This window comes from Mustela putorius, unplaced genomic scaffold (genome assembly GCF_011764305.1).
Source record: "Mustela putorius furo isolate JIRA1106 unplaced genomic scaffold, ASM1176430v1.1 tig00000083_pilon_pilon_pilon, whole genome shotgun sequence".
In the NCBI taxonomy this organism is placed as follows: domain Eukaryota; kingdom Metazoa; phylum Chordata; class Mammalia; order Carnivora; family Mustelidae; genus Mustela; species Mustela putorius.
In genome coordinates, this window is record NW_025421273.1 from 44,230,459 (window position 1) to 44,518,816 (window position 288,358).

General features: G+C 43.4%; 2 protein-coding genes and 1 long non-coding RNA gene across 4 annotated transcripts; 2 read left to right on the forward strand and 1 right to left on the reverse strand.

The window, feature by feature from the left end:
- The first annotated feature begins 6,894 nt into the window (after positions 1–6,894).
- LOC101691817 lies at positions 6,895–11,972 on the forward strand. The gene is made up of 3 exons (XR_200326.3): positions 6,895–7,409; positions 11,036–11,192; positions 11,305–11,972. It is a non-coding gene; the product is annotated as an uncharacterized LOC101691817 (long non-coding RNA).
- Positions 11,973–20,443: 8,471 nt separating this feature from the next.
- CHRNA9 (cholinergic receptor nicotinic alpha 9 subunit) lies at positions 20,444–33,453 on the forward strand. The gene is made up of 5 exons (XM_045069329.1): positions 20,444–20,546; positions 22,485–22,630; positions 23,536–23,690; positions 29,080–29,612; positions 32,812–33,453. The coding sequence occupies exons 1-5, from the start codon at positions 20,444–20,446 to the stop codon at positions 33,351–33,353; spliced, it is 1,479 nt and encodes a 492-aa protein (XP_044925264.1). The 3' UTR covers positions 33,354–33,453.
- Positions 33,454–85,078: 51,625 nt separating this feature from the next.
- Positions 85,079–238,792, reverse strand: RBM47 (RNA binding motif protein 47). Of its 2 annotated transcripts, none has more exons than XM_045076716.1 (5): positions 238,022–238,792; positions 96,458–97,614; positions 95,404–95,607; positions 92,675–92,883; positions 85,079–87,882 (listed from the first exon to the last, which is right to left on the reverse strand). In XM_045076716.1, exons 2-5 carry the CDS (start codon positions 97,581–97,583, stop codon positions 87,649–87,651), a joined length of 1,773 nt encoding a protein of 590 aa, XP_044932651.1. In that variant the 5' UTR covers positions 97,584–97,614; positions 238,022–238,792; the 3' UTR covers positions 85,079–87,648. The 2 variants fall into 2 exon arrangements, with proteins under 2 accessions (XP_044932651.1, XP_004764101.1); XM_004764044.3 differs by having other exon boundaries at positions 95,404–95,610; positions 238,022–238,791.
- Between the last annotated feature and the right edge of the window lie 49,566 nt (positions 238,793–288,358).

The following is a 288,358-nucleotide window of genomic DNA, read 5'->3' on the forward strand; positions in this document are numbered from 1 at the left end:
CACCTACCCAAAGATTGCTTATTCATTGCCAGGGGAAAAGTAGTCACTGTTCTGTGGAGAAGTAAGACTACATCTTGACCAGTGATGACCGTTTATGCTGCCAACAAGGGGCAGATGAACTTTTGGGGGCTTCCAGATGTGGTGCCCTGCCAAGGACCAAGCTTCACAGTGAAGTTCGGGCCAGGAATTCATAACCTGAATTTAATGATGAGGAAAGATCCAGAAACCCCGAATGAGAAAATTCTTTTAAACATAGGGGAGAGAGAACAAGTATTCTTCAAAATCAGTAGCATAAAAGACAAAGACTATATAAAATGTTCATATTGAAGGAGACTCCTGAGTCCTAGCAACTGACTTTTACACCTGACCCTAATCTCAGCCTCAGTCCTGTTCTACAGAAAATAAAGTGTCATATTGAGCATCAGTGGGTCAATTGACAAGCTAGGAAGATAGATGGTAGGTTAGATAAAATTACCGTATCAATGTTGTATTTACTAAGGTCGGTAATTATCCCATGGTCATGCAAGACAATAGTACACACTGAAGTGTTCTGGAGCAAATGGTCTACCATACACGCCCTTTAGATGGATGCATGGATAAACGGATGGGCAAAATACTATCTAGAGAGGACTATGGGGTAAGGGAATGTGCTCTTTGCACTAGTCGTCTTCTTGCTTTTCTGTAAGTTTGACATTGTGTCCAAAACAAAATGAAATAAGATTAAAAAAACTTTAAAGATTTTATTCACTTATTTGACAGAGAGAGATCACAAGTAGGCAGAGAGGCAGGCAGAGAGAGAGGGGGGAAGCAGGCTCCCCACCGAGCAGAGAGCCCCATGCGGGGCTTGATCCCAGGACCCTGAGATCATGACCTGAGCCGAAGGCAGAGGCTTTAACCCACTGAGCCACCTAGGCGCCCCCCAGAAAAACTTTAGAAGGCTCATCCGTGCTGCTATGAAGCAGAGATCGTGGAGGGAAGGGACAGAAATAGGGCAGACAACCAGGGCGCCGGTGTAAGAGCTGTAGGGGAGAGAAGGGCGTGGCTTAGACCAGGACAGTAACTGGAGAAGGGACAAGAAGGGCTCAGGTTCTGGAAATGTCGGGAAGGTAGAGCTAATAGGATTTGCTAAGGCATTCCACCTGGCCTTGAGAGAAGGAAAGGAAGCTGACGAAGAGACACAAGGATTCTGGTCTGACCAGCTGGGGGGCTGGCGTTGTCGGGAGCTGAGACGTGGAAGAGGAGGGAGAGTAGGTCTGAAGCAGAAGATCAGGCCTGGGTTTGGACAGTTGTCTGGGTAAGTGGATTTATGGAAGATAGTACCTAATTTTAGGTAAGCTAAAGCGTATAAAATGGGTAACTTGTTTTAAAAAGATTCTTCCCAAGGAGCCATGAATCAAAGCTAAACTTACTAATGTGAGCACAAAGCAAATGTTCAAAACGAGTTTGCATTTTTGGGGGGCAGGACTCCGAGTGGGGCCAGGAACGACAACACTTAAAATCAATTATTGAAAGAAGCTGAACTTAGAACCAGACCCCAGAATAACAGCAATACAGGATGGTAAGTGGATATTTTTAAGTATAACAAAGCATATGATATCACATTGCTCTTATCAAAAAGAGTAAAATGGGGGCACCTGGGTGACTCAGTCGTTAAGCATCTTCCTTCGGTTCAGGTCATGATCCCAGGGTCCTGGGATCGAGCCCTGCATCAGGCTCCCTGCTCAGCGGGAAGCCTGCTTTTCCCTCTTCCATTTCCCCCTGCCTGTGTTCTTTTTCTCGCTGTGTCTCACTCTGTCAAATAAATAAAAAAATCTTTCTTTTAAAAAAAAAGTAAAATTGTCTTATTATATAATTTAAATATAATAAAAATATAATTTATTATTAGACAAATAATTTTTTAAATTATTATTAGGGTTTTTTTTGATTTTTTATTTTTTATAAACATATATTTTTATCCCCAGGGGTACAGGTCCGTGAATTGCCAGGTCCACACACCCCGCAGCACTCACCAAAGCACACACCCCCCCAATTAGAAAAATAAATTTATATCATCTTTAATCCAACCCAATAAAATGTCCATCGTTAATATCTGTTCTAGCATGTAAACAGTAATATACTCATAAAGTAGTATATGTATATAGCTTATAAATAAACAAAGATACATAAATGGCAGGGGAACATGTTAAAAAAAATCACCAGGTGTGGAGATCAGAGAAGTTTGCAGTTGCAAAACAACAAAAGCAAAAAATACACCAGTGGGACCACATCAAACTAAAAAGCTGCACAGCAAAGGAAACCATCAACAAAATGAAAAGGCAACTATGGAATGGGAGAAAATAGTAGCACACCACAAATCTGATAAGGGTTTATATCTAAAATATACAAGGAACTCACACAGTAAGAAACCAAATAAGCCAAAATTTAAAAAAGGATCCAAAGAGACGTTTTCCCAAAGAAGACATACAAATGGCTAACAGGCATGTGAGAAGGTGCTCGATGTGACTAACCAGCAGCGGAATGCAGACAAAAACCGCAAAGAGCTATCACTTCACACCTGTTAGGATGGTTATGATTAAAAAGACAAGAGACGACAAAAGCTGGACGTGGAGGAGAGGGAACCCCTGTGTACTACTGGTGGGAATGCCAGCTGGTGCAGCCCCTATGGAGGACAGTATGGAGGTTCCTCAGGAAATTAAAAATAAAGCTACCCTGGGATCCAGCAATCCCACTTCTGGGTTTTTATCCAAAGGAAATGAACTCACTATCTTGAAGAGATATCTATACTGCATGGTCATTGCGGTCTTGTTCACATAGTCAAGTCTTGGAAACAACCTAAGTGTCTGTTGATGGATGAGTGGAAAAAGAAAATATGATTGGGGCACCTGGGTGGCTCAGTGGGTTAAAGCCTCTGCCTTCGGCTCAGGTCATGCTCCCAGGGTCCTGGGATCCAACCCGGTCGGGCTCTCTGCTCAGCGGGGAGCCTGCTTCCCTTCCTCTCTCTCTGCCTACTTCTCTGTCTACTTGTGATCTCTGTCTGTCAAATGAATAAATAAAATCTTAAAAAAAAAGAAAATATGATTGTGTGTGTATATGTATATATATAATTATATTGTATATATATTATACTTACGTTGTATGTGTGTATATATACACACACACATATTGGGGAGATATATATGTATATGTATGTATTATAAATAAATATAAGTATAATATATATTATATATTAAGTGAATGCATTATATATAATAATTGAATGATATTATTCAGCCTTAAAAAATAAGGAACTTCCTGCCATTTCCAGATTCATAGGGATGAATGTGGAAGGAGTGATGCTCAATGAAATAAGCCAGACGGAGAAAGGCAGATATTGCCTGGGATCACCTACATAGGGAATCTATAAATGAATAAATAAATAAATAAATAAGAATGTCGAACTCCCAGAAGCCGAGGTAGAACGGTGTTTCCTTGGGGTTGGGTAGAGGTAGGAGAAAGTGAGGTGGGAGATTAGCAAAAGGTTTGTGTTTGAAAACCACAGTAACAAAAGAACCAAAAAAGGAAAAATCTGGAGACCTCTATAGACTACAAAGCTAATTGCAGCGGAAAAGCCCTTGCCTGTGCTACCATCTGCTCCCTTTTCCAACCAAGGGGCGGTGTGGATGGAGCAGTGGAGGTTCAGACCCTCTGCTGGGTACCCAGCTCACCCAGTGCGGATCAAGTGCACCCAGAAGCTTCGTCCAGGACATATAAGTGATAACGTGTCACCTAATAGACCATCTCGCAGCTTCTAAAAAGAGATCAGTTTGGATTGAGGTAGAAAGATGCCCAAGGTGCAGTTAGTGGAAAAAGCAAATGGTAGGGGGGCCTGGGTGGCTCAGCCAATTAAGTGTCTGCCTTCAGCTCAGGTCACGATCTCAAGATCTGGGATGGAGCCCCGCATCAGGCTTCCCGCTGAGTGGGGAGCCTGCTTCTCCCACTCCTCCCTTTCCTTGGGCTCTCTCTTCCTCTCTGTCAAATAAATAAATAAAAAATAAAAAGTGAGTGAATGATAGAAGAGTGTGCAGTATCAAATAAACATAGATACGTGGTTCTATATTCATAGAAAACTTCTGGAAGTAGTGTTTACCTCTAGGAAGTGCTCCTGGACAAAACAACCCTCTTTTAATTTACTTTTTAATGTAGTGTCTAAATGTTTAAAAATTACAAACATGTATTAATTCAATTTTTTGAACTAATTCTAAAACATTCTAAAATTTTTGAACTAATTCTAAAACATTCAGGCTTTTTGAAATTCCTTCTTTGATTTTTTTTTTTTTAATGAGGAAATACATAGCATTTTGTACTGAGGCGGCCATGACAACGTTGATTCAAATGAGGTAAGGCTGGAAATAGATGTGCAGCATTAAGGGAATGGTTAAGTAAATAATGGAAAATTGACTGTAATATAATGCAGTCTTTTAAAAAATCAATATTCTGAGAATTTTAGCCAGATGGGAAAGGCTGGCAATATACGAAGTGGAAAAAACAACAACAACAACACAAAAAACAAGATCTATGTAAATTCAGTATTAATATCAACAATGTTAAAAATATGTAGGGAAAAAAAAAAAAGGCTTGGAAGAAAATATCCCCAACTGGCTACAGTGATTGCCTCTGATAGTGAGTGAGATGATGGGGGATTTTTCTCTTTCTGGACCTGTGTATTTTCATCTTCTTTTCCATTTTTGTGCAACGAGCATGCATAATTTTGTAATGTGAACGAAAAAGAAAGTAAAATACTGCGAAAACCATTATATGCCTTCCTGGCATGAGTCAGGAGCTGAATTTTCATGTTTAAATTAGTTTCAGAAACACAGGAGTGGTTTCTAGGCAACCTGCTTGGGAAATCGCGCTCCTTTCCATTGTTGCTGGAGTGTGCGTGAGCGTCTCAGAGAAAATGTAAGAGATGAACCCTTGCGAAAGCGGATTCCTGCTAAAGAAAAACAAGCTTTGCCACTCCGGTTTGGTCACAGAGACTTGAGTTATCGTGACCCCCAGACGCACAGAGGGACCTGAGTTTTGTGGGCTTGTGTGTGTGCCCGGGCGCGTGTTGGCAAATGAGTGATTGATGTGGATGAGAATTGCCATAGGTGGTAGAGCACATTAGTTATTCAAGTCTCTGCCTGTGGTGTGAGAAATTGGGGTAGGGGGTGGGTTTGCGGGGGTGGGGGGACACAGGAACCCAAACCAATAACCCCAGGTGGATGGCTTTCCTGAGAATCCGGGGCTGGGAATTCAGACAGGGACAAGGCTTTACAAGACGGATGGCAGCTCAGGATGTGAAAAGATTGCCTCATCATCGTGTGAACCATTTACTGTCATTATAGACAATCCTGCTGAGCCAAAGGGCTCTAATCAGGAGAAAACACTGAAAAATGGAATCGGGGCTAAGAAACCCTTGGCCCAGCCTGATGGGCCGTGGAGGATGGGTTGAGTTAAGAATGCTTTTTAGCCTCAAGGGAGCCATGTTCTTTACCAAGAGACTGCAGAAGGTACAGAAGGTACTCTTTCCAGCTCGCAGTGTGTGTTTTGTGGACCCCTGGCTTCAGTTTGGGGCAGGAATGGCAGGCATTCTGCCTGATAGAGAGGGTCCGCGCTCAGCTTCTTGCTCCTGGGCCCCCTCGTGGTTGTCTCTCGCAATTACAAAAGTTAAGCAAGCAGGTAAATAGCAGGCGTTTGGGATAATGATAGCCTTTGACGAAGGGTTACTGCCTTTGACCTTGGCAACCCTGAGACTTTGTCAAAGCACAAGGGTGGGGGGAGGGGATGGCTGCAAATCAGGCCTCAGGAAGGAAAGCCCCGGTTCATCATAGAGGGTGGGGCAGGAGGGCAGGAATCTTCCGAAGTGGATGGTAATGAGCTGCTTCTGTCTCCTTTTTTTTTTTTTTCCTGTCTCCACCCTTCTCTACCCATATCCTGCATTCCACTAAGTAATAGTCCACTGGGTCTGGTCAACCCTCCTTTAAGGGACAGACACCTGGAGGGGAAAGGAAAACGGAGACTAGTATTTACTGACCCTCCTCTTGTGGTAGCTCTTGAGGCAAAACTCATCTCTTTTCATCTTCTTACCTAGGCCTTAGCACATGTTTGTAACGTTTGCAGTCTCGAATGGTGTATGGAGGCCATGAGAAGACTGAGGTGCAGAGAGGTTAAGGAATGCCTGAGATCACTAGCTTATAAGTAGCAAAGCAGAAACTTAAACCCCAAATTGGAAGAATCTATTCTTTCTACCAAGATGCTCCCCACTCCCACCCCATGCCCTCTAGCTCGAGGGGCTTGCTGGCCCAACCTGTCTGGGGAGAGCCTCTCTCTGCCCTTTGAGTCAGTCTGCCCTGGGGGCCAACGTCTTCTCCCTTCTCTGAACTTCTCCTTTGGCAGTGAGTCAGCCCTCTGAGGCATATTCTTCTTGTATTACTTGTTTAACTCTTATTTATTTATTTATTATTCAGCTTTTCTTAGAAATTTGTCTTTTTTTTTTCTTCCATAGACAATGAATTAATTCTCCCATAAACTCTTTACCCAGCATTTAGTAAATATTTGCAGGGAGACTAAATTAAGTAGCAGAGTCCTGGTGGGAGTTTTCCTCCCGGGGTCTGTTTGTATTAGGAAAATAGCAAACGGCTTTTATTTTAATGATTTCATTTATTTATTAGAGACCAAGAGAAAGAGAGAGAGAGAGAACCCCCATTCATGAGTGCCGGGGTGGGGGTGGTGGGAGTGGAGGGGGGGGTTGGGGATAGAAGGAGACAGAGACACAGACTCCCTACCCAGCACAGGGCTGGATCCCATGACCTTGAGATCATGACCTGAACCAAAGGCAGACACTTCACCGACTGAGCCACGCAGGCACCCGAGTAGCAAATGATTTTAGTTTTTATCCAAAAATATTTATAATCATCAAAAATAGTTCTGACTTTTCCCCTTTGCCAAAGGGCTTGCTGCTCAAGATAAGTTAAATCTGGATCTGTTTCCGGGAGTTAAAGGTCTTGAGCACTCGCGTGGCTTTGCTGCAACTGCACAGCATCGGGGTCGAAGGTGGAATCTAAGCCCACCTGGCTCCTTCCCTTCTCCCTGGAATCTGCAGGCTCCCAGGCCAAACCCAGCGCACCCCTTCGGAAACAGGGTTCTGTCTTGACAAGCCGGAACACTGCTGGAGCTGGGAACGAGTAGAAGCTTCTCTGCCAGGTGCATTTACATCCGGGTTTCATCTTTCTCTTAAGGCAGCTTCGCTGGCGCAGGTACCTGCGTGGGAAGGTGAAGACGCAAAGCGCTCAGCACCCGCCATCCTTTCACAGAGGACATGGGGCCGGGCTGTTCCTCGAGGGAGGCGGACCACCGCTGCCTGGGCAAGTGCGGCGTGGGGGCAGGAGGTGAGCAGGGCCCTCAGAAGAACTCCTGACAGGCTCTTGCTCTTGCCACTACGATCATGTATTTCATGAGCATTTATTGGACACCTCTTGTATGCCAGGCACTGGGAATGCCAAGACCAGTAGAGCTTTGGGGAGGTATTCAGTCTGGTTGGGGGGAACAACCACCTAAGCAATTAAAGAATAGGATAGGCGCTATAATAGCAGCATGTAAGAGAGACCTCAAGAACACAGAGGAGGAGGTCCAGACGTCTGCCCCTAGGAGTTGGAAAAAAGCTTCATGGATTAGGCAACTCTCAAAAGCAGTCTTGAAAGAGAAGCAATTGTTCCCTGGTTGGGCAAGGCAGGTTGAGTACTCTAGGCTGAGGGAATAAGGTATAAAACAGGAGGGCGGCGGGCTGCCAGTCCTCTGAGGGTCAAACTCCAAGAGGAAGGTGGGTCTGAGAATATGAAGGGCTGTGTCTCAGAGTGGAGCTCCGGCCTCTGGAGGATGAGGTAACATGGAAGGATTTCAGATGGGCTGGAGACTGTGTCACGGTCAGATGTCAAAAGATCTATGTAATTACAATGTGGAGGAGGGACTGGAAGAGGAAGTGGTTGAGGAGTAGGGCCATATGGCCTTAGGAGATGAGTTCCATGAAGCCTGGTGATTGATTGGGGGGCGGGGGTGGTTTGTGAGGGCAGTCTAGGCCAGATCCCAGTTTGGGCATGGAAAGATGGGAATGTTGGTTCCATTCACCCAAATCAGGAACACGTGGGAGAGCTGGGGAAGGTCGGGGAGCAGGTAAGTTAATTGTGGCCATGTCTAAAGGGCATGTGGGACATCGCAGCAGAACAGTCTAGCAAGTGGTTGGTATGTAGGAGTCTGTGCTCAGGGAAGATGTTGGATTCTGATGGAAGAAGGCTGGATCAGGCTTCGCTCTCTGTAGACATTCAATAAACATTGTTTTGAGTAGCTAATTAATGATTACAGGGCCTTGGGAAAATAGAATGATGTTGCAGTGTAAATGTGCATGCTCTTACAGTAATGGACTGATGGTTCCAGAAAAGCTCAAGCTAAATAACACTAATTTTTTCCTGCTATAAATAAATCTTCTGCAGTCGGGGTTTTCAATTACACAGTGAAAAGCAAGGCAGCAGGGGAAATGGGGAAGGGGAGTATATGGAAGGCTTAGCCTGCCTGCAGAGTGAAAACGTGAGCAAGTTGCAGCCCAAGCGAATAAGGTAGTAATCTGATTCAGTGGAAAGGAGATGAAAGTCTAATATTCTGGGTTCGAGTCCTGGTTCCTCTACTGACTCGTTATGTGTCTATTGTATTAATAGGTGCATAGTAAATGTCCACTGCCTCCTTTTAGAGGTACACTCGTGTTTTAAGCTCAGAACGACCTCCTGGTAGGTCCTTTATGATGCTTTCTTTGCAAATGAATCAACCAAGCACGAGGAATTTAAGTGACTTACCCAAGGCCACTCAGCTGAAAAATGGCAGCTCTAAGATTCGAACCCAGACAGTCTGGGCCCAGAATCCTTCTAGAAGCAATTAACTACTGTGCTCTTCTGCCTCTCCAGGTAAAAAAGTTAGGAAATTTCACTGTGCTGGGCCTTTGATTTCTTATTAGTGCATGGATTTTTGTGAAGGGCACGTAGCATAATTTATATTAGGCCTTAATTATAGGTATATACGTTCATTGTGTTCTCCCATAATTAGCCCTTCAAGGAAGCAGTGTTTAAAGATTTGTCCCAAATCCCCCTTTTAGGGAAAGCTTTGGGAGTTCCTGTAATTATGTGACTTTGTGTTTGCAGATCACAGCAGACTATCTGAATAGAATTATCACTTAGCATTAGAGATCCCTGTTTACGGAATTCGGCACAATACTACTAATCATGGGCTCACGAGAAAGAGAGACCTGACTTCTATCCCAGATCTGCCACTTGGATATGTTGCTTAAAACTCTCCATGCTGGGACGGCTGGGTGGCTCAGTTGGTTGAGGGTATGACTCTTGATTTGAGCTCAAGTTATGATCTCAGGGTTGTCAGATCGAACCCCACATCGGGCTCTGCTCTCAGTTTGGAGTCTGCCTGAGATCCTTTCTCCCTCCACCTCTGCTGCCCCCCTGCCTGCATGCTCGATCTTTAAAATTAATAAATAGGGGCACCTGGGTGGCTCAGTGGGTTAAAGCCTCTGCCTTCGGCTCAGGTCATGGATCCCGGGGTCCTGGGATCGAGCCCCGCATCGGGCTCTGCTCAGCAGGGAGCCTGCTTCCTCCTCTCTCTGCCTGCTTGTGATCTCTGTCAAATGAATAAATAAAATCTTTAAATTAAAAAAAAACGAATAAATAAAACTTAAAAACAATAACAACAACCAAAAACCTTTCCATGCCTGCCTCCTCATCTGTACATGAGATAATACTAATAACTTTGTGAGGCTATAAGGGTACAGTGGTAAGGGGTTCATAATCCAGGGTAAGAGTCACTGAGTTTAATACAAACAGGCGTATGAAAATCAGGGGAGGTGCATTCTAGGAAAAAGGAACTGTGGAAGGCTTGCTGGCAGGGAACTTGGAGCATGTGATAGACGACAAAAAGGTCAATGAGACCATCTCATAAACTTATTAAGCAACTAGCATTTTTTTACACCTTCAAAGTCAGCATTTCTTTCTTTATGTAGTGCATATATAACTAATAAAGCAAAACTTGGGGTTTTGTGGTTCGGTGGGTTAAGTGCCTGACTCTTGGTTTCAGCTCGGGTCACCATCCCAGGGCCCTGAGATGGAGTCCCGCATTGGGCTCCCTGCTCAGCAAGAAGTCTGCTTCTCCCTGTCCTTCTGCCCCTCCTCCCACATGTATTCTCTCCCTCTCTTGCTTACTCTCTCTCTCAAACAAATAAAATTAAAATAACTAACTAACTAAATAAATAAAGAGCAAAACTTATGTTTTTAAGGAAATAATTTTCTCCAAATACTTAAGTGTTGATAACAAGCCTAAATCAAGTTCTTCTATCCATTTAACTAAAATCACAACAGGAACACACTAGATATTCTTAAATGAATCCAGTGTCTTAAAAACCTGATAAAACACACATGAGTTTTGCAATGATTACAGAAATTTCTGTGCAAAATTTATTTTTACACAGTAAAAATCCATTTACATAGATTTAAGGTTGTTTGTTCATCATCTCTATTGTTATCCATATTTTAATTCTTATTTTATTTTATACTTTCCCGGGATCCCTATTTCTATAATTTATGGTCACAATAATCATAAGGTCACCCACACACAGACACACACACGGGTGCATGCCCCCCCCCCACATTCAGACTAGCCAAAGTTGCAGATTCTGCTATTAAATGATTGATTCTCGGTGGGGATACCCAACCTAGCAATTCAACCTGCACAATTGTCTTTAGGTTAAGCCTTTTAAAAAATAACCAAGTCTCATTTCTGATGTCACAGGAATTTTAAGTTCCTTTTACGTTCAAATAGATTTTGAGTTTTAGAAACCAGAAACATATATTCCTTTAAAGTTCCCACAACCTCTACTCGCCATCCCACCATTCAGCTGTTGCTATATACTGATCTGGTCTGTCAGTTTGACTGGCCATACTTTATCTGTACCTCATTTTCATTATAGAATCGTCTAGAGCCTGGCTGCTCAAAGGGTGGTTCGGGAACCGAAGCGTATCAACACTACTTGGTATGAAGATCTCAGCTTCACCTCAGACAAGCTAACTCAGAACCTGCATTTTAACAAGAGATCCACCCATGCATGATTTGACTGCACTTTAAAGGTAAGAAGCACCAATATGAAGATTTCATCGCCCTGAGGATGTCAATCCCTTTTCAGTGAGTGTAACTAATTTATCATCTCAGAACCCACTTTTTCTTCTTCTTTCCTTACAGGTTTTTACTTATAGTATTTTAACTGCAAGGATTTTTCTGCTACACGGACCAAGAGAAGAGGGCCGGGGACTGAATCTGAGAAACCCAACATGGAAGAAGGGGGTTGATGAGGATGAGCTGCCCGGAAAGCTAGGAGAAAACCCGGTGGGCTTGACTCACGGAAGCCCAGAGCAATGACCTTTTAAGGACATAATTTTTGTCAGTTTCTCTTATCACGCTGACAAGCATGTAATGAAAGCCCTCCATAAATATTAGCCATTGTTCCTGCCGTGGGTAGTAGTCGTAATTTAAGCGTTTGTTTTTTTCTTTAAAGGTTTTTTGTTTATTTACTTGAGAGAGAAAGAGAACGAGCAGGGGGAGGGGCAGAGAAAGAGGGAGAAGCAGACTGCCTGCAGAGCAAGGAGCCCGATGGGGGGCTCGATCCCTGGACCCCGAGATTGTGGCCTGAGCCGAAGGCAGACCCTTAACCCACGGAGCCACCCTGGTACCCCGAGGAGTAGCAGTAATTTGCAAATGAAGAACAGATGCCGTTTTGGATAAGCTGGAACAACTCAAGGAACATCATCGCAGAGTTTTCCACAAGAGCCATTTTCCTGATCCCTCTTGGATATTGAATGAAGGGCTAATTTGGAGGATGACCTCAGGAAAAAATAAGGTCAGAGGAAACAGTCTGTTTGCTGGAGTGTTTATGTTTCCTTTGGAGGGCGGGGTGGGGGGGTGATAACATGCGTAAGCAAACTTACTTTTCGAAGAATGCCACGACTCTTCTTCCACTCTGTTTACTGGACTTTGAGCACGGCACTCTATGCCTTTACTAATTTTTTTTTTTAATGTAAGGAAATGGTTTGAATGCGGTTTTCAAATTCCCCTGCCCTTCAGGAGTGAGAGGTCTAGTCCTAAAACCCCAGGAGAAGAATTGATTTCTCTGAGACCTTCCTGAAATACTGTTTTGCTCTTGCAGACTTGTGCTCTGTTAGACATTAATCTGGCTAAGGGATGAGAAAAGAATAATGCAGGGACATTCTAGAAAGTACATTGATCAGGACAAACTGAATGTTAATAATCGGCTTCATAGCTTGAGTACGTTAGTAGACTGTATCACATGAGCATTCAGCTATTAGCCAGCAGTCCTGTAGTCTCAGTCTTTGAGCTGTTCTATTTCCAACTGTTCTCTGTGTGTCTGCGCCATCCCTTTAGAGCTGGTTAAAAACCACGGATTTTACTTATGACGTTATCCCGAGTGTCTCCTGTGGGGCCCTGCAGGGAGTTTACAGAGACACCTGGTGGCCGGTAAGGCAAAGTCCCCTGGCTTTATTAGGAAACAAAGGATCTGAATTGTGTCTAAAATTTCAGTCATTTCTGTGGTTGAGAATTTCATTCTTTCTTCCTAATCTTCTGGTGGGATTGCAGCCACATATTGACAAAATGGACTTGGATTCTTACCGATGATTTTTATGGCCTCCGGCCTCTCTTTCCTTAAGGAAACAATCCACCCCGTGGACTGACCAGCACCATCAGGGGAACTAAAATCTTGCCGAGGCTAGAACGAGGGCGAGGCAAGAGCGAATGGAAGGAGGTGCCATTCAGTGACGAATATGCACAGCGTTTAATGCCATATTCTAGAAAAATCAAAATCAATCCCAAAAAAGTCATTGTCAATAAAAAAAAGTCAAAAATTATAAGTAGCAGGGCCAGTATTGCTGATTTTCTCTTTGAGTTCAGGCTCCCATATGGCTCCGAAAGGCTCTGAGGGGAGTGAGTGAAGGTTCTGGTGGCCTTCCCTGATGGCCTATCCCCAGCCCGGCTCATTCATGGTCAGTGGATCCATGTCCACCCCCTCCCCCCACCCAGGGTTTCCCTTTTTCTTCCAGTGGCTCTTCAGGTCTCCTCACATTCACGTGAAGGGTGGGGACCCTGGGTCAATGGCACTGATACACAAGAAGAAGAAACGTAGAATAGAAAATTCACATGCGGCCCAGAGGGGGAATAGCTGAGAATTCTGTCTTCCAGTTCTCCTGTTTTATTAGTCAGGACCCTCTTTCCTCCACCTTCCCCCCAAAGACGCTTCTCACAGGCAGAGACCTGAACCACTCATTCCCACTGAGGGGCTTTTTGCGAGGCTTCTGAGCCCAGGAGACCCGGGCACTGAGGGCAGGTGCCCGATGTCGCTGGAATGACAGGAGACCCGGGCACTGAGGGCAGGTGCCCGATGTCGCTGGAATGACGTTTGCTGTGGTGAGAAAGTCCCTCCTCACACCTCTTCTGTTTTTAAGCGGGCCAAGACAAGGGTGGGGGTGGGGTGGGGCGAGTGAGGACCTGGGCCCATGGAGACATGCTGCTTCTCAGGGGGCGCACACTGGTGTGAGATGTTGGCAGCCAGAAGCTCCCAGGATAGCCTGGGAAGAGTGTGAGAGCTTGGTCTGCATGGTGCCGCCTCTGCCCTGCCCCTTCCCCTTCGTGAGAACCGACTACCGGAACTGACCGGCTACGGTTAACAGAAGAAGTGACCCCTCCCGCCTCCTCCCTGCTTGTCTCTCCTCTAACCCTTGCCTGGTCACCAGAGACATGGTCACCGGAAATAGCAGGAAAATATGCTGTAACGGTGACCACACGAGCTGCTGTGAAAGGGGAAGGAAAGCCGGGGTGGGGGGTGGGTAAGAACATACTGAGGCAGGAAAGGGTCGGAAACTCAAGAAAAAGAAAAATTTCAGAAAGCCCCGAGAAGCAAGTGGCCTAACAGGGAGACCCAAAGGGTCTCTTAGATACGGGCTCCTCAGCATGTGGCGAAAAAGGACTCCAGCAATAAGAGGAAGCCAGGGGGTACTCACTCTAAATGACCATGTCAAGTCTTACAGCTTTCCAATATATTCCCTTGGGGAGTTGCTGGGAGAACAGTGTGTGCCCTCCCACAAAGCACTGACACCAGAGCCTGCCGTGGTCTCTGGATCACTCACCTGGACACATCGGATACCCTGTCTCATGTATCAGCTGTTCTCCTGACCTAGAAAACCGCATATCCCTTATCACCTGCTCATGTCGCTTCATGAACGTGGCCCTTCTGTTGGCAACGCAATGGGTCTCTTTTTACCCACAGAGGTTCCGCTGACCACTGGAGCCTGTGTGGTTCAGCAGGGGAATCATACTGGCATTTATAGAGCGCCTCTTCTTAAATTTTTATTTATTTATTTTGTTTGGGAGAGAGAACGAGTGAGAAAAAGAGCATAAGCAGGGGGAGGGTCAGAGGGAGAAGCAGACTCCCTGGTGAGCAGGGAGCTTGAGGCAGGATTTGATGATCCTAGGACTCCAGGACCATGCCCTAAGCCGAAGGCTTATGCACTTGCTTAACCAACGGAGCTATCCAGGTCCCCTATTGAGGGCCTCTTCTATGCCCACTTTGGGCTTGTACTTTACCAATTTCCTCTTTAATCCCCCAAGTACCTTTTCAAGTAAATATTATAATGATCATTTTTAACAAATGAGAATATGGAGACTCAAGAAATTACGTGACTTGCTCAAGCTCCTATGATCATGAAGTGGTGGTCCCAGGGCTTGAACTGGGGCCACAGGACTCCTTCTATGTCTTCATATTTTTTCTGTTGCGTTAGGTCAGCAGAGACATGGGAGAGATGCCTCTGTGTATAAGACACAGAGTGCATATAGAGAAGTAGAAATTATGACCCACATTCTCTCAAGAAATTTTGCTTTGACCTAGGTTAAAATATTACACAGCACTAGAGTAGTAACGTAAGGCTGAAATAATCCCCGAGCCATGAGTGCTAATGAGATTCTGAGAAGATTATGAATCATAGGATCCACCATCCTTTGTCTGAGAGCTTGCCTTCTCCCCACTTTTTAATTCCTTGGATTTCTTTTCTCATTTAGGTATTACTCATTCAGTCAAAAAATATCTTCCCTGAGTAGGAGAGTACAGTCCAGAACTGGGCCACGTCCCCACTCTCCTGGAACTTAACTTCTGGTTGGGAGACATACCATGAACAAGCAAGTGCACATACACACACACCTGCCTTAGGGGCTCATACATGCCATGAGGCAGCAAAGCAAGGAAGAGATATAGAGAAGGTTGAAGTGTTACTGTGGGGAGGGTGCTCAGGGAAGGACTTTCTGATAAGGTGGCATTTGAGCTGAACCAAGAGGGAGGAGAGAGGAAGAGTTGAGAGACTATGTCCAAGGGTGCCCCATGCAGAGGGAGTCAAGAGAGTGAAGACCCCGAGCAAGAGTGGCTATGTTCATGCACTAGCAAGGGGACCAGTGTGGCTGGGGTGGAGGAAGCAAGGGGAGCAGGTGTTGGAGATGGGAAATCAAAGACCTTACAGTCACTAGTAAGACTTTTGACTTTCACTCTGGGCACAATGAGAATCCACCAGGAGGGCTGAGCAGAGAGGTAACATGGTCAGACTTACACTGGCCTTACGTGGAGAATGGAATGTGGGGCAAGGCTTGCTGTCAGGAGGTTAGTCCAGTGGAACCAGTGGAACCAGTGGGATTCAGGGATGGCTTGAACCAGGACCCCAGTGGTGAGTGGAAGACAGATGGCTGGCTTCCAGAAATGCTGCGAAGATGAAGCAGCCCAGATTTGTTGACAGATTGGATGTGGGGTGTTAGGGTCTGATTTGTGTCTCCCCCACATTTGTATGTTGAAGCCCTAACCCCTGGCACTTCAGAACTTGGAGATAAGATCTCAAAAGGGGTGATTAATGTGAAGTGTGAAGTGGGGTCATTGGGCTGGTGCCTAATCCAGTATGATTGGTGTGTTTATAAGAAGTAGAGATTAGGGGATGCCTGGGTGGCTCAGTGGGTTGAGCGGCTGCTTTTGGCTCATGTCATGATCCCAGCGTCCTGGAATTGAGTATCACATTGGGCTCTCTGCTTGGCGGGGAGCCTGCTTCTCCCTTTGCCTCTGCTTGCCTGTGCTCTCTCTCTCTCTCTCTGACAAATAAATAAATAAAATCTTAAAAAAAAGGAAGAAGTGGAGATTAGGACACAGGTACATTCACAGGGAGAAGGTGGCCATCTAGAAGCCAAGGAGAGAGGATTGAGAAGAAACCAACCCTGTTGGCACCCTGATCTGGGACTTCCACCTTCTAGAACTGTGAGAAAATAAATTTCTGTCCTTCCAGCCACCTAGCCTGTGGTATTTTGTTATCACCGCCCTAGCTCACTAACATGTGGGACATGAGAGAGTGACAGGAATCACTGATGGTGCCCAGTAATGGGGTCTGTTTTATGTCATGGTTACAAAAGGTTGGGAGCTGGTCATTTTCTTTACAACTCTCAGAAGCACCAAGAGAAGTTGTCCCACAGGTTTTTGCTATGAGGGGTTTCCAGTCTACTACACTCCTTCAGCAGTGCCAGAAGGCCACGGGGAAGGAGGGAGACACAGACATGTGCATTTACGAAGAGGGGAATGGCCCCACAAGAGTGTGAACACATTCTGATGCTAGCACCCCATAAGATACAGAGCCCACTGTTCCTGTTTTCTAAGAGGTCCTCCTTCCTTCCTTTCCAGAATCTTTTTTTTGTCATGATTTCACCTGCATTTCCCCAAGCCAGATGGAGCTGGGCGCACTTGAGGGATAGGGGTCACCATCCTAGAAACAGAACAGTGCACTGGGACTCTGTGACGTTGCTACAGCCTTACCCCCAGACTCCATCTTTCTTGTTCATGGGCACCTGAGAGGGACTCACTTCTGAAAAATTCCCCCGCTCTCAGCCTCTAGCCTGGCTATAGCCAGTTTCCATCGTCATGGTATGTCGCCCATATTTGGGGATTCTGATTTCCTGCCCCTGACACTCTGGTGGCCACCATGTGGAAGCCTCCCCAGTCTCCGGACGTCAAACAGGACTGCTGTGTGCTCTCTAGCTCCCAACTATCTCTGCCTCTTTGGTGGAAAGGCTCATTTTAGGCAAGAGCTCCCTCTCTCTAGGAATTTATATGGGAGCCCTTGGGAGCCTGTCCTGGAAGATGGTTTGCACGTCACTGGAGAAGCGCCTTTCACGCCAGCCCAGGCCTCACCACACACCCGCCCACAGCAAGCCTGGGCCTCACGATGCCATTTTCCTTTCAAGCTGTGCTCCTTCTTCGGGGGTGCTGACCGCCTTGCGGTTTGCTTGAGCCTGGGTCCGCGGATTTAAGGATTTGGTGATGTGTATCTGAGGTCAGCAAGCGAGGGCCAGCCATCTATTTTTGTAAATAAAATTTTATTGGAACGCAGCCGTGCTCATTCATTTACACCTTGCCTATGGCTGCTTTCACAGCGCGACTGCAAAGAAGGGTAGTTGCTGCAGAGACCATCTGGCCTGCAAAGCTGAAAATATTTACTCTCTGGCCCTTTACTGAGAGCGTTTGGCAGCCTCTGTGATAGATTTAGATTGGCTAACTTTCCCACGGTGGTTAGAGGATTAAAATGACTACTACAAAAAAAAAAAGTAGGAAAGTAAACAAACCCACCACACGTTGACAGTAATATTAACATTGCAATAAAAAAAGGGCAACAAGAAAATGGCAGGGCTGTTTTTTCCCCACCTAGTGTAAGGTGAGAATCCTCTAATGAAGCTGTCAAGAAGTTGGGGGTGGGGGGAGCAAAGAAGTGGATGGAAAGAAAGATCAATGAGAGAGAGAGAGAGGAAGTGTGGCTACAAGTTACAAGCCCAATTAAAAAAAAAAATGCTGGAATGCATTTCCCCCCTTTCATTATCAGGTACGTAGCCCTTTTTATGGCCAAGCACTGCTCTTAGGGAGCAGGCAGTATTATAATCATCTCTATTTTTATAGAAGAGGAAACTAAGGCTCAGAGAAGTGAAGTAATCTGCCCAAAGTTACACAGCTAGCAGGTGGTGGGCAGGTCTTGAATCCAAGCAGTTCGACTCCAGAGTGGATTGTCTTAAACTCTCCATGCGATTGTGTTTCTGAATTATGAAAACATAGACAGAAACGAACCCCAGAATGTTTGGAAAGCCCTGCCTGAGTGGGTAGCTCCTTGAGAAGGCGTGGCATCCCTGGGGGCAGCCCTTTTCCCAAACTCTGGTGCGCAGTGGAAGAATCTGGATACTCCTCCTTTAGAGGAACTTCAGGTTTTTAATTTGGAATCTCATGTTCAGGATGAATCCAGCAAACATAGAAAGTAGACGTGAAATAGGAGGTCGGGTGTGGGGGCCCATGGGGCATCTCCTGAGAATTCAATGAGTTGAGAAGAAACTGTTAGCAGGTGTCCCAGCTCTGAGCACCCAAGACAGCTAAGAGCTTGGGCCCCTAGGGAAAGCTGACGGCCACTGGCTTGGCTCTTGGTGGAGATTTGTTCTCCTTTCCTGTCTGCACCCTCCTTTGGCCTCAGCTTTTTCATCCATAAAATGAGAGCCCTCAGCTAGGTGGTCTATAGGCATCTTCATGGGTTAAAACTATCCTAATTTCAGGACGTCTGGGTGGCTCAGTTGGTTAAACATCTGCCTTTGGCTCAGGTCATGATCCCAGGGTTATGGGATGGAGTTCCGCATCAGGCTCCTTGCTCAGCGGAGATCCTGCTTCTTCCTCTGCCTGCCCCTCTCCCTGCTTCCTGCTTGTGTTCATGCACACTCTCTTGCTCTCTCTGACAAATAAATAAATAAGATCTTAAAAAAAAAAAAAACAAACTATTCTGGGACACCTCAGTGGCTCAGTTGGTTAAGCAACAGCCTTCAGCTCAGGTCATGATCCTGGAGTCCTGGGATCGAGTCCCACACTGGGGTTCCTGCTTGGCTGGATGTCTGCTTCTCCTGCTGACCTCTCTCTCTCAAATAAATAAAATCTTAAAAAAAAAAAGGATTCTGATTTCATATTTATTTAAAGATTTTATTTGATTTATTTGACACAGAGAGAGAGAGAGAGATCACAAGTAGGCTGAGAGGCAGGCAGAGAGAGAGGGGAAGCAGGCTCCCTGCTGAACAGAGAGCCCAATGTGGGACTCGATCCTGGGACCCTGAGATCATGATCTGAGCCAAAAGCAGTGGCTTAACCCACTGAGCCACCCAAGTGCCCCCGATTTCATATTTAATAAAAACAGAAAATATTCATGTCATATTAATTTATGGGGGAGAAACCCTTTATAAGACATTATTTTTGACTTTTACAATTAAAAAAATGTAGCAGGAGGAAGGTATTTGTCTTTCCCCTTCCTTCCTCTGCTACTGAAAAGAAGGTCTTTAAGCAAAATAATTCACTAGGGTTCTCTGGCAGGCAGGAGCTCTGTTCCAAGGCTTGGAAACACTGCCCTCATTCTTCTGGAACGGAGCCAGGGACACCTCCAGGGGGCTTGACCACAATGGGCAAAGGGTTCTGGGCAGCTTCAACTGGAAAGGGTTTTATAAGGACCCTGAGAGTGGGGGGAGAGGCAGGAAAGGATGGGAGACCATTCAAGGTAGCCTGTGAGGGAACTACATCGCAACCCCAAGAGAACAGGAAAAGAGACTTTAGAAGCATCCTCTGCACATAGATATGTGTTCATGAGCAAGACAGAGTTTTGCTAATGGCCCACGTCCTTCTGGGTCTCAAAGACATGACAACATGTTCTATGAGCATTTAAAAAAGATGGCCGCCACGTGAGCCCTGTGGATCTCTGCCTGGCTGGATTCCTCTGGGTGACCTTTCTTTTTCTTCACTGTGCTTTTCTATACTTTCTAATTTTTCTGAATAGGTATGTATCACTTACGAAATAAATTATGTTAAGAATATTATGATCTTATGGAATGTCCCTAATATCTTACTATCATATTTTTGTTATAACTAAGTGCCTCACAATTGGTCCACTGAGGAAGGCTGGGCTCTTAGAAACTCTGAAATGGCTGGAATACTTTGCCTGTGACCTTGTGACAAGCAACAGCCACTTCTCAAACGGAGCAGAGGTTGAAAAGATGACTGTGTTCTCTAGACATAACTTTGAATTTGGGTGGCGTTTGCTTTTAGCCTTTAGCATCTTTGCCCTAAAAGGCAGAATTGCCCCCTTGAAAGTATTGATTTCGTTTGGATGGTGTTAACATTGGTAGGATAACATCAACTATTAACTATTAAAAAAAAAAAAACCAAAAAACTGTAAGTGGCCCATGCGAATGAACTGAGTTAGTTAGAAGCAATCAAAGATCACCAGGGATGACTATCTTCCAGGCTGCCGCCGAAGTAGCCAGCAGCAAGTGTTCAGAGCACCTGTCATCAGGGGCTGCTCGGAGTGTCCCAAGGAATCAAAGAGACATAGGTAGAGAGTCTCTAACCACGAGAAGGTATCACCCAACGGTCTTCAAGTGACATGTGGCTGAACGACAAGGAAGAGGGATGGTGTTAGCGTGGGGAGCACATGAGGTTGAACAGGTGGCTTGGATTCTGTCTCTGGTCCAGCGCTGCTAGAGGTGAGCCCCACACATCTCCAGATCTCAGTTTCCTCGTATAAAAACAAGGTGCTCAACTCAATTTCAGAAGGACTTTTAGCCTCTGAGATGCCAGAGCAGATGGTTTGTTGAAGGAGGGCCCGAGGTTTTGCAGCTGGACCTGGGTCATCTGACGGGTGAGTCAGACTGGGGACTTCGGGAAAATAATGTCTTCCCAATCAACACCGGGGCACAGGCGATTAGGAAACACACTTAGCTGACAGCTTGAGTGTCTGTTCCATTTGGAGGATAGATTCCTGAAGAGGGACAGGGTGACTCATCAGACTCTGTAACCTGATGAAATGGAACGATCCAATTTCCTTGCTCGGATTCCAGGCAATCAAATGATCTTAATTTGCTTTTCTGAGGCAGGTTCCCCAGGCAAGAAGAGGGATAAGTTATGGCAATTGGAAATTGACATGCTTTCATGGGAGCAAAATTAGATCATGTGGGAGAAATGAGTGTGAAATAAATAAAGTAGTATTCAAATGCAAAGAAACAACATCCCAGTAATGTCACCATTAGTTATGAATAATTTTTGTGATGATTTGGTTAACCTTTGAACAATTTTTTTTTGTTTTGTTTTTTTAGGGCTAGTAAATATTGGGTGACTTGGTGATTCTAGACATTCTAGATCTTCAAAATCAGAGGCAAAATTTACTGACATTTACATGGCGCTTTTGCTGAAGTATCACAGTAGAACACTAGGTTCCTGGTTTCCAGCTCAGGAAGGCTCAGCGCTGTAGGGCTAGGAAGGGTTCAGGCTTGCAGTTAAACCTAGGTCTTGGCTCCAAATCCTAATGGCAGCACTGCTTCCAAAGGGAGTGAATGCCCCTCTCCAGGCCCCTCCCTCCATGCTCACACATTACCACACAAGGTCTATGCCGGACCTTGAAGGAGTTGAAGTAGAAGCAGTTCTGGAGATCATGGAATTGCCTCTCTTTCCCTCTTCACATGCCCCTTGAAGCGCATTCATAGAGCCTTTCCAGAGGATGCCCCACAGTGGGGTCTACTTGTCTTCCCTTAGTCCTTAGACTCTGGCTGGATCTGCTTGCCGCAGGTGTAGAAAGCACCTAGCTCCTTCTGCAGAGTCTCAGGGGGTATTGGGCTCCTACCTCACCTCCTCTGAAAGTTTGTCTGGATGCTCCTGCTGATGGTGGCTAGGGACCCTCGCTGGGACAGCTTCCTCAGATCAGCACTGCCTGCCTAGCCCACCCAGGCTCCTGCATCTCCGTGGCCAGAGCTGCCGGTCTCGGATTACTGGAGGGGAGGAGGGAGAGCCCGTCTGGATCTCAGGACCTCGGGGCCCTCCGTGCACTGCATGCCTGCGCTCTCCATCTGCTTTGGTGAGACTCTGGCAGAGTGCGATCTTTGTACCCAGACCCTTCCCATTCAGAGGGAAGTGGAAGACCGCTGCCTCCTTGAGAATTTCTAGAAGCTCAGGAGAATGATGAACTGGCCCCATTCCTGCATCTCCTTTTGCTGGATTTACTTTGCTTTCTCCAGACTGAGAGGTAAGAGTCTGATGGGTGTGTAATCATTTGGGGCCATTTCTTTGGTGGGACTGGACCAGCAAACAGAACAGATACTCTCACTGCGAGAAAATGTTCATGCCTTTTATTGACTAGCCAGAAAACTAACTCTCGTGTACCCAAAGCTTGTCCCTAGCTGATACTGTGTCAGGCCCAGTTCTAGCCCTCGGTTTGCTGTTCTTTGCCTTGAAATATACATGACATCGAATGTTGATCCCAGTCCCTCTTTTTGAGCAGCTGTAGAAACAGCAGATGGAAAATACGCTCAGAAGTTGTTTAATGACCTTTTTGAAGATTATTCCAATGCTCTTCGTCCAGTAGAAGATACAGATAAAGTCCTGAATGTCACCCTCCAAATTACACTTTCTCAGATTAAGGACATGGTGAGTAAAATAAAGTGGTGACTATGAAATTGTGCTTAGGATGAAACTTGCCGCGCTTTCCAAAGAGATGCATTACCTGGAATTTGAGAGGAAATGAGACCAGACAGGAACGTGTACAAGCTGGTGGGGGAAGGGAATACCAAGGAAGGAAGCTCTCTACAAAAGTCATTTCGCTCGATGTTACATAATCCTGGCCATTAAAAGTAACAGTCTCGATTGTCTAAACAGAGATGGTGTCACAGATACTTGATTCCCTTTCTATGAAATGTCCAAAACACGGAGAATCCTGGAGACAGAAAGCAGAGTGGTGGTTGCCAGGGACTATGGGAAGAACGGGGGAATAGTGGGTGATGACTTGATGGTCATAGGGTTTCTTTTTTGAGCTGACAAAATGCTCTGGAACTGGACAGTGGTGATGGTTGCGCAATATCATGAATCTACCGTAAGCCACTGAACCGTCCATTTAAAAATGGCTAAATGGTGAGTTTTCTATGAATTTTATTCCTGTTTTTTTTTTAAGAAATACGGTGTTTTAAGATGGCATATCTTGTTTTGTGCTTGTATGTGTTTAATTGCATAAAGTTATGAAACTGTATTTCCTGACTTTCTCATTCAAGTGAGTCGTTGGTTCACCAATTTCCAGAGAAATGTGGGCTGTTGATCTATGAAAAGATCTGATGCCTTGAACGCCTGTTCACTTTACATTCAGAACACTAAATCAAGCAGAAGAAAAAGTACGGCTTTTGCAGTTTGTTAAAGGGAGAGACTAGAAAAGCTCTCATTTATTTAGTGAAAGTAGATTTGTGCTTTTGGAATTTCTTTTGCAAAGAACAAATGCTCCAGAGATGGAAAGCATTTGGTTGAGGTGTCTACTGGACAGAGTTATAACATGGTTATTTGTACAGGACGAAAGAAACCAGATTCTGACTGCCTATTTATGGATCCGCCAAATCTGGCATGATGCGTATCTCACGTGGGATCGAGACCAGTACGATGGACTGGACTCCATCAGGATCCCCAGTGACCTCGTGTGGAGGCCTGATATTGTCCTATATAACAAGTAAGTACAAGTCAGTCATCGCTCAGGAATGAACTTATTGATTTAATAGAATTTAAACACAATGAGAAAGGACTGTTTTATACACGCTTGAAGTTAAGTTCCAATTCATTTACCTAGGCCCTAGAATGATGATCATAAGATCTTAGATAATAAAATAATAGGTCATAAAAGCTTAGAGCTCCTTCCCCCTTTTGGATGAGATACTCTATTATAGGCTCTACTGGTCTTCTAGGGCTGTGGGAACACAGGACCACAGACTGGGGGGCTCACATGGCAGAAATGTATTCTCTCCCAGGTCTAAAGGCTAGATGTCCAAGGTTGGTTCCTTCTGAGGCTGTAAGGAAGAATGGGCTCCACACATCTCCTCTAGGTTCTGGTGGTTGCTGGATGCCTTTGTTGTCCCTGGACTTGTAGAAACATCACCTTGATCTTTGCTTTCCTCTTTACCTGGTGTTCTCCATGTGTGTTGTCTGTGTCCATTTTGCCCCTTTTATAAAAACAAAAGTCGTTTTGGATTAAGGGCCCTCCCTACTCCAGTATGATCTTGTCTTAACTAATTATATCTACAATGACCCTATTCCAAGTAAATTTACCTTCTGAGGTGGCGGGGGCTAGGATTTCGACATATAAATTTTGAGGGGGAGGGGACATAATTCAACCCATCATAGTGGTGCTCCCTTCCCCAAGATCATGTATCAATAACGGTGATATTACTAAGATTAAATCAGAATGGACCAGCTAGCAGCTGACCTGTGGATTTTGACATTGGAGTGGAGGATAAACTAGATCGTAAGATCATCAGTTACCCTTTCTTGGTTTCAGGGCAAGGGGCTTCATGTAAAGGGATAGAAGGGATATGTTTTTCAAATTGTAAAGTGCACATGAAGAGTTTTGTTAAAATACAGATTTGGATTCAGTAGGTTGGGGTAGAATTTGATGTTCTGCTTGTCTAGAAGCTCCAGAGGTCAGGGCTGCTAGTCCTTGGATCAGACTTCGAGAAGGAACCACATTGGTCTATCACAGTTCAGGTTCATTTGCTCCACCTGTTGTCAAAGGAGCTTCTCTCTTCTTATTCTGGAACTCAAGCTCTTGTGGGTTGGGAATGGTTCCTCTTTGACTCAGAACAGGGTGAAGGAGGGGCAGTTCCGGGGGGCTTCCTGAGAGCTCAGCTTTCTAGTGGGTGTGAGTTTCTCTTTAGGAAGAGACGGGGTGGGTTGCAGCCTGGATTTTAGTCTTGTTCCTTATTCGGATAGCTCAGCCAAGGGTCATGACCAATTATTCATAGCCCTGATCCTGCTGACCATTTTCCACTCTGGATGGCCAGAGGGTCCTTCCATATTCCTTTCCAAGCAAAACAATGTCCCAGGGTTAGTGCTTTATTATACCGGTTCACTCCCCCCTTCTCTCTCTCTCTCTCTCTCTCTCACACACACACACACACACACACATATGGCAAGAGAATAAACCATGTTGTCCGCTAGCTCCTCTCACTCACAGGGTGCAGGTAATCAGAGAATAGAGTTGATACAGACCACTAACAGCATTCTATCAGTTCTAACAGTTCTTCCTGGGAAACAAACAGAATGTGTGTTCTCTTCTTCCTCCTGCTTTGGTTGGCTGAAGAAGTGAGTAACTCTTACTGACATGCTTCTTTGCAAGCTTGCACGGTCACCTAAGTTAAGCCTGTCCCAGTCCGCGCTTATTCTAGAAGCCAGCTGTGTGCTCGTGGGCTCACGCAAACCTGCTGTGGCTTTGGCAAATTCTTTCCCTTTGGGCCTTGAGATGTGTGAGTTCAGTTCCCTTTCCCTTTTCCACACAAAATCTTTTCATTGCACTGATTAATCAGCTCTCTTTTGTTACTCTGGGTTGACTCTTTAGTCCTCTCCTCCCTCCTGTTACACACCGATCCTTTATTCTGCTTTGCATTCTCCTTCTCGGTAATGTCAGAGTTTTATTACTTAGAGGAAACTCTAAATATGGCTATGGTTGGACATCATTTGCATTCCTATAACTAGCTAAAATTAGGCCACGAGAGACTTATAGGATCAGGCAAAGAAGGGACCTCAGTCATAACCATTTCCCTGACCCTGGTCCTTCCAGCTGAATCCCTGGACCTCTGGACTCTTCTGATCCCAGATATAATATTCTCATTATTTCTCAGAAGCTGGCATAGAACCACATAGACCACAAAATGGGCTTTCTGAGTGGTGGTGGGGAGAGGAAAGAGGGATATGTGGTAGTGATCCAGTCAGGTGTGATAAAGATAAAGCTTCACATCTAGATTCGCCGCTGGAGCCTGACTCAATGGGGCTGAACTTGCTAGGGTGTGATTAGGTTCAAGATGGGTCTGGGAGCTACTTCATGGGAAGGGTAGTTGAATTTGTTGATGCTAGTTTGGAAGCCAGAAGTTCTTGGAAAGACTTAATGGAGATGTTAAGCAGTGAAGGAGAAAATAAGTTAGAGAAAAGAGAAATTTTCTGTAGAGGACAAAAATAAAGACAATGACAAAAGTTAAAGGGAAGATAACAATTAAAACTAATCATAATGCATAACTTGAGCAATCACTATTCCCAAGAAGTAGTGAGCTTTTTAGCAATATAGTTATTCAAGCAGGTATTGGCTCTGCTATCAAATCAGTAAAGAGATAAATAAATCAGGGCTCAAAGTTCTGGTGAAGTTGTTTAGTCTAAGGGTATGGCCGATATGCTGGTTAGTGCAAGAGTCTGTAAGGATTCCTGACATTAGATTGGGTAGAGACTGGGTTATAGAAATTCCAAATGTGCATTTGTTATGAAAGAGTTCTAATGGCCGGGTTTTCATGGGCCATCTTAACCCTTGGATTTTAGAGCTAGTGAGGAATTGGATACCCTGTCATATTCAGAAAGATCTGTCTGGAATTTGGCATTAAGGTTTGCTTAAGTCATCTTGTGGTTGAGAAAATGGCAAACCTGTTAGATGAGATTGGATGTAAAGGAGGGGAAGAGGAACAGGTTTGAGGAAAACGATGATGAGTTTGGTGTGGGAGTTGTTCAGTTTGGGAGACCAAAGGAATGTGCACTTGAAGACAACCAAGAAGGGACTGAAAAGGCAATCCTCAAGCCTGGAAAGAAGGTTGGGGAAGAGATATCAAAAGCCCTGTGAGCCCTTATAGAACTACTCAAGGAAGGAGAGAAAATGGCTGCAGATAAAGTTGGTGAAACTCTTCACTGCAGACATTTACAGAAGACACTTAAAAGAAATGGCTAAAGGTGTAGAAGGAGAAATAAGACAGAGAGTTGTATAATAGAAACCACTGGAAGAAAGGATGTCCAGGAACAACCTACAGTGTGAAATGCTTGGAAAGAGTTGAATAGGATAGGTACCTAGAACAGGTTTTTAGATTTGTGTGTTTGCAAGTCATGAATGGCGTTTGAAAGAGCACATGTTGGGAAGAAGCCAAATTGCAAGAATAAAAGCAAAATGGGGAGGGAAGTGACAGCAGTGTGTATCACTTCCAGTGTGTGGAAGGAGAGGCGGGGTGTGGGAAGTGCCTGAGAAGAAGGGAAGTTGGTAGGAGAGACTGGGGAACGCACTGGGTAGGGTCTCGATGGGTCAGAGAAAATAAGAGCAACCAAGAGAAGGAAATTTGTGAAGGAGACGTGGGAGGAAATGAATCACAGTACCAGGAGGGAAGTTAGCCTTGGAAAGAAAGAGGGGGACTTCTTTTTTTTTTTTTTTTTAAGATTTTATTTATTTATTTGACAGAGAAATCACAAGTAGATGGAGAGGCAGACAGAGAGAGAGAGAGAGAGGGAAGCAGGCTCCCCGCTGAGCAGAGAGCCCGATGCGGGACTCGATCCCAGGACTCTGAGATCATGACCTGAGCCGAAGGCAGCGGCTTAACCCACTGAGCCACCCAGGCGCCCGGGGGGACTTCTTTTTGATATGGAATTGTCCAAATAGTTTCTCTCTGATCTTGAGATGTCTTCTCTTATACCAAGGAAGATAGGATGGGTGAGGGATATTCTCAGTTCATCACAGTGCTCACTTCTCATTCCGCTAACTATATCCATTTCTCATCGCTACAGAGGTTAGGTTCAGGGATTTTCAAAAAACTTCATCTTATTATCTTCATGGAGACTATATTAAAGATCCTTCTCTTTAAACCCTCCTTATTAAAGACCCTCATTAAAAATTGAGCTCCACACATTAACTGTAATGGTCTGATTTGGTCCGCTTCAATCAGACCATTACAGTTAGTGTTGTGGTGCCCGATTTTGAGAAAGTGGGAAAAAATAATTTAAAAACATGCCAGTTCTTTGATCCAGCAAATCCTCTTCTGGCAATTTAATGTAAGGAAAGAGTCAGTGGATAAATGCAAAGATTTGACTATAGCATCACTTGTAAATGCAAAACCTGGAAAAGACAATGTTGAACACCGATGGATTGATTAAATAAGTATGGCATAGCTATATAATGGAATATATAGGACAACTATTTGCCATGAAAATAGTGTTGTAGGAGAATATGAATGAATAACCACATTTTAAATTTTGTATCATATTTTGGGGGGGGGTAATTAACTTTTTAGATTCTGGGATAATTTTAGATTTCCAGAAAAGTTGCAAAGATGGTACAGAGAATTCCCATACACCCTTCCCCTCGTTTCCCCTAATGTTACATCTACTGTTACATCAAAATAACATAGTGCATTTGTCAAAACTAATACAATATTATTAATTAAACTATAGACTTTACTTGGATTTCATCAGTTTTTCCACTTTTGTGAACTTTCTCTGTTCCCGAATCCAATCTAGGATACCTTACATATGACATTTAGCCATAATACATTTTGTAGGGAAAAAATTATAAGGAAGACTGGGAAACATGCATTAAAAGTTAATAAAAACCTATCATTTAGGGTTGTAAGCATTGGAAACTGACTTTGGCTACCTTCTGAAAAAAGGAATTTATAGGAAGGGTATGGTACAGCTCACTGAATTAAAAGGAAAAAAAAAATCAATGACCAGTTCTTATAAAGGACAGACTGTATAGACTGGTACTGCTCTAGGGTTTGAGAGAGCAGGGACTACTGAGCTGGTTTATTGATTTGTTTTATCTAGATGTTTGACTCATTATACCTGGACTAAGAGAGCAGCTTTGGAAATGAAGAGGAAGGGACATAGAGCAGGGATGCTTTAAAGGAAGAATCCAAGAAAAGTTGGCCCAGAGTAGTTATGGGAGAGAGAGGTAGGGGCAAACTGGAGTTGATTCCAGCTTTCAGCCAGGGTGAGGTGATCCATTGCCAGAGACACTGAAGGGATGGGCAGAGGTTGGTGAACTGTCCAGAGTAAGGAAGTTGATGAGTTGTCTTGACAAGCAGCTTTCATTTCCCTCCTCTGACCTCCAGGGCTGATGATGAGTCTTCTGAGCCCGTGAATACCAATGTGGTCCTGCGGTATGACGGGCTGATCACCTGGGATACGCCAGCCATCACCAAGAGCTCCTGTGTGGTGGATGTCACCTATTTCCCCTTTGATAACCAGCAGTGCAATCTGACCTTTGGTTCCTGGACTTACAACGGCAACCAGGTAGACATATTCAATGCCCTAGACACTGGAGATCTCTCCGACTTCATCGAAGATGTGGAGTGGGAAGTTCATGGCATGCCTGCTGTAAAGAATGTGATCTCCTATGGCTGCTGCTCGGAGCCTTACCCGGATGTGACATTCACTCTCCTTCTGAAGAGGAGGTCCTCGTTCTATATCGTCAACCTCCTCATCCCATGTGTCCTCATCTCTTTTCTGGCTCCCTTGAGTTTTTATCTCCCAGCAGCCTCTGGGGAAAAGGTCTCCTTGGGAGTGACCATCCTGTTGGCCATGACTGTATTTCAGCTCATGGTGGCAGAGATCATGCCGGCCTCAGAAAATGTCCCTCTGATAGGTGAGTTCAAGCGCCTTACTCTTTGAGCCTAGCTTTAGTGAGTGGGATAACATCTGTCCTTTTAAACTCATAACCGTTAGGTCAACTTCAGACTCAACACAAGCTGCTGCAATTATGCGGTGTGGTGTGGTGTCTTCAGTTGGCGTCTTTCAATACCGAGATGGCTGTTTTCCAGAACTGGGCTTATTGTCTCTGGGTTTATACAAAAGAGGGAGGGGAGGCGACAGTTTAGAGGAGGGGTTCTCAAAGTGTGATCCTTGGATCCACAGGGCAGCCTCGCTTTCGAAATGCAGATTCTCAGGGCCTACCCCAGACTTCCTGAATTAGACACTCTGGGGTGAGCCCTGGCAATCTGTTTTAACAAGACTTCTGGGTGATTTTCATGCACTTTCTGTTCCACTGGTTTAGAAGTTAAGGCTCTGATTTTGAAGTTAAAGAATTCTACATTTGAACTCTGATTTTACCACTCATTTCTTCATGATCGATCTTAGGTGAGTTACTTAGTCTTTTAGTTTCTGCTTCATCACCTGGAAAGTGTGTGTAATTGCTACTCCATGTGTGGTTGCTTAGCGTGGAAGCTGGCATATGGTAAGTACACCTTCAGTAGTGACTATTATTATCTTTTCACAGCATATGGGATGTCTTCTTGGGAAAGAGTGGCAAACAGGATAGAAATGGTTGACTGGATTTTGCAGCCCATCATGTACCCTTCATAGAATAATCTTTAACCTTTATTGGGTATAACAGAGGTGGGAGAGCTTGTTAAAATGCTGGTGCCTATACCCAAAGAGTGTGATTCAGCAATCTTTGCAAGAATTTGGAACCTGAGGTGACTTTAGGATGGACCATAGTTTCCAAAGTCTGCTCTAATAGAATGTCCTTATAAAGGGTAGGCTTAGACACAGAGACTATGACCCCTTCCCACCCTCTCATCTTTTCCCTATCTCGTTTTTTTTTTTTTTTTTTAAAGGATCTTATTAACTTGTTTGAAAGGGAGAGAGTGAGCACAAGTGGGCGGAGGGGCAGAGGAAGGGGGTGTAGCAGATTCCCCTCTGAGCGGGGAGGCGGGACTCAATCCCAGGACTCTGGGGTCATGAGCTGAGCCAAAGGCAGATTAATGGACTGAGCTCCCCAGGCGCCCCTCCCTACCTCATTCTTAGACCTTTCCTAATGCTACCAAGCGCCACCAAGGACCTACTTGGCTCCAAGACCTCTGCTTCCATGACTTGCTCTTGTACTAGATGCTTACCAAAATCAGAAGCTAAACATAATTTCTTTTAAGATAAACAATGAGGAGGAATTTCAGAACATGCAGAGACTTAGAGACCGATATGAAAGGGATGTTGTACTGCTCTTTTATCCTCTACTGAATGCAATATTACCTGATACTCAGACAATACCACACTGGTTTTCTTGTTTGGAGATTTCTTCCTTGTTATGTCTCTCCAAGCAAAAAAACACAGACACACCAACACATGGACACAAATACATACAGACACACACACGCATTTTTGAGAACTAGACACTGAAAGTTCTCTCCACCGCTCCCGCCTACCACTAATAAAGAGGAAGAGGTGTACTGGCATTTCTGTGACCTCTCCTGAGACAGGAATGATGGACTGTGATGATCTGTAATCATAGTCCCATTTGAGGCAAGACAATTGGTAGGTCACTCTCTCTTCTTTAGCAGGGACATTCAACAGCAAGTTGGTTAAAGTTCTAAAGACAGATGTCTTGAGATGCGTCTCAGGAGTTCTACAAACATTATTTATTCTGTTTCTGTGATAATATAAAATGTATCTTTTTAAAAAGGGTGCACACAGAACATATCTGTTAACAACAACAACTTGTTATTTGCAGCCCCTACGACATGCACTTCCAATCTTACAGAAATGTGCTTAAGTGTTCTGCTAAGTGTAGCATTTGATCTAAGCTTCTGGCCCATGGTCTCTACTGTATTAAAACAGGCCCCATTTATTCTTAGTTTACTTTGAGCTTTTAACAAATAAGTAGATGATGCATATTATCAAATGCATTGTTTTCATCTGTTGAGATTATCATCTGAGTTTTCTCTTTTGCCTCATTAATATAGTGAATTAGGTTTTCTGATGTTGAACTAACTCCTCCTTCATCATGATGAAGTACCATTTTAAGACACTACTGGATTTAATTAGCTGACAAGTTTTATACGACTTTCTAAAATATGTCTATAAGGAAAATGGCCCTAATGCTTCCTTTCCTGTTACTTTTGGAATCAAAGCTAAAGTGACTTCATAAACTAAGCTAGACAGTTTTCTCTCTTTTTGTATTTCTGGAACAACTTGGTTTGCATGATATGAGTTATCTGTCTTTTAAAAGTTTGGTAAAACTCACCTATAAGACAAACTCTGGAGCTTTTCTATTCCAATTTTCTTTTTTTCTTACACTAAATTTGATGTCTTATGTATTTCTAGAAATTTCATCTAGGTTTTCAAATATATTATCATACAGCTAAATATTATTTTATTGTATTCTAAATTTCTATTCTGTTATTTCTTCTTTTACATTCTCCTTCCCTCTCTATCCCCCACTACCTCTATTCTGTGAGAGGCTTTATCAAAGGTTTATCAATCTTACTCCTTTTTACAAATAGCTTTTGCTTTTCTTCATCTTTTTGGTTTTATGTTCTGTATTTTCTAAGTCTGTGCCCTTACCTTTATTATTTCTTTCCTTAATTTTCCTTTTTCATGAATATTGCTTTTTGCAATCACACGTTAAAGACTAACAGTGACACAATGGCTCCTTCCTTACCCATAGTAATGAGGTCTGAGGACAATTCTGAGAGCTGTGCAGGATCGTTGTTTGTTGAGAGTAGAATTTTTTTCACATCACGATCTCTGCCAACACTTGGAAACCTTTAACTCAGTGAAGGGACAGTGCTGAGAACTTTACACATACCCTCTCAATTAAGCCTCATCCTATTTCCATTAATTAGATCCAATAATTATACCCATTTTACAGAGGAGAAAGCTGAGGCTTAGCGGGATGGTCTAACTTGCTCCAGGCCACCAGTTGAGTGAGTGGTGTATCTAGGAAGTTTGACTCAGAAGCTTATGCTGGTAACCATTAGTGTCTACAGGTTCTCTAGAAAAGGTGTTTGTGTATTTTTGAGCCAAACACAAGGACAGTTTAAGCTAACTTCGTTGTGGTTATTTTCCAGGCAAATATTACATAGCCACAATGGCCTTGATCACAGCTTCCACTGCCTTGACCATTATGGTGATGAACGTCCACTTCTGTGGGGCTGAGGCCCGGCCGGTACCACACTGGGCCAGGGTCGTCATCCTGAAATACATGTCCAGGGTCTTGTGTGTCTATGATGTGGGTGAGAGCTGCCTTAGCCCCCGCCACGACAGGGAGCGAACCCATCTCACAAAGGTATATGGCAAGCTTCCAGAGCCAAATCTGCAAACAGACAGGAACAAAGGACTTCCCAAGAAGAAGGAAATAAACAAACTGGTAAAAAATGACTTGGGGTGCCATGGTGAGAATCCGCAGGATGCTGACGGTTACTGTGCTCGGTACCAGATGCTGACGAGGAATATTGAGTACATTGCCAAGTGCCTCAAAGACCATAAGGCCACCAACTCCAAGGGGAGTGAGTGGAAGAAGGTTGCAAAAGTCATAGACCGATTCTTCATGTGGGTTTTTTTCATTATGGTGTTCGTGATGACTGTCTTGATCATCGCAAGAGCAGATTAGTGAGCATTTGGTGTGTGGAGACAAATCAGTAAAATTCCTCATGATCTACTCCAATATTTTTCCAAGTCAGATTTACATACACACACACACACATGCATGTAAATACATATGTATAATTTATATACACAAATAAATATATATCTAAAATGTAGGGGTTATGTTGTGCTTGCTTGCTTGCTTTCTTCCCTTTTTTTTAAGATTTTATTTATTTATTTGACAGAGAGAGATCACAAGTAGGCAGAGAGGCAGGCAGAGAGAGAGAGAGGAGGAAGCACGCTCCCTGCCGAGCAGAGAGCCCGATGTGGGACTCGATCCCAGGACCCTGAGATCATGACCTGAGCCGAAGGCAGCGGCTTAACCCACTGAGCCACCCAGGCGCCCCTTTCCTTTTTTTTTTTTAAGTAGACTCGATACCCAGTGTGGAGCCCACTGTGGGCCCAAACTCAGGATCCCAAGATCAAGACTGAAGCTGAGGACAAGAGTTGGCCACCCAACTGACTGAGCCATCCAGGCGTCCCTGCTGTGTTTACTTTTTATTTTTAATTTCAAATCAATATTATAGCTACCTGTTGAGTTTAGCAGGAAAAAGAACAATTGTTAAGCAAGAGGTCCAAAATTTCAAGGGTAGGAAGATGAAGGAAATAAAGAAGGATACCTTTGATAGCCTACCAGAGTGGTAAGTGGCTGGCTTCTAGATCACACAATTATTTAAGGGACAGAGGAAGACTCTCAAGCAGATTCCCTGCTGAGCACAAGCCCCATCTCACAACCCTGAGATCCCAACCTGAGCTGAAACCTAGCTGTTGTTTCACCGACTGAGCCACCGTGATGCTGCAGTCCTCCTCGGCACTTAGCCCCTCTTAAAACATGCTTTAAAAAAAGAAAGCATAGGGACCCCTGTGTGGCTCAGTGGGTTAAGCCTCTGCCTACAGCTCGGGTCATGATCTCAGGGTCCTGGGATTGAGCCCTGCATAGGGCTCTCTGCTTAGCGGGGAGCCTGCTTTTCCCCCTCTCTCTCTGCCTGCCTCTCTGCCTACTTGTGATCTCTGTCTGTCAAATAAATAAAAAAAATCTTTATAAATAAATAAATAAAAATAAAAGAAATAAAAAGAAAAAGAGAAAAAGGAAAAGAAAAAAAAGAAAAGAAATAAAAATTTTAAAAAAGAAAGCATGGATTCCTTAGTGCAATTTTAGTTGCCATGTTTCCTTTCTCAGGACTAGTGCAATTCAAGTCATTTCTCAAATGATGGAATAAAAAATTTCATCCCATATGAAGAAAGTCTAAGAGTCAGCAATTCAATGGGGAGGAGAACTTTCTTCATGATGATGATGTCATATGTAGTGGTTATATTTTATATAAACCCTAAAAATGGAGTTGTTCTTGCATTTAGTCTTGGACTTACACAAGATCATCAGCAAACTGGGCTCATTCATTTGTTCATTCAGTTATTTACCATGCCTTTGTTGGGTTTGTCCTACACACAACAAAACTACATGATTTACATTTGCACTGGGTGTCAGAGCAAATCTTATACAGAAGTCTCATCCTTTTTGATCTTCACAATAACTCTGTGAGCCAGCCAGGCAGATACTTCTAGTCCTTTTTCTCAGGGAAGGTTCCTGTGTCAGAGGAAGGTGGATGGAAGTGACCTACCTTCTCAACATTCGACGAGATGGTAAGGGGAGCTGGGATTCAGATTTTCATCTCTGTGACTCTGAGTTTCATCTCTGTGACTCTGCTAAAGTCACCATGCTTTTGAGCATGATAGATCATGATTTGAGACAGGAGAGTCTGAGGGATTCTCATTCTGAATTTTGAATTTCTGCCCTAAATTATTTCCTGTGCTTCTCTACCTTTTTTCCCACTTTCAGTCAGATGTGTTGTCACATTCCTCCCACTCCTACCTTGATGACAGTGATCCAAGAACTGATAACCATTTTCTAACTTCCACCTCAACTCTTCTTTTACCGATAGAACAAACAAACAAAATGAACAGAAATGGGGAGAAGACAGGGGTTTACCTAGGAAAGAATGGAGGATATTTGGTTTAAACATGTGGACATTTTTTTTACTCTTACATTGACTTATTTGAAAAGCATTTGTTGTGCACTTACTATATACTGAATGTCATGTCAGCTTTGGAGGGAAAAAACACTAAACATGGTTTTTGGCCCTCCAGTTACTCATGTATTGCTCACAGTTCAGTAGGGGACACAGTCAAGAAAATAGACAAATACAATATAGTGTCAGTGAAATAAAGTGAGTAGAAGGATTGACAAAATGCTGTGGGAACAATGATGTTGAAACTGTTTGAGGGAAAGCTTGGGAAAGACTTTGTAGGGGTGTAACATTTAATGTGGGCTTTGAAGGATGAGCAGGAGTTTGCTAAACCGAGAAAGAAGTAGGGTAAAGATTAGAAGGCATTAGGGATTAGAAGGCATTAGGGAAAAGATAGGAGTATGAGCAGAGCTTAGAACAGAGGCCTTGGCCTACTCATGGAATGGATAATGAGGAATTAGAGAAATGTATCTGGGAATCAGACCACTTTTTATTCTTTATTTTAATTATAGGAGTACATCAACTAGTTATGGCTGCATTCGACTACAAATAACAGAAAACAATGTGATGTGACTTAAGTAGAGAAAAGTTATTTAGCCACACAAAGGTAAATCTAGAGATACAAATTTCAGGGATCTTTTCATCTTCTGTGATGTTTTAAGGTACTAAATTTGTGATAATTTGTTAGAACAGCAATAAAAACTATGATAGTACCCAAGGAACAACGCTGAGTATATCATTTTTCCCATGTTCTAGATTCTTTGTTTGGGATAGAATTGTCTACAGTCAGACTGAGATGTTTCAATTGATGCATGCTTAAAAATTTTGAACTTTATCCCCCAAACACTGGGGAGCTGCAAAAGGATTTTAAGCGAAAGAGTGATCGTGTCAGATTTGTGTTTCAGAAACAAGACTGTGGGGGCATCTGGGTGGCTCTGACAGTTAAGCATCTGCCTTTGGCTCAGGCTATGATTCCAGGGTCCTGCGATTGAGCCCCCACATCCAGCTCCCTGCTCAGCGAAGAGTCTACCTGTACCTCTCTCTCTGCTCCTCACCCTGCTTTTGGACTCTCTCTTTCTCTTGCAAATAAATAAATAAAATCTTAAAAAAAAAAAAAGGAAAGAAAGACAGAAGATGTGGTGGCAATTAGATTATAGAGAAAGGAGAGAAAAGGCAGAGAGCTCTGTTGGCATGTTTTTTTAACCAATTCAAGAAAGTGATAATGAAGGCATGACCCAAGATGGCGGAGATGAATGAATGAGTCATTTATGACCTAAAATGAAGTATTTATGGCCTACACAGACAGGACATGGTGACAGAGTGGATGTGGGGTCAGAGAGAGAGAGTGGCATTGAGCATGATTCTGAGTTTCCTATCCCAGAAAACTGAAGCAAAGAGTAGAGGAGGACTGGGTTTTGGAGGAGAGAATTCTGTTTAGGACACCTTGTACTGGAAATGCCTGTAGGACACACGGGGGGAGATATCGAAGAAGTAGTGAGGGGGGAGGGATAGGGTGGCTGGGGGATGGACACTGGGGAGGGTATGTGCTATGGTGAGTGCTGTGAACTGGGTAAGACTGATGAATCACAGACCTGTACCCCTGAAGCAAATAATACATTATGTTAATTAAAAAAAAAAGTACTGAACACGTGTTTGGAAATTTGGTGAAAAGTGAAAGCTTACAAAAAAGACTTTACACTCCAATTAATTGTTAAAATATTTATGAAGTGATTTCACTGGGCAAGACACAGCACCACAAACTGAGAGACTGAAGTGAATAGAAACACATTCTTTGCCACAATTCCAGATGATTATAATCATTTTGTGGCATTAAAGCATTTACCCTGTTACACTGTCATTTCTTCATTTATGCGTCTGTGTCCCCAGGTATGAAGAGATCCTCTCTGGGCCTCGCGCCCAGAAGTTCTGTCATTATTCTCTTTTTATCCATTGGGATAAGGATATTCTCATTGTATGCAACAAAGGGCTTCATGTCGGGTCATCGGGTCATCGGTTGTGAAGCTATTGTTAGTGGATGAGCAAGTGAAAGGAAGAGCTGTATGAGGGTCTGACCAAGTGCTTTCGAAACACAGGTGTGACGGGGCTCTTACCCCAGGCAGTACACCGAAAACAAATCCCGGATGAATGAAAGACTTAGAGGTAAAAGCAAACAAAAGTGAAAGTTTTGTAAGAGAATCTAGGAGACTTTCCAAATACAATTCTGCACATTAATTAATTTAATTTAATTTTAAGATTTTATTTATCTCTTGACAGAGAGAGAAAGAAGGCATAAGCAGGGGGAGTGGCAGGCAGAGGGAGAAGCAGGCTCCCCCCTGAGCAGGGAGCCCAATATGGGACTCGATCCCAGGGCCCTGGGATCATGACCTGAGCCAAAGGCAGATGCTTAACAACTGAGCCACCCAGGCGTCCCATCACCTTAATATGTTTTCCAATGTGGTGACTACATGAAAGCAGAACCCAGGGTTGCTGAAGAAGAGGACCAAAGGGGTCTGGTTCGAACTGGTGGTCAGCCTGTTGAGGAAGTGACATTTAAGATGAAAGGCTGAGAAGGAGTCAGCTGGAATAAGAGTTGGGGAAAGTGCCAGGTCGCAGGTAGTGGGAAGGTCAGAATTCAGGCTCAAGGGCAGAACAGGACTTAGTATTATTTGAGAAAGCGGAAGGAGGCCAGTGGGAGCCGTACAATCAAATCAGCAACCCGCAAGAGAGCAAGGGAGGAGATTGGCAAGGTGTGGAGGCTGCTTCCTACAGAGCCTCGCAAAGTTTAAAAAAACACCAATGACTTTGTTTATTGTCCCACTGCCTTGCTGCGCTGAGGTGCGTACCTGGGTCTGTTAAGGTCCTGACCTTTATTCTTTCTCCTTTAGTCTCCGTGTCTACTTTTCCATGAGCTCATTGCTCAGACCAACACTTGCCAACACAGCCATGGGCAAACCTGGTAAATGGGCTGTCTTGGTCAAACTGGAAACACAGGTTCTAGAAGGTCTTAGGAAATAGTGGTGAAGCCACCAATAATGTCATCAGCCAGCATAGAGCTCTCTGCCCACTTCTTCCTTCCTATCAGATCACACCATTGAAATAGGCTTGGCTGTTGATACTTCATGAGCTGGTCAGTATAGCCAAACCTCTCTAGCTCTTACAAAATAAGGTCCATGACAAAACCTACCTTGTGTTTGCGTATCTCTCTCTCTTTGCTCTTCCCAGCCAGGCTTCCCCTTTGCAACATTCAGGGCTCCAGCAGGATACAGATGGTGGGCTCAAATCAGGACGGTTTGTAAAAGGTTAATAAAGGACTAGTATAGAAGTGTGCGGGCAGGATGTAGAGAAAACTAAGGGTGGTAGAGAGCACTAGAACCAGCAAAGCAGATCTATTACCACTCTGAGTGAGGCCTGAGGGGAGCCAAGAGGAAATGGTTACCTGAACCCAGCTGGAGAGAGTTGGGACCTTTGGTTGAATGAATGCAGCAGGCTCCATAAGTGGGGAGTTGGGGGAATATATATCCCCACCCCATTCCGTCTTCCCTCCAGTCTCCTCCTGGGGCTCACATTTGGCCAAACTCAATTGAGTCACTCAACGGTATTCTATTGATGTTGCCGTTGATCTGGGACAGGCAGCAGAGTGGCAAAGGGTAGAGCATGGATCTGGAGGGACAAAGGGGGGAACATCTGGTACATTCCCTCATTCTTTGACTTCCCTCTACATTTAAAACCTGACCTCTTGTCATCCCAATCAACTGAAATTGCTCTAGCAAAGTAAACCATTCGGTAATTGCCAAATCCACGGGACACCTCTGAGGTCTCTTTGCTGCCTTCAACACAACTGACCACTTCCTCCTTCTTACCCCATTTCCCCCTTACCCTCTGTGTTACCCCTTTCTGCCTCTTAAATGGATAATCCTCAGAAACACTGGCTGTCTCCAATTCCTCTCTTCTCTGGTATAAGTTGATGTCCCTCAGCGTTGGGTCCTCGGCTCTCCTCCTCCATGGTTTTTTTTTTTTTTTTTTTTTTTTTTTTTTAAAGATTTTATTTATTAATTTGACAGAGAGAAATCACAAGTAGACAGAGAGGCAGCCAGAGAGAGAGAGAGAGGGAAGCAGGCTCTCTGCCGAGCAGAGAGCCCGATGCGGGACTCGATCCCAGGACTCTGAGATCATGACCTGAGCCGAAGGCAGCGGCTTAACCCACTGAGCCACCCAGGCGCCCCTCCTCCATGGTTTTTACTACCACATACAGCCTGGTGGTTCCGAAAACTACATATTCAGTCTTGCACTCTCTTTAGTTCCAAACTGAATATAATCTTCATGTCAGCTGGGTATCAACACTTCAATGTCTCATAGGGCTTCAAATTCAACATGTTCCAAACTAAGCTTATTTATCTATATTTCACCCAAACCTCCTCCTTTTCTGTGCTTCTGTGTCATTTATCTGTACTACCATCAACTCTATCATCCAGGCTAGAGATCAGGCAGTTATTCTGGTTTCTTATCTAACTCCACATCAAATCAGTCATGGATCCTGTCAATTCTACCTGCTAAGTGGTTTCAAAACTGTCCTCTTTTCTCCATACCTCTGGCGGTTGCCTTATTTAAGATCTTTGTCATCTTTGCTTGGACATTGCAGTAGTACCTTCAGTGAACCTCCTGTCTCCAGTTTCTTCCCCCTCTAATTCATCTTCCTTGCCACTGCCAAACTGATCTTGTGACTCTTTCACCTAAAACTTTTAAATGGCTAGCCAAATACCTACAAGTTGGGTAAAGTCCAACTTCCTTAATATGATACAGCAGCAATTAAAAAATGTGTGCATATGTGTTTTCTTTTCTGCTGCTCTAGTAAGAGGTGTTCCTTTGTTCACTCTGGGAATATAAATTATCTTCTTGGCATAGGGAGTAACGACTCTACTATGTCTTGGAAGAGAAGTAATCAGACCTTTCTTGTTTTGAGAGTCTGAGACCCCAGGAGCAATTAGGGTCTTTATTATGAGAGAGGTTTCGAAATAAGACCTTTGGTGTTTAATGATTAAAAAAGGAGTTGCAAAACTGGCTTCCTATCCTGTGCATGTGACCCAGGCTGAGCTGGACATATACCCTTACCTGAGACATTGAATCTTAAAGTTCATATGGGAGAATGAATATTAAATACTGACAGTCAAGAAAAATATGCAAAAGATGACCGTGAGGGGTACTTGCCTAAGGAGATAGTGGAGGTGATATAAACAAGTGAAATTAGGATTAGGCTAGAAATAGACAAATTCAAATAAACAAAATCAGTGGAAATGAATTGTGATTCTAGAAATGGACCTCAGTGTATGTGAGAATTTAATATATGTCAATGAGGGTAGTTCAAATCAGTGGGGAAGGGCTATCGTTAAAAAAGATGCACCTCTATCTCAAATACCAATGCTAATTTTTAAAAAGATTTTATTTAGTTATTTGTCCAGAGAGAGAGGGAGAGTAAGTGAGAGGGAGAGAGCATGAGCAGGGGAAGGGGCAGAGGGAGAAGAGGCTCCCCGCTGAGCAAGAAGCCTGATGCAGGACTTGACCCCAGGACCCTGGGATTCTTACCAGAGCCTAAGGCAGAGGCCCAACCAACTGAGCCACCCAAGTGTCCCTACAAATACTAATTTAAGATGGATTAAACAAAACCGAATAATAGCAATCCTGTAAGAAAATCTAAGAGGACTTCAGCAAGATGGTGGACTAGGAGATCCCCTCCTAATGCCCACTCAGCAACGATTTGGCAGCCATTCACAGACCAAAGTGCCTTTCTGGGAGCACTGTGATATCCAGATAGGAGACTAAAACCCTAATGGACCCCAAGACTGAGGAGAGCCATTTTGAAAAAGCAGGCACATGTCCAGGTAGCAGACTCATCAACTGTGGTCCTGGCTCCAGACCTGGAGACACTGCCCATGAACTTGGATACAGCCTATTTGACCTTGGCCCTGCACCAGAATCATCTGCCAAGAGACCCAGAAGGAGACACGCCCATCCATGTCCCCAGAGGTAAGCCTGCCAATCTCCGTTTGACTTTATATCCTGAAATAGCCCTGCATCTGGGCTCCAGCTCCTCTCAGCATGGGCCAAGAGTATCCCTGTCCACCCAAGAACCCACAAGGAGACATACCCAACCATGCTTCCAGAGGTAGATCCAAAGGTAGATGTCCTCAGTCTGACTATGATCTTAAAGCAGATTTATGACTCAGTTCTGGCCTCTAAGAATTTTGGGGGGGAAAGGTAAATGAAATTGTCGGACTTTTAGCTAGATTAACCAAGAAAAAAAAAGAGAGGACTGAAATAAATAAAATTATAAATGAAAGGATATTATAGCTGACACCACAGAAATACAAAGGATGATAAGAGACTATTACAAACAAAGACACCAACAGATGGGACAACCTAGAAGAAATGGACAAATTCCTAAAAATATATAATCTTCCAACATCAATCTTGAAGAAATAGATAATCTGAAATGATCAATTACAAGTAAGGAGATTGATCAGTAATCAAAACTTCCCAAGAAAGAAAAGCCTAAGACCAAATGACTTGACTGGTGAATTTTACCAAACATTTAAAGAAGAATTAATTCCAATCCTTCTCAAACTCTTCCAAAAATCAAAGAGGAGAAAACACTTCCAAATACATTTTACAAGGCCAGCATTCCTTTCATACCAAACCAGATAACGACACAAGAAAATTACAGAACAATATCCCTGATGAACAAAGATGGAAAAATCCGCAACAAAATACTAGCAAACTGTACTCAACGGCACATTAAAAAGACCATGTGCTATGATTGGGTGGGATTTATCCCTGGGATACAAATCAATAAACATGATACATCATAATGAACAGAATGAAGGATTAAAATCTCCATCTTAAGGGCATCTGGGTGGTTCAGTCATTAAGTGTCTGCCTTCAGCTCAGGCCAGCTCAGGCCATGATCCCTGGGTTCTGGGATTGATCCCCACATCGGGCTCCCTGCTCAGCGGGAATTCTGCTTCTTCAATCTCCTGCTCCCCTTGCTTGTATTCCCTCTTTCACTGTGTCTCTCTCTGTCAAATAAATAAATAAATAAAATCTTAAAAACAAACAAACAACAACTCCATCTTAAGTGTTCTCATCACCACACACATGAAAAAATGGCAACTGTGTGAGGTGATAGATACGTTAATTAACTTGATTGTGGCAATCATTTCACAATGTGTACATGTATTAAATCATCACTTGTTACACCTTAAAAAATCATGTTGTACTATCTAAATATGTATAATTTTCATTTGTTAATCATACCTCAATAAAACTGGGGAAAAAAAAGAAAGAACATTCAGGAGACTACCTGTAAGCAGCAGAAGAGACTTTCTAAATTGAGGTATAATGATGTATAACATTATATTGGTTTCAGGTGTACAACATTATGATTTGCTATTTATATATTGTGAAATGATCACCTCCATAAGTCTAGTTAACATCCACCTCCCACAGAGTTACAAAACTTTTTTCCTTGTGGTGACAACTTCTTAAAACCTACTCTCATAGCAACTTTCAAATATGTAGTACAGTATTATTAACTATAGTCACTGTACATTATAGCCCCAAAAATTATTTAGGGAGGTCTTCTTAACATAAAGTAGAAAACAGAAGCTATAAACAATAAGATAAACATATTTGATTACATAAAACTAAAAATTTTAGAAGTACCTGGGTAGCTCAGTTGGTTAAACCTCGACTCTTGATTTCTGCTTAGGTCATGAACTTAGGGTCATGGGATAGAGTCCCATATTGGGCTCCCCAGTCAGTGGGAAGTTTGCTTCTCTCCTTCTCCCTTTTCCTCTGCTCATCCCCCCCATTCATGTGCTCTCTCTCAAATAAATAAATAAATAAATATAAATAGATATTTAAAAAACAAACAGGGGCACCTGGGCAGCTCGGTTGGTTAAGCATGTGCCTTCGGCTCAGGTCATGATTCCAAAGTCCTGGGATCAAGCCCTGCATCCTTTCTTACAGAGGAGTCTGCTTCTCCCTCTCCGTCTGTCCCTCCCCTTGCCTGTGCTCTCTCTCAAATAAATAAAATCTTAAAAAAATAAAAAATAAAACAACTAAAAATTTTATATGACAAAAGATATAATGAATATAGTTGATGAAAAAGTCAAATGATTAAATGCAGTCTTAGATATGCCAGTAGTACTGTTAATATTCAAAACACTCATACAAACTGATCAAAAGAGTAAACAACCCAATCAAAAAAATGAACAAACAATAAGAAAAGACAATTCACAGAAAAACAAATTGATATGGTTAGAAGGCATATTAAAAGTTGCTAAATTAGGGGTACCTGGTGGCTTAGTCAGTCAAGTGTCTGATTCTTGGTTTTGACTCTGATCATGATCTCAGGTGAGACGGAGCCCCATGTAGGTCTCCATGCTCGGTGGGGAGTCTACTTGAGAGTCTTTCTTTCTCCCTCTACCTTTCCCCTGCTCACATGTGAAAGAGTGTGTACGTGCGTGCGTGCACACACACACACACACACATACACACACACACACTCTCTCTAAAACACATAAATCTTTTTAAAAGGTTGCTAAAATACATTCAGGAAATGCAAATTAATGCTATGTCAGTTTTTACCCAGCTTGTTGGCAAATATTTATAAAGATCTTGACCTCGGTGACTGGTGGGAATGGGTGGGGGAAGGAAGCGCTACTCTCTCTTTTACACAAGTAAAATGTGAGGTATTGTAGTATTTTTGAAAAGCAAACTGACAACATTTAAAAACATTAAAAGTGTGTGTTTTGCCACAAAAATCCCTCTCTTGGGAATCTAGCCCATAGAAACAGAAGTAGCTGCAGTTAAGAGTGTATGTCCAAAGATGTCTATTACAACAGTGCATATAATATTCATCAACAGGGAAATGGTTGGAAAAAATATGGTATATTTACAGGACAAAATATTACATAGTCAATAAAAGGAATAATTTAGAGCTATAACGATTGAAATGTAGGAATTTCTATAAGGTATCACTGAGAAAAGAAAGATACAGTAAATGTCTAAAATATGATCACATTTTTGTAAAATGAGTAATGACTACATATACATGTCTATGAGTATGATTGATTACCTAAGCTTGGAGGAAAATATGGAAAAATATATAACATAGAATTAGCAAGGTTAGCTGGAGTGAAGGATGCTGATTGATATACGGTGAAAGGGGAGGAGAGAAGGAAGGAAGTCAAACAGAAAAGGGAGAAAGGATTCACCAAAAAAGGTCAGTGCTTTTATACATAACAAAAAAAAAAATTAAGAAATCAAAAATGTATTCCTTTGTGGTGTCTTGATAGTGTGTACAGATTTATATGTTTATAACACACAAAATACTTGTAATTTAAAAATGTCCACACCTATGTCCTCTCTTAGATTGCAATGACTCCTGATGAAAAGATTGGTCTCTTATTTATCTTCGTATCCCATTGTCAAGTTGGGCATTTTATTCATGTCCTGCTGTCACAAAATCCTACAAACTGGGTGGCTTAAAACAACTGAAACTTATTGTCCCTCAATTCAGAGGCTAGAAGTCCAAAATCAAGGTGTCTGTAGGTTCATGGTCTCCCAAGTTTCTAGGGGAGAGTCCTTCCTTGTCTCTTCCAACTTCTGGTGGTTTCCAGAGTGTTTGGTATTCCTTGACTTGAAATTATAGAACTCCAGTCACCTTCTCTGTCTTCCCAGGGTGTTCTTCATGTGTGTCTCTGTCTCTATGCCGAAATTTCTCATAAGAATACCAGTCATCAGATTTAGGGCCCACCCTACTCTAGAATGACCTCATTTTAACTTGATTATATCTGCAAAGACCCCGTTTCCAAATAAGGTCACATTTACAGGCTTGAGGGCTGGATTTCAACATGTCTTTTGAGGGGACATGAGTCAACCTATAAGAAGCATGCAGGAGATATGTAATAAAGTGATTTTTCAATTTAATTGAAGTTACAGAATCTTCATATTGAAAGGAAAACTCATTGAGCAAGTAATTACGTTTTAGTGATCTAAGGAAAACTATAATGAAAGCAAAGTGTATCCTGATTTATAGCCATTAATTTATGCCAATTGGGGGGAGTAATAAAAATAAGTAAATATGAGGAAAATAAGAATAAGGATGCGGGTTGTGAGAGATGTAATAAAAGATCTTTCTTTTGTGCATGTTTTCTTATCCAGATCACAGAAACTTAATCATAACAAAATTTCTTCTTGACACAGTGTATACTTTAATCACATTTAGAAATAGATGACTCATGGGGTGCCTGGGTAGTTCAGTCAGTTGAGCGTCAGACTCTGGGTTTGGCTCAGGTCATGATCGCAGGGTCATGAGATCGAGTCCTGTGTAGGGTTCTGTGCTCAACACGGAGCCTGCTGCTTGTCCCTCTCCCTGTGCGCCCTCTCCCACTCTCACTCTCCCAAATAAATACATAAAATCTTAAAAAAAAAAAAAAAGGAAGTAAAGAAGGAAGGTAAGTAGGTTGGTTTAAAGTACAAGGATTACTTGCACTAATGTGCAAGGCTAGGACACACATTCTCGAATTGGGGAAGACCCCTCCAGGAGACCCAGGAGAATGGTGAAGTGTCTTTGGTTCAAGAACAATTTTTCCACAAAGCTGTTATTTTCATTAATCAGACTACGGGAAACAAAACTGACTAAATCTTGGCTGGCACAGTTATAAAGAATTCAGAGTGAGAAAGCTTTGAAGGGGCCCTGAGTTTAAAAAAGGAAAAAAGTTTGAGGAACACTGGGCAAGAAGAGACAAGAAACATAATTCGGAAACATACACTGTGAAACAATTCAGTATTTTTACAGACACAATGAAAGTCGGGTTCATTTTTGAGTTTGGAGGGAACAGAATTTTGATAAACTCGGGTAGCATGATCCCCTTTCTGGCAAGAAGCAAAGGGGAGGTTTGCCTTGCCCTGTCTCTGTCACCAGGACTGAGGTTGAAGGCTGCTGACTTCAGTCATTTACAGACCAATAAACTGTCCTTGAAGGCCCCAAGTGAGATGGTTGATAGATACTTACCCAAACCCAAGTGAATTGCCTTGCTTCAGTGTCTTAGAGATTTGAAGCAGGGCTCTTCCCCCGCCCTTGAGAGTCACGGGCGGGGCTGAAATCAATTCCAAGCCAAAATGGATCCTTGTTTTCTTAATTAATTCAATTGATTGGTGGTGCCGGGCTGTCGTAGCAACAGAACAGTTGCAAAGACCTAGATGGAGCTCACCAGAGTCCCTGAGATCCAGAAAACCAAGCTCTAGGTAAAGATTTGTCTTGTTCAGTACTGGCTACGTTGAATTTTAATGGCCGGTTTTGTGGAAGTTATTTAAGCCAGAAAACTGTGTGAGGTTTCCTATGTAATTCAGCTGTTGAACATACAGTAATTGAGATTCTCACATCAGATAACTGGGCCGAGGTCCAGAGACCAGCTAGCAGGCAGAGGGCTGGCCAACGTCCAGGTGTTCTCTGTCCCTAGGAGTGGACTCTGAGCATTCCAGGTCCTGCCCCATCTTGGGTACCTGCCATAGGGTCAAGGCAACAGAGCTCTGCTCTACCATTTGGTTCAACTCTAAGGAAATCAGTCAGTAACTTAATACTATTCTAAGAAACCTTCTGCAAATGGATCAAAGGCTATAAAAAAGATTTATAATGAGAAAGAATTGGAAATGGAAGAGCTTCCCCAACTTTTACCATGGAACAGAATTTTTCCCAGAGGCCCAAGCGGTGTTCCTTCTCTATCTCGTTGGCTAGAATTTGGTCACATGTACACCCTTAGACCAATCCCTGACAAAGGTTAGTCCACACTTTGCATGACTGGTTTTAAAACAATCAGGTTTATTCTCTGAGGTTGTGGAAGGAGTCAATTTTTCTCACTTCTTTGTTGTGCTCCCCATATCCCAACACTAGAAGGGCTCTGTTGGCAAGGAAGAATGTGGTTGGATAGCCAACAGGTTGGACTATTGGGAAAAATAGAAAGTAGAGCACCAGTTAGTGAAACTTTCTACCTACTACTCTTTATGTATTAAGACAAATGTATATCTTGCCAAAGTAGATGATCACCTTGGATGAGAAGCAAAAACTCTACTCTGAGGCCATGTGTGTTGCAAGGAGCCCAATTAGAGACCCTACCAAAGCTGAAAACAGTCAGGTGATAAGAATCGAAAGTTGATTCCTAGAGCCTTTTGAATGTCTGAAACTTAAATCCTTTACCAGTTTTTCTCACAAATTGTCTGGTTTGAAAAATTGAAGAACTTTAGAAATGAAAGAAATATTATCCCAGTACAAAAATTGAACAAGAGAAATAAACTTAAATATTGAACAAGACTTTAGAATTACATCAAGTCATCCTTAATGACTATAAATGACCAAATACTATCCAGTGATGAGGGACAGAAATAATATAAAATGAAGGACACTGCCACAGAGGTTAAAACAGTAGGAGACCTTCAGGACAGGGAACTAATTCTATTTTTTAACAAAAAGATACACATGTGATGTGTATGTTTCTATTAATAGAAAATCTATTTCTCCTGCCTCCACTGAATTAAATAAGAGACAAATATTTACTGAACATTACTTTGAAGAGGTGCCCATGTATTACCCTGTCCAAGCACCCAAGTCTACTTGGGTCAGTGAGGCAGTGGGATATAAAAGACAGGAACTCTGGCATTCTGAAAGCTGAACTTGAACGCAGGCTGCTGCACTTCCAAATCTCTGTAAACAAGAGCATGCCCTCCGTCTTGTTGATTCTCAAATGCTCACTTGTAAAATGGGAACAACATCTCATGGTACTGCTGTTCTTGTCAAGTAGATGCTTCTGACACCTTCATCTCCATGTTGGGTACAATGGTTTTCAATGTGTCATCCCTGGACCAGCAGCACAGCATACTTAGGAATGTACTCGAAATGCAAATTCTGGGTTCCATCCAAGAGCTACTGAATCAGAGACTCAAGGATGGGCCCTACAGTGCCTAGGATTCTGATGTGCATTTACATCTGAGAACCCCTGGTTGAAGGGCAAGGAGCTAGTCTGCTAGTTTTGAAACCACCTTGACTTCCACTTCAGCAAGTTACTCAACTTCCTCTACGCCTCAATTTTCTCATGCAAAATGAGGATAATGGTGATGTCTGTCTCCTCATAGAGCTGCTGTTAGAATTGAATGAGTTCAAACATATAAAATACTTAAAATGGGACCTGGCCCACAGTAAGTATTTAATAGAATGGCAACTGGTATAATTATTAGTAGTCCTATTGTAGTTGTTGTTCTGCTGTGGACATGTCCAGGTCAAGGGTCACTTGGGGTGAGGTGGCAGGCATACTGTGACCATGTTTGGTATCCCTAAATCTTCCTCCAGTTTTGTAGCTCCTGTTTCATTCCACCCAGAGTGGCTTGAGGAAATTTGGGAATAGTGGAAATATACCAAAAATACGTCTTTGCCAAGAAATTGCTAAGTCTTGTCATGCTGAGACATTCATTCAGTAAGCTGTTTAAGCCACTTTTGAACTGTTTATTATGAATCATGGGGTTTCAACCATGTTGAACTGGTTCTTATGAGTTTAATTTTATCTTAGTAAATGTGAGCTCTTTTTTTAATGTAAGAAGTAATTCATAATTCAAAGGACAAAAACTGTATGGTTTCGCTTATGAATATGACCTACTAAGAGTAGTCAAATTCATAGACACAGAAAGTAGAGTGGTGGTTGCCAGGGGCTGGAGGGGAGGGGATGTTGAATGGGTTCAGAGTTTCAGTTTGGAAAGATGGAAAAAGTCCTAGAGGGGAGTGATGGTGATGATTGTGCAAGAGTGTGAATGTACTTAATGCTACTGAACTGTACACTTAAAAAATGGTTAAAATGGTAAATTGTATGCTATGTGTATTTTACTACAATAAAAAAATGATAGAAAAGGTAATACATGATGGGGGGGATAATATGCAGAAAGTTATTTATTTATTTATTTATTTAAGATTTTATTTGTCTGAAAGAGAGCACGTACACACATGCATGAGCGGGGGGAGGGGCAGAAGAAGTTGCTCTCTGCTGAGCAAGGAGCCCCACGTGGGACTCCATCCCAGGACCCTGGGATCATGACCTGAGCTGAAAGCAGACACTTAATGGACTGAGCCACCCAGTTGTCCCATGTTTTTATGTATTTTTAAAATTTTTTATTTAAATTCAATACAAATTGATCACGGCAATAAGGCTGTCACCACACAAAGTTAATACAGTATTATTGACTGTATTCCTCGTGCTCTACATTACAGCTCCATGGCTTAATTATTTTATAACTGGAAGTTTGTATCTATTGATATATTCCACACATTTTTGTCCACCCCCGCCCCCCCAACTAACTCCCTTAAGTAATTTTGCTTTATTGAGAGACCAGTGAATCAATACACAGAGTCTCTGGGACAAGTGAACCAGGCTCAGAGTTCCCAGCTGGGAACGATGCCTCGGATTGTACCACAGGGATGGACACAGAAGTTCAACATGACCGTTACTACAGGGTGCCCACTCTGCCCCTTGTAGCATGGCTGTCGCAGAACTTGGACAGTGGACACAGGCCCCAGAACTAACTTCTGTTGCTGCCATGTTTGCCAGCAAGTGGTCGGTCAAGTTCTCACTTTCATACATTGACAGTGCTGGTTCCAGGTCTGGGCTGGCATATCTGACAGGCGAAGCCTTGACCATGGGCCATGAGGGAGACCAGGAGAGGAAGTATCTGGCAAGTTTGTGGTGGTGGGAAGTACATTCTATTTTATTAGGAAGGCGGTTTAGATGCTGGGTGGTCAAAGGAAGGATGAACACCGACCAAAACTGTTTTTAAGGTCCTGGAGACATACTGCTGGTGCTTGTGTGGCTTGCTGGGTCAGTTGGTACGCCCATCAACAGTGTATCTGAATGTCCCTTTCATTACATCCCCACGGACAATGATAAATTTACTGTTTTCTATTGACACTCACTTTCTTGGTGACCTCATGTAAGTCTCAAGTGTTTAAAAATTATTAACTGCAGGGGCGCCTGGATGGCACATTCCATTAAGCATCTGCCTTTGGCTCAGTTCAAGATCCCAGGGTCTTGGGATCAAGTCCTACATTGGGCTCCCTGTTCAGCAGGGAATCTGCTTTCCCCTCTGTTCCTCCCCTTCCCTATACATACACACACACTCTCTCTCTCAAATAAATGAATAATTTTTAAAGGATTTTATTTATTTTTATTTGAGGCAGAGATAGTGAGTGGTAGCACAGGAGCTGGGGAAATAATAAGTAAGTTCCCTGCTGAGCAGGGATCCTGATGCAGGACTCGATACCAGGACCCTGGATCACAATCTGAGCCAAAGGAAACGCTTAACCGACTGAGCCAACCAGGTGCCTTCAAATAAACAAAATCTTCAAAAAAATTATTCAAAATTTCAAAAAAAATTATTAACCTGGGGCACCTGGGTGGCTCAGTCAGTTAAGCGTCTGAAGAGCTGAAGAGCTCAGGTCATGATCTCAGGGTCCTCAGATGGAGCCCCACATCAGACTCCTTGCTCAGCGGGGAGCCTGCTTCTCCGCTTGCACACTCTCTCTCTCTATCAAATAAATTTAAAAATCTAAACTAAAATAAACTATTAACTCCAAAAATGTTTATGTGCACCTTGATCTTTCCCCTGAACATTAGATTCATGGATCCCACGACTTTCACACCTCTCTACTTGGATGTCTAATGGGTATTTCAAGCTTAACATGTCTGAATACCATACAGAGATTTTGCTAACACACCCCCAACCCCTCTACTCACACCTGTACCTTTTTCTCCCATCAATAACCAGGAACTCCCTTTTCCTGGTTGTTCAAGCTAAAAACCTTGGCGTTATCCTGGACTCCTCTTTCTTCTCCCATCCAGAATCCAATCTATCAGTCAATCCGGTCAGCTCCATCCATCCTCAAAATGATCAAAATCCAATCCTTTTGCACCATGTCCATTACCATGACCCTGTTATCTCTTCTCTGGGTTGTGATAACCTCCTAAATGCTCTCCTGTCTCCTGCCTTTAGAATTATTCTCAACCCAGCAGGGAGAATGATGCTGTTAAAATGTAAATCAGTTGTTATGGGTTGAATTCGGTAAATCGCTCCCCCACCCCAAAATTCGTATGTCCTAACCCCCAGCACCTCAGAATTTAACTGTATTTGGAGATAAAGTCTTTTCAGAAGGGACTAAGATGAAATGAGAATTAGGGTGGGCCCTAACCCAATCTGATTGGTGTCCTTAAAAGAAGAGGAGACTTGGATATACAGAGAAAGACTATGGATGTGCCCACACAGAGGATAGGTTATGTGAGGACACATGGGTTATGTGAAGACAGCTATCTGCAAACCAAGGAGAGAGGCCTCAGGGAAAAACCAAGCCAACGCACAGCCTGATCTTATACCTCTGGCCTCCACCACTGTGAGGAAAGACATTTCTGTCTTGTAAGCCCCTTAGTCTGTGGGTATTTTGTAATGGCAGCGCTAGCAAACAGACATACCGGATTGCATCCTTCTCTCCCCAACCCCTGCCTGGCTTCCCATTTTCTTCCAAGTGAAAGCTAAAGTTCTCACAGCGCCCCGTACCGCCTGAGTCTCATTCCCTTACTCTTAGCACTGTCTCCCTTGCTCATTCTCTTCTAGCCACTTAATTTTCCTGCTGTTCCTTGCACACAAGCAATTACATTTTGCCTCAGGGTCTTTGTGCTTTCTGGCATCTCTGTGGAGGAGCCCTTTCCCCAGAAACCTCCTTCCTCCCTTTCAGCTACTTACTCATCCCCAGCCACCCTATCTTGAAGAGCTCTCCCCACTCCCCATCCTAAGGCCCTCCACTCCCTGGCTCTGCTCTCCTTTTTAGCACTTACGACCACCTAACATACTATATATTTTATTTATTTGTTTGTTTATTTTGGTCTGCCTCTCACACTAGACATGCAGTTTCCAAGATGGCGGGATTCGTGTTTGCTTTGTTCGCTGCTGAAGCTCCAGGGTCTGAATAGTGTCTTCATGTAGTGCGTGCTCAGAATTTATTGTTCAATGAACAAATAAATGACTTTTCATTGAGATAGAATTGATATACAACATCATATTAGTTTCAGGTGTACAACATAATGATTTGATAATTGTATATAACGCAGAATGTTCACCACAGTGAGTCCTTAATATCCATCACCTCACCAGCTCTAACTTTTTTCCTTGTGATGAGAACTTGGAAGATCTACTCTCTTACAATTTTCAAATATACAATGAATATGAATAAATGATTGACAGGCAAAGTATTTTGAATAATGTTTTAATTTTTAATTAATATTTTAATTAAAATTTACTTAGTTATCAAAGACAGAAAATATTTTTTTCCAAAAGGTTTTTAGTGATTTATATTTATTCCTCTATGTTTATCTATTCATGTTCTTTGGTCATTTTTATTTATATGTTTTTGCACATTTTTTAAAATTAAGGTTCAACGGGGCACCTGGGAGTCTCAGTGGGTTAAGCCTCTGCCTTTGGCTCAGGTCATGATCTCAGGATCCTGGGATCCAGCCCCACATCAGGCTCTCTGCTCAGCAGGGAGCTTGCTTCCTCCTCTCTCTCTGCCTGCCTCTCTGCCTACTTGTGATCTCTATCTGTCAAATAAATAAATAAAATTCTTAAAAAAAAATTAAGGTCAAACAGACAAAGTTTTCTCCATACTACCGCACTGCCTCTCCTTCAAATGTTGCTAATGAGTATGAGCTATATATTAAAGAAATTAAACTCTTTGCCATGTGTTGTGACATATATTTTTAGTTTGTGGTTAGTATTTTTGTGATTTTTTTAAACAAAATAATTTTTACATTATTATGTAGGTAGATCTATTGAGTTCTTCTTCTGGTGCAAGTTTAGCCTCAAAGCAGCAGTTTTTCATAATTCTGACAGTTTCCCAGGAAATCTTCCCATATCTTAGCCAGATCCCGCTCTGAAGCTCGCTTATCTGAAACTTGCTCACCCGGGGCCAATGACAACAAGCTGTTTTTCCGCAAAAAGAGACTGTAAGGAATTTTTATAGCACATATGTCCAAGTCTCATAAAATTGCAATGGTCAGCAGTCACATGGGCTTAGTTTTTTTTTTTTTGTTTTGTTTTTTATGGCGCCATCGAGGGCCCAGTCCTACTCCATAGGTGTTGGGTTTTTATGAATGATTGTCTACGTCAGTATCAATGTGAGCTCTCTCACTTTCTAAGCTTCCCTCTAGTTATTTATTTATTTATAAGATTTTATTTATTTATTTGACAGAGAGAGAGAGAGAGACAGAAACAGCGAGAGCAGGAACACAAGCAGGGGGAGTGAGAGAGGAAGAAGCATGCCTCCCGTGGAGCAGGGAGCCCCATGCGGGGCTTGTTCTCAGGACCCCGGGCTTATGACCTGAGCCTAAGGCAGACAGACAGACACCTTACGACTGAGCCACCCTGGCGCCCCGCTAGCTAGCTTCAGATGCCAGTCATTGAGATAAGTAGCCTCCCCTACCCCAATCCCATCTTTTGTCTCAGGCAAAAAGATGAGGATACTGAGGCACAAAAATGCTTAAGTAACGGGCTGGAATTTGCGCACTGATTAGGAGAGCGACAGTCAAACGTTTAACCACCTGCGGGATGTTGGTAGCAAATACTCAGAAGAGACAGCAACAGAACCTGACCCATCCGAACAGACGCGGGAATGGATCAGCCCGGAGGCCACGGGAAGGTCGCAGGAGGGCCCCGCCTTTAGGAACTCGCGGTGCTGGAGCCAGGACGCGGGCTCCGGGGCCCCTGCACTGAAATCCACTGCGCTCTGGGGTCTCATCGACAGATTTCTCAACAGTCAAGTCCAACAGCCAATCTCAATCCCTGCTGTTCTGTTCTCAGCAAAGCGATCGGTATTCAGCTCTGGCTGTAGTGGAGTCAGGAGGCGGGAGGGCAGGGGGGAAAGAAGTCGTGTTTAGGGTGACCCGCCGCCTGGACCAAGTAAGGAGAAGGCAGGACCAGTGGACGAAGCAGCCTTCAGCAGCCTCTATACCGAGGGGACGGCATTCCCCATTCCCCAGGATCTGAGAAACCCTTGGAAGGGAAAGAGACTTGATTTCAAGATACTCTTGTTGTTACGTTAGGAAAGGAATGGGCGAGTGAAGAGTGTGAATGCTTGACGGGGCTACGTCGAAAACCCAACACGGAAGGTGGAAAAATCCCATCTCTGCACTCCAGTCACGGCTCTGCTTTCACAGGTTCAGGGATCTCAATCAAACCTCTTCCCCTAAGTCTCCTTAACCTGTGAAACGGGTGTACTAGGGTGTAATGGCTACCCCATAGGGTCGCTGGGAGGCTTACGAAGACAGGCGTCTGCAGCCCGCTGAGCACAGTGAATGGAATGTTGAGTCGAGGCCAGGCTCGCTCCAGAGAGCAGTGACCGTCCCACCTTCGTCATCACTGTGATCTCTGAAGCATTTTGAGTCCTGAAACACACGCACACGCATACACACCCACAGAAGAAAAGCCCTGAGGCATGCTGGCATACTTACCCCTAATCTCCAGATGGCAGGGAGAGGAGCAAGGAGGCGTGCGAGCCGGGAGGGGGAGGGGAGGAAGGTGAGAGCCGCTGACCATGCTGCTGTGGCCAGGGCAGTGGGCTCTGAGCTCGGTGACTCCCAGGTCCTGAAAGCAGGGAAATTACAGAAAAAGATGCTTAAGATGATTTTTAGGGGGAAAGAGAAGCCCTGGGGGGCATGGAATTGATTGGTCATGGATCTGATTAGAGAACTGAGAGGCAGTTAATCGAGGTTAGAAAAGACCAAGGCAGGCCACGATCAGCACTTTTTAAATTTTTTTTTTTAGGCTGAGAGGGCACCTTAACCTGTCAGATTTTATCCCTTGCCTTTTCATTGCCTCTCTGGAAAGTCAGAAGGTAGTGCGTGTTGGTTGGATCTTTCACCCTGTCATGATTGAAATGTTTTCACGGTGATTTTGGTCAGGACTTGTCAGGTGAGGCCAGGTGAAGCCCGGTGAGGTATGTATTCTCATGGCATGCTGGAGGGAGCGTAAATTAGTAAACCTCTTTGACAAGCTATTAGGCAACGCATCTCTAAGTGACTTAAAAACGATTGTGGGCTGGATAAAGACCAAGTGGTGTGCATACACAAGGTAATAATACGCTACCATAAAGAAAGAATGAGATCCTGCCCTTCACAAGAACATGGATGGGTCTAAAGGACATAAAGCTAAATGAAGTAAGTCACTCCAAGAAAGACAATATCATATCGTTTAAGAAACAAAACAAATGAACAAAGAGAAAAAGAGACAAAAACCCAGACTTTTAACTATAGAGAACAAAATGGTGGTTGCCAGAGGGGAAGTGGGTGGGGGGAATGTGTGAGATAAGTGAAGGGGATTGAGAATATACTTATTGGGGTGGCTGGGTGGCTCAGTGGGTTAAGCCTTCGATTCAGCTCAGATCATGATCTCAGGGTCCTGGGATCTGGCCCCGCAACAGGCTCTTTGCTCAGCAGGAAGCCTGCTTTCCTCTCTCTCTCTGCCTGCCTCTCTGCCTACTTGTGATCTCTGTTTGTCAAATAAATAAAATAAAATAAAAATAAAAGAGTATACACCTACCATGAGGAACACTGTGTGATGTAGAGAATTATTTAATTATTTAATAGTGTATACCTGAGACTAATATAACACTGTATGTTAATTAGACTTGAATAAAAATTTTTTTAGTTATCATCTGTTTGGATGCAAACTTTGGAGCAGTATTCTATGGAAATGATCAGAAATTTGGCCAATGAAAGGGAAGCCATTATGTTCTTTTACATGAGTGACAAAAAGTACATAGGAAGGAGATATAAAAAAAAACTCATAAAAATTTGAGCACTTGTTACGTCTGGGTAGTGGGATTGTGAAAATATGCCATTTGCTTTATTTTACTTTTAAGATTTTCCTAGATTTATTCAGCATTTATTTATAAGAAAAATGTATTTAGAAAATCAATTTCCTCATTTTCATTCTGCCTCTGCCTCCCTCCCTTTGCAAACCCGAAACCTACTTATTCTGGTAACGACAGGCACAGGATGACCCATTGTGGTTTCTGGTTCTGGTCCTCCCTTCTTCCTTTGTTGATTTTGCTTTGGACTGAGATTGTATGGCTTCCTCCAACGTGGAGAGAAGTTCTGAAGGATGTGTCTTGCAATGGTGCTGGTCTATGTTTCTTTTCCCAGCCGAACTGGGCAGGGCACCTCCCTAGTGGGAACTCTCAGGCTTAATTCAGGTTACTTTGCTGAGAGTTCATTTCAGAGATGCTGGGAGGGCTGGGGAAATAAAAAAGAGAGAGAGGAGAGGGGTTCTTTTTCCCATCTACTCATATTTTTCTTAAGCAAGCCAAAAGTCATACCTGGTATCCTCAGTTCGACATATGTTGGTTGATGGTAACCTGTTCAGTTTCCTACAGCAAGAAGAGAGCGTGGTGCAGCCAACATTTGCAGAGAAGCTCACTCACTCACTCATTCCTTCATTCACAGCTATTAAGTTCCCCTGCTGTGTCAGGCACTTTTCAAGGTGCGGGGAATGTATCTGTGAGGAAACCAGAGGAAATCTCTGCCTTGAAGGAGCTTCTTTCAAGGGGGTGAGAGACAATAGTGCCATGGGTAAGAATGAAGCAGAGTCATGGAGACTGAGACCACTGGGGTCAAGTGTGTGTGTGTTTCTTTAAATTGAGCACTTGCAAAAGAACTCTTAATAAAGAGGTATTTGAACAGAGATCTGAAGGAAGTGTAGTGGAGGATGTGGTTATCTTGAGGAAAGGCTCTCTAGACAGCGAAAAGACCAGCAAGTGTAAAGATCCCCCAGGAAAAGCTCTCTCAGCGTGTTTGGGGACTAGCAGGAAGGCCAGTCGTGCTGGAGATGAACTTGGGGAGTTCCAGGAAAGTCAGCTCATGAGCAACTCAGCAGGCCTTTTCACTCTGGGTGAAGAGGGAAGTCGTGTGGGGAGTGGTGAGAGCAGAAGAATGATACATCTGACTGCGCTGGTTTTCAACCTTGCGGCCCAGTGGATCTCCGGGGAAGCTTTACAAGATCACAAGGGCCAGGTCTCAGCCCCAACTCTGAATTAATTGGTGAGGAATCGGTAGCCAAGACTTTAAAAACTTGCCCAGATGATTTTAATGTCAAGCAAAGATGGAGAACTACTGATGTAAAGGACTCACTCTGGCTCTTCGGATGAGAAAAGAGGAGTGGCGGTGAGAGTAGCTGCCTGGAGACAATTAGGAGCCCACTGCAGGATTCCAGGGCAGAGTCGATGGTGGCCTGGACCCAGTGTAGCGACTAAGATCGTGAGGAGCGCGGGTGCCTGAGTGGCTCAGTGGGTTAAAGTCTCTGCCTTCGGTTCAGGTCATGATCTCAGGGTCCTGGGATCGAGCCCCGCGTCGGGCTCCCTGCTCAGTGGGGAGCCTGCTTCTTCCTCTCTCTCTGCCTGCCTCTCTGCCTATTTGTGATCTCTGTCAAACAAATAAATAAAATCTTAAAAAAAAAAAAAAGATAGTGAGGGGTGGCTGGATTAAAGCAATAATCGAGGGTAGAGCACTAGTCCAGTGCTGCTGCTGTTCCTGCTGCTGGAGCTGGATGGGTACTAGGACTTGGTACCTTGACCAACGGACCTAACACCTCTCCTCTATCTGGTCTTTATTCGCAATAAAGCCGATGCTTGGCCTCGCCATTCACTTTGTATTATTCTTCAACTTGTTGAGAACCTGATGGGGAAGAGGGAGGCTATTTATTGAAGGAAAGCCTCAGAGATTGATAATGAATTTATGGTATGTGTGTGTGCTTATGTGTATCTTTGGCCACATTCAATTGCCAAGTTGGTGGCAAATTAGATTTTCCCAGGAAGGAAATGGAGGCAAGGGAGCTAAAGGGGATGATGACAAAGATATTCTGCAGACCCTGAGCTGGGAATGTTGGAAAGCAAGAAAATGGGGTGAAGAGGCAAGACTAATGGATTATATGTCCTGATGGGATCAAAGAAAGGTTGGAGTCAGTGTCAAAGGGAATGCGCTGGAAAAATAAAAGTTGGTTGTGGTTGTGGGACACCTGGGTGATATAGTTGGTTAAGTGACTAACTCTTGGTTTTGGCTCAGGTCGTATCTCAAGGTCGTGAGATGGAGCCCCTTGGTTGTAGGGCTCCATGCTCAGTGGGGAGTCTGCTTGGGATTCTCTCTTCCTCTCCTTCTGTCCTTCCCACTTGTGCACTCTCTCTCTCAAATAAACAAATAAATCTTTAAAAAAAAGTGGTGGTAGTTGATAACCTATAAGTGGGTTATTGTAATGACAAGGTCTAAGGTCTGACCGTGGCAGTGGCTGAGGTAGAATAGAGAATATGATCATTGAAGGGAGGAGGAAACAATGAAAAGTAAAAAGAGAACTGAACTTGACGTCAGAAACTGGATTTGAGTTCCAGTTCCATCACTGACGAGTTGTAACCTTTAACGCCATTCTGCATTCTTGGCCTGTAAAATTCCAGGTTAGTGAGCAGTAGGAGGTCTCACAAGACATGACAGATGTGGAGGTGTTTCATACCTGGAAAGTGCTCTCTGGATGTAAGGGATTTTATCCAGGGGTCAAAGGAGGCAAGACAACTTCTCCATAGTTAGTGAACCAAAGCGAGAGTCAACAGAACTCCAGACTTTCAATCTGTGGCACATTGAATAATCTGGGTGACTAGCAAAGGAAAATAATAAATGAGTCAAATGGATGGCCCTTTGAGACTGTCCTATTGACAATCTTTGCGCTTCTTTTTCCGTGATGACTAGATCTCCAAGTATGGTGTTTGATGACTTCATTCCCTTTTGCAGAGGAGTGCCTTTGATGACAGGGAGAAGACCTGGGAAGAGAAAGGTGGTTAAGTAATTCAATCCTTCAGGAAAGAGTAATTGCCAGATTTATATTGTGTTGGAAGCTATTTTTGTTCAGTTGTTTTAAAGGGATTTGATTTACCCTCAAATATACCCACTAGAAGAAAAGAGATGGAAAAACACAAACACTGAAAGAAGGAAGCAATTTTGGGGGGATACATTGCTGGAAGAAGTCATTTAGCACATCTGCTAAAAAAAAAAAAAGCCAACATGATATTGGGATATGGAATCATAAATATATTAATATTTGTAAACACCATGTGTTTTCATCTTCTTTACTTCATTTTGCTTGTTTCTGGTTCTGATAACTCTAAATTTCCTTGTGACTCCATGCTCAGACTCCCGACCTGCACCCCCTATTCTAAGAAGAGGCTCATGGTTCTCTTTTTCCTGCTTCATCATTTTCCTGCTTATTATTCTAGTTCTTAGAAAGTTGAGGTCCTCCTTTGTGGGGCATGGCACCCATATACTGACTGCTGGTCTCCTGTCTGAGTAATTTTGTCTTTGCTTAAGAATCTTCCCAACCACCTGCAGGTTTCTCTGAGCAAACATACAGTGTGCATTCTGATTCTAAAGTGTACAAACCTTAGAATCAAAGATAAGAAGTGAGAGACTCTTAGATTGAACCTTTATTTTAATAGAGCATCTTTCTTTCTTTCTTTCTTTTTTAAAATTTTATTTATTTATTTGACAGAGAGTGAGATCACAAGTAGGCAGAGAGGCAGGCAGAGAGAGAGAAAGAAGCAGGCTCCCCGCTGAGCAGAGAGCCCGATGTGGGGCTCGATCCCAAGACCCTGAGACCATGACTCGAGCTGAAGGCAGAGGCTTAACCCACTGAGCCACCCAGGCTCCCCCTTATATTGAACTTTTAAAATGGTAACAACAAAACATACTCTTCCCCTCCATCCAGTAATATGTTGTCTGCAGAGGCCTTTTTTTTTTTGCACTGAAAGGATATGGAGAACTTGAAAATAAAGAATGGAAAAACACCCACAAGGAAGCCAAAGGAAAGGCGGGAGAGTGATTTCAATAATGGATAAAATAGAATCTAAGTTGAAAATGATCATAAGGAAAAAAAAAAGAAAATGTTCATAAAGGATAAAGGAGGACATTAGATGCTGGTTATAAGACCTATATCAACAATCATTGACAAGTATGCTATCTTCCTATATATAAAGCAACAACTTACAGAACTAAAGCAACCTAACACATCTCTCTAAGAAAAGATAGCTCAAACAGGCTTTGGTGGTAATTAAGCTGACCTGAGCTCACATCCCTTTTCCACCACACTAGCTATGTGACTTCATGAACTTAGCTAACCTCTGCAAAGCTCAGTGTTCTCACTTAAAAGACAGGAATAACACCAGCCTTCTAAGACTGTTAGAAGCCCTAAATTAAAAAATGCATATAAATTATCAAGTACAATGTCTAGCTCATAATTGGTACTTTATAAATATCTGCAATAAAAAAGTTATCCTTTGGAGGGTCGCCTGGGTGGCTCAACCGTTAAGCGTCTGCCTTTGGCTCAGGTCAAGATTCCAGGGTCCTGTAAGCCCTGAGTCATGCTTGCTGCCCAGCAGGGAGCCTGCTTCTCCTTCACCCTCTGCTGCTCCCCCTGCTTGTGCTTGCTTGCTCTCTCCCTCACTCTCTGTCTCTCTCTATCAAATAAATGAATGAAATCTTGAAAAAAAATTATCCTTTGGATACCTTGCTTCCCCATTGCCTGCCCTGTTTGTATTGGATCTTTCTGATTCATTTATTTATTTTAGAGAGAGAGAGAGGGCACAAGTGGGAAGAGCAGAGGGAGACTCTTAAGCAGACAGTGCACTGAGTGCCAAACCTGATGCAGCATTTGACCCAGGACCCCGAGATCACAACCTAAGCCAAAACCAAGAGTCCGAGGCTTAACCAACTGAGCCGCCCAGGCACCCCTGGATCTTTCTGATTTTTGAGAACAGGCTATAGCCTGTATCCCAGGTTTTTCTATCATGCACTCTCTAGGAACACAGCAGAAAGCTGAAACAGAGTCTAGAGAAATATAACATCTTTGCACAACTTTGGGTACTCACCTAAAACGAACCAGTAGGTTTATACTGGTTGTTTATAGCTGGCATCCCCTGATTGGCCAGGGCCTGTGCCCTTTATCAGTTTATTGTCTTTCTGTTCCAAGTTCAACCTTCTTTATACAGCTTCGTGTTATCAGAACTGGACCCTATAAAATTTCTCCTTTGCCAACTGGCAGAATGTTAGGTTTCTTCAATAAGGCACTGGAGTGACACTGAGAGGACATATCCACAGAAAGAGCGTTCCCTTCTAGTTGTTATTCATTCTAGTTCCCTCCATTGTTCTTAGTCAACATGGCAACCCCCCAGCCCAAGGAGACAAGTTTTGGGAGCACCCTAGCCCCTTGCTCTCCCTACTGTGACTTTCCAGCAGCTTTAGTCTGCCCACGATCTCTGACACTAGAGAGCCTCTTCTGCGGACAGCTCTAGCCTGGGTCTCCTCACCCTGTCAGGCTGGTGTTCTTACAGCAGCCTCTTCCTCTTTCAAGAGGGTCTCCCAAGCCCTTTGTCCAGGCTCCTTCAGCTTAAAAGTGGAAGCTTCTTTTTCTTCTTCTTCTTTTTTTAAAATATTTATTTATTGAGAGAGAGAGAGAGAGAGAGAGAGAGAGAGGAGAGGAACAGAGGAAAAGGGAGAGAATCCTAAGCAGATTCCCCATTGAGCACCAAGCCCAATGTGACTCAATCCCAGGACCCTGACGCCATGACCTGAGCTGAAACCAAGACCCAGTTACTCAACTCATTGAGCCACCTGGGTGCCCCTAGAAGCTTCTTTTTATTGCAGCTGGTTCCTGCTGAACCCCTTAGGGGCATCTCTTACTCCTTGTAGTAGTTAGTCACCTTCTATTAGTATTAGACAATAGTCCTTTATGTCAAAGTTTCCTTATTCAAATAATTGATGTGATTTCTTTTTCCTTATCAGAGACATACCTGGTGGGTTTCTCCACTAAACTGCAACTGTTACCGAAGATGACTTGACGTGGGGTGTACAAGCAATTCTTTCTCAGCACATAAGTATTCCTAAAAAGTCATCCTTCTCCAGCCACGCAAGAGGAATCCTTGCCAGCTCCATCTCCCAGATTCTAGAAGGAGTAAGGAGATAGGTAGAGGAGACAGGATCTAAGAAGTCGGAAGAAAGCATGGAAGGCTTAGCACCAGAAGCTGAATTGATCTGAGCTAGGGGAGAGGGAGAAAGGGAGGGGAGAGAGAAAAAAATATGGACTGAATATGGAGAGAATTTGGATTCGAGACATTTGCTGAGGCTTGTGAATGAGGTTTCTGTTGATATTTGTTGAAGGGTATGAACAAAGATTACAATTTAGCTTTCATTACTTTCGGTTACAGTAGCAGGCTTTCTGAGTTGTGGCTCTGTGCACAGACTTGGCCACATGGGCACCTGGCTCTTACTAGGATTATACTTGATTTCTATTTTATTTTAGGGATGCTTCCAATGTATTCACAATTTTTGCTTCTGATATCCAAGTGCTAATATTATTGCTGAGACACTTTTAAAAACTATAGGGGAGTTTTGGGCAATGTTGGAAAATTCTTAGGTGTCTGTTTTCAACCATCTAAAAGAGCATTCGCTTCTCCCAGTCCCCTCCTATTAGGCCCTTTTCTTCTGATTAAATTGCAATGTTTTTTGTAAATTGATTTTTTTTTTTTTAAGAGAGCAAGAGAGTGTGTGCATGCATGAGGGTTGGGGAAAAGGTGGGGGTGGGTGGCAGAGGGAGAGGGAGAGGGAGAGAATCTTAAGCAGGCTCCATGACTAGTGTGGAACCAGACACGTTCTCACAACCCTGAGATCATGGCCAGAGCTGAAATCAAGGGTCAGACTCTTCACCGATGAGCCACCCAGGTGTCCCTAAATTTAATTTTTTTTTTTTAAGACAGAGTAGGCACTCAGCTGGGCATGGTATAAATAGTACCAGCTTTAATCTGTGTGTGTGCATGTGTATGTATGTATATTCTCAGAAAGAAACACTAGAAAGATAAATCGGAAATTAACAGAAATAATTTATAAGGGCGAAGGGGACAGGAAGAAGGAGCAAGGATGGAAGTGGGCATTAGAAAGCTGAACTAAGGGACGCCTGGGTGGCTCAGTTGGTTAAGCAGCTGCCTTTGGCTCAGGTCATGATCCCGGCGTGCTGGGATCGAGTCCCACATCAGGCTCCTTGCTTGGCGGGGAGCCTGCTTCTCCCTCTGCCTCTGCCTGTCATTCTGTCTGCCTGTGCTCGCTCTCTCCCCCTTTCTCTCTCTGATAAATAAATAAAATCTTTAAAAAAAAAAAAAAAAGAAAGCTGAACTAAAATGTAGAAAAGAGCAGCAGATACAGTCAGACAGGCTTGGGTTCAAATTCCAATTCTGCCGCTAACTACCAACTGACCTTGGAAAAGTTACTCAATCTCTGTTGGCTTCAGTCCCATTAATAACATTCAGAGGGTGTTGGGAATATAAAATGGGGAACACCTGCTGAGGCAGTCCTGGTGAGAAAGAAATGCCTGGGACATTTTAGCTTTGGTCAGCACGCAAAGGAACCTTGTAAGGACTATGGAAACCTTGTAAGAGTCTTAAGCTCTGTAATGAACCACCTCTTTGTATTTTTGTTGTCCCCTGTTTGTCCTGAATTCTTAGGAAGAAAATCCTTAAGAGAATCAGGGCTTGTATATATGTCTTTGGGGGCAGCTGGAATGAGATGTTCTTCTTCTGTAGCCATTTTGGGGTGGGATGGAGGAGTGCTAAGAACTCCAGAGGAGGGGCACCTGGGTGGCTCCCGTCATTAAACATCTGCCTTCGGATCAGGTCATGATCCCAAGGTCCTGGGACTGAGCTCCACATCAGGCTCCCCACTCCATGGGAAGCCTACCTCTCCCACTCCCCTGCTTGTGTTCCCTCTCTCCCTGTCAAATAAATACATAAAATCTTAAAACAAACCAAAACAAACAAACAAAAAAAAAAAATAAACCCACAAAAAAAAAAAAAAAAAAACTCCAGAGGAAAGAGCAGGTAGGAAATGGAAGTCTCTGGGGCTTGTTGCAAAGAAGGAAAAATGAGCCTAGGGCATGGATTGAGACAATGAGAACCCAATGGATGATCAGAAGGTATTTCCCCTAATCCGGCATAGATTTCTCCCTTTTTCCTCTTTTAGGAACAGCATGGAAAAGCAGGGACCCAGTGTGGATACGTAACTTTCTCAGTGTGGCTTACAAATCATGGGGTTGTCTTCCTTGTTCTAATCAGGAAACGGTTCTCAACTCCCTTTCTTCCTCGATCAATGCCTCATTGTTTGCGGAGCTGAGGAAGTCCTTGGTTTAGATTATATAATCCAGACCAGACCTTTAGCATCTAATGCCTCTTTTAAGAAGGAGCCAAAGCCTCTTTTCTTCCTGACATTTCAAAGTTCATTTAAACCCAAAGGCTTCCATTGCAATCTGTCACTTAGTTACCTGAGTGACTCTGGGTGAGGTTCTAAGCCTTGAACGTGAATGTGTTTCCACCACATGTGTTCCACTGTGAATCTTTTTATCCTCCATTGTGCTCCCACAACTACCGAGTCACCGTCGGGCTGAGCCTAGCCTTCTAAAACTTCTTGGCTTCTGCTGTCACAGGTGAGGAATGGTGCCTGTGTGGGCCAGGTATCTGTAGTTGAATGCTGGCCAACAATGGCGGAAAATGAGTTCATGGAAGGTTGCTCACAGAATCTGTAAGAAGGAAGGAGAAGCAGGCCTGGAAGCCAGGGAGGCTGGGCAGCAGACTCAAATGTGGCCAGCATACCACCACCATCACCAACCATGGACATGAATCTTAATACTAGACCACCTCAACAGCCATCATGGATCCAATGCCACTGTTTCTGTGACTTCACATAACTCAAAGTGTGGGTGGTGGTGTTCCTAACTTGTGTGGTTCCTTTGGTGGTCAAGAATAAGGAGGGCAAGGATTTCTTCTTTTTCGCTGTACTACGCACACATTGGCTAGCAACCAGAAGTTACAGTGTAGTTACACTGGATTCATGTCCCCTTGTTGACTCTTGGGGCGCTGGTGTGAGGAGCACCAGCTCTGACTTACAGTTGGGGGGGTCCTCAACATTAAGAAGGAGGATTTAGATGCTGGGCAGGAAAGGAAGGAAGGAAGGAAGAAAGAGAGAGAAAGAAAAACAGAGGGAGGAAGGGAAGAAGGAAGGAAAGAAGGAAAGAACGAAAGAGAGAGAAAAAATGAATGAAAAAGAGAGAGAGTAAGAAGGAAAGAAAGAAGGGAAGAAAGGAAGAAAGATGGGCCACTGAAATGTAGAGAGTGACGTAAAGTAAGTTTTTCAACCAGGCACTTTGCTCAGCCCTCCTCTGGCTTCTCTCCTGTTGGGGTTGGGCCTGCCCAAGTCCTGTCATGCCTCGGTACCCAAACAGGTGCATGGGCTCCCTTCTGGGACCTGGAGTCCTGCCATCCATTGCTCAACTCCAACTTCTTGCTGTTTTAACATTGGGCCTCCAACCCAGGGCCTTCTCCTGGAGGTGGCTGCTGGTGTCAAGTTTCCTTACGTGAAGCTGTAAGCGGCCAGCTAACCAATCATAGATCTTGGGATTTGGCTAGAAATGTCCTGATTTTTTTTTTTTCCTTCTTGGTTCTTTCCTCTCAGGGTCTTCTCTATAATCCCTGGATGTGGAAAGAGTGCCAGACTGAAGTCGAGAGGCCCAGATTTGTTCACTGTGGACTTGGGCAAGTAATCTGACTTTATGAGCCTCAGTTTCCTTATCTGGAAAATCACAGGGGTGTTGACTGTAAAGTTTCCTAGAGCTGCTGAATCATTGTGATTAAGGTTCTGATTGAATATCTTTTTTTTTCTTTTTTCTTTTACTTCATACATCCATGACTTCCCTGGTTCTTCCACCCGTAATTCTAGTATGCATTATTTCTATTTCTTATGCTCATTTTTAACCCACCAGTTATGAAGCACAATAAAAAAAAAATAGGAATTTTCCATTCTCCACTCACCCTGGAGTCCTCCCACTCAGTATCAAGCATACATTGCCACAAATCACTCAGCCTGAGGATTCTGACTTTTCTGGGGTCATGAGAGTACAGTAGAGGGGCTGAGTTCTTAGCATCTGACCCTTCCCCTGCAGGGTGGGGTCAAATATACTTGTCATTTTCTCAGTGAAAACCCAGATGATCTGGGTTACATCAGGTTCCTATTTGACAACATGGGCTACGACTTCAGACTCATCTCTTTGCCCCTTGGTTTTATTCAGAAGGAGGGAAAAAAAGAGCCATACAAAGCCATCTTTTGTTTATTTTGTATGCTAGAGGATCCTTGTGCAGGATGTTCTACTCTGCCTTGCCTGTATTTTTTTTTTTTTAAGAGTTTCACTAAAAACAATGGTAGTCACAAAACCAGATACCATTTACTGACAACTCGCTATGTGCCAGGCCCTGGGTGAGGGGCTAGATCTGTGTTCTGTCATGTAAATCTCCCAATAAATATAGGAGGCAGGCACTGATGCCCTCTTTCAATGGATGAGGAAACAGGCTTGGAGAAACAAAGTGACATTTTTCTCAAGAACCATGTTTAAGGGCACCTGGGTGGCTCCGTGGGTTAAGTCTCTGCCCTCGGCCTAGGTTGCAATCTCAGGGTCCTGGGATTGAGCCCCGCATCAGGCACTCTGCTCAGTGGGGAGCCTGCTTCCCCCTCTCTCTCTGCCTGCCTCTCTGCCTACTTGTGATCTCTCTCTCTGTCAAATAAATAAATAAAATCTTAACCAAAACAAAAAATAAGAACCCTGTTTAAGCATAGACTCACCGAACAGGCCCTCTGGTGGGGTTGGTTCATTCTCCCCAAAGTCCCCTCAACGTCTCCGTCTCCAGGGTAAATGAGTCTCTGTTGCCTTTCTGACATGCTTCTTCCCAGAAGCCCCTGACTCCCCTGAAGTTCACAGTGCTTCAGTGCTCTGGCTCAGAAAGATTTACAGACTCTGCAGAACCAAGGACTTCCTGGTCCCATCATGGTCCTGTTCTCACAGAGGCAACCATGCCGGGTGCGGCTCCTTGGACCATGCCCCTATACTGGACTCCAGAAAAAAAGATGGCTCCAACGTCCACTCTGGGCCTTCTTGGGAATAGGCGAGCAGGTGTGTGATCTAGAAGAGATTTGGAGAGGTCAATTAGAGTTCATCTCTCCATCTTTGGCACAATTACCCTTTTGTACTCCAGTTCCCAAGTATGGCGACACACTCAGCTTCTCTCACTGCTCAAAACAGTTTCCATTTTGATTGAACCCAAACATTCCTTGTTCTATCTTATCAAAAGAGGGGGAAATCAGTGATAATTTTCAAAATATTGATTTCTTTCCTTCTTTTCCCTTTCCTTCCCTTAAAAAAAAAATCATGAATCAAGACCTTTGGGGGAATTTTCTTTGCCCATCGAGGAGTACACGCACTGTTGTAATGGGAGTCATCATTGGGGGATTAATGTACTTTTCTTTTTTGCTTTCTCCCCACTGGCTGAAGAAATCCTTTTGTCTGGAGAAGCGGTTATAATGGTCCCTAAAGAATTCAAAGCAAAAGAGAGGTAGTATTCCGTTTTGAAATCAAAGTAAGACTTCACAGCAAGACAGCCACTTGAATGCTAGATTTGAGAAAGGATTTTTCTAAATAACTTCAGCTCCCGTTTGGTCAGGATCACAGAGTTTCTCTCAAAGGACAGAGAAGATAATGCTGTTTACAATTTGGGTTTAACCAACCGTCTATACATTCTGTTTAGGTTCAAGCCAGGAAAATTTAAAGCAGAGAAAGTAAATGAATCTGCTTCTTCTTTTTGTCCTGGGGCATTGTGGGAAGAGGATACCACAAACTGAAGCAAGTTAAGAGGGTAAGTGGTAAAATGTGTGCTCTGATGTCCCTTTAAAAGGCGTTTTCCATACGCTAAGAGGCACCTAGAAGATGGATTTTTTCTCCACTCCCTGTTTGTTTAGGACTCTGAGAGGAGAACTCAGGCAGCAGGCTGTGTTCTGGGACAGGAGCCAAGGGTGGAGGGGGCAGTCCAAAGTGGTACAAAAGGCTGGTTGCATACTGGGCAGGCAGAGAGAGAGAGAGGGAGTCAGTCTACTGCTCTGTAGTCCCAAGCTTCCTCCATTCCCATTGGCTGCAAGCCAGCCCTGATGCCCACTGCACCAGGATGGCAGAGGGAGGCTGGGGCAGAACTCTGAATGGTCCATATCTCAAGAAGGAGCTGAGATGAGGTGAGAAGCCAGGGACAAGTGATTGGGAGCCATACCCCCTTGAGAATGATCCTGAATAAGACCCAAAAGGGACCAATTAAATGATCAGTTTTAAATTAAGTTATAAGGGGCTCTTGGGTGGTGCCATTGATCAAGAGTCTGACTCTTGGTTTCTGCTCAGGTCCTGATCTCAGTGTCATGAGTTAGAGCCCTATGTTGGGTTCCATGGTCAGTGCAGAGTCTGTTTGGGATTCTCTTTCCCTCTACTGTTCCTCCCTCCCCCCTATCTGAAAACAAAAAACAAAAAAACAGCAACAACAACAACAACAACAAAACCAACTAAATTTTAAGCTGGATTGGACATTCGATTAGATTTCTCCTCTTTATCTAGCAAGTAATAACAAATAAGACGACAGCACAAAGAAAATACTTTCCCTGCACATCCAAGTTGTATAGCAAGTATTTTTAAGCCTCTATATTTCAATTAAGCATATTTCAATAAAAGAAAATCACCCTTTTCTATTTCGGGCCCAGTGATTTGAATTCTCTTAGCTTTTCTTCTTATGTTATGTTCTCGGTTCTAGTTGCTAACCGCTGGATAGTTCCTGAAGTTTTATATTCCTCCAAAATTCTGGGGTACATTCTCCTCTCCCTCCTTTTCATCAACATCAGCAGCAATAAAGGAAAAGGAACGCTCACTCTTCTGGGCGGAAACGTGGCCTTCGTGACATAGGTTGAAGCCCAACTCCCATACCTCAGAAGAAGACTGGCTATATCGGGAGACAGGGCTTTTAGAGAGGGAAGTGAAAAGGAGGCCCCTGTTCTGAGGACTTGGAGAATATGTTGCTATTACTTAGCGTAAGAGTGTGGCCATGGCATGATTGTGAATGATGGGTCGGTGAGCAGGCTGGGATGAATGAGAACACATCACCCCTAAGATGACTCGCAGCTCTCACCCCCCTGGTTCCAGGCAGGAGACGGAGCACCAGACACACACACAGATGGCAGCTGGGTGCCCTTGTCCTCTCAAGTCACTTTTCTGTGACAGATGCTTCTTTTGTACTGACGGGGAACCATAGAATTAGTGACACAAATATTTGAGACAGTGTAAAAAAAAAAAAAACCAAAGTGTGATCTTGAAACATTATCATTGTCCAAGATGTGTAGGGAGAAACTTCAGGAACTTTGTCATTTAGCGGAGACCTTCCAGCTGGGAGGGTGACAGAAACCCTGTGACTTGTCATCCAAAGGCCTGGGGTCTTGTAAATATTGTTAATGAGCAATGCTTTCTACCAGCTGGAAACCAGCTCCTTAACTGACGTCTGGAAATCACTAATGGAAATTGGTTGAGAGGGGCAAAAGCAATGAAGTTCTGGGAAAATAGAGATTGTAGAGAATGTGCCCTGCACATAGTTGTACTTCTTTTTTCCCTTGTGTCTATTTTTTTATGGAGATAGGGTTGACCTAAGATATTCCAGATAAGTCAGCCTGAAATCCTTAGCATCCTGCCCTAGAGACCCAGGTCTGAGGAAAAGAAGCCTGTCTCTCTGCTCTGCATCCAAGGTCATCAGTCTCTATCCCATATGCCTGAGTTAAGGACATTGGATAACTCAAAATATTAGGCAGGACTAACAGCACTGGTAGGGTTCTACGTCCTCAACCTCCCCCTTCATCCCCGCCAACCCAGAGACACAGCTTTGATTTCACCTACCCACACTCTCTCTCTCTCTCACTTAATTATAATTATTCACTGGGCCCCATTCAGAAAAGGAAGGCTTTGCCTCATCCATCCAGAGTCCAGAGGGGGAATTTTATTCTGAAAGTATAGAGCTGTCTCATCCCCACTCTGTCACCAACAGTTTTGGAGAAAGGATCTAAAGAGATGTTGCAAAAAAAAAAAAAAAGTTAAAGAGATGTTGCTAGAACCCCAAGTAAATGTTGACATGTCTGTCATGACCTTGGTCAGAGATCACATCTATTCCTGCCTCTTGGCAGCACTTTAAAGGTGATCATTTTAATACATCCTGCTGCCTAGCACCCAGTCCCCTTTCCTAATTCTCCTCTTTATCTAGCAAGTAATAACAAATAAGACGACCATAAGATGGTTAGAGAAACACCCCAAATAACTCTTGTCCCAGAGCCTTAAAACTCTGTTCAAGGGGAGCGGTAAACAAGCCTTCTCTGCTTCCGAAGTTCTTTGCTAACCATTGCTACGGCAACAGCCAATGGCCTTATCTGTCACCATAGATAGACCTGCCTACCAGGGCTAAGGCAAAGAATCTTGTTTGTCATGGAATAACAGGATGCCGGAACCTGAGATGCCTCCAAGATCATCAGACCCACAATACAGGGAAACTAAGGACCCAGATAGACGAAACAACTTGCCCAAGAGCATACGGGCAGTAGTAATAACGCCCGCTGCTTCAATATACTGAACGCACATGACATTATCTACCATTGGCCAAAGCATTTTCCTCAAGTTATGTAAACCTTGTCAGGGGGTGGTACTCTTATCTCTAATTAATGGAAAGAATAAGGAAGCCTAGAGAAGCCAGGTGACTTGCTCAGGGTCCTCTTGCTTAGCACAACCAAGCCAGGTTTCTGGACACTGTCTTGGCCGCCATTTTCTGAATTAGAATCCTGCTGGTGGGGCTGGCGGAATGCTGGATTTTCCATATCCAAAGGGTGACAGGTTGTTTCTGCTGTTTCGCAAGTGGCCGGTAACTAGGAGGAAAAGCACCTGGCCTCCCCGGGGCGAAAGGATTATACTTCTCAGCTCATCTTTCCACAGTTCTCTCCAAAGAGGCTGTGAAATGTTGGCAAACGAGTTGAAGGTGACTCAAGTGCCAGCCACTATGCATTTACTTCCTGCTTAAATGTGTCCCTGGCACTTGCTGTTGAGGACCCAGAAAAGCAAAGAGGATGTTAGCTCTTTCATGGGGTGGTGTGAAATCAGAGGCTTCATGTCGCTCTGGGAGGTGGGAAACAAGTTTTGTGTCTCTTCTTGGTATCTTTTCCTTCCTTCTGTCCCAACAGGACCCCTGCAAAGCCTTCCTCTATGCCAGAAACTTTGCCCAGTCCTCCCTCCCCGCCTCACTCTGATCCACAAAGACATACTGCCCATGTGACATTTCCCTGGGGCCCGGCTCTCTGCCCTCCAGGCTGGCCGATAAGCAGAAACTTGTGATATGCACAGGGCCAACCCTTGGCTCCCTTCAGGTGACACATTGAAAAGCTAAAGGGTAGAATTGTCAAGCTTCTGAGCAATGTGTCAGAAATATGTTTGAGGAGCCACGAAGGTCTTATAGGGACATACCACAATCATAATCTGATTCACTCATTTCTAGGGTGACCATGAGCCTGATACTCTGTTTCCCCTCCCCCCAGACTACCCCGGGCAAGATTTCCAAGGCTCTGCCCCTGCCAGGTGTATAAGGAGTGAGATTTATTCGCATCGGTGTCCTCGCACAAATGCTGTATCTCATGTGGGACTTGGGAACTCCCCATTGTACCCTGGGGGACTCCCAGGTGTCTCTCTGACTACAAAAGAAAGTTGAAGCAAGCTATGGTGAAATAATATTACACTAGCATTTTTGAACACCTCTTAGGGATCAGACTCTATGTGTTTATCTCTAAGCTTTGTCACAGACTTGAGATTCATAGTATCATCCCATTTTACTGAAGAAGAAACTGAGATCCAGTGACTTGCCCAAATTCTCCCAAGAAGTAAGTCTGAGAGAGGTCCATCTGACCTCATCGTCCCTGCTCTTTTGTTTATGCAAAGAGATGTGTCCTCTTAGCTCAGAGCACGTCTCCAGCCCAGGCTAGAGCTGGCTGGTGCCCCCTCATGAGAGCTGATTGTTAAATTTTTAGGAATTCTGTGAACAAATTGTTAAATACAGCCATGATTACAAATCAAATTATATAAACTTATAATGAAATAAATTATATATAAAGAGTTAATAAACAGGGACTCCTGGGTGGCTCAGTCAGTTAAGTGTCTGCCTTCGGCTCAGGTCATGCATGATCCCAGGGTCCTGGGATCAAGTCCCACAACAGGCTCCCTGCTCAGTGGGGAGACTGCTTCCCCCTCTGCCTTCTGTTCCCCCTGCTTGTATGCTCTCTCTCTCTCTGACAAATAAATAAATAAAATCCTAAAAATAAAATAAAATAAGAAGCTAATAAATATTCAAACCTGAATAAGGTTATTTACATCTATTTTCTCTGTGTAGTGGAAATACCCCCAAAAAAATGAGATTATTACATTTTCCTCCCAATTCTGCATTTGGTAATAGCACCAAAGAAAAAATCTTCATGATCCTGGATTTGGCTATGGATTCTTAGGGATGACACCAGATGCACAAGCAACAAAAGACAAAAAATAGATAAATTGGACTTTTCACAATTAAAAACTTTTTCATCACAGCACACCATCAAGAAAGTGAAATGATAACCCACAGAATGAGAGAAAGTATTTGCAAAGCATATATTTGAAATGAGCTTGGTATTCAGAATCTATAAAGAACTTTTACGACTCAACCACAAAAAGACAACCCTTTTAAAAATGAGTAAAGAACTTGAATACATATTTCTCCAAAGAAGATATACAAATGGTCAATAAACATATGGGAAATGCAACTCAAAATCGCAATGAGATACCACTTCACACCCACTAAGAAGGTTATAATAAAAAGAAAGAAAGAAAGATAAAAAAGTACTGGCAAGGATATGGAGAAATTGTAACCCTCATACATTGCTGGTGGGAATGTAAAATGGTGCAATTATTATGCAAAAACAGTTTGGCGGTTCCTCAAAAATTAAATGTAGAATTTCTATATGAGCTAGCAATTGTACTTTTAGGTAAGTATATACTCAGGAGAAATGAAACAAGTGTTCATACAACAACTTGTACATGAATATTCATAGCAACATTATGCATAACAGCCCAAAAGTAGAAACAATACTCATGTTCATCAACTATTGAAAGTAGAATATGGAATATTTTGTTTATTCCATAAATGGAATAAATGGTATATTACATTTGTGGAATGGAATATTCCTATATTGGAATATTATGGAATATTACATGACTCTATATAATGGAATATTATATAGAATCTATATTGGAATATTAATTAAGCATAATGAAATGTTAATGAAGAAAATAATGGAATATTAATGAAGCATAAAAAGAAATGAAGTTCAGATACATGCAATAATATGGATGAATCATTCAAAACATTCAAAGTGAAGGAAGCAAGTCAGTCATAAATGGCCACGCATTACATGAGTCCATTGATATGAACTGCCCTGCAGAATAGACAAGTTCATGGAGACAGCAAGCAGATCAGCAGTTGCTGGGGGGCTAGGGCTACATGGTATGGGAGTAACTGCTTAATGGGGATGGTTTCTTTTGAGGGGGGATAGTGATGAAGATGTTCTGGAATGATATAGTGGTGATAGTTATCCAATGTTGTTAATATAATAAAAGCTGCTGAACTGTATGCTTTAAAATAGCTAAAATGGTGAATATTACATTATGTTAGTTTTATCCTCAATAAAATAAAAAAAAATAGAGGTGGGAGTATCATGTTCATTACTGATGGAGAAGACTGGAGGGTGTCGGAGGACTTGGCTTAGCGTGAGAGCCAGATCTGTTAAATAAACCCTGAATTAGGCAGATTTACCCCACCCAGTCCCAGGCAACCCTGGGACTGGGAGGATTTAGAAGAGGGAAGAACAGAGAGGAACTCATCTAATGGCTCCTTCCCCAGAGGAGGAGGGAATTGCTTAGCCCAGAACGCTGTGGGTTTTTTTTTTTTTCCAAAATTATCAATCATATACAAAACTGTCATGCTGTAAGTAAAAAGAAAAATGGGGCAAAGAATTGTATTCCTGGAACTCCCTACACAGAAAGGGTAACATCAGGAGAAGGCATGACTTTTCCCTCACTCAATATGCTCTCAAATATGGAAGTAGTTTTCTTAGTTTAATACAACAGTTTACACCTTTGTGTTCTTGGGGAGACACAGTAACAGCAACATTCGGTCTTGCAGTTAAATCCATTCAAGTAAACAGTCAACCATTTGAATTTCACCTCCCCACCAGAGCTCTTCTCTTCTCATTCTTCCTCCTTCAAAATGGCGCCATTTGCCGGGAGCTCATGTAACGTCACGGCAAGAGGGGAGAAGCTCTGGATCTTCATGTTGGTCTGTGGTCTTTGCTGGTTTCTGATGCAGCGGGATGTTTAACGTAATCTCTGGGGGTTTTGTCCTGGTTCTGATGCTGATCAATGGAGTCTGTGGCCAGTGAAACTGTGTTTGCTTTTCTTTCCCTGTGTGGGGAGAAGAGGTTTATCTAGCTCACCAGAGCATTCCACGGTGCTGGCGTTGTGGACCCTTGGAGTCTCAGTCACATCGTCCATCAGCCCCCTGCCTTGGGTGTCCATGGCAACCTTTGCTATGGGCACCCTGGTTATGTTTCCTTCTCCACGGGGCTGGTGAGGCATGGCAGGGGTGGGGAGTTGGAGGCAGGTGGGAGCATGTGGGGAAATATCATCATAAGATTATGGTGAACCTAGAACCACTAACACTATCTTAGGTGTATCTATCCAGTCACCAGCCTCCAAAAGATTATTCTACCTCTCACGCCATATTGGATTTGAAGGGAAGTAGAGTACCAGCTACAATATTCTTTGACTTTCCTTGAGCATATCTGGGGTCCCCATTGGATTTTGGATATCTCATCCTGTGCCAAAATATTTTAAAAATTCATGCTCATCCTCTTGCCAAATTTTGTTTTGTTTGTACTCTGGACCAGAACTTTTGCCACCAATTTCCTAGTCTCCCTCCCACATTTTGCTGCCTCCTCCTCCCTGTTGGGTGAGCATGACACAGAATCCACAGATCACAGTGGAGGCTGATCCGTTGGAGTGCTATTGGCTGATGCCCATGGACGCTCTGCTGAACCGTCATGACAGTGCTCAATGGTCTGGCTTGAAGATGGAGCAGTCACAATTCAGACATTCTGCTTCTCTTTTGATAATATCTAACTTTCAAAACAATTGTCTTACAATGGACCTCCTGGCTGGCCTCTCACTCTTCAAATCATTGAATGCCATTATCCCAGGTATGAGAAGTCCCAGAACGTCATGATTAAAGCAAATGAAAAATACATCCATTGATATTTTCCAGAAGTACGGGCCCCTGGACAGCTCAGTCGGTTAAGCGTCTGCCTTCGGCTCAGGTTGTGATCTCAGGGTCCTGGGATGGAGCCCTTCATTGGACTCCCTGCTCGATGGGCAGTCCTCTCCACTGCTTGTGCTCTCTCGCGCGTTCTCTCTCTCAAATAAATAAATAAAATCTTTTTATTTTTCAAAGAAACTTTCCAGAGGTAATATTTCATTATAAAGGGTCATCCTTTTAAAACCCATAGTTTTAACCCACTTTTATATACCCGGTTACCTTCTGGACTTGGCCTCAGTTCTCTACAGGTGTTTCAAATTCAGTACATCTCTAAAGTGAGCTCGCCAAGGGCTTAACCGAATTCGCTGCTGCCTCTATACTCTTTAGTTAAGTAAATCGCAATCCAGGGATCTGGTTAAGAATGTGGATTCTGGGGTGCCCTGATGGTGCTGTCCGTTAAGCATCCGACTCTTGGTTTCATCTCAGGTCATGATCTCAGGATTGTGAGATGGAGTCTGCTGGAAATTCTTCCTCTCCCTCTGCCCCTTCCTGCCCCACCCCCACTCCTGCCGATGCTCTCTCTCTGTCTTGCTCTCAAATAAGTAAACAAATAAAATCTTAAATAAATAAATAAATACATAAAAAAGAATGGATTCTGGATTCTGTACTCAGATTGCCTGAGTCCAAATCCTGATTCCATCACCTACTAGCTGTGTGACCTTGGATAACTTACTCGACCTCTCTGTGACTCTGGTTCCTTGTTTACAAAATGGGGATAAGAGAAATATCTCGTGTAAAACAAAACAAAAACAAAAACAAAAACTCCAGAAGGATCAATTGAATATCTATTTAAAGAGTATTAAGGGGGCGCCTGGTGGCTCAGTGGGTTAAAGCCTCTGCCTTCAGCTCAGGTCATGATCCCAGAGTCCTGGGATCGAGCCCCACATCGGGCTCTCTGCTCATCGGGGAGCCTGCTTCCTCCTCTCTCTCTCTCTCTGCCTGCCTCTCTGCCTACTTGTGATCTCTGTCAAATAAATAAATAAAATCTTAAAAAAAAAAAAGAAGAGTATTCAGAACGCCCAGTCCCCTCCTTGCTTCAGCTGGGTGTATGGCTGTCATGTCTGTTCTCATCCCAGCAGAAGCCTGGGGTTTTATTCTCTGGAGAGGAATCTGAACTGCAGGCTACCAGGCGTATACCCTAACCCCTAACCCTAACCTAAAAACAACAAAAACAGTATCTCATGGAGTTGTTAAGAGGATTAAATGAGCCAATTTCTGTTAAGTGCTTGACACAGGGCTATGTGATATTAGCTCCATAAAACTGTACCACTACCCACCCAGTTACCCGGGCCAGAGACCTGGAGTTATTTCCCATTTCCCGTTGTCCCATCACTAGTCACCAAAGTTCATTGACTTTAACTTAACACCTCTTGAGCTCATTCCGTCACTAACTCACTTGCCAGTGCCTTAGCCCAGCCCGTTACCATCTCTCATCGGTTTCCTGCAACAGCTTCCTAAGGGATCTCCCTCCCCTTTCTCCTTCCCTTTCTGTCTGTTCTCCACGCTCCGGCCAGAATATCCTCTCTAAGATACAATGCTACTCATTTCCTTGATGAAAATGAATGACTGATTCCCCACTGCGCTCAGGACGGAATCTTATGCCTGAATCTTGTGCCAAATCTGCTCTTCTTGCCCCTTCCCTTCCCTGCCCCTTCCCCCCCGCGCTCGCACACACCCCCATCCCAGAAGACTCTCTCTTCAAACTCACATCACAAGCCTCACCCCTATTTAGGTTTCACTTCTTTTGTGCTGTTTACAGGCCCTTTGCTCCCTTTATCAATGATTCCTTCTCCCCCTTCTCAGCCTTCAGAACCCAGCATAAATAGTTTCCCCTCTCCAGGAACAGCTCCCTGAACCCTGAGTCTGGCTTAAGTATCCCTCCTCGGTACCCCACAAGCCCCCAAATTTCTCTATCCTGACAGTTCTCTCACTGCACCAGAACTTTCTTTCTTTCTTTTTTTATTTTTAAACTTTCTTTCTTTTAAAAAAAATATATTTTTATTTATTTGACAGAGATCACAAGCAGGCAGAGAGGCAGGCAGAGAGAGAGGGGGAAGGAGGCTCCCCGCTGAGCAGAGAGCCTGATGCAGGCTTGATCCCAGGACCCTGGGATCTTGACCCAAGCCAAATGCAGTGGCCCAACCCACTGAGCCACCCAGGTACCCCAACACCAAAACTTTCTTGAATGCATCACACAATGCTTACTATATAACCGATGCTCAATAAATGTTCGATGAATGAATGGAAGTTTGTTGGGTAGACACGTAGAGGTAAGAAGAGAACTTCCAAAAAGAACAGAGATCGTTTGTTATAATGGGAGAGAATGGTGATCAGGGAAAAGGAGCATAGTCAAATCTTCAGCTACCAACATGGCCTCTGGTCCATCAGAGGGGCCGCCAGAGATAAATGTCTGGAAAGGCCAGTTCTGACTATATGTGACTGGCAGGAGATAATTCTAGAGGGATGCCCAGGGGCCAGATTATAGAGGGCTGTGTGTGCTGTAAGCTAATGTCTGAGCTTCATTCGGTCAACAAGGCAATGCCAGTGAAGGTTTTTGACGTGTTATTCAGGTTTGGTTTTAGGGAGGACCACTCTGGCTATGATGTGAAGGGTGAATGGGAAGTGGAGAGGGAGTAAGATCAGAGGCGGGGAGACCCATGAGGAGGCCGACTGTGCCACCGTTGTCCTTACAACATGGTAATAGGTACTGCTGGTGCTTCGTAGAGAAAATGGGATGCTGTCTCTTACTGTGGAAATCTCAAAACACAAGGAGCCAGACACTGCCTCATGTGATTACCCCACGGTGAGATTAATCTTGGGGGTAAAGAGGTACACAGACACTCAGATTACCAGGGGGAACATGCCAAAAAGCAGAAGTGGAGTCTCAATGGCCAATCTCCCTGCCATCAGTGGGATAGCTTAGCTCTATTTGGGACAGAGTATTTAAAAGAAAGCATCAAGCTATTGTGGTATGGTTTTTTAAATTTCAAGTTCCAAGTTGTTTGAATGAATGTATTTAACATCTGGGTGAAACAGCTGTTCTGAGAGATGCATTGAAATATGTTTCACCCAAGAAGGAGGGCTGATACTGAGCCAACCAAGTCTCTTTCCAGACTCCCTCAGAACCATAGAACTCTTACCGTTTTATGGCTTGCCTCAGCGTTGAAGCTCCTGTGAGGGAGTGAGGTAGGGTTCAGACGGGACGTTGGTTGTTAAATCTGTAAAATAATGTCTACGCTCTCATTTCCCGAGTAGACCCAACAAGGGCGTGAATGGTTACTCTTCCACCGACAGCTGTGAGGCCTTGGCAGTCATTTAGCTTCTGTCTGCCCCTCAGTTTGTTCATTCATGACATGGGACTTAAAAGAATGGTAACTGCCTCATGGAGTTGTCATGAGGTCTTAGTGAGACACTGTTTAAAATCTTGGTCACCACGTAGACAGTCATGCCGTATTATTTAATTTAGAGCGTCACTGTCATCTTGGGCAAGCCATGTATCCCCTTTGGGTCTCAATTTCTTCCTTGATAACATGGAGATAAGGTTCACCATTGTTTCTTTAGGCCCCACCACAATGCTTGGCACATAATAGATGTTCGACTGCCCCCCAAAACACCTTTGTCGAGTGAACAAATGAATGAATGAGGAGAACAGGAAGGAGAGGCATGTCTTCTGTAACTGTCTTAGGGATTGTCCTGAGGGTCAAGTGACATAGATCTGAAGACAGCCTTCTGTGGACAGTGAAATGCTATTCAAAGGTAAGATGATAATAATATTACCATTTTAGAATAAAGACGTTCCCTTGAGTGGCATGTCTTTCCAGGATTTTATTCAGTATGTCTCATATGTGGGCCATTGGTCCTTAACATTAGTCAATTAACTCTCCAAAGGTCTAATTATTTGGCCCCTGGCAACTCAGAATTCCTAGGTTGAGCTCCCTTCTGGGATGTCTTTGTGGCACATGGTCATGGGCAGTTGGAGGACCTTCCCGATCCTTAGTTATTTTCTTTATCCTACTGGGTATAGCCTTAAATGCCAAAAAGAGAACTTTACTCCTCAGTTTATTGAACAAGGGATTTGCCCTTACTGAAAAATGTCCAACCCTGAGTGACTTAGCTCATTCTTTCCCTTTCTGGAAATGGAGTTTCATACAAGGGACGCTGGAGTGCAAGAGATTTGGAGCCACAGGGAATAAAAGAAGGACAATCCACAGGGCCCAGGAACTCCTAAAGATTTCCTGTCCCACTCTCTGCTGTGTGTGCTGGTTTTTATTCTTTCTTTTCCAATGACTTTTATGGTGATATGACTATTAGGAAATAGTGTAAACTTCTAAAATAAATAAATTAAGTCCTTACAAAATGGGTATATGATAATTACCCCCCATCCCCTCTACCTACCCAGATACAAACCCTTGTCCCCAAGTCTGAAGTTAGATGATCTGGGTTCAAATTCAGACTCCTCACTTACCAGCTATGTGACTTTGGGAAAGTTATTAAGGCTCTCTGCCTCCTTGCTTAATAGTAGCAGTGGTCTCAAGTATGAGAAAAATGACCCATGTGAAACTGATCTATGTTGTTAGAGGTCAGAGTGGTGGTTACCCTTGGGGAGGAGAAGGGGACTGGATGGGGCCATAGGAGTTTCTGGGATGGAGGTTATGTCTCATCTGGATGCTGGTAACATGGATATACTGTTTCTGACATTCTTCAAGCTATATGTGATATGTGCACAATTCTAGATCTACATTATTTTTAATAAGGTTTTAAAAATCCATGTAAACTACATGACTTGATCAGCATAGACGTTACTGTGTACTCATTACACTGTTAAATTTTTCTTACCTCTTGCTGAATGATCACCCTCTTAAGACTTTAGCATTATTTCCAAGCATAAAAAAAATGAGTAACAGGAAGAAATACTCACGGAGGGCAGGAGTATATTTGCACTTCGGTGTTAGGAAATGATGCAAAATAGATTATTTTCTCTATCATCTCTTATGCTCTGAATGCTTCCTTCTAGAAATGCTGGAGCCCATTTAGACTCGGCCACATTTCCAGAATTTCTTAGGGGTGCATCTTATTTGGAAAGGGGAGATTAAGGGCCTGTCAGGAGCTGGGTTTACTTAGCACCTTATGTAAGATTACGGCCCCTCAAGGGGCCGTATTTGAATCAGGGTTGGGGTGAAGCTGGTGAGGTCGGTAGAAATAGCATTTCCTGGTGCCACCGCTCTTTAGAATAAAGGTCCTGAAAACAGAGAGGAAAATTCCCTGCAAAAAGTAAACTGACCTGGCCCAGTGTTATCATAATACCATAAGCTCAAAATGTCTTGACCCAGGGCCCCCTAGCAAGGTCACCTCAGAAACAACTGGACCTCAGCAACTTGTCTTACCTGCCTCAGAATGACTAAGGCCTATTTAAGCCTCGTGGTTGGTTAATCATTAATGAAGATTTTTGACAAACAAAGTAGAGCAAGCCAAGAAAGAGGGATGGCTAAAAAATAACTCAGGAAAGGTCATATTTTTTGCAAATGCAGGGTTTGATATCCCATTTGATTGTGGGTATAACTGTGTGGAACAGAGTCACAGGAAAATACAAGCCCACCGAGGAAGCCAGTAAGGCTTGGAAGATACTCCTTGGAACCCTCCTCTGCCCTCACAGCCCTGGGGAGGACTAAATTTAGGCCTCCCTCATCTTTGATGAGAAGCCCGCCTGTCTGTAGGGCTGCCAGGGGGAAAGTGGGGAAGCTGTGTCTGGCACATGTAGCTGCAGTCTGATTTCTGAGAGAAAAGGGAAGAAGGGTCCAGAGGCTGGAAAGTGGACCTGAGGAAGGAGGAGGTGGGGAACCCTGAGAGGCCGGGCTGCCCTACAAACTCTGCGCCATGAGATCAAGGTTGGTGGGCATCACCCGGGACCAGGAAGACAGAACGGCAGGCGCAGCCCAATAGGGCAAGTGTTCAGAGGCACCGTGCTGTCAATGGAGAGAAAGCTCTGTTTCTCCGCAGTTTAGTAAATGCAGGGCGCCGCCATTTTCTGGAACTCAAAACTCTAAGGAAGAATGATTTAGGGTTCTTCCCACTTCCTTGTTTTAGGGGCCAAATCTCTTCCGTTTACAGCTAACACAGGCCCATAAACCCTGTTTAACGCTGAATGGAACAATGGTCGAGTTTCTTCACTGCACACCCTTTCTCTTTCTCCAAGACAGACAGCCCTACTCAGCTTGTTCCGGGTACCTGACAATTCCACGTTTTTTTTTTTTTTTTGGTGGCGACTTCCTGTTCCCTCTTCTTTCTGCTCAGCTTCCCTGACTCCTGCTCATTCTGTAGATCTTGGCTCAGATGCCACTTCTTTCCCTGAGTCCTTCTGAACCCCCTGCCCAAGCCTGCGGGGCTGCCTCTTCCCACTTCAGAGGGCTTGTGACCCTATCGTACCAGGCCTGGGACAGTCAGTTTTGTTGGCTGGTGTCTCTCCAGTACCTCACGCTGTGCTGGCACACAGTTAGCATTCAATAAATGGTTACTAAACCAATGAAAACAAAGAGGAATCAAAAGGGGTAAAATGGAAAGGCTTAATGAGTTAATATAGCAGAATGCATTCACCCTGCAGGGGAAGGGGAAGGAAATGTGTTTCTTGAGTACCTACAGCAATTAGGCTTTTTTCGATTCATTAATTCATCTGATTTACCCAATAACTTTGTTGAGGTCTGGACTAGTATGTCTATTTTACCAGTTAAGAAACTGGTGCTCAGAGTGGCGAGGTGTCTTTTCTAAAGTCACGTGTCTGCTAAGTAGTAAAGCTGGGGTGTTACCACCCCCCAGGGAGGTGGCCTCCAAACCCAGCCTTGTTCCACGAGACCACGGGGCTTGCCCACAAGGACAAGTCTTTGGGCAACCAGATTATTTCCAGGTATACTGGTGTGAGAAGTTAAGAGACAGAGGAATACTGAGTATCCAGAAAGGGATGACTGAAGAGGGAAAAGAGAAAAAAAGGCTGTATCCAGTCTGACAGCATCGAACTTGAAGTTGAAGCAAAACCCAGGTGGTCTCCTGAACCTAATGAGGTATGGTATTAAAGCTGAATCCTGCCCTTGACCTGGGGTGGTCAGAGGTGGGGAGTGTGTCAGGAAAGTGGGAATGCGGGGATAAAGTGAGTACGTTTGTATCTTCCTACCCGGTCATTTTTTTAAAAGCTGAAGATGTAATTTTTTTTTTTAAGGGTCATGATACCAAAAATGTCATTTTGTCAAAAGAGCCATGCCAAAATGTCACATTTCATGTTAATCAAACAAAACCAACTCTGGTAGAAGCTGAGTGCCCAGAAGACTTTACAATAAAGATATAATACCATGTAATAATTGAGCTAATATATTATATATTTCTGTTCAATAGTCAAGCCCCCCAATATCCTTGAAACTGAGTTTGATAAGCCAGGAAGGTGAATTACAGCTAACAAAACACGCCCCACACTGTCCATATGCCACGTAACAGAACCCAGTGAGTGTTGGACTGGCCTGGGATTATCCTTCACTAGAAAAGACAAACCAGAGCTTTGTTTCCTAACATTCTGACTTTCAACTAGATAACTGCTTACGTATATTGTCATGACAGTTATTTTTGGAATAAAAAGGGGGCACCTATTCCACTGAAGAATCAGAGAAGGGAGCAGCTGACTTCCTGTGATAGTTCTTTCATCTTCTCTATCATCTCTGGTCCAGCTTGGTAGGTAGAATTCCTTCAGTCTCCCAGAGTGGACATTTCCGGCAGCTCCACTTAGAGCTGTGAGGTCTTGCAGGCTGAGAAGAGGCATTTTCAGCCATTCAGCCTTCGGTTCTCACCCAAGCGAAGAAGTCGCCTATGGAAACATACTAGAACCCAATGGAAAACTGCACTATAGAGAAGCTTTGCTTTTCTCTCTCTGAGCTCTGAGGTGGGATGTTGGTGTGACTGGTTTTACCCACTTCCAGAGTCAGTGTACTGTTCACAAGCATCTGGGATGTGGAATCTGAGCATAAACTGCAGTTCAAGTCCTTCTCAGCTGTGACACCTTGGCCAGTCACCCTGCTTACTTCCCTGAGTTATTGTGAGGTCCGCATGAGATTATGGAAGCCAAAAAGCCTAATGAGTCACATAATCATAACTTTTGTCCCTGCTCACCATGCTGTTTATCTGCTCAGTCTGTGTTCTCCCCCCTGCGGAATGTAAGCTCTACTTGTGCAAGATTTTGTGGGTTTGCTCAAGCTGTGGTTGCTACAGCACAGAGTCAACCTGGCACCTAGTAGAGGAGTGATACACATTTTGTACGATTATTCTTTTTCTAATGAGATCAATCAAACTGTGATTCTGTAATTTGCAGGGCGTCTGTACTCTTCTTCCAGAATAAAAAGAAATCAGCAGATCTTGTTGCCCTTGAAAATATTGCCTAGCCATCTGTCATCTTGGGATGTTTGGCAGCCCCTCCTGCCTCTGAAAAAGGGCTTTATCTTTTTAAGAGGAAGCAACAACTTATTATTCCCAGAACCGTGAGAAGGAAGGCTGTAAGCCAGACTGCCCGAGACTGAAAGGTAAAATTCTTAATCAATGGTAAAGCCACGTGGGGCAAGTTTTTTAGAAGTAATTCCATTGATAACCCATCACCTGCCCTTGAATCATTTGACTGGCTTTGCTAATGGATATTGTCTGAAGTTAGTGATGCTCTCTAGAGAAAAGGGAAGCAAGTTTGCTAACCTTGCTGTGCACCGAGAAAATGAGGAACGCAAGGCTTTGGTTTCTGAATGCAGTGAGGGACCTTCAGGTCGCCCAGCACTTTCACGAGATCACCTAACAAACTCAGTGTCTCGTCAGCGGCCTCCATTTAGAGGTCTGAGTGTGGAGCTCTTGGGATCATAAACTTGAGGACTCACAGCAGCGACAGGCTTAGCCACACCCTATGTAAGTCCAGATGTTGAATATAATTTGGGTGCTAAGCTTTCAACCACCTAAGCTCAAGTCTGAGGATACGGATAATTCACAATTTTTACTTAAAACCCATCTTCAATGTAATTCCAAGCCAAAAACATGATAGTAACTTGTTGGTTACTCTGGCTGAAAATACTGAACTAGTTGTTTTCTTCCACTTTGAAAGGGTTTCTCTGGTCTTGTTAGGGGAAAAAAAAAAAAAATCAGTATAATGAAAACACAATTTAAAATAAGGTCTGGAAACTGCTTTAAAGAAAGCTTTATTTACTACATACATCCTAAGAATGTATTGTAAATGGAGGAAAATCTAAATAAATTTAAAAGCTTTTCAAATACAAAGCAACTAAAGATAACTAAACTGCTAACATGTTTGAAAACAGAGAACACTAAAGCTTTTTTTTTTTTAATATTTATATAGTTTGTTCTTAACCCTAAAAAAAAAAAAAGTTCACATTTCAAGTTATAAACTTACCTCAGTAGTGTATGTGAAATGGTTTTGAAACAGAAACAGACAGACCATAGAGAATAGGCTCACCAAAATCTGTTTTTAGGGTAGTTTGGTAGTTGCCATGTTGAGATACCAATTTTTTTTTCTTTTCTTCTCATTATTGGTTTTTTTTTTTCTTCCAAATAATTTACAGGTATATGTAAAATACAGTAAGACCGCTGGGTCAGAGTCTCATCTAGTGAACCTCTGCGACAATCCTTCACTGGAAGGAGTTCTTTCACGCTAAGTCAAGGGACGAGGATCTGATCCAAATTGCATTTAGTTGATGACACACTCTGAAAGGTTCGATGCAGCTTGCTGGGTACATCACCAGGAACATTGCACAATCATCTTATGTCATTTAAGAATGATGGAAAGAAATGTTAGAAATGTTTAAAGGCCTTGGTAGGCACTCAATAATTTTATAGAATAGTTAAATAAATATTGCTTATATATAAAAAATTCATCCCACCCTAAGATGAGGGGGAGGGAAAAGGCATTTGGGAGTTTAATTTAAATTTTAAGACAAAACTAAAATATTTGCTAAAGGCGTGATCCTATTATTAATCCATAAATAAGAATTCAGCCATTAGCAAAAATTCAGTGAGTTCAAAGATTTTATAGATCTCTAATGTGACATAAACACACAACTGTGTCCTTGCTACCTATTGCACAGCTCAATTCCTTGATGGAGCCTTTTAAAAAAGTTCCAAGTTGATGTATTTCGTAAAGCAGATGACAACCTTATCATTTTACTGTATTTTACATTCACTCTGCTGAACAAAAGCCTGGAAACAGGCACAACACTGCAACAATACATTTACTTCCTAATAATAAAACTTTTTAATAACATTGAAATAAAATGGTTTCACTCTGCATTAAACTCTATACCATGAACTTCCGCAACATAAAACAACTGAAAACCAGCATTAGATTATGTACAAGCTATCTTTTAACTTCTAGAGGTCTCTCCTCCTCCTCCTGGATATGCACGTCCCAAGTCAGCTCACCTACCACATGCACAGCAACGGAGGAAAGCCCTGCTCAATAAACATAGTATTACCAACACCCTTGACGACCACAGACATTTTGCATTGAAACATGGTAAGTCAGCTAGAAGCATAACTTTCTGCGACAAGAGTCTCTGGGGGCCTTGTCGACAATAACATTCACTGTCTCTATAAACTCATACTTCAAAAATGAGTAAGATAAAAGCGTTAGAAAAGGAACTAAGGTTTTATATGAGACATTAAATAACTATGCAAAGATATCTTATGGAAACTATTAAAATCTTGTGCTTATGCATACTCTGCTATTGAAAATACCTCCCCAACCAAGACAAAATAAACAAAAAAAAAAAAACCCCAAACAAACGAAACAAAAAACCCCCAACAAAAAAACCCCCCACAAAAACCCAGAAGAAGTATAAAAGCTATCAATGCTTTCTCTATCAGAGTAATTCATTTGCCCTAGACTTGCCAGACTCGGAGGTGGGGGTGGGGATAGGAAGGAAGGAATGAGTAGGGGGGTAGGGAGGCAAGACACATGGAGAAGAAAGGGGAAACAGGGTAATGTGGCAGGTAAGAGCTTTCCAGTGTTTGGACTCAGAAGTGTGACAAGTCTTTTCAACGTGGGCTTAAGGAGAGATCGAGTGTTTCTTTAAAAACAAAACAAAACAAAAAACCAGAACCGTCATAGATAACACATGGTAACACCGTCACCCCTTAAAGCCAGCTGAAATAGAGATTCTACTCACTTTAAAATTGCACTTTCCAGTATAACTTTTAAAATAATATTTTATGTAGTATTTTAAAGCACTATTGTTTGTATCTTTAAATATTGAATATATTTTTCAAAATAGTTCCCTAGCTGCTCAAGTGTGCTTTTCCATATATAGTTGATATATTATTGAAGGTACTACAAAATAGAAATCTCTGGAGTGCAGAAGTTAAGAAAATAACCTTCATACTGAAAATATATCCTTAAAAATACAAAAACAAAAACCTCTATACAAATATACTAACGGCGTACAAATGTCTGAGAGATGGTATTAAGGCACGAACCGTCGCGAGTCTCTTAGAAATGTATGAACAGGGTCTGCTAAGTGGAAAACAGTCTTTAAAAAACAACAACAACAACAACAACAACAACAACAACTAGTGGAAACTTCATGAATATAAAATCTTTCAGGATGATACTGGATAACATTCTTCACTTTCAGGTTTCAGGAGTGCGGTAATGCCGCACGTTCTTTCTTCATAAATAGTAAAGTGTTCCTTCAGGGGTAGTCTGTGGTCTGCCTGCACTCTCCTCGCCAGTGTCAGTATGTCTGGTAGACGTCGTGGATGGGCACTGGGATAGCAGCGGCGGGGAAGGCCTGAGGTATGTAGCCCGCGTAGCCTCCGTACACGGCAGCGGCCGCATTCTTCTGTAGTGTGGCGATCGTGGCAGTGGCCGGAGCAGCGAACGGGACGTAACTGGCCCCGTAGATTCCAGCAGTGGGAATTCTCTGAACGTTCGGAGCCACTGTGTACACGGGGGTAATTGGGCGGCCCTGAAGGGGGAGACACAGAAAGGCCCCTTAATGACCGCGCCCATGGTGCCCTTCCCATGGAGTCAACCCGTGGACTCATTCTTCCCATTCCTGGAAGGGGACAGGAAGAGGTGAAGGCAAACGTTTTCATTCTCAGGGCAAGGAGGCAGACAGGTAAAATAAATAATTATTGTAAGGGAAGGTGGTAAGGGCCATTAAGGTAAGCTGGAGATGTTGCGCCCTCAAGTCAAGGCTCCTGTGAGTTCAAAAGGTCAAAGTGACAGAACTGCTAAGCTAAGTTTAAATATTTTGGAATCTTCCATCTTGCCATTCCTTTCCAACGGCAAGGAAGTTGGGAATCTACCCATTGCTCAGCTGATCTCACTGTAATTAAAAATATGGTCCGGGGGCACCTGGGTGGCTCAGTGAGTTAAAGCCTCTGCCTTCAGCTCGGGTTGTGATCCCAGGGTCCTGGGATCGAGCCCCACGTCGGGCTCTCTGCTCCGCGGGGAGCCTGCTTCCTCCCCTGTCTCTCTCTGCCTGCCTCTCTGCCTACTTGTGATTTCTCTCTATCAAATAAGTAAAATCTTTTAAAAAAAAAAAGAAAGAAAAAAGAAAAAAAAAATACGGTCCATAAAATATATGCCAGTGCCTCCACTCTTACTTAACTGAAGGAACATGGTGCTTCAAAAATGGGAGAGGACAACCAACTGTGACAATGTTATGGAACCCAGTGTATAGATCTCCACAGGGGCAGCTTTGGAAGCTGTGACCTGAAAACCCTGCAACCACATATAATTTTCAGCTGGTGTCACTGATGACTTTGACCATCTCTCACCTAAGATAGGATACCCACGACGCATACGGTTGACCCTCAAACAGGGGTTTGTTTGAGGATCTACTTCCATGTGGATTTTTCCCACTATGCAGCCACAGTACCTATATGTATTTTCTCTTCCTTATAATTTTTCTTACCTTATGACTTTCTTACTGTAAGAATACAGTACCCAATCCATGTAACATACAGAACGTATGTTTCATCGACTGTTTATTTATCAGGAAGCCTTCCAGTCAACAGTAGGCTGTCAGTAGTTATGCTGCCATGGAGTCAAAAGTTACATGTGGGTTTATGTACAACTGCGTGGAGGGTGGGGGAAGGTGGGCACACCTAACCCCTGCGTTGCTCAAGGTCAACTGTGCAGGTGGCTGTAGAGGCTCAGAAAAGGAACTAACTCACTTGGGAAGTTGGAGAAAGCAATGTTGGAAGCAGAGACATTTGAGCTGGGTCTTGAAGGATGAGGAGGAGTTTCTGCAGGAGAAGGCAGTAGGGAACGGCTAGCTCACTCACTAAAGCTTCCTTACTGCAGACACCACCTCGGGCTCCATCAGAGTCCCGGCTACATGCTCTCGACTCTACCTGAAAGTCTAACATGCTACATTTCCCCAGCCAACAGGTGTAAAGAGTAAAGACTGCAGCTCAGTATTTCCCAAAGGGTTTGCTCCAGAACCAGTTCCGTGAGATGCTTTATGGCAAGGGGGATTTGTGGTGAAAGAAACACATGCTTAACAAAATACCTAGTATGCCTTACGTTCCTCACGATGCCCTGCAGTAAATGCCTATACGGCCTGTCTGTCTTCGTGCATCTTCAAAATAAACAATTGGGGATATACGAAATGGAGAATTCAATTTTTAAAAATGAGTTCTTCCTGGATTTTTGTAAGGGAATTAGTTATCTTTCCCTAACAAAATTTGCAAATGAGAGTCATAAAATTACGTTCAAAGGTGACTCACCATCGAAGAGCCATTTTTTCCACCGTAACCAAAATAATAATTATACTAAATGATAGTAACAACCGAGGGACTGTGGTCTGCTGGGCACTATTCTAAGTGCCTTATTTGTATGACGTTCTGGAATCATCCCAATCATCCCAACTACCAATGAAGCCGGTACTACGATGTGTTAAATGACTTGCACAAGGTGACACAGCTTTTAAGCAAAGGAATGGTGAATCTGGAACCTGCACTTTTAGCCCTGTGTTAGCTCATCTCCTACAACACTAAAATAGCAAAGATCTCATGGGCAAGAGAGAAACTTCAGAACTGGGAAGATGGTGTCTTAAAGCAAGACACAAGCCCTCTTTCCAAATGGGCAGACATATATTCAGTGACAAATGCACAAAGGGATGAAATTGCAGGGAAGGGGACATCCGAGAGAAACCTCTCCATGTGCTAAGGTCGAGCTCAACACCTAGGCCTGGAAGGGTTGAGCATGGGGAGCTGGCGGAGGAAGGAGCAGAGGAAGAGACCTCATCAAGGGGAAATGCCTATCCCTGTTCTACTTATACCAGAGGTTTGTGAAGATGGAGAACTCTCTGAGAAATAAGTTTTAAAAAAGGTCTATGCCAGTAAATGTTTCCTTCTGTTACTTACAAGGCCTTTATGAAGTGGAGGATATAAAGTGGCTGAGCAGGAACATGCCTGAGCATGTGCAAGATAGAGGAGAACGACCGAAGGTGTTCCACAGGAAGGTTCTAGAAGTAATGCTGGGAGCAGGTTTCTAGTGTGGCTCCACTTGGAAGAGTGTTCTAGTCACTCATCAGCAGCGCTTAAAAATGCTCCTTCCGCTGCCGCAATTTGGCAGAGAATACAGGGGTGGGGACAGAGAGCCAAACATTCAGAGAGTCCAGGGTCAAAGGACTCAGAGGGAGGATGCAGAGAACCGAGACTGGCGGGTGGGCACCGAGGCCGCTCATACACAAAGAAGTCATTCTCAAGTTCAAAAGTAATAGCTCCACATATGTTGAAGGACGGGGTTGAGGGGGGGTGGAATCTCCATCAGAATAAACTGATCGTCACTGTCTACTGAGCAAACTCATAAGCAAAGACTCGGAACAGAGACCCTGATGGCAACACCGAGTGGAGACTGGTCAAAGACCGAGAATAGCCTGGAACGGTGAATACGAGAATGGGAATCTGGGACACCACGCACCACGGACAAAGTGCACGAGTTTCTTAGTCAAGGGAACTCTGACATTATTACCAGAATTCCACTAAATACTATTTGGAGGTTATTGTAGATATTTACAGTCAGGCCACAAGCCGTAGCTACGCTCAGTTGCCACTTAGAGTGTGAGTCATTTACGACTTACTCCTTTTCCGGGTTTTCAAAAGTCCAGACTCAAGGAAGACCTGACCGACACAGGAATATATTTCAACTGGTATGACCCTTTCTGAATAGCACAGTAAGACTGTGCCCAGCGAGGGTAAAAGCGACACGAGGGCCATGTGATGGGTCCCCAGTCTGGCTCTATCTCTACATCACTGGGTTCTAGAACCCCAGCTGAGTTCTACCCAGTGGGTGTCTTCAAGGTGTGAGTCTAAGAATCTGCTCTGTAAACATACTCCCTGGATAGTTCTGACCCAGTTAGGGAAGAGACCCCCAGCCTGGGTATCTGTGCTTCTTGACTAAGAAGGTATCTGAGAGCCACTGCCTCATGAAAAGTAGCTTTAACAGGATTTTTTTGTTTTGTTTTGTTCGGGAGAATGACGTATCATCTATAGGTATTCCCTATGTGCTATGCGCTGATGATAAAAAGAAGATACAAGATGTGACTCTCGGTCTAGAGGAGCTTCATGAGTTGGGAGACAGAACAAAGCGGCAATCATTCGCCAAGGTATGATGTGGGTAACGAGACATACAGGGGACAGGATTTCCAAGGCTATGGTGGATGGGGAAGATTCCACAGAAGTCACGAGACTGAAGACACCACAGAGTAGAGAAGCTGTGAGCAAAGGTGGGGAAGGAGGCTGGAACCGTGAGACTGGACTCGGAGGAGGAATGGGAACAGCTGGGTCTGGCTGGAGGAGACGGTTAAGCACACATTTTGTAACGTTTCATAGATCTCTATCTCTACAGGCAGTTCTCTCTCCACACACACTGTATATGGATATATAGGTTGAAATATTTATACACAGAAGGGGGCAGAGAGAACTTTATTTTTTAGAGATTTTATTTATTTATTTGAGATAGAGAGTGTGAGACAGAGAGCATGAGCTGGGGGGCTGAGGGAGATGGAGAAGCAGACTCCCCCACCCAGTAGGGAGCCGGATGCGGGGCTGGATCCCAGGACCCTGGGATCATGACCTGAGCCGAAGGCAGATGCTTAACCACTGTGCTCTGAGAACTTTATTTAAAAAAAAAAAAAAAAAAATTTATTGGGTTATTGAGAGAGAGAGAGGGAAAGAGAGAGCTCAGGGAGGGAGACAGAAAGTCTCCAGCAGACTGCTCTGAGCACAGAGCCCGACGTGGGGCTCGATCTCACGACCCCAAGCTGAAATGAAGAGTCAGACACTTAACCGACTGAGCCATCCAGGCACCCTGAGAGAGAGAATGGAAAAAAAGAAAAAATCTTCCTCGAGCTGCAATTTGGAATGTGAAAGTGTGAGCTATCTCCCTGGACTTTGGGAGTCAGCCCCTTAGCAGTAAGAACAGAAGTTAAAAATTACCCAGCGTCATTAAAAAAAAAAAAAAAAAGTATGTACACTATCATGGCACTGTGAAGAATTACGTGTGTCATTTTTGTATACGGCTTCCCATCTTTAATCCAGTGATGACCTTAGGGTAGTACAATTATAATTTTGAATTTTTCTGTCCTGACATGATTTATAGGACCCATTTCTCCCGTCGCCCCATCCCAGGCTTCATCAGAGAGCGAGGCACACAGCTGATTGTCCTGCCGACCGGGAAATGAATCCATGCTAAAGAAGGGAGGCCTCCCACAAGGACGTTGACAACCCCAGCCAGAGCTCTACCTGGAACGGTGGCGGCGTGGACACAGTGGGAATGACGGCGGCAGCGGCGGCTGCAGCCGCGGCGGCTGCGGCGGCGCTGGCTGGGTCTGGCTGCACGGCGATGGGGCTGATCATGTGCTCCATTGTGTGGATTTTCCCATCCTCGATCATTTTAGGGGCTGGTGCTGCCTGAAACATGGAGTACTGGGCCCCGATGGCAGGGATGGCCACTGCAAGAGAAGGGACAAGGGTAAATGCGTGTCGCTTGAGAGTCCATGAGCCTCGCTGGCTAATTAATGCTCCCTGAGGCCAGGTAACAAGGTGCGAGCCAGGAGGAAGAGAGGGCAGCTGGCAGGTATGCTCTCCAGCTCCCTGCTCATCCTGCAGAAGGAGGAACCATGTGGGACCAATGGTGTCTCCCAACAGATGCTCACAGAGAGATCTCCAGAGTTAGGTCTCCGCACCAACGTTTTTCCTATTGCCTCTACAGAGAACTCTAATCTGGAATCCCACTCTTGATTTCCTACAGCACAGGCAAGGGCCTTCTGACCGAGAGGAGAGGCTCAGAGTGAAACACGAGATCAGAGGCTCGAGGCCCCACCAGATGCGGGCGAGAGGGAACCTGCCTGCCCTCATCCCCCACCCGGCTCATTACCAGACCTGCCACCCTTTCACTTTCACGTTTTAAGAAACAGGTGCTGCTAAGGGTTTCCTTCTGGGAATTCAGAGGTCTGTGCATGCCTTCCCCACTCTGTTTTAGCTTTCAGCATTACTGATTCAAGCAAAAATACTTAATAAAAAAAACGGCAAATGCCCTCATCTTCTAATGTCCACTCATAGCAGCGAAGCAGGCAGAGTGACTGGTTTGGGGACAGGCCCCGCCAACTCAAAGATGTGATCTGTGAGTCAAGTCTCTATTTTAACCAGGGCTCAAACAGACAGCAGGTAATAAATGCCGACATCTGATAAAGACAGGTACAAGGAAGAAATTCTGGCTCTGGTTTTGGAGGAGTCTGAGTACGTGGTACTACAGGTGTGCTGAAGGGTAAGCAAGAATATAAAATGCATACAGAGTGTGCTTTCACGTTTTTTCTACAACTATATGTATATTTATTCTACTACAAACTCACTTGACATAAGGTAAAGAGACAAATGATTGCAGGCTAAACCACGGTACGATCTTTCAATAAAATGGACCTAAAACTTTCACCAAATCCTTCACCTACCTTTTCAATCACAGGGTCTGTGGTCATGTATTTCAACATTGCCCTGGTGTTTCTCCTAAAATATAAAGTCCTAATTTTCTGGATAAGCTAGAAAGAGAGGACATGGGGATGGGGACTTGAGGTGATTAGGAGTTTAAGCTACACTGGGATTTTACTGAGTAACTCTGGATCATTTTTGGCTGTCAGCCTGCAGGGATTTCTATGTCAGGCCCCAGGACACGACTATATGCTTAAAGATAGTCTAAAAGCTCTTTTCTCTAGTTAAATCTTAAATTATCACAACTTGCCAACAGGAGTCCCTTTTCCAACAGGAAGAAGTGACAGCTCCCACATCTAGGCTCTGTCTTACGGCATTAGGGACATCCATGATCAATTTAACAAACTTACAGTGTCAGTGGCATTTACAGGGAAATCCAGTGTAAGGAGTCACTTGACTGAGAATTTGCAACACTTTTTCACAGGCCAAAAAAAAAAAAAAAAAAAAAATCGCTGGATTATCAAAAGGAAGCTCTACTGGGAAAACACTTTTTAAGCCCTACGTGGCAATGCAGACTCCTGGGATCTCTTAGCTAGGGAAAGGAGTGTACAGTCCTCAACTAGAAGAAAGTTGGAGCAGCTGAGCCTTAAGGGGAGGATTCTCTCCAAGAGCTTTTCAATCTGCCCTCCCTGAAACCAGGAAGAGGGCTGCGGGAGGATGGCTCTGACCGTCCACAAATGAGGTTTCCCTACATTTGGACACCTGTGTGGTGTGAGCTGGTGCTACGCTGCCCTCGGGATTCGAGTTCTTCACAAGTTTGGATCAGAAAGACCTGCCTCCTGTTAGGTTGACCAATGGGCACTAGTCACAGGGGCAAACTGGTTTGTGGGGCTTGCAGGTGAAAGCAAAGTTCAAGGTCGCTGGCTTGAATTATATGAGTGTCCTTACCCCCAATCTACTGCTCCAGCAAGACGGGGAGAGATGAGTGCTGGGAATTGGAATCCAAGAAATGAGTACCTGCCAAAGCTTTCACTGCTGCTTTGTTCCCAGGTTTTCTGGCTTGTTCTAAGACCATAACAAGGGACGCTTGTGTTTTGTACTCCCGAAGAAATTTTTTACCCTTTCCACCAACTCTTGGAACCAGCGATCAGCCGTACCTTGTGGCTGCTGACTGCTGGTGTAGCAAAAGGAGGGAGAAGACATTCTGGGCCAGCAGAAGCTACAGAAGGATCTCCCAGTTTTCTGTGTCTTCTGCCACCCCTCCTCACCACTCCAACTCAGTCACAGATTGAGAAACAGGTTAACCTCTGGTGACACCCATTGGAAAAACCCACCACTGAAAAGTTTGACTTGAACATGATCCAAGGTAGAAGAGCCCCTTAAGTTCTAGAGAAGGTGGCTCAGGAGGCCAAGTCTTTGCCTGACCTCTGGCTGCCTGTGAGAAGAGGAACACACGTGTCAATGAAGGAGCCCGAGGAAATCTTGGGGTCACTTCAAAGACAGCGCTGGGGTTTCAGCTGAGTGGACTATCTCTGGTTTATACTGACCTGTACCAGGTTTAATGGCAACGGGATTGACAGCAGAGATTTCCAAATTCGGCACAAGCTCATATCCTTTTTCTTGTTGCTTTCCTTTCCCTTCATGGTATCGGCTATATATACCACGGCCAGCCGAATATCCCCCGAGGTAGGAACCCCTGGGCCCTGGGGCTCTGTTGCCAGCTGCACCTCGACCTCGGCCTCGTATGCTGCCTGCTTGGAATAACAACACAAAAAATGGTGAGCATCCAACAGGTGACGGTACAAGAGGCAGACCTTAACTCAAGATTCTCGGCGTTACGGTGTTTGCCCTAAGTCTAGTTGCAGGTGCTGCTCTAGAATGAGCTGGTAAGAGGCTTCCAACATTCTATTCCAGCCTGGATTCGTATCCTAAGCACTTACAGTCATGCAAGAGATGAACTTACATGGCAAGTTCCTAGGACTGTGACTGCAACTTCAATAAAGAACAACATTCCTCAACTGCAAAGATGTTGTATCTGTAAGGGGATCTGCTGGCTCACCTTCCTCGTCGTATGGTAAGAAAACTGGCGGAGGGAGGGTCAAGGGACTGATGAAAGTCACACAGCCAGTCAATCTGATGACAGCAGGACTTGGAACCTAGGTATTGGTTTCCCGGTAATGCCTGGTTTCACTCTATCCTAGCGAGTAAGTTAACTACCACCGCCACGCAAACAACATCCTAAAGATTAATTTCACAAGGAGGCTTTAACTTAAGTACCCAGACACTGGTGGACTAGCCCCAGATCCGGTAGGTCCTGCAAAGGTAGTGTGCAAGAAAATGCTTGCATGCCCCCGTGATTGTAGGGCTCATCCCATACAGAGGAATGACCTGCGTGTCCCCCAATGCTATGGAAACAAATGCTCTACGTGCCCGTGAAGAACAGACCCCAGAACCGACACCCAAAGGAGGGTGGGTGAGTAGGGCGGAGGAGCCCATCTAGCAGCTCAGCAAATTACAGCCACAACACCCCTGATGCTGCCCGGGCCATGTGGTTCTCGGCACCGCCCCCCCCCTCACCCCCACAGAACAGCCCCCACTAACCTTTCACAAAGTAGTCTCTGTTGGGCCCGATGAGCGCGTTGTAGGGGTAGCCGTAGTAAGCCAGCGTATAGGGGTCGCACGAGTACACGTAGCTGGGCTGCTGCACCGCCGCCTCCGCCACGCCGCCGCCCTTGGCCGCCTTCTGGTAGCGGGAGTACTGCTCCTTGTCCACAGGCTTGGCCAGCGTCACCTCGAGGCACGAGCCCTCCAGCTCGGTGCCGTTGAGGTTGTTCATGGCGTGCACGGCGTCCTCGCGGCTGACGAAGTGCACGAAGGCGTAGTCGCGGATCTTCTTGACGCGCTCCACGCAGCCCGGGTTGAACTGGCCGAAGCTCTTCTTGATGGTGTCCTCCGTGGTCTCGATCATGAGGTTGCGCACGTAGAGGATCTTGACGGTCTCCATCACGTCCTCGTCCACGTCGATCTCGGGCTCGGCCCAGTCCACGGCGATCTGGTGGCCCCAGAGCTGGATGCGGCCGGGCATGAGCTTGCGGCGCGCCATGGCGGCGGCGCGGTGGCTCTCGTACTCGACGAAGGCGAAGCCGCGGTTCTTCATCTTGTCGGCCGCGCTGGCGTAGACGATCACGTCCAGCACGCCCTCGGTGACCTTGGCGATCTCCTCCAGGATCTCCTCGCGCTTCTTCATCTTGGGGATGCCGCCGATGAAGAGGCGGCAGTTGTCCACGCTGCAGCACACGCCGAGCAGGCGGCCCGGGCGGATCTCGTAGTTGTTGAGCTCGCGCACGGCGCGCTTGGCCTCGCTCTTGTGGCAGTACATGACGAAGGCGTAGCCGCGGTTCTTGCCGTCGAAGTCCATCATGAGGCGCAGCTCGTAGATGCGGCCCACCGCCTCGAACACGGGCACCAGCTCGTCCTCGTACACATCGCGCGGGATCTTGCCCACGAAGACCTCGCAGCCGCGCTGCGGGTGCGGGCCCTCCCAGCCGGGCGGCGGGCCGCCGTACTTGCGCTGCCCGTTCTCCTGCACCATGCTGTAGCCCGTGCGCTCCATCAGCGCCAGCAGCGCCGCCTCGTTGGGCGCGCCGGCCACGCCCTCGGGCACCTTGGCCGAGGACGCGGCGGCCGAGTCGCTGCTCATGGCTGCGGTGGAATCCTCTGCGGTCATAATGTCAAAGGCATCCACGGCTGCAGGAGACCTGGGGGCAGGGAGGAGGAGGCAGAAGGCAGGGTGAGTGTGGAGTCCGTACCGCGTACAGCCCCAACCTGGCTACTTCATTCTTTTAAGACTTGCGAGACTCACGCCTTAACCGGCAGGTGGTTAGATGAGAAATAAATACTGCAGCTCGAACGGAGTCTAAATTAGCCAAGCTGTTTTGCCGGAAAAACCAGAAGGGACTCGGGAAAAAAAAAAAATCAGAAGGAGCAAGGACTTCCGCTGAATCAGTACCCCCAACAGCTTTGAAGCACGGTGAACCTGCTGTAATTGGGAGTGAAAACCTCACGTTCTTGCAGCAAATGGGAACATCTTTTGCTCAACTCCTGCACTGTCGACTCAGACTGATTTCCCTTTCGTTATATAGCATTTTACCCCATTTATTTCTTGGGCAGGCAGAGGCTCTTTCTTTGCTTTTTTTTTTTTTTTTTTTTTTTTAAAGACAATCTTGTCCTTTAGGAATGGACATAGAGCAGTGCATTTAAGTTGTCAAGGAAAACTTGGAGGACGTGTTATTCTACAGGAGAGAGCTGTGTGCGGAAGCATTTTCCTAGAAAGAAATGGAACATCCGCACTGCCAAGGACGTGGCCTAGGAGCTGTGGCAGGAGCTGGTGAGTCGGATTTTTAGGTAAAAGTTTGGGTAGGAACCATGTATGGATTTGGAATCAGTCTACAAAGAGCTATATTAAGTTCAACTTGCGGGGGGGGGGGTGTTTGAAGCAGCTACAATCCTGTGAGCCACAGTACGGGTTTTTAGGGAACTGTCACACGCACTATCTAATTTCTGATTTTCTTAACCTCATTACATGGAAAGCGGTATTATTACTCCTAATTTGTCTGTAGGCTCAGAGAGGTTAAGTAAATTGCCCATTTCACACAGCCAAAAGTCATCTCCTACCAGGATTTGATTCCAAGTCACCTGGTTCCTGATGCCACATTTTTTTCTTTGAAAGCAGTGCTGTGCAACAGAACTTTCGGTGAGGATTGGAAAAGCTGTCATTAGCCACTTGTGGCTACTGAACAATTAAAAGGGGGCTAGCGTAACTGTTGAACTGAGTTTTTTATTTTACTGTTTTAGTTAACTTAAAATTAAATAGCCATGGGGTGCCTGGGTGGCTGAGTCGATTAAACATCCTACTCTTGATTTCGGTTTAGGACTCGATCTCAGGGTCATAGGATGGAGCCTGCATTGGGCTCCATGCTCAGCGGGGAGTCAAGGACTTGAGTCCCTCTGCCCCTCCCCCCCACTAGTGCATGCGCACGCATGGGCAGGCTCGCGCTCTCAAATAAACCTTAAAAAAAATCCATATATAATAGTGTAAACCATTTCACCTTCACTCATACAGAATGGGGCTCTGTGGAGATGATTTTAACTATACAGTAAGGTTATCATTAGGAGCTTTGTGCCGTGCTTTTGTAAAAAGGTCCTTTAAAAAACGAAGTTTATTTCATTTTTTGGGCTACAAAAGTATTCAGGTAAATTTTATGGAAAATTAAGAAAAGCAGGAAAAGAAATCATTCCTGTTATTCCTACCCAATGATAGCCAAAATTAAACTCTCCCATATATATATATTTTTAATATGATTTTTTGGGGGGTGGGGACGGAGCTTGGCTTCCAACAAATTTGCATCTTGTTGCTTTGCTTCATTTTATATGCATCCCTCCAGATTCTCAAAAACTCTTTGTAAAAACATATTATTTAATGGCATAAAGTTTCATCATTCAGCAGGAATCTGGAGTATGATCTATAAAAATTCACCAGAAGGAACCATATAGAATATTAAGGGAAATTTCAAGAATAATTAATGTAAGTTTAAGCATTTTAAAAACACACACACAAAGAAATTGGAGGGACACGACAGAAATCTGAGATGTTTATTTGTCAGCTGGCTGAACAAGTACTTTCTTGGTTCACCTGCCATTAACACCAAGGGGCAGTATGATTTCATGGGGAACTGAGTGGCCCCTGGAGCCAGACTACATGGTGGTTTTTTTTTGTTGTTGTTGTTGTTTTAAAGATTTTATTTGTTTATTTGTCAGAGAGAAAGAAAGCACAGCAGGCTGAGGGAGAAGCACACTCCCTGTTGAGCAAAGAGCTGGATATACAGCTCAATTCCTAGTCTCTGGGATCATGACCTGAGCCAAAGGCAGCTGCTTAACCGACTGAGCCACACAGGCATCCCTAGCCCAAGTCTTTCAATTTCAGGGTAATTTGACACTTTCTCAGTTCTTTTTTAAAAAATATTTATCTTTTAATATTTTTAATATATTTTTAAAATATTTATTTATTTGACAGAGAGGCAGGTAAAGAGAGAGAGGAGGAAGCAGGCTTCCTGCTGAGCAGAGAGCCCGATGCAGGGCCCGATCCCAGGACCCTGAGACCACGACCTGAGCCAAAGGCAGAGGCTTAACCCACTGAGCCACCCAGGTGCCCCACTTTCTCAGTTCTTTAAAAACATGTTTCATATGGCTTCTATTCTTTTATTTCTTTTGCTTTTTAAGTGCTTGAGACTGGTTTGACAACAGAGCTACTTATCATGAAGTCTTTTTTTCTATTACAAATCTGAAAATGATACATTTGTGCCTGTAGTTTCTCACTGAAACAGAAATTTCAATATCAGATTTGAACATGAAGCTCTTCCCTTACTTCAAAAGGGAGATAAGGATATATTGTTAAGAAGACTATTGGTACAAACATGTATGTGACCTGGGAAGGAAATGCCAGGACATACATAAACACGTATGAGGCAATGAAAGATCTTACATGTTGTGCTACATAAAACGTTAAATGAAGTCCAGAGGAAGACACCCTATTGCTCTGAGATGAGCAGAGTTGACTTCGTGTTTTCCTAATTTTACTCTGAAATTACCATTTTACACCGAGAGAAGTCTTATAAGGGTCAGGCTATGAGAATCATTTCCAGTGGCAATTTCATTAATTTTATAAAAATTTTTGATTGCTTTCAGTTTGAAATCTGATGGGTCAGTAATATAATCACTCTTTTAAAAAAAATCACTTCCTTTAAAATTGTTATAGCTTATTTCTTACATCTATAAGCCAAGAAGTCTTTTTTCCCGAGCTGTCATCATCTGGAATAAATGAATCGTGTTATTGTCCCTCTTTCCCCTTTTTCTTTGGCCACTAGGAAGTTCAGGATGAAATCTGCCACTTCAATTTTAGTAATCTTCAAAGACATTATGACACAGTCTCACGTTTATCTAATTTTGGCTATAGTGTCTTTTTTTTTCTGTATACCTTGATGCCATGAATTCAGCTATTTGTATTATTCATCTTATTGTTCATATATTCCCGGAGGTCATCTCACTTAATTTTGGAACTAGGAGAGGAATGAAAGCATCTACACACACACACACACACACATTTGCACCAGACACTGATGAACGTAATGTCTAAATGAACTGTCTTTTACACTAACTAAAAACACTGACCTACAAATAAATGAGAACCACAGTGATTCTCACTTATTAGCATGGCTATTATAAAAAACAAAACAAAACACAAAATGAGCATTAGCAAGACCATGAAGAAAATTGGAACCTTTTCACATTGCTAGAAGGAATGTAAAATGGTACCATTACTGTGGAAGACCATATGGTGGTTCCTCAAAGCTTAAATCTAGAATTGTCATAAGATCCAACAATTCCACTATTGGTTATATACCCAAAAGAACTGAAAAAAGGATTCAAACAGGTATTTGTACACCAATGATCCTAACAGCATTATTCCCAATAGTCAAAAAGTAGAAACAACCCAACTGTCCATTGGATGCATAGGAGGACAAATGAAGTGTGGTAGGTATACTTAGTTGAATATTATTCAGCCTTGATAAGGGAATTAGAACACATGTTACAACTTGGATGCACCATGGAGACATCATGTTAAGTGAAATAACCCAGCACAAAAGAACAAATATTGTATGATTCCAGTTATATGAAGTACCTAGAACAGACAAATTCAGAGACAGAAAGTAGAATCATGGCTGTCTGGAGATAGGGAATGGGAAAAGGGAGCACCAGTGTTTATAGAGTTTCAATTAGGCATGATGAGAAAGTTCTAGAGGTGGACAGTGATGGTTACGCAACAGTGTGAATGGACTTAATGCCACTGAACTGTATACTTAAAAAGAATTTTAAAATAGTTAAAATGATTAATTGTTATGTATATTTTACACAATTAAAAAAAAAACTCAAAAAGAAAGTGAGAAAGCTCAGAGATGCCAAAGGAACAACAAAAGAAAACCCCATAAAATTAGGATTTCATTAGAGGCCTTTAAACAAGGAAGTTTAACACATTCATGAAAATCTTGTCTACAAACTCCATTCTCCTTATCTTTATGTCTATTGTACTATCGTTAAACAAATTATATGGTGTGCTGCTCAATGAATTTTTAAGGCCAAAGGCTTCAATATATAAAAAAGATATATGATTTATTTAATGCCTTAAAAAAGGGTACTATACAGCTAATATGACCCTTCTCTCAGAGACGGAACAATTAGACCAGCTTTAGACCAAGAGCCTGGTAATTACGACCATGGGCCAAACCCAGCCTGCCATTAGCTTTTTTTTTTTTTTTAAATATTTTATTTATTTATTCAACACACAGCAAGAGAGATCACAAGTAGGCAGAGCAGCAGCAGGCAGAGAGACGGGGCAGCAGATTCCCCGCCGAGGAGAGAGCCCGACGTGAGACTTGATCCCAGGAACCCCAGACCATGACCTGAGCCGAAGGCAGAGGCTCAACCCACCGAGCCACCCAGGCGCCCCTGCCATTAGTTTTTTATAAATAAAATTTTATCAGAACACAGCCATACCCTTAAAGGAAATATTAGCTATGATTGCTTTTGTAGTACCACGGCAGAGTCAAATAGTTCAGAGATGATATGGCCTGCAAAGCCTAAAATATCTGCTGTCTGACTAGGTAGAGACCAAGTATGCTGACCTCTGCTCTAGGAGATGCACAGTGAACATCAGCAGGGGTAAGTAGCATAGATTGCTACCGCTAAGTATTTCAATCACTTCTCCCTCAGTTTCCTAGGCTGAGCAACGACTTTATTTCAGGACCAACTTTTAAGTTCTAACATATTTCAAAGAAGGTCGTCTTGATCTGTCTTTTCCCGTCCTCAGTCTAAGTTACTTGACCTTTAAATATGTAGCCAAGTTTATGAGACCTAGAAGAAGAGAGAGCTGGTGAAGGTGGCTGGCTCGGCTTCCAACACTTATATATGCACAATAATAATTTTTTTCAAAGTTCATTTATTTATTTGAGAGAGCGAGTGAGTGAGTGAGAGAGCACAAGCAGGGGGAGGAACAGAGCCAGAGAGAGAAGCAGATTCCTCGCTGAGCAAGGAGCCCAACGTGGGGCTCAATCCCAGGATTGAGCAGAAGGCAGACGATTAACCAACTGAGCCACCCAGATGCCCCAAATAATTTCTTAAGAGACACCAACACAGAAGTTCATTTATATTCATTCATTCTGCAAATATTTCCTGAGCACCTACTATGTGACAGCTACGGGTAGACCTCGTTTTCATGGAGCCTACCTTGGAGTTAATGGAACTAGAGAATTATGCTACAAATCCCAAAAAGCTGAGAATGAAGGCATCTTGTATTTGTGCTCAATGACCAGAGACTGCTTTAAAAGAGCTGTACCTCTTAATTATTAATTGTTAATATTATTAACAGTTTGTTTCTAATAAGGCTGTCATTTCCCAAGTTAAAAGCATAGCCACCATCACTATTGTGTTTTAAAAAATTCGTTTAGAATACCTTCTTCGGAAGGATGGAAGTGTATGTATGCATGTGTGTTTTTTGGAGGGGGATGTCTAAGTAATGAGAAATACCATCTTTTGAATAACGAGATTCTTGTAGTAGAGATGTGGAAACAATGAGTAATAAGTACACTTTATAAGCTGAACCTTGTGAGTAAAAACAACAACAAAAATTTGGATAAACGGCACAGAATTATCCATTCAATATAAGTTGTGTGTTTTTTTTTTTTTTAAGATTTCATTTATTTTGCGGGGTAGAGAAAGAGAGAGCGGGTGGAGGGAGGGACAGAGGGAAAGAATCTCAGGCAGGCTCCGTGCTGAGCCCAATGTGGGGTTCAGTCTCACAACCCTGAGATCATGACCTGAGGCGGAAATCAAGAGTTGGACATTTCACCCACTGAGCCACTCAGGTACCCCAATATAAGATAATTTAAAAATAGATCTGATAGTCTGGTTTGGGTTGCCTAGCAGGGACCTAGGGCCAGAACTTGGCTCCTCTGGTTACCAGTTGTGAACCATGGAGAAAGCCACCTAACCTCTTAAGCCTCCATCTTCTCATCTTTAAAATGGTGACAAAAACAGCTAATGTTTCTTAAATGCCCATTATGTGCCCGGCAGTGTGCTAAACTCTTTATTTAATGCGTTAACTCGCTCCAACCCTCATGACATCTGTGCGGGGCATTATTATGCGCTTCACTTTACAGAGAAGGAAACTGAGGCACAGAGAGATTAAGCAGATTCTCAGTTCATGAGCCTCAGAGCTGATATTTGCGTCACTGGCTCAAGTCATTGGGCATCTGCCTTCGGCTCAGGTCGTGGTCCCAGGGTCCTGGGATCGAGCCCTACATCAGGCTCCCTGCTCGGCTGGGAAGCTTGCTTCTCCCTCCCCCTGCTCCTTTCCCTTTCCCACTGTCTCTCTCTAGGTCAAGTAAATAAATAAAATCTTAAAAACAAAACAAACTGTTAGAAGAAATTTAACTTAGAAAAAAAAAACTGAATTTGAGATGAGATTCTTGCTTTTGTGTAGGAGTCTTCTGTGTGCAGGGAAACAAGTGCTTACCCTGGCCAACCTCACGCCAGTTAGTGTGGGAAGCCTAGCCCGCGTGTTCTGGTGTGGACTGGTGTACCAGATTCTCCCAGATTCCATTCCTAGCAGGTAAGCTATCTGGCAGTGTAATTCTCCACTGGCAATGCGGCTCAGGCACCCAAGTGTAAGCCTGTTTTGCACCTAAACTTTGGCTACAGCAGTCTGCGGAGACTTTTCCAGAAGGAACCTGAAGAGACTTGTGCTGGATGCAAAGGGTCCAGTCATCCGCACGGATGCCAGGTCCCCTGAGGCAGGACCATCCCAACATAACCCATCCTTGCACATGCTAAAAATGCTTCTGTCTTCATGGAGGGCTGCTGGCTTACAAACATGGCAATATATGTGAAACATTTATTCACAGCTGGGCATATAAAACAGCGTAGAATATATTTTCAAATCCAGCCATTATTCTGACCTATTAGCCAGAGTTTTTGTTGTCTTTGTTTTAGGCCAAGTTCGAGCTTGTCAGAGTAAAATAAAATTTCAGGGCTAACTCAGACTTAATGCAGACATAAATCAAGGATTTAAATTCTTAGTAGTGGTTCAGAGTATCTTTTGGGAGGACTTTAACTTTGAACTGGGACATTTTAGAGGGCGAGGAATACCACAGTACTGGGAAAATATTTCCCATGTTTGCCAACCAGTCTTTACCTAGGATTAAAAACAGAGTGCATATACTCTAGGATTATCCAAACTACTAGTTAACTCTGCTTCACGGCTATAGGGATGTATGAGTGTGTGTGGGTGTGTGTGTGCATGTGCGTGTGTGCACGTATGTCATGTACCTGAGATTAATGTGCAATCTGGAATTCACGGGAGAGTTTTATTTGCTGACGAACACACTGCAATTTGAAGATCATATACAGCAGTAAGCAGTGTCTTCCAGCACCGGCTGGAACTTAGTTCGGTGGAAGGATTTAGGATGTATTCATCCAAGCGGTAATTCTATCTCTGTTTGTGGTTAGCTTTCTATTTTGATGTCCCTTATTTGTACCACAACATTTTTGTCTTTCCTGACAGTCAATTCTTAGGCATGGCCTCACAGACTGGTAAAATAAACCATACAATATATTAAAATACATAACATAATGGAAGATTCTAGAAGAGTGAAGACTTTAGAGTCAAAGAAAAAGGATTTCAAATCATGACGGTATCACTGTCATATGAGGCAAACTACCTCAGCTCCATGCCCATAGGTCCAGGATGGCTCTAGTGAAAGCACCCATTTCAGAGGACTGGTTCCAGGATGAAGTAACATTTAATGCCACAAATCAAGGGCAGAAAATATCGAAGGCCAGCTTCTGCAGAAAGCTGCCAAGGTCTGGCCTCACCCTGAGTGGTTATCATATTGCCCTGGGCCCACATTACCACCACCCATTAGAGTAAACAGCAGAGAACACTCCCACCACCAGGCAGGCCTCTGGCACTGGGACATTCCTGTTACCTCAGGGTTTGGAAAGCCGTAAAGGAGTTCCACTCAAAATGGAGGCAGACTACCTGGAATTTACCTTGGAGGCCCGAACAGTAAGCTCAAGATTCCAGTAAGCTCAAGATTCCAGCACAGGCTCTCCCCACTGCCACCCCTCCCCCCATCCCCACCAGCAACCCCACGCTATTGGAAGGCATGGCACTTGCAACACATAAAAATCCTTCCATGACTCTCTCTTCTTTAGGTAAAATCCCAAAAGGGATAAAGAGGCAGTAGAATAGAGTATTTGGGGCTGTACCTCTGTCGGCTCCCGGCTAATCTGAGAAGAGTTAATTCTCCAAGGGTCTCACACTGTGTTGATGGTTGTACAGATTTTGTTAGGGCAAAGCACACCATTCAATGAATGACTGTGTTTGATAAACAGATGCAGAAGCCAAGAGACTCACTTTTCCCAGGCCATTTCTATCAACACATCCTCCAAAATGAGGCATTTTGCTGTGGGTTCCCAGGGAAGCTGGCTGTATACCATGAGAGGGGAAAAGCCACCCGCTTTTGCAGTAGGAGTAAGTTTTCTACGGGTGTTTCGCAGCCCACAAATACTGTTAAGGATCTGTTATCAGGTTCCCTTTCAATAGACGTTACACGCTTGTATATTTTTTCTCAACAGGTTGATGGGGTAATGCCGAAAAAATGAATCCCACAAAGCTGACATATATCCCTCTCCTGAATTAATGTTTTCCCAAACTGTAAACAAGCTGTAGAAAAGACTTCTAGTCTCAACCCTTATCTTGGCTCCTTTGACCCAAACCTTTGAGGGATTTGGCAAGGAACAGAAAGGCCGACTGGCAGAGACAGAGAGGAAAAGGACGAAGGAGAAGCAGCAATGCTTTGATATCATATAATAGTATGTTGTGTTCTGCAATTTGTAAAATTCTTTCACACAGATTTTCTAATTTCACAAAATCCCAGAATCTGAGCTGCAAAGGGACCTCTGGTACCCTTTAATCCTAAGTTTCTCAACCTTGTTCCCACTGACATTTGGGATGTGATAATTCTTCATTGTGGGGAGCTGTCCAGGGCACTGTACCATGTCCTAGCATCCCCAACATCCACCGACTTGATGCCCACCCCCCTACCATGTGTGATCATCCAAAATGTCCCCTGGGGGTGCAGGCAAAATTGCCCTCTCTTGTGAATTCCTGATTGAGTCTATTTTTTCCTCCTAAAAATCTTTGTATTCATTTGAGAGAGAGAGAGAGAGAGAAAGGGACGGAGAAGCAGGCTCCACACTGAGCAAGGAGCCCAATGCGGGACTGGATCCCAAGACCCTGAGATCATGACTTGAGCCAAAGGAAGATGCTTCGCTGACTGAGCCACCTAGGCGCCCCAAGTCTGACTATATTGTGGATTGATAACCAGATTATATACTTGTACATGGCAGGTATTAATTAAATAGTAATAGAAGTTATTTTATACTCACTACTCATGGCACAGACTTGGCATCTTGGCCTGGCTCTTACTGCTGCCGAGACTGAGAACTGTACAACATCCTTCACAGGTCCAGTGTGTCTCTGACACCAAACTACTCATTTAATTTGTTTCAAATTCAATTTAATTCTTCAAACCAAGCAACTACCACCATACTGCCCTATCAGATGGATACTTTCATCAAACTGATTTGTCCCCGCAGGCAAGCCAACAGGCGTGGGTCCCACAAACACTATTTCTGGAATCAGCCTAAGGATCTGCCAAGCTATAGAAATGCCTCATTTAAATTCAGACCTCTCTACTACATAGCACGGGAAAACTGCTAGCATCTGGCTTTTAAGACCCAAACCCTTCTCAAATGTCCCTGCTGGTGTCTTCAATAATGTAGAAAGCCTTACTCAAGAGTCAGCATTTTGTTTTTTTTAAAAGACATACTATGAACAATCACTACAAATGTTCTGGACCCCAGTTCACTGGTACTATTGTCAACACTTGTACTCCTTAGGCAAGAGGCAATGATCTGATGAACTAGATGATTCAGCAATATTCATGGATGCATTTATTCATTCATTCACTCATTCATTCAAATGATGATGGGACACATGGCTGTGTGCCAGGCTGTGCTAGGTCTTGGGGATATGGTGGTGACTGGCATAGCCCTTGGGCTTCCTAGTCTACCAAGGCCAGATGAAGAAGAAGGAAAGAGAGGAAAGAGGGTTGAGTGAAACCAAGAGCCAAGATGGGCAGCCACATAAGATGACTCAACCCTAGGAGGTCACACATATCCTTTCAATGTTTTATCGAGTGTCAAGGTTATGACAGTGGCTTAAGCAAGTGTACCAGCAAGAAAGACCATGGGTCAAAAAAGCAACCAGGGAGTTGCCCAGCTGTAACAAGGACTGAAAATCTGCATGTATCTGCTTTACTTATATTTACGGACCATTGGAAATTCTTCAAGAGTGAAGTTCTCCTTATCCTCCTATACTTAGAACTAATACATGATCATCTATCACCTGTTACAAATCTAATATATACCCAATGACACTGTAATCCAGTAAATTCATTAAAATCGTAAAAACCAAAGTCCATTTTATCAAGCATCTTTGCGACACACAACCTCTGTTGACTGCTGTCTTTAGCACAGTGGGGATTTTGGAGGAGGACACCACTCCCCAGTGTGCCTCACTTACATGCCAAGAAGAGAGCAGCCCTGAGGGAGAAACAGAACTTAAATGCAAGTCTCTCTAGAGGGAAAGAGATGGACTAGAAATAGTATCTCATTGAGTTTCCGTAATGTTTAAAGACCCCTGAGTTAACGATAGCTGCCATTTTGGAGCACCTGTTATACGTATAATATACCTTTAGGAAGACACTTGATTTTTCATGTCATTCCTATGAGTTGAAGTTTACAATGTGGGCTCTAGAGTAGAGTAAAGTAGGCTCTAGAGTAAGTTTTGTTGGAACATGGCCATGCCTATTTGTTTAGATACTGCCTATGGCTGACTCATGCTTCAACGGCAGAGGTGAGTTGCTACAACAGAGATAGTCCAGCCTGCAAAACCTAAAATATTCACTGTCTGGCCCTTTACAGCAAAAGCCCCCTGCTCCAGGGTCAGATTTCCTGGGTTTGAGCCCCAGCTCTTTCCCTGTGTAGCTGCATGATGGTAAGTCATTTAACTGTTAGCTGTTTCTGCCCCCTTGTAAAAACCAGGCGCTTGAGACTCAGATCAAATAGCTTGAGTAGGATCACTCAGAACTGAAACTGAGCTGATGACACACCCAAGCTCTCCCTACCCTGGTACTTTGTTACTCTGTTTTTGCGTTTTCCCTAGCGATAGCAGGGTTAGCAATAGCCAGTGTCACCAGAGTAAACCCACGATCATTGCAAAGCAAACACTGGTTCAAGGAACCCCAAGTCCAGACCCTTTCCACCACATGCCTCAGTGCATCTTCCCACCCTCCCCGTCCTTTCCTTGAGCTTTCAGATTCCCAAGGTCTGTCCCATAACCAGTTTCTGGCCCTTTGTGAAATAGTGAATATATTCCAATTGTATCTCTAGACTTAAAAATCCACTGAATTCAGCAGGTAGAAAGATAAAAGGGCTAGAATTCACATGATCTAGGTGCTTCCATGAGAAGGTGGGATTGTGATGAGGTGGTGGGGACAGTGGGGACACCGCCAGGCTCTGGGGCGAGACTGCCGGGCTTCGTATTCTGGCTCCATCACCTCGTCCTCCTGAGCCTCAGTCTCACCACCTATAAAAGGCTGATAACAGACCTCCTGATGCTGTGAGGATTAAATGAGATAATACCTACAGAGCACCCAGAAAGGTACCTAGCTGAGGTAAATGCTCCAATCCCATCATCATCATCGTTGTTGTCGTTTCAACTACTGGGCAAAGCAGCAGATGTGTTTCAAGGATGTTCTCTTTGTAGAGAATTATAGAGCCACAGTTTAGAATCACACATTTTCTGCTTGAGAACGTAATTTTAGAAGCCAAAGAATTTGAGGGACTTTGCTTCAAAATTGGTGTGAACAAACTGGAAGGGAACTTAGGTAGATAATGCTTTCTCTTTTATATGGAAGTACTTTAAGATGCTGTATATGAGGGGTGCCTGGGTGGCTCAGTGGGCTGAGCATCTGCCTCCGACTGAGGTCATGATCTCAGGGTCCTGGGATTGAACCCCACAAGTCTGGCTCCGTGCTCAGTGGGGAGTCTGCTTCTTCTCCCTCTGCTCCTCCCCCTTGCTCGTGCACGTACTGTCTCTCAAATAAATAAAATCTTAAAAACAAGACAGTACATGTGAAATATGTGGTTAAAATCATGCATTTTAAAGCTAATGTTAATGTAAAAAGTAGCCATGTTCTTTTTGAGATTTGTCCAATTGTATATTACATTTTTTTTTACTGCTGCTAAGTAGACCTACACTACTGCTTTGTGCCTACTCATTGAATGTAATAGACCCTAAATACTGTTTGCTAACTATTAGATATTAATTGAAATTACTAACACAAATTTAAGAAAGTAACCTGAGCACAATAGTCTCAGAAAAACTTATGTGGAACCACTTGAATTTAAGAACTGGTCATTTAAGGGATGGTCATTTTTATTATAAAAATATTCTTTAATTCACAAAGGGATTAATACTAGAGTTCCTTTACAAAGTTAAGTCCTCTAGGTCATTTAGAATATGACTGAAGTTATTCAAAGATTGATTTCTCCCTACATAGCCTTCCTATGTATATATATCTTCCCTATGTGTCTATACGTACCTATAATACCGTGCAAAAGGATCAGTCCCATTTTCCTGATGGAGGAACTAAGAACAAGGGTGATCAAGTCCTGAATCTCAAAACCACAATTAGATAGTGGTAAATTCAGAATTACAATTTAATTGAGAAGGCTTATCTTTGGGGTGATAATCTCTAGTTTAACTTCTAATTGACAACAGTGTGTTTATATTCAAAAGCAAACCAAACCCAGGCAGTCAAATACAAGAGAGTTCCAGATATAAATACATACATACATACATATAAATATAAATATATATATTTACACACACATATATATACATAGACTTTTTAAAAATTCTAAAATTTATGTGCAAAGGATACTTTTCATTCATTGAGTTTCTTGAACTTACCTCAAAACAGATTAAGAAAGTGAATTTTCTCAAACATAAGCCTACACAGTCTTTATAACAATGTATAAATGCTATTCTTTCCCGCTCCCCAATTGCAAACAATATTAGTGGTTTGTAAGTAGTAGTTATAGAGTAATGATATGGTCTAGTATTGCTATGTCATATTGTACCAGAGTACATGTTCTACAGGACGTGTTCTTTTATTACCTCTTGGTGCTATACCAGATGTACTATACATCTTTGTAAGGAAAAGTAATTTTCCATGGTCTCTTTGTTTTTTTTGTTTTTTGTTTTTTTAAGATTATTTATTTATTTATTTGACAGAGATCACAAGTAGGCAGAGAGGCAGGCAGAGAGAAAGAGAGGGGGAAGCAGGCCCCTGCCAAGCAGAGAGCCTGATGCGGGGCTCGATCTAGGACCCTGGGATCGTGACCTGAGCCGAAGGTAGAGGCTTTAACCCACTGAGCCACCCAGGCACCCCGCCATGGTCTCTTTGTAAGGAAAGTCACAGGCATACTGCCTGTCTCAGAACAAAGCCTCTGAAACAGAGTGACACAGTCAAACATTAGCTTCAGTGTTAGGTGTGACCTTCTGATTTATTTGGTTAACATTAGTCATTTCGGTTGTGACTAGGAAACATTATCCGCTCCCACAGGGGAAAAAAAAAAAAACAGATCCTGTTTAACATGGATGTCCTTGCAGTTCACTGACCAGTATCTCAAGGCAATAGTTACAGCGAACTCGCATTTGGCCAATAATACTCTTAACATCGAGGAAGCCACGGATTACTATCTCCTCAGTGTTTAAGTTGAATGTGGGTTTGGTTTTTTTTAAGGTTTTTATTTATTTGACACAGAGAGACAGAATGAAGGAGGGAACACAATGTGGTTTTTTGTTTTTTTTTAAGACTTTGTCAGAGGGAGCACAAGCAGGGGGAACACCAGGCAGAGAGAGAAGCAGGCTCCCCTCTGAGCAGGGAGGCCGATGTGGGACTCAATTCCAGGACCCTGGGACCATGACCTGAGCCGAAGGCAGATGCTTCACTGACTGAGCCACCCAGGTGTCCCAATGCAGGGTATTTTTGAAGTTAAAAATATTTTCAAATACTACAACACTCTTTTTTATAAATTTTTTTTTTTTTAAGAGTTTATTTATTTACTTGACAGACAGGGACCACAAGTAGACAGAGAGGCAGGCAGAGAGACAGGGAAGGAGGCTTCCTGCTGAGCAGAGAGCCCTACGTGGGGCTCGATCCCAGGACCCTGGGATCACGACCCAAGCCGAAGGCAGAGGCTTAACCCACTAAGCCACTCAGGCGCCCCTACAACACTCTTTCTTGACAATGTGACCATCATAGGCTCTTTGTGAGAAAACAAAATATGTATATAAAACGAAGTGAACTTCCTAGTGGGAGACTAAGACAGCATGCATTAGAACGCATCTTTAATAAAAAAATACTTTTTCTTTTTATTCATTAAATATTTAATGTTGTTTTCCCTTTACTCAGCTTTCTAGCTTCATTTTATCTCTGGTGATGGTTGGACTTATCATTACTATTATATTATTATTTGGCATTCGGTGGGAAACAAAAATGATAGTTTATTGAACAGGTTTTTCTAGCAAAAGAATGGCTGAAGTCAAACCCTAATGCCCAATAAATTAATTCTTTATTATAAAAAACTTGGAAAAGAAAGGAAGAACCGTGAATTCATTAGCATGAAGGAACTTGAGTTATTCCGGGTGGGCATCTGTGAATATTGTGGTATGTTTTATCAACTTCATTTGTTTTTCAGTTTTCAAAAAGACTCAATGGGAAAAGGAACCATCTGAGAGGTCCTTTAATAACAGAAAAAGTAAAATTCACTTTCTACTATGGAGGGATTTTAGGCTATTTCTACTTTTATCTATACCACTTGAAATGTATTAGAAAAATCAAAACAATATGGTTTATTTCATTAGCTCTCACTGAAGCTTTCCAAAGGCAGGGAGGCTGATTTCAGTATCCTAAGCGCCTAGCACTGAATGGAGGGATGTTCCAATAAAAGCATGAATGAATGAAAGAATCACTGAATGAGCACATGAGCACTGTCTTTTCTAAGAAACATGGTAAGATAAAGCTACCAAGAGAATTTTACTATCATATATAATTACCAGCAAATTGCTTTGGACATTTTTTTCCATTTATCTACTTACAGGCAACTTCCGTGGTTTACCTACATCCAGAACTGTGTACAAAGAGCCATATCAGGCAGTGTATGGGACCAAAAGGAGCCCATTAAAGAACAGATAAGCCAGCTTTGGAACAGGAGCTGGCATTGCTGATACACAGCTTAGACAACAGTAGCGTCAAGGGACAAAGCTATTTGGAACCCATCAATGGAGGACACCCGATGCAAATGTTAATGAACCTCCTTAGAAACTTCCTGGTAGGGACGCCTGGGTGGCTCAGTCTGTTAAGGGTCTGCCTGCCTTTAGCTTGGGTCATGATCTCAGGGTTCGGGGATGGCGTCCCGCAGCCAGGTCCTGGGGAGCCTGCTTCTCCTTCTGCCTGCAGCTCCCCCTTTTGTGTTCTCTTTCTCTCTCTGACAAATAAAAATTTGTTTAATAAATAAAATCTTTAAAAAAGAAAAAAAAAAGAAACTTCTTGGTAGAGGAGGCACTGGTCACTGGTCAGAGAACTATAGAATCTAAATGACCTTTTTTTTTTTTTAATTAGCTGATATGCTTAGCTTCCACTATGTTGTTTCAGGGTAAGGATTTTAAGCCACAGGGAAATAGGTGCAGACCATGCCTGACAAGGAAGTCAGTTTCCAAACGCTCCTTGACACGCAGGTATTTCGAGAGGTTGCGTGTTCCAGGGCTTGAGCTTATGAGCACTGGCTGGGAGACGGTCCTTATCTCCTTGGTACTGCTCTGCTCTGGGGCACTTCTCTGCTGTATCGGTAGGGGGTCTTGATGAATTGGAAAACAGATACAAATTTATCTGATACTAAATATAACAGAATTTCACAAATGCTTATATGTGAAATCCAAGGCTTGGGATCCAGTAATGTCACTCACTTATCTGTCTTTCTCCTTTCCATGAATGTGCCACGCAGGGACACCTCTTACTACAGAAGGACAAAGGTGGGAAAGCAGCATCAGAACTTCTAGTTTCAGTGGGGGAAAAAAGAAATCACTAAGTGCTGCCACTGTTCCTCCTCTTTCATATTTCCCTCACCATTTTCCCGATTATTTTCCTCTCATTCTCATCTCAAATTCTCATTTAACAGCCCTGGTTTTCAAATGTAATCACCTAGGTTAATAAATACCCCGGAGTAACATACAGAAATAGGGCAATGCTGTGTGATTAGCTATTTGCTTTAATCCTTAAATCATACACAAACACACACACATCCCCTACTTTTTAAAGTAGTACGAGTAAGTATTCACCATCTGAACAAAATATAGGAAGATATAGTTTAAAAGCAGGGAAGGGAAGAGAGATTGTCAATTATAAATTATTTAAATGCTATACTTATAAATTTTTTTTAAGATTTTATTTATCTATTTGGCAGAGAGAGAGATCACAAGTATGCAGAGAGGCAGGCAGAGGGGGTGGGAAGCAGGATCCCTGCTGAGCAGAGAGCCCAATGCGGGGCTCAATCCCAGGACCCTGAGATCATGACCTGAGGTGAAGGCAGAGGCCTAACCACTGAGCCACCCAGGTGCCCCACTTATAATCTTTTGAGGTAGAATTTGTAGATATTTGGAAAGACACAATGTTGCTCTACTCTGAGCAAAGATATTCATTAAAAGAAGGAAGAAAAGAGAGCGAAGGGAAACCAGTTTTCCCAGTCTCTGTAATTTAACTAGGCAGTTAAAGTTAGTTGGAAATTTACATAAAGTTCCACAGGCTATAAAAGTTCCACAGAAGCAGAACCATATGAATTAGAGAACTTCATAAAATATAGACTTAGATTTTAAGAATAGAAATGAATAGAAAATATATATCTAGAGTTTTACTGAGCCTAGGGCATTTAGAATGAAATTTTCAAGTGTGAGGAAGCTTATGATTTTCCAGGTGTATTAAACTACGTGGGATCATTTTTGTAGACATAATTGCTGGTCACATCTCACACACTCTGTAATTTCACTGTGTGCACTTGGAGTTAATATTTCAATTGAAAAACGAACAAACTGGTAAAAATGCCCCAATTTGGGCTGGTCATTTATTCCCAGCTTCATAGAGAAATAGCGGATATTCTTTGAATTAGTAAAGTATGAAATGACTTTAATGCTTCAAGGGAAATACAGTATACCCATCTTGCAAACGGTTTTCAGAAAGTATGGCTTATCTTATCCCACTCTACTCAGAAAATTTAATTAGCTTATTTCCTTTTTCTCCAAATCCCCTTTTATGGCAAAGAGAAAATGAGGACCTACAACAGCAAACAGTTCATTCCTCATATCAGTCCTCATGAAAACCCAGAAAGAGGGCAGACTGGGTCACAGTTTGTTTCTCATAGTTTCTGAAGCCAGACGGAGCCTCAGCAGATTTAATAAGAATGTATTTGCAATCTGGACACCCAACTTCCAAGGTCATCTATGGCTAAGAATCGAATCCATGTGGAGAATTCTGCCACAGTGGGTTAATTTCATGTGGCTTAGTGAGGCGTTCTTATCTCCAAGCCCGTGAGAATAGCAGGTCTGGCACAGACCTTTGGTCTTGGTGATACCAGGTGCAGCTGACCCAGCCTGGGACTTTGCTTCTTATCCTCAAAATCCTCCCGTGAAGGCTAAGCAGACCTTCGCATTTCCTGCTGGAAGCACGCCTAGGTTCTGTCCACAATAAAACAGAACCAGGATAACCGGAAACACGGTTTGCCCACGGAACCGTGGCTAACCCGGCTGGGTTTCTCTAAAGCCACGCGGAGAGAAATCTATTTGTGTACATAAACAAATAAATATTTACTGTAGCTCACAATTCACAGTCACATTCAATGTGGAGTATCCCCCGTCTTTCCCTCTGCTGCCAAGTATATACACGTGTCCAACACAGGTGCGCGCACGTGCACACGCACACACCCACGCGCATCCTTTCTCCTTCTTAGCCTAAAATGCTATCTAGCCCTGCTGTTCTTTGGCCAGGGATTTCATCAAGCATGTTTACATCAGAACGCCTGCTGATCCCAGCCTCCACCTCACAGCCGTATCCTAGTTACCACAGTGGAGCCGAGAGGTCCCTAATTGCTCCAGCTTTCTCTCACCCGCCTGTTGGGAAACCACCTAAGCCAACACTGGGAAGAAAGGTAAGTGAGGATGAGCATTAGGTGGGACTATATGTGCCATCTGCTTAACGAGCTGGCACACATCTACCGAGACTCGATGGAATCGAAAAGCACCGCTTTAAGAAGAACCCTGGTCTGGGGCACCTGGGTGGCTCAGTGGGTTAAAGCTTCTGCCTTCGGCTTAGGTCATGATCTCAGAGTCCTGAGATTGAGTCCCTGCTCAGCAGGGAGCCTGCTCCCCCCACCCCCTCGCCTGCCTCTCTGCCTGCTTCTGATCTGTCAAATAAATAAAATCTTTAAAAAAAAAAAAAAATCCTGGTCCTTACCATACACACTATTAAACTCTTAGAAGAAAAATGTATCTAATATAGTTTCATATTTCTATAAACTATAGAAAATCATGACATTAACTTGGCATTAATTTCTTGGCTATGACACCAAAAGCACAGGAAGCAAAAGAAAAATAGATAAATTGGATTCCATCAAAATGTAAAACTTTAATGAATTAAAGGATACTATTAGCAGAGTGAAAAGGCAACCCATGGAATGGGGGTGGGGAATCCCTTCAAATATTTAAAATCTTAAGGAATTAATACCCAGAGGGTATAAAGAACTCCTACAATGCAACAACAACAAAACCAACCAATTTTAAAATGGGCAAAGGGCTACACAGGCCTTTCTCCAAGGATGATACAAAAAATAGTCAACAAACATATGAAAAGATGCTCAACATCAGTAATGATCAGGCAATGCAAATCAAAGCCACAATGACGTATTACTCATACCCATTAGGATGGCTATTATTTTAAAAAAAACAAACAAAAGGAGTGTTGGCATGGATGTGGATTGCGAATGTGGCTGGTGGGAATGTGAAATTCCCATACTGTGCAAAACAGTAAGGGGGTTCCTCAAGAGTTTAAACATAGAATTAGCATATGGTTGACCAATTCACTATTAGGCATACACCCAGAAGAATTGAAAGCAGGAATTCCAACAGAGAAAGGTACACCCACGATCATGGAAGTATTATGCACATAGCCAAAAGATGGAAATCACCCAAATGTTCATTGATGCATGAATGGGTAAGCAAAATGCGGCATATACAGACAATATACATGACCCTTTAAAAGGAAGGAAACTCTGACACCTGCCATCACACAGATGAACCATAAAGACATTATGCTAAGTGAAATAAGCCAAGACCTAAAGGACAAGTACTATAGTATATAAAAACTTTCACGAGTTACCTGGAATAGTCAAATTCACAGAGACAAAGTAGAATGGTGGTGGACAAGAGCTGGTACAGAGTGAAGAATGGGAGCTATTGTTGAAGGGGTACAAAGTTGCAGTCTGGGAAGATGAGAAAGTTCTGGAGATGAACGGTGTGTACAATTTGTACAGTAATGTGAATGTGTTTAGTGTTTCTGAACTGCACACCTAAAAATGTTATTATGCCTATCTTATCACAGTAAAAAAACAGTCATGGAAAACCAGCAGAGTTAATATGTGGAATAAAAAGGAGGAAGGAATGAAGATTTTCAAAAGAAAGTGGGAAAATGATTAGGAAAATGACGTCCTAGGTTACACAAACAGAGACCAATGACTGATATACCAGCTTTTTACCTAATGAGACTTTTAAACTCGGTGTGATCTAGTCAAAAAGTGTCCTTATTCCAAGGTTAAGATTAGAGCTAGTCTGAGAAGTATTACAATCTTTTCACGCTTTTAGATGTTGGATGTTTGTTCCAATATATATTTGAAAATAACTTTTTAAAGTACAAAACAAACCAGTATTCCAAAGTGGCACAAAATCTGCGTAGGGATGAATCCAACAAATATTTATGAAGTATCTATTTTATGTTAATATGCAAAGGATGGGTGCCTGGGCGGTTCAGTGGGTTAAGCCTCTACCTTTGGCTCAGGTCATGATCCCAGGGTCCTGGGATCGAGCTCTGCATTGGGCTCTCTGCTCAGTAGGCAGCCTGCTTCCTCCTCTCTCTCTGCCTACCTCTCTGCCTACTTGTGATCTCTGTCAAATAAATAAATAAAATCTTTAAAAAAAAATGTGTAAAGGACAATCTATGTCAGAGAGCTAGATCAACTGGCCAGTGGCAGACTTTCTTGCCCAACTTTAGCTCGGTCTCCTGAAATTGCTCAGTAGAGCTCAGTAGCTGAGTCATACAATATTAGCATTTCTGGTAATGGTGAAGGATAGCCAAATATTCATGAACTCAGTTATTCCTGAAACCTCTTGGTGTGTTACAGAGTTTGAAAATCTGATAAAAATCCATGAACAGTGTAAACATAGACTTCTCCTTTGGGTGTGTGTTTTGGGGCCACTGGTGCCAGGGTGAGGATGAAGATTAGCCAGAACTGATCTGTAGATTTTATTACTTTAAAATTCTAATCATGATTCTGCAATGCTCTCTATGAGGTCCGGTGACCACTCCTTTGCTTTAGGAGTCCTTAGCTTCTGGTATCTTATTCATTACTCACGAATTACAGATGTTAGCACTAAAAGAAATTGTCGAGGCCATCTTTAAGGAGTTTTCCTTTACTTTTTTTTTTAAATATTTAAAAAAATGATTAACTTGAAAACTTTTCCTAGAGTTTAAAATGCAGGAGAACTTTTTCTCTTTTAAAGAAGACAAGTGCTTTCCTGGCTGGATAATGGAAGTTATACAATACATCACGTTGTTCAGTTAAGTTTAAGGTTATCTACGTAATTATCTTCATTGTTGTTTCCACCACCTGGGGACTTACGTATCTTTATTAAAAACCACCTCAGATACTCATTAGATATAGACAAATCGAGCATCTCACTTTAAAGAAGAAGAAGCAGGCCATGAGAAGTTAAGTGACCTGTCCAAGGTTAAGTATTTTTGAGTTTGTTGTTTTGTTTGGCCTCATCGACTGAACTGGGTTTCTTGTAGACAAGGAAAAGATCATCCCTTGTTCTCCTGAAGCACATAGTTCAGAAATGGACAGAAGTGGTGACGACATATACCAAGTAGATAAACGTAAGCCTCATATATGTTTTTCCCCCAAAACAGATCCAAGAGATGGAGGGTGGGACACGGCAGCACTGGACGGTATTATCTTCTACTTTAGAAACCTGGTATTGGTTATGGCTGGGGCTAGGAGGGCAGAGGGAAGAGGCTTTTATTTCCTGAGCTTCTGTGATAACATATATTTTATCTTTTTAAAAGATTTTATTTATTTATTTGACAGACATAAATCACAAGTAGGCAGAGAGGCAGGCAGAGAGAGAAAGGAGGAAGCAGGCTCCCCACCAAACAGAGATCCCGATGTGGGGCTTGATCCCAGGACCCTGGGATCATGACCTGAGCTGAAGGCAGAGACTTTAACCCGCTGAGCCACCCAGGCGCCCTGAAACATATATTTTAAACAAGAAAGTGATAGAACTCAATCTTTACACGTATACCTGAAATGAAGATTGTCATATACAATGGGTGAAGAGAAATGGGAGGGCAAGTATAATTTGAGATGTTTCTAGAAGACAGTCTGATGATATTAAGAGCTTTACAGTATTCATTAAAAATAGTTCATTTTCATTAGCCCCATGATTCCACGGATAGAAATTTACCTCAAGAAAATAATCAGAGACAAAATTTAGAGTCAAGTATGTTCATTACAGTGATATTTTTAATGAACATAACAGAACATATTTATATGTGAATGCAACCAACAATGTACAGTGGTATAGAAATGGCTAAATAAATTATGACATAGTTGTAGGCTAAAAGATCGACCTCATGTTCTCAACTATGTTAAACTTATTAAACAATATTTTACAATATATATGAAATATTTTTAAAAAACAGAAAGAGGGGCGCCTGCATGGCTCAGTTGGTTTGGCATCTGCCTTTGGCTCAGGTCATGATCCCAGGGTCCTGGGATCAAGGCCGGTATCAGGCTCCCTGCTCAGAAGGAAGTCTGCTCTTCCCTCTCCCCGTGCCCCTCTTCCTCTCTAGTGCTTGTGCTCTCTCTCTTGCTCTCAGTCTCTCTCTCAAATAAATAAATAACATCTTTTTAAAAAAAACAAACAGAAAAGGAATAAATATACCATAATGTTAACTGTGGTTATCTTTGGACTGTGAGATTATAAGTAATTTTTCTTTTTTTTTTTTTTTAAAGATGGTATTTATTTATTTATTTATTTATTTGAGAGAGCATGGGCAGGGGCAGAGGGAGAGGGAAAAGCAGGCTCTCCACTGAGCAGGGAGCCCAATGCTGGGGCTCGATCCCAGGACCCTGAGATCATGACCTGAGCCAAAGGCAGATGCTTAACTGACCAGGCACCCCATAAGCAATTTCATACTTTAAATTTCCAGGTTTTCTTTAATGAATATGCTTTTATTTTTATGTTTTTAAAAAATTTTATTTATTTATTTAACAGAGAGAGAGACAGCAAGAGAGGGAACACAACAGGGGAAGTGGGGGAGGGAGAAGCAGGCTTCCCGCTGAGCAGGGAGCCCTATATGGGGCTCAATTCCAGGACCCTGGGATCATGACCTGAGCTGAAAGCGGACACTTAATGACTGAGCCACCCAGGTGCCCCGTAAATATGCTTTTATTAAAAAAACAAAAAACAAAACAAAAAACAACAACAAAAAAACCCTCTCCAGAGTCCCTGAATTCAGTAGATTAAGCCCAGAACCCAACCTAGAGGGTAAGAATATAAGGGACCTGGAGGAAGGGGAGTTGTGCAAGGAAAGCAGTTGTCGGGTATGTCACTGTCACCCCAGCACCACCACCCTGACATACAAGGATTTACTGTCTACCTTTGGGAGCTTGGTGAGGGGTGTGGCTGGGGCTCAGGAGGGCCGTCCGTCCAAGGTTCAGCCTCTTTCCTTCATGCTTGCTGCATGCATAGGACTACCACTCACATAATACTAATACCTTCTCTATGTAGAGAATTCTGTCCTTGGCAGCGTGCGTTTACATGGGTTGTAATTCACTGGATTGCCAATATTGGGGGAGTCTGGTATGACAGTTATTTTTACCTTATATGAAGGCAAGGAAGCAGAAATTGGAGAATGCCATGAGGATTGTTCAAGAACATACAAGTGTCTCTTCCAGCTTATGCAAAGGCCCCTTCCTTGTGTCCCACACTTTCAAAAGACCGCTCTGATGGAAATACCCTTGACCTCTCCCTTGGGTGGTGCAAGAGGGGATTTATAAACAATACCCAATTATTCTTGGTCTCTTAACTCCAAAGATGCTCACACATACAGACAGTGGTGATAATCTTTCCTCTCGGGTCACAAAGATATAAACTGAACAAAGATAAAGATTTCTGTGGTGGGTTTAAGATGAATCATCACATTGTATAAACTACCAAGACTGTCATATAAACATACACCAGATACATACTGCCTAAGTAGCTGATGTCTTAGTTGCTAGGAATGGAAATTTAAGGTTTTCTTCAAGTGAAAAAGAAAAGAACACTGGGAGTGTAGTCAACCAAAAACCCACTACACTTTTGTTTGCCTGGTCCTTTATAGGATGTAGAACAAGAATATACAGGAAAATCCAGGAAGCTTGCTTGGGACTTTTCAGTTCAAGGCATGCCCTTTGAGGCAAATTCTGAGAGATTAAAAAAAAAAAAATGCTAGGAATGTCTTCAATTTCATTATCATTTTCATAAGTGTGTTAAAAGTTGGGGGCCATTTTCTTTAAAAAATGGACTACCATTATTCTATCATGTTCTCTACAAACCAAGAAACACAACCATTTATTCTTTCCTTATTCCTGAAGGAAGCAGGGAACAGGAAGAAGAAACTGTCCAACTTCTTCCAGCTTTTGCGTTTTTCCCTTCTGCCTTCTTTAGAGTATCCATGACTTCAAGATGAACAACACAATGTTTAGGAAGAAACAGCCTATACTTTATGCTCAGAGGTTCTTAAAAAGAAGAGGTTGGTGCCCTATTTACAGAGATGATAGTATCTAGCTGACAGGCTGCCCAGTAATGGATCATTAACCCTGTCTCCTCCTGAATCCAGACAGGGTCTCAAAACTGACCAAAACAAGAACTGTGGACATCCACCACCAACCAAGGTCACTATGAAGGCAACTTCCTATTCTGCCTGAAAATGCGTAAAGACTCTTTGGAGAATGTTCTTTACTCGGGAGTTCTACAAAAACCAGGATTTGGGATCCTAGGATCACCTTTAAAGTCATGATACAGAAAACATCCAAAGTAAAGAGGTCAAGTTCAAGATGAGGTATTTCAGATGAGACATTAAAATATACACTAAGCACAAAACTTTTATTTCACATCTGGAAATACAAAGTTTGCTCCCCTGAAGACAATTAAAGGAGCTGGATTACCAGTTTTCAAATCAGTTTTTAATTTTTTGTTTTATATTACTGCTTTGTTTTGTTTTGTTTTGTTTTTAAGATACAGCACCCTTTCTTACACCAAAAGTCTACGTGGGTGCAAAAACAGAATTGATAAAACAGAAAGCTGGAGTGCCTGGGTGGCTCAGTCAGTTGAGTGGCTGCCTTTGGCTTGGGTCACGATCCCAGGGGGTGGGGATCGAGCCCCGCATCGGGCTCCCTGCATGGCGGGGAGTCTGCTTCTCCCTCTCTCTCTGCCTGCTGCTCTGCCTACTTGTGCTCTCTATCAAATAAACAAATAAAATTAAAAACAAAAAACAAACAAAACAACCCAGAAAGCTGGCTGAAGTGCAGGCAAGGGAGGCATGCCCATTCATTCTGCTCCATTGTCGACTGTGGCCAGGTGGGGGTCCTGCAGGACTACAGGCCTGAAGGACCTGTAGGAATACAGAGGGCACGGTTTGGAACCTGCCAGTTAAATGGCCTCTAAAGTCAGTTAAAGCTCCAAATTGTTTTGCCTTGACTATACTGCGTATTTCCAAGAGAGGCAAAAAGCCTTCAATGAGATCCATAAGCTTATGGCAATACTAGCAGCAAAACTAAGCCAGGAGCTGTTTTTCACCCTTATTATCAATGATCTACGAAAGAAAGGGAGAGAGAGGGAAGAAGAAAGGGGAGGAGGAGAAGGCAGGCAGGCAGGCAAAATAGCCATATCAAATAAACCAATCAATCAAATCAAATCAAATAAATATAATTAATATAAATAAATAAATAAATAAATAAATAAATAAATAAATAAATAGCTGTTAAACTAGTTCTCAAAGCACATAATCCTTACCCAAATCTGTGAGGACAGCTTCCTAAACGCTGTTATTCTGGGTAATACCTAATGATCAACCTCACAGTATTTGATAATTTTTAAAAATGTGCAAATTACAAGGGGTGTCCCCAAAATAATTTTGCCCTGTTGAGGCAAACGAATACAATTCAGATTCTTGCCCTGTTCCTTTATTAGCTAAGTGAATCCAGAAAAATGTATTCCACTTTTCTGAGCCTTGGTTTCTTCATCCATAAAGTAGAGATTTTATGGAGAACAGAGACTGTATGAGAACAGAGGAAGGACTGCGTGGAGAGTAAGAATATCAGGTACCATTCCTGGCACATACCAGTTGTGCAGAATTGTGAGTTTTCTTTCTATAATGGCAAAAATTCCCCTTTAAAAAATAACATCATGGGAACGGGCATGTAGACTCTATGAACTGAAAGCAAATCATTAACGTATAAATGAAATTATAGGCTTTATATAGTTTTGTGCTATAACCTAATGAACAAAAGAAGGACTCCTGATGTGCCTCTCATGGGTATTCAAACAACAGAAAATTTCCCCCAAATAGAATACTTAGGCTCAACTGTTAATTTCCAGAAAAAAATGTGATTTTCCAGACTGACTCCAAACACAACCCCTTTCATAAAATATTTTAATATTGTTTTGCACAAATCTTCAAGTAAGACCCATACGCCACCTCTGTCCTACGGCTTTACATTCCTCCTGAAACTATATTGGGTTCCCCAGGCATCGAGTTTGAAAATTCTGCCTCTACTACCATTCCTGGATTTTAGTGTGGAGGGGACTGTCTTACTGAAGGCCACGTGATTCGGCATGTCAGTAAAATTTGCGGGGCAGTTCCTAGAGAAAAGAAATGGTTTCCAGACATTAACTGGGTTGCTTAATTCACTTCAGCCTCCCCATCCATGCTGCGTTTTTTGAAACAGCTGTGGATACCACTCATCATATCATGGAGTCTTTATGAAGACCTACTCGGGAAATCTTCCTAGATTCTGGAAGAAGGAAAAGCTATTCTGAGCAGAACATCTGGTCAATGTTTTAATGGGGGGGGGGGCATGTGAATCTTAGGGTTGCTTCTCCCTCTTCAACAAATGGCGGGTCTGAGGGTGAATGTCCAGTGGATTTATGACGGCTGTGTTCCATCTGTTTGGCCACCCTGATTTTTACCCTTTCTTCTTAATTTTGTCATACCATATGCAGTTTAGAAAGCTGTTCCGAATTCAATTTTGGAATGACAGATACCTGAAATTAATAAATGCATTTTTTCCAAAAGGACACCTCAGTCTAATATCATTTTCCATGTCATGTTCCGCTTCTCGACTTCATCACGAACCTAGGCTAAAAATAACTTCTCATCCTTTCTTAAGATAAGCCAATGGCGTACACTCAGGGATGCTAGTACATGGGCCTACAGCTACCAGGAGACCATCAGAGCAAGAGTCAGATAAGAGTTCAGATAACAGAATCCTTACTCAGCCACCAGCAGCGTTTGACCACGGGCATGCCACTTAACTCTCTGGGTCTTAGCATCTTCCCGGTGTCCTAAACCAGTTACTAACACCCCACGTGAGAGCTGTTACAAGGATAAAGGAAGATATTACAAAAGCATCATGTAAACTGCCATCCAGTGGCTTCCACCTGGACGGACTACATTAGTCTCCCAACTGACTCTTGTTTTATCTGCCCTTGCCCACTGCAAACAATCTAGCTCTTGTAGTAGGCCAAGAGATCTTGATAAAAAACAAAACAAAATCACAAGCACAATTTGAGCAGGACTTGACACCCTCCTGCATAACCTCCAACCTTTTGTACGATATGCCCTTTAAATAAAGTCAATATCCTTAGGACCGCCTATAAGGAAAGCTTCGGGTCCTCTTCCAACCTCATCTTGCGCTCCCAATGCTTCCAACCCTTACCAGTCCCCCTGCCCAGCTGGCTTGTTCTCATCCTTAAAGATCACTCTTCAGAAGCCATCTCTGGATGCCCTAAGATCTGTTCCCACAACACCATACAATCTCTCCTTGTACTCCTCTTAACACTAAACTGAGCTATACGAGATCGCCATTTTGAAGGAAAAGAACAGTAGAACAAATTGGCAAATTTATATGGTTCAACCTTATAGTTGTTACTGGTATATTAATGGTCTTCCCTAGTCGGTTGTAAACTTTACCAGGGCAGAATCTACTACTATAATCCCAGTGCCCTACAACCGATCCTAACACACGTAGGTGCTGAACTGTTTGACTAGTATGAGATGTTGTCACTACCTTTTTAAGCGCATCGTTCATATATGGTCACTGGTGGTAAAAACCATGCTTTTATTCAAATGCAACTTCTACCTTCTGTAGGAATAAAATGAAGAAATGGAATGAAAAAAATCATTTTTTAAGATCGTCACTTCTGGCATCTCATGAAAACACAAGTTTCTAGTAAGTGCAACATACCTCCTCAGGGATAGAATTTAGCCCACTGGTGTGGTACCATTTACAGATTTGTGTTTTTTCACTCAAAATGTTTCTCACTGAAGGGCAGAATGAAAACAATTCTCAAGGGAAACCAGATGATGTGTGTTCATTTCTTTTTATAGCTTTTGCCACATGACAGCAAATTAGCAAGTGGAGAAAGGAAGCATCTACAAGAGCGCTGGATTTGAAACTGAGGGATTTTAAAATACACTTCCCTATGGTATTCAAAAAGAATGCATCCTACCATGTTCCCAGATCACCCCACTCAACTATAGCCTGGCTTATGTCCCTAATGAAATGAACAGCGCGAAGACCAAGTCTGAGCCAAGGTTGGGTGACGTGCAGGATAGGCTACGCTTATTCGCAAGTGATATAACTTCATAAAATTAATAATGTTAATAACAGCTAACACTCACTGAGTGCTTATAATGCATAAGGTACTGTGCTAAGCATTTTGTGTATACACTGTCTTATTTAATCATTACGGCAACCCCATGAAAAGAGTTCTCTGGTATACTCATCCTGAAACTGCCCATTGCCTAAGGTCCCTCAGCCCTAAGTGATGAAGCTGGAATTCAAACCCAAGAGGCCCGAGACCAGAATCTGCATTCTTAATTAATTCTGCGCCATGGCAGAATCTGATTGCTTCCAACTGCATCCTTGTCTGGAAGAGTAGAAAACTAAAATTTGTGCTTTAACGAAAATGACAAATTACTTTGTGTTTCCATATTGCCCTGTCAGTGTCAATTTATGAGTCAAACCTGTGAACGGCAAACCCCCGATTTGTCAAAGACAACCGTCTAAGAATTTTTTCAAGAGTTCCAATATTCAGCTTTAAACAGGAAAAGATATTTTCAACCTGGGTTAGAAATAAGGATAGAAGTGTAACTTTTTGGATGAAGAGTAGAGAATGTCAGATACTCGGATATATCACAGGCTTAGAAATCCTGGTTATCCAATGGGTTCCCTAGATTCTTGAAAGGCTGTTATACTCTTTGAAAGGGTAATGCTTGGGGCACCTGGGTGGCTCAGTCGGTTAAGCATCTGCCTTTGGCTCAGGTCATAATCCCAGGGTCCTGGGTTTGAGTCCCACATTGGGCTCTCTGCTCAGCGGGGAGTCTGCTTCTCCCTCTGCCCCTCCTCACACTCGTTCTCTCAATCTCTCACCCCACCCCACCCACCAAAAAAATCAATAAAATCTTAAAAAAAAAAAAAAAAAGGAAAGAAAGCATAACACTTTGGGAGGTTTTTGACAGGTCAGAGACTCCACAAAAGGAATCAACAGTCTCCAATTTCACTTTCTACTGCTCAGTGAACAATCTCTAACCTGTTGTCTCTTGCTAACATTTAAAAAAATTAATCTACTGCTTTATATAGCAAAGAAAATGAACACACTAACATTCACATCATAGAAAAACAATTTTTTAAAGAAACACAAATTACTAGTTCTTGACTTAATGATTCCCAGGTGGCCTCGCTCCCTGCTCCCCTCCATCTTTGTGCATGGACATTTGACCCTTTTTATAATATGCACCTTGTACCAGTGAAATCTAAGGCACCAGCTAGTTACTCATTAAACTTGGGTGCCAAGGGCTGACTTGTACAAATTATGCTGTTAACTGCCCAGTCTGGCCTGTGCGCAGAAGTGGAAAAAAGCAATCATCCTCGCTGCGAAATTCTGTCATATCGGCAGAATTGAACTACAAATTGCAGCAATTCGTGCCTGACCTCTGATCTGTGAAGTTAGTCTAAACCTTTGAACCTCAGCTTGGAATTGAGGAGCAGCACGGACTCGTACTGGGGAAGATGGCTAGCAAGTCTTCTCAGCTGTGAATAGTTAACTGTGTGACGGCTGGTCAACCTGCATCCACCTCGCCTAGAGTCTACTTCTTATAGAACGGCATTTTAATAAATAAAAGTGGAAAGTTTCAGGAGTGCAAATTTGTAACTAAATATGTAAAAATGAAAATAAAGGAAGGGACTCTGAGATAACTTGAATTACTGGGCACTTAGTGGTATGTACACTAAAAAAAAAAATCTCCTTACAAGTTGGACATAAAGAGTTTTAATTAAATACTTAACAATTTTTTCCAATGGTGCCACGTCTTGTATGTTAAAATTTTAAACAAGTATATTATTTAATTTCAATGATAAAATACAAACCCATATTATGCCATCTCTGGGAAAAAGCAACTATGGGAAATCAGACCTTACCTTAAACCCAAACTTAGCTTCTGATACCAAGCATTAAATGAAGAGGAATGAGTAAGTATAATAATAAACATTTCTTATGTATACATTTTGTCATAACACTGATTCACCACATTTTATTCATAACGAGGAAGGTTTTCCTTTTGAGAATTAGCTTCAAATGCTACTCAAATTGCTCCATTTCCAGGTAGAAAGCAGTGAATATTGTATTTCTCTGGTTTCTTTGAGTTAATGTTAGAACAAGTAGCACAAAAAACATAACTAAACTATTCTTTATAATGAAAGTGAAACTTATAGTCTTTAAAGCAGGAAACCTACCCTTAACTAATTCCATTTCATAAACTTTACTACTGGTTTGAAAAAATCATTCTACAAGACAGACTTCTTATACCAGACCTTTTTTTTCAAAGAGGAAATGTCATTATTGCTAAATTTATGTAGCACTTAGCGCAACACTAATTCCGCTTATTTCTCTTACCTTTCGTGATCACATTTCTTAAAATCACAAATCTCTTCTCTAAAGACTGACTGAAATGACTTTGGAAAATGAAGGTGGACATTACTTATGCTTCTTATCCCATCGTTAAAATAGCAGCGATCTGTGAAAAAATGACTTTACTCTATGAAGGCCTCACTTTTTCAAGTATGCAAAGTGAAGAGCTTCTGGAAGAACTAATTAAAAAAAAAAAGTTCATAACTTAAGAAATTAGGTTTTGTTACCGGTAAGGCAAACAGCAGTATTTGAAACTACCACGAAGCTCTAATTTCCCTTTTTTGCCTTCAGTTAAAAAATGGATCATTTGCTTATTCAACCTGATCTAAATTCCTTTAACCAAACACAACCCTCTCATCCACTCTTTCAATTAAAACAAATAAGGGTGTCCCCTACCTTTCCAGTCCTGAAATCTGGATGCGACAGGCTAATAGTAACAAAAGCTTTGCTTAAGCAACCTTCACTCCTGATCTCAGGAACTGCGTAACACATGTGTCCTCATTGGTCAGTGAGCTTTGGCTATTTAAATGCCTTAGGAGTCATTTGCTAAGGGCACTTGGAATGAGCTTTGAGTGGGTGGTACGGAACGCAGGCAGGTGTTAAAATCGCCAGATACAGAATGCTCAACACCAGTCTGGAAACTGAATGAAAACCTACTGTAACATAGGGATTCGGGGAAGGCCCAAGAAGACAAAAGCTCAGATTCAGACATGAATCTGAAATCTTCTATTCCAACACCACTACTGACTACAAGGAAACAAACGACCTTTTAAATACATTTTCCTAGAATAAGACAGGTGCCCACGATCTTGTATGGAGATGCAGACAAGATAACCAGTAGTTGCTACATTGTCGTGGGAATTAAAAGAATGAATACATGTAAGTGCTTAGATAAAAAATAAAAATGACACAGGAATTAAACCCTCATTTGATTTTTACTTTACTTCCAACATGGATCTGGCAAGGGATTTTCTGGTTGGAAGTGGAGAGAAATAGAAGAGCCATAGACAAAGACACCAGTGGTTAAACATGATTCATGGTAATGAAGTTAGCCCATACCTAACAACGGATTAGGAGGACTGGAAGCACCCAAGCAGAGTAAATACGCTCCTTTTCAAGCAGTTAAGAGATGGAACCTCATTGAAAGTCTCTCCAGAGGCTGGGCTTGTCAGTTAGAGCTGCTGAGAGATCAGGGGAACAGGGAACAGAGAGAGGACTGGGTGGGGGAGGGGGACATCCTGAAAGTGAGGTGGCATCTGGGACCCAAAGTCTCCTAAACAAGGATTAAAATAAGCTCCACAGCATATGAAGAGAGAAACAAATCTGTGATTTCAAAGTTGTGGTCTCCAGTTTTCCCTTAGTGGTTATTCTGTAATTGTTAATCTTACTAAATTCCAGAACATCTTCGGGATTTGAAATCGCCAGGGTGGGGAGTAAAAAGTCTGGGGTGACAAGAGAGGTCTAAATCCAGGTAACTGGTCATTTATCTACCTCAAAAAATATATATATTAACAGCATTATTACTCCTAAGTAGAATAATCTAAAACTATCAATAGAGACTAGAAAACACCAGCAGTTTACTAAAGGGCCCAAATCCAAAACAAGACTAAGGTTATCATCATGTTAAGTATTATGTAAAACTAAACTGATCAGTTCTGGACGGAGGAAAATTGAAGCAATCTCTCAACAACACGAAGGCAGTGTTTCCAAAAAACTGATTTTAGACCAAATTCTTTTTGACTACAAATGGGACCCTTTTGACTGCAAATGGGACCCCGGATAAATGAGCAACCGAGTATTTTATACAAGAATTTTTACAAATTCTGGGTGCATGGCATGCCTTAAGCCTTAGAAATATAGTATTTTGGGTGTGTGAATGGGTGTGTGCATGCCCGTGTGTGTATACACTGGTATGCATTCTTATTCTGAACATTATCAAAAAGGCAAAGACTCGGGAAAGTCTTTCTCAAGAAGACACATTTTAAAAGTAAGGCAGTAAGGCCAAGGCAGCTTTTCACTGAATACCTGAAAGCAGGAACCACAATTACAGCTTGCCCTTTTAAAAAAAATCAACAACAACAACAACAACGCTTTCCTGCTTTTGCTTTGCACAAAGTTAATTTTAAAATACAGGCAAACATACACAACAGATTATCTACGGTCTTTTTAAAAACCATGCACACTAGTTATAACACATTTAAACAATACAGAAAAGTACACAGAGAAAGTAAAAGCCATGCTTCTCCCACTGCCGTTGGCATGGACTGCTGCTACGGAGCCCGCGATGGAGGCAAACTCTAAAACCGGAAGTCAAGGCCATGACTGCAGACACATCGTGATACCTTCGCTGGGTTCACTTCTGATACACCGGGCTTGCAACATCCCCAGAGGAGTGATCTTTGTCTCAACAAAGCACCTTTGTTTTCAGAGTAGAGTGACAGCAGGCAGATCTGAGGTCTGAGACTGGAGAGAAGAGGAAAAAAGGGACACAAGCAAAACAGAAGCTTGAGACAAAGACAAACTCTAAGGTATTTTGGAAAAAGGAACAAGAAACAAGGTCTCAGACAGGTCTGGGAGAGCAAGAAGTGGAATATAGGTGTAGACATGATATGAAGTCAGGAAGCTATTATGTAGGGCTATTTTAAATATAGGTGATACCTATTAAGGTCATTTTTACATGTTAATAGAGAGCATTAGGTTTTAATTTATCTAAAGACAAAGATAGGGATGACTGGGTGGCTCAGTCAGTTAGGCGTCTGCCTTTGGCTCAGGTCATGATCCCAGGGTCCTGGGATTGAGCCCCACGTCGGGCTCCCTGCTCAGCCGGGAGTCTGCTTCACCCTCTGCCTCCCGCTCCCCACTCATGTGCTCTCTCTCTTAAATAAATAAATAAAATCTTTAATAAGAAAAAAAATTTTTTTAAAAAAGGCTGAGGTATAGTTAATACAGAGATCAAGTGAATGTAATTTGCTTTGTAGAAGTATATAGTTTTCCGGAAGTAGATTTTATACTACTTAGAATTCCACTATTTAGAATTTCAAAGTCTTTGCTGTATTAATGCATGACTAAGGCATAAAAAGAAGACACGTTCACATACACACGCACACATTCAAGTACCAGCTTCCACATGAAAAGGCAGCAGCCAGCGCACGGAATTGCGTCACAGCCCCAGTGGTGTCAGCAGCAACAGTGGGCTGTGAAACTAACAAACCCCCATTGGACAGGCGAGCTCCGAGAGGTTAAGGGCATGCATGGATATGTACAGGAGAGTCTTTTTTTTTTTTTTAAGATTTTATTTATTTATTTGACAGACAGAGATCACAAGAAGGCAGAGACGCAGGCAGAGAGAGAGAGAGGAGGAAGCAGGTTCCCGGCCGAGCAGAGAGCCCGATGTGGGGCTCGATCCCAGGATCCTGGGCTCATGACCTGAGCTGAAGGCAGAGGCTTAACCCACTGAGCCACCCAGGCGCCCCTAGAAGAGTCCTTCAAAAGAATGCATGTGACACATAGAACTCACCCCGAGAATGACAATATGATAGCAAGGGTTCATTCCTTCAAGACAGCTTTTGGTTTCACACACACACATACACACACACACACACAACCCGTACAAGGACCTGGCCTCCTCCGTGAGGCATTGTTGAAATCCCTTTACCCGCCCTCTTCGACCACCACCGTGGACCAAGAAGCCTTCCTCGGCTTTTATAGACCAGAATCCACAAACCTGTATGACCAAAAGCACCACCGGATTCCCTTTTGATTAACTTGGCAAACAGCCCACTGGGATATCAACAGGGAAGAATTACATCATGGACATCACCATATTGGGGATGAAGAGTTTATCATATGCAGACATTAGGAAAGGGCTTTAAATATATGGTGTCTTCAGTACAACTGCTTTAAAGAGTAAAACGACAATAGTAACTAATGGGTGTGTTTCAGTCACTCAATATTTATCACCACCTTCTAAGAGTCAGGCACTGTTCTAGGTTACTAAGGCTTTAGCGGGGAACAAAACAGACAAAAATCCTTGCCCTCAGGAGCCCTCGAGTCCTATGGGGCAAAAGACGTTTAATGAGTAAAGCAGTAAGATATACAGCATGTTAGACTCTGAAAGAGCTAAGGAGAAAATAACAGGAGGGAAAGAGCGTTAAGAGTGTGTGGCGGGAGGGGGATGGGCAGTGTCCCGCCTGGTCTCTGTCTTACAAGTAAATTTACTATTTATTACTTATTATAAAATTTAAGCATGTAAATCCATTATATTTCTAGTGGGATACACTATTAATCTAAGCATATAGCCACACTTATTTAAATCATACGTCAAGTCCTTCCTATTTACATAGTCGTTACTCAATGTGGACACAGGCAAGGCGGCCGACATATTTTTTTTTTTTAAGATTTCTTTCTTCCTTTCTTTGAGAGAGAGAGAGCGAGCGAGAGAGTATTTAAACAGAACAGGCAGGGGTGCTCAGAGAGCTCCACACACCCTCACTCTGGCTCATTCCCACCCCGACTGTGGATATGCTTGACTGAGTAACTGTCCCTTGTAAGTGTTCACCATGATGGGGACACCACTCAGAGAGAGGAAGAAGATAGAAGATTGGGACCATTCACTTTTCTTCAGAGTCTAGGGTTCCAGCCTCCACTACGGACTGAATTTATCCGAGAGCCCTGTCACATTGTACGTTACTATGACCACCGCAGGGACTCTCTGTGACTTCTCCCGCAACTCCAATGAGAGAATGAGCCAATAAATTAAATCCTATCCAACCAACTCCTTCCCTCCAAAGCTTTCCTCAAGCAAGGGACGTTTCTGCTGTTACCTTTAAATTTAAATGTGGCACAGAAGCACAGCCCCCCTTGTGCTCTCTGCTTTCCAGAAAAGGCAGTCCGTGGAGAGCCCACAGGCTTCAAGCAGCTGTGTTTGCTACAGGCAAGAGGACATCTGGGGAGGCAGCCAACGAAGGGGTACAACAAGATGGAATCATCACCCTTCCTTCTGTCTAATTTTCACTGAAATTCTTCACCTCCTTCTGTAATAAAATAACGGCAGCCACCTCCCCTCTATTGTCCTTGTCACATGCCAGGCATTGTTAGAAGTGTTTGGCATATATTAACACACAGAGTCCTCGTAAATATATTTTGAGGTTTGGGACGAGTAGGATCCCCATTGTACAGAAGAGAAAACTAAGGCACAGGAAATAAAGTAACCTGCCCAAGACAAGTTGGCAATGGTGGAGTGAGGATTTGAACCCAGGCACTCTGGCTTGTGGAGATCGCACTTTTTTCCACCTCTGGATAAGTAGACAGTATTCCTACCCCCACCCCCGTCTCCTTTCCCCCTTCCCTATCACCGCCTCTCTATCGACTCACACATCCTTCCCCTTGCTGCTCTGACTTGGCCAGTCAATGGGCATTTCTGCACTTAACAGGAAAATGCTCTGGAACTTTGGAGACACTACCCTGAAGCCGGGGAGAAATCTTTGAGACTCGGTGAGCAAAACCGTAACTTATAAAAGCCACAGAATCTCATTTAAATCTAAAGATAATTCTCTTAGCATTTTCTCCTTAAACTCTTCCTCTGGCCTAGGCAGCATTCTTTATTAATACACAGAACCCTGTTAGATTTTAGGGCGATCCCTTTCTGGCCCTCAACCTAGCAAACTGTGGCATCTCATAAGCTAAGAAATTACCTGTCTTTACCCTTTGTATCCTGTGGTCATGGTCACAGACTTTTTCTTTTCAAAAGAGGAAGTTCAGAATAAATACGGAAGGCGGGTAGAAAGGAGATACCAATTACGAAGTCATAAATAATGTGTAAAACCCAAGCCCTCTGTTTATCTTTCACCAGAGAAAAGCCAGCTAGATTAAGTCACGATGTAAAAAGATGATTTCCTCCCGTTTCAAATGTGCAGTCAGGTTAACATGCACTCAGGAAGCGTGTGGTTTGGCCAAGTATTATGTGAGTTTTGCTTTTTAATAATTACTGGAGTTCTAATAATTTCCTCCGAATTACCACAGAAATCCCCTACCATCCTGGCTATACCGAGTACTATGCTTTTCCATTTCAATAGGTATTTTCTGAGCACTTTCCATAAAACTCCAAGATATGCTCTAGTACCGGGGTGGGGGGTGGGAGGTGGGGTGCAATGCTGGGGGTGGAGGGCTAGCTGTGGAAGGGTACCACAGTCAAAGACCTGGACCCTGATGTGGTCTCTATTAACTAAAAAAGAGCTAACCATCTTTTGTATATCACATGTATATGTATATTATATGTATGTATGTTAGAGGGAAGAGGCATAGAGAAATGCAATGAGGGACAAGAAAGCAGGGTTAGGAGGAATGGTGGGGGGGCTGTTGCTTAGGGCAGCCAGGGAAGGCCTTCCTCTCTTGGGCAGAAACCTGATGGGGAAAAAAAAAAAAAAGAAACCTGATGGAGTAAGGAACCAACTGTCCGAAGAGAGAAGGCATTCCAGAAGGAAGGGCGGGCTACACAAGGGTAACAGGCGTGACGTATCTGAAGAAGAACAAGAAAGGGGCAATGCGGCAGATGGACATTGGGTGAGCCAAGAAGGTGAGGGTCACGTGAGGGCCTTAGTAAGGCAAGGACTCTGGGTTTTATGGGGCCGAATGGAGGATTCCAAATAGAGAAGCAGCATGATCTGATTTTTCTTTCCTTAAGATCACTCCGGTATGGCGAAGAAGAGATCACAGGAGAGCCAAGGAGGGACAGGATGGAGGCTGTTCCGGTCCTTCGGGATAGGATGATGGTGTAAACCATTACAGAGTGCTAAGCCTGCGGTGGTAAGAAGCAGCTGACCTTGCATCATATCCTAAAGGCAGAGCGGACAGAACTGGCTAATGGACCACCTGGACCATGGCGGGGTCCACGATGACAAACATTTTCAGCCTCAACCATCAAGAAAAGAGCGGTGCTCTATGACGATCTCAGCAACACGGGGCAAAACCTTTTTTATGGCACGGCCTTCAGTCACAAGCAGTAAAAACACCAATATATAGTGAGTGTTGTTAATCACCAGGCAGCATATTGGAATATTATTTCTTTAAAAAAATCTCAGTTTAGCCAACCAACACCTTGAGTCCTTCACTTCCCTGCTAACTATATCAGGCATGAACTCTGCAGACCTCTCTGGTCTAGTTTTCTCCAGCACTTTTAAGGTCTTTTAACTCAAGAGGAGGCAGGCACTATGGAAAATGGACCATGGGGCCAAGCAACAACAACAAAAAATACACAAAATGGCCTCAGGGACCTGCGTTATTAAAAGCAATAAACCATGCATTTAAGAAACACACTGGGTAGGTGAGAGGGACGGGGGGTATACAAAAGGTCCATACTCTGGAAACCCTGCCCAACTTTAAGGACACAAAGACTTACATAAACAAGCACCTCCCTAGAAAACTTCCGGAAAGCTCCCAAGCCTCCCGGAAGGTGGAGTTACGGGGACTAAGGAGTAGGCGCCCCGCCTCACTCTCCAGTTCCAAGGCCTGTGCCCACCAGCTGGCCTTCAACTCCACCTGGCTTCCCCCTCCCCCACCTTAGCCTTCTGCTCTTCGGCTATTCCATACTCTTCCTCTCTTGGGCTTCATGACCCTGTTCGTATGTAGCTCACTCATGACTATCATCGCCTTTTTTGATAGTCCATGACCGACTGACTGCCCTTCCCTCTGTCCGCCAACACGGACGGCGACCTACGATCTTCTTCCCTCGTCCTCCTACATCCCGGCCTCACAATTACATCACTTGGCCCCTGCTTCCCATCTTCCCTTTAAAAAGAAAATGCTACAGTCTCTTCAGATATCCTGTTTGGCTAACAACATGTAGCAGGCCAATGAACTCAGGTATCATATATGCAAGATACGTGTTTTTTTTTTAATCTCTCACTTATATGTATTAAAATGACTCCCAAACCCAATAAAATGTTCAACCTCATTGGTAAGCAAATAAACATAAATTAAGGAAAAATAGATAAACAGTATCATTTTTAGTCAATAAAATCAGCAGATCTTTGCAGTGAGTAGTGCTAACATGTCACTCTTCAGGAGGACAAGTATCAAGCGATCAAAATTTTTCTGTAAAAATAGTAGTTTATAATCTACACGAAAAGCCTTGAAACCGTTCATTCTCTTCGCTTAGCAATGTCATTAAGAATTTATCCTAGAGAAATAATATAAAAGGAAGTTTATACACAAAGATGTTTATCTCAGAATTCTTTATAATAAATTTAGGAACTACCCAATGTGTGACTTTGAGGAAGCGATTCGATTTAAAAAAATTATATCAATTGCACAGTCACTAAAAATATATTTATGAAGAATTTTACTGTCACAAGTAAAGATTTATGACATGTGAGATTAAGGAAACAGACAGTATGGATAACTGTACGTACAGCATGCCCTTGGCTGAAACTAGGGAAATGAAAGCCAGGTGCATATAACAAAATATTGACGGTGGTTTGTCTCTGGCTAGTAAGAGTACTGAATACAAGTGATTTTACATTCTCTTTTTATGTCCTTCTGTATTTTAACATATTCCACACAAACATTTACATTATGTTTCTTTGACATATAGAGCTTTGATCATCAGAAAAATTTAATGATTCGATTCAACAGATCTTTTTGTCCTAGCCCACTCTCTCCTTTTTACCCCATCATTAAGTTCTGCCAATTTTTTTTTTCCTTTCCTTTCTCACTGATTTCACTCAGCACTAACCATGCACCGCCTTCCACCTCTACCCCTTTGCTTCCCTCCCTGATAATTACTTTCCCCCGCTAGTCATCCCCCAAGCAGGAGCAAGAACTGTCTACCTTAAGTATGGCTGGGATCATGTTACGCCTAGGAAGGGAATTTGATGTGATCCTTGGTCATCCATAACACTCCAAGCTTTTGATCATGAACTGCAAATCTTTGGTTAACTTCTGACTACAACCCACTGCCTAATTTCCCTTTGTTCCTCTCAACCTCGACAGACACACACCCACATGCAAAATCCCCCAAGACTACCTCTCTACCTTCTCTAATATATCCTTGTTTTCTTTCCTAACTCTGCTCTAGAATCATCTAGAAAGCCTTCTCATCCAGGCATCTACTGTTTTCCAAACAACTTTACTGCCACACAGCTTCGGCATCCCTTTTTTATATCTGTACATTTTGCAATCCAACTTGCCAAATCGAGAGAAATTCCTGTTTTATCATAACACTGCCTAAATAGCAAATGCTCCTAGTGTACATAAACCATAATTCCACTTCTGAAAATCAAAACTTAAAAAAATTTAAGATCATCTCTGATGAAAAATGAGATACATCAGGAGTCGGGTTTTTTGTTTGCTTACATAGTCATCATCTGCTTGCATGACAAGATGGTAGTTCCTCGGGAAGATTATTACCCAGGCATTTGCCTTCAATCTCTGTCCCCTGTTCAGCACAGACTCACAGGAATTCGCTAACTCGGGTGCTCAATGATCACTCTTCACAAGAATTCCAAACTGTTGGTAAAATATTTTTGACTTACAACATGGAAAACTTTGTTTATGAAAGGATCGTCATGAAATGCAGCCCTCACAGCTCAATCTCTTGAGCTGTTTGGTGAACAACTATGGAAACAGGAAGAAGGAAGGTTACATGAACAGTTGTCTTGGAGTCGTAAAAACATGCACGTGGCTGTCTCTCCAGGCCTCCTACCATATTTGGGCGACGCTTCCCATGTGAAATTATCGGGATCTCTGACACCTCAGTGCTCTGACCAACACCTCATTTCTCCAGCTCTGTTTTACAAACAAGGAAACCAAAGAAATGTCCATGGTGTGGCTTAACACGTCGTTTCAGAGATGCCAATGCTGACATGCCCATTCCTAAGTTCCAAGTGAAGCCATGGTTAAAACTGTGTTGAGAATCATTTTGATCTGAAGTATTAATAAAAATGACAATGTCAACCATGACTCCTGATAGTCACTCAAATGGGTGAAATTTTTAATTAAGAAAACACATTACTGTGGAAACCTACTCTTATGAAGAGAAAGTAGACATGTCCCTCAAACATAAAATATATGATTTACAGTTACAGCTTATTACATTTCTTGTTTAACTTTATTCAAATTGAACTTTAGACTTCCATTAAATAAATGGAAATCTAAACAATGAACAGGGGTTTGGGTCCATTTTGCATCTAATAAATTAATGCCAGTTCTTCTTTAAGAACTCACTAGAGTCCTAGGGTCCTAAGATTTTAAAAGCCACCTGCTCCCCGCCCCACCAAGAGGGAATTACTACCATGAACAACCTTAGGATGGTTAAGACTCATTTCTTAGCTCTTTTATGCCATAGTGGAACTTTTATTAAGGACTGGCAGATGGAACTGAATAATACAAAAAAGAAAATAATAAATCAGTGTCTCAAGAACTGAAATGTTCCTATGGTCTCTACCATCTGATGATGTAAGGGTTTTTACCGCTATATCATCTATTTTCTTCTTATCCAAAATCCAGTGTCTGAATTTGATATATAATAAATATACTCTCTCTCACACACACACATACACACACACACCCCTTTACACCTGCCTCAGTGTGTGCAGCTTACCTTGACATCTTAGCACTCTGAAAATTATTTAACGTGCTAGTGGTCTCTGTTGAACTAAAAGTTTTGGAAAATAGTAGACAGCCAATAAAATTTACTGACTACAAAATGCACTTAACCTGACAACTCTCAACACTGTTATTCTCAGCAAATCATAGAACCTTCTCTTATATTTTTAAATGTTTAAGAAGCCAAAACCTGGAGGGGCGCCTGGGTGGGTCAGTCGGTTAAGTGTCTGACTGTTGATTTCAGCTCAGGTCATGATGTCAGGATCCCGAGATTCAGCCCCTCGTGGGGCTCTGTGCTGACCACGGAGCCTTCTTGGGATTCTCTCTCTCCCTCTTTCTCTACCCCTACCCCCTACCCCCCAAATGTAGATGATCACTTGCTCTCTCTCTAAATAAAGTGCTGTATTTAAAACAACAACAACAACAACAAAAAAAGCCAAACCCTGGGGAAATATTTTTGCGGCTGATTCCATGCCACTCTAATTGTCTAATTTAGAACCCACAGCCAGCCAGTCTCTTGAGCACTCTCTGTGCCCCATCTTTCACATCCTTGTATAATTATTTGTAAGCATGGTACACAAGGAACAAGCTGTACAAGCTCCATGAATTCATACTAAATTCAGTCTTCCAAAAAAATTATCTATTTTAATCTGTCCTTGGATAAAATTCATCTTCTTGATGTATGTAGAGTTTAAAAACCCGATTATCAATTTGTAGGCTCATGAGTTATTGTTTTCACTTTTTCTCAATGCATAGACTAGTATTTTCTAATTTTTCTGGACCTACAGGGACAGGGAAAAGGGCAATCCACATCCTTTCTACTATTTAGTGATGCTCTTCATAAAAAGGTTTAATGGGAAAAGAGAGAGAAGGAAAGGGAGAGATAGGAAGAGAGGGAGAAAACTGAGTAACTGAATACTATTCTACTATTCTACTATTGGTAGAATACTATTCTACTATTCTACTAACTGAATTCTACTATTCTACTAACTGAATACTATTCCACTATTAGATCTTGGGGGAAAAAATCCTTTTAGAACAATGGAAATAATTATTTCTCCTTAATAATCTCAGAGATGCTGTGAGGGGAAAAACATACAGTATGAATGAAAATGTTCTACATTTTCAGGAAAAGAATATATGTTATTAAAATAATGTTTGCCTATTGTTTTAATATTAAATATTAATACTTATATTCAAGTGGTTAACAAGCTAAAACTATTATCTAGTTAGTTAACATTTCTATTAAAATATTACTTTTCTTGAAGGTTTTAGGATAATCTTAGCTAATACTATTCATAAATAACTAGAGGTTGGTTATATTTTCAAATATTTTCCAGGATGCTAACTGAAAGTTTCATAGTGAGGACTAATCCACACCTTTTTTCTTCTAGTAAAATTAATGGCCATTCTTTGGCTGAAGAATTAGACTAACAATGTATGGATTTTTTTTTTAATCCCTGAGAAATGCTTGTGAGACACATAAACAGGGGGCGCCTGGGTGACTCAGCGGGTTAAGCATCTGCCTTCGGCTTAGGTCATGATTTCAGGGTCCTGGGATCGAGTTCCGCATTGGGTTTCTTGCTCAATGGGGAGTCTGCTTCTCCCTCTGCTGCCACTCCCCCTTCTTGTGCTCTTTCTCTCTCTCTGACAAATAAATTTTAGACACATAAGCAGCAGGCACAGTACATGCCTTGAAGCTGAAATGAGAACACGTGACTTACCACCCCCCACCCCCCCTAACCCCCATGGAGCCTCAGATAACAGGACTTAATATTAAGCTCCTCTGGGGAGCTTAGAGATGGGCACTTTCATCCCCTCCTCAAGAGAATTTAGGGTACCAACAAACTTGAATTAGAATTTTTTAGTGATACCATTTTATTAATTTATGGTACTCTCATCTTGAGCTTGTTTCCAATTTGTTCAGGAAAATACATTTCCTGCCCTTGTCCTTATCATTATGATACACGTGGACGCTCAAATAAGTCAAGTCTGCAATCTTTCAGAGAAGGAAAAACCACTTGTTTGGAAGTAACACTCCAGGAGGAAATGTGTCTCAGCACCTGGGAGCAAATGCAGGTGAGGTTCATCATGGTAGCCTCTGCGGGTGAGGTCACGGATGATTGGCAAAGAAGTATGAACGAATGGAAACACAACTCCAGGCTCTTTAGTTGCTTTACATGGTGGTGGCCCTGCCTAGGCCTGTCTGACTTAAAAGCAACAACAATCAAGTGAGAACAGCTAACCCTTACTAAGCATCGGCCAAGTACCAACTCTGAGCTAAGTACTCCACACGTTATAGCTCACCGATTCTGCGCAACAACAGTATGCAGTAGTAACCACCTTTATGCTTATTTTGCACATGTGGAAACTGAAGTTTACAGAACTAAGTTGTCCCAAATCTCACAGAATTCACAACCAGGCAGCCAGGCTCCAGAGTCCATGCTTTGAGCCCTGAACCACAGTGCCACACAAACCCCACTGGTGAGAAGTCACTGCTTCATCATGGATTCAGTTCCCTTGTCCCTCTGTCCCCAGAGGGAAGGTCTGAGGTACCCTGAGTCAGCTTCAACAATGGTCATTCACATTTACAAATTGTCTTGAGAGATGAAGAATGAAGACAACAGTTAAAAGGCAGTAAACAACCAAACCTCCCTAACTTTAAAAAAGAAGAGCCAACTAAATCTGAAACAGCGTAAGGGAAGAATGGAAATCAGTAAGAATAAGGATTCAAATGGAAGTAAAGGAAATGGAGAATATAAAGTGAATAAAGAAAATCAATGAAGCCAAAAGTTGGTTCTTTTGAAGAGATCAACAACACTGACAAACCTTTAGTGAGAATGAGCAAGATAATAATTAAGACTCAACTTGGCAAACTCTGAAATAAAAGAGGAGACATCACTACAGACACACATCAGGTTCAGATCATGATTACTACAGTAAAGTGAATATTGCAATAAAGTGAGTCAAATGAATTTTCTGGCTTCTCAGTGCATGTAAAAATTATGTTTACACTAAACTGTAGTCTATTAAGTGTGCAAAAGCAGTATGTCTAAGAAAAAAATGTATGTGCCTTAATTTAAAAATATTGCTAGAACATGCTAACCATTATCTGAGTTTTCATTGAGTCATAATCTTTTTGCTGGTAGAGGTCTGGTCTCAATGTCGATGGCTGCTACTGATCAGAGTGGCAGTTGCTGAAGGCTGGGGAGGTTGTGGCAATTTCTTAAAATAAGACAACGAAGTTTGACACATCTTCCTTTCATTTAAACACTCAGGAGTCACTGCAGTTATTTACTGACCTAAATTCAACATTGTGTCTCAGAAAATATGAAGGCCCAAGGAGAGAGAGAGAGATAGGGAACAGCCAGTCAGTGAAGCAGACAGAACACACACAACATTTATCAACTATGTTCACCATCTTATATGAGTGTGGCTCATGGAGTCCCAAAACAATTACAACAGTAACACCAAAGATCACTGATCACAGATCGCCCTAACAAATATAAGGAGAAAGTTTGGAATATTGCAAGAATTACCAAAATGTGCCACAAAGAGACATTAAGTGAGCAAATGCTATTGGAGAAACGGTATTGACAGAACTCCTACAACCCAATAAAAAGACAAATAACCCAATTAAAAGATAGGCAAAGGATCTGAATTCAACATTGCTCCAAAGAAGGTATACAAATGGCCAAAAATCACATGAAAAATGCGAAACATAATTAGCCATCAGGGAAATGCAAATTAAAACCCCAGCAACATACCACTTCACAGCCACTAGCATGGCTTGGGGGGAAAAAAAAGGATAACAAGGGTTGGCATGAATGGGGAAACACTGGAACCCTCATATACTGCTGGTGGGAATGTAACATGGTACAGTCACTTTAGAAAACTGTCTGGGAGTTCCTCAGATTGAACCCAGAGTTACCATATGACCCAGCAACTCTACTCCTAAATATATACCCAAGAGAAATGAATTACTTATGACCACACAAAAATTTGTACATGAATAACCATAGCAGCATTATCATACCCCCAAATAGAGATAACACAAATGTCCGTCAACTGATAAATAAGATAGAGAAATAAAATGTCATAGAGTCACACAACAGAGTACTATTCACCACTGAAAAGGAACAAAGCATTGATACTTTCTATAACATGGATGAACCTTAAAAACATTAAATTAAGTGGAAGAAGTCACAAAGACCACATACTATCCTGATTCCATTTATAGGAAAGGTTCATAACAGGCAGATCTTTAAAGACAGAAAGTAGATTAGTGGTTGTATGAGGCAGGAGGTAGAGGGGTGAGGAAAAAGTGGAAATGACCGGCAGTGGGTACAGGGGATTTGTTAGGGAGGGGATGAAATGTTCTAAAATCGATTATAACGATGCTTACACAACTCTGTGAATACTCTATAGCCAAGTGAATTGTATACTTTAAATAGGTGGATTATATGTTATGTGAATTTTATCCCAAATAAAGCTGTTACGGAAAGGAAGTGGGGAGGAGAGGAGAGGAGAGGAAAAGAAATGAGGAAGGGAGGAAGGAAAGATAGACCCAGCGTGTCAAAGTGGAAAGATGGCCAATGTTGCCACTCACCATGCCCTTTCAGAAGGATATATTTCAAAAGCTCACCCCAGATTTCTCCCATACCAACCATCAGGCCCAAGAAACAAAATCCCGGCATGCAGCCGTGGTAACTGTGATGTTCATGTTACACGTTCTCCCCTAATTTCATGTCCAACTAGAACTTTACAGGTAAAATCTTACCACACAGAATAATATTACACAGGAGGTTGGGACAACGGTATTTTTATAGCCTGGTAGATGGCTTAGTGCTCCAGCTCTGTGTTACTCTTACAAGGAATAGCTTTCCAAGAACATGCTTTCTCTGGTCCCCACTCACTCAGCACTCCCCCTGGGCCGGAAGTCCCCCACGGTATCTGACGGTGCTTTCCTAAAGATGGGAGTCTGGGGGTCAGAGCACTGTTAGACTGAGCAATGTGTAGTTAACCTCCCTTCCCAGCCCCAGGAAACGATGATTTTCCTTCCCCTTATAGCCTCGTCCTGGGTCAACCCTCTTCTTTCCAGCCAACCTTGCTTTCCAATATCCCAGGATGGCTTAGAAGGAAACAAGCTTTGGAGTCTGGCAGACAAGAGGGCAAAAACTAACCTGATTTGATCACTTTCCTCTTAGTACTCTAGGTGAGCCTTGAATGTCAAACTTGTAAAATGAAGATCACACAGTATCCAAATTGTTAAAAAAAAAAAAAGAAAGAAAAGAAAACGTACTTATAGGGGCACCTGGGTGGCTCAGTGGGTTAAACCTCTGTCTTCGGCTCAGGTCATGATCTCAGGGTCCTGGGATTGAGCCCCTCGTCGGGCTCTCTGCTCAGCAGGGAGCCTGCTTCCCCCCTCTCTCTGCCTGCCTCTCTGCCTACTTGTGATCTCTATCTCTGACAAATAAATAAATAAAATCTTTAAAAAAAAAAAAAGTACTTGTAGGGGCACAAGCATGTCTCAGTCCGTTAAGCAACCAACTCTGGATCTCAGCTAAGGTTTTGCTCTCAGGCTGATGAGTTCAAGCCCCACACAGGTGTGGAGCCTATGTGTAATAATAATAATAATAATAATAATTCTTTTTTCCTAGATTTCCACTATGAGCTGGGTCTGTGAATACACACGTGAGTAAGACACAGACTCTGTAGCTGGGAAATTCAGGGTCTAGTAGGAGACACAGAAATAGTGACAGTTATTATAAGGCAATGTGATAAATGGTTGTATAGTACAAATCCATGATAGTATCATGAAGGAGGAAGTGTTAATTCTCTTAAAGGTAGAACAGGAGGAAGAAGGCTTTATGGTGTGGCTGTGAGACTTCAGTAAGACAATGTGTCCACAGAACCCTTGGCACATAGCCGCTGTTCAAAGAGTATGAAGTTCTTTCCCCACTAAGGGCCCTAGAAATTCAGAAGAAAAAAATAAGTTTTGTCAAGAGAGGTAAAAAACAAAGCAAAAACAAACAAACAAAAAACTGGACAGGACTGTTCCCTGCTCTGGCCAGGGTATTATCAAGGGCTAATTCAACTAAAGAAAGCTGGGCCTCACTTTTTATTTCTTCCTGCCCATAAACATAATACCTAGAAAGACAGTAACGTAATACATTTATTTATAACAAATACATGCAGATACAGATGTCCTGGGGTGCATCTTGTGTGTTTTAACCCGTAATTCTACCTTTGCCAAATTGTAACATCCAGTAAAATGTTCAAAAAAAAATCTGGATTTTTTTTCGCAATCATCAGACGCATCTTTACTGACCCCCTGCCATTATGAAGCACCAGGCAACAGAGATGTAAAATCGAATTTACAACAAGCTTAGAAACGACCAGGCAGGGAAAACCAACCCTTAACGACTATAACACAAGGCGGAACAACACATTGTTTTTATTCCCCCACAATAAATTACTCATGAGGTTTCCTTGCTCTTGGAACCAAGCAGGGAAATAATATTGATGATAATGGGTGGTTCCTGGTCAGACCCGTCCTCCTAATTTTGAGAACTAGATATCTGCCAATGGGCTTCCCCGGGTGAAAAAAAGACATGCTCGATTCTCAGTAGAGACAAGTCAAGTACTCAGTGTTCTCCGAGAAAAATCTTGCTGAAATGGTAAAACCTCTACTGGTTATCAAGAGGCTTCGCTGTGCAGATAAACAACCTTGAACGTCAGTAGATCCATGGTAGTACAAGGAACAGGGTGTAACCCAACTTCGGAGTCTGTGGCATACGATGAGATCAGTAAGGACATCGCCAATGCCTCCTCCGTCCTGCCCAAATGCAAGAACACCATAAGCCTGAAACTGACAACAAAATGAAACCAACCCCGAAGACAACAGACAGGCAGACAGAGAAAAACTATCCCGATGACCCATTTTGAGTGCTTCGATCCTGTCTCGTGCCACCCTTCGGAATCTGAGTTAAGTCAATCTATGTATCCACGGACTTCCCATATAGAACTGCGTTTGAGATACTTGCTTGTCAACTGGTTCCTGAAGCTACTGGGGACGAGAATTCTGTCCCTTGCAACCCAAAGAGTCCCAATTAACAAAGGTTATGGAACCAAGAAAGTGACACGGTAATCCCAGGGGACCCATCCACTCTTCCCACACTTTTTCCCAGTCTGCTCTCCAGCTGCCGCAGAAAGCTGCCATTTTTCCTCCTCAATTCTTTCAGTAAAATTTTAGTTGGTGCCTCTTCACCCTGACTAAAGAGGGCATCTCATCATTTTGGGTCTAATGGAAGAACGGTGTTAATCTCACGTATCTCTGAAGAGGAGTGCTAAAACTCAAAGGGAGAAATGACAGAGGACATTCTGATAAAAACAGGCTCCTCCTAGAAGTTCCGTATTTTTAGCTTCTGAAAAGCGGTCAGATTGCTTTCTCTCCCTCTCCCTCTCTGTAACAGAATCTTACAGAAGACTCTTGTGTTCATGGAGAGAGCCTTCTGGCGATGATTCTAGCCAAGACCACTGACATGTGGCCTCTAGGCCTGTCTCTCCTAGGTCTGTCTGCCGACCTGAGCGGCGTTCTCTGGGATTTGCTCAAAGAATTCAGAAACAACTGATCATTCTCACATCTCTCTTTCCTTTCATTTTATCTGCCTTCTCCTGCTTCCCTCTTAGAAAAAGGCAGAGTGTAGAGAAGAATAAAGAACAAAATCTATTGGGGAGGCAACTCTGACAGGAAGCCATGGAAAACCCATTAAGAGAATTTCTGGCCAGGCTTGCACCGGATCGGCAGCTGTGTGGGCTAAGAAGACACTGGCCATAAATCTGTTGGGCACTGTGCGAAAGCAAGGCCATCAGCCGGAAGGATGGTTTCCAAACCATCACTCAGTCTAACCTATTATATACCAACCTTGGTTGGAGAACTAAAACATATTAAAAACAAAAACACCACCACGACTGCTAGACTTTCTGGAGGGTCCTGGGCCTTCGTAGTTTTTTTTTAAAGATCCTGCAGCTGATTCTAGTACATAGCCAAGGTCAAAAAACACTCGTTTATACAGATCTCCAAACAAACTCTCCAACCATTGCTCAGTTGCCTGAGTGGTTTGGGCTATCACCCAAAGGGCTACCAACAAAGCCTAGAGTGTTCTCTCCTTTCTTCTCCACAAGCAGATGATTAAGCTTCACTTACAAAATATTTACTGAGTAGAACCCTGAACTAAGCACCTTCCATACATCATCTCTAATCTTTATGGCCACCCTAGAGAACAGTACCATTCCCATCGTTAGTTAGCACAAGAAACAGAGACATGGAGAGGAAAAGGAATTTACCCAAGACTGCCCAGCAAAGTGAGAGACACAGAGAGATCTGAACCCCAGCTTGCACTCTCTCCACATGATAGCCCCTCGTCATGGACTGTCTTTACTCTGGGCTTTACTTTTTCTTTTCTTTGTTTTCCTTCTTACTTTTTTTTTTTTTTTTAAGATTTTATTTATTTATTTGGCAGAGAGAGAGATCACAAGTAGGCAGAGAGGCAGGCAGAGAGAAAGGGGGAAGCAGGCTCTCTGCTGAGCAGAGAGTCCGATGTGGAACTCAATCCCAGGACCCTGAGATCATGACCTGAGCCGAAGGCAGAAGCTTAACCCACTGGGCCACCCTGCACTCCCCCCACTTTTTTTTGCTTTTGACATAATCCAAAGTTGACACCTTACTAACATCCAACGGTATATGCAAATAAGCCATTTGAAAACTAGTGAGTCTCAGAGAAATACTTATAAATTCAAAATGAGCTTCTTTTATTTTATATCATGAACTGTAAATGCTTATTATTATTTTTTAAATTCTCCAATTCTAGAAAGCAGAGACAAATGTCAAGAGCTGTTACCAGCCTCCCCTTCAGAACCCTAATGTGCACTTGCAATTTGAACTTGCTTCACTGAGCAGACTAGGTTTGCCCAGTTTAGTAAACATACAATTGGTCCGGTCTATAAAATCAGTGGTGAATCTTTTCGTAACAGAGCACGAGGACGCCTGTTATCAAACACTGATGCTCCTTTAAATTCCGTTTCCTAAAATACTTAAATTATTAGTAAATCTGGAAATTCTCCCTTAGCTTCTAATTGCTAGAAAACATAAGGCATGCATGTACACACACACACACACGTTTCCATTTCTAACACAATGTATGAATGGGACTGTGATTTGGTATTTTATTACAAACCAGGAATGCTGCAATTAGCTTCAGAAAGTCCGACTGAGTGAGTTTATACTTCTCTATGGCATTACCATCGTACACCTTATGCTAACAGTAGATACTCAAGAAATACTTGTGAACAAATATTTAAATGAGCAGGGAAGACAGCAGTGCAAAACTCGGGGGAGAAAGGCTACCCCACGCAGACTCATCTCTGTTCCAGACAGCCACCCTTTTCCCGTCAGAGGATCCCACAATCTCACTGATGGATGGGACCCCCCTGCACACACGACCTGACCCCGTGGCAACCTAATCTGGTTTTCTTACAGCTGCAAGAGTTAGAAAATAATAGTCCAACCCAGGACATGCTTTTGTTCAGTTCTAAAGAAAATGCCTGGGGTGTCTGGGTTACTCAGTCAGTTAAGTGTCTGACTCTTGGTTTTGGCTCAGATCATGACATCAGGGTTGTAAGATCCAGGCCTGCACTGAGCCGGTGCTGGGCTCTGCTATCAGCATGGAGTCTGCTGCAGATTCTCTCATCTCCCTTGGCCCCTCCCCCTGTTTGTTCTCTCTCTCTCAAATAAATAATCTTTAAAAAAATTTTTTTTTTTAAAAAGTTCCCATTTGTCAGGAGGGTATGTTGAGGCGAGTTAAGACTCGTCAACATTTTGCTTTAGGGCTCCTGTGGTTCCCTCAATTATAACGGATTATAACCCAAAGACAGTTTTCTCTGATGGGAGGAGGGATGGCGTGCAGAACTGAATGTACTTTGGGGTTGAATTGCTCTGAGTGTGAAGGCAGACTCTGGCATTTACTAAATGACGTGTCTTTGTTCAGGACCCCTGAGCCCTCTTTGCCTCAGTTTCCCCATTTGTAAAGGGGATGAATGATTCCGAGCTAGCAGAGCTATTGTGAGGCTGGGGATTATATACATAAAGTACTTGGTACAAAGTCTGACACATGGTAAGGGCACAGTCAAATGGTACGAGCTGACCAGCTCTCACTGACCACAGTGTTGGGGAAAGAGCGCTGTTTTTAATGGCTGAGGCTGTTCACCAAACATCGTGTGGCTAGCAGTGTGGGCCAGCGGGAAGCGCTGGGCACAGTGGAGGCAGAAAATCTGCCTTTCACTCACCAGGTATGTGACATCAGCTTCTCTATTTCAGCTTTCTCGCACACAAAATCAGTATATTTTACATCTTGAAATTTTTTTAATTTTTTATTTTCTTTTTCTTTTAAAGATTTTATTTTTTATTTATTTGACAGAGATCACAAGTAGGCAGAGAGTCAGGCAGAGAGAGAGAGAGAGAGGAGGAAGCAGGCTCCCTGCAGAGCAGAGAGCCTGATGTGGGGCTCGACTGGGATCATGACCTGAGCCAAAGGCAGAGGCTTTAACCCACTGAGCCACCCAGGCGTCCCTTATTTTATTTTTCTTAAAGATTTTATTTAGTTATTTGTCAAAGAGAGAGAGAGAGCGCAAGCAAGCAGAGAGGCAGGCAGAGGGAGAGGGAAATAAATACAGGTTCCCCGTTGAGCAAGAAGCCTGATGCAGGGCTCGATCCCAGGACCCTAGGATCATGATCTGACCGAAGGCAGACGCTTAACTGACTGAGCCACCCAGGTGTCCCTTGGAATACCTCCAAGATATTCAGTCGAATCAAGAGACTTTGACACCCACGGGATCAGCACGTAGAGCCCTGTGTGAGTTAGAAAGCAAAGTACTTCTGATCCCATTTTGAAAGACATGAACTTTGTCTCTCAGGAAATTTCTCAGCAAGTCTGACTTGAAACTCATCTACCTTTCTTAGGGTGATTGAACGTTTTTTTTACACATAAACTTTTAAACCCGATCTTTTAAAAAAAAAAAAACCCTCAAAAGTTGTCAAATACAGACTTTAGAATGCACTGCATGCATGTGAAAAGAAAAACTCTTTATAAGCAAAAACATGTATGTATAAGTAAAGGCTCCAACAGGAGATACCCGCCCGCCCGATTGCGTAAGAGCTAAGTCTTCAATAATGAGGTGGCACGTCTGGTGTGGTCTCCGGCAGGATGGGGTTGCCCCGATGTCATCAGCAGTGAGCCTGTTCAGTTCAGACCAACTGTGAAGTCATGAAACTTCCCTTAAGCTCAGTTTCCTCATCTGTACAAAAGTGGCAGTCACCTCCCAGGGTGATGGCATAGGTTAAGTAAACAGCCCAGGGAGAGCCCTTCGTAAACAGACTCTCAGAAACCGACTTTTCTCTGTCTACCCTTTTCAGGTGATAACATTTCCACCCCACCCTTTCTTCGATCCCTTCACTGGAAAGCTCTGGCACATGAAGGGAATGATTCTCAGCCGCTACAGCCACGTTCTTAATTCCCCCAAAACTCTTAAATGGTGGTCTGTTCTGACAATGGGAGACTATCCAGCAATGAGAAATAAAGTGAAACAATGTGGACAAATGCCCCAAGCACCAGACTGAATGGAAGATGCAGAGAACAAAAGAACACATATGATCCCACTGTTAGCAAGTTCAAGAACAGCTGAAGCTAATGTATGGTAAAAGAAGTTAAAATAATGGTGATCTTGAGGCATGGGGGTTGACTGAGGAAAAGCACAAAGGAGTCTTCTGGGATACTGAAAAGTTTCTGTACCTTGATCTGAGGGGTGGCTACCCAGGTGCATATAAGTAAAAACTTACCAAGCTGAAAGAGTTGTGCATTTTACTGCCTTTGTTATACCTCAATCACTAATATTGAAAATAGTATTTTTTGAAGATTTTATTTTTTAAGTAATCTCTACCCCCGACATGGGACTCAAACCCGTCACTTCAGATCAAGAACTGCATGCTCCACAGACCGAGCCAGCCAAGTGGCCCTAAAATAATATTTCTTCAAAGCATTTATTGGACTTAAGCTTGTCACCTGGAAGTTTCTCTCTTGTGCATTCTTCTAGGCTCTTTTTACATTGTCATGGGTGATAAATGTAGTTATTGATACCTCTGCAATGGTAGAATTAAAGAATACTCATATATAAAATTTTACAAGTAATTGAATTTGTTCCTTTAAGCAAGAATACTTTATGAAATGATTTGTAGTCCTTGCTATCATTTTAAACAGACACAACTGTGCACATTCCTCTTGGTGAACCAAGGTTATCCTTAGAAACTTACCTGGGCAAGCTGGGCTGAGACTAAGTAGTAACTTCAGGACCTTTGCTTCTATACTGATGACAGGAGTCTTTGTCCCTTCCCTGCTATTTCTTACTGTCACCTGGCTGTCTCTGAGGATCCCGATCTTTCTCCTTTGTTTTCCTTCATGCCTTTACTCATAAAGTTGGCACCTATTTTTTGAACGCCCAGTATGTACTAAGCACTGGAGATAATCATAGCGATAAGCCATTCATGATCCATGACCTAATGGGACATAATTTTAGCAGAGAAGTCAAGTATAAAATAAATGTGATGACTGTCTTAAAGGGGGAAGCATAGGACCTAATCTAGGAGGTCTGGAGTGACATTTTAGAACTGAGAGATGATTGGGGTGCCTGGGTGACTCAGTGGATTAAACCTCTGCCTTCGGCTCAGGTCATGATCTCATGGTCCTGGGATCGAGCCCTGCATGGGGCTCTCTGCTCAGCAGCCTGCTTCCCCATCTCTCTCTGCCTGCCTCTCTGCCTACTTGTGATCTCTGTCAAATAAATAAATAAAATCTTAAAAAAAAAAAAAAAGAACCGAGAGATGAAAAACAAGCCCAGAGTGAGACCTTAGTAAGTATTAGCTGAATGAATGAGTGTACACTTAATGATCGTGAGCCAACAGAGAAGCTGGCGTTCTGAATCACTGTGCACTGGGAAACTGGGAATTTTATCAGAAGATGCCTAAATCAAGAGTCAACAGGCATTGAGTGAGGCCTTGATGCATTTATGCTTCGAGGACTATTTTTTGCTTAAAGACACTGAATTACCAGACAAGCGAATAATTTTTACTCATTGCTCAGCTAACCTATATATATTCAGTTTCATGCCACCAAAACAAAACCAGCCCCAAATAGCAATAGCCCAAATTTTTATGATGATTTCTTCAGCTTGCCTGCATAATTCTGACCGCCAGTGCCTATGTAGGTGACTTTTCTGGTAGAGTCCCCCAAAGCGATCTGGAAATGTAGTTGTCACCCATGCACACTTCCATGGGACAGCCGGGCCCCAGCATGAGAAAACAGCCAAGACTCCTTGGGTTTTATCGAATGTTGCAAACTGCCACCTAATTTATGTCTGAAGAGGTCACCTTCATGACATATTACAAATCCAGAACTTGCTAAGGGATAGAAAGATAGGATGACAACCACCTTTGTGGAGAGACCACATAACGATGCATCTTCTTCCAAAACCAACCTGATCCAGAAACACTATTATCACGTCGCATGGAAGAGCAGCACGTTTAAAATGACAAGAGTAAGAGCCAATTTACTCAGGTCTTCACCCTACGTGTGTAGCCTTTGGTGATCAAAGTTTCTAAAATTTGGTAGGTCGTTGGAACTAAAAACCTGAAAAAGCTGAACGAAGGAACTACACCAAATAAGGTTTTTTCCCAATGATGTCAAGTGAGGAATGACAAGTATCTGGAAATGGTACATTTTTAGACTTTTTCCCAGAGTCTTTTGGTTCATCTAATAAGATTTCAAACATAAAGCTTCACCCATCTAGTTCAGACTCCGTGGAATTCATGCACGAACTCCTATTCTACTTGGATTTTTCTGGCATCACAGGTGGTCGAAAGTTTCCCAGACCCAGAAGCATCGAAGCGCAACTGTGGGACAGACAGGCAGACAGCGAGGATTCTTCCATCTGTTTCAGACTCTTAAAAGGGTCGTAAGAAAAAGTTAAACCACTCGCTGAAAGTTACACAAACTTTCAGCCGTCAGGGTAGTAAAACAACTCGCCGCTAAACCTGATTTTGTGATACGTGTACACAGATGATCAAATCTGATACCTCCGAGGGGAATGAACTCGAGGTCTTTTGACCCCCATGGCTGTTAGATTTGGTCCTACTTGCCTAAATACACAAAGCCACTGTGAAGTTTTCCCCATGAAGGAAGTTCCCTCTAATTCTGAAACAATCATTTCTTCTAGCCATTTTGCAATGGCTGGGAACTTGTCAGAAGAAAGACTGTTGGCTTCTTACTGCCAGTGTCACTGGGCAAAACGTCCAAAAATCACTCCCCCCCCCCATAATCAGTGGGCTCTTCGTTTTAGCTCTGTCTTCATACTTACGTCACCCACTACATGGGCAAATGGACCAAAGATCCCATGTTTGTTATAGTGCCTATATTATACCGTGATTCCTTTCCTCAGGAACTGGGCATTATAGACATCTTTCAGAGCTAACCTTTTTCTAGATTTTTCCTATTTATTGTTTGGGTTTTAGTCACTAATAACATGGTTGCAGGTATGTGTATTGAGGAAACCATTATTATAATTGATCAAATATTAAATACTCAGTTAAGGCTCTAGTTTTATCCTATGTACTCATGTACATAGGATATGTACATAGGATAGTACTCATGTACTATGTACATATCCTATGTACTCATTTTCATCCTATGTACTACATTCTAGCTTCTTCTTCTTCTTTTTTTTTTTTTGGTTAAAAAAAAAAAAGCCAGAATGTAAATATTTAGTATTTCCAAGAAGTATTTAATCCTTAGTTTTTCAAAAATGATCTATGAACTGTATACAGTTGTTCCTAGGGAACGTGTTCTAAAAACACAGATTTGAGGAAAAGAAGCAAGCTTTCCAGCTGACCATGATTCTGGTATCTTGTCAAAATTCAACAGAAAAGGTGGAGAAGAAAGAAAGCTTAAGAGTATGTTCATGAAACCAGAAACCACCATTTAGCAAAAGCTATTAATGGCATGAGTCATGGGGCGCACCAAAGTGCAAGTCACAAGGTTACAGGTCGCCTCCTAGAAACACCACACCTGGTTCCGAATTCTTTGCTAAAGCAAATGCTACCATTTGATTCAGACCGTTGGAAAACCTCAAGCCCCAGAAGACCTCACCTTGCTCCCCGAGACACCCAAGTCCCTCGAGCAAAACCGAAAACAACTGACCGAAAGTGAAGGTTTACAATGATCCAGGGACTCTGAGCACCGAAAAATAGTTTGCAAAGCCATTATTTTTGCCACTGCTCTCTCCTCCCCTCCCCATTTCTGCCCCTTCAGCCGAAGGCAACCCAGATTGTTTATAACCTGAAATTCTAAATATTTATAAACACGAAAGTACGAAACAATGTACCTACCACACACCTGGAGCTCTCTTTCCCCGGCTTCTCTCCTCCCACACTCTGGCAACGGAATGCCCTTCAAAACCATGGCTCAGTGCTTTTGGTAAATGTTTTACGAGACACTAAACAGCCTTGTGTCCCACCCTCAGAGCAAACACCATGGACAGAACACAATATAAGGGTTGCAAAGATATCGTGTGATGCACAATAATGCAAATCAACAGGCAGAATCATTTCTACACTTCCCCTTAAGAGAGAGAAAAAAAAAAATTCCAAACTTAGGGGGGAGTGCAGGCTAGGCTAGCAGGAAGGGCTTGCAGAAATAAACCTTGACTAGTTGCGCCTGTGTGTGTGTGTGCGTGTGTGTGTGAAAGCGGCATTATGATAAGCCATTGTTCTAATCCCCAAGCAAGTCTTGGCTTGCTGAACTGAAAAAGTGTCAAAGGCAAGAGCTAATAAAAAGTAGAGTTCACCCCTGCGCCTGTGGCAGACCCAGGAGCCCCTGTACATTTCCCCTCAATTTCTATTCATTAGAGAAAATGCAACTTGAAAAAGTCTTCCTAAACTGTCTTGCGCAATGAACCAACCGCACTCGCTGTTTTCTTGATTCCCCAAGTAAAAACCAACTCTGCTCCAAACCAGAGGTTTTGCATTCCATTCAAGTTAACAATTACAACTGGAGGATAACAGAAACTTGCTGGCACTGAATTATTAGCATACCCAGAATGTCAGGTGCCTCTTGGTACCACTGGGGTTAACACGATAAAGAGAGGGTGCGCTCTGGGATTGTCCGTCTCATTTTACCGAAACTACACACGGAGACAGCCAGAGTCGGGAGCCCAGGGTGGTACGCGCCAACCTGCTCTGGGAGCTCCGAGTAGGACATTCTGAGAGAGGAGAAAGGAGAATTATTTAGCAACCATCAAGGCTACTCGTGGAAAGGAGACCAAGGCTGCCTACAGGAGAAGAAATAATTAACTCTGGCTCTGAAATCACACACAGCTAGGTTAATCCAATAAGAAAACCCATCCTCCATCCCCACCCACTCTGCCCCAGTTCTAGGAATACTCGAAGTTTTGCATTTCATACCTTCAGGATGTCTAGCAGGGCAGAAAGGAAACGGAACATAGAACTGAGATCATGGCTTTTCTACGTGCCAGCTGTGTGACCTTGAGCAAATCATTCCACCTCTCTGAGCCTGTTTCTTCATCTAGATAATAAAAATTCTAGAACCAGGAAATCCAGCCCCAAGAACTGACAGTTCTCCCCATCTGAGAGTTAGACAATGGCAAAGAGCAGTTCTTGACATTTTCAAAACTTAAGGTCTTCAAATCTTAAGATTTGTTGCAACTTACTTGGTCCCTCTACCTTGTGTAGACAGGTCCTGTTTCATTTTCAGTTTCCTCATATTTACAGATCCCCAGGTTAGCGCTACGCTGAAGGCAACTGACTTTACTTCTCTTTGGTCCAACTGACTAGTCCGCCTTCGGTGGGTGTCCTAAATGGCAGTTTATCTGCCTCCCAGGGGCGATCCTGAGGGGCCCCCCAGCCCTCTGCCTGAGCCGTCCTGCCCTTCTGTTCTCACACTTCCCCTCTTCATGAATCCACCTGCCCCTGGCCAGGCCTCCACAGCCAGGCTACCTGCCTCGTAAAGTCTCATCCTGCTCTCACTTTCCCCTTCCTTCTCTCTTGCTGTCTTCTCTTTCCTTCTTTTTTCCCTTCCTTCCCTCTGCCTCACCCCACTGAGAGAGCGCATGGGGATGTGGTGAAGAGCAATTACTCTTCTCATCCTGTTTCTTCCATTATTTGGTGGGTTGTCTCAAACACCCCATGAGGGAGGAAAGTCAGATGTTTTGGTCACCCAGATTCTATTGACAAGAGCCGTGCGATCGAGAGGTTCAGCTGGTCTCAGGCCAACCACTAATGGCGCCCCACAGCTCGGCTTTCCTCACAGGGTTTCCCTCAGCCTCTCCAGGGTGGGCTAACGCCTCGCCTCAGATGCCCCTCAGTGCCCCCGAAGGCCCCCCCTGGTTTCTTCGGTTCTCTCTGCCCATCTTGCCCCCCCCCCGCCTTGGATCACTCATCTTCTTGTCTCCTTCCTTCTTCCCTCTTGGCTGGTCAACCTCTTATTCTGTTCCTAGGGCCTCTCTCACTGAACCCCATAGACCACTTCTGATTATTGCTATCCCCGCGTGCCTTTCCTTCCACAAACCCCACAGGAGCAAATCTCCAAAGGATGAAACTGAGAGCCTGGGGGACAATTACCCACTTCCTGGGAGACTTTCCTTACTAGAGCTCCTTTCGGGTCACATATCCCATAACAACCTGCACCCTGTTACGTGCGTGTATGTCAACGGCTTTCTGGACCACAAGCACACCCAGGCATGGGTCTGGGCATGGAGTCCAGGGCTAAGGGCTAAGGAACATACTAGATTGGGGTGGGGGGAAAAAAATAAAAACTGAAGACATACTACTTGAACCTAAAGCCAGGCCTCCATGGAGTACATTTTAGGTCGAAGTGGAGACCTGAATTTGGGGTTTTAATATCCTTGTTTTGCACTTTTTTCCTTTTTCTTTGTATTCAAATAAGGATAAGAAAATTTGGTTATAAAGACAAGATAGCATCTAAGCTATCCAATTGTGCCATGAGACCAGCATCATTCAGGAAATGTCTGCAGTGACCAGGCTCTGGACATGCGTTATGTCGTTTACTGTCATCAGACAGGAAGGGACAGGGTCAGAGAGACCGTCCCTGGGCAGGCAGCTGTTAATGACCGAACTGAACATCAGAGCGGGTCTCCATCCTCACTCTTTGCCTGAGCGGTCCTCATGCCACACACACACCACAACCTGCCCTCTCCAAGGACATGACTACTGCCCCAATCAAGAGCCACCTTGCTGGTGTTTTCAGCCACTCGGTGCTCAGACCCTGCCTGATCCCATTCTTCTTCTCTATTCCTTCTCCTTGGCCTCCCCACCCACGTCCCTCCACGTTTTTTCTGATCCCAAAAACAATCTGTCCTGTCCGCTTTGCAATCTGTTGGCAAACCCTAATACAGGGGCCCTCTTTGGACCACAAAACCTGACCATATAGACAGCGTGGCTCGTCCCACTTCCAGGAGGCTTTTTATATCCATTTCTTCTGTGGCTACAAATTTGGATATTTGACTTCAGACACTGCAGGTTGGGTTAAAATTCCCTGTGCGATTGAAACAACACTTGGGGTGCTACTGTATTCAAATATTATATTTCATGCAGCTCAGAGACCCAATTCCATGTTCCCAACAAAGAACCATGCCTTCTCCGCCATATAAATGCTTCATAAGAGCATTTCCCCATTTCCAGACATGCACTTCTAAGTCAAGATTTTGCTCCAGTGTGTTTACGCCAGTGTGCAAGTATACCCCTGAATTTTTTTTTAATTAACATATAATGTATTGGGCACCTGGATGTCTCAATCATTAAGCTTCTACCTTTGGCTCAGGTCATGTTTCCAGGGTCCTGGGATCGAGAGCCCTGTGTCAGGCTCCCTGCTCCACAGGAAGTCTGTTTCTCCCTCTCACTCTCTCTGCTTGTTCCCTCTCCCGCTGTGTCTCTCTCTATCAAATAAATAAAATCTTCAAAACAAAACAAAACAACAAAGCAAAACAAAGAAACCATATAATGTGGTATTTGTATCCGGGTAGACCCCTGAAATTTTTAACTGCAAAGTTCCAATAGGGCAGAATAATCGAATGCTGGGAAGTGCTACTCTATTGTCCTGGGCCTGTTCCTGAGCACCTGTCCATTCTAGAAGGCCCCTTCTAGCTTAGATACCCTTGAGTCTAGCAAAGATTTGTCCTGCAGGATGATTCCCCATTCTGGAAGGGATTCTGAATTCCCTTGGACACTAGGGAATTCAGGGCAGGAAGCAGCAGAAGGTGAAGACTGTATTTGGAATTGTCAAGACGCCCAGAATTTTTCAACGGCCTTGGCAGTCCCCCAGATTACTCATGCCTCTTCAGTTCTCTGGAAGGGGGCTTCAGAGAACCCTGTAAGCACAGCCTCAGAAACTGCTCATCACCCACCCCAGCCTAAACTCACACCCCAAGCAAAGTGTCCTCACACCTCTTGATGTTCCCCCCAAGTCCCCCAAAGAAGGAGAGGCTGGAACGTATGAGAAGAACAACACATGATGAATCTGCTCTGTCCAACACGGTCTTTCACTGGGACATCATTCCCTAGACCAGCAGTTCTCAAACTGAGGTTTCTGGGCACTCTGAAGAACCCTTAGACTCTTTCGGAAGTCTGGAAGGTCATAACTATTTTCATAATAACTCTAATATTTTTGCCCTTTTCATGGAGTTGACATTGGTCAAGAGTTGACAAGAGGTAAAGAGAGTGGTGGGTACAGCAACCTAGAATAAGACAGAGGTAACTTTTTCACCACCCGGCACTCACAAGTTTGTTTTGTTTTGCTTTGTTATGTTTTTTTAGAGCCCATTTTCCTCAGGAATATACTTGATGATGCACGAAAATGTTAATTTTATTATACTTTAACTCTTAAGTATAATCTTTATAATCTTCTGTGTGATCCAACGAGAAGGACACACGAAGCTCTCCTGCTGTGCACCAAATTATGGGGACAGTCCCAGGGAAAATCACTTTTGTGGAACACAGGAGACCTGCAGCTGTTTTTGTCACAGAACAGCATTTTTGCCTGAATGAATGACCGACAGACAAAAACCAAAGTTATTCAGAAGTGGGATATTTGGCAGACATTTTCTGGGAAATGAACGAAGGGCGCAAGTTACGTCCAAGAACATAACTGACAGCATTTGTTTCCAATGATAAACCTCGAGCTCTCAAGTCTAAAGTTAAAATTACAGAGAATCTGTGATTGTCATCACACATTGGATGGCTTGCCAATAAATAAAGGCTCTTCAGTTGAGATTAGTTGTGATGTTAGCAAATGTGATTTTTTTTTAAAGTATCATATAACAAAATGTGTCAATATTTAGAAGATCTTCACAACTCAGTAAACCAATATTTTCCATGTGACCAATTCATGATGTTACAGATTCATGACTGGCTTAAAGAGCCATTCAAAGTACAAGATAAATGGACGGCTTTTAATGTTATAGAGTGTGAAAAGTTGATACTGTTTCAGATTCCATACTGCAACTAACTTTTAAGAAACTCTCCCTTCTTGGGGCACCTGGGTGGCTCAGTGGGTTAAGCCTCTGCCTTCAGCTCAGGTCATGATCTCAGGGTCTTGGGTTCGAGCCCCACATCAGGCTCTCTGCTCAGCGGGGAGCCTGCTTCCCCTCTCTCTCTCCACCTACTTGTGATCTCTGTCAAGTAAATAAATAAAATCTCAGAAAAAAAGAAAAGAAAAGAAACTCTCCCTTCTTGAGAGTTTGGATTCTGTATCAAATAAGAATGTTTATGATTATCTAAAAAGACTGCTGAAATACTCTTCCCTTTTCCAACTACAATCTTTGTGAGGCCGAGTTTTCTTTACAAAATTTTGTAAAAATAACATCAGTAGATTGAAGACAGAACCAAATATTAAGAAGCAGCTCATTTCTATCAAGCCAGTCATGAAAGATATTTGCAAAAAAATGTAAACAATGCACTCTTCTCACCATTGACTTGTTTTTGGAAATATAGTTTTTTATAAAAATGTTTTTCATGTTTTTGGGGTACCTGGGTGGCTCAGTGGGCTAAGCCTCTGCCTTCAGCCTAGGTCATGATCTCAGGGTCCTAGGATTGAGCCCCGCTTTGGGCTCTCTACTCTCTGCTCAGCAGGGAGCCTGCTTCCCCCTTCTCTCTGCCGGCCTCTCTGCCTACTTGCGATCTCTCTCTCTCTCTCTGGCAAATAAAATCTTTTTAAAAAATGTTATTCATGTTTTTAACACAAGAGCTCACTATTGTTATTTTTGAAGGAATTAAGTAAATATTTTTAATTTCTCCATTTGAATTCCTAACACGGTCAACAGCAAAATGTACAACCCACATAAACAAGGGTGCTGTAGGTCCCCCAATAATTTTTAAAAATGCAAAGATAGGGTTGCCCCCTAATTAGCAAATACAAATGTGGGGCACCCAGTTAAATTTGAATTTCAGATGAATAAGAAATGATAATTTGTTAAACACACCCATGAAATATCTAGGACATACTTATGCTTTAAAAATTACTTACTGATTATCTGAAGGTTATCTGAAGTTAACTGAGCATTTTTTAAATTTTCTTTGCCTATTAAGAGGTACCCAGACCCAGAAGTTTGAGAAACACTGTACCAGACCACACCCTCCACATCTGTGCTGAAACACTAATGCCAACACTTATTAGGCATCCACTGTATACAAGACCCAGCACTAACTTCTTGGCATACACTACCCCTTCAGTCTCCCCCCAATCCTACATGACATACTCTTACGATCCCTATTTTACAAATGAGGAAATAAAAACCCCGAGAAGACAAGTGAAGCTAATTACTTGTGGAAGGCAGACCTGGAACCCACACCCTCAGTCGCCAAAATCTCAGCTTGTAACTCTAAGGCTTAGATCACTCTGGATAATGGAAGATTCCTAAAGATGATGGTTCTTCTGCATATTTGCTATTCAATCTCTGATGCTTCTCAGCTCTCACACAGCTGTGTGTTCTCAGCTATCAGAGCCACAGGGAAACCCAAGAGTGTGTGGCAGGGAGTCCTATCCAGAATTGGCCATGAATTTTGACCCAGAGCAACTTCTCTAATGGACACTCCCCTGGGTATGAACAGCGGCATTGTTCTGGGCTGAAAATTCTAGAATGGAGCAACAGTGCACAGGCACTGCTCATCGTTGATAATTGCAAGCCACTGGGATTTGGTGCTGAGCTAGAATCAGCCTTGAGAATAAACCGGGAATTTCTCCAAATGAATCCGAACGAAGTGAAGCAAACATAATCATTGTTGTAAGCAAGCCAAGATCCTGGTTTTTGTAAGATCATGACCCAGGCCACTGGATATATTTAATGAGCTCAGGCTCAACAGTAAACAAACAAGGGAAGGTAAATTTTTTTTATGATCCAACACAGGGGTAAGAGTATGTATTGGGGCCATGTGATCTGCAAATACAAAAGTGAATTTGCCTGCAGCGAACTGGAAGCCCCGCCCCCATCACCCAAGGTTAGAATATAATGTAGAAAGTGGTAAACAGAAAAGCAGGGAGACAGACGCCAGTCTTTCACATGGGGGAAATTTCTTTGACAAAGGGAAGATTTATGTTTCAAATTTTTTTTTTGTTTTGCAAATCTGGATTTTTATCAGATGGGAGGCAAACTGGATTATACTGGGAGCAGTTGTGTATACAGAAGCCAAGGGTGAGAGATCTCTGAAAATGAGCATAGAAGAGAGAATGGGACAGGGGAAGAGAATAAAAGATCAGAGATCAGAAAAAGAAAAATGCCCAAACCGGAGTGTTGGATAATTAAGAAGAGGCGCATTTTAGAAACCAGACTTGCTGAAAGCCTAGAGGACAGTCTAGGTGGAAAGAAATTTTTGGGAAACCCAAGGGACAGCTGAAGGAAAAGCGTCTTTGTTTTACTTTGAAAACTCTCCACTTTGCAGTTCGCCTCAGGCCCCCCGCCCCCCGCCCCCTACGGGGCTGTTGCCTGAGCTCAGACCCTGGCCCAGGCCTGCCCAAAGCCCTGCCCAAAGCCCTGCTCACCCCTTTATCCACTCACTCAATCTGGATCCCCCAAGCGCTAAAAGGGCAAGGGGCAAGAGAATAGGGGCACTTGGGTGGCTCAGTGGGTTAAAGCCTCTGCCCTCGGCTCAGGTCATGATCCCAGGATCCTGAGATCAAGCCCCACAAAGGGAATCTCTGCTCAGCAGGGAGCCTGCTTCCCCACCCCACCGCCCCCCCCCCCCCCCCCCCCCCCCGCCTGCCTCTCTGCCTTCTTGTGATCTCTGTCAAATAAATAAATAAATAAATAAATAAAATCTTTTTTTTTTTTTTTTTAAAGAGAGAATAAAGAACAAATGGAGAGGCAACCCTGGGCTCACTCTCAGATAAGCAGAGGAGGTGGAGGATTCTGGAAGTTCTCCCCTTCAGGGGGCCTTCGGAATTCATTGTCATGACTGCTGAATGTCAAGGAGGACACAGCTGGAAACTGTAACTCATCAACTTTCCAAACTCAGACAGACTCCAATTCCCAGGACTAGCTTGCCACCTCAGAATGGAGTCAAGAGGGGCGCCTGGGTGGCTCAGTGTGTTAAAGCCTCTGCCTTTGACTCGGGTCTTGATCCCGGGGTCCTGGGAGTGATCCCGGGGTCCTGGGAGTGATCCCGGGGTCCTGGGATCGAGCCCCGCATGGGGCTCTCTGCTCAGCAGGGAGCCTGCTAACTCCTCTCTCTCTCTCTGCCTGCCTCTCTGCCTACTTGTGATCTCTGTCTGTCAAATGAATAAATAAAATCTTTAAAAAAAAGAAAAAAGAATGGAGTCAAGAGTCCTGCCTGCTTTAGACATGAAGGTGACAGAGCTGGGTGGCCCGCCTACTCTGCCCCAGCCCAGCAGGCTGCATTTCCTGTCTTCCCAGCTCTCCACAGCATGGAGAACATGAAGTTTATTTCCCATTTTGTTTGAGACACAGGCCCTAATCACATTTCAGGAAGCCCCTTGCCTTGAAAAGTGGTTGGACTGTACGTGAAGGTCACTAGTGGTTACTGTGGCCCCAGATAGTAAATATTTTAGGCTTTGCAGGTCATACAGTTTGTTAACCTACGTTTCTCTCTCTCCCTTAAAATGTAAAAACCATTCTTTGCTACCTATAAAACATACAAGAACAGACAGCGGAGCAGGCCAGGTGGCTGGTTCCTCACTTAAAGTGACAGCAAAGGGCGGGACGGCGGGGGGGGGGGGGGGGGGGGGGGGGGGGGGCGGGGGCAGGGGTAGACACGCAAGTGGTGACTTCTGCATCCTGTCTGGATGAATAGAGTGTTAAGCATTGTGTCAGAAGGTCCCTGTCTTGCTGACAAAGGCTATCTTGTCCTCATATTCTCTGCTTATGGGGTCATCTTGCCTTTGCTGGGATTCTGTTCAAAAAAGAATTCAGCTGTAGATCTGGAATTAAACCCTGAAATGCTCATCTTAGATATTTGCAAAATGAAATAAACAACTTTTAAAAAAAGCTAGAATATTTTACAAGTTTTTATTATGTGTGTGTGTGTGTGTGTGTATACATTGTGTTTAAAAGTGAACACTCCAGGGGGCACCTGAGTGGCTCAGTTGGTTAAGCGACTGCCTTCAGCTGAGGTCATGATCCTGGAGTCCCAGGATCGAGTCCCGAATCGGGCTCCCTGCTCAGCAGAAAGTATGCTTCTCCCTTTGACCCTCCCCCTCATGCTTGCTCTCTCTCTCAAATAAAAAATAAAAGTGAATATTCTAGGGACACCTGGATGGCTTGGTGGTTAAGCATCTGACTCTTGGTTTCTGCTCAGGGTTATGATCTCATGGATCGTGAGATTGAGCCCCATACTGAGGCCCACACTAGGCTCCCTGGCCCTCAGCGGGGAGTCTGCTTGAGCATTCTTTCCCTGTGCCCCTCCCTAGTCACACGCATGTACACACATGTGCGCACACGCACCTGCTCCCTCCCCTACTCTCTCAAATAAATAAATAAATCTTTTAATAATTTTTTTAAAAAAGTAAGGGTGAACACTCCATTCATATCACAAAAATGCAAGCCTGGAAAAATCCTCTGATACAGCCTAGACTTCAACTGTTCATGTTCAAGGAAATGGTCCTGCTTCAGTTAAATGAGAGATTCCAAGTCACATACTAACTGGCAGAACTGGGACCACAAACTCCTCACTTCCAAATTAGTTCTCTTCTAACCATTCTACTTTACAGCACGTTGTCAAATCAGTACTAAAAATCAACCAGACAAATCTTACAATGTACTTGCAATATGCCCAGCACTGGTGAGGCACTCTAGGGATACCAAAAATAAAAAAGGATGACTGCCCGTAAAAGGCTTTTGGCCTCACTGAGAAAACAGAGCACACATGAAAACACATATATGCTGTCGTACATTGTTACATAACTCTACAGGCAAAACACCGGCTGTTCAATATGACAGCCGGTAGCCACACGCCGCGGCTGTCAAGCACTTGAAATGTGGGTAATGTGACTAAGAAAGTGAATTTTAAATCCTATTTCATTTTATTTAGGCACGTATGGCTAGGGGCTGTGCTGCTGGGCATCACGTATCTAAAAGAAAGGTTCTACATCTGGATGGAAATGATGTAACACACATTCTGTCACTTTCCCCTCTGTGACCAGGACAGGAACCACAACAGATCATGGCACTCTTTCCCTGTGAGCACACACGGGCTCTCAGGCTATGTTCCATGGCCGACACCCGGTCATAGATAAGACGACCTATGTGCCACTCCTGATCCAGAAGGGTGACAAAGGTGAGCTGGAGAAGGAAGGACCTGAGCTGAGCTTGGGAAGGTAGATTGGACAGATAAAAAGGAAAGGACAGAAGGCCAGCTCTGAGAGCAGAAGAGCGGAGTAGAGGGACTGGATAGGGTCCCCCCTGGCTCTCAGATGGGGAGGACCTCAGACAGGGAGGGCGCTGCCCAGAAGGAAGGGAGTACTGGGTAGGGCGCAGTGGGAGATAAGGGGACAGGCAGAAGGTAGGGCTAGACAAGGAGACCTTCGGATTCCAGGAGTCTGGACTCTTCTCAAGAGCAAGAGGCGCCCCTGAAGCTTTAAGCAGGATAATGACTGGAAAAAAACACGTTTTTGGAAGGCAAATCTGACAGCATGCCAGAGAGTGGGTTGCCTGATGACTATACACAGAGACCAGAAAGAAGGCTGTTCCTCTCATGGTTTGGGGATTCCTTTAGGAAAGTCATACTTGTTTATTAAAGAAAATGTATAAATCACAGAAAAGCAGATATAAAATGAAAATCAGACCTCGACTGTCCAAACTCAACCACGGCTGGCATTTTGCTGTAGTTTCCTCCGGGCTGGATTTTATCCTTTCCTAGCTATTGCAATAATTCAGGAATAATTATGACTAGAACCAGAAAGGTGGGAAGGGTGAAGGAAGATGAAAGGCCAGAGAACAAAGTCTTAAGTGAGGCAGCAGGACACAGGGGCAAGAGCATTCACACCAAGGGATCTGAGTTCTAGGCCTGGCTAGTTCCATGGGCCTGTCTCAAACTCCAGACTTGATTTCCTCACTTTAAAAATCAAGGTAGTAGTCTCGGGGTGCCTGGGTGGCTCAGTCAGTCAAGCGTCCGCAGACTCTTGATTTCAACTCAGGTCAGACTCTCAGGTGGTGGGATTGAGCCTTGCATTGGGCTCCACCCCGGGTGTGGAGTCAGCTTGAGACTCTCCCTCTCCCTCGCCCTGTACCCCCCACTCCCACTGGCACGCCCCCCCACTTGACTCTCCCTCTTGCACACACTCTCCCTCTCTCTTTAAAAAATCCAAGGTACCAGTCTAGATCAACCTCTTAACCTATTCTAACTGACGTCTCATTAAGGGTCAGAGGAGATTGTTGAGAATTTCCCCAGACATAAAATGCAGCTAAAATCAGAATATATGTATGTCGGAGCTTATTTTAAGTGACTACCACCTAGAGACCGCAAGAGTTGTCATAAGACAAAAATGCTCCCTCCCTCTCGAAACCGTATGAACAGCATAGGCCCCGTTGTGGGTCTATTAATCTATTAAGATTTTAGGTGTAAAGTGATAAAGCCATATATTCTGAGCAGTATTGTAGGGAGGAAGTCCACGTGTGGTTCACAGGACTCACAACACGGTGGTGTGAACAGGGGATCCCTTCTCTGCTAGGACTGCACCAATCAGTGACAGGTGTCTTCCTAGGAACCAAAGGATTTTTAAGGACCCATCTTCACAGACCACAGGGAAAACAAAAACAAAAACAGCTGCTGGAGAACACAGATTATTTTATCCTGGAAGAGTAATAAACCACCATTCGCCAGGTTAAGAACCAAGTATAGGGGAACCTGGGTGACTCAGTCACTAAGCGGCGGTCTTCAGCTCGGGTCATGATCCTGAGATCCTGGGATGGAGTCCTGCATTGGGCTCCCTGCTCAGGGGGCAGCCTGCTTCTCCCTCTCCCACTCCCCCTGCTGGTGTTCTCTCTCTTGCTGTGTCTCTCTCTGACAAATAAATAAAATCTTAAAAGAAAAAAGCAGCAGCAGCAAAGTCTGACCCAGTGCCTGTCCACAACAGACAGACATGAGAGCCAATGATTAATTTTTCAAAAAAATACTGATGGCTGGGCTTCTCAAACCAACAGAATCAGAGTCTCAGTGAATGGCACCTGTGTACCGGTGTTTTGTTTGTTTTTTTGTTTTGTTTTTTTTAAGTTCTCAAAATGACTAAAACCTGAAGTACAAACAGATGTCCCAAAACAGGGTCACAGAACAGTCTGGAATCCAGAGCTGACCGAGCGGTTAAGAGTTGGAGCCAGTTCCTTAGTGAGGGGGAAGTGGAGGCCAGCAAGGTATCCACCCGGACACTTCAACATTTGCATAGCAGACTCCATATACTTTCTATTTCAGACCGTAGGGTTTGTCATTTTCACTACATCTCTTCATCATTTCCACTCAAGCAGGTGGATGCGGCCCAGTCAATGAGCTTTGGTCAATGAGCCTGCCTTTTTCTGAGGCTCCCTCGGCCCTCTGCGAAGCCACGAGCCCCACCTCGGTGTGGGGGCCAGCTCTGCCCTATGCCTGTGCCACCTCAGGAAAATTACATATTCTATTTCATACTTCCATTTCCTCATTTGCCAAGTAGGTATCCCAATACCTTCTCCACGGCATTTTTGTGGGAATGGAATGAGGCCATCCAAGTAACAGACAGGGTAAGTAAAAGACTTCTTTGGTGCCTGGAGTACATGTAAACACTCAAGAAATGTTCCCTGTCACTATGACTCTCACCATCATCTCTAGGGCTCCTTCTAACTACGATGCCTTCTGACCTAAAGAATCCCTCAGTGACCGCACCTGTGGAAATGAACAAAATCAGGAGGTATCACCAACACCCCTAGATGCAGAGCCCCGGTCTGTGTCGGGCCCCTCTTTTGTGAGAGCCTGACTTCTCCATCACCACGCCATCGCTTGCTTGAGATGCCCCTTGTATTTTGCTGATCTTGGCCTTACTTTCAAAAAGGACCTCACTTATTCTGCAGACACTGATTTTTGGCATTCTTGATGAAAGCAATGCAGTTATTTTGTTACTGCTACCTTCTGGTGGCATAGACATCCTCAAGGTATGGCTGAAGTGCCCATCAGATGTTCCATTCCCATTTGCCCTTCCCACGGCCACCACGCACACAGCTGGGGGGAACCTATCTGTGCCAATGCGTGCCCCCACATGAGGCTCTAGCTCAACGTGACAGCGATGCATGTCTAATGACTGGTCTGGAGACTTTGTTCTTGGAAACTTTGGGGCTGACACCTCATTGTCACCCATGAAATTTGCCTAAGGGCTCAATGCTATCATTAGCCACAGGTGTCAGCCTCATGACCTTGGAGTACTCCTTCTCTTTGCTTTCCAGAGCACCAAACACCCTCCCACAAAGCATAAGGCCACCATCGACCTGTTATGCTGCCAAAAGACACACACATTGTGTTGATGCCCACAGTTTTCTTTTTCCTTGTCCATGGTGGGGACAGACATCTTCCATTTAGGAGGACAGTCCTCCTTTTGTCAGCCGACATCCGCTTGTCTGCCCGCCCTGTCTGCTATTGGCTGAGTCACAGCCCATATCCCCTTTCTACCTTTTCGGTTATGAAAACGGGTCACCTTGTTTTGCAAATAGCTAGTCCTCAAGGACCAGGCTGCCAAAGGAACACTGGCTCTATAAAACTTGCCCATATGAATGAAATAATTTAAAAGAGGGAAATTCGTCCAGCTTGGGATGAACCACAAACTCCCTGTGGAAACCAGTTTTTCCAAACGTATGTTCATTTGGGTACAGGAAACAGATCTCAGAATCCTCTTGGTTCTAGGAAATGTCTTGTTAGGAAGTCCCAGCTTGACTGTGTCTATAAGAGGCTAAAAGCCTGAGTAGGGCCCAAATGCTCCAACAAGAAGTCTCGGAAAGTTCTTTAGCTTTTATCACTATGGTAATTACACATGATAAACAGGAAAGGACTTTAGGCTTACTTCTGTGTAAGTTCTCAACACCAGCAGGCCTCACATCTGAATGAACACTGATGTTGAACTGGGTCAGATATCAAACAAGAGAAAAGGAGAGTAAGAGATCCTGATGATAGGGTGATGAGTTTACTCTCCGGCACATCTGGATATAGGTGAGAAAAGAGATCCACTAATTTCTACTGCATTTTCAAAAATGCCATTAAATTTTTGAGTTATGATGTTGCTTGTTCTAATTCCCCCTTGTTTTATTGTTAATATTTCTTCTTAATGATTAAACTTTCAATCTCTACCCCCCTCCCCCAAAGCTCTACACCCAATGTGGGGCTTGAACTTATGACCGCAAGAACTAGAATTGCATGTTCTAATGACTGAGCCAGTCAGGTGCCTCTAAACTTTCATTCTTAAACTCTTCTGGAGTAAGAGTAATGTCTGAGCATCTTTGTAACCCTCATGCACGTGCCCCAGGATCTTTCTTGTGGGGATCCTTTGTAGGCTTATCAATTAGGATCAAATTAAATTCCAGGCCCCCTCCCTCCCGTCCCACCCTCCCCCCCCCCCCCCGCCCCGTGTGGTATTAAGTGATACAGCACAAAGCAAACAGTTAGAAGTAATACATAAGAGGAAAACATCCCTTCTATTTTTCAGGTGAGGAAGGAGAAAAGTTGTGTTTCAAACCTGTCTTTGGAGATTGCCTTGAAAAGGCTGAGGTCATTTTGTCACAGGTCCCTATTAAAAAGAATCTATTTCAACTCATCTGCCTGACCTTTCTATGTTTTTCAGCAAGTTTCCTTCATATGGACCACATGGGCTATGCTACATTTAGGAGATGACCTAGGTTCCATTGGAATTACAGTCTGCCTTCTTGGAAAATAATAATAGTAATAATGGGAAGATCATTTTCAGAGATTTTGGAAGAAGCGTTGCTAAGAGATCTGTTACTGACTAAATGAGAGCTACAATTCAGAAACATGACAGCACGTTACCACAGAAAACAATGTTTTTCGCAACCCACTCCTCCTCCTTTTCAAGAGCAACTTGGCATTTTCAAGTTGTAAGTTAAACAATATCCACTTCTTAATCTATTAACTCACTTGGAAGGGGAAACTAGGCTATGATGTGTAGGAAAGGGTCAGTATTCAAAATGTCTTACTATTTTATGTCAAGTTTCCATCAGGAACTCCATCATCTTCTCCCCTTTTGCCTTTCTTGGGGATCTTGGCCGTTTAATCTCTGATGCCCATATCTTGCTAGGGAAGCACAACTTCCTGTAGCTTGAGAAAAATCAGGTAATAATCTTGACCCTACCTTTTGAAAAGGATTTGCCAAAGAGGTCACCAAAAGTTCATACTAAAAGTTCAAATTTCTTTTTATCATTCCTGGCGACTGATTCTCTTTTCCTCTACATGGAGAAAAGAAACCAATCTTACCTCAGACTGAGGTAATAAATAAATAAATAAATAAATAAATAAATAAAAATAAATAGATTGATTGCCAAAAAAGATTATAAGCCTGTTTTTTTTAAAAAAAAAAAAGATATGCCTGGGGCACCTGGGTGGCTCAGAGGGTTGAGCCTCAGCCTTCATTCAGCTCAGGTCATGATCTCAGGGTCCTGGGATCAAGCCCCGCATTGGGCTCTCTGCTCGGCAGGGAGTCTGCTTCTGTCTCTCTCTCTGCCTGCCTCTCTGCCTATTTGTGATTTCTCTCTGTGTGTCAAATAAATAAATAAAAATCTTCAAAAAAATAAACTTATAAAAAAGAAAAGATCTGCCTAGCTCTGGTCACCCCCTGAACTATACACAACTCTCGAAAAATGACCGCATCAAATTCACCCATGATTAAGAAATGAGCAAGCTTCACATGGCTAAGTCAATGGAACTGGGGTTCTGTGTGTAAATATGTGTGTTGTACATGTATACATATGAACTTCTGAATCTGCCAGTTTAGTTTACTGACCAAAGTGCCTCAGCTCAATAGTACTCATGAGAGAAATATCAATCTAGAACGCTAAGATTTGAAACCTGAGAATCTCCTCATGGTCCAATAACGGAATCGGGGTCAAGTAGCTAGCCTCTGTCTGTTCTATTTAAACTAGCGTCTACTTTTTTTTTTTTAATCTGGCATTTGGGTGGGTGGGGGATCATATACAATACCAATGATCCCCCTTCCTGATCCTCTTCCTGTGGGATGGTGGTGACGGAAATGAAGAACATAGATTTGGAGAGAATTTAAGGGCTTGGCAAGAAAATGGGCCTTGGGATCCAGCTCTAGGAAATAATGCTGATAGAGAAGGAAGAATTTATGTTGGAACCACAAGAACAAAAAAATCTGATCAGTTGGAAATCAATCTCTAACGGGCTTTAAGAATCCTTCCACAAACCTGACTAGGTCCTTATTTTGCGACAGGTTTCTATTCCTTGGAAACCCTCTCTCCCTCTCCCTCTTGCCCAGTTAGGTTCATGCCTATTCCTTCAAGCTGAGACCCTCACAAAGGTTTTTCGATTGGTACAGTCACTACCACTGCCCCCAAACTCCCTCTGCCTGGCAAGCTGTTGTTTCTTCTTTGGGACGCAATTAAAACACCACTTAGATTCCAAGAAACCTTCCCTGGTACTCACACCTCCTACTTAAGTTAGGTCCTCTGCTTTAAACTCCCTGAATTCCTTACAATTCTTCAGCCCACTCATGACACTTAAAAAAAGAAAGAGAGAGACTGATTTATTAGAGAGCGCGGGGAGGGGCACAGGGCGAGGGAGAATCCTAAGCAGACTCCCCACTAAGTGCGGAGCCCGACATGGAACTCGATCCCACAACCCTGAGCTGAAATCAAGAGTTGGACATTCAACCAACTAAGCCACCCAGGTCCCCCGACTCTTTTTCACTTCATGTTTGCCTGGACTACTAGACCAGCTTCCCAAGAGCAGAATCAAACCTTTCTGTCTTAATCTCTTAACTACCCAATACCTAACACAGAGCCTGGCACACAGTTGGAGCTTGGAAAATGTTTATTAACAATTTTCCTCTATCCATACTGATTTTGGGATTCATGTACTATCCCTCGTGGGGTCCTGTAAGGTTATGCAAATCTTCAAGCCTATATAAACCAGATCCATGTGGCTGGAGGAATCCTGCTCATTCTAGGACACTGACTCTAGAAGGATGTCTTTTCCCATGCATTTAACATGAATGCGGATTTGGATTCATTCACAGATAAATGGATGTGGACAAATCATTCTGAGGGCACAGCAAGAAGTACTGGTTGCAAATCCTACAATGTTGATTACTGGAGGGGAACCTGGCTTTGGATAAGAGTGTCTGATCTGGGGACTGCCTGCCTGGGAGGGGGCTCCACAATTTCACCTGGGCTGTCCCGAGGGCCAGCACAATTGCTTACACATTCCCAGGGCTACCAATCTCAAAGCCACTGTATGAAGTCACCAAAACAATTAGTTTTTCTTTCAGTGTTAGAATCATCAATTCTTTCTTTGATTCTTATTGATTTGCTCTTTAACATGAAAATAGTCATTCCTGGGGCGCCTGGGTGGCTCAGTCAGTTAAGTGTCTGCCTTCAGCTCAGGTCATGATCCCAGAGTCCTGGGATCAGGTTCTGCCATGGCATTGAGTTCCACAATGGGATGAAGTCCCACAATGGGCTCCCTGCTCAGTGGGGGTGGAGTGGGGGGGTTGGGAGTCTGATTCTCCTTCTGCCCCTCACCCCGCTAGTTCCTCTCTCTCTCAAATATATAAAAAAGATTGTAAAAAAAAAAAAAAGAAAATATCCATTCCCTACCTTAAAAAAAACAAAAAAAACAAAAAACAGAAACAAAGCAAAAACAAAACAAAACAAACAAAACCTGTATTCTGTGAAAAACAAGAGGCAGAGAACACATAATGTTGGTCATTTGGGGATTTTATTGGGAGGAGGACTGTATTTCACTGAATCTAATTCTCCAAAGGACGCATCCCAATTTCAGACATGTTCAATGGTGGAGGAACAATGCATGCTAGAGTTATGAAATGCACTCAAAACTACAGGAAGAAATCAGTATGAAAAGAGTTTAAGCAAAGTCATTCAAATGTAGCTCCTGTCATTCTCTGTGATCGTGGGAGTCCTCTGGGCCATTCGTGCACAGAGAGAGCACTCTGCCCTAGTTACACTAAGCGAACACCTAGAAACAGAAACAGTATGTGCTGGTTTAAAATAATAATAATAATAATAATACAGGATTAGCATTTGAACTTCATTATGTAATATTCACCTACTTTTTTCCACCCCTGGATTACATTCATTGGAGCCATGATGAAAACGGGAGCCAGCCTGACTTACCAAACCTCATCAGTGAGCCCAGAAAGGGCTGATCTCTCCTGGTTGATCTGATGCAAGGTGTTCTCCAAATGCCTGTTACCTGAACCATGAAATCAAAGGATGATACTATTGACCCAGAGACGGCTAATAAGGAGTGTGCAACTAGGACCACTCAGTGTAATTTTGGGGGGGGGTAAGAAGAAATGCGGGGTCTCATTAACATCACACACCCTTCGTGTGTGCGCATGGCTCAAGGAAAGCCACATAACCAGGCCATACAGGAAATTTCCACTGGCCCAAATACACAGAGAGAAAAAAAAAGGACACTTACATCTGCCAGTGTGGGCTCATATGAACTAAAAGGACAAGAAAATCTGACTCTGATGAGAAGGGAGAAATTTCAAGAAATGTCGACAGAAATGTCCCTGTTGTGTAACAGGGAAGGGAAGCTCCAAGGTTTGCCCACGTGCTCAAAACTCAGATCTACTGCCTGCTAGCTGGGCAATCCCAGACACTTTATTCAACCTCTCTGAGCCTTCTCTTTCTCGTCTAATATGGGCCTAAGATCACCCACCTATTAAGGACATCGTGACAATAGATAAGATGACAGATACGAAGTCCTTGGGGCCCCGTACGAGAGGAAACTCAGCGAAGGACAGCTATGATCATTACCATCACTGAAATTTCCCTCGGCATGTGTCCATTCCCTTGTGGTCTTTTAGGGTCAATCACCAAACACTCAAAAAAATCTGAAAGCACTGTGAGCTGTTAAGTATTTTAAGTGTTCCTTCACCTTTGAAAGCCCTAGAATATTCTAGAACTATTTAGCTTCATCTTTAAGTAAATGCATTTGCTTGGCTAGGCTCTGTAGAGCAGATTTATTAGGCCAGCACTCCAAGAAGGAAGAAGATCCAACAGAAGTCTCACCCCTGCACCCTCCAAGAAAGACCACGAGTTCACAACTGCGTGCGAAGAAACAAAAGACTGTGAGCTCTGCTGACTCCTGCGTCCAACTCAGGAATCGTCTGTTCCAAAGTTCTTCCCAACAAAACGGCCTAATTAACTAAGGTTGAGCTTTTGATTAACACAGAGTGTTTGAAGGAACTTTGACCCACAGAAACTTGGCATCTGACTTGCTTCTCGGAGTCCAATCTGTGTCACGAGTGCTGATTTCAAGGGTAATAAAGGGCCGGGCTGTTTGCTCACAGCAAACGGAGATGGTGCCGCGTCATGACGAGGCTTGGGCCTCTACTGGCCTCCGAACCCGGAGAAAAGAAAAGGAGTGCAGCCACTGTGTTGATTTTTGGAGTGCACACGAGGAAAGGCTATATATTTCCGAACCAAAAAGCACCTAAATTCTACTTGGTGTTTTAACTGAGGGTCAGCTGTTTAAAGAAACATGAATATGGTCCCAAGGTCAAAGTGATCGTAGCGGAGATCAGGTGTCCGAGCAGGTGCATGACGTGTCCATTCTGATTCTGTCTTGGTGAGCAAACAGCATGCGGATGGTTCCTGCCTTCGCCTTCATGAACTTGTTATAAAGTGCACATCAGACACCAGGCAAAGGCCACCGTAGCTGAAACTTTGCGTTTCTGCCTGTTAGGAGAGGGAAGGTCCCCTCCATCCCCCCGCCCAAATTCATATGAAGTCCTGACCCCCAGGTATATCAGAAGGTGACTGTATTTGGAGACAGGCCCTTTAAAGAGGTAATTAAGGTGAAATGAGTTCTTATGGGTGGGCCCTCGGGACTATGACTGATGTCCTTATGAGGGGCGCCTGGGTGGCTCAGTGGGTTAAGCCGCTGCCTTCGGCTCAGGTCATGATCTTAGGGTCCTGGGATCAAGTCCCGCATCGGGCTCTCTGCTTGGCAGGGAGCCTGCTTCCCTCTCTCTCTCTGCCTGCCTCTCCATCTACTTGTGATTTCTCTCTGTCAAATAAATAAATAAAATCTTTAAAAAAAAAAAAAAATACTGGCAGGCCACACGGAATAGGTCCATGGCTTAATTATGCTGGTGACCCTTCAGTTTGCAATTCCCGGGCTAACCCAGTGCAATCTGACATTTAAAAACACCCACGCTTCATACTTTCAATATTCGTTCAACACCTCCTACAGGGCAGGCTCTGTGCCAGACACCGGGCATAGCAGTGGTGAATAAAATAGGCATCTTTTCTGCCTCTACTGTACAGAATGGTCTGGATGGGGGATCCAGGCACTGGGCTAGGCTCAAAATGCACAGAAGTGGTGGGAGACTATTACAAACTAATGCGCCACTGGCTATAATACACAGGGACCGGGTAAGAGGGGGAAGAAGCCAATTCCAACTCTGTCAAGGTTAATTGAGGAAGCTAAGAGCCAAGTTCTCAGGGCCTGGCAGAGAGGGATGACGGAGGAGGAGAGGGCGTTTTCCAGACAGAAGGAACAGCCAGTCCCTGGGTTGTGGGGACAGGAGAGCACAGCATCTTTGGAGAATGGCAACTAGCTGGACTGAAGGTAGGCCATGGAAAGCAGCAGGAAATACACCTGAACAAGGCCAGGAACCAGGAGTTCACATTTCATTGCGCAGTGAACCACTGGAGAATTTTAATCAGGAAGGTGACATTACCAGAACCGCGTGTTGAAAAGATCGCTCTGACCACAAGGCAGAAGAGGCACAGGCAAGGTGACCCATTACGGCAGGAACCAGGGAAACAGACACAGGGATACTTGGTGGTCAAGGTCGGGGAGGCAGGGTGAGAATCATCCTGGTGTTCAACCTTGGCCATGGGTGACACTGCCCAGGGACATTATGATTGTAAAGAGAAGTGCTGGGTTTTTTGTTGTTGCTGTTACTGTTTTTTAAGCCAGGAACTACTCTGATCAATGAGATCACGCATTTCTTAAGAAACTTTGAATTTCATTTCTCTTACATTTCACATCAAGAAACTAACTCCACTCATTCTTTTTATCCGTCAAAGGCACATGGGACTGTACCTCAGTTTCCACATCTGTAAATATGGAGGATAATGGCGCTCCCCTTAGGGGTAGGATTTCTTGAGCTCATTAATACAAGTAAGTACTTAAGTGCAATAAATGTTCGCTATTATGAAAGCATAAATAAACTTTAAAGAACACATGGATAATTAATGCCTGTGCAATTAAGGACAGTGCTCCCTGTCCATGTGAGCCAGATTAAAAAAACAACCACAATGGCAGAGTAAAGACTTACATAATTGCCTTGGAAAGGCACTGCCTCTGACTCCCTTGGTCCCCAGAACTCTCACACAACCTCTTAGAAAAGTCCGAATATTTGTATCACCGTTACAGTAAATTTATAAAAATGCTTTGTCTCAGGTAAATGTTTTTCAAAAATTAAAGACTCAAGGGGATGGGGGACCTGCAAAAGGAAGACTACAAAGGGGCACAAGAGAACTTTCTGGAGAGATGGAAATTATTTTTTTAAAGATTTTATTTATTTGACAGAGAGAAAGATTGCAAGTAGGCAGAGAGGCAGATAGAGGGGTCGGGGGAAGCAGGCTCCCCACTGAGCAGAGAGCCCAATGCGGGGTTCGATTCCAGGACCCTGAGATCGAGCCCCAAGCCGAAGGCAGAGGCTTTAACCCACTGAGCCACACAGGTGCCCCAGAGATGGAAATTTTTTTTATCCTAACTGGGGGCAGTAGATCCACAGCTGTTATGTGTTCCACATTATCACTAAAAAAAAAAAAAAAAAAAAAAAAAAAAGTGCGAATTCTATTATATGAAAATTACATTTCAGAACAGATAGAAGGCTGGAAGACCAGGGAAAAGGGGCATTCAAGGGGAAATCGATACCTAAACCAAAGAGGAGAAAACAGATTTGTATGTAAGAACTTGCCTTAAATCTTTCAATTTCTAAAAACATCATCTCTTTCAATGGACAAAACTGGCAAATAATGTTTAGAAAAAAAATCTGCCTTATGCAAGAAACATTCTGAACAATTCAGAGGTCTTCCCCCTCGGTATGTCCCATCGAAAGGACAGCACTTACCCCGAGATTGACTGCACAAGCTGCCCTCTTGTGGCTCTGATTTATATTTCCTGAGCACAAACAGGACAGTTACAAACTTAAGTAGCGATCCCAGCCTGCCCAAAGACATTTCTCAAGGGAACTGAAGGTGGGTGTAGGGCCTCTTTGACCACAAGAGTGCCCGGAGGGCATCCCAAGTTTGTGTCACAGCCGAGCGTTAAATACCCAAGAAAACTAGGGTTACCACGGAACACACATGGTTTGAGGCTGGCAAGTTCCAGAGACGGTTGGTTGCAGTTGAAATTGTGGCTTAACTTTAACATACTCTAGCACACACTTTCACTTTTGCAACATGGCATCAGTGCGTACCAGAAGCCAACGTACATCTTGAACAAGACGGGTGTTGAGAGAAAACAGAACTGAAATTTTCAGTTCCACCAACCTTTGTACGATAGTCCCGAGGTATCTTTGCACAATGAAAGAAAACCGTCGCTGCCAAGCCACGCTCCCTGAACGCGGGCTTCTACGGACACTGGCACGCAGGGAATCTAGAGGTCTTGGGGAACATTAGCACCTGTTTCAAAGAAAGAAGGGAGCGAAGATAGAAGTGGACAAGAAGGAAAGAAAAAAGGAAGGGAAGGAGGACTGAACAGCACATCCTTTCAAAAAGTTGCAATAAAAAAAGATAAAAGATGGGGCACCTGGGTGGCTCTGTCAGCTAAGGGTCTGACTCTTGATTTCAGCTCAGGTCATGATCTCGGGGTTGTGAGATCGAGCCCTGAGTTGGACTCCATGTTTGGCACGGAGCCTGCTTAAGATTCTCCCTCCCTCTCTGTCCCTCCTCCCCTACTTTCTCTCTCTAAATAAAAAAAAAAATAAATAAAGATAAAAGATAGTACAAGCATTAACTAAAAAATGGCAACATTTTCCCCTTAGAAAGCAATCCATCTTCATACAAGACCTTTTGTCAAAGGAATATAGAGAGCAAAGATATGGATATAGATGCTGTTATCTTCCCTGTTAAAAATTTGAGTCCACATACAGTAGTAGTATCAGGTTGGACTAAATGAACTTACACCAAGGTTACACGAACTCCTGAGAAATGACTGCTGAATACATATTCTAGTAGAGTGATCTTTTAAAAAAAAAAAAAAAAAAATCCCATCATGTCACTTCTCTTCTCAAAACCTCCCAATGGCTTCTCCTTACACTTGGAATAAAATCCAAGGTCCTTCCCAGGGCTCCCCTCCAGGAGCCTGCATAGCTCTGTCTGCTTCCCTTCTGCCCCTCTCCCATTTCCTTTCCCCCCCCTGGACAGACACACCACAAGCCTCCTGGCTGTTCCTTCAACTTGCCAACTCTTTCTCACCTCCCCGCCTTAACACTTGTGGTCACCCCTGCCTGGAATTTCCCTTCTCAGCCTTCCCTGTCTCGCTTTCTTTTCTCTCTGACCCAATTCAGGTATCTGCTCTAGTATCACCTCCTCCAAGAAGTCTTCCCTGACCACTCTGAAAACAGCCCTCCAATCATCAACCCGCACTCTCTCTCCTTTTTCTATCTTTATTTTTTTCTTTATACTTACAACTTTCTGATATTATATCATGTATTCATTTTTATCACTTTTTATTGTCTCTGTGCTTTAATGAAATACTAGCTCCACGGAAGGGCTTTCCTCTCCTAAAACAGGGTCTAAAACTAGTCAATACTCATTATTTGAGAAATGAACTATCCCTGTTTGCCGAGATAATAACCTGGATAAAACACGTTCCAACACGTCATCCCTGCCAACAAATCCTTCTGTACCTGAAGGTGTACCTGAACATGAAGCCTCTCTTATTGCAACAAAAGTCTCTATCCTGAACTTGAATCCCAGAGTGGTAGACCGTGGTTGACCAGCAAGCCAGTTCAGCCATTCTTTAGGGCCACAGATTTTGAAGGTAAAATGGGGCTTTAAAAAAACTTATAACGTACTCCAGTCTTTTTCTCTTTTTTTCTTTTTCTAAGATTTTAGTTTTAGGTAATCTCTAAACCCAGTGTGGGGCTCGAACTTGCAACCCCAAGATCAAGAGTCGTACACTCTACCCACTGAGCCAACCAGGTACCCCTCCGTCCTTTGTTTTGAAGTTAAGTACATAAGCTCAGAGGGCTGGCTGGTTTCTTCTGGCTCACTCAGAAACCGTGAACCAGTAACGGTTTTAAGTGAGCCAATAACAGCTCACTTAAAAGGATGCACAGAGACTGCCACATTCATTTCTATAATCTCAGGCCCCAGCGCAGTGCCTGGCTCGTGGAATAGGCTCAGCAGGAGTGTTGCTCAGTAACACCTGCCCTCAGTCCTGCCATCAGTGCTCATTCAACATAGCTATACTTCCTCTCGTGACAGTTTCACTCCAATTTCCTGCCTGAGAACCATTTCCAGTTATATGGGTCACATGTCATGATTTCCTGTCCTCTTTCCTTTTAAAATGCAGTCTGACAATGTACCAAGCAGGATAGTGTATCTGGGGGATGGTTTGATTCCAACAGAATTCAAATAGCCCAGCATGGAAAATACCTAGGAAAAAGTAGGACAAAGAGCAGGCTATGTATATGGCCATAGGTGCCATGACTGAAGTTCAAGGCAGGGGCCCTGTCTGCTCACCATCTGTCTTCTTGGAGCACCTAGCACTGTACCTTGCACACAGTCAAGGCCCACTGGCGGGGAGGGAGAAGAGAAGAAACTGATATGTAGGCTGAATTTCTACTCCGTCTACGATGGCTTCGTAATAACAAACAAGTAGGCTTTGTAATCACAGTCCACACCTGCTGGATGCCTGCTGGGTTCAGCACTTCACATATGTCTTCCCACTGAATCTTCCCCAAGACATACGTGCCACCTGTAAGGGAGATACTACAACTCTGAAAATGAGCTATGTTTGGGAAGTCATCCAGCAGCCCAATATAGACTCTCCAGACTCAAACAAGACTCTACAGACCTCCTTTATTCCAGTATGTCTGAGTATCCACAGGCTTTGCTGGAGAAATCGTGATGTGTCTGATAACAGGATATTGCCCCAGACCCAGCTAGTAGCATTAAGCAAAGCAGAGTACCTGTGACATATTATCTTTCTAAAATCTGAAATATTCCAGATTCCAAAAACCTATCTGACCTGGCAGGTGTCAGGCAACGATGTCCCAGACTTAAACTCACGCAGAGAAATGAGCTGTCCATGGCCACATAGGTAGGCAGTGGCAAAGCCAGGACGCCAACCCAGGCAGTCTAAATCCGCAGGTCCTGCTTGAGGACACATATTATCCCATCTCTAATCGATGATATCAGCGTGAGCTGACAAGTTTCCTCTTTCCCGATGCAGCTCCAGGAATCAGGATTCAGCAAGGCAAAGAGCAAACTTGTGATGTCACACATGAAGTCTGATTCGGACTAGCAGACACTCCAGCTAATGAGAGCTCAGGGATGGTCACCTGAGCTCTGTGGACTTCTTAGAAAGTCACGGTCACATTCAGGAAGAGAGCATTCAAAGCTTCTGGTGATCAGAAGTTTCACTATTCTGAAAGCCTCCCCAAGAGCTTCTGAAAAAAGTAAAGGTAGACCTGCTAGGGATCAGGGATAAATTTCCTACATTCTTTTGTAAAATTCCTCTACGAAGTGGGCTGAGGGAAAGCGTAAGTAGAAAGCGCATGTGTGTTTGTGCGTGCACGGAAGCATATGCTGACTTTCTCTTGATATACAGGAGGCAAAACGCGCATAAATTGTGTTTTGGCTCTGATTTCCAGCCTCCAAACTAATTATTTATGGAAATAAAAGATGCTACTTAGTGTGGGCCAGCAGGAGTCTTACTTCAACAAGCACTTGGGGTAAACCCCATTCTTCAGATCTCAGGTCAAATACTGCTTCCCCAGGGGAGCCTTTCCTAACACCCCAGATTGATTGCTCCCCTCTCCCCCTATTCTTTCTTACTTCTCGGTTTAAGCTTTCTCTCCTAGGGCTATCATGATCTGTAATTAAATACTAATGAGTTTATGTATTCACTGTCTGGCTGTCTCCAACCAGATTATACTCCCCATGAGGGCAGGGCCCTTGCCTGTTTGCTTACCTCTTTTGTTTTTTTTTTTTTTAAGAGAGCGAGAGAACACATACATGCATGTGCACAGTGGGGAACGGGTAGAGAGAGAAAATCCTCTAGCTGACTCCTGAGCACAGAGCCTGGCTCAGGGCTCAGTTCCTCAACCTGACAAGATCAAGAGTCAGACGCTCAGCCAACTGAGCCACCCGGGCACCCCTGTTTGCTCACTTCTGTATCTCTACCATGTAGCACAGCACGGGACCCACCCTAGTAGCTCAATGTGTATTTGCTGAATGAACGAATGAATGAATGGGCCTAGAATTTCACAACAGAAAACCAGCAGTTGGCCAGCACTTCACCAGCAGACATAAACAAGGTCTTCTGCTATCTGCGATTTGTGAATGCCTCATTGCCTGGACAGTTCTACTCAGGAGTTCATCACACACCACCCATCTCTCTATGGTTTTGAGTTGTTGCCTCACTTTATTATTATTATTATTATTTTAAGATTCTATTTATTTATTTGACACAGAGAGACAAAGAGAGAAGAAATACAAGCAGGGGGAGTGGAAGACGGAGAAGCAGGCTTCCTGCTGAGCAGGGAGCCCGATGTGGGGCTTGATCCCACGACGCTAGGATCATGACCTGAGCCGAAGGCAGAGACTTAACCACTGATCCACCCAGGTGCCCCACCTCACTTCTTATTTAACTTTTAAGCTGTTTAGAAAGTTAAACTGAAGCCCCAAAGTGCAGGAGAGTGTCAAATGAGAAAATCTGAAGTGAACATTGAAGATTTTATCTTTAAAAAAAAAAAATTGCTTTAATGTGTCAAGAGTGCCCAGGGAAGACTGAGTTGTTTAACCATACAATACAGGATCTAACTCTGCTCATCCAAGTGACCAACACAAGAGCAAAAAAAATCTTAATTCAGCAAAGTTCTTTTTAGTTTCATGAAATATCCCCCTCTGCATCCTTCAGGTCCCACCCAAATCACGAAAACTCTTGGTGGCACAAAAGCAGGATCTCCATTGTTTTGCTAAGTCAGGCCCTTTATTACTGGGTAGAAAGAACACTTGGTCCTGATTTCTCAATTCCTCATTCCTGCTAGCAGCACAAAATACGCCCCTCGCTCTGATTCTCAAGCACACCAAAACACCAATGAAATAGATAACTCGATGTTCCTTCAATCTATATACAGCTGACCCTCGAACAATGTGGGAGTTAGAGATGTTGACCCCTACAAGGCCAACACTCCACATAAAACTTCTGACTACCCCCCAGCCAGACTTAACCACTAACAGCCTACTGTTATAATCAATAACACACAACTAACACACATTTTGTACGTCGTGTATATTACATGCTACATTCCTACAATTAAGTATGCTAGAGAGAAGAAATCTATAGTACTGTCCTGGGGTTATGGGGAAAAAAAATAATGTATAAGTGGACCCATGCAGTTCAAACCCGTTTGTTCAAGGGTCAAACTGTACTTCCAGAAGTTTTTAACATTTACTTTCTTTCTGGTCAAATTTATGATAGATGTTAGATTGGTGAGCGTGTCGATTTGTGAGTCATTCACCCATACCCAGGCACTCAGCTCTGGCGGGACCCTGTTCTCATTCGCTGCCCTGACTCTCACAGGGGCACAACAGTTAAAAACCAGACCAGTCGGCTGAAACAATGTTGTCAAAACACAAACCAACCACTGAGAATTTTCAGAGTTGCCAGGAATTTGCTAACATGGCCCGAGTCATGGAGTGGAAGGCTCCGCTAACGTCATCTGCAGACTCTGAAACCCCTCCACGAAGAGTGCAGAAAACCCCTAAAATGCATGAAGCACTCACTAAGGTCAGACTTTAAACTGAAAGGGTGTGGAAATTCTGCGCCGTAGCTTCCTGCATTTTCCCAGGGCACAGGTGTCTCAGACAGGGAAGATCTCACAGGGCCCTACACTCTCTTCTCACCCTCATGGGACCAACAGAGCTCAAAGCGCCCTTGCTGGGTTGAATTTTCTTAGAACTAATCAGAGCTCATGATATGACCCAGTTCCTCAGATGGAATGACACATGCCCTGGGTCTCCCGGCTCCCAGTGTAGTCTCAGGGTGACCCCACCTACCCCTCCCCCACACCTCACTCATATCGAGTTTGAATATATTTTGTGCCTTGTAATGATCTAGGTCCCCTTTGCCGACCACCGTAACAAATCCAAAGTTGATGCCGTTCCCTTTTCTTTCATTGTTTCCCATATTTTTAACACTGGCTATGTGCTGGACACTGCATTAAGTCCAGGGCCCCTGGCTGGCTCGGTCAGTTAGAGTGAGGCTCTTGATCTCACGGTTGTAGGTTTGAACCCCACGTTGGCTGTAGTGACTACTTAAAACAATAAAAATCTTAAAATAAAAAGTAGACCATGTCTCTGGTTTTAATCATCCCAACAACCAGGTGAGGAGCCCACTTTCAGTGAAGGAAACTTGAGTCTCAGAGAGAGTCTCTTGTTTAAAGAAAGTCTCCTCAGGAGTGCCTGGGTAGTTAAGTTGGTAGTTCAAGTGTCTGCCTTTGGCTCACATCATGAGCCTGCTTCTCCCCCTCCCACTCCCCCTGCTTGTGTTCCCTCTCTCGCTGTCTCTGTCAAATAAATAAATAAAATCTAAAAAAAAAAAAAAAGAAGTCTCCTCAGAGATAAGCTGAGAGCTTGGTCGTTCTGGCATAATTCCTAGGTCTTAAAATGAGAGTTCCCCCCACTAGACCAGAAATCTCTCCACTCATCTCTATGGTCAGTAACATTAGCAGCCCACAAGGCATGGTCCACCCAACAGCCTGAAACCCACTCTACAACACATGCAATTTTACATTTTAACATCTCTCAACTAGCCAGTGTCTATATTTTCTCACTTTAAAAGCTATTATTGGGACGTCTGGGTGGCTCAGTTGGTTAAGCAGCTGCCTTCGGCTCAGGTCATGATCCCAGCGTCCTGGGATCGAGTCCCACATCGGGCTCCTTGCTTGGCAGGGAGCCTGCCTCTCCCTCTGCCTCTACCTGCCATTCTGTCTGCCTGTGCTCGCTCTCTTTCCCTCTCTCTGACAAATAAATAAAATCTTAAAAAAATAAAATAAAATAAAATAAAAGCTATTATTAAATCAATTTTATGTTTTACAATCTATAGTCAGATTATAATGCAGGGAACAAGTCCCCTGAGAGACTAATCCTCAAAACCCACTAGATTTCAAGATATGCAAAATCAACTAGAAAGAGACCACCTGGTCTGCTGGCTTCGTGACTGTAAGATTCACATAATTAAAGAAAAAAATGTGACCATCAGAGGGAGAGGTGGTTCTCCTTTGGAAGCTCAGAAAAAAGCAGACAGGTAAAAGTTGGCAGTGCCCATTAGAACACAAATCAAGAGAGGAACTTCTTGTCTGTTTGTTTTATAAAGATTTTATTTATCTAGTTAGTTAGTTAGTTATCTGACAGAGAGAGAGAGAGAGGAAGAGAAAACAAGGAGGGTAAGCAGAGAGGGAGAAGCAAGCTCCCCACTGAGCAGGGAGCCCGGTGCCAGGCTCAATCCCAGGACATTGGGATCATAACCAGAGCCAAAGGCAGACAGATGCTGACCCAACTGAGCTAGCCCAACGCCCCAAGAAAGGTACATCTAAAGTCATGGGACTTCAGAAGGTTCCCAGTTCCAAAGATAACATAAGCCTACTTGAAAAAGACCTAAGGCTGCCCCAGGTCAAGGAGGTAGGCACCATTAAATCTGAGATCCCTCTCCTCCAAGCTCTAATTCCATGTCACCCAGCGGTCTCCTGAGCATGGCTGGCCACTCCCTTGTCCGCCTCAGGTTGAGAGAGAACCTCCTTATTTCCCAAAAGTAACCTTATCTTCAATTGGCAACACATACCAGTGGAGGGCCTGCGCCAAGCCATCATCACTGTGCTAGATGTCCACTCAGACCTTCTACCCCAGGGCCTTACATGGGAAGAACTTTCTCTCCCCTTGGTCCCCCTCATAGTGCCCTCTTCTGAAAGGCTGGGGACCACTGCACCGTAGTAGTTTTTCAAACTTCCCCAGTACCTGGACGGCCTGTCCAAATCAGATTCTCAGGCCTTGTTTTGCACCTTCTGCATCAGCACCACCAAACGAAGGGTCTGGAAATCACTCGTTTTAAACAGGGTTCCAGTAATTCTCCTCATTGGACAAGTTTGTGGACCCAGTTCTCTGGCAATTCATTTAGCCTATTGTGTAAGAAGCAATGTATTCAACGTGATACATCAGGGAATCAGAGTCGTTGTTTTTTTATTTTTTAAATGTCCTGATAAATGATACAACAGCTTTTATTAGAACCAAGGCCCCTTTTTCTTCATTCCTTTGCCCCAAATCCTACCAAGTGTAGTCCCAGAAGCTTACATCCTGTCCCACTGAAATCCCCCATGGCATTAGATTAGAAGATCACCGAGTGGTAGGTAGCCCAAGCTGGTCATATTCCAAATGCTAACATGATGCTTAGCTCATCGCTTTGAGAAAATGAGCTCTTAATATTTTTTTTTAAACAGCCAGGAACATCCCTGTCTAGGCTGAAGCCTACAGAAGTTTTTAGGTGCACAATACAGTGCTCCTTACAATATAGTGGATAACATATACACAGACGTATAACGTACCTACGAAATATCTCCTTTCAACTTCTGGTTACTCACTAGAAACGAAAAGTGGTTTCACAGATGTTTTCCCTGTATGGAATGACATTGGCTCAATATATAGGACGACCCAGAAGCATTATTATTCTCAGACAAGGCAACATCAATGACGAAGTCACTGCAAGGAGTAAGAATTGTATTTGGTGTGGGTGAAGGTCCAAATGCCATACTCCAAAGAGGGTTAAGTTCAATGATAAGGTAGCAGAAAGAGGCAGTTTTAAATGATCCAGAGGGAAGGGGTCCATGTGTTATATTAGATTGGCATTCTTTAGCTCTTCCTTTAAAAAAAAAAAAAAAAAGCAAGATTGATTTATTTACTATTTTAGAGAGAGCGTGTACGCAAGCACACAAGCAGCGAGGAGGGGCAGAGGGAGAGGGAGAGAGAATTCGCAAGCAGACTCCCCGCTGAGCACAGCGCCTGGAGTGGAGCTTGATCCTGGGACCCTGAGATCATGATCTGAACTAAAATCAAGAGCCCAATGTTCAACCGACTAAGCCACCCAGGAGGCTCCCCTTTAGCCTTTCCTAGAATCAAAAGTTCATTTTAATTTGGTTGCTGACCTCTGAGTTGTTCACGCCTCAATGAGGCTGACTCTAAAAAAATCCTTTTGCTTCATATACAGCATTTAAACAACACTCTGATGATCCATGGAGTTCTCTTTCTTTCTTTCTTTTTTTTTTTACCTTAAGACTGAACGGCTATAACAACAACTATAAAATGCTCTCTAAACATTGTGACTTGCTGTAATTACCCCGTAGGATCTCCAGAGGCCAAATTCTTAGAACCCTGCCATCTCGAAGCAGTGAAAATACCTCAGCTATCCACTCGTTGATCTGGATAAGAAAACTGAGATTCAGGCAGGTGACTTGCCCAAGGTCACATGGCCAGTCAGTTGGGCCCAGATGGAGGCCTCGCCCACTTCAGGCATGACGGTACCCAGAGAAGGCAGGGTCCAGCAGGCAGACCTTGGTGGACTTACCACCATGCTAACCTTCTCCCCCGCCCCCCATCCACTCTTTGAACTTGCGGATCCCAGAGAAGTAAAAACATTCCTCCCAGCGTGGCTCTGTTACCAAGGCTCCTTTTTCTTTTTTAAAAATTTTATTGTTTTATTTAAATTCCAGAACAGCTGACATACAATGTTCTAGGACCACGGTTGCCACACTGCAGTCAGGTGTGACCATTTGACTTAGCGCAAGCCAGTGGATAGAGAGGAAATGGTGGGCGTGTACCATGACGCCTGGCCCTAAAGCCTACCACACACTCTCTTCGAGGCTCCTTCCTCCTCCAGCTGACTGGGATAGTGAGGCCCAAGCAGCTCTGGACATGGTTGTGTTGGAAAAGGCAGAGCCACTCTCGGTCTGTATCTTCAAATGAGTTCACAGAAGCAAGCCACCCGCCAACCCGCAGACCACCAGCGTTGCAAAATATATTTCCATAGAGTAAGCCGCTGATATTTTGAGGTCTATATGTTACAGCTACTTAGACTCTCCTAACAAGGACACAGGCAATCTCTGGAGATTGGGAAAAGCGTGGCTTCAAAGCAGGAGAAATAAACAGCACAAGGAACACATCTGTGGGTTTATCTTCAACCACAAAACAACAAGAAGGAATCAACAGCCTTTTGGGGAAGAGTAAAATTTACCACACTTAGCTTCCTTCTAGAACACTCGAAAAAGCCCTATCTGATTTTTCAGAAAAGTTCAATTTTAAGTTGCCTTTTGAAAAGAAAGAATGTTAGGAATGATGTTCATAACCCAAAAATCTTTTTTGCCGCAGTGCAATGGAAATGATTCTGCAAGGAACACCAGGCTTGTGGGCCTCTGAAGCCTGAGGATCCTCTCCGCAGGCAGAAAGGAGGCTGGGGAAGAAGAGGCAGAGAAGCTTCCAAGCAAGGAGCCCAGAGGCTGAATGCCTAGAAGGAGGGTGGCCCTGGCATAGTGGCAGACAGTGTAGGCAGGGTGCTGGGAGTGGAGAGACAGGGCTGGAAACACTTCCTCTAGCAACCTCAGCCTTGGTGAGAACACAAAATCCGTCTGTCCGCAGATGCGACATTCCTCGTTCTGTACTTGGTCAAAGGAGGCAATGAATTCAGCTAAGCCTCCACAGCGTTTCTGATCTGATACCGCATGGCAGTTTCGTTACTGAGCGGCGAAATTGTGTTCTCATTTATCCCGAGCTGCCCCAGTGATGCTAAGTAGTACTCAGCAGGATACCTGATATTCCAGGACAGCATGGTTCACAGCCAGAGTACCAAAGGGCACTGACACACACACACACACACACACACACACACACACACCAGCCGGCTTGGTGCTGGAGCTCGGCCCTGGTGCCCGGCCTCCAGTGGGCATTCATCTTTTACTTGCTGGCTTAGGGGCAGGTCCAGGGAGGCCAGGCTGGGGGCGGAGAGAGTTCACACGGGAAGCTTGGAAGAGCAGCTATCCACCAAGAGGCATAGGGAGACTTCAGTATTTTAGCAACCACCATGGCTGGACCAGTGCACACAACTAGCAATCAGCCCTGGTGAAGGGAGCAAGCTCTGGAAACAGACCTGGGCACAAAGAGTAATGCTGGGATGGGCCAGCGATGTGCATGTGGGTAGCTCACCACTTACATTCTCTGAGCCTCAGTTTTCTCGACTGCACAATGGTGGCAAGACCATGGATATGAGGGCACCCAATGCAATGCCTGAGATCTAGTAGGTGTTAGGTCCCCTAACCCCCCTCCCCAGCTCACACCATCTGCAGAGCAAGCCCATGGCACAGGGTGAGGTTGAAGGAAAAGTAGAGGATAAATGCTATAGACGTAGAATGAAAAGGATAGGACTGAAGGAAAGACAAGGGAAGAGGATGAAAGGGAAAACAGGTACCTGGGGAGGTTGCTACCTGTTCAATTAGATCTTTGGGTTAGCTGCAGGCTCATTCTCGAAATGGAACCTAGTAGATGCACTTGCTCTGCATTATGCAGCAACGGAACCGTGAAGCCAGTTCTGAGGCCAATGTCATTAAGAGTCTTTGGCTGTCTTGGCTCAAATCCTAGCCATTATTACTTATTATTATATGTAAATTATTATTTCATCTTATATAAATTAATAATATTAAATTAATAATATAATCATAATGATATAAACTACATACTATGTAAAGTATCACATGCAAATTATATCTAAATATATGTAAGTAAGGTGTTGCTTATTATTACGTGTAAATCATTTAAACTCTCTGTAACTCAGTTTCTTCATTTACACAATGGAGATAATCATAATACCCACCTTCTGGCTACTAAGGATGCGCCAAGTTAACAGAGGTAAAGTGCAAACAACGACAAAAACCAAAGCAAACCAACAAGCCCAAAATGCCTGCAGAGGTAAAGTGCCAAGAATGGTGCCTACCTGGTAAGGACTACAGAGCTTAGTTATTCTGCTATTCGCTGGTGGCACCATGAAGGAGACTGAAAAGTTCTGCCCCTTCTGGGAGGATCGATCTGTACAATGTTACAACAGAGCAAACACTTCCTGAGCACTGGATATTTTACTGTAAGGACTGTAAGTTCTCTCACTTAAGGATCACCATACTTACTGAAGATTCAATTTCTTTGATGAACTTGTATCCATTTCCCAGAGGACGAAATTTTGAAAGGTCAAGTGTGTAGCCCAAGTTCATAAAGAGGCCCAGCCAGGACTTCAGGCCAGTTCCATTAGACACCAGATTCCACTGTCTTAAGCACTATGCTCTATCATCTCTGCCTCCAAGACAGTAAAAGCATAGCCAGCACGCTTGCTGGGTAACACCTAATAATTGTGAACAGCGCAGCAAAAACATCTGAATACAGGATTGCAATCCAGCATCTGACAAAACCGAAGAAATGCAGGCTAGCCTAACAGAATTAAGATAAAGATCAAGGTTTTTGGTTGTCCAATATGGCCCAGTACAGGACAAGACGAGAGAGGTACAAAAATAAAAGCTAATGCTAGAGAATTAAGAGGCCACAAGTCTAATATCGCAATATCATTTATAAAGTTACCATGCTTTATAAATGAGGTAATCTAAAATGTTTACATATTAAACCACACCTTTATCACGACTTCTGTTATGATCTCAAAGAATAGTTCTCAGGTCCACGAACAAAATACCCAAGAATCCCAACAACATTTTTTTAAGTGTTGTCTCTACCATAGTCTTGGATGAGAACATGCAACATTGGAACAGCACTGGAAGATGCCATTTTGAACTGAGGCATAAATTTAGCATTTATCTTTAGTAAAATAATAATGGACCACTGTGGCATGCATTTATTTATTAATTTAGAGAGAGAGCGAGCACATGCACATGGAAGCAGATGGGGATGGAGAGAGAATCGGAAGCAGGTTCAACACCCAGCGAGGAGCCCGACGCAGGTCTCAATCTCACAACCCTGAGATCATGACCTGAACTGAAATCAAGGGTAGGATGCTTAACCGACTGAGCCACCCAGGTGCCGCTAACAGAGTGTTTTTTTTAAGGAGGGAGGTTTGGAACTGAGGTGATAAAAGTTGATCCTAAGGGTCATAACCAAGAAAAATAAATAGCACTATCAGAAATTGAAACATAGTATAAAGCCTTTGTAAACAGTGTGATCTCACAGGAACATAACTAAATGCGAGGTCTCAAATTATTTCTACAACAACAGTTTCAAATATAAGATCCAGCATCCAATCAAAGAGAAAAGGTACCTCAAGACATGAGTGAGAACCCGCAGAAATACAGGAACAAAACTAACCTCACAAGAAAGTTATTAGACAGAATATAAACTATGTTTATTATACAAAATGCAATTACTTTCAAAGGGTTAATAGTTGAGACTTCTTAGCACCAACAATGGAAGCCAGAAAATGGTAGAACGTTAATCTTTTGTGTGTTGGAGAACAAACCAAAACTATAAATTAAGAATGCCGTTTTCATTGAAAATATCTTTCAAAAATGAATAATGACATATTCAGCCAAATGAACAGGGTCCGTCGCAAGCAGACTGCCCCTAAAGAATGACCTTTAACAGAAGGAAAGTGGTCCAAGATGGAAATTCAGAGAATACGGGCTAGAATGAAGAGCAAGAAAAATGGTAAATTTAAATAAACATTGTTTATATAAAACCATCATGTCTTAAGAGTTTTCATAGAAACAAATAAATATTTAATAAAATTTAAATGCTATCAAGAGAATTAAAATACAACCAAAACTTTATGACAAGAGTAGCAAAAGCCAGAGAGTGGGTAATGGACTTAATTAAACACGGTCTAGTCACAAATAGATTAAATGCTAAAACAATTTTTTAAAAAACAGAATTCCCAATTTATAGATGGAGAAATAGAATGACACTACAGAGAACTGTTTGAAAATTCAAATACTGCCAACAGAATGGAATAAAAATCCAGAAATATATCCAAGAACATATGGGAATTTAGGAGACGGTGAAAGAGGACTCTCCTGCCAACAGTGACTGGGACTATTCAATAAATATTGCTGGGACATCTAGGTATTCATTTAGAAAAAACAAAGTTGGATCTCTACCTCCTCTCTCATATCAGGATAAATTTCAAGTGGCTCAAATGTATAAATGCAAAAACCTGAACCACAAAAATTCTACGGGAAAATTCTTTCATTACCTTAAAAAGAGATCTTTCTGACTCATAAACCAAAAGCCATCAAGAAAGACTGATAAACTCAACTATACGCAAAAATTTTTTAAACCACAAACAAAGAAAATCAAAAGATAAAGGAAAAGATCCACAACTCATACCACCAAGAACTCATTAGGGTAATATATAAAATGCTCATACAAATTAATGAAAAAAAGGGTCAATAAAGCAATAAAAGAATGGGCAGAGGAGATGATCAGATATTTGGCAGGGTACAAATAACCTTTATTTTATGAAAATATGCAAACTAAAAGTACACTGAAATATTTCTCATCTATCAGACTGGCAAAAATCCCAGTTTGATAGCAACATTTTAACGTAAGATATTGGAAGGCTGTGGGGAATCTGGTACTCTCATTCATTTCCAACAGGAGTAGATCTTGGTACAATCCCAAAAGAGGACACTTATCTATATCATATACCTATAATTACTGAATCTATTATGCACCTATTATATCTACTATAATTATAATTGCATATACTCATTAATCTAGCAATTCCACTTCAGAGAATTTAACTTACAGATACATTTTTTTGCTTATGCAATGACATGTGTACATGATAATTTACTTCAGCATCGTTTTTAACAGTAAGACTGGAAAACAAATATTCATCAACAGGGGAGTAGTTAAATAAATTATGGTAAATCCATGCAACGGAATACAATGTGGCTTTTTTTAATACTTTTTTTTTAAGATTATGTATTTATTTGAGAAAGAGTGACAGAGAGAGAGAGAAAGCACAAGCAGGGGGAGCAGCAGAGGCAGAGGGAGAAGCAGGCTCCCTGCACAGTAAGGAGCCCAACATGGGGCTTGATCCCAGGACCCAGCAATCATAACCTGAGCCACCCAGGTGCCCCCAGTGTGGCTATTTTTTTTTTTTAATCATCATGGAAGCCTTCAATGCACTGAGATTGAGAGGTCTCTAAAATGTACTGCCAAGTAAAGAAAAACAGTTCAAAACAACTCACCTGAGAGTCTACTTTTTGTGGAAAAAGGGAGTAGAAGCTACAAATGTGCCTACTTGCATAGAATAGATTCCTGAAGGACAGATAAGAAACTACAAAGTTGATAACTGTACCTAATTTATTTGAATGAAAACACTTAATAATGAAAAAGTTCTATCTTCATCATTATGCATTCTTTGTCAATTTAATTCTCCTATGAAACTCCTTGTTTATGCACTTAAAAGTACAATTTATTAAAATTCACCACAAAATTGTGGAAATATTTTCTATCCCTAGTGAGAACTGAACAGGAGAAAAGCTAATCCGATAAGCACATATCATATGCATTTTTTAAAGATGCTTAATTCCAGAAACATGATCTGCATTATCTCTGGGCTATGGGTTTACCAATGATATTTATTTTCACCCCTGTGTTCTTCTCCTCTAGTGGCCCGTGTTATTTTTGTAATTAGAATACGTTTTGTCCTCATAAAATAAATACTATAAAGAGGAATTGTCTTCAGTGGGTAAGAGAAGGAAGAAACTTTGCCTCTGAGGGTATGTAAAAACTGGAACAGTTTACTAATAAAGATAATGAAAATTTCCATCTCTGAAAAACTTTATAAATAGTATTAGACATCTTTGGTTTAAATATTCATTTGTTAAAGGCCAAAAGGTAGACCAGATGACCCTTTGCCGCAAAGGTTTTATAGTTGCTCTAGAGCAGCATTCAGAATATTTTTTTCATCTAAGTAGCTAGAAGGACAGGGGCTGATTGAACAGGTGAAAGAATTTAGGGGGTGTGAACAGTCTTTGGTTCCACAGCCTCTATGCAGGTGTTCTGGGTCATTAGACTTTTAAGATTAAAAATCTCCTCCAAGAAGGTAAGGAGCTCCTCTATGGTTTTTATTCGGATTATTTCATTATTTCAGAAGCAGCCTAAGCAACGCGAGTACCATGAGAGGAAACAAGCTTTCCAGTAAGAGGATCAAATTTAATTACGATTTTTCTAAGAAACCTTGAAGATTTTTATTCGCGTGAATAAAAGTGAACCTCAGAGGATCCCCTACTGAGACAAATGAAGAGGTTAAGGCAAGAAAGAATTTCCACAGATTCTAGAAAACTCGATGAAATTACTTCTTCCAGACTGTTAGACAAACCTGTGTTCTGTGGGTATGTTTTAGAATTTCATAAACTTATGAATGACCCATGACCGTGGATGACAGGAGGAGAGTAGAGTGAGGCAGCTATCAAAGTATCAGGAGGGGCAAAACTGGAAGGAGAGAACGAAAAATGAAGAGACAGGTTACCAAGATGATCAGGTGGTCGATTTCCTAAAACATGGGAGCTGTTATGGACCTTGGAGCAATGGTTCTCAGCAGGAGCCATTCTGTCCCACCCTGACCCCAGAAGTAACACTGCAATTCCTGAAGACATTTTTGGTGGCAGATGCTACTGCCCCTGGTGCAAAGAGGCCAGGGACGCCGCCGAACATTCTACAACGCACAGGATAACGTTCTACAACAATCAACTCTGCCCAGGGCAGAGAAACCCTGACCTGGGGAGAGGCTATTGGCCCCAAAGAAACACTCAATGAATGCTATGGTTCACAAAGGGAAATTATTACCACAACTACCTTCAAGGAAGTTATTACCTGAGAAGCTATCTACAAAGAAGGCTCACCAAGTTACCTGGCTTTGAAATTTGAATTATGGCTTGGTCCTGAATCCCCCTTGGGCCACTTTGATCCAGGCCTACTGTGTGCCAAGGGTGGCCAACCCCTCTGGGTTTGCTCAGGATTGTCCTGGGTTTAGCACTGAGGGGACACATGAGGCTATTCTGTTGACCAAGCGCACAGTGCCATTTGGTCATGCGTAATTTCTCTCTCTTGAAGAGAAAAATCTGGTTTCTTCATAGTTTTCTCTGTGCCTTTTCTCACACATAACAAGCTTCCACAGCCTGCCTCCAGAAAGGAAAGGGTTTAACCTCTCAGATGCTCTCCATCCCTAAAGGCTGCCTCTTGGAAGAAGGCCCCATGGGAAGGGTAGAGCTTCTTGGGGTCTCTGTCAACAGGTCATCTCATCTACCCCCCACCCAGCTCAGTGGTCCAGGTTCTCCTCTGGGTCAGGCCCTTGGAGAAACACTCCCACCCTGGAGGCCCACAGAGCTTGCTAGGAGGCAGGCTACACAATCAACATTGGTGGGGCCATCTTCCCTAACCTCCTCCTGGGGTGGAACCGGGCAATGGAATGCATTCCTTTCCTTATCTTTCCTAGATTATACTCTCATCAGCCTATTAGTTACAAATGTGAAACATTTGAACTACTATCCTCTGATCCATCCTCTCTGATCAATGGGCATAATATATATGAAAGCATTCCACAAGCTGTACAAGACAAAATGAATGTAACATATTAACGTCATCACAAGAAAATGTCTGTGTTTGAGGTTAGCGATTGACTGTTGTTTCTTGCAAACTCTTACAATGGCTATGCGGCAGGCACTGTGCTAAGCACTATGCGTGTGTTACCTTACATAATACTCACATAATGCATGTGTTACCTTACATAAGTGTGAGCATGATGCCCATTTCACAGATGAAAAAACTAAGGTAGGATGATATGAAAGAACTTTCCCAGGGTCACAGAGCTGGTGGCACTTAAGAGCACAGACTCAGGCAGGCCAGCTCCAAAGTTCATGCTGGATGCCACCTGTCACTCCAGCCATTCCAGGAGATGGAGGGGAATTGCTCAGATAAAGAGCTTCACCCTCCCACCACGAATCATTAACTTGCAGCCCACTCCACGTGTTGGGTGGCCGGGAAGGTCACATGCCAGAGTAGAAACCCTGAGTGAGTCACTCATGAACACATGACTGTGTTCTTAGTTCCTTCTGGCTTTGCTTCCTGAAATAGCCTTCCTCGAGTGCTGAGCCAACAAATGGATTGGGACCAGTTTCAGTTCTGGGAAAAAGGCTAAATTCCATGTAGCCAATCTCTGAGTCCACACTCCAGCCCTCTGCATGCTAGTGACCTCAGTCTCACGCCGGCCACAGGGACTTCCTCAAACCGGGAAACGCCTGCTCACAAGGGTCCTTGGCCAACAGCAGGTTTGCAGACAGCCTTGGAGACATCACAGAGTTAAGAGTGACACGAAGGTGGCGCCTGGGTGGCTCAGCGGGTTAAGCCTCTGCCTGTAGCTCAGGTCATGATCTCAGGGTCCTGGGATCAAGCCCCACATCAGGCTCTCTGCTCAGCAGGGAGCCTGCTTCCCCCCCTCTCTCTGCCTGCCTCTCTGGCTACTTGTGCTGTCTCTCTTTCTGTCAAATAAATAAATAAATAATCTTTAAAAAGATAAAAATAAAAAGTGACAGGAAGATAGTTCTGGAAACAGCTCATGCGTCAGTCCAAACATATGCAGACGGTATAATGAACACCTGGGTCCAATCCCTTGAAAAAATAAAGATGCCCCCTTCTGCCATTTATTCTGTCCTCCTGTGTCCCTTCTGTGGTCCTCTCTATGGTGTCTCAGGCTTTTAAACAAGATGTCTGGGATAACCTGATAGTTCCAAAGAGACAGGAATGCAGCCAGACAAGAAACAAAAAGCCCCAAATCTCTGCCTTATCACAGACACTTTCAAACTCTGCAGTTTTCTCCTGCTTCTGCAGAAATCTTACGATTAGATAGATGTAGTGTCATTGTGTTATTCCCTGGTAAAGAAACCAACAAACACACCCTGAGTTTCTCCCTGGCACTGAACAGATAGCTGAATAAATGATCTCCCTCTGAATCCACTTTCCATTTTGATCCATTTTCAGTTTTCTGAGCTTTATCTTTCTATAGCCTTAGCCGTGTCAGTGCTTACTTAAATTTCATGGTTCTTATACTTGAAAGCTTATCTTCATTAGCCTTTTCTAGAATTTTCTCTTCCACCTTCAGGTCTGGAGTTACCGTATTACTTAGGCTATCTAGAGGACAAGAGCCTGAACTTCTCTGTGCTTTAGTTCCTCCACCTGGACGCAGTTCTAGGACAGAGGGAACAGTCAGAAAGTATTTAGCACAATGCCTAGTACACAGTAGGCACTTAAAACACGAGAGCTACCATCAATGAACAAAAGCCCTCTTTTTTTTTTTCTGCTAGTTGAGATTGTCTAGGTAGGTAAAATTCCGTTTATAACTTAAAAGTAATTAGAATAACAAAGATCTGACTTCAGGAAGAACTCAGTAATCCACTGGGCTTGTTTTCTGGAGGCTCATTGAATCAGAGCACTTTGCCACTTACAAGAAGCTCTGGGGAAACCCCCTGGAGCATTTTCCCCTGGGGGTCCTTCTTTGAGCCAGATTCTCCAGTGGTCTTGAAGTTACTATGCTGGGAAAGTGGACTTTAGGGTAATTAATGATCAGCAGAGATTCAGAGCACTTTCTACCACATTGACCCTCACTATACAGAAACCCTTACACAAAATTTAAAAAAAAAAATTTTTCTTTTTAAACTAAAAATACTTTTAGAGCACTAGCAAATTCCAACTGTGTCTAAATTCCAACATACCAAATACCACTGGCCTCGCTCTACTACGGAAATCTTTCTCCAGCTAAATTTAGTTAGCAAAATCAAATAATTTCATCTCATGGGTATTTTCTAAATCTGTTTACCTCCACTTATTTAAAAATAAATATATCTTAGAATCCAGGTGACTTATCTGGGTGCGTGAATCCTATTCCCTTCCTCGTCTTCCTCCTCCGGGTTTCTAATACTTTCTGTTAGTTGTGAAAGGTAATCAAACCCCACAACATTCAATGAGTTGAGGTTCCTCATTTGGAACCTAAATTCTGTATCCTCTTCCTGGTTTCAGGGTTCCAAGAATTCCTCAGAACACTACAGGATAACCTTTTGGATACCAAATGAGGAACCTCAGACACATGGTAGAAGCCTTCTGACCAGAAGCACAGTGACAGGTGATCTCCAAATTGGATGGAATCTTAAAATCGTGGTCGCCAGCAACCCCCAGTGAGTCACCAACCGGGGACAGCATTCACTGGTGTTCCTTGCTTGTGTCAGCTGTTTTCTGCTTGCCTATTCCATGTCTTTCTTTCTTTCTTTTTTTTTTTTTTAAGATTTTATTTATTTATTTGAAAGAGAAAGAGAGAATAGAGAATGAAAGCGAGGGAGCTTGAGAGGGGGAAGATCAGAGGGAGACACAGATCCCTGCTGAGCCAGAAGCCCGATGCGGGACTCCAGGATCACGACTTGAGCTGAAAGCAGTCACCCAACCAACTGAGCCACCAAGGGGCCCTCCATGTCTTTCTTTCATCCTTCTCTGCAGTGGCTCACTTCCCACCGTATGGCCAAGCAGAGAGAATTCAAGACCACCCTCAGTCCTGCGCTCCTTTGATCAGCTCTGTAGTCACACCCCTACTCCACCACAAGCTTTAAATGGCAATCCCAGCAGTCTTCGTCTGGAGGTGTCTATGTATGCAGCAAGAACCCGGTCTTCAGCTTCCTGAATCTTCCTTTCCTGCTGATGACTGACTGTAAGTCCATCTCAAATCTAAAACCGCATTAATTATACCAAGTACATGAGATTGTTGGATGCTCCAAAGAGGCAGAAACTACTATTTTGATCATGTTGGGACTTATGGCCCTATCAAAAGCTCCCAACAAATGATAAAGAACAGATTGTGTGAGAACTTCACGCTACTTTTTAACACAAATTAAATAACTTTTTTTTTTTTTTTTGCTTCTATAATATATTACTTGGCAGGACAACATGGCATCACTATCCCTTTAGCAATATTATCAGTCCAGAGTAGAGTCGGCTGAGATAAAGGAGTGCTTCTGGAAGATTCATCAATTGTCCCCCTCCCTCCAGAGAATTTTCGGACCTGGGAAGCAAATGGAGTCATATGACTGTGGCCACAAATGATGCACTAAAACAGGCAAACCAACACACACACGTGACCACGTAGCAGTCCCGTGCACCAGGCACTGGGGGTACTATGGAAATGCTGTTACAGAGGATTAAACTGTTGTTTGTCATTCCTAAGATTGACCCAAAATATTTGGGTTTTGGATCATACTCACCCACATTTTCACCTACTGTTCCATGATGCTCCAAGTTCACACATACAGAGGGACAGTCCCCATCACATCACTCCAGGGTCTTAAAAGGAGTTGTGTGTTCCCTGTTCTCTGATTGATACCCTTCTCTCAGTGGCATCACGGAAGTATATAAAATAATTAAATAATGGTATGAAACAGCGTTTGGTTGAGGGACGAAGTAATGGCGTGACCATTATAGGATTTTCTGGTCTTGCCCTTCCACGTGTACTCGGCATCCTTTTCCACCGCCATTTTGTGTCCCTGGAGGCTGACCCATGTGGACTAGTTCCCCTCACCCTCTGCAATCCCACTGAATTAAGCCACTGGAGGCCCAGGCAGAAGACGATGGGAAGCAGAGCAAGGTCAGAGTACTCTCCTTTGTGCGCCATGAAAGGGTGGCCACAGCCCTTACCAAGGCTCCTCAACTATTTTCTCTGGGCTCCTGGCAGTACTTCACAATCTCGTGTTGGTTTCCCTAAGCCCTGATAATGCCTTAATTAATTTCTCCTCAATTATCCTGTTGAGTGTCCACCTGTTTCCTGTTGGGCATCTGAAGGGGGTAGCTGCCTCCCCTTCCTCCCGCAAAAGATAAAGTCACTCTAGAAAGTGGCAATTGTTTCAAAACAACTTAGCTGAAAGGGGGGGGGAGGGAAGGGGACACCTTATTTCAGGGATGGTCGCCAAGATTTCAAGCTCTTAGAACGAAAATCTAAGGAATGAGTGCTGTGTGGAAACACAGTGCCCGGCCTTGGGCCCACCCGGGAACCGAGAACTTTCACGCACACGGGGAAAGATGACTTCACATTAGTCATCAAATCAGATCACTTCAAGGCAGAAGAAATGCTGTGATGTAGACAAACAGGGAGGAGTCCAAGAAGGCCACTCCAAGTTATTGGCCCTGAAAGAGAAAAGGAAGGAGCCTAGTGGACATCTGAGGGAAAAACATTCTAGCACAAATGAGTTCGTGTGTCCTGTAGCAGGAACAAGGACACTGGTTTGTCTTGTTTGCAATTCCAGAACAGGAGTCTATGGCTGGAATCCGGTGATGGAGGCAGAGGTGAGGCAGTCGAGGGGGCCAGGGAGGTGGTTGGCTGGGAGTCCATGGCAGAGGGGTCAGGGGCTATGGTAAGGAGCTTGGGTTTTAGTCTAAAAACAAGAAGATGCCACTGGAAAGTGTTAAGCTTTGCAGAAGGGCAACTGGGAAGACAAAGATTCTGAAAGCATCACATAGAGCTGTTTTTTGTGTGTCTTGGAGGAAGACATTCCCTCCTCCCCACTTGGTACAACCTGCTTGTGAAAGGATGGGGGGGTGTGCAGTGAGATGAAGTTGTCCCTTGTCAGACGAGAGCCCATAGCCCTGACAGTAAGTGCCTTATTTATTTATTTTTATTAGTAGGCTCCATGCCCAATGTGGGGCTTGAACTTAGGAACCTGAGATCAAGAGTCACATGCTCTACTGACTGAGCCAGCCAGGATCCCCCACCGCACCCCCAACAGACAGTCCTTTAAAAGATAACCTCAAAAGCACTCTGAGCATATGTCTGGGTCACATCACACACTGACACTGGGCGGGGGGCAGGGGGCATCAATGACAACAGACTTGCAAGAGGGAAAAACACAAGAGGAAGCAAAAAGCAGCCACCAGCCTGGCTTCACTCCCCAACTCCAGCTGGCAGAGCAACTGTCCTCACGAGAGCCCATGCGGACCTCGCTCTTCTTTCCCCCCAGGCCTCCCTCCCTTCCCCTGTGCCCACCTTAGCAAGAGGATCACCATCCTGGAGTCACCGTACAGGAATCCTGGCTGGCACCTGCCGCCCATTCCCTCCCTGCCTTCCCCCAGTCAAACACCAAGGCTTCTGAGCCCGCTCCCCTCCTCACTCCCAAACACAGTGTCTTCTTCTTCTACCTCTTCTCCTTTTTCTTTTTTTTTTTTTTAAAGAAACTGACTAGTTCATATTTTTAAATACAGATTTAGTTGACACAGAACACTGTATTCGTTTAAGGTGTACAGCATAATGATTTGATATTGATCGCCATAAGAAGTCTGGTTCACTTCCGCCTCTGCTACCAAGTGACCTTGACTTCCCATATCTGGCTCTTCCTCTCTGTCCTGAAGCCAACCTCTTGCTTCAAGTTCTTCCCTCAGACTCTCACTGTTGGGCGCTTCCTTACAGGATTCCGTCCCTAACTCTAGTCCTCGCTGCCGAAGTGATCTTGCCAAAACTGGGAGCCGGTGTATCGCTTTAATACCAACTAGTCAGCAAAGCACACCAAGTCATGCGGGACCAGTTCTCTGCCCCTTCTCTGGGCTCATGTCCCATCTCAACTTTATCTTCCTGGACGGTGACCTAGCTATTCCCCACAAGCTACTGAACTCTCCAGAACACACTGTTCTAGCTGCAGGCTGTTTCAGGCGTCTACCCTAGGCCCTCCAGCTGTTTCTTCTCCCACAGGATGCCCGACTCTTAATACCTGCTCATTTACCAACAAAGCACCTGTCACTTCTGTCTTTTCCAATCATCACTCTGGAGCTGGTACCCACTTGTTCCCGCGCCTGCCCACACAGGACTCTCTGCCAACTTCCATTGGGACACCTGTGACATTTACTATCCTGACTTATAAACTCTCTCCCCAGACTATTTCGTAAGCACCCTGAAGGCAGGAGCTTCATCACTCATCTTTGTATGCCTAGCACCTACCAGGGAACTTGGCACATAGTAGGTGCTCAATACGTACCAGTAGAGATACGGAGTGTGCCAAGGATAGAAAATACAAAGTAGGGGAAGAGAAACATCAGGATCAAAGGCTGATTGCAGAGGAGGGTAAAGAACAAGAAAGGAGAAAAGAACTAAGAAAGGCTAACGATAAATACAAGAGCATGTAATTTTCATAAACTACTACTTGTGAATGAATGGCAGCTCTGACAGTCTTCCAGCTCCAACAGCAAAATGGCAGGTAGTGTCTTTGAGGACAATAGTGGATACTTTATAAGGCCAATTAATAATAACAATAACAATAATAACACAACTTCATAATCAATAATTAACTGAGCACGTCTCATGTGCCAGAAAATTTACATGGATTGTAACATTTAACCCTCATAACACCGCTATCAATGTAGGGACCATTACTGTCCCATTTTATTGATGAGGAAATCAAGGCTTAGCATGTTTAAAATACTAATTCAAGGTCACACAACTAGACAATGCAGATCTAGAATTCAAGCTCAGGTCTGCCTGATTCCAAAACCTGAGCTCTTAACCATAACTGCTATGGTGCTTATAACACAAAATATTTAAATGCTTTGTAAAGTTACCTGTAATTAGAGTAATTAAACCATACTATTGAATGGCTCTCTTAATCAGTTGAGTTGTTTAAAATTTCAAATTTTAGATGATGAGATTTCCTCCATGGTAAGGGGAATTAAATATGTGATATAGTTTTGCAATGAAAAAAATATCTAAGGGACGCCTGGGTGGCTCGGTTGTTTAAGTGAGTGCCTTTGGCTCAGGTCTCAGGTCATGATCCCAGCCTTCTGGGATCGAGTCCCGCATCGGGCTCCTTGCTCAGCAGGGAGCCTGTTTCTCCCTCTGCCTCTGCCTGCCATTCTGTCTGCCTGTGCTCCCTCTCTCTCCCTCTCTCTCTCTGACAAATAAATAAAATCTTAAAAAAAAAAAAAAAATATCTAAGACCACCTGGGTTTGGCAAGCTTTAAAAAAAAAAAGAATTATTAAATACATTTTGTGATCTTCTGTGGCATAGAATTTGCTGTTCATGTTTTTAACGGAGCTCACTGTGATGTTTTCACAAGGTAAATGGGTGGCAACTCTGGAGACCATGGCATGGAACCTTTTGTCCTAATCCAACAGACCAGTGCTCTTCTGTATTAATACCGTGCAAGACACTTACATGTTTTAAATTTTGTGGGAGCCACATTTAAAAAGTACAAAAACCAGGCAACATGAATTTTAATATATTTTCTTTAACCTAGCATATCCAAAACATTATTATTCCAGCATGTAATCAATATAAAAAATCATTAACGGGGCCTGGCAGGCCCAGTCCGTGGAGCACGCGACTCTTGATCTCGGGGTTGTGAGTTCGAGCCCCAGGCTGGGTGCAGAGATGACTTAACAATACAAAAATCTCTAAAATATAGTTATTAATGACTAAATGAAATATTTCACATTCATTCTTAACAAAGTCTTCAAAATTGGGGTGTGTATTCTATCCATGGATAGCACAGCCCAGTTTGAATGCAAAATTCTCACGAGAAATCATCTCTATTACATAAAATCTACAGTTGAAAAAGTAGATTCGCCCACCCAGATTGCTCCAAACATACTTAGGAGTTTCCCAATAAAGTTGCATTTAACAGAAAAATCCTTTACTCTGGAGCCCCTGGGTGGCTGAGTTCGTTAAGCATCTGTCTCTCAAACACATAAAGTGCAGGCTCGTTTTCCCTAAGTGCTCTCTCAAATAAATAAATCTTTTTTTAAAAAATACACTGCTTCTGTTTTTAGATTTGAATTAATTAAAAATTTAAGCTCTATCACGCTAGCCACATCTCAGTAGCCACCAGGAGCCAGTGGCTATCGGATTGGACAGCAGAGCTAGAGATCAAAGGGTCTGTTGGGTTTTTCTCCCTTTTCTACCTGCTCAAAATGGAAAAGTCAGAAAGCAGCAAGGAGTGCTGACTACAGTATGAAGTGCCCATTTGCTACTTTTGGAGTGAAGACACTTGCACTCACTCCTTCAAGTTGTACAACCTGTGGTCAAAAAACAAGGCAGAGGAAATAACTGTGAGGAACATTATTAATTCATAGCTTTGCTTTTCTAACAGGTTGTTCTTGGGGTCATTAAATGAATACCTAGTCCATGTGACCAGACTACTTAAAGATCTGATCCCAACAAATCCTTGTTTGCAAAATCAAGAAAACTAAGAGGATTAGGTGTTTCCATGTTAGCTAAACTAAGAAAACAGAGTTGCTGCTGTTTATTTTAAAACTTTACTGTGCACAGGGGGGAAAAAATTGCATGGAATGAAATTCATGTGCCAAATAAAAATGAAAAGGTGAAAATAAGATCAAATTCTTTCAGCCTAATTCTTACGTATCCTTTTCATTTCAGAGTCCCAGAGCAAGAACTATGACTTTTACTGCGGAAGTAAAGACGGAACTAAATTATCCCATATATATATCTAATTGTTTCATTAGGCTCTAATAAATTGGCCTTTAAAGGTCTTGTGTAATGAAAAAGTGCTTACATTACACAATTGCCTCTTACTTCTTTGCCTCATACTGACAGTCTTGGTTAACAGGACTAACCGCATTTGTGGGAGCTTCTGAGGCAAAATCCGTCTTCGCATCCATACTTCCCAACAAAATCAAAGCAAATTCAAGCATCTCCAGAAGACAGAGGTGTCTTGGCACATGATTGAGCATGATTTGTTAACCACACCCCTCCTGTTATTAATGAAATCGTGAGAGGTCATCTGTCAACCACTACACAAAAAAACAGCTCTTAAGGGCAGACACCGACCCTATTTTTATTCGTTGCTGATGCCCAGTGCCAAATATAATGGCTGGCAAACAGCAGGCACTCTAGAAGTATCTGCTGAACGAGTGAATGATTGAACACATGCTGGGCAACAGAAGCAGAGTAGGCATCCTTTGGTAGTCTGGTAGATGGGAAGCAAGATGGCCCCCTTTCTCTCTTCCCACATGACTCACATCTCTGGCTGCCCCCAACCCAAGCTCCTTCCCTGAAGTACATCTGATGTGTCAAATCCACCCAGTTCAACAAAGGTTCACTAAATGCCCAGCACTGGGCTAAACAGAACAGGACAGAATACCAAGAAAAAGAGCAGAAACGGTACTCATCTCAAGAGAGTTAACATGTTAGGGAAATGTCATATATGCCCTTCCCCCACCTCCCACCCTCTGCAGACTGGTATTGAACGTGGAGATAACCACGTTGTCATCTGACCGGTTTGTCCCGCTGAGGTCGGGGGTAAAGAATCTTGTTGAGTGGTGGCGGTGGTGGGCGTCTTTCCTGAAGACTGTGATCATCCCTGATGCTATACACTGGGAAACAGAAGAAGCTTCTCCAACCAGAGAAAAATCCGGAAGATGAGACTCTGACCATCAGGAACAGAAACTGCCGTTGAGGGTGTTCTCTTGGGTGTAGAGTCAGACTTTGGGAGGGCCCTCCTGGCTAACCGGACCAATGGCAACCCCTATTTCGTGGAAATGAGAGGGAAGGAGACGGGGAGCACAGGCCCAACTCCCAGCAATGCTGGAAAAGCCTTATCTTATTAACCAGAAGATCTAGTTGCATATTAACTTTCTGCGTTCATTCTACCCCCTCAGGCGTCCTATATATCCAGCCTAGACTCAAGTTTTAAAGTCAGAAGGGTGAGCCTGAGAATAGCCAGGTGGAGGGAATGTAATTGATGAGCCAAGAAGAAGGTGGTCCTTGGAAACAGAAGTCACAGCTAGGAGGACCAGGCACACCTCTTTGTTGGTGACCCTCTCCACTGCCAACCTGGAAGGTCTGACTTCCCTTCCAAGGATCTTTGGGGGCTTCCTTACAGAGGAGAGCACGTACACCCCTGCTGCCAGTACAGACAAGATGACGGGGGCAAGGAACAACTATTGTAGATAAAGGTGTGATCGTCACCACTTCCTTGGGCATCAGGGTCTGGTGAACAGGACCAAAGAGAAGGGTCTGGACTGAACAGGACCAAAGAGAAATTCCTACTCTGACATGAGCTACCACCCTAAATATTAAATGTGTGTTATACACCCAGTGTCTGAAGAACCGCGAAAGGAGGATGCTCCCTGCACTGCGGGCGTTGGAAAGGGCTTTGTGGAGGCTGTGGGGCTTCAACTGGGACTGGGAATGGAGAGGATTCAGGCCTCAAGAGAGAAGGGCAGAGGGAAAGGGGCAAAAGGGAAAACACAACAAAGACTCAGAGCCTTGAGCACGGGAATACTTGTGGCAAGTGGGGACATCTTCATGGCTGAGTTAAGAGGAGGTACTAAGGGGCTAGGGGCTGGAGTTGAGATGTGGGGGCCCCAGGCAGTACTCACAGAGGGGGCAGGGTGTGGGGTGACACGGAGAAGAGACCAGAGGCCCTGACTCCCCTCACCTTTCCCTGTGGTTCCAAACACTCACTAATAGATCCGTATTAAGACCATATGCCAGGGACGCCTGGGTGGCTCAGTTGGTTGGACAACTGCCTTCGGCTCAGGTCATGATCTCGGAGTCCCGGGATCGAGTCCCGCATCGGGCTCCCAGCTCCACGGGGAGTCTGCTTCTCTCTCTGCCCTTCTCCTCACTCATGCTCTCTCTCCCTGTCTCTCTCTCAAATAAATAAATAAAATCTTTAAAAAAAAAAAAAAAAAAAAAGACCATATGCCAGGCATCAGATGAGGGGCATAGGGGCAGACATATGAAGACAAAATAAGTGAATCTGCCCTTTCCTTCCACTTCTATGAATTCTTCAGCTTGATTTCACTAAATAAAATACTAGACGGAGGGGCCCCTGAGTGGCTCAGTCATTAAGTCTGTCTTCAGCTCAGATCATGATCCCAGGGTCCTGGGATCGAGCCCTGTACTGGGCTCCCTGCTTGGTGGGAAGCCTGCTTCTCCCTCTCCCACTCGCCCTGCTTATGTTCCCTGTCTTGCCAAGTCTCTATCAAATAAGTAGATAAAATATTCTAAGCAAATAAATAAAATGTTGGAGGGGCTGGGCCGACATGCATTCCTTAAACCTTCAGAGCCTTCGTCTCTGGGTCTATATTATGGACATAAGGACACCCTTCAGAAGTCACTAGGAGGATGAAATGAGATGCCCTGGGGAGTGAGGAGGGCTGCCTCCCTGATTAGGATTGCTAATTAAATTAGAGAAGTCAACAGTAGTAAAAAGGTGGCAATTACAGTTCCAAAGAATTATGGTGACTTGCCCAGGAACAAGGTGACAAAGCCAGGACCTAAAATTGGGCCTCTAGCTGCCCTCTACCAAACGGCACCCTGACTGGCACTACTGTCTATGTGCTTCCTGTTTGTCAGGAATTTGCCAGAATCGCTCTTTTGCCTGGCCGGTTCATGGGGCCCAGATATGTCTGCTTAGAAGGGGTCCCCTGCCGTGTGCCTGCTCCTCTGAGTTCCCACTTCTTTGTGGGATGCAGAGCTCTTCCAGACCTGGATCTAGGGAAAGGTAGGGACAGGTAAAGACAGGTGATGGGGAGTACAGACAAAGGCACTGGAGTGGAGGCAAAGAAAGCTACAAGATAAAACACAAGTTCAATGTGAACTTCAGATAAATAATCCATCATTTTCCTTTGCTAACTATGGCCAAGGGGAAGCTCCAGCCTGCCTGGAAGGTGAGTCCTATAGGCTTTGTGGGGGGAACATTCCAGCTTCCCAGAGGCTTTGTTGGTTAAAATTCAATACTTCTCCACCAAGGTAATTATTTCTGGGGTGTTTTCCTTTTACAAAGATTCAGTGAGAATAATGACAACACCTGGAAGGTCCCTCTGTATGTCTAATTCAAAGAATGGCCAACGAACTCTATCCAGAAATGTTAGGTTAGGAGAGGAAACCAGGACACTCCCCGAAGAACACTAAAACATAGCACAGAAAACCTAAATGATTTTGTTCCTGAAATTCACGGACTAGGATGAGAGCCTAGAAGCTTCTTAGGTGTGACAGTAGTTAGACTGTGATCAAAAAGACAAAACTATTTTTGTTCCAAATACGTCTACTCTCTCAACTGTTGGTCAGACACAGCCACCTGCATTGGTCTTCCAATTCAGTGATGAGATGCTTATAGGTCTAAATTATTGTGCTACAATTAAGACGCCAAAGAAAGATCCTGTTTTCACTGGCCCAAGGGAGGAGACTGCAGGATCAATTTATAAAGAAGAGTGGGCGGGGCACCTGGGTGGCTCAGTGGGTTAAAGCCTCTGCCTTTGGCTCAGGTCATGATCCTAGGGTTCCCCTGCATCGGGCTCTCTGCTTCTCAGGGAGCCTGCTTCCTCCTCTTTCTCTGCCTGCCTCTCTGTCTGCTTGTGATCTCTGTCTGTCAAATAAATAAAATCTTTAAAAAAAAATAAGATAAAATAAATAAATGTGGACTACTGATTCAAGTTTTAAAGATTGATAATTGAAAAACAAAACAAAACAGGGGTGCCTGGCTGGCTCGGTCCCTGGAGCATGCGACTCTTGATCTCAGGATTGTGAGTTCAAGCCCCATGTTGGGAGGGACGCCTATTTAATTAAAAAAAAAAAAAATCAAGTTTTAAAGATTGAGCAGTCCTGGGCGCCTGGGTGGCTCAGTCAGATGCCTTCGGCTCAGACCATGATCCCAGAATCCTGGGATCAAGCCCCACATCGGGCTCCCTGCTCAATGGGGAGCCTGCTTTTCCCTCTCCCTCTGCCACTCCCCTCTTTGTACTCTCCCTCTCTCTCTCTATCAAATAAATAAATAAAATAAAATAAAATAAAAAGATCGGGCAGGGCAACAGTGCATGTAAAATCAAACACGTCTTAGAGCCCTCATTTTGCCTGAGAACTGCCCATTTGCAACCTCTCACCTAAAAGTCCTAGTAGAGGCCCCTCTTTCTTATACAAGGACCCCGATTTCCAGACTGAAGACACACTGCCTCACTTTGGTGATTACCATTCATTACCTTAAAAAGCAACTGCCCAAAGGGTAGAAACAACCCAAATGTCCATCAGTGGATGAACGGATAAGCAAAATGTGGTAGAGTCATACCACAGACTATTACTCAGTCTTCAAAGAGCAGGAAGTACTAATCCATGTTATACCACGGATGGACCTCAAATACATCATGCTACCTGCAAAAAAGTACAACAAAGACCACACACTGTACATTTCATTTCTACGAAATATCCAGAGTAGGTTAAATCCAGACAGGCTGAAGGCAGATGAGTGGTCGCCAGGGGCAAGAGGCAGATAGAATGGGGGCTACTTCTTAAATGAATATGGGGTCTCCTTTGGGGTGATGAAAATGTTTTGGAACTAGATAGAAGTGATGGTTGCTGAACACTCTGAAAAGTACCGTTGATTTGTACACATTAAAATAGTTAATTTTATGTTACGTGAATATCACCTCAATTTAAAAAAAAAAAAGGCAACAGCATCTGGGTAAGAAAATCAAGGAGTGGCAGATGTGTGGGGGCCATTTCACAACTATCTTGGCAGGTGATGGGCTCTACCTGGGGTACCAGAAGGGTTCCCCAGTGGAGAGACAACAGAGGGGGTTCTCCGGGTAGGGGACCCATCTCACTGGAAGCCATATGGCAGGGAAAGCACACAATGTTCATGGACTGGCAAGAATCTGGTGTGAGGTAAATGTATGGAAACTGAATCTCTCTAAGTTTATACATACATTGGATGCCTAGGAGAGATTCGCTATGATAATCCCAGACATAATCACTTCCAAAAATAATTTTACAACTCAAGAAAAGTGCCTGTTCGTAAACCTAGCAGTGCTACACTTGTTCTTAACAATGTCTCCTCGCTTCCACCATTTCCCACTCAGATTTCTAGTGCAGAATCTTTGCCCTTTGCTTTAAAAGTCCAGTTTTCCCCTCAAATACTTCATCTCTTTTTTTCCCCTATACACAGGATAAATGTATATCCCTACATTTAGGGAATTAATTCCAAGGGAATTGTTTAAGAAGTCTCCTTTCTCTTGGCTCTTCCCTGGACTGAGATTTCAGTGGTGGGGAGTCTGCAAAACCTAGCATCAGTGCGGAACACAGGGAAGGCATCATTTCACAATCGTTAGCTGATTTTTTTTCTGACTTATACCACCCGGATCACACCTACTTTTGAGTAACGACTTGATAATGCACAGCTGGACTGTGTCCCTCAAGGTGTTTTTCTGACTATTCAGCAGCATTCGTGAGGTAATTGTTACAACTCTGTGAATTAACATTTTCTTACCAAACTTGGTACAAAATAGAATCATCTCAATCAAATCACTTCACACCCATAAGTCTGGCTATTATTAAAAAAAAATTAACAGGAAATAACAAGTGTTGGCAAGGATGTGGTGGTGAAACTGGAAATGTGCACTGTGAGTGGGAATGTAAAATGGTGCAGCTGCTATGGAGAAAACAGTATGGCGGTTCCTCAAAAACTTAAGCACAGAATTACCATATGACCCAGCAATTCCAGTCATGGGTATATACCCCAAAAGAACTGAAAGCAGGGACTCAATAGATATTTGTACACGAATATTCATAGCAGCGTCATTCACAATAGCCAGAGGGTTCCTCAAGCCGAGTGTTCATCCCCTGATAAGGAGATAAACAAAATGCAGCATATACCCGCGACAGAGTAGTATTCAGTCCTAAAAAGGAATGAAATTCTGAGACATGCTACAGCATGAATGAACCTTGAGGGCATTATGCAAAGTGAAATAAGCCAGTGTCACAAGAAGTCAAATACCATAAAATTTCATTATTATGAGGCATCTACACTCATCAAATTCTCAGACACGGAAGGTAAAATGGTGGTCACCAGGCATTAGAGGAAGGAGAATGGGGAGGTATGGGTTAATGAGTTTCAGTTTGGGAAAATGAAAACGTATCCCAGAGAGGGCTAGTTAAAATGGTAAATTTTACGTCATGTCTATTTTATACCAAATTTTTAAGATTTCATTTATTTGACAGAGACAGAGAGATCACAAGTAGGCAAAGAGGCAGAGAGAAAGGGGGAAACAGGCTCCCTGCTGAGCAGAGAGCCCGATGCGGGGCTTGATCCCAGGGCTCCAAGACCATGACCTGAGCTGAAGGCAGAGGCTTAACCCACTGAGCCACCCTGGCGCCCCTTTTATACCAAATTTTTAAAAACCATCTTTCATTTCAGATGGTGGCCCAAATGCAGATCCCCAGGCTCCCACCCAGAGTGACTCTAATGCAGGACTCAGGCTGCACACACTCGAAAAAATCCCCTTCAGGTCAACACATTTTTTTTTTAAGGTTTATTTACTTATTTGAGAGAAAGAGCAGACATATTCATGTGTGGTCATGTGCAAGCAAGGGACGGGGCGGAGAGAGAGAACCTCAAGCAGACTCCCCACTGAGCGTAGAACCCAACGCAGGACTTGATCCCAGCTCCCTGAGATCGTGACCTAAGCTGAAATCAAGAGTCAGATGCTTAATCGACTGAGCCACCCAGGTGCCCCCTCTTCATGTCAGTAATGAAATGGCATTCTGAACTTGAGTTTGGTTTACTAACCTCCCTATTCATTTTAACTTCGATGAAAACAGCTTGGGACACACTTTATTACAAAAGCATTAAATAAGCTTTTTATTCAATGACCCATCTTCATAAATGGGAGCCTTAAATAATACCTGACTACAGGAAAGAGACCCATGAAAGGCCACTTCAGATGTGCCCAAAACCCTGATAAATGAACATCCCACGGATCCACGGGAATACTTTAGAAAATCATTATTTTTTCTACCCACCCCACCCCCCGCCCATCCACCCACTTCAAATATGAAACTTTCCACTCTGGCCTCTTTTCTAAGCCAGAACTGTGGCAGAGTTAGGAACACAAGAGACAGCATATTCTGCTACAGTCAGAGATGTTTCTCCTGATTTGAGGGTGATAACAGAGAGATGGGGGCTGTTGCACAACCGTTCTCAGATTGGTTCTTTCGGAGATGTTTTTGTGAAACAGCATGTTCCAGTGTCTTTCACATTTTCTGTACTGAGATAGCAAATCTGCATGGAGTGACATTGGACCAAGATAGGAAAAGTCAAGGCCTTGTGGGACGGCAGTCTTCTAGGGTGAGGGCAGAGCTCAGACGCAAAAGCCATCATTACACGCATACACATATTACTGGAAGGAGTGTAACAACTGTCCTTGCTACTAAACCCCTCTCCTTGGCATTCAGGGCCTTGCCTAGCCAGACCTTAATACTCCTCTCCATTCTCTTCTCTCCCTTATGTCCCTTCATACATGGGCAAACTGAACTATTTCCTGTTCTCTATTTTTCACCTGGTATCTCTGTCTCAGTGCCTTTGCTCATGCTGTCCCAGTGGCCTCGAACGTTCTTGCTCTAAATTCCTTTGATCTGAATCCTTGTGCTTCCCTGCCACCTCCTTCAAGAACCCCTTCAGATTGTCCCCAGAGGGAAATCCCATCTCCTGCCTTTTCCCTTCCAATACCTTTTCTGTAGCGCTCCCATAGCCTTTCTGACAATCTAGCTTGATTTTTTTACCCTGCAGTATCTTTTTCATTTTCTATCATTCATTTTTTATTTCCCTCACTCACTCACTCACTCACTCACTCAAATGCACCTTGAGATTGAAGCATCATTACTCTTTGTATCCTATCTCTGTTGACACTCACCACAGATGGCTCTTCCCCTCCTCTGCTGAGAGAACTCCGAGGTCTCTCAAGTAATAGACAGACTGTCAGACTTGGAAGCCCAGAGACTCGCCACTACACTATCGAGCATTATTCAGCTATTACTTGAAGAGGAAGTAATCCGTTGGGACAATAAGCTGCATAATTCTGGCTTGGGAAGGGGGTTAGATCCATCACTCAAGAAACAAGGCAGAGGCATCATTACTATCATTTCTCTTCCTGCAAAAGAAACAAATATTCTCATCATAAATATTCTCAACATAAATATTCTTTATATAGCTTATGTTTAAAGGAGCATTTGTTCAGTCACTCTTAGCTGACTTTTGCCCATCTACCTGCAGCCAGTGCGGACATGATCTCTTGGTGTACATAAGCCAGAAATCCAAGAGACAGAAGCCAAAGAAAAAGTGCAAGGGAACGCAATGTGCCAAATGAGTGACACAGGCAAAGCGTGCTGCTAAGCTGGGAACTTGAAGGAGGGAAGAGGTGACTATCCTTGGAGCTATTCTGTCATAGGACAAATGGAATTTGCTGGTTTTGTACACACAAAGGTGGGGAAAGTGAGAGCAAGGGGGAAAATCTTTTTTTTTTTTTTAAGATGTTATTTATTTACTTGTCAGAGAGAGAGAAAGAGGGAGTGAGCAGAGCTGGGAGAGCAGTGGGCAGAGGGAAAAGAAGGTTCCCTGCTGAGCAGAGAGCCCGATGTGGGACTTGAGCCCAGGACCCTGGGATCGTGACCTGAGCCGAAGGCAGCCACTTAACTGACTGAGCCACCCAGGTGTCCCACAAGAGGAAAATCTTAAAGTAGAGGAATAAGATATAATCATTCAGGGATGGGAGAGGAGAGGGGAAAGGTTAATCATAGCTAGTCTTCTATGACAAGAGAAAAGGAAAAAATTTCTAGGTTATTTAAAAAAAAAAAAAAAAAGCCTTTTTGTCCATTTGAGTCTGCTCATGGCCAAGGCACAGAGACCTACCTACCAATCTTTCCCCAGCCAGATTATTTATTTGGTGTGTGTGTGTGTGTGTGAATATGATAAATGAGGGGTCACCAAGCATTTTTTTTTTTTTGTAAAGGGCCAAACAGTAAATATTTTAGGCATGATAAGCCATAGAGTTTCAGTTCTAGCTACTCAAACCTGCCACTTTGCACAAAAGCAAACGTGAACAATACATCTTTCCACTATATGCCACTAAAACTTTATTTATGGACACGGAAATCTGAATTTCACATCATTTTCAAGTGTCACAAAAGATTGTCTTCTTCTGATCTTTTCCCCCCAACCATCAGGAATGGAAAAGGCTCAGTATTATTTATGTGTACATATCATATATAGCGAAGAGGAGAAGTCATGCCAGGAAATGGTAATCCTGCATTTACGCTGTTGTGAAGAGAGGAAGAGGGTTGGGGTCAAGTTCACAAGGGGCTTCGGGTATCTGTCTCAGGTGTCTTCCTCATGTCGGACTGTGGACACTGGGGTGCTCGACATACCACTCCCTGTAATTTTCAGTAGGTCCACACTACTTCAATACAACAGAGTAAAGACTCGTCGAACGTATGTGCTCAAGTTTGTTTCATTTTTGCAGTCATGACTGTGTCCGTAAAAAATAAATTAAGCAGTGTTTGTCCAGGAAAAACCTATTATTTCAGCTTTGGAACCCCCATACAAGATTTTCCGCAGGATCCCAAGCAGTAAGGAACGGGCACCCAGCAACCATGAACTCACATCTCTTACCCAAAGTATCTTGGTTTTACTTCCGCTTAAAGTATTTTCTGTTTTCTGTGACAGCATCTTTTGATCAACTGAGCATGTCAGCTACTAGCATAACTCTATAAAACAGTGTATTTTTAAGGTGGAGAGTTACACTACGTCCCCAACAGTTGCTTTCTGAAAATTCTTTAGTGTATTACGCATAGCAGAGTGGTGTGACAAGGATCAAAAGATTAGAAATAATTTCAATTAATTCCTTCTGGTAATATAGATAGAGGAATAACCATTTAATTTCACCTCAATTTCCAGTCGAAATAAAGTACATGTCCCATTGACTAAATTTACAGAACTTTTTTTTTTAAAGCTTTTATTTATTTATTTGACAGAGACAGAGAAAGCACAAGTAGGCAGACAGGTAGGCAGAGAGAGAGGGGTAAGCAGGCTCCCCGCTATGCAGAGAGCCCGATGCAGGGCTCGATCCCTGGACCCTGAGACCATGACCTGAGCCAAAGGCAGAGGCTCAACCCTCTGTGCTACCCAGGCACCAAAATTACAGAACTTGAAAATGCTGTTTTAGAGAATCAAAATATCACAAATGCTCTCTCTGAAGGAATGAAAAACAGAAAGTGGGATCAGAGTATAAATTAAGCTATTTATAAAAACTCTGATTTGGGTTTCTACATTCTTTTTCTGCCCAGTCTCCAGCATCCTTCTGTCCTCTACTCACGTGTGTTTAAACTCCAAATGAATATATCACAAAGTTCTTTGGCCGCCTGAAGGAGGATCTGTCCCTATACTCATGGGCTCGCCATCACTAAGTTCAGCAATTAGTATTGATAAAAACTGTGCTCTAGAACTAAAATAATTATTAGAAGAAGTCGTCCCTGGGGCGCTGGGTAGCTCAGTCGGTTGAGCGGCTGCTTTCAGCTCAGGTCATGATCACAGCAGGTACTGGGATCGAGCCCCATGTCTGGCTCCCTGCTCAGAGGGAAGTCTGTTTTTCACTCTCCCTATTCCTTCCCGCCAGCTTGTTCTCTCTCTCTTCCTCTCTCTCTCTCCCCTCTTTTGCTCAATAAATAAACTTAAGAAAAAAAGAGAAAAAGAGGTCCCTAAAGTTCAAATGCCCCCAAAGAGAGAAAATAGAAACTTCAGGAAGGGAACTGTCAAACCTAAACCGGTAGTACCACCTCCAACCAGGAAAATGGGGATTGAGTTCGGCTGAGCCTCAGAATGGCAGATTAAAAATGGCTGTGAAACGGACACACTCCTCCCATTGAGAGGTGGGGTTTTTGTCCCTCCCCTTGAACTTGGGTGGGCTCTGTGCCTGCTCTAACCTGAAAGTGACAACGGTTCCAGCTTCCAAGCTCAGGCCTGAAGAGACTGGCAGCTTTGACATCCTCTTTTGAACACTCACCCTGTTTGTGCTGAGCTGACATGCCCCAACTACCTTGTAAGAGAGACCTGAGAGAAAGGCTTAAGACTGTCCCTGCCAAAAGGCCAGACATGAGTGAAGCCATTGTGTATTCTAGGACCACACTAGACACAAATTGAATACTATCAACAGAACCCTGTTGATGTATATATATTAGAAGAATTTTCCAGCTGAGCCCTGCCCAAATCATGCACAATCATGAGAGATGGTAGATATTCGTTGGTGGTTATTTGACTTACTAAGATATGGGGTAGTATGTTGTACAGAAAGAGATCATCAGGTTCCCTGCATCATTCTGGAACTAATGCAACCCCTCATCTTTAATTTCTGGACATATGGCTTTCACTGGAAAGGGTCGGGGGGGGGGGTCTTAAGTGGTGCTACCCTTGACAGTAAAACTAGGTCCCAAAGATGAAAGTTAAGAGGAAGAAGATTCCACCTAAATATATGAAAGAACTTCCCAAGAGGGTTTTCCCCAATTCCCAGCCTGAAGCATCTCTTGGAAATGATGATGCAATGACGCCTGCAGGAATTTAAGGCCAAGATGGAAGCAGTGAAGTAACACAGCAACAAAACCCTCCACGTTTGGAATCAAGAAGACTGTGTCTAGATCTGTTTTGCTCTAATTACCTGTGTGTTTTATAGCAAGTTGCTTAACCTCCCTCAGTCTACTTGCTCACCTAACAGAGATATTAATACCAAGCTCAGAGAATGGAATGAGTGCCCAGCCCCTGGGAAGCTCTGGATGCACGTATTCATCAGATCACGATTATCACGAACGCTGCAGAAGTATTTCTGCACTGGACAGAATGTTGAACCAGAAAGCCCCTGTGGTCCTGTCCAACCAAAAACATGTTAGATGATTCCATGAACACTCATGGGAAGTTTGTGTTTGCTGAAAGCTACATGAAAGCAGCCAGAAACATTGTCAATTACAACTCAATCAAGCCAATGACATTCACTTTCTGTTAACTTGAGGTCACTTCATTTGTACTTAAGACCCCTAATTATTTTAGCAGAAAAGCGGCAAGAAAACAATGGATTTAATCCACATGTCAAAAAGGCACTGCTTGCTTGTTTGTTGGCTTGACATAATTAATTACAGACTTCCATTGTGGATTTATCATGTAGATGGTTCACCAGCCTTCCCTCCATCAGTGCCAGAGCCCCCTTCCATTCCTCCCTGGTCCTGGAGACTCAAAGTCCAAGTACAACCTCCAACCCAAGGGGCCCAGGGTCATGGACAAGACAGAGGCAATTGCTTCAGTTCAATCACTTACCCTGTACGTAAAAGCAAATGAAGAAATCTCTCTGGGCCTCAGTTTCCCCATCTGGAGAATGGGAATGATAATGAACCCTCATAAAGATGTTCTAAAGATGAAACGGAATAATGACCCTAAATGATTCAAATGTTGCAAAACAAAATGCAATTTTTAATTGCATAGCCAAACATGGCAATAATAAATCCCAAGACAGCTGAGCCAGATAAAAACTGAGACACACTCTTTAGGATCTTCAACTTGCCACTAGCTTCTCTGCTTAGTTTTCAAGGCTGCTGTTCATTTCTTTCTGGAAGAAGGCTTTTTAATTTAAAAAAAATTTTTTTTTGCTAATTACCTTTATTTTCTTTCCATTTCTCAAAATATAGACTTTCACTGGGATACAACATATATAAAGGAAATGTACAGGTTAAAAGAGTACTTCTTGGGGCACCTGGGTGGCTCAGTGGGTTAAGCCTCGGCCTTCGGCTCAGGTCATGATCTCAGGGTCCTGGGATCGAGCCCCACAACGAGCTGTCTGCTCGGCAGGGAACTTGCTTCCCCTCTCTCTCTCCCTCTCTCTGTCTGCCTCTTTGCCTACTTGTGATCTTTCTCTGTCAAATAAATAAATCTTTTTTTAAAAAAAGTACTTAACTGAACTTTCACCAACTGAATTTTCACTGAACACATGTGTCACCATCACACCAGAAGTCCCTCTCATGTCCCTTCCTCATCACCATCTACCCAAAGCTGACCTGCTATCCTGACCTTCAACATCAGAGATGTGTTCATCTGTTTTAGGGCTTTATGCAAAAGGAGACCTTACATCTTTTGGAGTCAGGCTTCTCTTACCATTGTGTTGGTGAGTTTTAAGCACGTTTTTACATGCAGTAATAGGTTCTCGTTCTATTTATATATAGTATCCCACTGAATGAAGAGACCAGTTTTTTAATTCATTCTACTATCGATGGACATCTGGGTTGTGTCCGGTTGGGAAATATTTTTAACGATGCAAAGGACACTATTAAACTTATCTTTTGGTGAACACACATACAGAATTCTATTGGGGATATACCTGGTTCATACTGTATGTATATTTTCAGACTTAGTGGATCCCCTTTTGGGTACCAGGTATTTTAATCGGTGCTTATTCTCTATTTCTCTCCCTGCTTCCAGGATGTTGCTACTTCATTTGACTTCCGCACACAACAAACCCCATTTAGCTTCGTTAAAGAGTACTAATGTTGGTTGTTTCAAAACATTCTATGATTTAGGAATGCTGTACCTGAAATGCTATTTCATGCAAGGTCTCCATTCGTTGGCCCTAAGCAATCATTTATTCATTCAGCAAACAATGTTCCCAGCCTTGAGACCCTGTACCTCCTTAGGGACATACTAAACAAGTAATACGAACATAAGACCAGACATCTCAGAGCCAAATTCTGGAGGAATGCATAGGACTGGAAAGGATTTAGAGAAGAAAAACTGTTTGAGCTAGTCTTAAGAAAGGAAGAAGAAAGAAAACAGAGGAGAGCAAGAAGGACCGTCAAAGGAACAACATAGATTTTAAGATTTATTTATTTGAGGGGCACCTGGGTGGCTCAGTGCGTTAAAGCCTCTGCCTTTGGCTCATGATCCCAGGGTCCTGGGATCAAGCCCCATATCGGGCTCTCTGCTCAGCGGGGAGCCTGCTTCCTCCTCTCTCTCTCTGCCAGCCTCTCTGCCTACTATGTGACCTTTGTCTGTAAAAGATTTTATTTGAGAGAGAGCGCAAGGTTGGGGGGCAGAAGGAGGAAGAGGAAAAGAATCTCAAGCAGATTCCCCACTGACCCTGGAGGGCAGCGTGCGGCTCCATCTCAAGACCCTGAGATCATGACCTGAGCCAAAATCAAGAGTCAGTTGCTTAACCAACTGCTCTAGCCCTGTATCCCAGGAACAATATATTATAATGAAAAAGTAGGATGAGTCCAGGCAGGAGGGAAGCCTGCTTCATGTGACAGTCACACGGGGTACCAATGCTAGATATAGAGCTTGAGTGTAGACTGAAATGGAGTTTTGAAGGCTCAGTACAGTGTTTGAACCTCATCCTGCAAGCTCCAATATCTCAATAAATATGACACATGTGCTGCTGTGTAAGTGGCTTTGGCTGCTAATGAGTACAGGCATTTTATTTTAGCAGTTTGGCTTAAACAGACATCAGAAAAGTACTGGGTTTTCCTTTAAGGTAGTGAGGCAAAATTCCACTTTAAATAAACGTATTCAGGGGAGCCTGAGTGGCTCAGTCGGTTAAGCATCTGCCTTGGGCTCAGGTTATGATCCTGGGGTCCTGGGATTGAGTCCTGCATGGAGTCGGGCTCCCTGCTCAGCGAGAAGTCTGCCTGTCCCTTTCCCTCTGCCCCAAACCCCACTATATCCCCGGCTTATGCCCTCTGTCTTGCATGCTCTCTTACTCTCAAATAAATAAAATCTTTTTTTAAAAAAATAATAAATTAATGTATTTAAGCAAAACAAAATTGAGCTGACTTAGAGAAAAAATATGAATTAATTAAATGATGATACAGGTGAAACGTGGATATGGGAAAAACTGGAAAGATAGTAGGAAATGGCTCGACTAGGAAACTAATACAGAAAGATGGAGAAGGAGGGCCACCTGGGTGGCTCCACTAGTAAGTGTCCGACTCTTGGTTTTGACTCAGGTCCTGATCTCAGGGTCATCAGACTGAGCCCCACAAGGGAGCTCTTTGCTCAGCAGAGTCCGCTTATCTCCGCTGTCCCCGCCCCTCCCTCCTCAAATAAATAAATAAAATCTTGAGCAGAGGACACCCAGTCTCTGTCCTCGTCTAACATTAATGCTCTCCCTAACCCCTCTGCCCTTTAGCCCCACCCAGACGGTTCCACAGACTGAACTTGCATGGCCCCAGGATCTGGCCTCTGGGGCATAGCAGGGTGGTGGATAAGCGGTGAACAGCCCGGATTTGGATCTCCACTGACCAGTGACCAGACTTTAATCTGGGTAAAGTGTTCTGCGTCTTCGTTCCTCATATGCCACTTCAGTGGGTTGTAACAAGAACTCAATAAGTTAGTATCTGCAAAGGGCTCAAAACGTGCCCAACATTCAACAAGGACTACATACTACATCCATACGCGTTCATTAAAATGATGGGTTTTATCCCCCCAGAAATACACGCTCCCTTCTATGCCTCGGAAAAACCTATTTATTCAAAATTTAGCTGAATCCAAATGCCCACCAACTAATGAACATACAAATGAAATGTGGCCTAGCCATCCAACGAAATATTTGCAGCCGTAAACAGGCATGCTGAACAGACGCATGCTACAGCACCAATGAGGCTTGACAACGTATATGCTAAGTGAAACGCGCCGGATACAAAGGCCGCATATTGTATGAGTCTCTTTGTAAGAAATATCCAGAAGAAGCAAATCCACAGAGACAGTGGGTTCAGCAAATCCACAGAGACAGAAAGTGGTTTCGTGGCTCCCAAGGGGTAAGAGAGGGAAATGGGGAGTGACTGCTTAAGCAGACATGGGGTTTCTTTTTGGGGTAATGAAAATGTTCTGGCATTAGACAGTGGTCACGGTGGCCCAACTTTGGGAATATACAAAAAACCTCTAGGGCATCATGGGTGGCTCAGTTGTTAAGTGTCTGCCTTCGGCTCAGGTCATGATTCCAGGGTCCTGGGCTTGAGCCCCACGTCGGGCTCCCTCCTCAGTGCGGAGTCTGCTTCTCCCTCTGCCCCTCCCCCTGCTCGCGCTCTCTCTCTCAAATAAATGGACAAAATATGTTAAAAAAAAAAAAAAAAAAAGAAAGAAAGAAAAAAAGAAAAACCACTGAATCTTGCCCTTCAAAATGGAGGAATTTGTGGTAGGTGAGTTATCTCCAAACAATAACAAATCCAGCTAAAAGACAATCTCTCCTCTCTGAGTGCCCCTTCCTCCAGGCTCCCCATGCAGATCACATGTTACAGATAATCACTTGTTACAGGGCAGAGAGCTGGCACAGGTGTTATTCCTGTGGGAGTACGAGCAGCTTAAGGAAAGGAAGAGGTCCTGCTCGGACACAGCGCCCCAGAGCTGAGCACAATGACCAGTCCCTCGTAGCCGCTCCAGTAATGCTTGTCCAGATAATAAGCGGGATATTACCACTTTGAGGGAAGAGCGGGTCTGGAGAGTAATTTATTTCCTCGAGCGTGCGGGCTCTGAAGTTCCAGCCCAGCAGCAAAAGATCACATGTGCCCCGGTGCAGGGGCCCAACCCCAGTGAGTATCACGACTGTGTACCAAACAGTATAGAAAGCGCTTTCTTTCGCCATTGAGACGGAAACAAGTTTAGACTTGGATTTCTTTTTCTCTCCTGTCAGCCAGGCTTGTTTGTGCCGGGCAAACACACCAATCCTGAATTTAGAGATTGTTAGCACGGTAACCTAATCTCGGAGACTCTGCTAATCACTGACCCGCCAAAGCCATTGTTAGCAAGATGGGTACAATGGAAGACCCCTGCTCGGGAGCCATACTCCGGGCGCACAGATGTCGTGGAGTAAACATACGTAGCAGAAATCCCACGAACGGGGCACCATCGAGGGAAGGCGAGTGTCGTGTATACACAGTCCTTAGAGTGAGTCTGCCAACCCTGCTGTCATCGCTGATTTGGAAAAACAAGATGACACGAAACACGGGAGCTATTTGAAGTGGTTGGATACATTTCCATCCTTTTCTCTTTATATCTGCTTTGTTTGGAGAGGCAGGTGTGAACGTCAATTCACAACGCCCAGATTAAGCTGCACGTTTAAACTCAGCCCATTTCTTCAAGGAGTGCAGGGGCCACCTCTGTAAATTGGGGATCATGAGGATCACAGGGATGGTATAAGGTAAGGGTTAAGGGAGCTCAAGTGAGGGACCCTTGTCTATAGAACTGTGGGCTGGTGTAGGACAATGTATGAAAAAAGGCAAACACATTACAAAAGGACTAAAAGAAAAAATACACAACATTTAAGAAATAAGAACTCAGGTCGTTTTTCTTCCTTTCTTCCTCTTTTAGTTTCCTTCCCCATACCCCCTTTCTACAAGTAAAGCAGATGCTTTGCCCATGAGACTAAGTCCTTGTGATCTCGTTTCTTCCCACTCCGCTTCATCTCTCTGGGCTCAGGGATCCCCCCACCCCCGACGACAACTACCCACCTGTTTCCATTATCTCAGAGTCTTCGATCAAGACTCATTCAAGAATCACCTCTAATTCTGAAGCCAAATTGCCAGCTTTCAAAGTCTGGCTCTGTCCTTACTAAGCTATGCAACCTGAGGCAAGTCATGAAACTTCTGTGTACTTCGGTATACTGGTCTGTGAAATGGAGTAATAACTGTATGTACCTCACAGTGTTTTTATGCAGATTAAATGAGTTAGTCTCTGTAAAGTGCTTAGAATAGGACCAGGCACTTGAGACAGGCTACGTAAATGTTAAATACATTAAAAGTCTTATTTTTATGAGGAGTTCCCTAAACATCTCCTTCTTTCCCTCTAATGCCTCTTGAGGTGAAAATGATCCTACTGATTCCAGTAGTATCTAGAATATTTCATTTTTAATATGTCCATCTGTCCATAGCTGACCATAAGCTCCTTGAAAACAGATCTTTTCTTATTTCTAGAAGATAAATGTAGGCATAAAATAGTTTTCAGCAGATCAATGAAAAAGTAAATACCTCTCTATTCTAGAAAGAACAAAAGACCTTTTTTGTTGATTTATATGTTTCACCTTGTCTATGAGCTCCTTAAGAATCCAGAGTACTGGGGTGCCTGGGTGGCTCAGTGGGTTAAAGCCTCTGCCTTCGGCTCAGGTCATGATCCCAGGGTCCTGAGACCGAGCCCCGCATCCGGCTCCCTGCTCAGTGGGGAGCCTGCTTCCCTTCCTTTCTCTCTGCCTGCCTCTCTGCCTACTTGTGATCTCTGTCTGTCAAATAAATAAATAAAATCTTAAAAAAAAAAAAAGAACCCAAACTACTTCTTACCCATTTTGCAATGCCTAGTATAAAACCTACATACATTCAGTGAATAAATGGCTAGAGCTGTTATTACCAAAATGGCCAACAAAACACATTGGATTTTCAAGAATAGTTCTGTAAGCAAACTTAAAAGCATTATTCAAGACTTGGGAAAAGCCACAGAACATCTTAAATGGTCCAGCATAAAGATATCATGAATTTTATATATACATATATTACATACATATATGCTATACACACGTGTATATATATATGTATATATGTGTATATACATATATAATGTATGTGTGTATATTACATACATATGTATATATGTGTATATAATAATCACATATATATGTGTATATGTAAAATACCATGAGGAACAACTAAAGTAATCAAGCACTGGGTGTTAACTTTCCATGTTAAGACCCATGTCTCTTAAAAACAGAAAGATGAAGACTGAGATAAAATAGAACTCAAGCGGCAACTGGCTGGCTCAGTCAGTAGAGCATGTGACTCTCCATCTCAGGGTCATGAGTTCAAGCCCCACACTGGGTGTGGAGCATACTTAATTTAAAAAAAAAAAAGAACTCAAACGTCAAAAGCATGAAGGGACTAGAGGGCCAAGGTGTGGTTAAATTAGCTACATCTTAGAAGCCTGAAAGTTAGCTTTGGAGGGCAGGCAATTGTGGAACAAGCTGTTCCTTAAGATAGAAGACCGGGAAATGGAGAGACGTTCCCCCCAATTTGAATGAACTCCCTCATTGTGAACCGATCATGTCTGGGTGTGTAGAGATAACGGCATCTAGGATCTTGTATATAACTGGCGTTCAAAGAGCTGTAACTAGAAATTCCAAGAATTACCCTACATGACCGGACCTGGCATAACACAGAGGCTGTTTCACAAGTGTAATTAATTTCTTATGGTAATGAGGTGAACAAAGCTTCCCTCAGTTAGGAACAACTGCAGATCTAAATGCATTTATCTTTCTTCCCCAAATCTACACGGCATCATCTATTGACAAAAATGTTTCTTCACAGGAAAATGTCAGTCTAGTGCACAGAGTTCATTTCTAGCCATCTTTGAATGTTTGTTGTCTTTCCAAGGCTGTTGACAGTGTGCCTATATCCTGGTACTTATTTAGTTAATAGAGATCTTCTCTCTCTGGAGCTTAAAGGATTGTCTAAGGATTTTCCCTTTTAAATGAATTTAAGATCCAGCCCCAATAAAACATAGGACATTTTCATTCTACTTAACCTAAAGCTTTCAACTGAAGGCATCTTTAGATCTGGAGAGATTCCAACAAACTTTCTCAAAGCCCAGCTCTGTTAGAAATTTATAAATGCCAAGACACCTCTAAAAAAATTTAAAATAAAAATAAATAAAAGCCCAACAAAGGTATGTACTTGAGTGACATTAGTAGGATCTAAGGAAAAATTCTCAGATCTGGGAAGGGAGTGCAGTGACTAACATTAATCACTGAACCATTGGCAAAGAGAAAACTAAATCATTAATTGGGGATTTTTCCAAACTTGGGGTGCTGACACAAACACTTGTATCCTAAGAAGAGAGTTTAGCTCAACTTTGTCCTAACCTTCTCCCCCAAATCCCTTCTCTGACCCTGAACCTTCAAAAAGGAGAGAGGTGTTAAGACCTAAAGGAAGAAATAGGGGCACCTGGGTGGCTCAGTCGGTTAGGCAGCCAACTCTTAATTTCCACTCAGATCATCTCAGGATCGTGAGATTGAGCCCATTGAGCATGGAGCCTGTGTAATATTCTCTTCATCTCCCTTTGCCCCTCCCCACCACCCTGTTTGCAGGTGCGCGCGCTCGCTCTCTTTCTCTCTGTCTTTCCCCCTCTCTCTCACTTGCTCAAAAAAACAAAAACAAAAAGTAAAGGAAAAAACATCTGTTCAAGTTGTATGTATGGCTGTGGAGAGCAAAGACTCCTCTAGATGAGCATTTCCCAACCTTGGCATTACTGACATTTGGCGACCAATAACTAACTGTGTGTTGTGAGGGGCTGTCCTGTTCATTGCAAACTGTTTAGCAGCACCCCTGGTCTTTGTAAGTGCCGGGTAGCAACCCACCCCTTCCCAATGGTGGCAACCAATTATGTCTGTAGACATTGCCAAAAGTCTCCTGGAGGACAGTCCTCCCCAGCAGAGAAGCACTTGTCTTGAACTACGCTATATGCCAGCAATATTCTCTAACACAAATGGGATTTAGGAATCAAGAATCAAGTCTATAAGAAGTGTGCAAGATGCAGACAAGCCACCTAACCTAGCAGTTTTCCTCCTGTGATTCAACGCCAGAGTGACTGCCCTTCTAACTCAACTCCCTCCCCCGCATTTACCCCTACCACCTTGATCCTCCCTTTAGACACTTTAACAGATCTGAACCATGCAAGTAAGAGGACGTAGAGAAATCTGGGGTTGCGCAAAACATGACTAATCCCAACTCTTCCCTCCTTTCTATCTAATTTTAAAGGCAAAGAAACTGAAAGCCAGTAAGGCGAAGTGCCATGTCCAAGGTCACTTAACTGCTTAGCCAGTGGCAAATCTTGGTAAGAAATTGGGTCCTGGTGTGTGGGTTTTCCCAAAGCTGACCTCATGTAGGCAGCTTTGCAACAGTCTAAATGCTGGCGATGCTTTACTCTGGGCAAGTTGCTTGACCCCATAGTGCCTCATTTCCACATCTGCCCAATGTGGATAACAGTAGGACTTTCTCTTAGGGGTAGTTCTGTTGATTGATTAAGGCCATGCCTGGCATACAGGAAGTGTTCTTTCAAAGTCAGCCATCATTATGAGCCACTATTACTTTCTGTTTGTAAATTTCAACTTCAAATATTTAGTTACAGATAGCTGTTCAGCAATTACCCAGCGCAAGCCTCGCCTCCTTCTTTCTCTATGTGATTATAGAGAATACACGTCATAGCAGCTCCTCACCAAAGTCTGTCTTATTAAAAACAGAATTTAAACAAATGACACTACATACCCTTTTGGAAAGTGACCCATCTTGTGCATAAACCCAAACCACACCACTTGGCCCATTAAGCAATAATAAATTTGATCACGCCTCATGGGCTCCATGGGTGTTGACACACCAGAATGTAAGGCTACAGCCGTTGATGGTTTCTAGAGCCATGATTACAAAACACCATCCACCATCCATGGTAACCTCTTCTACCACCTCTACCTACCCACCCCTAATTTAAATTCAGGACTTTTTAAAATATTGCTTTTTTGGACTTATGTTTTTCATAGTATTTTATTTCTACAGATTTAAAAGTGTCTTTTTTTTTTTTTCCTTTTTAGAAAAACCACTGGTCGGGGAAAAGGACCAGCAGTGATGGTACTAGAACAGATAAAGCTTCCCATTCCTCAAAGCTCCAAAAGCCGGATGCCTTATTTGTAATCATACCCCTAGTGCTTGCTATACAAGTCCAAAAAATGGGTTTGCTAGAGATCCAAATCAGCCTTTCACAATGTAATTTAAAGTGTGTCTATACTGGCTTTCAGTTTCCACTTACATAATATGCAGAAGTGCAGAGGACCCTTTGTAATGTGAGGTAAGAAGAGACAAGAAATATATGCGCATGTTCTAAATGGATCCATTTTTTTAAAAAGGGTCAACATTTATAGCAAGAATCTGCATGCCCCTAATGGCTGTAACTCACAACAAAATCCAGTTCCAACCTGTATTTTTATCTTTTGTAATATGGGATGAATCTTTGTTCATGTATGACTTACACTTAGTTTTCAATATTAAATATTATTTAATGATTGGTACATATTTAATTCACATTGGTGAATTAAATGTGTCACCAATGTGAATTAAATATGTTTTCTATATTAAATATATATTATCTTGGCATATATATTTAATATATTATATTATATATAATATATATTTATAATAATATAATTATAATTATATAATATAATAATATATTATATATGCATATATATTTAATTATCTTGGCATATATTTTTAATATATATTATATATAACATACATTATATTTATAATACAATTATAATATAATAATACAATATAATATTATATATTATATATAAGTATATATTTAATTATCTTGGCATATATATTTATTATACTTTAACATGTTAACTATATAATGCAAATGTCAAGCACCCAATATTAAAATTTTAAATATATATAGGATTAATTTGAATTAGTAGAGATCTTTGATGGCTGAAACTATACTTAAAATTTAAAAAAAAAATTTAAGATTTTAAAGTAATCTCTACACCCAATAGGGGCTTGATTCACCATCCCAACATCAAGAGTCACCTGCTCTACCCACTGAACCAGGAGCCCCAAGATTTTTTTTTAATGTTAACCCACCAGCCCCACCATCATTTTTCCATTCGTGGTAGATATTGGTGCTAGAACGCTATTTCGTCATTTGGGATATATAAATAGGTCACACACCTAACCTGTACTTGCACATTGAGCCCCAGTGAGAAAGAAAAAAACTAAAATACAAAACAGCTGCCCAGAAGAGATGCCTGTTTCACCGATGGCGCTGGATATGAAGGGAAACTGAACGTCACCCTGGAGAGTTTCACAGGCTCGTATCTCAGTAAACCTGCCCAAACCAGAGTGCTTGAGTCCCTCTGCCCCCCCTCAAACCTTCAGTCTCCCCACTCCAGCCCCAGCCCTGGCACCCAGCAATTCAAGCCAGAATCCTCATTCCTTCCCTCACCCCTCCATCCAGGCCATCACCAAATCTTGCTGTTTCCACCAGGTGGTGAGACTCCCGCCACTGCTGAGCAGACATCGTGAACCCGGGAGGAGGAACACAGAAGAATTGCACACAGTCAACTGTTAATTGGGGTTACCCAATTACCTCAGCCACCAGCCTTTCTTGCCTGTCCTCTGGGACAACGTCCCTCCAATCCCATCTTCACCTAATAGTCACTATCTTCTCACTAGCAAATCCCCTTTCATGGCTTTCCACTGGGCTCAAGAGGAACAAAATGCCAACTCTTTCCCATGGTCTTGAAAAGCCTACCTACTCTAGGTCTCAGTAACCCCCAAACCCCTACCTCACACCACTCTGCCCTTCCCTCCAGCACTCCAGCCTTCTTTATGACCTCCAACGTGCCAAGCTTTTCCAAGCCTCAGGATCTTCATAAATCCATCCAACGATCCTCCTGTCCTTTAGATCCCTTCAGCACCCACTTCCCCGAGGAGACTTCTTGGACCACCCAGCTCAGAGAGTCCCACCTACTAGGAGAGTCCCACCTACTATAATCTAGTTCTGGGTAGTTCCTAAAGAGTACCAAATCCCATCTCCACCCCAAAGGAAGCCAGGAGGCAGAGAACTTCTATCCTCCCCTGAGGCCTGGGACCCAGGGTCTGGTACACAGCAGCTACGTCCTAAGTAACAGCTGAGTCTGTGTCTACCTAAGAAAAATCGGTCTTTTGATGTCTGGTTTAAACCAGCTTAGTTTATTTTGATAAATAAACTTTGAAAAAACAGTTCATTCTGATAAATTTTTCTAACTCATAAATAATCACACCAACATGGTCTACCTAGTACATTGTTAAAATAAGTTTAATGTAACATTTATGGGCTGCTCGTTTTTCAAGTCCCATTCTGTACATGTAGTAAGTAATAAAATGATCTGCAGGAAATACTACCATTATTAGCTGCTTATTAAGTATATCTAGTTTTTTTTAATTCCTCAGCCAATTTCTCAGTGACTATCAATTGTGATGACAGCTTCCAAGTCAACTTGGAAGTAAAAAAGATCCAAATAATTCTAATTCGGCCACAAGCCACGATCAACAAAGCTCCAAAGTGACTAAATCCAGGATCTTCATGTACCTTCAGCAGAATTTATATACTGTTGCCTTCTTTTTTTTTTTTCTTTTTAAATGCAAAGAACCCTGTGGGATGGAGTATATACCCACCTTCACGACCAGTTCTAGTGCTGCCAAGCCTAGAATCACAGGATTCTACCAGCCATTGGAGAAGCTCCTTCCGATGGCATGTGACAGCTCCAAAAAAAGGCAAGTGGATGCACAGAGAGCTATGCCACCAAGCACCATGAAGCGCAGTTTTGCCAAACCAAGTTAACCATGCAAAGGGACACAACGAGGCTAGAGCTCAAGTACAACAGATCAGAGAGTCGTTATGCCACTCAGTAAAAGGCAAGAGCGAGGTTTTGTGCAAAAGTGATGGGGAAATATTAAAGACAGAGACAATGACACTACCACTCTCCTTGCGTGCCCTGACAAGGCACAACAGCTCAGTGAGCTCTGCAATCAAGAAAAAGCAAGATGGAGTCCTAGAACAGCAATAGACATTTGGCAAAATCTCAAAGGTCAAACGAGATAATTAAAAAAAAAAAAAAGAAAAAAACATTTGACAGTTACTTCTAGAACAATCATTAATTATAATTACATGACAATAGAAAAAGTAATAAGCTGCATAATAACAGGAGTCAGACAAGTGTAATTATCTGTAGGGCATGTAATTCACAAGACAGGTTCAAAACAGGGCTGTAAGAATTAGATGGAAATCACAAAAAGATTGCTAAAGACGAGGCTTTGATTTGGAAATGGCACCGTGCTGAAATGATTACGCCACCCCCACCCTCGGCCCTGCCTTGCTCTTTCCTTAGTCATCAGCCTCCATCACAGGCTCCGGGTGGCACAGAAAATAAAGAAACCAAAGAAAATATGGCAGCTTGCTAGGGGAGGTCTGGGAGAAAATCAGGCTTATTCAGAAAGATGTGTTTGTGGCTGTATTTTGAGTAAAACACTTAAGTTATACTAAATTTTCAGTCATACTTGGGCTGTGCAAAAGCCTGTGTGTTCTATTCATTCATTTAACAAATATTTACTGACTACCTACTTTGTGGCAGACTCCACCCAAAGGTACTTGGGATATATCGATAAATGAAGCAGACATTGTAGTGGGAAGAGAAAATGAACTGTATCATCATACAGCATGCTAAAAGTACCAAAGAGGATGGAGATAGATAGATGTTTTGAGTGCCAACAGGAAGTACAAAGTACTATTTTAGATAAAAGGAGGAAGAACAAAGACTTGAAAAACATGAAAAAGTGAGCCATGCAAGTATTTGGGGGAAATGGTTCTGAGAGGAAACAGCCAGTGCAAAGGCCCTGAGGCATGAGACAGTGGCTAAAGCAGAGTGAGTAAGGGAATGAGTGATAGGAGGTGAAGTTAAAGAGGTAATAGGTCTAGATATACTTAGCCTCACTGGCTTCAAGTGAGCTGGAGAGGAGCATCTCAGCAGGGGACTGACATGATCTGACTTGTTTTAAAATAATCTTTCTAGGGCGCCTGGGAGGCTCAATCAGTTAAGCGTCTGCCTTTGGCTCAGATCATGATCCCAGAGTCCTGGGATCAAGTGCTGCACTGGGCTCCCTGCTCAGCAGGGAGTCTGCTTCTCTCTCTACCCTTCCCCCCCCCACTAGTGATCTCTCTCTCTCTCTCAAATAAATAAAATCTAATAATAATAATAATAAAATAATGCTTCTAGGGGTGTCTGGGTGGCTCAGTCAGTTAAGCGCCAACTCTTGATTTTGATCATGATCTCAGGGTCATGAGCTCGAGTCCTGCGGTGGGATCTGCACTCAGCACGGAATCTACTTGAGATTCTCCCTCTCCCTCTCCCTCTGCCTACCTACCTTGCACTCACACATGCTCTCTCTCAAATAAATTATTAATTAAACATCTTTCTTAAAAAAAAATCCTTCCAGACACTGTGTCAAGAACAGTGTAGTGGTGAGAGCAAAGGGGCAAGCAAGGTGAACAGAAAAACAGACTCTACAGTTCCAATGACTGCTTAGTTCATGGAGTAGATCTAGTCAGTGGGGAAAGGATAAGGCTCGTGATAAAATACAAGGATGTGTGAGAACATGGGTGTTACCACTAATTTCAGGGCCTGTCTGCCTCCTACAGATACCACTGGGGAGGGATTCCTCCTAGGTCCTCTCTGGGAAGGGGACTAGGAGGCTATTCCGAAAACCCTGCCTTCCCAGGCTTGGGCTCAGCGCTGGGCGTGCCATCTCTGTGGACAGTAGAACTACAAGGACACAGTGCAAATCCGAGCTGGCAGGTTCTGTTTTCCTCACTGGCAGATCTACATAGAACCTAAGGTAGATCCTGGAACCCACAATGAAGGGCAAAGAGCGGAGGAGGCGCCTGAGCCAAACTATTGTTCACACCAAGTGGGAAAAGCTAACTTGTTACTGGATCCCCTTTGCAAATAGGATTTCACTAGAAGCAATTCTCTCAACACTTCTCAATCATCTGTCCTCCGTCACCACTCTTCCTTGGCCAAGAGGACAGCGCCAGCCCACGGACGAAACCACACCACTGCAGCTCACGGGGTCTATGCGTTCACCTGACTTTATTTCCTCTCTTGGATCACTCTGTTCACTTCCCCTAATTTGGGGAAAATGCATTTTTTCCTAATAAATCAGCTAATAAATCTCTCCTAATTTTAAGCAACTGCACTTCACCTCCTCAGAGTTACCTAGTAACAGGTCTGAGCTTTTTAAAGGATATTAAAGAGTGGAAAAAAGAGGTATAAACTTTTAAACAAGGCAAGGGGCACATTGTAAAAATTCATCCCCCCCCTTGACCCCTGGCCTCCCCCATCCCACAGTACTTTCAGAGGCTGGACTGTGGATAGGGCTTCTGTTAGGGCTCAGCCCCGCTATTTAACAATCTGGGGTAAAATGCTTATGGAGAGAAAAAGAAGTCACGCAAATAAGTATGTATAATCAGGGTGCCTGGCTGGCTTAGTCCACAGAGCACGGAACTCTTGATGTCAGGGTCCTGAGTTCAAGCCCCACATTGGGGGGTAGAGCTTATTTAAAGAAAAAAAAGGTATGATACATAACCATGGAATGCAAATATGCCATTATTTTAGATGGCAATGTATCTGGACTAAGAAATTCCTTTTTTTTTTTTTTAAGATTTTATTTGTCAGAAAGAGAGAGACAGCACAACTAGGGGGGGCAGGAGGCAGAGGGAGCGGGTGAAGCAGGCTCCCAGCCAACCAGGGAGCCCAATGTGGGGCTTGATCCCAGAACCCTGGAATCATGACCTGAGCCCAAAGCAGGTACTTAACCGACTGAGCCACCCAGGCATCTCTGGGCTAAGAAATTCTTATTTATTAGGCACTCAACAGACACGGAGGAATACAAATATTATTTAGACCTGAATCCTCTCTCCAAAGAACCTAATCTGTGTTTGGTAGGGAAAACAGTGAATATACAAAAGTCAGAGATACAAAATGCCATGAGAAATATACAGATAAGGTACCACAGCAGTTTCTTTGGGTTTTTTGGTTCTGTTTGTTTTCTTTTTGGGGTTTTTTTTTGTTTTTTTTTTTTTTTTTTTTTTTTTAGATTTTATTTATTTGAGAGACAGTGAGAGACAGCATGAGAGGGGAGAAGTTCAGAGGGAGATGCAGACTCCCCGCTGAGCTAGAGCCCAATGCAGGACTTGATCTGGGGACTCCAGGATCATGAACCGAGCCGAAGGCAGTTGCTTAACCAACTGAGCCACCCAGGTGCCCTACTGCAGCAGTTCTAAGAAAGGCCCATATCATACATTATGATTATGACTAGCTAATACTAACCTACGAAGGTCATAATAGTAACTACTTAAGTCTGGTGTATTTAGGGTTTTTTACACAAAGTATTTCTATTTTGCATTAGCCCTTATTGAGAATTTTTTTTTTTAGAGATTTTATTTTTTTAAGGAACCTGTCCACCCAATGTGGAGCTTGAACCTACAACCCCGAGATCAAGAGTTACATGCTCTATCCACTGAGCCAGCCAGGAGCCCCACCATTTCTGAGAATCTATACTCAGCTTCCAGCAGGACACCTGTTGGTCTCTCACCAACAGAGAGAACAGTTACTATTCCTTTGGTTTCCAATCAACATCTTTCGTTTACCTAGAGAGAGAAAGAAGTGTACCTTGGGGATTCTAAGTAGCATTTTCCCCACACAACTAAGATACAAAAACAAAATGCAACTTAACAAAATAGCGCCTTAGCAAACTTAGTAACTTAGCAAAATAGGCAACTGGCACTTGGTCAAAGCCATAGACTGAGGTTAGGAAGGGAGTCCTGGATTCCAACCCCCAGAAGAGGTCAAGAAAGAAAACACTTATGTGAAGGAAGGTGGTGAGATAAGAATTCAAATGCAGAAATACGTCACAAATACAAGGTACACACACTTAACACGTTCACTATGCACCACATTATACTGACTTTACGCCTAGCGCCATATTGACTTCATGCCCAGCACCATATTATGTTGACTTCATGCCCAGCGCCATATTATGTTGACTTCATGCCCAGCGCCATACCAAGCTCTGCTTACACAGTAATCTTGTTATTCCTTACAACAGCCCTGTAAGGTGGGCCTTTTACAACTAGGAAAACTGAGTCACGGAGAGAGTTTTTCTAGTTTTGTTTTGCTTTTAGGTAACCGCCTAAATTCCCCTGGCTCCTAAGTGGCACATCCAGGATGTGAGTCGAGGCAGTCCATATTCCTAGTTGTTCTGCCAAGGAGTTTGAAGTTAGCGCCACTGTCATCCCTTTCCCCTCAAACTGGTGTTTTCACTCTGGCTAACCACCTTTTCTTTCTTTCCACATGTGCCCAAATTTTGCTGATCACCTTGAGAACAGATTAGTCCACAGAGATGAACTCTCTTCTGTGTCAGCATGTGGCAGCTTTTGTCTTCTCTAATCTAACTGAACTCCAAGGAAAATTCCTAACCACCACATTCCTCCCTGGGAAAGTCTACCATGGTGAGATCATCTGCATGGAGAAATATATCATAGATACCAGTTGGGAGAGTAAACACACACACGCACACACACGTGCACAGATCAGGCCATTGACTTTTCTGTTAATAATAAGTTGCACTCCCCATTGAGTTTCCTATGCCACCAAATCTTCCCTGTTACAATCACACAAAGACAACTTTGTCTTGGGAAGCCTACTGAGAAGATGGGCCTAATCTTGGCAAGAGCTTGGTGTATGTACCAAAGACCACGGTATTATTTTTAAAAATAAATGACAGCAAACAGAAAGAAATATCAATTAAGCTCTCTTTTCGAAAATCATAGTATTATCATCATGCGCGTGGATCCTTACTTTTAGAAACATGAATATTTGACCTAAGCGTGAAAGGCTCAAATAAACATTTTCAGAATTGTAACCAAATTGATCTCAAAGAAGCACCTGGAAAAAAAATTCTCATTTTATTAAATATCTTTTTTTTTTTCCTTTTGGCACGACATGAAATGCTAGACAAAGATCATGGAGCTGGCTCTCGGCGCTCTGAAAGGTAAATATTTTTATTCTAATTTTTACAGGTTGGCATTTCCTTGGTCAGGTGGAGAGGCATCCTGTTCCTGCTTCAGGGTACAATGCCCCACATTCATTGTACCCCAACCACTGCCCATTGGGACACACAGTTAACCCTTGCTTGCCCATGTATGGATTACCCAATTATCACGCTCTCTTTCTCCCCAGCTGGTGGAGGAACAGGAGGCAAGCTGACCCTTAACCAAAGCAAAGCACAATGAGGAAGCTGCAACTATCAGCAACTCCCGTTCCGTTCGACATATACAAACGGGGTACCTACCATTGCTCCTGGTACTGGGCCATCGTGTTCCTAAGAACCACAAAAGTACAGTATCCCCAAAGACAAACAGCATGACTCGAGTCTTCTTGATTAATGTGAACGGCTGTAACTTATAAATCAAGTATGTACTTGGTGCTCCCAGGCATCTGCTGAGATGAAAGGACTGACACTTTGCCCAAATCACAGAGGGTTTTCAGGGTTATGCCAGCCCTTTGTCCTCCTCTCCTGATGTCATCTCTCTTAAATGGCCTTCAGAAAGGTAGAGATTGTACTTCTGATTTCTAAAAATGATTCCACTCCTACAACAGGATAGGGTTTATCCCAAGAACAACCGTACGCTACTGTTACTCAATTCTCGCGGAGTATCAGCTTACTGAAGTTTCGTATTTTACAAACGGATAAACTGCATACGTCTAAACACACCTACGAATCATTTCTGCACAATCGAAGTTCCCACGATGACACCAACAGAATAGTCACAACAACGAAACAGAATGCTCATATCATACATAGAAGCTACATAAACTGAGCTGTGATTTTTTTTTTTTTTGTAGGTGTCCTTAAACCAGGGCAGAAAGCAGAGAAAAGGCAGTTAACAGGGTTGAGAGTCTGCCTTTTATAATCCGTTTCCTGAGGGTCCTACCAAGGAAAAATATCTCGAACCCTTCTGAATTAGCCATCTATTACAGAGTAGAAAGAGCATCTGAATTACAAAAGGTGGGGGTGGGGGGTGAGCCCCTAAATCCTACAGTTACCACTTCAACAGTCTGAGGGCATTAATAAATCTCCCCAGAGCTTTCCAGGGCATTCCACATTACTAACAGTATTTGGAACTCACCTGTTTCTCGGCCGCGTACGCCTCCAGACACCCTCTCCCCACTACTTTTACCAGAAAATTCCTCCCCCACCCCTTTTCAGGACAAAATATAAAAGTTCCTAAAAAGAAGGGGCACATCGGGTGCTAGGGGAGACATTATTTGTCCCTCTGTCTCTTCTCCCCCATTCGGATGCTGACAGAAATGAAGGGGAAGCAGCTATGAGAGAAGCAGAAACCGTCAGAAATCCAGCACAGACCACCTCAGGAGTCTTCCTGACAGGACGTTTCAGACCACACGCAAAAAGTGGCAGGGCGCCATTTTCCCCCTAAATCCCTCTAGCCTGAGACGTTTCCGACAACCTCAGGTGGCAACTGAACAATTACTTATTGTCATTCTCACGACAGTTCTTTGCAGAAGTAAAGGGCCTCCTACCTCATAACCCAAGTCATTCCTGCACTGCCCTTCTTGAAAGTCTTTTTTCCAGTTTCCTTTGAAGCAATTACTCTAAGCAGGTGGTTGTTTGACTAACACGTACCTCTTACGACACGAAACCAGAAGATCGGCACCATCATAAGACACAGAAACTACTCCCAAGCGGAAAAACATATCTCTTCATCAGGCCAGCAGTTGAAATGTTCCAATAACCTTTAACTTGGAACCACTCTGACAACCACTTTTGAAGCTGCATGTGTCTTTCCCTGTAACTTCAATGTCTAGCACATGAATTCTAGATTCAGGCAAAACACATCTTTTTTTTTAAATCTTATGAATCCCAGACTTAAGCCCTCTTCAGAGTAAGTTTTTTTTTTTTTCCCTAGGATTATGCGTCCTCTGGGAAAACCTAATCAGTTTCACTTGAACCTCGTGTCCAATTTTGGGACCCTTCTTGTCCTACCACCCTGTATCTATTCCTGTCTATTCCTGAAAAATCAGAAGGGCCTGGAAATGTGACGGTGGAATCCTTACCTGAAATAGGCGAATACTTTCCTAGAGCAGTCAAAGCTCAATCATTGGGGAGTCTTGATCTTAATCTTCAGATCAAGAGTAGAATTTGGAAAGCAAACACATTTTGTAAAAATAAGAATAATAATAATAATTTCATCTACTTTAACCTTCTAATCTATGTTTACATTACCTAGAACAGGTTCCATTATTAATAAACCAAAGTGAGCAGTCTAACCTGAACGTTCTTATCAGGTGAGGGGAAAAAAAAAGTGAGTAGTCTTAAACATGAGTTAGAGCAAGTCTATAGGACACAGGTCCAGATGCAGTTTCCTTGCTTTCCATCTTGAGTCTCTCTTCAATGTCACCAACCGTTTGGGTCAAAATCCTTTCAAAATTTAGCCCAGAGCAGCGCAGGAGGGAATCAAAAACAAATATGTTGACTATTAAAACAATAGGGACGGAGTATAATGATGACGCCAGATTTTCAATCCTACAAGTTTCAGAAAACTCCTAAACCAAGAGGAAGCTAAAATATCTTCCAAATTTGATTCATTTGCCACATAGGCTCAAAAAAACCTCTCAAACATGAATTTACGAAGAGCCTGGTCAGGTATGGAAGCAGGACAGGGAGGCTGACCACTTTGCTGTCTTCTGCTTATTTCCTCATTTCACAAATCTTGAACGTAAATAATGAAGCTAGGCTTTTGTGAAATTTCTGATTCCTCATTCTCCCATATGTGGTCATTAAGACGAAGAGGCCAATGGTATCCCTATCAGAACAGGATGAATGAAGGTTAAGGCGGACAAGAATGGATACAAAAACCATTTCTTTCTCTTCCTCCTCCTGTTTCCCTTTCAGTCTGAGTTGGTTTTGTTTCCCTCCAAGATTTCAGACCACCAATCTGACCAAGATCGTTGTTTAAATTAATAGTAACACAAACTCCCACAAAGTCTTATCTCTCTTGCCTCTCATGGCCACTGACAACCTTTCACCTGTTAGAATCGAATGGGCACCTGCAGTTCTCAAATGCTCTTGGTCTACGTGCAGCTGTGCTTTAAAACTTCACGTTTGGTTTGTCAACCTTTTGCTTTCTCCCCCCTGAAAAATGTGTGTGACTCCAGCATGAAAACTTTTAAAGAACACATTTTTTTTTTCGCTAAATGAAATAAGTCGGAGAAATAAAGAACACATTTCTAATCTGCATTCTTGCTAAAGACAAAAAAGCGACTCATTCAGAGGCCACCAGAAAAAAAAAAATTGCTTGATTTTTCATAAAAACCAGGATGGCCGATTCGTACCTTGAGGACACTATCTTTCTGTCACTCTGATAAGCCTCAAGAAAGAAGCCACATCCCCAAATGTCTTGGGACAGTATCCAAGAGTAGATGAACTTTTACCTAATTAAACAGTGAATCATTTATTTGAAAAAAAAAATTCCACCTCGCTTATTTTAAATGATTTCTTCAATACCCGGTGACTGGTGATTTGTCAGCTGTCATCATTCATCAGCCCTACACTTTTAGTCAGATTGAATCTGTAACTTTAAGCAGCTAAGCCTCCTCCGCTCAGGGTTACCTTTGGAGAGATCCCTCCTCATTCCCCCCGTCTTAACACTTAAATGAGACAGATGCCGGTCAGGAATGTTTCCTCAACCTCACTTTAATCATCTGCTTCTAAAAGTCACCTGTGCCTCCGGATGGCCCAGTCATGTGTTTTCAAGGGTGGAAAAAAAAAAAAAATCTGTTTCTGATATGGAAAAGGTTTCATCAGCAGAGGAACACGACGGGGCTGACGGTGTAGGATTTTCTGCTTTTCCAGAAGCTGACGCTTTTAAAAAAATCTTTTCATAAACCACCTCTTCCCCCACTAAACAGACCAGAGTTGGAAGGAGAGCATTACCATGAGGGAGATCAGGGCTAAAGAGAGAAAAAGAAAAAAAAAATATTTCAAAACTGCGACCCAGATGTAAGATTAAGGGAAGGCAGTTAGGAGGGGTGCCAAAAACCGCCTTACCTTTGTTATGTACTCGCAGTCGCCCACTTGAGAAATTAACACCATTCACCGCCCGGTAGCAATTTACGCAGCTAGGAAGTAACCTACCACATCTTCTCGGCCTCCCTCTTTTTAATGTAAAACCAAAATAAGGAGTGTCCAGCTACTCCCCACTGCGCCGCTTAAAGCAACAGATCGTTTCAGGCTGAACTCCCAGGCTCTGGGAATTCCAGTGGGTCGGAATGGCTTAACCCTGGAAACCTGCGGAGAGCAGCTCTCCACGAGGACAACTCCCCCAGCCCCGGCTTCTCAGCGTCCCAAACTGCACATTCCAAAGCGGGAAGCAGGAGCGATAACCGCAAGGCAGCTCTCGGGGGCTAAATTCCGGGCGGGAGCCGAGAGCCCGCAAGCGCGGCGATCCCAGGGGCCGAGCGGCGCGGGGTCCGCAGCCCCGGCGGCGGGGGGAGGCGAGCGGCCCCGGGAGCCCGGCTGCGTCGGGCGCTGCGCACCGGGAGCGCTCGGCGTCTGGTCTCCGGGCTCTTCCCTGTTCCCCTCGTCCCTCCTCCCGCCGCCCTCCCCCGGCCGAGGCCATTCGCCTCACAGTAGCAAGGTTGTCTCTCGTCTACTCCCTTCCCTTAAACTCACCAAACCAGATTTTTACTCCCAACACCGGCAACTTCCCGTAAATCTGCACTGAAATTTTATCCTGCTCGCTGAGCCTCCGCTGGCGAAAGGCCAGTGCAACATTCCTGTTGTTTTAGGAGCTCAGATACCTTTGCTGAAGGTTAAGAAAGAAAAAAAAAAAAAAAAAAAAAAAAAAAAAAAAAAAAAAACTGCCCGGATGGGAGAGATCTGGGGACCTCACCAGCCGGACTTCCCTCCCCCGGCTCCAAAAGTCACATCCACTTCTGACATCCAGAAACGGCCCCAGAAGTGGCACCTGCCCCACCTGAGGACATGTGTCCTCGGACGTCTGGCCCCCTTGGGGCCGTTCAGAGGCACGAAGCAGAACCATGTTTGAGGAATAAGGAACCTGCAGTTGAATCACAAGCAGCTGGAACCACCCCCCGCTTCACGCCTGCTCTTTCCCCCGCCGCCCCCGGGGTACCCGAGCCACGTAACCAGGTGGTCTCCCAGCCCGCCCGGCGGCGGGCCCTACGGAAGCGGGGTACCTCCCAGAGCGTCCTTACCTGAGGCACAGCAGCGCTCGGACGGCCGCAGGAAGGAACGTCACGCGGCCGAAACCCTGACCTTTGCCGGGGCCTTCGCAGCAGGGCCTGGGGCCTGGGCGCCGCTCGTTCAGAAGTGGCTCATTTTAATGCGCCCTGACCTAAAGTTACAGCTGTTTTCTAGAAAGGGAACAAAAAACACTGCCTTTAAAAGAAAAAAAAAAAAAAAAAAAACCAGCGGCCAAGCCCTCCCTTACCCCTGCCCGATCTCTGGGGACTTGGCTCTAACACCCCCCACCCCATCCCCATCCCCGGGAAACCCGCAATCCGTGCCCCACCCCTTCACCTTACCTGTTTATACAAGAGTTAAGGAGCCTCACGCATTTCAATAGAGCGCTAAGCCTGTTTGTAGGCGCGTAACCGGCCAACAGGAATCGAATTCGGTGACTAAACAAACTAGAAGAGGAAGCAGGCACCACCAGGAACCTAAAACAGAGTTGTGATTTCGGGTTGCAATGTCACCAACTGAGAGGAAAAAAAAAAGTACTGTTTCTCACTGGGCTATTTTAGTGAAGGACTAGTCCAAAAGTGTGTATGTGTGTGTGTGTGCGCGCGCGCGCGTGGTTTGGGGGGGAGGGGCTGGTTAAATGAGTTGGTACATAGGAAGAGCTTAGAACAGTGCCTGGCACACACAGTTAGGAGCCCTCATTATTATTATTATCATATTATTCTTTGTATTTTTACTATAGTTTTTCTCGGAAGAGCAGAGGGCATGGTTGGAGTTAGAAGTGGACTCTAGACCTAGCACTGGGGCTCACCAGCTGTAATGCCCTGAGCAAGGGTTTTCTGAACTTCTCCCAGCTTCCGGAAGATTCCAAGGATGAAACTTCGGCTCAGTCTCTGGAAGATTCCAAGGAGGAGATTTTGGCTCACGGTCTACACTGTAGACAGCCTCAAATACAATGGAAAGTAAAGTTCGTGTAAAGGAGCACCCAATGGATTTTCATCTCACTTAAAAGTTGCAAGATTGACAAAATACATGGAGATAAATTGACCTGTGCATTCCATGAAGTTCAGGAATAAGAAACTCAGGACCAGCAATCACCCTTGGATGGGCGCTTCCTTCTAATAGGAATTTAGGCATTCGATTTGCTTGCTCCCTGACACTAGGAAAGTCACTTATCCTATTCAGTTAGAAGCTGATGTGGGCCATTTGAAAAACTGTGAAATAGGGGCAAATAATTTTTAAACTCATAAATATTAAAAAGGGATTATCGAAGGCTAAAAAATGTGATCAGTGCTGACAGGACCCCCTTTCTCTTCAACCTAGCTTCATCTTGAAAGAAAGAAATCGCCTTCCCTTTTACGTTTTTTAAGATTTTATTTATTTGACAGAGAGAGAATACAAGGTGGGGGGGGGGAGCGGCAGACAGTGGCAGAGGGAGACATAGGCTTCCCACTGTGTAGGGAGCCTGATGAGGGGCTGGATCCCAGGGTCCTGTGATCATGACCTGAGCCCCCCATCCCTTTTACATTAATGAGGCCCTGTGTGTTTTACCAAGCACTTTCACCCACCTCATCTTATCTGATCTGACAAATCAATCCTCTGAGCTACTTTACCCTCATTTTACAGAGGAAGACACTCAGGTCCATTAGTTCAAGGTTTCACTGCATAGTGAGACCAGGACTAGTTCCCAGTTCTAGATAAATCTAAAAGCAGCATTTGCCACCTTTAGGAAGAATGAGTCCTTAAAACCAGCAGAGAATTCTGAAACATTCAGGATCCTTTTAGGTTTTTTCATCTTCCCTAAAGGGGCAGGATCTAACTCAGATCAATTAAACATCATTCTGGGTCAATTCCGGTGAGAGCGAACTACCCACAGCAGGCAGTGGGGATACCCCGAGGTTCTGGTACCGTATCGAAGGGTTCACGCTGCCAGGTATGAACAAGAGCTCCACAACCTTAAGGCAACGTACAAACTCCAGTCTACATTAGCCTGGATTTCTGTCTTTTCCAGAAGTATCTGGATGGTGGTCTCAAGAACCTTTGACTGCTGGGGATGCTTTGATTTAAAGGATGCAAGAGAGAACATTCTCAGACTTACTGATTTTTCTACCTGAGGACAAGATCTTCCAGGGGAAGCCCTGGGCCAAAGCCAGGTGAATAAAGACCAGGAATCACACAGTGAGTGTGAAAATGTGAAAGTCAGTGACTCCAGGTGAACCGGGCTACAGGCAGAGAAGATGAAGAAAAGGTCCCCTTGAGAAGAAAGTCTCAAATGTTGCCTAACTCTTAGTTTTGCCCACTGCCACCTATTAAACAGTTATAATCTTTGTTCCTAACTACTTTCCACTGTCCTCCCCAGGAATAAGGGAAAATAAAACTGACTTGTTAAGCAGCAAGCTATAGCAAAAGATATGTCAGCCAACATCATTTCCTCCTTATGGCTCAATCCTGATGCCAGTTTTTATTATTATTTTAATTCTCAGGCAAATCCCATGATTCTGGGGCATTTTAGGTTTGCAGACCCCTGTGTTTTTGCTTTCTGCTTCCTTCTTTCCCTTCTGCCTGTAAGGCAATGTGCTAGTCAGTGCGAAGAGCACAGAGCTCGGTGTCGCACAGATCTGAGTTTGAATCTCAGTTTTATCCCAGCTGTGTGATGCTGGGCAAATTGCTTAACTGCTCTGAGCTTCACAGTGTCTTCGTTGATAAAGTGATAGCACCTACCACCCTGGAGTTCTTTAAGAGTTAAATGAGAGGTGAAATTTTAGCATAGTTCCTGGCACATGTAGGTGCTCAAAAAATGGTATTTCCTTTTATACCAGGAAAAAACCTACTCCACGGCTCACAAAGAATCTTCCTGCCCATGTTTAAATCTCAGATCAAATAACACTGTTCCAAGATGTTCTCATCAACAAAGGCAAACTGAAGGTATAATAACTGCTCATCTCCATAGCCTCTTCAATGACATATTATCATATTTGGCCATTACCACTGTGTAAGGTAAGTGTGAGGAAAGCACAAATCATTTGCATTGCCCTATTGCTCAGATGAGAAAACTGAGGTTCTTTTTTTTTTTTTAAGATTATATTTATTTGTTTGACAGAGATCACAAGTAGGCAGAGAGAGAGAGAAGGAAGCAGGCTCCCCACTAAGCAGAGTCCAATGCGGGACTCAATCCCAGGACCCTGGGATCATGACCCAAGCCAAAGGCAGAGGCTTTAACCCACTGAGCCACCCAGGTGCCCCCAGAAAACCGAGGTTCTTAATAGTTGTTGCAAGTTGCTAGTAAGTAGACAAGTTAGGTTTTTTATTGCTTTATCATCTTCCCTACTACTAGAATTGTGAAAATAAACTTAAGTGACCGAGCTGCCCAGGTGTCCCTCACTACGTTTCTTTTTCTTTTATTTATTTATTTATTTATTTTCTTTTTCAGAGAGAGAGCACAAGCAAGGGGAGAGGCAGGCAGAGGGAGAAATAGAATCCCCACTGAGCAAGGAGCCTGATGCGGGACTCCTGGGGGCCGGGAACATGACCTGAGCTGAAGGCAGACAATTTACTGACGGAACCATCCAGGTGTCCCAATGTGTGTTTCTTAAAGACGAAAGACTATGTACTCGAACAGTGCAGGTGACACCTAAATGATGCATGCAATAAGTAAATGAAAACAGCTGAGAATAATTTCTGGCACGTAGTATTGCTGTTAACTATTCTTGCTATTATGATTCCTTTGTAAACCAATTCCCTGTGACCATGATGAGGTCAAAGTAAGCTTTTGGGGAGAGGGGAGCTTCTGCGATCTATTACTTATAAGAGCTGACCTTTTAGGCACCTTTTTACGTGATGAAAAAGGGTAATACCTTTTCAGTGGTTTTACTTTCTACCTGTTTTCTTCATTTCTCCTAATTTTACCAGAAACAGAAAAATTATTGTGGAGGGGATACAAACGCTGACCTGAGCCCAGACTTTCTCTTGAAGCTGCTGCTATTTTCCCAACAGAAAATAAACCTGTTTTGACCTAGAACATGCAGCTTGACCCAGAGAGAGACCCAGAGAAACCACAGTTCCCACAGCCTCTCCTTCCTTCACATGGTGGCCACCAGTAACCTATACGAGAACTTTGGTCAGATCTTATATTTCCTAATTTTTATATCAAATCCACACTGGATCTAATGTGTGCAGATTTAAGACATGTTGTTCCTGGGCACTCGGAATGCCAATGATTTGGCCCAGCCACTAAGTCTAGAACACAGTTGTCGGTTCATGGGTCAACGGATGAGGGAGGGCCCCTGAGGACTCCGTCGAAAGTGTATACGGATTTGAGGTCTCCATGCCACACTACAGGGGGGCCCTCGCTGAATTTTAAAAATGTACTGAGTTCACAAAAAAGGGAATTAAGTGTAGCAGGGGTTCACTCCACACATTAATCTCAGAAGGCAAATCCTTCATTTGAGAAAGGCCTTCAATACAAGGAGTCCCTTGACCTCCGTCCTTCCGGCACAAATAACTGTGCCAGAACCCGCCTGCTTAGACTGAAGGCTTTTCCCACCCCCACCTGCCCGCTGAGATGGAAGGAACACTAAAGGCAATTATAGGCTCCTTAAAGGCCCACTCGAGACCAAGAAATGGTTTTGTTATGGCAACAGATGCTGTTAATTCCTTTATATCCCTTTAAGACTGATTCCCCACCAGAGATCTCCAGACCTCTTTTTTATTTGATAATGGAAAACAGCTTCACAGAAGAAGCTCGATCACTCAGCAATAACTTAACCAGAAATGATTGTCAACATAACATTACTAGCATTTATTAAGTGCTCACTGGCATATTTGCCCGACACTGTGTTAAGCACAGTGTATTAACTATTTAATCCTCACAACGACCGCAGGAGAGAGAGACTGTTGTCACACCTCCTTCACGTATGAAGAGACCAGCACGCGCAACAGTACGTGATCCTGCTGTAGTCCCACCAGTAGTAGCTTCCGAGCCTTTGACCTTCGCCCTTACACTCTGGACTCACAGAAGATTCTGTCTGTTTCCATGATTATTTTACAGATGTGTGCATTCTGGGAGTGGTAGGGCCAGCCTGAAGACGATGTGTGGCACGTGGGCGGCACTCGGAAAGTGTTTGTTGAACGAATGAGTGAATGTGGAGATACCTTTGAAGGTTACCATCAGTAGTAGAAGTGTGTGCCAAGAGAGGTAGGGTTTAACTCATCAAGAATCTGAGATGCAGGGTTTTCAAAACCCTGGTTAAATGTTTAATCTGACATCTAGCGCGGCGGGGGGAGTATTTCAAATTAGATCGAATTAATTGCAGATGTAGTTAAATGTACTGACCATAAAAACCACATAGAAATAAAGGGAATATTCTTACTTGTGTTACTGTTGTTTCTCTGCTTGGAATACCCCTGTGGATGCATCCATTCGTCCACCCATCACCGGGATAAGCACAGCAATGAAGAACAGTCTGGAACCAGCTGCCCGAGTCTGAATCCTGTTTCTGCCACTTACTAACTGTGCGACTGCGGGCAAGTAACTTGGCCGTCCAGGGCCTTAACACTCCTCACCAGTGCTCACCTCATTAGGAGGGTTAGGAAGATCCCCTATGTAATCACCTCATTAGGAAGGTTAGGAAGATCCCCTATGTAAATGGGGTGCTGGAAATAGCACCAGACCATTATAAGCCCCAGGCAAGCACCGTTATGATTATTCATCCAACCACCCATCCATTGTTTTATCTAACAAATATTTGCCAAGTATCTCCTATGTATCAGGGTCTGTGCAGCAAGCTGAACATGCAATGCAAAAATAAAATAAATGAAATGGGGTCTTCTATTCAAGGACCTAATGTTCCGTAGCCACAAGGAAGCAACGAGCCAGTGGCCTTACCGTGTGGAAATTTGTGGCAGCCGTACCTAGACTTGTTCACCAAGGGTTTACCGAGTCTCTACCAAGAGGCATGCAGCGGAGACGCACAGATGAAGAGAAACAGGGTCCACTCCCTCATATCGGAAAGGCAGATACATCTAGACAATGATACGTAACACAAAGGGAGGAGGGTAAGGGAGGTGGGTGGGAAAAAACACGACGAACCCATTAATTCTGTGTGCACGGAGGAGGAGGAGGGTAAGGGCGACTTCCTAGAGGTGATAATGTTTGAATTAAAAATGAGAACATGAAGGGGAACTTCGTGAACAACGGGGAAGATGGGGGAGGGGTGGTGAAAGCATTTAGCATCTGGTGTGACTGAAGCCTGGGGGTGCGGAGAGGGAGAAGGAGTCTGTAGCCGGCAGGGGGGCTTGGGGCCAGAGGGTTAAAAGACTTGAAAGGAGAATGGCTTTTTTTTTTTTTAAGATTTTATTTATTTATCAGAGAGAGAGAGGGGGAGAGAGCGAGCACAGGCAGATAGAATGGCAGGCAGAGGCAGAGGGAGAAGCAGGCTCCCCACCAAGCAAGGAGCCCGATGCGGGACTCGATCCAGGGACACCAGGATCATGACCTGAGCCGAAGGCAGCTGCTTAACCAACTGAGCCACCCAGGCGTCCCAAAAGGAGAATGGCTTTTTGTCTGGGTGACAAGATTTTGAGCAGGAAATTGACATGGTCGCTGGTGGGTTTTAGAAAGAAAACTCAAGTGCAACACAGAGCATGGATTGAAGGGGGGACACCTTGAAAGCAGAGACTAGGAATGAGAAGACTACAGTGGCTCAGGTAAGCGATGACAAGGTCCACAGGGCTATGGCTGTTCAAGAAATACACATCGTGTGGTAGATACTGTGGGTTATCTCAGCCCACTCTCCTCCCAGTGCACCTTCCTGGACTGAGAGGCTGGAAAGCGAAACACCACATTTCCCAGACTCCTTTGCTGCTCTGGCTTTGTAGCTAGAGCAAAGGGTAAAGGGCACCTATTTTTTTCAATATGGAACTAGCAAACATCTGCAGCTCTGTGGCAAACATGGCAGAGGTAGCTCTAGGTGCAACAAAAGTTAGTGTGTCCCTGAATTCCCCAGGACAGGTGATGGTTTTCTGATTCCCCACCTTCCTGAGGGTGGCACGCACAGTAGTGTCCCTGGCAGGCCAGCTCGGCAGTGTCCCTCTGGAAGTCATAGCCCCAGGTCCAGCTGAGTGCCTACACGTCCAACAACTGGGTCAGCGCTGAATTGCACATAGGAGATCCCTTCCTGCTATGAGCTCCATTGACAGCCGTTGAACCTGCCTGAAATGTTGAATAAATAGAACTGAGAGAATCTGATGACCCAATGAATGTGGTAAGGAAGAAGGGAGTGGCTGATGGTGAGAGGAAGAGGAGGCCACCATTTGCAAGGTTTCTAGTTTCCTGCGGCCGTCAGTCAAAACTGGGATTGGCAGAGAGAGCTGGAGTTCTGCAGGTAGGAGGCTGGGCCATCTCACGAGTCCATTGGAACCCATGCTCCACAGTTTTCCAGCTATGGGATGGACAGTTGAAACTAGGTCATTGCTGACTACATAATAGGAGAGTAGAAGGAGATTTAATATTGAACCTAAGTGGATTCTTCCTGCAATGCCTCACTGACCTACACCCTCCGTTCAATTCTTGAATGTAGAGTCATGCAAGACAGGAATGGTGGAGTTAGTGAAACTCACACACATTTACCTCTCTGTACCTAGCAGCGTTTTCTCTCTTATGTTTTACTGTTCAGAAAGCTATCTTCTTGGTAGTATCTCCTTCCTTAACTTTGGTAAGACTCGTGTATTTTTTCTTTTTTAGACTGGTGAGTACCAGTCTCACTGACACATATTGCTCAGATAAAATCACATTCTAACCTCAACTGATTATTTTGGCATTGACAACCAGCCCCATGGGCCAGTGACCCACATTACTCCTCCATTCATATTATTACATTGTGGGTTGGTTTTTTTTTTTTTTTTTTTTAACAACAAATCTGGACAAGTAGCAAAAAAAAATTTTTTTTTTTTTTTAAACAGCACAGGGGCCGTGTTTCTAAGGTTGTAGGCATGTAGAGAGGTAAATGGACCTCCGCTCAGCTCCTTTGAACTCTTTAGACAAAAAACAGCCCGGCACTGCAAATTTGAGATAGGAATATCTGTGCTCTGTTTTTACAATAAAATTCAGGGATTTACACAATTCTCATTAAATGTGTGTCTAAGGGAATATATTTCTTAAAAGACACGAAGAGTGGAGGCAGGAGGTACAAGTAAATAGACACTTGTGCAATCTGTTATAAATATTAGCAACCAATTTTTTAAAAAACAAAGAAAAGACCCAATGGTAAGACTTCTCGGTGTATTTGAACACGTCTTCATTATAACGCTGGTGGTATTTAGTTACAGTTAATTAAATGCAAATATTTCTCTTCTACGAGGATTATGAACCTCATCCTCAGTGTGCAGAAACTGTCTTGTTGAGCTATGCTTCCCAGTTCTACTTTGAGGTCCTCATGGCAGGCCCTCAAGAAATACCCCATGAGGGGGCGCCTGGGTGGCTCAGTGGGTTAAGCCGCTGCCTTCGGCTCAGGTCATGATCTCAGGGTCCTGGGATCGAGTCCCATGTCGGGCTCTCTGCTCAGCAGGGAGCCTGCTTCCTCCTCTCTCTCTCTGCCTACTTGTGATCTCTCTCTGTCAAATAAATAAATAAAATCTCAAAAAAAAAAAAAAAAGAAAGAAATACCCCATGAGGAACTAAAGGACGTTTCCAAACTAGGGGGTCACTGGATAGTTTTATTACTGGCTCCGTTTCATTTTTCTCAGCTATGAAATGAGTTTTCAGGTCATAGGTTCTATTACTTCTTCAAAGGGCTTCTTACCCATAAAATGTTTCTTAAACCCTTAATGGGAAAAGATCCAGAATCTCCTTTACCAAAATGTTTGAAGGACAACGGTTCCATGAGTTCAGTTTGGTTGTACCTACAGCAGGCAGATGGATTGAATGGGACCTCCAGAAGTTCTTTATGAATTCTGTGATGGGGGGATCCTATAAAGTCTCTTCTACCTTAAGATCTGGGTCAGCATCACTGGGTGTGGAGCACCATTCCAGAAATTCGTTTGGCAACTGAACGCTTTCTATTTTCCTTGTTTACCATTAGGACACTTCCCCTTTCCATGGGGATTTTCTGAAAAGGTCACACAGCCTCTTCAGAGAACCATCCTCTTGTTGAATGACAACCATAGCCTCTTTCTCTGGTTGGCAAACAGTAGCAGCTGCTGTCAGATCTGAGCAGAAAGCAGGGCCTACACCCCTTAGTTGGCCAAAGCCAGAGGGAAAGTCCATCCTCCTGCGATGATACTGGGACCGTGGCAAAATGTCTTCCATGGAAATGACAATTAGGCAGAGTTCCACCGAGGCCTTGCGGGAGCAGCAAAAATTAGAAGGAAGCATCTTGTGTGACCAGCTCTGGGCTTAATAGGGAAGGAGTTCCAAAATACCTCAGAGCACCCCATCCTCACCACCTTTCCAGTCCCCTTTCAAAACGCGCACTTCCAATCTGGCGTCTTTTGGACCAAGGACAATCCTGCCACAAGCACAGTGAACAGCTCTGGGGGGAACTGTGAGTAGAAAGCAATGGAGTGGCCCATCAATCAAATACTTTGAGACTCTGCTATGGGCTGGACCCCGTACTAGTTGTTGGACTCTGGGTGGTGCGTGAAGCCACAGCCATAGACTGGGTGTGTCAGCTTAGATGTGCACCACTAATCATTACCTTAGCATAAGGACCCTGCTTTTGCCTTCCTATCCTCAACCTGTCCTACTGACAGGGCACGTGGCTCATCTGTCAGAGCACTCCGCTGCCCAGATCCCTCCGCGAGTCCCGTCCTCTATGGAATAAAGATCCAACACCCACTCCCTACCACCCCACAAGGCATACAGTTTGACTCCCACTTTCCTTTCAGTTTCATCTCTTCGCTGAATGATCCATAAGTCATGACCTTCCTTTCATAAGCCTTTGGTCCCCTCTAGCAGATGCTCTGGGGGCCTCACTTGCATCAGGCCACATTTACCTGTCCATACAACGTCACTGCGGACACCTGCATCTCTCTGTCTGTGCTGCGCCCTAGGCAGGCAAGCGGACGTGTTGCTGGAAACCACTCCTTCCATCTCAGCTTCCTTGCCTTCGCTTGACATAACTCTGAGACAGGCTTTACGGTACACTGAATTCCAGAGCTACCCAAAAGGACTGAGCTCCAATGACTCACAATGGCAACCATCTTGATAACGTTTCTTCCATCCCTCGTTGCATTCCCCATTCCCTTATCGCTGTTTTCTGGAATCATCTCCCAGATTAGCTATTGCATTCAAGTCCTGGTCTAAGGGCCTATGGACAGATGGATACCAAACAGTGTCTTCAGTCTCCTCCCCATCTCAGCCCTTGGACCACTGGTCTCCAGTCAGCTGAGCTCTGCATTCTTAAATGTTCTGCCAGACAGTCGCCCCTTCTGGGATGCCATTTCCCAGCCACTACGTACAGCGTGAGGGGCTCCTTCCCCTGAGATCCCCAACCCTTTACACAGACCTCTTTTACGACGCGCATCTCACAGCATTGTCCTTCTGTGTAGATACATCTGACTTGGTTCACTAGGAATCACAACTTTCTCCTTAGTCTGCTCAGGCCCTTGCAGAGCACATTGTACAAAGAAGATGCCCAACAGATATCTGATGAATGAGTACGTGACCCTTCTCCTGTGGCTTTCTGGCTCTTATCCTTGTGTACACAGCAAGATGTTGGAAGCCACGTTCCTGACCCAGCACTTCTGGGTAAAGGGCATTCTTACTGTGTCTCAAGAGGGAGGCTAGGAACCTTTCACTGCCCCTCCCAAAGTACTTACTCTGGTTATGATCTTATTGCCAAGAAGGGGCTCCCTTTCAATGCAGGGCAGGTCTCCAAGCCGACTGGCCCAGGCCATTAGGAATCCGTGGAGTAAATTCCAAGGGTGTGAAAAACCAGAGCCTGGGAAGCCGGAGGGCTGGGGCAAGGGCCACCTAAAAATGGCCTCAGATAAGCCGGGGGCAATTCTAAGATGCCTTCAGTCCCAAAGACAGCTGCTATCTTTGTTGTTTTTATGTGTGTGTGTGTGTATGTGTGTTTTATCACAGGGTAAAAGCCTGCCTTGTGGTTAGCTGGGGGCTGAATGAATAGTCCAAAAGGAGATCTAATCCTAGGGAGGAATCCAAAACTGTTGGTGGAGCAGAGAGCCGGTCGTCGGGGAAGGCTGGTTTCAGCTGACTCTCTGTGCTTTGCCAGCAGGGTTATTTTAAAACCTCACTGCCAAGGAAGACCTGACCCATCTGAAGGCGTAGCAAGGTTGGAAGGGGCAGGCTGATCCCCTGGGATGTGGGACTTCGAACAAACAAACAGAAACACAGATTCCAAAGCCACGAGAAGTAAAGTTGGGTCTTTCCTGCTGAGCGGAAATGGAAATGAACTGAGCAGCCTCAAGTGTAAGAAATGGGAGTTGGCACAGGAAAATGAGCCCGTGTTCCGCCATGTTGTACGTGGAAATCAGGAAAGAACTGAGGAGGATTCGAAGAGGAGAGGAGGAAGGGGAGCAAGAATGAGAAAAGGGCAGTAGAGGACCCAGGAGGCAGGGAGGGAAGGGGTATCTGCAGTGCCTAAGGGCTGTCATGGGCCAGGCAGGTGGCACTTAGCTTATTTTTCACATCGGAGACATTTGAACTGTTATTATATCAGTACCAGGATCATCATAAACTTGACCTCAATAGCCTTGTGCTATCACTCTTGCCATTCTGCAGATGGGAAAACAGAAGCTCAGAGCGGTTAAATGACTTGTCCAAGGTCTCTCCAATGGTAAGGAAAGAAATCTAGGTCTCAATGCCAAGAAGCATGTAAAAATAATTCACACCCAGTTCAAAACCCAAGGACGACCACTGCTGTCTGGGTTAGGTCATGTGCTCAGAATTGTCAGGAGCCGTAACTCAGAATCGCCCCCGCAACTTTTCTCCCCCTCCTTGCGCATGCAAAGTCATTGCCTTTGTGTGTGCTGTGAGGTAGGCACTGCCACTGTGGGAGAAAGAAGGGAAAAGATCTTTCAGAGGATCAAGTTTAAAGAGGCCTAACTTTTGGAAAATCTCCAAATTTGGGTTTAGGAGAGTGCTTGGCTTCCAAAGAAAGGAAGGAGGGAGGAAGCCTACAAGGCATGGGATTTAAATTTTCACCCTTCCTAGTGTTGGTGAGGACCAAAGGGAGACACAGAAATACCACGGGATTGGCAAATACTGCCCTACTTTCAATTCAGCCCCAAGCAGGAAGGCTTAGTTTTGTCACGAGATAGCCTCTTGTTACACCCTAAGACCAGAACAAAACCTTTGGGAGGAGACTCCCATCTTGACAGCGTGATTTCCAAAGAAACCTTTTTAGTCTTATGACCGCTGTGTCTCCAATGTCACAATTGTGTAAACCGCTGATGTTTAAAATGATCCTGGAGTCCATCATACAGGATTAGGAAGATAATGGACTTAGTTCGAGGACAAGGGGAGAGAGGAGAGAAGTCTCCTTGAAGAGCAAAATGAAGAAGAAAAGAAGCCTGGGTTGGAATTCAGGACCTGTGGACTGCAGTTGGGGCTCCTTCATGAGTCTGAAAGCCCCGGAGTTAACCTTCCCTGTGTACTCTGCTCTGCTTGCCTGGTGGGGCCGTGCTAGGTGACCCAGAAGAGAACATCCAGCTCCAAAGACCTCTGGGAACGTTCAGAGGCTTTTGAGGTGGTAGATCACTGAATGTAATTAGAGCTGTTTGGAGATGGGATGGTGAGTCAGAAACCAATCGAAGGACTGTTTTATTACTCTTCATTTCCAATTCCTTATTTGGGTTCTACGAAATGAAAGAGAAAGAGAGGTTGGGGGGGCACTATCAAAACGGACTCAGAAAAAGAGGAAAAAAACAAAGCCACAACAACAACAACAGAACCCCAACACAGATCTGTTCAACAAGTCAAATAACTAAGCTAGGCACTTGTGCAGGAGAAGGGTCTTTCTGAATGTCGGTGTCTCACTGTGGAAAGGACACAGGTGGGTTTTACATCTAGAAGACCTACGATTCAGTCATGGCTTTATCACTAGTGACCTAAACAGCCTTGAGTCAAGCCTCTTACTGATGAAGATGTCATCATCTCCATCATAAAAGCTGTGACTGAAAAGATGAACGGTGATCTTTTTGAGCCTCAATATCCTCGAATAGAAAAGGAGTCTAGAGGCACCTGGTTGGTTCAGTCAGTAAAACATGCAACTCCTGGTCTCAGGGCTATGAATCCAAGCTCCATGATTGGTGTAGAGATTACTTAAAAATAAAATCTTGGGGGTACCTGGGTGGCGCAGTCCGTTAAGTGTCCAGCTCCTCGTTTCAGCACAGGTCATGATCTCAAGGTCATCAGATTGAGCCCCGAGACGGGCTTCGCACTCAACACAGAGTCTGCTTGAGATTCTCTCTCCTTTTCCCTTCGCCGCTTCCACTCATCCTCTCTTGTTCTCTCTCTCTAAAATTAAAAAATATATATATATTTTTAAAATATTTTTTGATAAAGGAGACTAATTTAAACAACAATAGTAATAGCTATCATTTATTGGGTGTTTGTGCCAGGAACTGAGCTCGGCTGTCTGTATTATGTCTCCAAATACACCCACTTTATACTGTATTAAAAAATTGGTATTGCTATCCCTGATTTATAGGCACGACATGGAGTCTAACCGAATCTAAGAGCAGAGCTGGGATTCCAACCCAGTTTGGTAAAACTCTGAAGCTTATTCTCTTCTCTACCCTCCCAAACTTCCCCAGAGGATAATAATATAGACCGACTAAGGTGATATTTAAAATATACTTTGCAAATGGCAATATACAAGTGTATATTTGTTATCAATAACATTTGTTATCAATATTTGTTATCAATTGTTATCTGCCTGCCTCTCTGCCTGCTTGTGATCTCTGACAAATAAATAAATAAAATCTTAAAAAAAATAATAAAGCAGTAGTAATGACAACAGTAATGGTCAATTTTTACATGTTCACAGTCAAAGTGAGTATCCAAACAAAAATTTGTATAACTCTTTTTTAAAAAAGATTTTATTTCTTTATTTGACAGAAAGAGATCACAAGTAGGCAGAGAGAGAGGGGGAAGCAGGCTCCCTGCTGAGCAGACAGCCCGATGTGGGGCTCGATCCCAGGATCCTGGGATCATGAGCTGAGCCGAAGGCAGAGGCTTAACCCACTGAGCCACCCAAGTGCCCCCAAATTCATATAATCTTATTTGAATGTCTAATACAAAAGTAGTCTAAATGATGACTCTGGGCTAATCAGACCCTGGGACCATCCCTCTTCTGTTCTCATTGTGTCTAAGTTTCAGGGCTCAGAAAAACAGTTCACTTGAGCAGAAATGTTGATATCTGAGAAACAGCGCAGAGAAGATTTAGAACACAGTGAAACCTCTTTGTGCTATACAGTTTTGTCACTGAAAGTGCCATCTGGCTCAAGCACACCAGAAAGTAACCACAGATTACCAACCGGTAAATTTTACCTTTTAAAAAACCAAGCAGAAGACTCCGTCATCTATCAGTGCAGTAATTCTGGATGGCAGTCCGAATATAATAGGGGGCAACCTGTCCCTGTGAGTCACCAAGGCCAACAAAGAATGCCTCTGGATCTTTTGAAACAGAGCATGTTAACTTGAGATCGAAACTTCTCGAAGAGGGACGGTGCACAGCTCCTTTAAAAGAGGATGTGGGAAACCAGACGAATCAAGCAGGTGGCACGGTTGACCTGGGAGTCTCGGTCCCACTTGAGGTATCGATGCCTGAGGAACTCGCCTCCCTTCTGACTAATTCCTTCTTCAGCTCCCTGAGAGAGTGCTGGAGCTTTTCAAAGCTTTTAGAGATGGATATAGAACATTAAACGTGAAAGGGACCCCACAACTCATCTGCTAAATGTTCTCATTCCACACGTGAGAAAACAAAAGCCCGGGGAGGTAGAGTCTGAAGGCTTCAAAGCTTACCCAGTGACACAGGAGAACGTGGGTCTCCTACTCCCCATACGGGGTGTCCTGGTCAGAAAATGCAGCCTCATCCCATACTTCACCCTTCAGTGCTCCCACGCTGATTTTTGACACATATAGCCTGGAACATCACTTGTATATGGGAAGATAATAAACCCAGAGTAGTATTCCTAAGAATTAAATAGTACTTTGTAGATGCCCAATTCTAAGCCCTTTTAACATAAGAATTCACGAATCCTTACAAGAACGCTGGGAAACTATCAGTATCTCCATTTTACAGAGACTCAAGTTAAATGACTCGCCCAAGGTCACACAGCTGGTGAGTGGTAGAGCCAGGATTCCAACCCAGTCTGGCTCTAGGGTTCATGCTTTACTTCCATACAAAAATGTACAGAAATGGTTACTCATTGCCTCTAGAGAAGGAGAAATGGAGGGCTATGGGGTTTAGAGAGGGGAGACTTTCTTTGTCCTGCAAACTTTCACAGACTGTGTACATTTTTGTCATATGCATATGTTATTCAATAAACAAAAAAAATTAAAAGCTATTGTGGATGTCTATTTTAAATAGTTCTAAAACGGATAATGGTGAAAGTTACACAGTGTTGTGGGTGCATTTAACGCCACAGGATTATACATTTTAAAACGGTTAAAACGGTAAATTTTAGACTATGTATATTTTACTACCCAAATAGTTCCAAAAACCTTTTTGGCAATGGCAAGGAATACTGAGACAGTGTTTTCCAAGACTTCAAGCAGCATATTTGGGTCTGGAGCTTAAATATCTCAATATTGAAATTCAGGAAACATGTACTGTGCACCTAGTGTATATAAGGCTCTATGCGAGGCATGGTGGGTACACAAAAATGATATGGCCAAAGACTTATAAGAAGTGTTTAAGTCTCAGGGCACCTGGGTGGCTCAGTGGATTAAGCCTCTGCCTTCGGCTCAGGTCATGATCTCAGGGTCCTGGGATGGAGTCCTGTATCAGGCTCTCTGCTCAGCAGGGAGCCTGCTTCCCCCGCCCCCTCTCTGTCAAGTAAATAAAATCTTTAAAAAAAAAAAAAAAAAGAGAGAGAGAGAGAGAGAGAAGTCTTTAAGTCTCAAAGAACAAATGAAAGGCAGCTCGGGTGGGGAAGACACAGTCAAGAGGAGGAGGAGCTGCTTTTTGGTGAACCATGATGCCAACAGCACCAAAGGGCACTTTGATATGACTTTTGTGAGGTTCCAAAGACACAGTCTGCCATGCATCCAGCATAGCAGCTGGCATACAGTATTAGTAGGAGTTTAATCAGTGCCAACTCTTAAATTATCGCTGTTACGTGACTCTCCTGAGACTTACTTTCCTCTTTTGTAAAGTCAGGAACGGAGGTGATCTCTCTGGTCAATGGGTACAGTGAGGCAAGGCGGGCCGTCATGACTATTCTCACCAAACGAGAAGGCAGCAGCAGCCCTGGATGAGAACAGCTGAGCTCCATTCTGACACGACAGATCTATTTGAGCCCCTCTGTAACCGACCCTACCCACCCCTGCAACCCGGGGCCCTGGCCAGGTGTGGGAGCTGCCTTGTCTGGCTCTCACGGCTGGGGACCACATGCTCCACACAGCCAGTGTTAAAATTAAATGACATCATTCTTGGGACAGCTGGGTGGCTCAGTCGGTTAAGCGACTGCCTCTGGCTCAGGTCAGGTCATGATGCCAGGGTCCTGGGATCGAGCACCACACAGGGCTCTTTGCCCAGCGGTGAGTCTGTGTCTCCCTCTCCAGAACTCTGTGATCTCTCTTGCTTTCACTCTTTCAAATAAATAAATAAAATCTTTTTAAAAAAAATTAAAGTAAATGCTAGAAACTTAAATAACTTACATTGAAAATGCAATAGCAGGTACACAAAGCTTACAGTTTCCTAACTAGCTCATTACATTTTATATTATCTCTTTGTAAGGTTATTCACAGCCCCTGTGTTTGGAGGGTGGACAGAGCACACAGAGGAGTGCTCTCCCTCCTCCCTTCCTGGCTCCTCCTTCAATAATGTCAGTTGAAATCAGCCAAGGTGAGAGTGTTTACTCTATAGACATAGGGCAAACACTGCAAATCAGCCTTCAATTCGCCCCCAGGCCGCTTGTTAAACATTTCCCAGCCCACCACTGGCTCAGCCCATGTGCAATCTGGGTCTCTGGGGAGGACCCTCCTCTTGGTCTGAAAAGAGAAGAGAGCATAATTATCTCCTCATTGCCTGTCACGCAGGGACCCCCAAAGAAACGGACCATTAGACAGGGTCCTCTCCTCTGTGTCCTTAAACAAAATAAAATAAATAATTCTGAGTGCTTGGCGCAGGGCCGAGGACCTCTCGTGTTCGGTTCTTCATCCCGTCTGCAAGAGCTAATTACAGTGAGGGGGTGTGCAAAGCCGCGGTTCTTTGTGTTCCGAGGGAAATAAAGGCTTAGTCACCCCTGCGAGTATGAAGGCTCTGTACTTCTCCTCAGTGCAGTGAACACAAACCCCCAATCCGTTGGCATGTGACTTTTTCTTCTTCTAAATGAATCAGACTTTATGAATAGAAATTTAGTTTCCCTCCACCCTCTCTGGCTCAGCCAAGCCAATTAGCATATTTTCTGCTTTTCTAGTTGAATTGACTCACCCGTAGTTTTTGGAGCCTGTGGGTTTGCGTGTTCGGTTCTGAGAATCTCGGGGGATGGAAGTCATGTTTGGCAAACTCACCGATTATGTAGCATAAATGGGATCATGTTTTTGTAGAGACAAAACGAAACCCGCTGCTCAGGTAGAGAAGTGAGCCCTGGGTTTGGGAAGAGAATCCTTTCTCTTCGGGTTTCTGGAACAAAGCTAGACGAGCCAACCTAGCTAAGGCTTCAGAGAGCTCTCTGTAGACCCAGGACCCTGTAGGGAGGGTTTGAGCTTCGTACCAGGCTGTGGTTGGACATAGTTTAGGACCTAAGGGGTCCAGCCTCAAGATCCCACAGGCAGACAGACGGTGCTCCCTGAATCACAAGTAATTCAAAATAAAATTTCTAATAACACAAAACTGAGGCAGAGGGCCGTGTTGTATCTTGGATAAGTGCATGGACTGTAGATCCAGGAAGCTTGGGTTTGAATTCTGGCTTTCCCAATGGTTAGTTTTGTAACTTTGGACAAGTCACTGAAAATCTGTGTCTCAATCTCATCATCTGTAGGAAAGGACAATACTATCTACCCTCCTAGGGCTGGTATGAAGATCAAATGTATTAAAATTTGTAACATAGGGGCACATGGGTAGCTCAGTTGGTTAAATATCTGCCTTTGGCTCAGGTCATGATCTCAGGGTCCTGGGATCAAGGCCCTTGCTGGGCTCCCTGCTCAGCTCCCTGCTTCTCCTTCTCCCTCTGCCACTTCCCCAGCTTGTACTCTCTCTCTTTCTGTCAAAAAAACAAAAATAAAATCTTTTAAAAAAAATTTGTAACACGCTGAGAGAAGAGCCTGACACATAGTAAGTTTAGCCCTATTAATGTTAGCTAATATTTGAATGCTGACAAGCTTTCTAGTCGTTTTTGGATTGAAAATTTGTGCATAGGTTCATTGAAGCTGAACTATTATTTATTCTTTTTCTTATTTATTTATTTATTTCCTTGTACTCTAAACACAGGACCTAGCTCTGAGACACAAGGCAGGCGTCTTGCCATGGAGCTCCAGAAACCAAACATCAAACAGTCCCTGCGCAGCTTGAACCTAGAATTCTGAGTACCTTCTGGTGGTTAAGAGCCAGGGTTTTAAAGTCAGACACAGAGAGTTCTCATGTTTGTTTACCTTTTCACTTCTAAAGAGTTGAAGACCTAGAGAAAAGTAGCAGTAAGAGTACGGAGAGTCCATGACTAGCCCTCCCCCCGCTCCCTGTGATGTTATCTTCCATGTCCATAGCACAACTATGAAAGCGGGAGAGTTCACATAGACAGATACAAGCCTGTTAAGTAAACTATAAATCTTATTCGAATTTCATCAGTTTCCCACTAAACACGGGACCCAACACGGGTTGTTACACTGATTGTCCTTAGTCGCTGTGTCTTTTTGGTTTCCTCCAACCTACAACCATCGCTCAGTTTTTGTGTTTCTTTCCTGACCTTGACACAGTTGATGAATACCAGCTAATTATTTTATAGAATGCCTCACAGTTTGGGTTCGTCTGATATTTACTCATGATTAGACTAATCACTAATCCTTCTGGCAGGAGTAACAAAGAAGTGATGTGTCCTTGGTGTGTCCCTTCAAGGAGAACAGTGGGACTGATAGATCTTATTAGTGATGATGATATTAACCTTGATTCCTTCGTTAAGGCTTCTCCACTGTAAAGTTTATATGCCTGTTTTTCAGAATGGAAGGTATTATTAGAAAAAAAAAGGTATTATTTTTAACCTTAGAATAAAGGAAGATTTTTTTTTTTGACATCCCCGAATCTGTTTGTGTTCTGCTCTATGAAAGATTTTATACATATTCCCCAACATCACAATGTACTGGATTATTTGAAGGGAGACAGAAAGACTTTAAAATACAGTTTGAGTCGTAACTCCTTGAAAAATGATTTTGGTTACTTCTATGCAGTGCTTATTCAAATAGGGTCCAAAAGCTTTAGCAGGGGTAGTAGACCAATAGAACATTAAAAATCATAAACTTAAGACAACATATTTAAAAAATGTATACTGTAATGAACATATGAGATAAAAAAAAATTAACAGCGAGGCCATGCTTTAGGTGTGTGCTACATGTATATGAAATGGTAATTCCTTGGGTGGAAAAAAAAATTAAGATAATGAAAAGAGTTTGAAAATCCATAAAGTAGAAGAGTAATACTGTACATGCAAAATTTTGGAGCTTAATATTTTGGGTATATGAGGCAATATATAACCTCCCCTTTTAATACATAATCTAAGTCCATACCTTCTTCACACATGGTCTAATTCATTTTCAGAATTCAATACTTGGTCCTGCCAGCTGACCACAGGATGCTTACTGGAGGGTTGTGTTTTCTTTGTTTTGTTTTGTTTGCTACCAGCACAGTATACTGGTAAATCAAAATAAAGCAACACATACTAATTATTGGAGTGAATAGTAGAAGAATGAAGTTATGGCATTTTAAACTATTTTTCTCTAATGAAAACTTTAAGGATAAAAAGAAAATAAATGTGTGATAACAGTGGCTGACACTAGGGTACTTGCAGTTATGCTAAGTGCTGTTCTCAGTACTGTGTATATGTTCATTAGTCTAATTTTCATAATATTATGGGACACTTCCATTTTACAGATGTGGAAACAGGCACAGAGAGACTAATGACTAAATGGCTTGACCAACTCACACAGCTAGTAAGTGTAGAGCTGGAATTTGAACCAGGTCGTGTGGCTACTAATACTTGTAATTCATACATTTTTTTCTCTTAAATATATTATGAATCTAATATATATACATTTTGAATATACTACATATAAAGTGTTTTTTTTTTTAAAGATTTTATTTATTTATTTGACAGAGAGAGATCACAGGTAGGTAGAGAGGCAGGCAGAGAGAGAGAGAGAGTGGGAAGCAGGCTCCCTGCTGAGCAGAGAGCCCGATGCGGGACTCGATCCCAGGACCCTGAGATCATGACCTGAGCCAAAGGCAGCGGCTTAACCCACTGAGCCACCCAGGCGCCCCAAGTGTTTTTTTAATATATACAAATCTGGTAACATATTTTCTGCCTTGTAAATACACTACACATCAGTATTTCTGGTATTTTTTTTTTTCTCTTTTTACTCCTTTCAACACCATTAAATGTCTAAACCACACAAATCAGTCTTAGGTCATATATCCAGCCCCGGATTGTTTTCTAGTTGACTGATGGGCTGGAAAGTTCTAGGGAGGCAAGGATCAAGTCTTTGACATATAGCCAATTCCCCACAGAGCCTTAAGACAGAATTAATTTTTTTTTTTAAGATTTTATTTACCTTAGAACATGTGCATGAGTGGACTAGCTGTGGGGAGGGGCAGAGGGAGAGAGAGAGAGAATCTCAAGGAGATTTCAGGCCGAGCACAGAGCCTGAGGTGGGCCTTATCCCAAGACTGGGAGATCAGGACCCAAGCCAAAGTCAAGAGTCAGAGGCTTAACTGACTGAACCACCCAGCCACCCAAGACAGAAGTAATCTTGAGCGTTAATAGTTATGACCACTTAATCTGTGTCTGGCAATATTCTAAGTATTTCATACTCATTATCTCACTTATTCCTCAGAACAGCCTCTGAGGCGCATGCTATTATCATCCTCACTTCACAGATGAAGAAACTGGAGTTAAGTGACTGTCCCCAGCCAGCCAGCTAGTAGGAGGCAAAGGCAGGATTTCCACCAAGGTCTGTCCAGTTCCAGTGCTGCTGGCTCAACTCTTAGGATACGCTGTATGCCTGCTGTGCTAATTACATAGCAGACATGGTAAAAGCTCCGTGGCCCGTCAACTGATTGATGGCTCGTTCATTTGTTTATTCTCCTATTCTCAGTGAGGGAGGGAAGATGCAGAATGGGGGAGATGGGGAAAAGAGAGTTAATATACGGAAGTGGCCAAGAAAGTAACTGAACTGTGGGCTAGGGGCCAGGGAGAGCCTGACACTGGGGAGGGTGAGGGAGAAACAGAAAGGATATATGGTGGGGGGGTGTCGAGACAGTGACAGCCTTGCTGATGTTATGCCTGGAAGCCACACGGGCATCACCTAGGGGCTGTGCTTCTCCGTGCATCATCCTGATGTGACTTGAGACCAGTAACTGCAATTTCTGTCTCGCCTCCTTAACCTCCAGCAACCTTAGATTTTTTAAGTCTTGGAGTCTAAGTTTCGTTCATTCATCTATGAGGTGGCGGACTACGTTCTCAGTCCTGGGGATACAGAGTGAACAAAATAGATAAACGTTACTGCCTTCATGAAGTTTACACTTTAACCAAGGGGATATAAACAATAAATATGAAAAATAAGTAAGTTATATAGTAGCTTTAAGGTGGCAAGTGCTGTGATTTAAAAACAAAAACAAAAAACAGAGTGGATGAAAATGAAACCAGGACGCCTGGGGGCTAGAGCATGAGTGGTCAGAATTGGCCTCTCCTGGGGCACCTGGGCTGCTCAGATGGTTAAGTATATGCCTTCTGCTCAGGTCATGATCCTAGAGTCTTGAATCGAGTTCCGCATCAGGTTCCTTGTGCTTCTCCCTCTCCCTCTGCCCACCACTCCTTCTGTTTGTGCGCTCTCTCTCTCTCTCTGTGTCAAATAAACAAATAAAATCTTTTGTAAAAAAGAATTGACCTCTCCTATAGGGGTGGCATTTGAGCAAATATTTAAAGGAGACGGGGTTAAACTAAAGATAGTAATAAGAATGATAAGACCTGTAGTCCTAGGTTATAGGAATTAAGAATGAATGTTTTATAATAAAATTACTACTACTGAGAGGTTGAGTCCTTTTTTTTTTTTTTTTTGAGGTTGAATATTTTTATAGAGGAAAAGTTACTTGTAGCTTTTCCATTCTTCCTTAAGAGGTCTGAGAGAGGGGTTCCTGGGTGGCTCAGTGGGTTAAAGCCTCTGCCTTCGGCTCAGGTCATGATCCCAGGATCCTGGGATCGAGTCCCGCATCGGGCTCTCTGCTCAGCATGGAGCCTGCTTCCTCCTCTCTCTCTCTCTGCCTGCCTCTCTGCCTACTTGTGATTTCTGCCAAATAAAAAAACAAAGTCTTTAAAAAAAAAAATAGAGGTCTGAGAGATGACAAAACATCTATAACTCCAAATTTTTTCTCAATTGTTTAAAAATACAATTGTCATCCCTAAGTGGTGGTAGCACACTTTGGAACCTTCCGTTGGTTTCGTTAGTTCATACACCTGTCGTTCATGAGTTTGCGCATTAAATGGTTTGTACTCAGGACCATGTAACTAACCCACAAGATAATTAGGTTCACCACGAAATAAGACTAGCTTTCTGTTCATGAATCAAATGAAGTAGAAAACTGGTAAATACCTGACCTGAGCCGAAGGCAGACGCTTAATCGACTGAGCCACCCAGGTGCACCGGGAGAGAGACACTCTTTTTTTTAGATTTTTTTTTTTTCTTTATTTATCTGACAGAGATCACAAGTAGGGAAGGAAGCAGGCTTCCCTGCAGAGCAGAGAGCCCGATGTGGGGAGAGAGACACTCTTAAGGAGGCTCCATGTGGGACTTGATCTCAGGACCATGAAGTCAAGAGTCAGATGCTTACCTGACTGAGCCACTCAGGCACCCCTCACCTTTTTTTTTTTAAGTAGGCTCCATGTCCGAAGTGGGGCCTGAACTCATCAGGCAAGATCAAGAGTTGCATGCTCTACCCACTGAGCCAGACAGGTGCCCCGACTTGTTTTTAATATTAAAACACATAAGGAAGTGGTGCTAAAACACCTTCTTAGACAAGGAACATAGAAAACCGAGTATGTTGCTCAATTCCTATTCTCATATAGTAACCGCTTAAATTCCTACCATGTGTCCCTATCGTGCACTATTTTATGTGTATAAATCCACTTATTCACTCATCCAATAAATACTACTGGACACTCACTTGCGCCAGGCATTGTTCTAGACTCTGGGAATATAGCAGGGAACAAGACAGACAAAATCCTTGAACTTGAGTGGATATATCTTAGGTCAGATGGAAATTAGTCCTGTGAAGAGAAATCAAACCAGGCTTAAAGGGAGTGGAGAGTGTCTTTATATATGGGATACTGCTAATTCATTACAGAGTGATCAGATGTAGTCTAACAGGAGGACTGTGGATACAGCAGAAAGTAAGAACATGTTAAGTATTTGACTCGATAATTATTGTTTTATAGGAAACTGAAGGTCCAAGGATATTACTTTTATGTATGTGGTCAGTCACACAAGTAATAAGGCAGGATGGGGGGGGCAAAACATGACTCCAAGTCTGCTGACCTCAAAATCCATGCCTTCCTTTTCCAAAATACCATTCAATTTACTCATCCTAACCAAAGAGTTACTCTTTAAAAGATTGGCAGAGCAGAAGACTACCAGGAATTAATTGGTGCTACTGTTAGTTCTATAATTTACTTTAGCCTTAGGCAAATTGCAGACACTTGCTCTTCTCCAGAGCCTGTAAAATGGGGTTCAGGCAATTAACAACTCAGAACAACTGTTATGAGAACTAATTAGCCAGTGCTTACAAAATGCTTTGAACACGCAACACTCAGAGTGCCTTCAGCCTGGCGTCACATTTTCCTCCCAGCTGAACTCCAGACACCCCCCCACCCTCCTTCAGCAAAACTGATCTCCTAACTCCTAAAACCCGAAGTCCAGGAGTCAGCTCTCGTTTCTTTTCCTTCACTGCATACATTCCCACATCTGGTTCAGTCTACCTCCAGAACGCATCTTATACCCATCCACTTGCTTCCGCTTCAGGGCTGCTGGGCCGTTTCAACCCACCATCCCCTGTTGCATGGAGAATTGTAGTAACCGGTGAAGTGACCCCCTCCTTTCCATCTTGTTCCTCTCCAGGGCATTTGCCACACAAAAGCCAAGAGTGACGTCGGAAAACAGAAAGACATATCATTTCCCTGTTTAAAAACTTTCAGTGGCTGCCTACTGCAGACAGGGTCAAATGTAGCCCCCTATCACAACTAGTATGACCAGCTTATCCTCTGTTACCCAAGACTTTCCTGCTTTTAGCACTGAAAGTCCCACATCCCAGGAAACTCCGTAGTGCTAGGTGAGAAGGGACAACTGGTCACCCTGTCTATGGCCTGTCTGGCCACACTCCCATCAGGGCTCTTGCCTCATGGCCTCATCTCTTGCCACTGCCCCCTGAGTCACTACCCCTTCACACAATGGCCTCCATTAGGTTACTCAGGCTTTGATGGTGGGACTTGCCCCTCCCTAGGCCTGGAATGCTCTTCCCATCACGCATTTTTCTCATGGTTTAAGGCTCAGCCAGAAAGGCCTCCCCTGATCCAAGTTAACTCAATGGTTCCTAGCTGCTGTTCTCTTGGAGCATTCTTCTACTTCCTTCCCAGCACTCATCATGAGTTTGGATTCATTTTTCCCCTGACCTGTTCACCATGTTTCCTACAATGAGAACACAAGACGGCAAGGACCTGTCTGTAGTGTTCTGTGCGGTAGCCCTCAGCACACAGCTCACGACAGGTGCTCTGAAAATATTTGCTGAGCCCAAATTTTAAGTCTGGAGCCTCGCCCCTGCCAAACAACAGGCAGACCTAGGCCCTGTCGGGACAGAGATTAAGATCTTACAAACACCAGAATATCTGGTTGACCCAGCTCCTTCCCAACCCCCAACTGGCCAGTGACTAAGACCTGACTGCAAAAGGACTCAAAGAGATTTTGCTTTCTTGGAGGCATAGAGAGGTGAAGGGACTAGCCCAAAGTTACATGTTCCTTTTACATTTAACCTAGGCAGGGGTAAAAACTGATATTTCCTGATTCTCTACCCATGGAATTCAAATTTCGAAGGATCGTAGGGCAGGAATAAACCACGAAACCACGTTGCATCAAACTCTCATCATCCCCTTTTAAAAGACAAGACATCGGGGCACCTGAGTGGCTCAGTGGGTTAAGCTTCTGCCTTCAGCTCAGGTCAAGATCTCAGGGTCCTGGGATGGAGCCCCACATCCGGCTTTCTGCTCAGCAGGGAGCCTACTTCCCCCCTCCCCCTCTGTCTGCCTCTCTGCCTACTTGTGATCTCTCTGTCAAATAAATAAATAAAATATTAAAAAAAAAAAAAAGACAAGACATTGGAAGCCAAGGGAAATAAGTGACTTTTCCAAGGTCACATGACTATTGAAAAGCATGTAAGGATTTCATTCTTAGACCACTCTATCTCTGGCTTTTGTTTATTTATTAAAATTTTATTTTTAAGTGCTCTCTATACCTAACTGTGGTGTCTAAATGGGGTGTCTCTCGGGGCACCTGGGTGGCTTAGAAGGTTAAGCATCCAAGTACTGATTTGGGTTCAGGTCACGATCTCAGGGTTGTGAGATCAAGCCCTCCTTCGGGCTATATGCTGGCAAGGAGCCTGCTTAAGATTCTCTCTCTCCCAAGGGGAGCCCTCCTACACTGTTGGTGGGAATGCAAGCCGGTGCAACCACTCTGGAAAACAGCATGGAGGTTCCTCAAAAAACTGAAAATAGAGCTACCCTATGACCCAGCTATTGCACTACTGGGTATATACCCTAAAGATACAAATGTGGTGCTCCGAAGGGGCACGCACACCCGAATGTTTATAGCAGCAATGTCTACAATAGCCAAACTATGGAAAAAACCTAGATGTCCATCAACAGATGAATGGATCAAGAAGATGTGGTATATATACACAATGGAATACTATGCAGCCATCAAAAGAAATGAAATCTTGCCATTTGCGATGATGTGGATGGAACTAGAGGGTATTATGCTTAGTGAAATAAGTCAGTTGGAGAAAGACAACTATCATGTGATCTCCCTGATATGAGGAAGTAGAGATGCAACATGGGGCGTTTGGGGGGTAGGAAAAGAAAAAATGAAAGAAGATGGGATGGGGAGGGAGACAAACCATAAAAGACCCAATCTCAAAAAACAGACTGAGGGTTGCTGGGGGTCGGGGGGTCAGGAGAGGGTGGTGGGCATATGGACATTGGGGAGTGTATGTGCTATGGTGAGTGCTGTGAACTGTATAAATCTGGCGATTCACAGACCTGTACCCCTGGGGATAAAAATACATTATATGTTTATAAAAAAAATTTAAAAATTAATAAAAAAAAGATTCTCTCTCTCCCTCTTTCACTCTGCCTCTCCCTCTCCTCTAAATAAATAAATAGTGTGTCCCATCAATTGGATGGGGGCCCCCAAATGTGGGGACCTGGTGGAAGCCGGTAGCATGGGAGGTGAAAGAACTCACTTGAGGCAGAACAAAGGAGACCGAATTTCTATGAATACAGCGCAAAGAGGTGAGAGGCTGTCTGCCATGAGACAATGAGTGGGGGCTAGCTTTAAAAGGGAAATGTGGGGGCCTGGGTGGCTTAGTGGGTTAAGCCTCTGCCTTCAACTCGGCATGATCCTGGGATTGAGTCCCGAATTGGGATCCCTGCTCAGCAGGGAGTCTATTTGTCCTTCTCCCTCTGCCCCTCACCCAGCTAGTGCTCTCGCACTCTCTCTCTGTCAAATAAATACATAAAATCTTTTTTTTAAAGATTTATTTATTTATTTATGTATTTATTATTTGTATGTATTATCACAAGTAGGCAGAGAGGCAGACAGAGAGAGAGGAAGGAAAGCAGGCTCCCCGCTGAGCAGAGATCCCGATGCGGGGCTCGATCCCAGGACCCTGGGATCACGACCTGAGCCAAAAGCAGAGGCTTTAACCCACTGAGCCACCCAGGTGTCCCCATAAAATCTCTGAAAAAAAAAAAAACAATAAGGGGAAAATAAGGAGGTACGGTGACGAATGGTAACCGCGTCTTGTTGTAAGTAGCCCGTTCGTTACTCAGGGCCTGTGGATATTTTGAAGTGGGTCTCCCCATGGGCTGGCCTGTCTGGGTTCCATCGGTGGTGGAAGCACCTGAGCGCCCTTTCTCCACTCCATTGCTGTTTACCTAAAAGTGGCCTCTACACAAATGTGGCGCTTGAACTCACAACCCCAAGATCAAGAGTCACACGCTCTATAGACCAAGCCAGCCAGGTGCCCCTCTGTCTCTAGTTTTTAATCTTTTTTTTTTTTTTTTATTCTGGTCTTTGTATAACTCTACAGTCAAGGATGTTTTCCACACTGAAGAGGTTAGCAAATTCTATCAAAAAAGAGAAAAGAAAAAGGGATGTGGGAATATTTCAGGAGTGACAAAGTATTTAAACAGACGCGATGCTCTCATTCCCAAGTCATTAATTCATCCAACAAATATGTGAGCCCCCTGCTGTGTACCATGAGTTGTGCCGAACGTTGGGGATACAACAAAGAGTAAAATAAAAGCTCTCTGGCCTCCTGGAGCCTACATTCTAGTGTGAGAGACAGGTTACAGCAAACAAACGAGTATATTTTCTGTGTTCAGTCTAACAGGTAATTTAAGTCCCTTAAAGAAGAACACAGCCGGCTGAGAAGTGGGGGGCGGGGGACAGCTGTGTTAAAGATGTTCAGGGAAAGACACTCCGGTCAGATGCCATTGAGCAGATCTGAGGGACTTCAGCGCAGGGCCTGGAGGAAGAATGTTCTAGGCCCGGGGGGAGGGTGAGGGGGAAAGGGGGCAGGGCAGAACAGAAGTGCAATGGCCCTGGGGCAGTGTAGGGCCTGGCACCTTTGACAGAATGCCTACAGGCCCTGTGGTTGGAGCAGAGTGAGCTGGAAAGAGGAAAGAAAGGTCACCTAGGGAGCTGGGACCCGATCCTCAGGGTAACAGCTCTTTAATATGCCTCCTTTATAAACGGACGTGTCTTTATGAAGCTGATATTTACAAAGCCAGAACTTGGAGAGAAAGGTTTTACTGAAGGCGTTGTCAGTGTGTGTTTCAAAATGCTAACAAGTGGCACACAAGATTTGCTTTTTCTTCCCCTAACTGCTTCTTGCTGTCAGCATGTTAATCTGACGAAATCCACTGGGCCTCAGATGTTGGGGAGTCAGTCACCTAGTGCTTGGGGCTGAAACGGGAGACCCATTAGTAGATCTCAAGCAAGCAGGTGTGGGGGGCACTCCCTCGGATCAAGATCCTCGTAGAAACCCAAGCAATTGTTCTGCCAACGTTTCAGGTTGGTTTCTAAAAATAAGAGTCTGACTCATTCTTTCCTCAGGTGGAGAGAGCTTTATTCCTTCCTCCCCGAGGCTCCTGGCTGGGGAACTCATTTCTTAGCAGTTGAGCGGGGCCAGTTGTCACAGGTGGTGTGGCCATCAGGGAGACAAGCCCACTGGGTCTGAAGTCAGACCTGGGTCAAAGTCTGCCCTCACTGCATTCGAGAGAGATCGTTTTAACCAATTGGCTTAACTTCTTTGAGTTGCAGTCCTCCTGTGAAAGGAGTGCTGTCTTCGTTTTTCTACGGCTGTGTAACAAATTAGCACACATCTCGGGGATGGGAACAACCCCCGTTTATTACCTGACAGTGATGCAGGTCAGAAGTCCCGGATGGCGTAACTGGGTCAGAGTTTCAGGGGCTGACATGAGGTGTTCTCGCCCAGAGCGCAGGGTCCTCTTTGAAGTGCATTCCGGTTCTGGGCAGAATTTGGTTCCTTGCAGGTAGTCACAAGACTGTGGTCCCTGTTTCCTTGCTGGGGGGTGGGGGGAATCCCTCCCAGCTCTTTCAAACTACCCACATTCCCCTTCCCGTGACCCTTCCATCTTTAGACCAGGACCTACACACATGGAGTATCTGGGACTTCTGCTCTCAGCCATTTGAGGGTTATCCGCCTTTCAGGGCTCACGTGTTTAGATCAGACCCACCCAGATAATCTCCATTTTTTAAGGTCACCTAGGCCATATAGCATACTATAATCACCAGAATGAAAGCTCAGCATATTCACAGATGCCAAGGATGAGGGCAAGACACCTTTGGGGGCCATCTTAAAGGTTTTGCCTACAACAAATGCCTTTCTCAGAAAATTTCTTGAGAATTAGAAAGAATGTGTATGTGTAAAATAGTAGACAGGCAATCTTGCCACTGTGACATGTAAGGGCCCCTTTGGAGGAAGGGGCAGATAAGTTTCTCAACTACTGAGTGAATCAAGTGTAAGATAAGACTCTAAACTCTCTGTGGTAAATATCTATCATTATCTTTCTTATATATTTTTTGAAGATTTTATTTATTTATTAGTTAGAGAGAGAGAGCAAGCAGGGGGAGCAACAGGCAGAGGGAGAAGCAGGTTCCCCACTGAGCAAGGAGCCCAATATGGGACTCGATCCCAGGACCCTGGGATCATGACCTGAACCGAAGGCAGATGCTTAACCCACTGAGCCACCCAGGCATCTCTTTCTCCTATTTGTAAATGTGAAAACAGTATTTTGAACATAATAAGTGATCTCTGGTTTTGTTCTTGCTGTTGTTGGTTTTCGTTTTGTTTTGTTTTTAAGAAAGAACACACATACTGGGGGGAGGTTGTTGGCGAGGGACAGTGGGAGAGAGAGAGAGAATCTTAAGCAGTCTCCGTGCTCGGGGCAGAGCCTGACCCAGGACGTGGGGCTCGATCTCACAACCCAGAGATCATGACCTGAGCTGAAACAGAGTTGAATGCTTACTCGACCAAGTAACCCAGGTGCCCCCAAGAGATCTCTGTTTTAATTGGAGCATTGATTTGATGACTTGATTTGGAAATTCTCTTTGACCTAATTTAACATAAAGATTGAGTTCTTCCTTTTTCTCTGGAGTTCGTTATACCTCTTTGCCCTATCACGCATTTTGGCAAAGCTGTTCCTTCCTCTTCCTTCTCATGTACTTTGGTGAGTTCATCACTGTAGGACTTTAAGCTCAGGCTTTTATAATATGAATACCCAGGTGAATTCTGGGAATTGGTAGAAGTTCTGTCACCTTAGAATGGGGGGAAGGCATGGCCTCTGCATGTTACATCCACAATGAATTCATTTCAGATACAACTATTTTGGTTGACTGTATTAAAGAGATCAAGGTCAAGGTTTTCACATTCATGACATCACATAGTTTTCACACCGTGACATCATGATGCACAACACAGCATCTATAAAAAGCATAAATCTTAGAACTGCACTGCTGGGGTTCAAATGCTGTCACTAGCACTTGCTGTCTGGGTGGCCTTGGACAAGTTACTTAATCTGCCTGTGCTTAGTTTTCTCATCTCTAGAGCATCTACTTCATAGGGTTGTTGTGAGGATTGAATTAAATATTTATAAAGTGCCCACAACAAGGCCTGGTGGGGAGAAGTACTATATGAAGAGTTTGTTAAGCAAATACATTTGCTCCATCTCCCACTTTGATCAGAGCTGCTAAGAAGCAGCAAAAGTGAGTCCCTTAAAGGTTTCTTTCTTCTTCCTCGGCCTAACCTACTCACTTGTAAGACTCACATGGACTTCTCAAATTGTGTTTTATTTGTTTATTTATTTACTGAATTAGCAAAAGTTGCATGTCCTACACAACTTAAAAGGGTTCATTCAAAAAGATGAACCTAAATACTATAGTATAAATACTTATATGATAATATATCATATAGACATTTTTCACAGATTTCTTTTAAGGAATACTTTTTTAAAGATTTCATTTATTTGAGAGAGAGAGAGAGAAAGAGAGAGCATGAGAAGGTGGAGGGTCAGAGGGAGAAGCAGACTCCCTGCTGAGCAGGGAGCCTGATGTAGCACTGGACACACTTTTTTTTTTGGGTATATACTTTTTAGCTAAACAATTCCACTTCTAGAAATTTATCCTACAGATATCCTCATAGATGTGAAAATGACATGTACAGAGGTATTAATCACAATATTATTTATAATAGAAAAGTCTGAAGATGAAATGTTCATCAAGAGAGGACTGGTTGAGGGGCACCTGGGTGGCTCAGTGGGTTAAAGCCTCTCCCTTCAACTCAGGTCATGATCCCAGGGTCCTAGGATCAAGCCCCACATCGGGCTCTCAGCTCAGTAGGGAGCCTGCTTCCCTCTCTCTCTGCCTGCCTCTCTGCCTACTTGTGATCTCTCTCTGTTAAATAAATAAATAAAATCTTAAAAAAAAAAAGAGAGAGAGAACTGAATAAATACGGTGTACCCACCCAGTGGAACATGCTAAAGCCATCACAAAGAATGGGGCATCTTTCTTTGTGCTAATACGGAAGGATCTCCAAGAGACATTGCTGAGTGACCAGGTTCTGAAAAGATTACAATACCATCATCTATGTTAAAAACATATCTGTGGGACACCTGGGTGGCTCAGTTGGTTAAACGACTGCCTTCAGCTCAGGTCATGATCCTGGAGTCCCAGGATCCAGTGCCGCATCAGGGTCATTCACATTTACTAGCAAAGATAGGAGCAGAAATAAATAGAGATGGTCTTATTCACAGTCATGGTAGCGCAGATAAATGGGCCTCTGGAAACCAGCCTTCTTGAAGTCCAAGGCTAAATCTGGCAGGGGTAGCCAGTGTCAATACAGGACACCTCTGGGACGAACTCATTTCCTGCTGAGAAGCCCCATGTGTCTGTGCCCAAGACAGGCCAGTGGCTGTCAATACAGGAAGCCAATACAAGCTCTTCCTTGGACTAATGCTCAAAGCTACTCAATCCTGGCAATATTATACTGTATGATATTATCCATGTGATAATTAACAGTATGCAATACTGTAAAGATGGTTTTATATACCTGAATAGGAACAATTTTGTTTATTTTAGGAAGGGAAACAACAAGCCTAGATGAAACTTTGTCTTTTTTTTTTTAAGTCATCATGTTTGAATTAAAGATCTTAGGAGACACTTGGGTGGCTCAGTTAGTTAAGCGTCTGCCTTTGGCTCAGGTCATGATCCCAGGGTCCTGAGACCAAGCCCCACATAGGGTTCCCTGCTCAGTGAGCACTTGCTTCTCCCTCTTCTTCTGCCTGTTGCTCCCCCCGCTTGTGCTTGCTCTCTCTCTCTCTCTCTCTCTCTCTCTGTCAAATCAATCCATCGGTCAATCAATCAGTCTTTTTAAAAAAGTCTTACATTTTGGAATTATGTATAGCTATACTTTAGATCTTTTGGTACATCAGTGTTGTCGGACGAGGATCTAGCAGTTTTTAGAAAATTTGTCTTTAAGCTGAGAGTTCATATATTTGTTTTGAATCTTAGTCCAAGTTGCTAGAACTTTACATCTGAAAGTTATTTCTTTCTTTTCTTTTATCTGCCAGTCAAAATGCATTGATATTAACCAGGAGTTTCCGATAAAGAAGAAAGTTGATCTAGAGCTTTTGGATAATATAATGGGCCTCTTTGTGAGGTAATGGTGATGAAATCTAAAAGATGGGTGGGCATGGATTTAAGGCAGAAAGTCACTGGTACCTGCTCAAAGTCTGGTGATCTAACCAGAGCAAACGCATGGGCTCAGGGGAAGTTTCGGGTGGCTCGTCTCTCAGATATATTCGTAACAACTGACCATCCAGGGTTTGCTTTGAGTGGAAGATTCAGACAAGCCATTGTGGGGGGCTGTTCAATCTATTTGAAATGGTCTGTGCACCAGCTGAGCACTTCCAGTGAGGGTCTGCGTATTCTGGAAGCTTATTCTGACACACTTACTTTCTAACGCAGTTCTAGAGTGTGGTGGTAGAAGTAGCTTCTACTCCGAAAGCAGAAAGACTTTACCTTCCTATAGACAAGGATCACTGGGATGTTTGTTGGCAATGTCTGTTTTGCAGCTAACAAAGGTAAATACTTCGAAGAAAGAGCAGACATCCTTTTTTTTAATTAATAAACTTTTTTTAATCATGTGATATTAGTCACTGTACAGTACATCATTAGTTTCTGATGTAGAGTTCCATGAGTCATTACGTATAAGAGCAGACATTCTTACAGAATAAAACTTGAGAGTCACTAGTGGCTAGGTGGGAAGATTTCAAGTTGATCATTTCTCTTGAGATTGTAGTTTTCAATGATTATAACTATGACAAATTGTGATCAACCTATTTAAAAGGAGTACCCTGGACTCCTTCAAAAGAACAGCTTAAATGAGGGTCTCCGATGGTCCTCATGCAACGTGTGGTACATTTTCACCAATACATCTATTTAATCAACATAAAAATCTCAGGATTATTTGAAACTTTAAGATAAATTATGCCTTATCACTAAAAGTACATAGAGTCAATAATAATTTTAGAATATGGTATTAACAGCTACATGCCTTGCCCAACCTTCACCCCTACCCATACACTGCCCTCTGTTTGACCCACATGAGTCAGAGAAAAAAATATTGTCTGAATTCAGGAGCATTATTAACCAGCCATAGAAACCATCCTGTAGAGCTGTTAATCCTCAGTCTCACCAAATTGCTGACTCCTTATATTGCATGCTCTTAAGGCATACTGTTTTTCAAGTGTATTTTGAAGATGAATTTCCTTTATCTCTGGTCTTTTGTGCAAACAAAATTTCAAACTGGCCTACTTCTCTGTCACAGAGGACTCCTAAATCCCAAGCTAATCCAGTGGTTCCAGTTTTTGGTGTTTCAGATATTCTCTGAAACAATTAGGGAATTTTTCATCACTGGAAAAAAAAAACCCTGCTATTTTGGATAATATTACTCAAATGAAGATAGCCTCTCATCTCTTTCTAAAATTGGAAAAGTTATTCAGGCTTTAACCAGAAAATGCAAAGATACTCAGCTGAAGAAATGTATGTCTTGACCAGACTCATATTTAACTTGCTTTTCAAGCTACCACAGAACCAACAGATGGAAGACTGCCCATCAAGGGGAGAGAACACATCCAATCTGTCCAATCTCTGAAATCCTTTTTTTTTTTTTTTTTTTTTTTTTTTTTAAAGAGAGAGAGCATGCACAAGGAGCAGGGAGGGACAGAGGAGAGAGAAAGAGAGAATATTAAGCAGGCTCCCCACCCAGCGTGGAGCCCAACTCGGGGCTCGATCCCATGACCCTAAGATCATGACCTGAGCTGAAATCAAGAGTCGGACACTTAACCAATGGAGCCACCTAGGTCCCCCCAATCTCTGAAATCCTAACAGTATCAGCAAATAATTCCATAGACCCCATTATTTCTACTTTTGTTCAATCATTTTTCATCTGAAATAATAAATAGCGATCATATCCCCTGGCCTATTACCTGAAACAAGTCTAGAAAATGGAAGACCACAGACTACAGTTTCAATCTGGATCCATCAACACTGAGAACACCTTGCCAATAAGATTCAATTTTATTATGTGCTCTGATATGGCGGCTCTCTAAAGTACCCACCAACAAGATATGATCCATATGTTCAGAGCGCCTGAGACACCATCCAAGAAAGAGCTGACCTCTGAAACTACATTCTTTCCTTGTTCCTTTGTAACTATTCAGTTAGTTTCTTTGTAAAAATAAAAATAGACATTTCTGTTCAGTGACCTAAATATTTACCGGTCCCTCTTCAATCGGCTAGCCCGATTCTGTTGAAGGTACTATGCACTTACAAAAGGTGACCCTTCACTACAAGTCACCACAATTGGAAAAACACCCCTAACCCAGCCTCATTTTCATCTGGGAGCACGTTTTCTTCCAGACACAGAATATTGAACACTGGACAGGTCCCCCCGATAATGCCACCGACGATCTAAAGCTCAAATATCAGCAGAATGACCACCTCACATAATGCGTTTTTCAGTCAGTGTCGACCTGGCCGTGCTGTTGCTCAAACTCTTTCTCTTGTGGAATTTTCAATTTCCTTTTTGGAAATCACCAACGATGGCTGAAGCCATTTTGGGTGTATGAGAAGAGAGAATATTTTTGGAGGTGTCCTTTTCCCTTCCCAGAACTAGGTGTCTGCTCTTCTCCTTCCTCCTCTCTGCCAAGTACGGTCACCCCGCCTCCCAGATCTAAGGGTTAGTCCCCGTGGGAGGTGTGGCGCGCAGTTCCTTCTCAGAAGTTTTAGAGTTCTGAGTCATGTCCTTCCTTAACTGGGAGCTACACTTATCTCTTCATTAGCCATGTTTTCTTTCTTTCTGAAGATTTAACCGGTATTTCTACGTAATACCTTCTTCCGCATACTCTCTGCTCCACACGATGTACGCAGGTCAGTTTACTGCCCTTCCCACCTCAACCTCTGTTCCATCAGATCTTTTTTTTTTTTAAGATTTATTTATTTATTTTGGGGGGAGGGGCAGAAGAAGAGGGAGAGAGTGTCTTAAGCAGACTCTGCGCACAGCGCAAGCCTGACTCGATCTGACCTGAAACTTAAGAGTCAGACACTTAACTGACTCCACTACCCAGGCACCCCCTGATCTTTATAAATCCTTGGAAATACATTTCTTAGGATTTTAGAGTTCTCTTATTTAGAAATTTTGCTATTGGACACATCCACCTTGTTGAACTGTGGTAGTTTGATAGGAGTGGACAATGTGAGTGTTCTAGAATTTATGATGGTCCACAGAAATCAGATCACGGACTCATAAAGGGAAAGCTTTGCTGGAAAAATCTCAGTCTCTGGGGCGTCTGGGTGGCTCCGTGGGTTAAAGCCTCTGCCTTCGGCTCAGGTCATGATCTCAGGGTCCTGGGATGGAGCTCCACATCAGGCTCTCTGCTCAGCAGGGAGCCTGCTTCCCCCCCACCCCCACCCTCTCTGCCTGCCTCTCTGCCTACTTGTGATCTCTCTCTGTCAAATAAATAAATAAAATCTTTTTTTAAAAAAATCTCAGTCTCTGCACTTTGTAACAGCTATGGATTTTATGGTAGAAGTAGAGGTAAAAGATTCTGAAAACTCCACAGAAAAAGGCTACCATTCTCAGCAAGAGAGACAATAATAGAGCTCTCAAGAACACTGCTGATTAAAGGAATAGTAAAAATATGCCACAGAGAAGGCAGCAATCCTTCCAGAAAAGTGACTGCAGGTGTTCAAGGCTATCAAAACCACATTTTGTAAAAGAAAGTAGTCCCAGGAAATACAAACAAGAGAAATATTCCTGAGACGTTTCATCTACTGGTGGTTCATTTTTTCATTACATTAAAAATATTGTCATATAAAGTATCTCAGGTAGTCAAAATGTCCAAAAAAAAAGCATGTTATGCAACAGCTATTAACTCTGCTTATTACATTATGCTATCACTGATTGTGACAACGTATTACTGAACTAAGGGATCAGCAGTGAAATCTTCAGAATTAAAAAATACTGGATTACAAATTAGTTTGCACTACTTTTATTCTGAAAACCTTGTCTCTGTTTAGATTCTTCCATGTCTTGGGACACCTGGGTGGCTCAGTTGGTTAAGCGGCTGCCTTCAGCTCAGGTCATGATCCCAGCGTCCTGGGATCGAGTCCCACATCGGGCTCCTTGCTCCGCAGGGAGCCTGCTTCTCCCTCTGACTCTTCCTTCCACTCTGTCTGCCTGTGCTCGCTCTCATTCACTCTCTCTCTGACAAATAAATAAATAAAATCTAAAAAAAAAAATATATTGTCATATAAAGTATCTCAGGTAGTCAAAATGTCCAAAAAAAAAGCATGTTATGCAACAGCTATTAACTCTGCTTATTACATTATGCTATCACTGATTGTGACAACATATTACTGAACTAAGGGATCAGTAGTGAAATCTTCAGAATTAAAAAATACTGGATTACAAATTAGTTTGCACTACTTTTATTCTGAAAACCTTGTCTCTGTTTAGATTCTTCCATGTCTAAGAAGAAAAATTGGAGAACTGGCTCACTTTGGTATGTTCCAATTAATGAATTGTAGTAGAAACAGAATTTCAATAAATATTCATTTATTCATCCTTTCAATAAACAGGCATTAGGCACACATTTGGTTCATGCCAGGCACAGTACTAAGCACAGGGGTTACAAAGAGGAAGGGGGCACAGTCCTTGCCTTTTAGGGTTACAGTCTAATGAAAATAAACAAGCCAATGAGTAATTAGTGCCCAACAGAGGACTGTAGCTAATTCTTACTGAATGTATCAGTGTAGGTTATTTTTGAGCTGTCCTAAAAGATGGTATGAAGTTTGCCTGATGGGCAAGTGAAGGAAGGGTACTGCAGACAGAAGGAACAGTCTTTGCAATGATAACAGAGGGTGAGAAAGAGCATAAGAAGAACAGGCAACAGTGGTTCCTTAATGTGGCTGGATCCCAGGGGAACTTTGGGAGCTGAGGCTGGAGAGACGGGCAGGGTCCAGGCCATGGAAGGTCTTGATCCTTGCTAGGGAATTTAGGCTTTATCAAAGTCAGGAGAAGGTGAAGGAATTTAAATAAAGAAGTGGAATGATCAGATTTGCATTTTAGGAAAATGGCTTTGGTGGCAAGATATTTGGAGTAAACGGGGTAGGTTTGGAGACCCGTCGTTAGGAGGTTACTACAAGAGTTTGAGCAAGAATGATGATTACGCATACATAATGAGTGCTAACCCATGAGTTGAGCACTTGACATATGTTATCAAATTTTTTTTTTTTTTAAGTGAGAGGGAGAGAGAGAATCTTAAGCAGGCTCCACACCCAGCGCTGAGTCCAATGCCAGGCTTGGTCTCACAATGCTGAGATCATGACCTGAGCTGAAATCAAGAGTCAGATGCTTAACTGACTGAGCCACCCAGGTGCCCCCCCTTTATGTATCTAATTTAATCCTCACAATGATCCTATAAGGTAATGTATTAGTCAGGATGGGTTAGGTTATGCTGTGACAAGAAAAAAACCCAAATAATTAAATGAAATAATTAAAACAACCAAAGTAGTTCTTTGCTCATGTCACATGTCCCAGGTAGGTTGGCCCGGGGAGCAATGCTCCTCATAATCACATAGTAACCCAGGATAATGGAAGTTTCATTTCAATATGTACCTCACAGATTTGAGAAAGGACCATCCCAGCTGTGGGAAATGAATATGACTCTTTGTCTCTCGACTCTGAAAGCTTCTGCCCAAATGTCACACAGCCACAGTCAAGTCCAGAGAGGCAGAGAAGTGCAATCCTACCATGTCCCCAAAAGGAGAACCAGGAATATTTATTTATTTTTTAAATATTTATTTATTTTTGAAAGAGAGAGCATGCACACACAAGTGAGGAAAGGGGTAGAGGGAGAAGGAGAGAACCAGACTCCCCTCTGAGCACAGACCCTGACATGGGGCTCAATCCCACGACCCTGAGATCATAACCTGAGCCCAGATCAAGAGCCAGACACTTAACCCACTGAGATACCCAGGGGCTCCAAGAATCAGGGATATTCAGACACTAGCGCTAGTTCCTACCATATCTTAGTTCTGAGTAGAGAGTAAAATCGCACACATCTGACATTCTTTCAGTGGGACAGTGTGACCTAATGTAGTCAATGAAATGATGGACGCTTCCAGAACTAAGGGTCTTTAAGAACTAAGCACTAGGATACAGTTTGTCAAATTCTGGCTTTTCTTCTGCCATGGTGACTGGCAATATTCCAGATAGTGACTGCTCCTTTAGTCGGGGTTCCAGAGCAAGAACACTAAATGGCAAAGGCCACATTGACTCTGGGTGGGTGTGTATTATGAGCTGTAGTTGTTGGTCACAGTGATGTGAAGAAAGTTTATTAGCTGGAGCATTCTTAAAAGTCTCCACAGATAGAATTATTAGTAGTGTTATTATTACTGTGGTGGTGGTGGTGGTGGTTATTATTATTATTCCCATTTTACAGATCAAGAAATGGAGACTCAGAAAAGTCTAAGAATGTGTCCAAAGTTGCACCTCAGAAGTGGTACAAAGTCGAAATTCAAACAGAGGCAATCTGACTCCTGAATCATAGCTTCAGACTATAGCTAGCAGGAGCCTGGCTTAAAACAGCAAAAGTGGGGATGACCAGGTGGGACTAGTTTAACGACACTTTAAAAGCGGTATCAAGAAGACTTGCTTCATGGTGATAGAAGGATGGGGGAGAAACAGGTAACTAGAATGATTCCCAGTTTTCTGACTTGGAAAAGCCAAAGGATGGTAACCAGTAATTCAAATGGGGAAATTAGTGGGCCTCACTCTTGAGTTTCTCTTCACTTAAAAGCTGGTGAACAAATCGAGGGGTGGCACAGTATTAAATTTGGAATTACACTCTTTCAGCACTTTGAAGCGGGCATTCCATGGTCTTCTGTCCTCTCTGGTTTCTGAGAGGAAGTTGATCATCTCCACAGAGTTGCCGCCCTGTGTGTTATGTGTCATTTGCTCTGTCCGCTTTCACATTTTTCTCTTTATTTTTTTATTTTCTGGCAGTCTGCAATGACGAACCTACATATGTTTTTCTTTGTATTTACATTGCCTGGGGTTCACTTTTCGGATGTGTGACGTTTATAGCTTCATCAATTTTGGGATATTGTTGGCCATTTTATCTTCAATTATTTTTCTGTCCTATTCTCACTGTCTTGTTCTTTGGGACACCAACTACATCATGTCTGATACTGTCCCACAGGTCTCAGAGGACCTACTTGTTTTTCTTTTTTTCCTGTTCGTCACATTGGATGATTTTTATCAGTTGATCTTTACGTTTACGGATTCTTCTGGCATCTTCCTTCACCTGTTAGAACCTTTAGTGAGGGACATCTGGGTGGCTCAGTCAGTTAAGTATCTGCCTTGGGCTCAGGTTATGCTTCCAGGGGCCTGGAATGGAGATCCAAATCCGGTTCCCTGTCAGCGGGGGAGTCTGCTTCTCCCCTGCTCTTCTCTTCTGCCCCTCGCCACTGTTTGTTCTCTCTCTCTCTCTCAAATAAATAAAATCATTAAAAAAATAAATTAAATAAAATCTTTAGTGAATTTTGTTAATTTATTTTGAAAAGTTCTAGAATTTCCATTTGCTTATTTTTTAGTTTCTCTTTCTCTGCTGAGATTCCCCATCCCCTATTTATTTACTCATTAAGATCACCCTTTCCTTTATTTTGAACTTATTTGCCTTTAATTCTTTGAAAAACTCTATGATAGCCACCATAATGTCTTTGTTTCTTAAATCCATTCTGAGTAATTTTAGGGTTAATTTCTAATTTATTTTCTTTCTTTCTTTTTTTTTCTTTTTTGAGAATTTCTAGTTTCTTAATTTTGTGTTCTCTTATTTTTATTTTTATAATTTTTTATAATAATTTTGGTAAAAGATTTTACTGATTATTTGATTGACCGATTTGGGTGAGAGAGAGAGAGCATAAGCAGGAGGAGTGGGAGGCAGAGGGAGAAGCAGGCTCCCTGCCAACCAACGAGCCTAATCTGGGACTCCATCCTTGGACCCTGGGATCACGACCTCAGCCAAAGGCAGATGCTTAACTGGCTGAGCCATCCAGGCATCCTGTATGTATAATTTCTTATAGTAATACTAGAGGATTCAGATGATACATTGGAGAAATTTTAGGCTCTGGGTTCTGTTGTCTTCCTTTGAAAAGTTTTAATTTTTGTTCTAGTAAGCAGTTCAATTACTGATTGGCTACTTTGAACTTGTGGAAATTTTTTTTTTCCTTTCCAACTTTGTCAATGCAGATCATCAGAAAATCCCAGATATCTTCCCAAGCCCCTGTAATTTAGTGCATTCAGTCTTCAAACTGTTTCCCCTGAGGCTCTCATCAAGGTTTAGTTTGGGGCATTATTAGTCAGGGTTAGCGTTTGTCTTCCTCTAGGACAGTGACTCTTGGACTGTAGCATGTATTGGAATCATCCAAAGAGCTTGTTAAAATACAAACTTCTGGGGACACCTGGGTGGCTCAGGCAGTTAAGCGCCTGCCTTCAGCTCAGGTCATGATTCCAGGGTCCTGGGATCGAGTACCGCATCGGGCTCCCTGCTCAGGGGGGAACCTGCTACTCGCTCTGCCTACTTTGCCTGCTGCTCCCCCTGCTTGTGCTCACTCTCTCTCTCTCTGACAACTAAATAAATAAAATCTTCAAAAATAAGCAAATAAACAAACTTCTGCACTTCCTCCACCAAGCTTCTGATCCAGAAGATCAGAAGAGGAGTCCCAGAGTTTCCATTTCCAACAGGGTCTCTAACAAACCTACAAGTGCCACTGCTGCTGGTCGAGGAACAATGATCTAAGAACTATTACTCTAGAATACGGTCCTTATTTTTAGAATGTGTTTTTTCTAGTGTCCTCGCTGGATGCCTAAGGTGTTATTAACAAAGCATTCATATGACTTTGCAGTTAGGCTTAGCCAAAACTCTGATGACCCCTATTAACTGCTCGAACTCTAATATCCCTGCTCAGCCTTCAACCCCATGCAAGCTGGCATTTGGTAATCCTTGGATAGTTTCACCTTACCCATGTGCAACCCAGCTCGTAGCCACGTACTCACAAGAGGACCCAGCAACCCGCCAAGATTTTTGGAGCCCTTCCTCTACAAAGCTTCCCCCTCCCCAGGGTTCTACCTTACAGACTCCGGCAGCGCAGCTGGGCCAAACTCTGATCTCTGCCTCCCCACTCCGCCAGTGCTCTCACTGCTTCCTGGCCCTGAGATAAAGAGCCAGAATGACTCTGGGGCTCACCTGTTGAATTCCTCTTCACTTTAGGGGCCGAAAACTGTGCAGCCTGAAACAAATGACTCGTGTATTTTGTCCAGCTTAATATTTTTTAAATAACACTGGGTGGTATCAGTTTCTACTCCATCACAGCCAGGGATGGGAGTCCCGGTTTTAGAGCTTTTGAATTAAAGGAGCCTTGGACTGTCCAGATGGAGATATCGACAACAAGTTAGCCTAGAGATAAAGGTTCACAAGGTATCTGTGTATAGACCATAACTGAGAACAGGGCCATGAATCAAATGAGAGGGTATACAAAATCAGAAAAGTAGAGGATCCAAGATACAATCTTGGAAGCACTGCCAATTTTTCATGGGTGGGTGAACGGGGGTTGACAAAGGAGGCATATCAGGAATGGTCTAAGAGGCAGAAGAAGAGCCACGTCCTGGAATTGAATGGAGGAGAGTTCTAAAAAACTATTTTGTGGGGTGCCTGGATGGATCAGTCGGTTAAACATCTGCCTTCAGCTCAGGTCATGATTCCAGGGTTCTGGGATCAAGCCCCGCATCGGATTTCTTGCTCAGCGGATAGCCTGCTTCTCACTCTGCCTGCCACTCCTCCTGCTTGTACACTAGCACGCGCTCTCTCTCTCTCTCTGATGAATAAATAAATGAAATCTTTTTTTAAAAAAGTATCTTGAATTCTAACTATGTCTCCCTCAGACATCATGCAGCTGGAAAGTGGCCAGGCAGGACTTGAATCCGGGAATTCGGGCTCAGGCACTCAAAAACACCACAGTGTTCTGCCTCGTTCCAAAATAGGAGACGATGCCACATGTCACTCGGCTGCCCAGGAAGCGGAGGACTGAAAAGTGTCCGTGGAATTAGGTGCTAGGGCCACTGCTGAGCTCAGCAAGAACTCACTGCAGTAAACAGTAGGTGCTAATTAACTATTCAATTGTATCAGTTCCTGGGCTTAATCCTTGCTTTGAGCCCGCAGAGTGCCATTACCCATGGCTTCTCCCAGCCCCTTTTGCCTTATCTTCCTCCTCAGAAACCTGCTCCAGGCTTCTGCCCAGAAAGAGGAGACTCACTCCCTAGCGGCATTCAGGCAAGGCGAGATCCGGGCTCCAGCCTCCGAAGGGGGTGAAGAGAACTGGGAGGTAACTACTTATAACTCACTACCTGTGCACAGGCACAGATTTACATGCATTTGAACATATCATCAACTCAATTACCTCTGCTCCGATTAGCCTGAGCAATTCTTTAAGCTCTCACAGCTGTCTTCAGGTGTTTGGGGGGGATTATTACCGGGAGATGTTGATCAGCTGTTCTCCATGGCTCCCGTGGGCAGAACAAAAGAAAAGAAGCTTAAATGTCAGCAAGGGATTTAGATGTAAGTGAGAACTCTGTGAGGCAGGGAGGTCCCGCGTCCCCAAGCAAGTGTTTCCAGCCTTTCTGTCTCAGCCCTAAATAGTCCCTCCCCCACCACACCACCACCTCCTTGGTTTTCTGACAGGAGAGACAAGAACAGTAACAGCAAATTCTTATGTAGTTCTTACTTCAAGCCTGTTATTACGGTTTTGTTCATATGCACTTATCCAATACTCAACAACGCAAAGAGATAATAAGTACTAGCGTTAACCCCATTCACAGGTACGAAAACTGAGGTACAGGAGAAATAGCTTGCCAAAGGTCACACAGCCAAGAAACGGCGGAGCCAACATTTCAAGACCATTCTCTTCCACCTCTACCTTATACCGCTCATCCACATATATGGCTCTAGAACAGAATCCAGTATCAGGCAGAGCAGGGAGAAAGGCTAGCTAGCAACTGGGCATGGAAGCTAGAGTAGATCGTGACAAAATGACCCTAATCCATGCCTCCCTGAATTTATGCCTACGTGTTGTCCCCTTCCACATGAGTCTGTGCCATCCCAGTGACGCGCTTGGCCAACAGCATGTGATGGAAACAACTCTCTGGGACTTCAGACCCAGGCCTTCAGAGGGCTGGAGCTTCTACTTTCTCTGTCAGAACCTAAGTGCCTTGTGAAGAAGTACAGTCTGTCTACCTGTAAAGAGGACACCTTTGGAGGCTGAGAGCCCATGTGGAGAAGATCTGAGGCACCTCAGCTAAGAGCCAGCAGTAAAGTGGTAAAATGAAGCCATCTTGGATCCTCTAGTCCCAGCTGGACGGTCCCAGGAGACACCACGTAGGGCAAAGATAGGTTGAACTCGGCAAGCCTTGCCCAAATTGTAATTCCAGACTTTTGGGGTTTTTTTGGGTGCTTTGTTTGTTTGTTTTCACAGATTGAAAACAGTTTCAAAATTTATTTTTATTTAAAGTTTTTATTTATTTATTTGACAGAGATCACAAGTAGGCAGAGAGGCAGGCAGAGAGAGAGGAGAAAGCAGGCTTCCCGTTGAGCAGAGAGCCCGATGCCGGGCTCGATCCCAGGACCCTGGGATCATGACCTGAGCTGAAGGCAGAGGCTTAACCCACTGAGCCACCCAGGCACCCCAGTTTCAAACTTTATTGTAGATGTTTCTGTGAAGGTATTTTTTTGATGAGCCAAACCCTAACTCTAAAAGGGCCATAGGTTTAAGTTACTGTTTCTTTTTTGTTGTGGGGAAATATACAGAATATAAAATTTATCATGTTAGCCATTCTAAGTGTATATTTCTATAGCACCGAGTGCATCTGTATCGGTGTGCAGTCATCACACCATCCATCTCCGGGACTTTTTCGTCATCTCAGACTAAAACTCTGTCCCCATGAAACTCTGGTCCTCCCTCCTTTAAGCCCGTGGCAGCCACTATTCTGCTTCCTGTCTCTATGAATTTAAGTCAATAGGTTTTAAGGTAGCAACATATAACTTCATAGAGCTACTGACAGACTCAATCATCTGCTTTCAGAATGTGTTAATGTGTTTCTTAGTTTATTAAATACCAGAGAGTTGTAGAAGCATCAGGAACCTTCCAGAGCTTCAGTCTGCTGTGTCATTTGTACGTGTAATTCTAATGCGTCATGATCAAAGGATTTAAGTGACTTACTGAAGTTCACAGGATAGACAGAACAGGTTGGTCTGCAACCATTTGTTGATGGCTCCTGCTGGGTAAGGAAGATGGAGGAGGGTACCCAAGAGAAAATTCAGCAGCTTGAAAAAGGAGACACGGACTTGGTCCTCAAACATCATCTGCTCGCCGAGGACACACCCATGGGTATGCCCACAGGAGAATCCTTTGATCGTGCTGACTCCCAACCAAGATGGCTCCCAGTGAAATGTTTTATAGGGTGTGGCTGGGTCCTACATTAAGAAACAAATATGCTTGGCTGTATTTGGGGCAGGAGGAGCATGACGGGGCAAGCCAGGTATGTCCCCATTGAGTAAAGCCACAGACTCAGTCCCATTCATAAATCAATTCAGTGGGTCCCAAGATAAATATTTTTTCTCAATGAAATAGAGTAGAAGTAGCAAGGTCAAGTGTTTTTCTGAGGAATTTATTTCTGTAATATTGTATACACATACTTGTATCTTCATAGTCATGTTATTTGGGATTTGGTTGGCAGTATGAAATGTATTTCTTACTACAGTGTGAATGCTTGAAAACCACTGCCCTACCCCAGTGCTTTCCTGGCCATGGCCTTCCTCAAAGTGCAGAACCCTTCTGCAGTCTCTAGTAGCCCATCTACATGTACTGGCCTATTGCAAACAGGTGCCATTTTAGCACAAGGCCAACAGTCCAGAGGCTGGTTTGGAATGGCTGAAATTGTTGCATGTAAAATTTTGCCGCAGTGCCCAGGGTGACTTATGACACAGAGACGTGGTGATATGATTCTAAAAGGGCTGGATTAGTCAGGGAAACTGACATTCCGCCCCTCAGTTCTCCATCAAACGCCTGTAATTCCTTGAGATTCTCTGGGCTTTGTTCCCTCGTATCTAGCAAGAGGGAAAATCAGACTAAATTATCTTTAGGGAAAGTTTCCAGCCAGGAGAAGTAATGCTGATAAGACTTAGGTCACTGCCTCCTCATTTTCCCAGGGAAGGGCACTGGGGTAGGGAAGGGAAAGGGAAAGTCAGTCTCTCTTTTGAAACAAAGTTGAGTCCAGGGACACCTGGGTGGCTCAGTCGGTTTAGCATCTGCCTTTGACTCAGGTCACAATCCCAGGACCTTGGGATCAAGTCCTGCATTGGTCTCCTTGCTCAGTGGGGAGTCTGCTGCTCCCTCTGTCTGCTGATCCCCCCACTTGTACTAACTCTCTCTGACAAATAAATATGTCTTAATAAAAAGAAAAGAGTCCAGTTTTTTGTTTGTTTATGTGTTTTCCAAGGTTGATAAAAATAGACAAACACTATCTTTGAAAGATAACAAATGTACATTTCTGGTTTGAGGCTGAAGACTTACCTCAAGTACCCCATCCAGTGCAGGTGTCTATAGTCATGAAACTTACATCATTTTAGTTTCATGAATTACATAAACTGTAATTGTCTAGGTCTAAGGTATGATGGTAAAGTCATAGCACCCCAGTCACATATAAAATTTTGTCCCTGTAATTAAGCCGTGAGTTTAAGAAGGTAGTTGGACTTCCTTAAGAGTTAAAAGCACGCAATTGTGGTGATTCTTTATCCTGAACCGAGGAACCATAAATTCCTTGGTGGCAGGGTTTCGATCCTGGAACTGATGCCGAGGGAGGGGGGCTGGGCCAGTGACCACTGGGGGTTCCTGGAGGTTAAGGAAGGCTCCATGGCAGAAGAGAAGGAGCCTGGACATTGCCAACAGCCCTTGTTTAAAAAGAGTCACACAGTCTCTGCGATAATGGCTCGGCTCCTGCCAGTATCGGCAGGGAGACAGGTACAGAGAGCTCGGAGAACCCTTCCAGCCTTAATTAGCTGTGGCCCAATAAATATCCCAGAAGTCTGTGCTCCTTGACATGCTGGGCTGACTCTGGAATGTTTCCAGGTATACTCAAATGGGTCTGGGAGTGACATGGGAACGTAGCAGCTTTGTTTGCAACTTAGGAGTAGAAATTGTTTTTTTGTTTTTTTTTTTTTTTTTTTTAAAGATTTTATTTATTTATTTGACAGAGAGAAATCACAAGTAGGCAGAGAGGCAGGCAGAGAGAGAGAGAGAGAGGAGGAAGCAGGCTCCCTGCTGAGCAGAGAGCCCGATGCGGGACTCGATCCCAGGACCCTGAGATCATGACCTGAGCCGAAGGCAGCGGCTTAACCACTGAGCCACTCAGGCGCCCAGAAATTGTTTTTCATTAAACAGAAAATATCCTCGTCTGTTTGAATTTCAAACAAAATAATGCTGTTTGAGGACTGATAAAAGAGAATTCATTCTCATTGGGGGAACTCTGCATCTTTGTACAATTTTGGGAGAGTAAAGAGGAATTGTTCGAATTGCTTCGTTTCTCTTTTCTCATGGTATAGAGAAGTTAATGTGATTTAATGACTTTTTCGTGCTAATTTTTTTTAGAACATATTCAAACCAGATACCATTTAGTAGACTTCAATATTGCCCAACTCTCTGGAATGATAAAAGGCACAGATGGGCATAAACCGAAGAGGAAAGTAAGAAAAAGATTTATCCCAGGGCAGATAATTGTATTATTAGACTAGTGACTCCTTCTCCCCCCCCAAACTAACCCCAAGCCCAGCTTATCTGAGTAAACCAAAGGAAATTTAATCTTCGCTTCTACTATACATTCAGTACATTCTGGCTGACATTTTAGACCCTGTTAGAAATCTGGTTGGCTTCCAAGCACATGCAATACTAGAATGAAGAAATAGTATAGATAACGATCTCATTTTTCTTTCTCTCTGAAACACTGACAATGATTCTTTGTAGAATGTCTCAGGACATTCGAGGAAGTTATCCACAAACATTTTGCAGAAATCTGTCAAGACCAGATTATTGCAATTTCTATTATTGCTATATCATTCCATAGGCTTCGTGTGTTGCAAGATTAAAACACGCAGGAAAGACAATGCACTGTAGAGGCTGCCAGTCATAAGGCTGACCAGTAGCCAAGGGGCAGGTCTGAAGTGTGGTGTTTTCAGCTCCTGAAAGGACAGAATGGTGACCTCAGGTGACGGAGGCAGAACCACCAGACACACACCACCGGTCCCTTTCCAATCAGAGCAAAACATCAGCCAGGAAGATGGGAGAAACCCGTAACTCCATCTCATTGTTCAGAAATCCTTACACAGGTGCCTGTTCCTGCGGGATATGCCATGTTCAAGTTCCCTGCTCTGCAAATAGGACTCTCACAGACACTTGAAATTCACACATGACCTCCAAGCCCTTGTTTCAGCAACCCGGTTTCAATCTTCCGTCACCAAAGCAGAGCTGTAATCAAGGTCTACGCTGTTGGCAGGATTCAACCCTCTTCCCCGTTCCCACCCTGCAGAGGAGCTACTGAGTCACGAGGTGGGTGAATAAAGATGCCAAAGGCTGGTGGCCCAGCCCTGGATGGAACAGTCACCATTTAGAGACTGAATCCTGGGGTCCAGTAAGAAGACTTCACTAGAGTGGCGCACAGCACGCATGGTGGGTTTGCCTAGTTCTCAGAATCAAACACCCAAGGCAATTTTAGGTTTTCTTTCTTTGTCTCAAGAGTCCTTTTATTATGTGAGACAGACATACAGAGCATTTAATTCTACTTGCTATAGGGTTTTCTGTTTTTTGTTTTTAAGATTTAATTTTTAAGTAATTTCCACACCCAACACGGGGCTTTTGTTTTTCTTTTCTTTTCTTTTTTAAAAAGATTTTACCCATTTATTTGACAGAGAGAGATCACAATTAGGCAGAGAGGCAGGCAGAGAGAGGGGGAAGCAGGCTCCCCGCTGAATAGAGAGCCCGATGTGGGGCTCAATCGCAGGACCCTGGGATCATGACCTGAGCCAAAGGCAGAGCCTTAACCCACTGAGCCACCTAGGTGCCCTGCTACAGAGTTTTTATTTGGACTTTTACCTGGGTTCACTTACACTTTCTCCCAGAAATAGACCAGTCTTGCCATGTCTCTTAATCTACACAGTAGCCTTGTGCTTGCAAATGGCAAACAAACAGTAGATTAAAGTCTCTCATACTCTTCAACAGAGATGATGACATTTTCTTTCATAACATTGAACTCTGCATGTCAGTCTTAATGAACC

Bases quoted from the DNA above. Each gene is read 5' to 3' on its own strand.
- CHRNA9 (XM_045069329.1), top strand. From the start codon at position 20,444: ATGACTATCTTCCAGGCTGCCGCCGAAGTAGCCAGCAGCAAGTGTTCA. The intron at 22,631-23,535 runs GTGAGTAAAATA...TTATTTGTACAG, and splicing joins TTTCTCAGATTAAGGACATG to GACGAAAGAAACCAGATTCT. The intron at 29,613-32,811 runs GTGAGTTCAAGC...GTTATTTTCCAG, and splicing joins AGAAAATGTCCCTCTGATAG to GCAAATATTACATAGCCACA.
- RBM47 (XM_004764044.3), bottom strand. From the start codon at position 97,583: ATGACCGCAGAGGATTCCACCGCAGCCATGAGCAGCGACTCGGCCGCC. The intron at 92,884-95,403 runs GTCAGTATAAAC...CTTCTCTTGCAG, and splicing joins TGCCATTAAACCTGGTACAG to TGGCCATCCCTGCCATCGGG. The intron at 87,883-92,674 runs GTAGAGCTCTGG...CTCCCCCTTCAG, and splicing joins CCACGCCGCCACCGTTCCAG to GGCCGCCCAATTACCCCCGT.